General features: G+C 43.0%; 10 protein-coding genes across 16 annotated transcripts in view; 5 read left to right on the top strand and 5 right to left on the bottom strand.

Annotated features, from left to right (window-relative positions):
• NBR1 (NBR1 autophagy cargo receptor) overlaps positions 1-21,696 on the top strand; it is a 45,012-nt gene extending 23,316 nt beyond the window's left edge. For 2 of the 4 annotated variants that reach the window (XM_075277298.1, XM_075277295.1), the window contains 15 exons: positions 394-608; positions 820-969; positions 2,178-2,366; positions 6,568-6,727; positions 7,963-8,254; positions 8,697-8,824; positions 10,276-10,351; positions 12,763-12,870; positions 12,967-13,128; positions 15,553-15,690; positions 15,839-16,178; positions 16,924-17,015; positions 18,769-18,844; positions 19,298-19,403; positions 20,345-21,696. In XM_075277298.1, the coding sequence (XP_075133399.1) occupies positions 394-608; positions 820-969; positions 2,178-2,366; positions 6,568-6,727; positions 7,963-8,254; positions 8,697-8,824; positions 10,276-10,351; positions 12,763-12,870; positions 12,967-13,128; positions 15,553-15,690; positions 15,839-16,178; positions 16,924-17,015; positions 18,769-18,844; positions 19,298-19,403; positions 20,345-20,518 (2,406 nt within the window). In that variant the 3' untranslated portion in view covers positions 20,519-21,696. Of the gene's footprint in view, positions 1-393; positions 609-819; positions 970-2,177; positions 2,367-6,567; positions 6,728-7,962; positions 8,255-8,692; positions 8,825-10,275; positions 10,352-12,762; positions 12,871-12,966; positions 13,129-15,552; positions 15,691-15,838; positions 16,179-16,923; positions 17,016-18,768; positions 18,845-19,297; positions 19,404-20,344 lie in introns of all 4 variants that reach the window. The other 2 variants (XM_075277296.1, XM_075277297.1) reach the window with 2 other exon arrangements.
• An 11,189-nt stretch (positions 21,697-32,885) lies between these two features.
• TRMT1L (tRNA methyltransferase 1L) lies at positions 32,886-55,398 on the bottom strand. 3 transcript variants are annotated; one of them, XM_075277299.1, is made up of 19 exons: positions 55,270-55,398; positions 52,976-53,138; positions 51,603-51,665; positions 48,593-48,655; positions 45,234-45,320; positions 45,032-45,094; positions 44,582-44,695; positions 44,430-44,491; positions 43,463-43,595; positions 42,525-42,636; positions 41,554-41,633; positions 39,079-39,325; positions 38,781-38,993; positions 38,509-38,699; positions 38,030-38,108; positions 35,829-35,989; positions 35,375-35,431; positions 34,984-35,113; positions 32,886-33,625 (listed from the first exon to the last, which is right to left on the bottom strand). In XM_075277299.1, exons 2-19 carry the CDS (start codon positions 53,037-53,039, stop codon positions 33,394-33,396), a joined length of 2,151 nt encoding a protein of 716 aa, XP_075133400.1. In that variant the 5' UTR covers positions 53,040-53,138; positions 55,270-55,398; the 3' UTR covers positions 32,886-33,393. The 3 variants fall into 3 exon arrangements, with proteins under 3 accessions (XP_075133400.1, XP_075133401.1, XP_075133402.1); XM_075277300.1 differs by having other exon boundaries at positions 34,984-35,110; XM_075277301.1 differs by lacking the exon at positions 35,375-35,431.
• A 12,410-nt stretch (positions 55,399-67,808) lies between these two features.
• PSME3 (proteasome activator subunit 3) lies at positions 67,809-77,146 on the bottom strand. 2 transcript variants are annotated; one of them, XM_075277309.1, is made up of 11 exons: positions 77,021-77,146; positions 73,055-73,087; positions 72,648-72,710; positions 71,777-71,881; positions 71,095-71,143; positions 70,296-70,408; positions 70,128-70,196; positions 69,504-69,571; positions 68,859-68,913; positions 68,665-68,751; positions 67,809-67,989 (listed from the first exon to the last, which is right to left on the bottom strand). In XM_075277309.1, exons 1-11 carry the CDS (start codon positions 77,060-77,062, stop codon positions 67,909-67,911), a joined length of 765 nt encoding a protein of 254 aa, XP_075133410.1. In that variant the 5' UTR covers positions 77,063-77,146; the 3' UTR covers positions 67,809-67,908. The 2 variants fall into 2 exon arrangements, with proteins under 2 accessions (XP_075133410.1, XP_075133409.1); XM_075277308.1 differs by having other exon boundaries at positions 70,128-70,408.
• Positions 77,147-83,830: 6,684 nt separating this feature from the next.
• On the top strand, positions 83,831-102,129 carry BECN1 (beclin 1). Its single transcript, XM_075277278.1, has 12 exons — positions 83,831-83,935; positions 88,101-88,225; positions 89,918-89,982; positions 90,909-90,967; positions 91,833-91,923; positions 92,455-92,591; positions 94,223-94,417; positions 94,543-94,689; positions 96,011-96,160; positions 97,309-97,369; positions 98,493-98,635; positions 101,321-102,129. The coding sequence occupies exons 2-12, from the start codon at positions 88,105-88,107 to the stop codon at positions 101,487-101,489; spliced, it is 1,338 nt and encodes a 445-aa protein (XP_075133379.1). The 5' UTR covers positions 83,831-83,935; positions 88,101-88,104; the 3' UTR covers positions 101,490-102,129.
• A 2,175-nt stretch (positions 102,130-104,304) lies between these two features.
• CNTD1 (cyclin N-terminal domain containing 1) lies at positions 104,305-119,605 on the bottom strand. Its single transcript, XM_075278748.1, has 8 exons — positions 119,452-119,605; positions 118,243-118,424; positions 117,310-117,385; positions 115,445-115,619; positions 113,901-114,063; positions 106,902-107,046; positions 106,637-106,733; positions 104,305-104,556 (listed from the first exon to the last, which is right to left on the bottom strand). The coding sequence occupies exons 2-8, from the start codon at positions 118,415-118,417 to the stop codon at positions 104,449-104,451; spliced, it is 939 nt and encodes a 312-aa protein (XP_075134849.1). The 5' UTR covers positions 118,418-118,424; positions 119,452-119,605; the 3' UTR covers positions 104,305-104,448.
• Positions 119,606-119,674: 69 nt separating this feature from the next.
• Positions 119,675-123,748, top strand: COA3 (cytochrome c oxidase assembly factor 3). The gene is made up of 2 exons (XM_075278747.1): positions 119,675-119,869; positions 123,270-123,748. The coding sequence occupies exons 1-2, from the start codon at positions 119,686-119,688 to the stop codon at positions 123,371-123,373; spliced, it is 288 nt and encodes a 95-aa protein (XP_075134848.1). The 5' UTR covers positions 119,675-119,685; the 3' UTR covers positions 123,374-123,748.
• Positions 123,749-128,431: 4,683 nt separating this feature from the next.
• WBP2 (WW domain binding protein 2) lies at positions 128,432-141,869 on the top strand. The gene is made up of 8 exons (XM_075277277.1): positions 128,432-128,607; positions 130,829-130,937; positions 133,470-133,605; positions 134,373-134,465; positions 135,170-135,298; positions 135,855-135,983; positions 137,358-137,434; positions 141,291-141,869. The coding sequence occupies exons 1-8, from the start codon at positions 128,549-128,551 to the stop codon at positions 141,342-141,344; spliced, it is 786 nt and encodes a 261-aa protein (XP_075133378.1). The 5' UTR covers positions 128,432-128,548; the 3' UTR covers positions 141,345-141,869.
• Positions 141,870-166,289: 24,420 nt separating this feature from the next.
• UNC13D (unc-13 homolog D) lies at positions 166,290-238,578 on the top strand. Its single transcript, XM_075279090.1, has 33 exons — positions 166,290-166,355; positions 171,797-171,838; positions 172,885-172,974; positions 175,261-175,368; positions 177,062-177,121; positions 178,386-178,452; positions 178,535-178,727; positions 179,499-179,543; positions 179,919-179,987; positions 180,199-180,268; positions 180,350-180,454; positions 181,786-181,875; positions 182,181-182,284; positions 196,076-196,193; positions 196,951-197,075; positions 200,184-200,274; positions 201,837-201,893; positions 202,636-202,733; positions 203,293-203,344; positions 203,443-203,573; positions 204,532-204,652; positions 205,153-205,296; positions 206,160-206,255; positions 206,990-207,196; positions 207,276-207,344; positions 207,823-207,902; positions 232,251-232,356; positions 232,656-232,727; positions 233,599-233,682; positions 234,170-234,290; positions 234,985-235,108; positions 235,888-236,090; positions 238,454-238,578. Exons 1-33 carry the CDS (start codon positions 166,290-166,292, stop codon positions 238,561-238,563), a joined length of 3,318 nt encoding a protein of 1,105 aa, XP_075135191.1. The 3' UTR covers positions 238,564-238,578.
• Positions 238,579-238,691: 113 nt separating this feature from the next.
• LOC142208647 (E3 ubiquitin/ISG15 ligase TRIM25-like) lies at positions 238,692-248,393 on the bottom strand. The gene is made up of 5 exons (XM_075277276.1): positions 247,980-248,393; positions 241,938-242,150; positions 241,711-241,831; positions 239,792-239,890; positions 238,692-239,700 (listed from the first exon to the last, which is right to left on the bottom strand). Exons 1-5 carry the CDS (start codon positions 248,391-248,393, stop codon positions 239,114-239,116), a joined length of 1,434 nt encoding a protein of 477 aa, XP_075133377.1. The 3' UTR covers positions 238,692-239,113.
• A 3,122-nt stretch (positions 248,394-251,515) lies between these two features.
• UNK (unk zinc finger) lies at positions 251,516-278,602 on the bottom strand. The gene is made up of 17 exons (XM_075277275.1): positions 278,423-278,602; positions 267,407-267,616; positions 266,276-266,452; positions 266,041-266,171; positions 265,561-265,696; positions 264,256-264,373; positions 264,090-264,174; positions 263,841-263,983; positions 263,602-263,649; positions 263,039-263,224; positions 262,786-262,851; positions 260,500-260,674; positions 258,990-259,091; positions 258,719-258,907; positions 257,664-257,845; positions 255,641-255,898; positions 251,516-254,057 (listed from the first exon to the last, which is right to left on the bottom strand). Exons 1-17 carry the CDS (start codon positions 278,527-278,529, stop codon positions 253,899-253,901), a joined length of 2,472 nt encoding a protein of 823 aa, XP_075133376.1. The 5' UTR covers positions 278,530-278,602; the 3' UTR covers positions 251,516-253,898.
• Positions 278,603-279,669: the final 1,067 nt, after the last annotated feature.

The following is a 279,669-nucleotide window of genomic DNA, read 5'->3' as shown; positions in this document are numbered from 1 at the left end:
TTTACTTTTGGTTTTATGATCACTGGGTGGTAAAAATGTCATGGCCTTTTTTGCTGGTCATTACAAAAGCAATACTAAATGTAGTTAGTTACTTTGGTAATTTTTTTCTGGCAGTCACATAAATTGAATGTCTTGATCTCTGTCCATGTGGTGTGTTGTGTTTTTTTGTTTTTTTTTTAAAAAAAACATACCTTGCACTTCTACGCCCGTGCCACATAGCTCTGTACTTTGACGACATGCTCATCGCAGTGTAATAACAGGGCGCTGTGAAAGAATTGGGGTTACTCACATGAAGTTTGATGCTTAGAATCTTCCCTAAATAGTTGTATGTAAACGGTTAAACATCCAATGAACACGTAATAAATCATTGCATTTGTTTTCTTCTTTATATAGTTCAAGGAGCAAATCGTGCATGAAACAGTAGAGAAGGTGACTCAGATAATGAGGGACAGACTTTCCCAGAGCCAGGACTGGATGTCAGACAGCAGTTCCTCTTCAGCACCTACTCAAGAACCAGAACGAGAAGCGTCTATGGGCTCCCTGTATGATTGGCTCTTGGCTTGCAGTAATTGCAAAAAAAGGATCTTGGGCATACGATATCAGTGCAGGTGGGTTCATCTTTACAAGGACTGACAATTTATTGGGGTATCTGACCCAAAAAATACTTCTCTAAGTCATGCTACTGTTTGTAATAAGCAAAGAAAATGCACTTCCCTCTGTAATATTTGACAAGACAGTCGCAGGAAAAGCAGCCAGGGCATAACCAAGTCCATTATAATATTTAGTTTTTCCTTCAACTATCCTTTCATTTCGTTTTAGCACGTGCCCATCCTTTAGCATCTGTGAGCAGTGTGAGGCTGAAGCCTCTGACCACGACCCCAGTCATCTATTTCTTAAAATGAGAAGGCCAGTTGAGCCCCGCACAGAAGAGCGGCATCCACCACCTCCTTTCTCTATGGAACAAGTCCGGTAAGAGTCTACACAAGCTCCTTCTGATATTCTTGCAAAAACGTTGTAACATCACTGTGCTAGCACCAAGAGCATTACTGCAAATACCTACTGTATATAAGGATACAGGAATATGAGATATTTGGTACTTGACATTTTAAAGGGTTTTTTCCCGTCCTACTGTTTCATCAGCTTTGCCTGCAGTGTCTGCTTCTTACTTCCGGTATTTCTCTCCACCCTCCTCCCTCTTGCTCAATGGGACACAGAACACTTATGCAGGTCAGATAATATGCAGATGCTTGTACAGAATGGACTCAGTGTTATCTGTTTGTTTACATAAAGATATAACAGTCTTTATTAGCAAACTGCAATTAGCTGAACAATTGTCCTACTGGCAAGAGCAGTGAGCGATATCACTTGCCCTATCTCCCAGGTCCGTGGTTAGAGCAATGCTATGTAAACAATGGGAGGAATGAGGTCACATAGCAGGAGAACAAAGCAGAATTTCTAAAGCAATATACTTCAATTTACATAAGCTACCAGTATAGATAGGATCCTTGAGATGGGACAATCCCTTTAATCATACTATAACTGTAAGCCTACCTGCCCTGTTAAGGTGACCTCTGTTAGGTGGGTCCCTACACTAAATGACTCCCCTTAGGACTTGATCTCTCATATGTTAGGGGCAAATTTGTTTTTCATCCATATCATGTCCACAAACAGCCTCCTTTCTCTGGACCTGTGGCCCCCTGAATGAAAAGGGGGAGTGTATTATGCTCTAATTAAAATCAGTCTTGGGCAGATGGGTGAAGTGAACAAACCAAAGTGGTAGTCAGCCACATCCCCCCCCCAAAAAAAAAAAAAAAAAAAATACATTTGCCCCTAATTCATGTGAGACCAAAGTCCTAAGAGAGGGGAGTCATTCAGTGTAGGGAGCCACCTAACAGAAGTCTCCGTGACGGGGCGGGTGGGCTTACAATTACAGCTGGATCAAAATGTATACGCCAAGTAGCTCATATTCACGTTTCCTTTTATACAGTAGGTATTTGCAGTAATGCTATTGGTGCTAGCACAGTGCTGGTGCAACTTTTAGTTCTTGTAATTGTATTGCAGCCACAGCACAGTGCACCTGCATTTCTTGTTCATATTGTTTGGCAATGCTGACCAACTTGTCTATTTCTTCCGATATTCTTGGCCTGCATCACCCTGACCATTTTCTTTGACCACAGGTTCCAGAAGCACATGCACAAAACATTCCTGAAAGCGGAGAAGCAACGTCTGCGAGCAGAGAAGCGACAGCGTAAGGCGGAAGTAAAGGAACTGGAGAAACAGCTGAAACTGCATCGTAGGATCCATCGCTGGCATTCCATGGACTCTCCCCAGCCGCCACCTGACAGCCCACAGAATAGTCCCCTTGTGTAAGAGTGTTATATAACTATGATATCTGTAAACTGATGACCATGTATAGGATTTTTTTTTTCTATTTATATGATGGGCATGAATTCTTTAACTAGAATTTCTGATATTTTCTGCAGTTGACCCCAGTGGCAGTAAGACCCAAACACTTGTTCCCTTTTAATACTGGAAGCTGCTGTAAATGGATTCTGCTATACTTCTAGTTATTCCAATGATAGGACCTCCATAGGGAACCTGCACAGAAGTTATCACTCCATATTTAGATGTTTGTCGTGCTCATACTTACTTTTGTTGCATTAACTCACAGGTTGGTAGTACAATTGGGCTTTAGTTTGCAAAGCTAGTGTTATACCATCATACAAAAAGCACAGTCCTGTCACTGCATTGTTTTATAATCTACAGTCTGAAATCTTAATAAAGGCGTCCGTACACTTAAAATTGATACTAAGTTTTGGCTGACTTGATATTTTTGACCATTTTATTGAAGGATATCAGCCATGTTTGAAATTTTTGTCCAGGAGTCTGAAGTAAGATCATTCATGGCTACGAAAAATTGGTCTGTGAATGATCTTTCTTAGGCTGAGGCCCCACGTTGCGGAATCGGCTCTTTTTGTTGCAGATTTTGATGCGTGTTTTTGAGACAACCCAGGAGTGAATTGAGCAAAAGGTAGAAATATACATACGTCCTATATATTTCCAATTCCTTTTGTAGACATTCTTGGCTTTGGCTCAAAGAATGCAGCAAAATCTGCAACAGAAAAAGCTGTGTTTCCACAATATGGGGCTTCAGCCTGTTCTCAAGGCATTGCTAGGTTATTCGTCCTTAATCTGGTGTTATTGCACAAGTACAGCCAAAATGAGAGGCCGCAACTGCAAAATGAATGTGCATTCAACCTACTTCTATATAATGTATATGGACACCTCAGGTGCCTTACAGCATTTTTGGCACTATTTCTGGTACGTTTACCAGGGCATATTTTTTGCTTGCTGTGTGGCTGATGCACACTATAGGTATTCATACTCAGTACACAGATGGGGTTTTGTCTGTTGAACCTGGTCTTACAGATAATACGTTGTCAGGTTCTGGGGTTGCCAGGTGGGGGTGGCATAGACGCACAAGTCCATATTCTTTAGTCCAAAACAAAGGTAGAGTTTATTTTCACTCAAAAAGGTAGTGCAGCAACAAAAGGAAACAATACAAAAATAAATACCTGCCCGGCTAGGCTCTAACTAAACATAGAATAGGTTACCTCACCTAGAATAACAGAAATCCGAAGCCAGTAGAATCACTCAGGACACAGCTACAAAAATATGACCTCTCCGTCAGCTCTCCAGCCAAGCTCTGCCAGTGTTGCTGCTGGAGCAACTTCTTAAGCCTCCTTGACGAGGAGACTCTCTGCAGCTGAGTCGCAGCCAGAACATCCTCAAAGTGTGGACTGGAGGGGGGTGGAATGACAGGTCCCACCACCAAACCTACCTGTCATTCCTATAAATCCAACCCAATACTGAGCATTTACCAAAATGCTCAGCAGACGAAAGTTGTCTGCTGAGAACAAACATTTCTGGAGTTTTCTCATCTCACCCACCTGAGTAGTCTGGGTGAGATGTACACCCCCTCCAATACCTGACCAGCCATCAGCTTTCAATGTATATTTGACCAAATGTGAAAACTTTGGCAGGACTGGCTGACCGTCTGATGTGTATGGGGCTGGTGTCCTGGCTTTCTGCTAAACCGAGGAGAACAGGGGTCAAGAATTTCAACATTTCTGATCCTTTTGTTCTCAGGAGAGATATATTCTTGTGCCAGAGATGTCTGACAGCAGCTTTCTCCACTCCCCATTCAGAATACATGTATTGTTGGCTGAGACAAGCCTGCAAGTGTATAGGGGAATTGGAAGAGATTACTGATGTGGGGCCAACAGCTGTCTAATGTGTATGGCAGCCTTATACATAACTCAAGGAAGAGCCCTTAAGTTGCTATTGAGGGTTTTCTTGCTCACCAGATTATACATTGTAATTTACTCTACTTTATTTTCTACGACCTGTAATAAGATTATGTAAATGGATGACATTTCCACTCCAAAAACTTCTTGGACTCATTTGGGCAAAGATTTAGTGACACGTTTATACCACTGACTCCCCATTTTTTAAGTGTATGTGGTTAGCCAATCTACACAAGAGCTGGCAATTTCTCTGCAGTAGTGGGGTGGCGTAGAAGGCAGAGTAAGACTCTGTTCAGATGGCCATCCATTCCATCTGTTACACATTAATCAGATGTAAAAAAAAAACAAAACAGTGATCTGAATAGACCCCAACATCTCAGAACAGAAATCTCTTAGACATTAAGATGCGCCAAATCGACGATCACTTGCTGTGCGACATTGGCACAAATAACAATGCAGACTGCGGCAAAACTGACTGTACAAAATCCCTCTGGTGAAGAGTCTTCCCCAGAAGATGCAGATAGCCTTCGTAATAGAGGTCTGTGTTAACTCTTTAGGGTGCATTTCCTTGGTATTGCCCACTTCTGGTTACATTGAGGGATGTGTTATAGAAGTCTTCTCATAGCTTCAGTTTTCATGACAGACAGTTCTCTGGCAGAGATCATGATCCGGGGCTTAGCTACTGCTGCGGCCGACAGTCTCTAATGTCCTCGGGCTTCTTTCCAAATCATTATCTCTGAACAATGGCTCCACCAATTTTTATACCATGTGTGAAGAAAGTGCAACGTATAAAGATCACATGTGACCCACTGCAAAACACCTGCCTCCTGTTCTAATATTCACATTCACTTTGTATAGCTGATACAAGAGTCAGTACTACAAAGTGAAGCACAAGCAGAAGGTCGTCACCGTGTGCTAGTTTACCGTGTACTAAAGAAAACCAGGAAAGTTATTAATATATTGGGAAATAAAAGCATAGGATAGCTCAGATGTTCATACTAGCGTCCGTCAGACGAATGTAAAATAGTGGACTATATATGGGATCTGTCAGGTGACTGTTCTCTTTCATTGAAATCGGCGAACAAATGAAAAACTTTTTCTGTTGAATTAAGACTGGAGTTACACCCAGCAGACGTATGAACCCAGCCTTAAGTGTCAGTTCCTAAATGGCGCCCGTTTCCAGATGCCCTATAAGGGCACATAGATATTTTTATTTTTTTTATAGAGGTAGGTCCTATGAGTGAGAACAGAGCTGCTATGTAATGTAGAGTGGCCACTACATAGATTATATGGATTATCATATCTGGGTCTGCCAGAACGAGAGCCTCTGCTTGATAGGGGTCCTTGCTGTGGCTCATATAGGAGTCTGAGAAGTGGCCCCAGAAATGCGTATACAGTGGTCCCTTGACTTTCGCAGGGAATACATTCCAAGGCCACCCGCGAAAGTCAAATTTCCGCGAAGTGGAGATGCGGTGTTTAATCTCATGTTAGGGGATGTCCCACAATACTGTTCATATCTAAAATAGTCTACGTACAGTACAGTACAGTATATGAAATGATATGGGTACTCACCATTGAAGAAGACACACAAAACTTTTCTGTTGATATTGCTGAGCGGCCGGGGGGAAACACATGGTGTTCAAAAAAACAACGGAGTATCTTTCCATTAATATTAAAACCCGTGGTATAGCCCTTCCGCGAAGGTCGGACCCGCGAACGTCAAGGGACCACTGTACTCTAGTAGGGCATGTAGAAATGGGTTACTGTAATTCTTTACCATATACACTCAGAAGATCATGGTTAAAGGGTTGTTCAATTGGATATGAAGGTCTTATAATGCACAGACAGTTAAAGTGCTCTTATTAATGTACATTGTGTATGGATGCCCCAATTTCTGGCTGTGAGCACCAGTCCTGTTGCACTTTTTCTTTTTGGTTAAGACACTGAAATGCAAATGGGGTCAGTACTCATAGCTGTATTAGGGCCCCTGTTCTACGCAATGTATACAGGTAAGTGCACTCGGTTGTTATGTCCCAGGCCAAACTCCTTTATTCATCCCGCAGTACATTCCTAGCAACTATTTGCCTAAGAAGCCAAGGTGAGAGTAGAATTGAGGCAAGGACACTCTTCTTCATTTTTTAAAGCAATTATAATCAGGTTTTTCAGCAAATTCCTTTATATGGATATGTTGCTATAGTTATGCATGATGGCTCCGAGCTAATGTTGAACTCCTTATTCCATCTGAATCTTCTCTTCATAGAATTCCTATGGAGCCATGCTCCCAGTTCATCCCCACATTCAGTGCTGTGTTTGTGGACGAGAACCTACCTGATGGTACTCACCTGCAGCCTGGAACCAGGTTCATCAAACACTGGAGGATGAAGAACACCGGAAATGTGAAGTGGAGCCTCGACACGAAGGTGAAACCTCGGCACTATTTTACAACTTTTTTCATGTTAGAGCCTTCAGCACTAGGGATGGACACACATAGGTGAGGATGTTGGAGAAATTACAGTATAAGATGTAGGCGGTGGTCTCTGCTAGCTGTAGCCCACCCAGGCCAACTCTATAACATTTATATGGATATGGAGGGCAAGGAAGAGCAGGGCAGAAAAGGTTCATAATATTTCTACATTGCTGGGTCCAAGGTAAGTTTGTATACTTATTTTAGCCGTGTAGTGCATCTTTAATAAACTGAATTATTTTATTTTATTCTGCTTACTTGTATAGCGCCATCGTATTCCACAGAGCTTTACAGACATTGACAGTTAGATTTACCTTTAGACTACTGAATTAATTTCCCTTTCTGAAGTTTTAACCTTTGGACTCCTGTTTATGCTGTAATACACGGTTATGTAGTGAACCTTTTAGCCTTGTATTTGCTGCTTTCTGTTTCATGTATGTCACGTTGTATTGAACATTACATTGTTTCTGACTATTGACTTGATAACTTCACTAATACGGCGTATGGATTGACAGAGGAGGTTTGAGGATCACATTAAAGGGATTGTCCAGGATTTGGAGCAAAGCATTAGAAAGCCAGGGATGCTGTCAAATAAATAAAAAAGCATACTCGCCTGTTCTTGGTGCTCTGTTGTCCAAAACTTGTGCCCTTTCCGTTATGTCGGGGCCTCGTTGTCGGAAGCCCTGAGGATCATGGGACCGCTATGGGCAATCAGTGGCTTCAGAAATCGCTGTTAAAGGGGCTCTATCAGCAAAATTATGCTGTATGAGCCCCACATATGCCTGAATAGCCTTTAAAAAGGCTATTCAGGCACCGCTAATCTTATTTTAAAGGCTATTCACGCATATGTGGGGCTCGTACAGCATAATTTTGCTGATAGAGCCCCTTTAAGGAACTGTTGACATATGTGGGTGACCTCACCAATCTCTCTCTAGTGATCACTGATTCCGGCAACATGCCCTCACACAGACTAGTAATGGACAACAGAGCACCAGGGAAAGGGCAGGTTAGTGGGTCTTTTAAAATTAAAAAAAAACAAAGCAAAACATGGCCATCCCACAGGTTGCACCTGGACAACCCCTTTAAATATGCCTCTATGTTGAAGCCATGCTATATTATATTTTATATATATTTATTACATTATAAAGATGAATCTTAACAAAATCTAATATTTTCTTATGTTTTATACAGCTAAAGTTTATGTGGGGAAATCTGACTTTATCATCCTCCTCCCGGAAAGAGGCTCCGGTTCCCTCTTTGCTTCCTGGACAAATGGGCATCCTATCAGTAGAATTTGTGGCTCCAGCGCTGGAGGGAACCTACACCTCTCACTGGCGCCTAGCACATAAAGGGGAGCAGTTTGGACCCCGCATTTGGTGCAGTATCATTGTGGACTCCCTTCCTTGCACTGAGAACCTGGAAGACCTGGAAAAAGAAATGTCTTCCATCAAGATAAGCAGCCAGATGGACAAGGAGGAGGCAAGTGTCAGGCAGTAGTTGTAGTGGATTTACGGTATTATTACACTTAAAAGGGTATTCCAGCTATATTAACTTATCATTTAATATCCAGCAGTTGGATAGGAAGTCGTAGTCAGAAAGAATTGAATAGACCAGCATTTCTGCATGCATACCTTATTTCATTCCATGGTACTAAAGGAGGTGGCAGAGTACAGTGCAGGGCATGTACTAAACCAATGCTTCATTCAACTCCGTTCTGTTGTTTGGCCTTCTGGTTAGAAGGAAATGGTGACAGGGATCTCACTTACTTGGACCTCATCGATCATACAACTATCGCCTATCTAATGGATAGGAGATAACTTGTTCTAGGCGAATACCTCTTTAATCGTAGCTATGATTTTTATTATTATTATTATTATTATTAAGCTACCGTATCTAAATATATATCTTTTGTGACATGCAGGAAGTCTGCAGTGCTCATGTTACACAGGAGGTTGGAGGAAGTGAAGATAAAGTGATGTCATCCAGTCACCTGAGGAGCGCACATAGTGACCGCGAAGTGTACATCCCATCTATAGATCTGCTCACTGCCCAGGTAAGGATACCACTGCTGTGGACCTACTGTATGTAATGGGTCTGACACCGCCTGGCATTCTCATTCTAAATAAATCCATTGCGTATACACTGGCTATAGCTACTCCTTGCATGCAATGAGATCAGTTCACTGTTATGAGTGAACAGACTACATACATATGTTGACCTGTTGTAATAAGTCTCAACAGAGTTAGTACATAGGCGTGACCTTGTCCCTACACAGATGACATTTTCTGTCTGAAAGGATTGAGGATATCTTACCAGTTAGGGCAGGTTCACACCAGCACCCGAACTCCGTTTTCAGGTTTCCATCTTCTGCCGACAGAAGACGGAAACCTGGCGTGTCTGGCCATGAGCGCCTGTGAGCGTTTTGTGCTCTCCGCGGCGAAACAGTTTTGTTTTTTTTTAACCGGATACAAAGTCCTGCATGTCTGACTTTGTGTCCAGTTAAAAAAAAACGGTTTCGCCACGGAGAGCAGAAGACGCTCACGGCCGGACACTTCCCAAACCCATTCAAATGAATGGGTTTGAAAAATGACTGCAGGTTTCCATCTCCTGTCCAGTTTTGGGCAGAAAAAAGAAACCTGCATAACGGAGGCCGGGGCGCAGATGTGAACCCGCCCTTACATGCACTCAACATCTAGGGGAAAAAGGATCAGTGTTGAATTTCTTCCCTGTGCTTATCAGCGTTCAGTATTGTATGTATATATTGATACATTATTTAGAGGTGTACAGGCCAAACACATACGGTAGCACAGCTGTATATACACTGTACCTCCTGGTAGTAAGTAATGATTGTATGGAGCATTGCATGTGCTCTGCACTGCCACCTATTGGTCGGAAAGTGTAAAGAAAATGGAAATAAATTGGAGCATAACTCTCCATTTGTATGTATTGTGATAAAGTGGATATGACACAACTTATCACACATTCTGAATGGTGTATAAATGTACATTGTTACGTGGAGTGATTCTTCGCTCTCATATTCCCTGTGTAAGTGTTTCTAAAGGTTTCGTACGTGTATGTGGGGTTGCAATTTATTCCCTAACGGATGATGTCAAGGAAAAATTTTCATGCTTAATCCTTTTATTCTCAGAGGGACAAGCCGCTGCCTGTTATGTAGACTCCATTCATGTAAGAAACAAAGAGTGTAAAGTGCTTACATGAAACCTGCGGCCCCTTCAAACAGCTGGTCGGCAGGGGTGCTGAGAATCTAACCCCAGCAATAGAGTCCCATCCTGAGGATAGGTCATCAGTATTTTTAACCTGGGAATCCCCTTTATACCGACCAGTGCTATAGTTTCCAGACTTGCATTGCAGCAATGACTAGTAAGCAGTATTCCATATTTACCTGCACTCGTTCAGTCTTGGGGCTTTCCAAAGCTTCCAATGTTCAGATCTCACAATGTTATGTATTATTTTTATTCCATGTGATTCCTTTTTTGTATCTAGGACTTGTTGTCATTTGAGCTGTTGGATATAAATATCGTACAAGAACTAGAACGTGTCCCGCACAATACACCTGTTGGTAAGTTTATCCATCCATATGGTAGACTGATATCACATCATTGGAAGGATTTGGTTGCAAGTTATGCAGTTTGTGGTGTAACATTCTAGGGCTTAAAGGGTAGTGAGGTTCTGTATGGGTGATGTTTGTGCTTAACCTTTATCAGGTTTACTAATCTGGTACTAAAAAAATCCTTTTTGGCAAGAATAAGCACAACTTTAGAGATGGAAACTCCCCGGTAAGGCTTAGATATCATTACACTCTGTTTTCTCCCAAAAATATTTTGACATATCCGTTAAACGTACAGCAATTGTGTATGCAACTGTATGTCATATCATTTCATGTGTAGCCTTTTTATTCACATTTAAAAAAAAAATAATAATAATAATAATAATGTGAATGTGTATAGCTAGATATATGTGTGTGTGCATATATAGATAGATATAGATGTAGATAGATATAGTATAACAATATTATTATTATTACGATTGTATATACTGCCTTTCACAAGATCCCCTTAATTAAAAAGTTTATTTGAAAGAATAAAATGCAAGGTCCCACTGCCAGACCACATGCCAAAACATTCTTCAGGCATAGGTGGGGCCCATTGAAGGCTATAGATACACTTGTCGTGTACAGGTCTGAACATAGTCCAAGTATGCCATCTGTGCCAAATGATCTGCAGTGGACCGGTTTGATAAATTTGCTGCATTTTGTGCCATTTTTATAGATTTTTTTCAGTCCATTACCCAAATTTATTACAGCACATTACTATAGTTTTCTTTTACTTGTTCTTTGTAATCTTTTCCAACTAACCGTATTACTGAATGTCACAGAATTTGTTTTTTTTTCATATATTTATTAGCAGACGTGTTATGAATGATATAGTTATGCGAGACGGCTGGGCTGGAATATGGAAGAATTGAAAATGTCTCCAGATTCTTGCCTGACAGTCGATGAAGCTCCATTAACCGACTACAGGCTCCTATAAAGGCCTAATAACACTCTTTTGCATGTGTAACTGTGAAATTCTTGTAGTTGTAGGTTCAATAAAAAAACGCATCGCTCTGACTTATCTGATAACAGAAATATATTGCAAAATTGGTTATGATTTTGTAATATTAAAGGGATTCTACCATTAAAAACCTTTTTTCTGTGGCTAACACGTCGGAATAATCTTTAGAAAGACTATTCGTCTCTTACCTTTAGATGGGATCTCCGCCGCGCCGTTCCTTAGTAATACCGGTTTTTACCGGTATGTAAATTAGTTCTCTGGCACCGATGGGGGTGGGCCCCAGCGCTGAAAATGCGATGAGGACGTCCCCACCACTGCCTGAGAACAGGATCCTGCGCCGCCTCTGTCTTCTGATGGATCCTCCCCTTCTTTCTTCATCTTTCTTCTGACGCCTGCGCAGTTGGCTCTGCCACTGAGACACTAGTAAAGCCGACTGCGCATGCATGCCTCGGAACTATGGCCGCACATGCGCAGTCGGCTCTACTAGTGTCAGAGCCGACAGAGGTGAAGCCGCCGAAGAAAGAAGGGGAGGATCCAGCAGAAGATAGAGGCGGCGCAGGATCCTGTTTTCAGGACGCCCTCATCGCATTTCCAGAGCTGGGGCACACCCCCATCGCTGCCAGAGAACTAATTTACATACCGGTAAAAAACGGTATTACTAAGGAACAGCGCGGTGGAGATCCCATCTAAAGGTAAGAGACGAATAGCCTTTCTTAAGGCTATTCCGACGTGTTAGCCACAGAAAAAAGATTTTTAATGGTAGAATCCCTTTAAGTCACTCATTTAAAGTGGTTTTGTGGGCTAAAAATACTGGAAAATAAATCTATTGGACATATAGGTCATCAATATCTGATCGATGGGGGGGGGTCTCCAATCCTGCACCCCCAACTGATCAACTGTTCTCAGCAAATGATGTATAGAGAATGGAGCCGTAAGCAAACAAGTAGGTTCTTTATGTAATGACGAGTCCAGGTTGCTGCGGATCCACTTCCATTCAGTTAAATGGGAGCTAAGCTGCAATGACTCGGCCACTACAGAGCTGTCTGCTTCCTGCCCCTTTCTCTGTGTATCGGCTGCTGAGAACAGCTGATCTGTGGAGATGGATATCAGATCACTACTAATCTGATATTGATTACCTCCTCAGTATTTTTAGTCCAGAAAACCTCTTTAAGGCTGAGGCCCTGCTTTTTTGTTGTAAGATTTTTTGTTTTTTTGAGCCAAAGTCAAGAGTGTATTGAGCAAACAATAGAAGTATAAGAACTTCCTATATATTTCCCATTCCTTTTGTAGCCAGTCTTGGCATTGGCTCAAAAAACAGCAGCAAAATCTGCAACAAATAAAGCTGCGTTTCTGCAATGTGTGGCCTTAACCTAACTGTTCTTCCTAATATTGATCATCAGTCCACCTTCCTCCATAGATATGACACCATGCATGTCCCCTCTGCCACATGATGGACCTTTAATTGAGAAGCCTGGTCTAGGACAAATTAAAGAAGAGAGCGATGGGGCTGGATATAAGACCAGGGGTCAGTATATATTAATTTCTTCATATTATGTGCGCGTTTTAAGACTAGGAAAGTTGCACCTCTTTAGGTGTACTGATGGCATCCAATGTTTTATAGCAGGGAAAAGGGCCAAAGAGGACATGGAGGGCTCAAATACGCAGGAGGAAACGGAAGAGGACATTAGTGGGACTCAGTTTGTGTGTGAAACTGTGATGAGGAGCCTGACCTTGGACGCGGCTCCAGACTACAATCCTCCTCAGAAGAAGACGTCTCTTCACAGTAAGTCACAGTTTCATTAAGTCTCATGAGCTCTATTTATTCATTGGTCACTAGAATTGTAGTGCAATATGGGCACAATGTTGTGCCGACTAAAGGGAACATCCATCCATAAATATAAAGTAATCAATTTATATCATTATATTAGTATTACTGACATTTTGGGTGAATTTGGTTATGATCACCAAACAAGGGATCTCTCCATATTGCCTGTGAGCTTCCATTTCTTAAATACCCTGATCAGTTTATTTTATAGTAAGACTGGGTTTACACAAGCACTTGAACGCCGTTCGGGGTTTCCGTCCCCAAACTCACTTAAAAGTGTGGAGAGAGAAGTCCTGCAAGAAACACTTTTTTTTTTTTTTTTCCTCCACATTTTTTGCCCTTTTTGGGTGATACCCCGGCAGACCCCATGATAGCGGGTAACCACTTTTTTAAGCAAATTAGGAAACCCAAACGCATGTGTGAACCTAGCATGAGCTCATACAATGTACAACTAGGTCCCATCCAATAAGAATGATGCCCTTAGGGAGTCACTTCCAATCAAAATTACCATACCATATTTGCAATGAATATGTTAAATATATTGTACCTACGTGTGGAACACCCTAACCTAAACAAAAGGACTGTGGTTCAGATTGCTCTGTGCAGAAATGGGCAACAGATGGACAACAACATCTGCAGAGGAGGGGGAACTTGTGTGTTAAGCCCTATTCTCTTCAAACTACCTTATCACTGGATGTACGCTAACACTGGGGACAGCTGAAGACGAGAAGGACTTCAGTGTGACTGTTTAGCTTACTTGTAACCAGAATACCCAACGTCAAGCAGCAGCTGAACAGTAAATAATATTTTAGGGTTGATATAAAAATCCAAGATCCCACTGTTATTTGACCATTGCATAAATCCATTGTAAGACCACATGTGAATATGAGATTCAGTTTTATACTTCACATTATGAAAAGGATATAGGAGGGCTAGAGAGGGTTCAGAGGCGGACATCTATATTATTAGATGGGGTGTGGAATTATAATGTGAGTTATTACATATACCATAAATTGGGCTTTGAAGGACATGTGTCTTTTTCCAACCTTGTTAACAATGTAAGATAAGTTTTATCTGGTAAATCTCCTCCACCAGGCTCATAGTACTTTACATAACAGCGTGACTGCAAAAAAATCTTTAAGGGTTATGGGCAAGAAAACCCTTATATTCCATATGTAATTGACTTCTTCTAGCGATATGGGTGGCCTGACTGCCATGTATAGTCACCGTCCTCATGTAAATCGTGGCACACAGTTGGGATTTGGGAATTTCTATGCAGTTGCTCCCAATCTCAATTGTATTTTCAACCAGTGATATCTTTGGAAATAATATTGGTAGTACTTAGGGCTGGGCAATTAATCGAAAAATAACCAAAACCGAACATCAATCCGATGACTGACAGGATTTTGTGCACATTGGTAGATTGGTTCCATTTTTGCAATATTTGTGAGGTTCCAGCTGCAGTTTCGTTCAGACCCCATAGTAGAATTGGTGAAGGAAGCCTAACAAACAGTGTTACTCACCTTTCCTTGGCTCTGGCGCTACTTGCTCTTCTCTTCCAGTCTTCTGACTGACCTCATGGAAAACTGAGGCCTGTGATTTGGCCTCAGCAGTTACGTGGGTCATGTAGTGTCACAACACGTGTGTCAATGCGTCACATCATCATGTGACCACTAAGGCCCAATCACAGGTGTCACTAGTCCCTGATAATAGTCAGAAGGCCACAGAGAAGAGGGAGTTGCACCTCCCCTGGGCCTCCGCTGCTTATACTATGGGGTCTTCTGAAGTATACTAGCTGTTTCGGTTCAGCAGTGTTCGGTCCAAATGAATCTACCAGGAGAACCTTGCAAGACGAGTCTTGCAAGGTTCGCCTAACACATAATTGTACTTTAAAACGGGCGTGGTTTAAAAAGGGGCACAAGTTAAATAACCGTCATTAATTGTAATCTAGGTAAAATGCCCAATTAATCGCGATTTTGGTTTTGGTCATAATCCCTCAGCGTTACAATACCTACAGCCATGTCTCCTTGTTTCATAAGACACCAGAAGCAAGTTTCTATGATTTATAATAGCGGAGATAGAAGTGTTTGAAAACCCCCTACCCTTATTTTCCCTACACACAAAAGCCCATACACAGTGAGAAGCAGTATACAGCGCTCAATAGAGGAGCAAGGGAAAGAACAAAGAGGTGCAGGATTTTACTGAAATATGTTAATAATGTTTATTACAAAATTTATCAATGACACAAATACTGCCAGAAAATCTAAAACTTACTTTAGAGAAGAATATACCTAATATTACCTATTATCTGTTGTTCTCTCTTATTATAATGTCACTAGCTATATGTGGCGGCGTCCATTAATCCGCATTGTCTTATGACAGGCTCTATACACTCCTCTCCACAATCAAGCTTCAACTACAGTGTGAAGTCTGAGGAGGACGTATCTCAGAAGAGCAGGCCTGGGCTACCAGAGACAACAGACACAAGTGCTGCAGACCTGGAGAAGGCACCGGATATGGGTACGCAGCATTTATACAGTATATATACCACATCGGGCATTTGTGTTTCACCTATTGAATTCAAAAATAATACCCAAATATCATGCTGCAACAATCATGATATAAGAAGTGGCAAACGTTTTTATTGAATGATATTTTGCCATTTTAGATGCTTTACCAGTAGAGATCTATGATGTAGAGTCCCAGAATCCAGATGAACAGCAGAGAGACGAAGTGGAAAGCCAGGCATCGTCTGATTCTTCTGAAGATTACATAATCATTCTGCCCGAGTGCTTTGATACCAGTCGTCCTCTCGGGGAGTCGATGTACAGCTCAGCTCTTTCCGAGTCACAAGGTGACAAAGAGAAAGACACCAAAGTGAATGATGAGACCTATGAAGGAGGCTGCCCAGTCCATACTCACAGCATTAATGACATCCTCACCACCTCCCAAACTCTAGATGCCATACCCCTCACCCCTGAAGTCATCACACCTTCTCCCCAGTTGAGGTATGAGAATTTCTATTCCACAATCCTACGTGTGTGGCTTCTCCTTGAACTTAAAGGGGTTTTCCTAAGGATAGGCCATCAAATAAAGATTGTCCTTGGTCGTTCAGCTGTTATAAGAGGCTGTAGCATTTGGGGGAGCGCTTCTGCCTTATCAGTACTTGCCAAATACAGTGCTGTACATTTGTGCAGTGACTGCTTGGTATGGCATCTCAGCGCATTGACTTGAATGGGACTGAGCTGCAATCAGGCCATATAAGCAATGCACGTAATGTCACATGGCCTGTGAAGCGGAAGTGCTGCTTAGCAAGTGCTGCTCCCGCTTCAAACAACTGATCCACAGGGTCCCAGGCGTCAGACCCTAGCCGATCTTCAATTGACCTATCCCGGAAAACCCCTTTATTGATAGTTTCTTTATTCTTTATATTTCTTTCCCACACCAAAAAATATACTGGCTTATTTTGTTTGATATGACTGTTAAACCCCAGGAAATCCGCCATTGTCGTCTGCTTACCTCCAAAATCATATAGTTATGAATAGTCTAACTATTCCAGGCTATATACGGTAATTTAGCAAGTAAATATCAGTTTTACACTCACGACTGTATGGCCATAACAATCATTTGCCAACCTGGCAGTCGCTCTTTGTGGCCTTACCCTTAGAACTCTCCATGATGGCTGCTCTGAGGTACACAGCGATGTTCAGGCTTTGGCACCTATTGGTAGAGATCACTTTTATTTCTTTCAAGGTTTCCACCAGAAAATGAAGTTATCCCGGCAGTCACAGAAGAGATGATGCCATCAGATATTGGAGCATTAGCTGCCGAGCAAACATCCACAGGTAAGACTTACCCACTGACCGAGGAGAGTCAGATCAATGGGGCACATTTATGAATATACTGTATGTATTTAGGGTGCCATGTGGCAAAATTGCATGTGACCCATGTACGTGCTCTATATTTATGAAGCATCTTTCTGAGTTATTTTTTTTCTATGATTCCCTCATACCCCACATTTTCAGTATAGCGCTGTGCTTATATATTTAACACTATAGCACAGAATACCTTGTCAGACCTTGTAAACCAGGTTAAAGGGGTTGTCCAGGAAATACAGAACTAATGCAGGAGGATGGAGAAGATGAAACATACCCACCTGCCCCCAGCGCTCCGAAGTCCCACCGCCATTGTCCGGTCCTGTGTCACCCAAGGGGCTTGTTCCAGCAGATGTTCTCGCCACACGTGACCACTAAGGTCACAGGAAAGGGCCAGAGATGTCACCAGTGACGTCCCAGGGTAGTGTTAATGTTTCATCTTCCCCAGCCTCCTGCATTAGTTCTGTATTTTCTAAACAACCGCTTTTAAGGGTTTTTGTTTTTTTTTTATAAAAAATATTTCAGGCCCTAGCGACCCATTAATATATAGGAGTCTCACCAGAATATCATACATCCTTGCCTTTGCTACACTTATGCCATGACAAGTGTTTATCCTCTAGTTATAGGGTAGAGGACAAATAGCTGATTGGTGTTGGTTAGACCTGATTCTGAGAACAAGGGGTGATTTTTTTTTTTTTGATTTTTTTTTTTATGTTTTTTTTCACCTGAATGTAGGTGAGCCCGTGCTGTGCGGGATACATCTGCACTCCACTCCCTTCAATGAGAGCACCAAAGATAGCAGTACAGGATTTGGCTATCATTGTCGCTTCCATTGAAATGAATGGGAACGCAAGTGTATCCCGTTCTGCATTGGCACATCTTCAGTCAGCCTAGTTTTGGTTAGGCTGAATTCACAAAGGAGGTAAGAAACACCCAACCCCCTTTTCTCCTTCCCCCCTCCTTCTTAGGATGAGTGGTCAGACCCCTTATCTATCATCAATTCTGTGGATAGAGGATAACTATTCCTCATGGCATAACTTCTTTAAAGTAACTTTTCTGCCATTTTTGGCAGCATAAAAATGTTTGTGTCTTCCAAAGAGGTATCTCTTCCTTTTAAGATGAGATAAGATAATCCTTTAATAGTCCCACATTGGGGAAATTTCAGTATGTTACAGCAGCATAGTAATACAGATACAGGATAATACACAGTAATATATTACGGAAGTAAACGCGTATATGCTGAGAAGAGAAGGAAGACTTCATAATCATTTAGTTTTCTGTGCGGAGTGATCTTCGCTTGGTCTTAGGGGCAATAAGAGAGGGACTATTACGGCATAGGGGCAATAAGAGGGAACTATTACTGTGTAGGGGCAATAAGAGGGGACTATTACTAAGTAGGGGCAATAAGAGGGGACTATTACTAAGTAGGGGCAATAAGAGGGGTCGTGGGGGTTTGGAAAGGGGGCCCGGGGTCGCGGGGGTTTGGAAAGGGGGCCCATGGGGGGGGGGGTCGCGCAACACAGGAACGCTGCCGTGGACGAAGTCACAACCATGGCCCTCCTCCCGGGCCCCCTTTACAAACCTCTGCAACCCCGGGCCCCCCTTTCCCCGTGACCCCGGCCCCTTTTTCAAACCTCCGTGACCTCGAGCCCCCTTTCTACCTCTCCCGTGACCCCGGCCCTCTTTACACCACAACCCTGATACATGTTTGCTCTTTCTACAGCTCTCACTGAGATTGCAGCAGGTCCTCCATTTTCAGAAGCTTCTCCTCCTCCCAGATCGGTCTTTGACCACACAAGGTAATAAAACGGTCATTCTATATGTATATACCTTCTCAGCAAGGTCACACGTGAAAGCATCCTCCATAGACAGGCCACCTAATGCAGATGTGTCAGCTCTGTTATGCTATATCTTAGGGCGGCATAGGATAGAGGACACAGAGATTGGGAGTATATAGCGTTCTGTGATATCAGTAGTAAGTGAGTATATAGCTTTCTATGAGTCATGGAGCAATTTGTGAGCTCTGCATCTCCTCCTACACAATGACTTATATCCATACACATATACAGACTTATACAAGACAAGCTGTCATTTAGTTTGTGTGGGCGAGCAAGGACTCCAGGTAAGTATGAAGGGAACTCCCGGGAGCTCGGGTACTCCCGAGCTTTATCTGGTCTTGTACTCAGAACTCTGGTATTATTGGACATTTAATAGACTATAGAAACTGAATAGTGCCCGGTTTATCTCCTCAGGCAGCACACAAGAGGCAGTATTGCTGGAGGTCTGGTGAAGGGGGCGCTGTCTGTGGCCGCCTCAGCTTATAAGGCTTTATTTGTCGGTCAGCAGGAAACTGCTATGGTACGTATGACATTCTTTGTATCCACAAATTTTTATTCACATACCAATAATCCCCACTCTAGCATATTGCTGGGGGGGCACTACTTTATAACTGGTAGGAGTCTGACCTCTGGGACCCCAATGATCCTATGAAGAAGGGTCCTCAGAGCTGATATAGCACTTTGTACGCTGGATTTTCAGTTGCTGAATAGGCACAGCATATCTGGTAGAAACTGCAAAAAGTACACTAAATAATGCCAATTTGGTTGAAATCTGCTGTGAGACCCCTCCCCCCCATGTAAAATAATATGATGATCTAAAACCTGCACTTCATGTAATTTCCACTGGATTCTGTGCAGATTTTTATACAATATGTGGATTTGGTAAAATCTCCTCCTGTGTATATTGACGTACTCAGAAGAGCTTTGCAGCATCCCCTTCATTCCAGAATCAATGGGTATCCGAGAGGTCAGACCCCAAGTCATAAAATGATGGAAAATCCTAGATATATACAAGATGGTAAAAGTCCTGGTAATTCTTGTTTAATATACAGAAATTATTTGTATGTTTTATGTTCGTTATTTCATACAGATAGGTTACAAAAAGATCATTTTGGTTTGTAAATTGTGATGTAATGGTTAATTCAATGTATATATCCATATGATAGAGATGGCAGGTGTGTGTGTGTGTGTGTGTGTGTGAATATAATATATATATGATGTGTATGTGTGTGTGTATATATATATATATATATATATGTATGTATATGTGTATGTGTGTGTATATATATGTATATATATGTGTGTGTGTGTATATATATATATGTGTATATATATATATATATATAATATATATATATATATATATGTATATATATATATATATATATATATATATATATATTACATACATATAAATAGACCTGTGATTCATAGAGTAACTGAGCTCTCTCTTACCCACAGCCCCAGTGTACAGAGGAACAAGCTGGAGCCATGTTGGCCGTGCTCCTGGAGATGGGATTCTGTGACCGTCAGCTCAACCAGCGGCTCCTGCGCAAACACAACTACAACCTCATGGACGTAGTAACAGAACTGATACAGATCAATGACAATGACTGGTATTCTGCCCGGTACTGAGGTGGAGGGACAGCACTTTCATTAAATTGTCAGAGCATTTGCACGGCACAGCCCGCTGGCCACTTAGCAGCACGTCTGGTTTTTAGTCCTTTTGTGTGTGTCAATGTTGCTCAGCTTTTATTTTTTTTATATATAAGTAATAGTCTTCATTTCCTTCTAATACTGTCACTGGTGATGAAGCGTGCGGAGAGCTCTAGGATAGATCTCGCAGATTGCTGTGGGTTTCTAGAGACTCGGGCCAAGACATTTCTGCTGGTATAGAAACCATTTAATGGGAACACAACCCCCAACCATATTAACCCAAGTCTATATTGATGAAGGTAATAACATGATAGAACTTAGTGATATCCTAATACGTGAAGGCGATTAGTGGGGTTGGTTCCTTCTGTCTATGTGGTCCATATTGTTTGGTGACTTCTATGTCATCCCTTCTCTTCAATATCCAGATTTTATTTTCGTACAATTTAGGATGCGGACGTTAATGTGGGCAGTCTCCTGTAAAGCTGGAGTTTCCCAGGTCACTCGCCAGTAGCTAGACAACTAGCTATAGAAGGTGGAAAACAATGCAGGTGACCAACGGCTGACACCCAGAACCAAACATATGACCCAGCCTGGTGTCATATACACAAGTTACAGGAGTTCCTGTGGTTTCAGAAGTGGTGTGTACATGGGTAGTAACACTACTCTTACTACTATAGGACTTCTGTATTTTCACCAGTTTTCCTCTCTGCAGGCTTTATCTTGAATTTTCAGTTTTCCCCTGAGTTATTGTGCATAGACTAGCTGCTTTTCTGTCTTCCATACATTACATAGAGGAGAGGAGATCTTGCTCCTCCAGCTCTCTACAGCTCTACAGAGAAGCAACAGCAGCAAGAAGGACATTATATAGCAGTACTGGCCAGTATAACTCTGACTACAGCTCCAGGGTGACCTAGAACACTTCCAAGATCCTTCAGCAGCAGTGTGTGTCTCTTTGTATATACGCTGCAGTATCTACACCCTGAACACTACCAGGAGCCGCAATGTCTTGGTACAGCTGATCTGTAGGGGTCCGGGTCCTATGGATAAGTTGGCAATAGTAGAAACTGAACAATCCCTTTTAAGGTGTTAGGCCCCGTTCCCACAGAGTAACGCGCTGCTCATTTAGACACGTATCAGAGTGAGGCGCTTCAAAACAGATCCCATTGACTTCAGTGGGTGCCGGCTTACGCGCGCTACACAGTGAAATCAATGGGTTATAAAGCCTCCCATTGAGTTCAATGTGTAGCGCACGTAAGCCGGCACCCACTGAAGTCAATGGGATCTGTTTTGAAGCGCCTCACTCTGACACGTTTATGTGTCTAAATGAGCGGCGCGTTACTCCGTGGGAACAGGGCCTTAAATATTCATCATACAACAGCAATGGGACTTCATTGTTACGGATGTCCACTAGGGGGCATCTGTCTACATGTAAGAATACACCTAATCCATTAGTGATTGAGCAGATTTAAAGGGAGATGGTAGTTAAGGGAGGGTTATTAGATTTATTTTACATTAGCACATAGCACTTCATCCATCTTCTATTCGCCTGCTAAGTTTACATAGTTTTCTTTGATATAACTTACATTTCATAGTTGTTGCACTTCATTCCTGATCTTACACTTTCTGGGGACTTGTCAGCTCAGACTTAGGTTCTGGCCTCTTAATAATTCTGGCTAGGCTAGTGACTGTGGCATCTAAAAGGTCTCCCAAGGGAGGAGACCCCTGGGACAACCATCTAATCTCCCCAAGTTCAGCAAACAGCTACTTTTGCTGATGGTCCTGGTAGGGCAGACGTCAAATAGGTGGCCTTGTAACAAGTGGTTGGCTCAAGTCTGTCAGAACATGAGGCTCTCCTATAGGCGGGTCCTCCATTCTGGCCCCCACTGTGATGTCCGTATGCTTTTATAGGGAATATACACAGGGATTGTCCTTTTTGGCCGAAATTGGCTGGCCCCTAAGGGTCTAAACTGCAGAATGAAGTCTCCATGTCCTTCCTTCCCTGCAGGCTATATCCAGCACATACGTCCGGCTAGAAGAGAGAATTATAAAATAGTTATTATAGGGGAATATTATTATATTATCATCTTGATACAACTGTATGATGTCATCTTTAGTGTAGATTAACAAATAAGATCCGCCAGACATGACAGTAACATTACAGAGCCATTGGCAGAATGCAGCGCTGTATCCTGGCCCTGGCGGGACATAAGGGAATTGTCAGATCTGTACCTTATTACTCTACAACCAATAGAAGTCTGAAAGTTACTACAAGGGAGACGGCTAGGAAACCTTACATAGTATAAAGAGGACGTGGACGGCACAACATCTACTCTTCATGACAGTATTTGTGAACCTGTATTACAACACTACCTGGAAATGTCCCCAATTTCTACATTTGAATGCAATTATTTTTCTATACAATTCCTCGCAGACCTGTAGGCTATGACCAGCATCATACATCTAGATATAAGCTACGTGTGTTGGCTTTGCATATACTTTGCTTTACTTGTACTGATCTGTGTTAACATAGTGGGTTATAGCTTATTGTCATCCGGAGGTGGATTGCTTGGGCTCAGTGTAATGGTGGTCTGGATGAGGATGGATTTCTACAGTAGAAATTCACTCTTAGGCTCGGGTCACATCTGCGTTCGGGCCATTCCGTTCCCCTATCCGCATGAAATATGTGGAGAGAGAAGTCCTGCAAGCAGCATTTTTCTCTCTGCATGTTTCGTGCGGAAACCACATGGACCACATTATAGTCTATGGGGTCTACGGGTTTCCTTAGGTAACCGATTTTTATTTTTTTTTTATGTGGATAGGTGTCCGTTTGGGGGGTCCCCAAGCAGACTTCTCGAACGCAGATGTGATAGGGCCTTATACAGCCAAATTTACTGGGCACGAACTGGCTCATCTGAACTGAACTCAGTTCACCAGTAAATCAGGCCAATACACAGACCAGGTTTCATGTCCTGAGCTCGGCCATGTAATACCAGCCCAAGAACTCATGCATAGGGTCTATAAATCTGCATATAGTCAGAGCCAAAGATGGGATTTCACCCTGCCCGGTGGGATTAGAAAATCTCTTTCCTTCCCGATCCTGTCCCTGGACATATGGTGCATTCAATTATAGTAATCTTGTGAGCATGAACACTAATACAAGCATCATGTATAGGTTGTTATAGAGTAACTCTCTGATGTAACACTAAATGGGGCAGTTCCATGTTTGCAGACCACCAATACCCACTGGCTCAGAAACTGCAGATAGTATAATACAGAGGATGAGGAGAGCAGTATGAACATACCTAGGGCCCCCTGCATGACCAAAAAAAATGTTAATGTTCCCGGCTATCACAAGTGCACGTATGCTGGCCCATTCAAGTGCAGGGCCTAGAGCATTGAACACTTGACAGCCCCTCCCCTCTGCACGGCAGTTGTAGCTGTCTTCTGATTGGATGCTAGAGCCGTCACTTATAACAGAGGGGAGGGGCTGTGAAGCTCTGAGCGTAGAGGGCGCTACACATAAAGGGTCGGCTATAAGGGTGCCCATAATGCCCCTGGCGCCACAATCCTATAGATTTCTTAGCCATGAAACCTGCATATGCCATATACCAGATGCATTACCGTATTCCTACCTGAATGGTGAAGTCAGTTGTAGTTTAGTTCCTAACAATAAAGTGACCAGATGTAAAGTGGACCAATAGCATGTAGCTCACTAGGAGTCGTGGCATCACTCAGCCACGAGGCATGGCATATAGTAATGGAGGATTCACCCAACAGTTCCACCCTATGACATACAGCGATCTTGGCTCGGCACCTTCCTCCCTCCTCTAAGCAGTACATGTGCTGTCTGACATTGCTTTACTGGAAAGACCAGAATTCTTTGTTTTTTTTGTTGGCTTTCTTAAACCTTGCATGATGAAGTCCAAGAGTAGAATATAGACTAGATGTATGTATATTTAGAAGAAGCACTTTAAACTCTTTACAATGTGATGTAATAATGAAACCTTGTTATGCTAAATGATTTATTAAAATCAAGATGTTAATATCTGTTTGGCCTCTTTTTTTTTTTTCTTTTTAACATTTGTACCACTTGGGTGATCTATAGAATCTCATGGCTTTCACTACCCTTGCTATGCTGATGACACTCATATATAGCTCTCTGGACCAGACATTACTTCTCTGTTGTACATAGTTCCAGGGTGTCTAGCAGCTGTAGCCTCCTTTCTCTCCTCCCGCCTTCTCAAACTCAACATGGAGAAAACTGAGTTTGTCCCACCACGTACGGCCCCTCTACCTGACCCATCTATCAAAGTTAATGGAACCATGCTTACCCCTGTCCAACGGGCCCGTTGCCTTAGGATAACACTGGATCCTGACCTGACCTTCAAGTCACACATTAAAAACCCTCAACACCTCCTGCTGCCTCCAATTTAAGAATATCCATCAAATCCGCTCCTTCCTCACCCCTGAAACTACAAAGATGCTCGTCCAGGCCCTCATAATCTCCTGCTTAGAATACTGTAACACCCTTCTCCATGGCCTCCCAGCGAATACTCTCGCCCCCTTCCAGTCCACCTTACACTGCGGTGCTTGCTTAATACACCTCACCCCCCGATCTTCATCGGCTGCTCCCCTCTGCCAGTCCCTCCACTGGCTACCCCTTGCTCAGGGAATAGAGTTCAAGTTACTAATGATGACATACAAAGCCATCCGCAACCTGTCCCCTCCATATATCTCTGGCCTAATCTCTGTATATATTGTGTACCGTATGTAAACCCTCAAATGTACAGCACTATTATTATTAAATAGTAATAATATAAAGGTAACGCACTCCATTGGGTCCACAGTTCGGTAAAGAGTTGATCCTCTCGCTATTATGACATCACCCATCCTACCTAAGCAGCATGTACAGTGCTCCAGGAGCTGAAGACCACACCCCCAGTGCACCAAATGCCACATTTCGATAAGACTTCAAAGTTGTTTTTCTCCAAATCTACAAAAGTTACATATATAACTATGTATGCTATTTATCACTGTAATGTGCTCTGTAATATAGTGGTGACTGCTGGATATGCTTAGTTCAGGTGGTAAACCCCTTTTAAGAAATTGAATTCTGAAATTCTCTAGACTCAGAACAGAACATATGGCTACTGAATTGTAGTAATTTTAAAGGGAACTTATCTCACAATTGTTTCTATTTTCTTAGTAGCTGCTCTGATTCTCTATACATGCTTTTTGCACAGTACTAGAGATGAGCGAGTACTTTTGGGATCAGCCGATCCGAACAGCACGCACGCATAGAAATGAATGGACGTAGCCGGCACGCAGGGGGTTAAGCGGCCGCCCGCCGTCAAAGCGGAAGTACCAGGTACATCCATTCATTTCTATGGAGCGTGCTGTTCAGATCGGCGGATCTGAACAGTACTCGCTCATCTCTACACAGTACCACTATATCGAGGTTACAAACTATCTATGTGCCAAATTTCATACAAATCCGTTCAGCCGTTTTTGCGTGATTGAGGAACAAACATCCAAACTTTCACATTTAATTATATAATATAATATTAGTAAGATAAGATAGGATTGCAGAAACAGAGATTGGTCATCAGTCCTGTCTGTATAGAACTTGTGTACAGGCAGAAGGAGCGATGACCAATCTCTGCTGCCATTGTTGTAATGTATTAATACTAATTTACAAGAGGTAAGTTAGGAGAGGGCGGTGAGGAACACCCTCTCCTGATAGTACTTGTCAATAGACTAGTATTGGGGGGTTCTTCACAGCTTAGCGTCATGGCTGGGCAGTAAGGAACACCCCCTTTGACAGTACAGAGCTATAGACAGTAGCGTTAGGAGGGGCTCTCCCAGCTAGACCGTCAGGAACACCCTTCTGACTGTGAAGAGCTATCGGTAAATGCACTGATATCTCTTACCTCGGGGCACATAATGGGAAAGCTAACAGTGAATTCAGCGCACTGTCGGCTTTCTAGCAGTATATAAAACAGCAGGTGCCCGAGGGCATGAAAGGTCCTCTTTAAAGACCACAATGTTGCGTGAGAGCCACAGTACTGCCCACACAGTAGAATTCCCCATTAGTGCTCACTACCAAATATAATGCTTCTAAATGCCCCCCAACACAGTACAATTTTCTGTTACTGCCCACACACACTATAATGCCCCTCTATATTGTATGGCAAGACCAGCAGGACATTATACCATGTAGAAGCTACTAATAGATAGAGATGAGTGAATACCGTTCGATTGAATATCAGGCTATTCGACATATTCGATATCGAACAAATACCACGCGGTAAACGCAGTAAAAATTCGTATCCCCCTCCTACCATCCCTGGAGCTTTTTTTGCAGCAATAACTGTGCAGGGGAGGTGGGACAGGAAAGAGGAAACGTAGGCATCGGAAAAAAAATAGGAAAAGTCATTGGCTGACGAAATCAGGTGACCTTGGATCTATAAGAATAGTGGCAGCCCTCGTGTCTTTTGTGGCTTGGATAGATAGGGAGAGACATCGTGCTGAGGGTCAGAGAGAAATTTTAGCTTCTGCTAGGCAGTAAAACAGCAACACTGCTTGATGAGTCTATAAACACCATCAACTTATAGGCTCATCCTGCAGAATGTTCTGAAAACCACTTTTTAGGGCTGAAATTCCGTACCTCTGGTATACAGTATATACCTGGGCTGAAGCAACAGAATGGGGCTGAGACTGTAAACGCTGCTGGGGCAAGTCGCAATTCAAAGAAAGGGGTGAAAGAATTACTACTGGGGGTGGCAGGGCTGAATTGACACAAAGGGGCACAAAAAAAAATCTCTGCTTGTGGGCATAAACTTAAAATGCAGGTGCCCCAATCTATCTATAACTCAAAAGTTTGTTTTTCAAAAGAAACCATAGACACACAGGTTCTATCATGAAGTTACAAGTAGTGAGTGGCTCAGCAAGTGACAGTTGGGGTTCAGTGTGTACACTCTATGCCACCAAAAAGGATAACTGCAGGGCATACTTGCACCCCCTCAACAAACTCAACTAAACCTCAGCTGGGGGAAGCCTCCACTCACCCCAAGGGCCACAGGTCCAACTTCTACACCCAATACATGTAAGGTGCAGAAGGATCAGAGAGGACAGGGCTGTGGTTGGCCAGGTACTCACGCAACATGCGCCTATACTTTTCCCGCCTGGTGAGACTAGGCCCCTCAGTGGCGGTAGTTTGGCTGGGGGGGTGGTTGTGGGAGGGGACATCAACGTGTCCCGTACCTTGGAGAGTGTTCCCCTGGTGGTTGTGGACCAGATGGCAGTTGTTTGCCTCTTGGAGGAAATCTCCTCTCTGCCGCCAGCGAGGGTTGACGGAAACATTTCCATCATATTCTGCACCAGGTGCTTGTGGCAATCATTTATGCGATTGTTCCTCTCCCCTACCAGAACGAAAGACGAGATGTTATCTTTATACCAGGGGTCGAGGATTGCAAAAATCCAGTATTGGTTGCTCTCCATGATGTGAACAATGCCTTTGTCTCTGGAAAAGCAGCCCAACATGAAGTCAGCCATGTATGCCAGAGTGTTACTTGGCATGACTTCGCTGCCCCCACCGGAAGGGTCACTCTCCATTTCCTCCACGTTCAACTCCCCTTCACACCATCCATGCTGAAGCAATGGGATGCAATGAACTTACCTACTAGCCTCGTGTGGGACAGTGACATCAAATGCCACTTCATCCTCCTCCTCCTCTGTCATCCAATGGTGAGAAGATGACAGGAGTGTGCTCTGAATGTTTTCTGGCTAGCAGCGGCTACTTTATAGACTTACGAAAATGGCCGCATTTTCACCAGTATATCAGGCACAATGGGGTAGGTTTTTAAAAACCTTTGCACGAACAAATTGAAAACGTGCGCCAAGTGTGGACCATGTTTGTGGCAAGCTCCAGAGCCACTACCAGATTCTGGCCATTATCACACACGACCGTGCCTGGGCCCGGGTGCATCGGCGAGAAAGACATTGCCGTTTCATCTAGGATGGCATCCCTCACCTCGGGGGCAGTGTGTTTTTTCTGTCGGCCAAGCTGAACTTCAGCACGACCTGCTGACGTCTCCACACACCAGTGCTGCAGCGTTTACATCTTGCAGGTGGGGTCGATGTTGCAGCGGAGGAGTAAGCTTTCTGAGAACCCCTGGCATGAATTTTGGGCTGGGAGAGGAGATAGGCCGCTCCAGTTTGCGAGCCAGGACCAGCCTCCACTACATTCACCCTGCCTGTCATTATAGAGAAGCAGCGTCCCTGACCGCATGCGCTTGTCCATGCGTCAGTAGTCAAGTGGACCTTAGAGCAAAGCGAGGAACGCGGAACTCAGGGCCCGAATAAAGGTATGGGACACGTGCTGGCGCAAGGCAGGGACGGCACGCCAAGAGAAGTAGTGACGGCTAGGGGCAGCTGCCATCAGGTCACGGAAAGCCTGAGTCTCCACTAGCATATACGCCAACATCTCCAGGGCCAGCAGTTTTGAGATGAAGCTGTTAAAGGCTTGGGCATGTGGGTGGGTTGCGCTGTACTTCTGCCTGCAATGAAACGCCTGGGAGATGGGGAGTTGTTGGGAAGAGGCGCATGATGGTGCAGAGGCAGGAAAAGGGGCAGATGAGGGTGAACTCTCCAAACTGTCAGAGGCAGATGTGTAGGTGTCCAGGTTGGTGGTCTTGACTGCAGCACCAGCACTGGAAACAGTGGAAGAGGCAGTGTCAGCAATGCCGGGCGACGATTGTCCTGCGTTTGCTTTCTCCCACTGAGCCCAGTGCTTGCCTTCCAAATGACGGCGAATGGTTGAGGTGGTCAGGTTGCTTTCCTCAGAGCCCCTATTCAGTTTTGAGTTGCACAGTGTGCAAATTGCACTCAGTTTGTCCTCCGCTCATATGTTGAAAAATCTACACACCATCGAGAGACGTGGCTTGATGGTTGACTTTTGGGCGAGTGGCTAGTACAGGGAAAATCTTGGGCCTTGCTGGCTCTGGCTTCTGTGAAGCAGCTGTTCTGTGCCTCTAGCCACCTTTTTTTTGGTGCTGCGCTTGCCTCCACAACTACACTGCTTTCCACGCTACACATCGCCCCTGTCCAGGTTGGGTCGGTGGCCTCGTCCTCCACCACCTCCTCTTCCAATTGCTCACTCTCCTCTTACTGCAAACCACGTATAACCACAGCCTGCCTTGATGACAATTGTGTCTCGTCATCATCACTGAGGCCAAGAAACACTTGTTGCGGGTCCACAACTACAAAATCGGCAGGAGAAGGCGGATGCTCCAGTGTTTGGGCATCAGGACAGAGAAATTCGTCTGTTACCTCCTTGGATTCATGAAGTGGTTGAACAGAGTCGAAGAGTGGAAAAGGACCCAAAAACAGCTCCAGTGAGAGGGCAAGGGTGGGATGACTCTGCTGGAAAGATTGGGCATATTGGGAGAAAGGAGGGGCAGACTCTTGGGTATGAATATGACTGGAAGTAGTGGCTGACTGGCTGGTGGAAAAGCAGCTGGAAGCGTTATCCGCTAGCCACTGCAACATGCAACACCTGTTCCTGGTGCTCAGGCCTGGTCTGCGTTGTACCCTGCTTAACATTGCCATCAAGCCAAGGATTGTGGGTGAGCACAGTGCTGGCTACCCCTCACCAGTAGGCATTGCATCCGCAGTAGCTTGACTGCAGCCTGGGCCCCCAGCTGGATTTCCTGGGCATCAGGACAAAGAAATTATTCTGGTAGCTCCTGGGAGGGGGCAAGGGTGGGCTGACTGCTGGGAAGATTGGGCATGGTGGGAGGAAGGAGGGGCAGACTCTTGGGTATGAACACGACTGGAGGTAGTGGCTGACTGGCTGGTGAAAAAGCTGCTGGAAACATTACCTGCTAGCCTTTATAACACCTGTTCCTGGAGCTCGGGCCTCGTCAGCATTGTAGCCTGCACCTCGTTTAACACAGCTGTTAAGTCAGGAATTGTGATGAGCGCATGCTAATATTTCTTTAGGTTTCAATTTGTGTTTCTGTCCATATTAATGTAGAGCAGTGGTTCTTAACCGGGGTTTGATCGAACCCTAGGCCATATGCACGGTTCATTTTGTGTACCAGTAAAAAAACATATACCTATGTCTTGAATTTGGAAATAAATCATATTTGATTTATCACTAAAGAAGGGTTCGGTGAATGTGCATATGAAACTGGTGGGTTTGGTACCTCAAACAAGGTTAAGAAGCACTGATGTAGAGGAAAGAAGGTTTCCAAGTATTTTCCCACTTTCCATAGAGGTGGTATTGAGTGTGTAAAGTGTCTAGTTGTTAGGCTGTGATAGTGGGGTAATACTGGGACTTGGGCATGTTAGACGCCCCCAGACATGCTTCCCCTGCTGTTCCAGTTGCATTCCAGAGGTGTTTGCATCATTTCTTGGGGTGTAATTGTGGACTTGGTGACCCTCCTTAGTCAAATTGTGGTTTCCCCTGAAACGAGCATTCCCCCCCCCCAATATTGAGGGTCTACTTGAAACAAAAATCGAATGTTTCACTACTTGCTCATCTCTACTAAAAGGCTTTGTGTATGTGCCCATTAACTGTTAGCCAATAACCCTTTTTATCTCCCCTAGAATACCAGTCTTTCCTAATGTCATAGAAGGATCAATGTCACTACCAGGAAGGGCAAAATTTAATATAAAATATTAAGCTCCTAATTTTTCATCCTCAAACCGTGGGTGTGTCTTATGGTCCAGACAACAGAGTAAGTGGTTTAGAAAAGATTTTTGAATAAATCTTTTGAAATATAAGGCTAAGTTCACACTAACGTTATTGCATGTCCATCACAGGATGAGAGCAATAGACATTAACCCTTTCCCGACATCCACCGTACTAGTACGGCGCATGCCGGGTGTGTAACTATGGGGGCCGCCATAGCCGCCGGTTGTCTACTGCTTTACGCAGTTATCAACCGGCGCTAATGTCTCCGATCAGTCCCCGGACTGATCGGAGACATTAACTCCTCTGGCGCCACGGTCAAAGGCGCCATTTTCCCGGCAGCGCATGGGCACCGCCATTTTGCCGGTGATCGCCGGCGCCTGCTTTTCACTTACACTGCATAGACCAGCCTGCAAAAGAAATGATGATTTTTTTGCAATGCATTAGCATTGTAATGCATTGCATTAGTGATCAGACCCCCTGGAGGTCTAATAAATGCAAAAAAAAAAAAAAAATTAACCCCTTCCCGCCGATGTCATTTTTTGATTTTCGTTTTTGACTCCCCTCCTTCTAAACCCCATAACTTTTTTATTTCTCCGCTCCCAGAGCCATATGAGGTCTTACTTTTTGCGGGACAAATTTTTCTTCATGATGCCACCATTAATTATTCTATATAATGTACTGGGAAGCAGGAAAAAAATTCTGAATGGGGTGGATTTGAAGAAAAAATGCATTTCTGCGACTTTCTTACGGGCTTTGGTTTTACGGCGTTTGAATAAAAAGTGATCAAAGCAATAACATTTCCCGAAAATGGTAGAACTAAAAAGTACACCTAGTCCCGCAAAAAAAGACGCCCTATACATCCCCGTACACGGACGTATAAAAAAAGTTACGGCTGTCGGACTATGGCGACGTTTAGAAAAAAAATTTTTTAGCACAGTTTTGGATTTTTTTAAAGGGGTTAAAATGTAAATAAAACCTTATAAATTTGGTATCCCCGGAATCGTACCGAAACACAGAATACAGGGGACATGTCATTTTGGCTGCACAGTGAACGCTGTAAAACCAAAGCCCGTAAGAAAGTCGCAGAAATGCATTTTTTCTTCAAATTCATCCCATTCTGAATTTTTTTCCAGCTTCCCAGTACATTATACAGAATAATTAATGGTGGCACCATGAAGAAAAAATTGTCCCGCAAAAATTAAGACCTCATATGGCTCTGGGAGCGGAGAAATAAAAAAAGTTATGGGGTTTAGAAGGAGGGGAGTCAAAAACAATAAGTGAAAATCAAAAAATGCCATTGGCGGGAAGGCGTTAAATGCTGTCATAGGTGTGTTTCAGTATATACCCTTATGTAAAAGATATATGTATTCTCACAGCTGGTGCATGATACGGCAACAACACCCATAGGGATACGATTTTACTTGTTGTTTCATAAATCGGTCACACACAATGCAGCACTACCACAGGTTCACATACTTACTGCAAGCAGTTAATAGCAGCATGGTGAAGGAGAGCATTTCTATGCCATCCATCCATCCTTGGTAGATTAAAGAATAAAAAACTTAGAGGCTTTTCCACCGATTTATGGCAGGTATTTATGACATACTTATCATGGCGCACTCAAAACTATATCAATTTACTGACCTGCAGAAAAAGGGAACAGAATATATTGACTTTATGGTGCCATTACAAAATACAACGTGTCCCGCCAATAAACGTGTTCTCATCTAGCTATGCGGATGGAAAATGGGGAAAAAACATGGCTCTTGGCAGATGGGGGGAATAAGACAAAAACGAAAAAATTGGGCTGTGTCCTCAAGGGGTTAAAAGTAAACATGAATATTCATAGGTCATATTCTGAGGACACGTATGTCAGATCGAAGGGGTCACTCTCCCCATGACTGAGACGCTACCGGAGCAGATAGACAGACAGAGATCCCACTTCTGATCTGGTATCCGTAAACAATAATAAAAAAAAAAATTCTCACATTGGTTCTAACATTTCTAATGATGTCAGAATTATTAAAATGGCTGAAGAGAACTTTTCTGACTGTAACTCTATACATTTATTTTCTGAAGGAACAGTTTTTCTACAAGAATAGTGGATTTATGGGATTTTTTTTTTTTTTTAATAATTCACAGCAAACAAGACTATCTACTTGAGATCAGACAAGGTGGCGGCCTCCTGCAGGGATGAGTCTTCGCTCTGGCTGTCTGAGCCCTCCTTGATGCTGCTGATCTGTGATGTATTCGAGAGGCTGCTGTTCTTTTTAAGGATTGCCTTCAGTATGGCCAGAGATGCATTTGTTCGTATCCCCGTAGGGTCAAAATGGGTCCGACTCACTAGGAATCCAGCTTCTGAGAGGTACTGCAAGATCTTGTTCAATCTGCAAGAAGAAAAAGATGAAGCACAGACATTGTATATATGAATGGTAGGCTAGATAGATAGACACTAAGGGATAATACTGGGAAGGGGCACGGGAGAAGATGGAAGGGAAGACAGAGGCAGAGCTAGAATTGATCATAGGTCACTAGACAGTGATATGATAAGATAAAAGAGAAGATAATCCTTTAATAGTCCCACCATGGGGAAATTCATTGCGTTACAGCAGCATGGATAATACAGAAATATATTACAAGAAAGACCACATACAAGCTCATGGCAGATAGAAAAGATACTAGGAGTCATAGCAACTAAAAAGAAAAGAAGACTTCAGGATCATTTAGTTCTCTGTGCAGAGTGATCTTTACTTAGCCTGGTGTTGAATATAAAGCCTGACCACGGTTGGGAGGACGGATTTTCGAAATCGCTCCTTCTCACACTTGGGATGAAGCAGTCGGTCACTGATAATACTGCACACTGCTGTCATTGTCTCATACATGGGATGGGAGTTATTCTCCAGCATGGAGCTCACCATGGACAGTATCCTTCTGTCATCCCATCCACCACCTGTACTGGGTCCAGGGGGCTCCCCAGGACAGAGCTGTCCCTTCTAACCAGCCTGTCAAGTCTGACTGCTAGGACCCCCATCAACCAGGAGAATGAGGCCCCAATGCCCTTGCCCAGTTGACGATCTATTCACTTCTATGGAACTTTCAAAAGACACAATCTCCAGAATCTTATAGAAGAGAATGGAGTGCCAAATTGGTAAGTGAACTGGCACTTCATTCACATAGAGGATGGAGGAGGACCTTCAGTAACCCGATTGTTATCCCGTATCCTATGCATAGGGGAGAAGTGACTGTAATGACAAAATCCCCTTTAAGCTCATACAAGGTGAAAAATATACAATGTGACACCTGCCAAAAATCAGCAATTAAAGTCACTCGTCTTGTATGGGCAAAATCCACTACAGACAAGACACGATGCAAATATGTAGAAATCCACAACATGCCTAGAATCTGATGCAGTTTCTATTTTTTTTTTCTTTTTAAATGTCCCACATCGAGCTCACAATGTACATTTTTCCCCTATCAGTATGACTTTTTGGAATCTGGGATGGAAATCCATGCAAACACGGGGAGAACATACAAACCCCTTGCAGATGTTTTTTTTGCCCTTGGCGGGATTTGAACACCAGGACTCCAGCGCTGCAAGGCTGCAGTGCTAACCACCGAGCCACCATGTGGCCCCCGGATGCAGTTTCTGAATGGGGTTTGTTACATTGTACCCCACTTTGTTGCAGAATCTTGGTGTGGGGCTGGCAACCAATACGCGACGTGTGAACCCTGCCTGACAACTTACTTTGGTATGTTCAGTCCTCCAATGGCATGTCTGTGAATACTGTAATAAAATGGAGGGTGGTCTGCATGGGCTTCACTCTTCAGTCTTTTAGGAGCATTTGTAGCCATGTCTTGAGGTTTTCTTTTTCCTGCTGAGGGGGCAAAAAGTCACAAAATAGCCAGGACCACATGTACTGTAATAATATATGTGCTGTGTATCATCATACTATCCTATGTAGTATTCATCCCACCCCAGGACAGGGCATTGTAATACTGTTAGGGCAATGTTGCAGGAAATAGAATCCCAGTATCCCACCAGAGGAGATTATATATATTATATATATATTTTATTTTTTTTTTTTGGGGGGGGGATGTTCTAACCCGTCCACATATAGAAATAGTGAGCTACATACCTAGACCACCTGAAATCTCTCCTGCTGGTACTTTAATAAAAACACCACCTTCTTCAGCTACAAAAAACAAAAACATTGTTATACCCATGCCAATAATCTCAGAGCCCTGGCAAACAGCTGATTTTGGCAAAGGCTATACATTATCCTTGCAGTGACCTCTGCAGGTGAAATGTAGTACTGCAGAAGAGAAATCCAAAATGAGTTGCTGCATTACTAACCTGTAAAGAATTACGCCCAATACTCATAAATATGCAAAGTATAAATACCGCTAGCCCGTGTATGATATGAGAACCTCTATGTCATGCCCAACGCACATTTCAGTGCTTATGTGTCAAGGATGAATGTGTCAGGCTCTCATATCTCACATAAGAGTATTTGTCCTGGAATAAATGCAAAAGAAGTGGCTATAACACAGAAATGTATGGTTTAAAGTTTAATCCCTAAAATGTCTTACTTTCAATGCCTTGACTTGCATGAAGAAAGAACTGCTTAAAAGGTGTGCATTCAGATTCACATATCAGGGTCTTCAATATGGCCTGTATGTCTGAAATACTTCGTGTAGCCGCTTCAAACAGCATTCTCCTCAAGAACGCGGCATTAAACAAAGGCCCGGACCTGGGAACCAAACACAGCGACACTTGCAGCAAACTGGGAGAGCTGGCAGACCACATAAACTCCTCTATAACGTGCACAGTTTCAGAGAAACAGAATATTATACTTTAGCATACGTTTTCTTTGGTGGACCCCTTATGATCTAGTCAGTATATCACGGTATCACTAACCACATCATCCTATGGGTCCTCGGATACCATAACCACAGCTTAGATCTTTGAGATTAAGTGTGCGAGGTATGCTCATGTAATGAAGGCTCTCTTTTCTTGCAGAAGCTATGCTGAAGACTTAAGTCTTAAGAGGAGCCTATCAGTAGTAAATTGGTTAGAAACCTAATCCCAGTAGATGTGATTCTATAGATTTCAAATTTGTCACTCTTAGGGTATGACTTTCAGTGCGGGATGCTGATGCAGTGCCTGAATGGGCCTAATCGGGAGTGAGTCTCGTGCCGCGGCTGAGTCAGCCACGGAATCTGCGGGTAGATAGGGCATGTCGCTTCTTTTTCCCGCTAGCTGAAAAAAAAAAACCACTAGTGGGAAATAAAAGCGAGCGGCTGCCATTGAAGTGAATGGGAGCATTTTTTGAAGGCGGATTTTGAGGCAGATTCCACATCAAAATCCACCTGCAAAAATCTCTGCGTGAACAGACCCTTATTCTGCTTTGGGGTACTATTTTTATGCAAATTACACTTTTTTTTTTCCTGTTTTTTTTTTTTTTTTTTTTTTTTTTTTTAACTGTCATGCAAATGCAAACCAAAGTGCCTTGGGGGCCATGTCTTAGGGCCCCTTCACACGGAGTTTCCGCTCTGCTCATTCAGACACGTATACACGAGTGCTTCAAAACACATCCCATTAAGAGATGAGCGAGTACTGTTCGGATCAGCCGATCCGAACAGCACGCACGCATAGAAATGAATGGACGTAGCCGGCACGCGGGGGGGTTAAGCGGCCGGCCGCCGTCAAAGCGGAAGTACCAGGTGCTTCCATTCATTTCTATGGAGCGTGCTGTTCGGATCGGCTGATCCAAACAGTACTCGCTCATCTCTAATCCCATTCACTTCAATGGGAGCGCGTGTAAATCCAGCATTACGCGTGCTCCCATTGAAGTGAATGGGATGTGTTTTGAAGCGCTTGTGTAAACGTGTCTGAATGAGCGGAGCGTAAACTCCGTGTGAAGGAGCCCTTAGGTTGTCTGGGCTGGGGTCTCAGCTCTAGATTCCTCTGCACTTTTACCCTCATTTGCATATGAATAAAATGTCAAAGTGGTCTATCTTTAGACACCACCTATTGGTTGGGTTACTTTGGAGTAAAATTTTCACAAATTGTTTGGCCTTAAAGAGGATCTGTCCTCAGTAATGATAATACCAATGAAACATCATGTGTTCTTTATCCAAATCCATTCAGCCATTTCAAAGATATAAGTCACTTTATAGTTGATACAATAAATTATTGATACACAGCCAAGTGGGTGGTAACACTCTATGACATACATCACACAGAGGTCCCACCCCCAGTGAAACCACAATGTTACCTGCCCACTTGGCTAGTAGACCATAATTTCCATCAACATCAAAAGACTATGTAGGTCATTGGTCTATTAAGGGCCCCTTCACATGGCGTAAGCGCGACGCTCTTTTAGACCCGTACACGCAAGCGCTTCAAAACACATCCCATTCACTTCAATGAGAGCGTGCGTGAAGCCGGCTTTACGCGCGCTCCCATTGAAGTGAATGGGATGTGTTTTGAAGCGCTCGCGTGTATGGGTCTAAATGAGCGGCGCGCTTACGCTGTGTGAAGGGGCCCTTAGATTTGGGGACAGGTCCTGTGTAAGCCATGTCCTTTTCACTCTATACAATGCCCACTTGTTTAGCAAGGCACGAAAAAGGCAGTCTAACACACATAACAAATGTACCCAGCATGTAGGCCAGGTTCTTTGGAGCAAATGAAGCCAGAATTCTGGCACGTTTACCTCAGTAAATCTTGTAAGGTTTTCGCTTCTTAACTAAACCAGACTGCATAGTGACATAAACATCAATGAACTTACCACACTGGACCAAGCATGACGGCAGACCTCCCGGGCATGCTTTTGTGGCAATCACATGGTAGTAGTTTGTATGGGTTTTCTTTAAGGCAAATAATAATAATATCAGATAATAACATTACATCATCATTTAGACTCCTTTCACATTAGTCCTGTCCTGCTATGTTATTGGCTCCATGTTAGAACAACATAAGCAATCGCTGGGTCAGCTACATGACAGAGAAGTAAAAAAGCTTCTAGAAATGGTTCAGAATGGGTGAAAAAATAAAAAACACGCTTTCCTAATCTCCACTTCCATTGCACTACCGTCAGGTCCCCCTCAACACACTCAGCTGATAACGGACTGAGCAGCAATGCCCGTGTGTTGACAGGGAGCGAGTAACCCATTCTAAAAAAAAAAAAAAAAACTGTACTTGCCAAAAAAATGTCACAGTTATAATTAAAGAAATGTCAGTAATTATTTTAATGATTGTAAAGGTTACCCTCTATCATGTTCCCCTCCTTCTGAAAGATTCTTTCCTCGCACCAATGGCAGTGAATCAGATTGTTAATCATCTTCATACTCTCATCAGCTAGAGTCGGTCCTCGCTGAACCCGGACTATCACCAACACAAAGTGCTCGAGCGCCACAGAGAGCAGAACGTCTATACCTTTATTACAGCGAGCAGCTGACCTGATGGAAATAAGGAATATGCTGTTTTAGCCCAGTCTCTAGTCTGCTGAAGAACACAACACTGAGACTCTGATCACTTACCTGGCTATGGCTGACAGGACGACTCGAGCTGCCAACTCTTTGTAGTACTCAGTCCTGATGATGTTGCAGCCATAATGGCGCTTTGCCACATGCACAGTTTTGGCATACAGAGAGCTGGTGTCAGTCGACGTCACAGATATGATGCCCAAATTCCGAACATTTCGAAAAGCTGCGTCCAAATAGTTCACAGACGTTCCAAAGGGATCCAAGTGTCTGGATGGAAGCGACAACAAGACATTTAATAAATGCATCAACTAAATAATCAATAACTAAAAGCTTGTGAGAAGTAATCGCCTACATAAAATCATAAGACCGCGTATGCATCAAGACGTTGGCGTCCATTTGAGTGACTGCTACGGTGCCCTCAAAGTCTTCATCGGCTATTTTCAATTCTTCTTCGGGAATCTCATCGCTCTTTGTTACCGCTCGTAATTTGTTAAGTTGGCAATTTTCACGGATTATAGCCACTGAGTTGTCACTGATGTCATTGAGGGTGACCTTTACAGAATCCCCAAGGTGCTTTGCCCACTGCAATCCCATGATTCCTACGAATGCAAACATTGCTTTTAGGCCTGCCGAACACAATAATGTCATAGACCAGGGGTATTTAATAGAGATGAGCGAACACTGTTCGGATCAGCCGTTCCAAACAGCATGGTCCCATAGAAATGAATGGAAGCACCTGGCACGTACACTTTGCCGGAGGCCGGCCGGCGTCCATTCATTTCTATGGGAGCGTGCTGTTCGAAACGGCTGATCCGAACAGTGTTCGCTCATCTCTAGTATTTAACTCAGTAACGGTTCATTAACCAGAGTCCTCCATCAAGTAAAGTTTTGAGCTGTACAGCAGTTGAACACCTCCAATAGTTACACTAGATTTTGGACAAAAATGCGTGTCTGACTATAAAACCCACAAGAAAATTAGGGAAAAAAGAAGAGCATTATACTGTAGGTGGGGACACGAAGGAGCATTATACTGTAGGTGGGGACACAAAGGAGCATTATACTGTGGGTGGAGGCACTAAGGCGCATTATGCTGTGGGTGGGGACACAATGGAGCATTATACTGTGGGTGGAGGCACTAAGGCGCATTATGCTGTGGGTGGGGACACAATGGAGCATTATACTGTGGGTGGAGGCACTAAGGCGCATTATGCTGTGGGTGGGGACACGAAGGAGCATTATACTGTGGGTGGAGGCACAAAGGAGCATTATACTGTGGGTGGGGACACGTAGGAGCATTATACTGTGGGTGGGGACACAATGGAGCATTATACTGTGGGAGGCATTAATGCCTCCACACAGTACAATGCCCAATTATTGTGCCTCCTTAGTACCCATCTAAGTATAATTGCACATTAGTGCCCCCACACCCAGTTAACATGTGTGAGGAACATTCATCTACTTCCCGCTGTCCCCAAGCCCTGATCCCTTACACTAAGTGGCAGCAGGGATGGGTAATCGTCCTTAATGCTTGTGCAACGTGAGAAAGCAGTAATGATGATTAGCAATCCCTGCTGCCGCGTAGTGTAGGGATCAGGGCTTGGGGGCAGCAGGAAGGAAAACAGCTACTCCCACCCTCTGACATAATGAAAATGCCAGCAGGCAGGGGACCAAAAGTGTTGTTCTCGGTCAAAGTTGTCCACACTGACTATAAGTCTTTTTATTCTTAAATAGAGAAGCCCAGCAGACTGCTCTTTCCTATACAGTGGGTTAGAAATCAAAACAAAAAGTATACCATGTAGTAGGGCTAAATGGTTTTGCCTAAAAAGAATTATAGGCTTATAGGCAATTCTCAACTTTCTTAATTTTGCTTAAATTGGTTTTCCAGCCCCTTATACAACGTCTCATACCGATGAACTATCCACAGTATCTGATGTGACCCCTGCACCGATCAGCTGGAGTGAATGGGGAGCGGAAATAGCTTGGGTCCTGTTCAAATAATAGGAGCGGAGTTGTAGTTCCATAGTGCCACCAATATTCAATGCACAGGGCTGCAGCTCAGCTCCTATTACTTGAATAGGAACACGGTCGCTTCCACTCCTTGTCCACTGTAGCAGCTTCTGGTGCCCAGAGAATTGTGCGGGATCTGGGTGTCGAATGCCCACAGACCAGACACTGACGACCTATCCTGCAGAAAGGTATTCGATATGAAAAATGCATTTGGCTCCAGAAACCCCCTTTAAATAACTAAAGAAAAAGTTCAGTGAGCCGACACAATGAGGAGCCTGACATATTTGATGCAGGGTTCCCTATCCCACACCCACTGCTGCGGCAGGAATTGACACTTGAACCTGCTGCTTATACAGCAGTACTCCTGTGTAGGAAGCAGGAGGGCTCATTCCTACAGCCGCAGCGGTGGTGTTTTTGTGCAGGAAAGACAGCATCTGGCATATCAGTCTTCTGCATGATGACAGCGGTGGAGTGAGTTTTCTGTGGGCCTCCTACACCTCTGTGCTATACATGTCTGGACCGTAGTCCACCAGTCGTGTACCCCTGCTGTGGGGGGTTAGAGAACTATATGGAGTCCATATGATGCTGCAAAGTGTGAAGTAAGAATGAATCTACTGTCACTTTGTAAAGGCGTCAATTATGAGTGGACAGACTTCTTCAGGGATCCTTACAAGTTACCAAAGATAATTTAATCAAACCCATATCAAAAATTCACTGAAATACATAATCATGTAACTACTGAAGATAAGGTGAACAGAAGTCTGCGACATAATAAAACACACAATAATGTGATACTTTATGAATACATCCATGAGCGTACCTGTGGAACTAAAGGCATCCAGACACTCCAATGGTTTCCTCTCTACAGTCAGTACCGCAAGAGCACAAAATATCAGTTGCCTAAAAGAGAGCAGAGACATAACTATACCCAGACAGAAAACAATATGCTGCTACTCCTCCTATATAAACGCATCTCAAGAATTTAAATGGATACTATGTTATAGCATAGCAAAAGGATATGCCATTACATTATGATCAATCTAAGACCAAACTCCATTGATCACAAGAACACAAGGGCACAGAGGCTGGACCACTGGGACCATCACTGATCATGAACATGGTGGTTCCAAATGATAACCCCCCCCACCCCCCAAGCATCTGGATCCCCAAAGATTAACAAGTGATGGAATATAGTACTAATACGCCATCATTTATCAAAGTGGACCTTTCATGGATTTGGGCACAGGCAGTTCTATATACTGCTGGAAAGCTTTCCCAAACTGTGCCCCGGGTAAAGAGCTAGTGGTACCGGTACCGTAGCTCTTTACAGTCAGAAGGGCGTTTCTGACACTCTGTCAGGTACATCCTTCTCCACAGCAGTGCCTATCGCCTTGTACAGTGTGAGCAGGGAGGAACGCCTCCTCCCCTCCTGATAATATTCGTCTATGGACGAGCACTGTGAGCAGAGGGAGGGGGCGTTCCTCCCCGCTCACACTGTACAGCGCGATAGGCGCTGCTGTGGAGGAGGACGTTCCTGACAGACTGTCAGGAACGCCCTTCTGACTGTGAAGAGCTACGGTACCGGCACCGCTAGCTCTTTACCCAGGGCACAGATCGGGAAAGCCGACAGTGCGCTGAATTCAGCGCACTGTCAGCTTTCCAGCAGTATATAGAACTGCCTGAGCTCCAAACCATGAAAGGTCCTCTTTAAAGCCTCCCTCATAACACTCGACATTCCCAGAACCCCCTCCCCCAAGCGTTATACTAACAAAGGTCCAAAAGTCTTCTAACCTGTTAGTTTTCATTACAGGATTGAAAAAAGTACCAGATTTCTGTGGAGTGTTACAATTAGGAAGAACCTGAATCTCAGTGTTGGACTCTTGTAAAATTTCGTGTGGTCTACCTGTGGAGGGGAAAATAAAGCACAATAATCCACTGAGATAAAGGCAGCAATATTTTCCATCAAGCACTGGTTTTCACAACATTTTCTGGCTATTTTACAGATTATTATACTTCTATAGCAACCTAGAAATGAGAAAAGTTTAGCAGTATTCTGAGCAGATCTTCTCTGGAATATAAATGTCTCCCATGCGGTGTTTAGGGACTTACTGCGTATTGCTTATTCGATAATATATGTGTATGCAGCAAGTTCCCTCTAGTGGTGTCTGTGCGGGGAATCTGGAACTGTTAATTAGTAATCAGGTCATTTTGTTCCATCAAAGCACCCCCAGCATTTGGTGGAGCACTTATATGCAAGTCGTGGCAGCCCAATTTCTTATGAAAAAATGATGTGCAAAAAAAGTTTATAGGTACGTGCCCATTCTGCCATACAGTGTTATCAGAACATTTAGCAACATAGACATTCCAATAACACAGCTCCAAGGAATTCAGATTCCTTACATCTTCCTTGTGAGTCTGCTCGAGTGCAGCCTGAAGACAGTCACAGGGTAACAAAAGGAATCTGTGAATCCTGCACCCCTCGTGTATAGTATAAGAATACTCAAGCATGTTAAAAGGAACAACTTCAAAGTGTTTGTAAAGATAAAGATATAACATGGCTGCAATTCAGCTTTATATTCTCAACAATTTACACTAGGCATAGCTGCATTCAGTCCCCAAAGAAGAGCCTATTATTTACTGTACCTCTTATATTAAGAAGGGTGTAGAAAAATAATTTGTAAACTAGTGATCTCATGTTATCCATAGGTCTACAGTTAGAGGTTACTTACTCAAAGTTGATTTTACTTTGGTCTCCCCTTTCTGGACATGTTGCTTTATGTGTCTTATCATTTCTGATCTTCTTCTGGCCACAGTTGCCGAGCAGATAATACAATGGTAATGAGCGATCATCTTACCAGGCATCTAGAAGAACAGGAAAGTTACCGACAAATCACAAAGAAACAATAATTAAGATACGTTCAGAGAAAAAAAAAAACGTGAGATGACAATTTATTGTGTACACATGGGTTTGGGTAATATTACATTAGCTCAAGGGGGTTTCTCACAGTAATGATATCGATGGACGGCTGTTTAGATAAGCAATCTATATGGGAGTGGTGGGGGGGGGCTCTTGGCCTCTTCATTGCTTATCTTAACAAGTCTATCTGAAGACATTGCTTGGTAGCAGCGTTGCAGCCCACTGCAGCTTTGTCCTATTCACAAAAGTAAAGAATGGAGAGGCCGCAGCCACTTCAAACAGATGATCCAAAGTGGTATCAAGAGTCAGATTCCCACAGACGTGAGAATAACGGCCTTACAACAGACAATCAATATTGTAAAAAGTTATTTAATCTAACATGGACCCCCAACTTTTAGTTCAGAGAACTCATCCTGGATTTAACCACCAGCAGTTTTGCAGTGGCTCAGGTCCAGTTCACATCTGCATTCAATATTCCATTTGGGGAGTCCGCTTGGGGGCCCCCAGAATGGAATACCGAACGCATGGACAAGAAGTGAGCTTATGAAAGCACGCGGAGCCCATGTATATTATGACTATAATAGGGTCTGTGTGTTTTCCGCATGATCTCCGCACGAGTCATGCGGAGAGAAAAATACTTCATGAACTACTTACCTCTCCTCTCCGCATGACTCATGCGGAGACCGTGCGGAAAACACAGGGACCACATTATTGTCTACGGGGTCTGTGTGCTTTCATAAAAGAAAATAAAAACCATTTGACCTGAACACATAAAATACCTCATTTTCATTCTGCGCCGTATTCTGTACACAGGGTAAATAACAGATGCACATTCGATAACCTTTAAAACCAAATACAGAAAAAAAAAATTAGAGGTTGACTCAAAAATGTAGAGGACAAGCAGATCTTTGGAAACAGTAAATCTCCTTACCTTCAAATTCAACAGAGACTTTCCAATGTAGGTTCTGCAAGTGTTTAAGGAGCTTACTGATGTGGCAGGACCTGAATCTGTGCTCAGGACATAACGGACAAGGTTTCTTCTCATCTACATCCAATGACACAGAAAACAATAACAATGATTTCATCATTTCAGATTGTATATTTTCTATCACACTTTGCTAATACTATTAGAGTGAAAACCCGTCCACATACACTGTTAGTAATAGCAAATAGACCCTAACAAGCAGCGGACCCCAGCATTTCCTTTCAATGTAATATTATATTACTCTAAGACTACATTTCCTCAGTAGAGGTTGCTGCAAGAAAAATAATTGGGTAACGGCACATTCTGCAAACATAAGCATGTGTTTGCAGAGGGTTGGAAATGCAGAAGTCTGTGGCAGCTACAAACCTGAAAACCTAAGAAAATACATAAACTTACCATCGCTTTGTTTAGTTAAAGCTTCTAGTTGTGAAAGTTCTTTTTGGATGGATATGTGCTTTACTGAAACAGAAAACAGGTGCAGTCAGTGTAAGGGATTGTTCACATGAAAGCTTTTCCATTCACATCTATACCTTCTAACTGGGAGTAAATAAAACCATTAACATTGCACCAGTAACAGAAATAAAATTAATTCACAAACCTGCATTTTCTAGATCCAGAGGTTCTCTCTCTCCACCCTCTGCACCAATATCTCTGCTGCATGGCTCTTCAATCTGTAGAGGTTCTCCTAAAAGTTAAAGAAAGACAGACATTTAGATTTTAAGAGGAACTTTCACCACCTGGGGCACATGCGGTTTAATAAATCTCTAAAAAGCAGACAGTCATCTTTCCCGTTCTGTGCCCCCGGTGAAAAGCTATCAGTGCTGGTACTGTGTCCCTGTCAGAAGCAGCAGCGTCTATAGCGCTGTACTGTGAGAGGAGGCGTTCCTTACCACCCAGCAATGACACTGAGCGATGAGGTACGCCCCCCTAGTACTCGTCTATGAACGAGTACTGGGGGCGGGCATTCCTCACCGTTCTCACAGTGCAGCGCTATAGGTGCTGCTGTGAGGAAGGGTGTTCCTGAAACGCCCTTCTGACGGTGAAGAGCTACGGTACTGTCAGATAGCTCTATATTGGGGGCACAGAACGAGAAAGCCGATCGAAAGTGCGTAATACATTGAAAGCAATAGGGAAAAAAGCCTCCCATTGATTTCAATGGGGAGCGCACGTATGCCGGCTCCCATTCAAGTCAATGGGAGCTGCTTTTTACGCGCTCATTCTGAACGTGTTTTTACGATCAGAATGAGCGCACCGTAACTCCGTGTGAAGGCTCCCTTAAACCGCATGTGCCCCAAATGATGAAAGGTCCTGTTTAATGCAAGACTACAAAGAAATATCTGTAGCACATTATGACTGTCAGCCTAACAATATGTTAGGCAAAATACACTCACCGGCCACTTTATTAGGTACACCATGCTCGTAACGGGTTGCACCCCCTCTTGCCTTCAGAACTGCCTCAATTCTTCATGGCATAGATTCAACAAGGTGCTGGAAGCATTCCTCAGAGATTTTGGTCCATATTGACATGATGGCATCACACAGTTGCCGCAGATTTGTCGGCTGCACATCCATGATGCGAATCTCCCGTTCCACCACATCCCAAAGATGCTCTATTGGATTGAGATCTGGTGACTGTGGAGGCCATTGGAGTACAGTGAACTCATTGTCATGTTCAAGAAACCAGTCTGAGATGATTCCAGCTTTATGACATGGCGCATTATCCTGCTGAAAGTAGCCATCAGATGTTGGGTACATTGTGGTCATAAAGGGATGGACATGGTCAGCAACAATACTCAGGTAGGCTTTGGCGTTGCAACGATGCTCAATTGGTACCAAGGGGCCCAAAGAGTGCCAAGAAAATATTCCCCACACCATGACACCACCACCACCAGCCTGAACCGTTGATACAAGGCAGGATGGATCCATGCTTTCATGTTGTTGACGCCAAATTCTGACCCTACCATCCGAATGTCGCAGCAGAAATCGAGACTCATCAGACCAGGCAACGTTTTTCCAATCTTCAATTGTCCAATTTCGATGAGCTTGTGCAAATTGTAGCCTCAGTTTCCTGTTCTTAGCTGAAAGGAGTGGCACCCGGTGTGGTCTTCTGCTGCTGTAGCCCATCTGCCTCAAAGTTCGACGTACTGTGCGGCATTCAGAGATGCTCTTCTGGCTACCTTGGTTGTAACGGGTGGCTATTTGAGTCACTGTTGCCTTTCTATCAGCTCGAACCAGTCTGGCCATTCTCCTCTGACCTCTGGCATCAACAACGCATTTCCGCCCACAGAACTGCCGCTCACTGGATGTTTTTTCTTTTTCGGACCATTCTCTGTAAACCCTAGAGATGGTTGTGCGTGAAAATCCCAGTAGATCAGCAGTTTCTGAAATACTCAGACCAGCCCTTCTGGCACCAACAACCATGCCACGTTCAAAGGCACTCAAATCACCTTTCTTCCCCATACTGATGCTCGTTTTGAACTGCAGGAGATTGTCTTGACCATGTCTACATGCCTAAATGCACTGAGTTGCCGCCATGTGATTGGCTGATTAGAAATTAAGTGTTAACGAGCAGTTGGACAGGTGTACCTAATAAAGTGGCCGGTGAGTGTAGAATTTAAAGTATTCCCTTCTCTCTAATTCCGCGCAGGATCTCGAGGGTGAAGGGTGATTTTCTGCGCCACTTCCTTATGGCCGCCAGGACTGGCGTAGTCCTAGGACATCTTCCTTGGTGGAATGGCTCCAAGAGTTCCTCCTTATCAGGAAGATGGAGGGCCTTGTCACAGAAGACTCTCCCGATCAATCCCAGTATGTTGCCATCTGGCGGCCGTGGGTTGTGTTTCAGGAGTCATCAGAGCTCTCCCCTTTTTGTGTGAGCTTCTGCGGCTCGGATCACCCTGTCCTGGCGCCCTGCCTTCTCCCCCTTCTCTGCTGCCCGTTCTTTGTTTTGTTTTTTTTTTAATTTTGTGAGCCCCATATAGGGATCATAATGTACATTTTTTTCCCCTATCAGTATGTGTTTGTAGAATGGGAGGAAATCCACGCAAACACGGGGAGAAAATACAAACTCCTTGCAGATGTTGTTCCTGGCAGGATTTGAACCCAGAACTAACCTGCTAACCACTGAGCCAACATGTTGCCCCTCCCATTCTTTGTTTCTTGTTGTGTCTCTTGTGTCTTGTTTTCTCCCTGTCTTGAGCCTTCCCTACGTTTATGGTGTTGTTTCCCCTGGGTTTTCTTGACCTGTTTTCGCTCGTTCCTTTTTTATTTCTTGATTGGTACAGTCCGGGGTGCTCCCTGGCTGGTTGTTTTCGTGTCGGCCCTGTCGGGGCCTTAGCTGCTCTTGTATTGGCATTTGACCTTCCATTGTTATGTTTTGTTTCACTTATTGTAAAAGTTCAATAAAAATTGAGTACACCTAAAACAGTATTCCCTTCTCCCAGGATGTAAGCTTGTAACTTAGGAGGTGTCCAGGAATTACAGATTTCTGCCTAGAGGCCAGGATGGTGAAAAATTAAAAAAAAAAAAAAAAACAAAACAAAAAAAAAAACATACTAACCTGTCCCTGTGCTCTGGTGTCTCCTGCCACTGTCCGGTCCAGTTTCGCCAGAAATCATTGCCGCACATGACAGCTGAGGCCAACCAGCGGCCTAAGGAAAGGACCCAGGACAACACAGGTGACATACATGAGTGACGTCCCAGTTCCTCTCGTTAGGCCGCTGATTGGCCTCAGCACTCAAGTGCAGCGAGGACTTCAGCCAAACAGCAAATTTTTTTGTTCCATTTTGACTAAAATTAGGGCAGACCTATCCCCGTACTATACTGCCCTTACAAAGGGTAACATTGTCGGACGACCTGCTTTCATACGGGAATACCCCTTTAATATCGACCGTCTTACAATATTATACACTGACAGCATAGATACTAGTCACTAGAGAGATGTGGAAACTTCGTACTCACCTTCTGTATAGTCCTCACATGTAGTCTGTGTATCCTTTACATCTGCTTTGTTTGGTGAATCAGCTGAAGAAATATAAAAGAAACCAAAATCTGAATATAAATCCCATTGTAAAGGGTGACTTTGCCTGATAGGCTAGGTTTACACAATGACTTGTAGCCACATAACATAAGTCATTGCACTTTATAACGGTGGGTGCATTAGTGCTCTACTGCCTTAGTGGTGCATTAGTTGTCCCAACACTGAACAGGATGATTGCTTTATTGACTCACGAGGATCTACAGCAGCACAGACGTCAACCTGGGACAGCCCTGCACAGGGTGAACACTAGATCACGGCAAAAGTGGGATCCCTGTCTTCTCACGGAGCATGAGGTTTATAAAAGTGGACAGCAACATATATGCAGACAACATATAATAATAGTAGACACAAATAAAATAAACTATTTTTATTTATGCTATTTAGTGACTGATATGTTGAATATTGTAATGACTTTATTATACGAGTAGTAACGGGTACAGTGATACCAAATATATCTACAGTATTGTTTTGTGAAGGCCATTTAATAAAGTTTATTCCTAAAATGGGTTTACTGGAATTTACTGTTAAACCTTTAGTAATTCCTAAGAGAGAAATTTATGGAGATTTAAGAATATACACTGAAGTATTATACCATGTGGGGCCACTGTGGAGCATTATAACCATGGGCCAAATTGTAGAGCATTGTCGGAGAACAGTGGTTCCCAAATGGTGGTTGGCGATCCCTTGCAATTGGGCTGTGCAGTGCTGCAGTCCCAATACAGCTACCATGTCTGTAGCGGAGCACAGCCTTCAGTGGTGGGCTCAGAGGAGGTGGGTCAAAATAACAAACACACTGACAGCATTATACTGTGCTGGGCCCACTGTCGAGTATATTTTACTGTGTGATGGAATGGTTGGGACATTTGTTTTTCAAATGAAGTTAAGTATGGTAGACACCCCCGTCTACCATACTTAATTACAAAATACAAAATTCTTGTCCAAAAGTTGGACAAGAAAGTTTGAGAACCACTGATCTACAGAATATAACATCACAAGGAGAGAAAAGGAAGTGGATTTAGGAACTTGAAGAGGACCTTCCACCCCCTTCAGGCCTTAGCATTTGTTAATAGATGCTGCTCCACTGATTCAAGCACAGTTGCAATTTTTTCTCTAGCCCCCACCTTTCCTGAGCAGCTAATGTTGGTGCAAGCATAGTCAGAGCTCAATATCACACCCATTTTCTGCAACCCCAGCCTGACACTGCCCTCCTGACAGGACACACAGGCATCAAAACCAACTGCAATTATTGTTCAGGAACAGAGGGGACTAGAGAGAAAATTTTAACTGAGCCATTTAATAGCTACTGTTCACTGGAGCAGTATCTATTAAATGATGCAAAGACATGGACTAGGTGGAGGCTGTGAAAGGTCCTCTTTAAGACTGTGGGTAGGTAATGACGCACTGGGCCTTGTGGCTTTTCTCTAGCAACCACCACCATTCATGGAAAGTTACAAGATGGAAGAGTTGGGGGGTTTTTTCCACTTTTTTTCTTTTAGTATTTCTGTATTTAGACGATACCAAACTAATTCATTTTTTTATTTTTCATAATAATAAAACTGCATGTTCTCCCACTTGTAAATTGAACAGTGGGGATTGGGTTAATTATATGCAGCTATACATATCCCAATCCCAACCAGAAGATATCTCTGGAAATCCTAAAGGTATAACTGAATCCTTATGGAAAATGAGAATCTCCTCTTTCCGATGACACCAAAAGAATGTTTCTATGTTTTAATAAAGCCTGAGATATACTATACAGACCAAAAGTACGGATACACCTTCTCATTCAAAGAGTTTTCTGTATTTTCATGACTATGAGAATTGTAGATTCACACTGAAGGCATCAAAACTATGAATTACCACATGTGGAATTATATACTTAACAAAAAAGTGTGAAACAACTGAAAATCTGTCTTATATTCTCGGTTCTTCAAAGTAGCCACCTTTTGCTTTGATTCCTGCTTTGCACACTCTTGGTATTCTCTTGATGAGCTTCAAGAGGTAGCCATCGGGAATGGTTTTCACTTCACAGGTGTGCCCTGTCAGGTTTAATAAGTGGGATTTGATGCCTTCAGTGTGAATGTACAATTTTCATAGTCATGAAAATACAGAAAACTCTTTGAATGAGAAGAGGTGTCCAAACTTTTGGTCTGTACTGTAGCTGTTTGTAGTGCCCCTACCCACCCTGATTTACCCTTCACTTCATACAGCCCCTATTCCATAGACAATGAGAAAATAAGAAGCAGGAACAGCTCTCAATAGAGAAGTAAGAGAAATAGTGAAAAAAATTTACAGAAAAATTTGTATGCTACTAAATTCATTACTGACACAAATACTGCCAGATAATCAAAAGTTGCCTGAAAGTTTAGTAAGGGTCAGTTCACATGTGAACCGTCCGCGCAAGTTTTGACACAGAGAGAGACGCGGCAAGCCGCTTCTCTCTCTGGTCAAAACCCGCCTTCAGCGACCATCGCGGTCGCGGCTTTCCCCTCCTATGTCGGCTCAAATGAATGAGCCGGCATAGGAGGGTGCTGCCGGTAGGCAGAAGCCGCGGTCCAGCGCGCCGCGGCTTCCGCCTGAAGATAGGACATGTTGCTTCTTTTCTCCGCTAGCAGCAGCCCGCTAGCGGAAAAAAGAAGTCCGGCGGTCTGCATAGACCACCATTGTAAAGGGGCGGATTTTGTAGCGAAGTCTGCTGTCAAAATCCGCCCCTTTGCCCACTTGTGAATGAGCCCTTATACTTTAAATAAAATGTATAATTTTTATGGCATCTTTTGCACTAGGTTTTCATCAGATGTGGCTTACACTATAATTGTGCATGGCCTACTGGAAAATGGCTCTTTACATAACATTTGTTTAGCGGTATGATTACTGTATGTATTGTAGAAAATCGTCATCAGAGATCTCCAGAGGCTTCAGTATCATCCTCACCTTCTATATTGTCCTCACAAGAAGTCTGTGTTTCTTTTACGTCTGCTCTGTTCGGTGGATCACCTTAAAGCATTTAAAGGAAAACAAAAATTTAATATGAATCACATTGTGAAGAATAACTTTGCCTCATAGGCTAGGTTTACACAATAACTTGTAGCCACATGGCACAAGATGCTTTTTAGAGGGCGTTGTAAGGGATTCCGCCTCAAAATTAGCTCCAAATTCCAAATATGAAATCTGCCTCCTACTCATTTTAATGGGAAGGGAGAGAAATTTTTAAGAAGAAGCATCCGACTCATTCTTCAGGTGGAGTCTGGCTAACTCTCCCATTGAAATGAATGGCAGTCAGATTTTGGAGTGGATTTTCAGAATCGGCATAAAAATCAGCTCCCAAGTTTGCTTCAAATTTTGTGCCTGATAAATTCAGTGTCAAGTGGCTAGCATAAACGTTTACCAGATGTGAGTTCCACCTATGGGACTCAGGCCTATGAGGAGAATATGGGCCCCTTTACCCCAGCTGCTTATGTAACTCCCATACAGGTGAAAGGGGAAAGCTATGCACATCCACTACTAACCCTCCATTTGTCTAGATATGTCAGTCTGGAGCCTCTTCACCAGGAAGGATAAGAGACTCCTGTTATCCTCCTAGATGTGGATCCCACAGGTCAGACCTCTAAATGACTTACATGGAATATCCTGTGTATGTATCATATCTCCTAGGTGCAAATCTGTCTTCCATGATGTAAATAGGAAGACAGTGCCTCAGTCATGCTGCCCACAAGGAGTAGCTCCCTTTAACATCATGCCTGACCTTCCCAGAGGCCTTTGCTGCAATGATGTGGGATTTTACCAAGTCAGTCTCTCAGCTGAGGACAGTTGTTTCGATCTATTTGGATCTCTTCAGCCTGGCGCAGAGAAGACTAACTTGGCAGAGGTGAGAGGCTTCTAGACAGGGTTAAGGGGATATCGTCACTCCTTAGGGAGAGACCACCATGTAGCTGTGTGGAAGATAGATTTGCATATTCTTCCCATGATCCCTCACATCGGAGCACAAATGGCTTAATAAGACTCCACACACTTACATGGTGGTCTCTCCCTAAGGAGTGACGATATCCCCTTAACCATCTCCTAGGTGGGAATATCCATTTAATTCATCAAAAATAAATAAATAAATGAAACACCTACTGCTTATAAGATGTTTTCACAGAAATGTGGACATAAGGTATAAGACAGAAATACTTTTTTGTGCACATGTATTTTACAGCTACTTCATTTACTATAATCCTGGGTGTAGCTTTATTAGCTGTTCTCACACACGATAATCCAGTGAAAACATTATATCAGACATAGCAAAGGTTTACAGGGTAACTCACAGTCACTGTCCTCCTCCTTTTCTACTGTCATTAAGTTTAATTCTTCTGGATTTTCCTCCATCATTTAAAAAGATAGAATCTTTCTGCAACCGCTCGTGAGCAGGATCATCTGTCTGCAATGGAAGTCACTGAAGAAGATCCCAACCTCAGGTGCTGAATCTTTCTGAGAAGGAAACAAAGGAAAAATTAATGCTTGTATCACGGCTAAAACACCCAACTGAACCTATCCTGGTGGCCTGTGGATTCATACTAGAACGTGTAAACCACAGTACAGTTCTCCCTTATAGGAAGAACCATAGGGCAAGATGAATTAAAGGGGTATCCAGGAAGATAAAAGAAAAACTAAGATCCAAATAAATCCCAATAAAACTTCTTTACTTATCATCCCGTTAGTACTACATGTAAAAGATGTGAATATTTATTTATTTTTTTTTTACTTCTAATCCCTCACCTGCCTATTCTACTCCTCATCTCTCACGTATCAGGCTGGACTTAGTGCTTATTATCGTTTTTTAATGGCCAGCACACGGCTCCATAGAAAGTAATGGATCTGTAGACAGTTTGTGTGACCGAGCTGTTAGATAATAGAAAATTCTATTTCTCTGGCCATTTTTATGGATCCCTCAAATAGACTCTAGAAAGAATCAGTGAGAACGAATTACCCTTGGCTTTACTTTTTCATGGCTGACTACACAGCCCTATCACCTAAATAAGTACTAAGGGTGCATTCACACTTCGGATACGCTGACTGATTCTGAACGTTAAAACATGTTCAAAATCAGCATGTACAAAGCAGATCCCATTCATTTCAATGGGAGCCGGCATACGAGTGCTCCCCATTGAAATGAATGGGCTGCTTTTTTTCTCTATGGGCCCCTTCACACGGCTTAAGTGCTCGGCTCATTCCGAGCCGTACACGCGACCGCATCTAAACACTTCCCATTCACTTCAATGGGAGCGCTCGTAGAGAAAAAAAGCAGCCCATTCATTTCAATGGGGAGCGCTCGTATGCCAGCTCCCATTGAAATGAATGGGATCTGCTTTGTGCGCTGATTCTGAACGTGTTTCCAGCCACAGACGCTATACCCATACGTCTGTGGCTGGAAACGACGGATGCTACAGTGTGGTTTTTTTCACGGGTCCCTCACAGACATGAGTCTACTCAGGAATCTGTGAAAACAGACAAAAATTAGGACATTTCCTATTTTTTGAGAGACCGTTCACACAAGCCTTCAAAAAAAATAAATAACGGACGTGCGAGTAGTCATACAGACTCACTTTATTTTGGAAAGTTATTTTTCACATTGGCGTGACTAAGATCTTTTTCCACCCATCACTCTCCATGCACCACTTCCAACTTGCCGCTATAAAATGGAAGTCACAAGTGACATGGGGTAGATACTGGTGCCTGAGGACAGCATATTGCATCTCTCTTCCAATATCCTAGGTTCTTACTAGATGGTAGGTAAATACTACAACAGGTAGAAATCACATACAGGTAGGGCTAGGTTCACACCTGCTCTCCGTTTCAGGATTCTGTTCCCAAATCTGCTTGAAAAACAAAAGCAGGACTTTTCTCTCTACAATTTTCTTGCAGAAACCCGGCGGACCCCACTATAGTCTATGGAGTCCACAGGTTTCCGCGCAAAACTGCTTTTTAAAGTGGATTAGGTTCAGTTTCTCATGCGGACCCGAGGTACTGAAAGCCAAACACTAGTGTGAATGTAACGTAAGTCTTCGGGTGTGTTATGCCTATATGCAACTCGAGGACTGTATGGAGCCACACACGACCTTGTGGGAGAAAAAAAAAAAAGCTAGCAGCACCCATTGAAGTCAATGGGAGGCTTTTTTTTTTTTTTCTGGTGTGGAAAATTCCACACCAAATTCTTCATCGTTTTCCTCCGTGTGAATGGACCCTAAGTTTCTGCAGCACAGCAGTCACAAAAAAATATCAGCTTTGGATTTATTATGACCATCTTATTGCAGTCACAATTGCGCAATGAAATCGCCTTCACTTTGATGACTTGCTATGAGGGCGGTGTAAGGTCTTATGGAATACATGTCCATAGGTGACGACTAGGCAAAGCCCATACACAAGCCAGGGTTCTGTAATAAGTTCTGCAGCCTGGAAAATATATACACACACTACACAGATATATGTATTTAGCTATGTACCTATGCACTCACAGACACCTGTACATAACATACACACACACAGGCTACACATGTATGTAATAGTCAGTGCATACTATACTCGTTAGTAAGGCTGGATATAATATAGTATCAAACCTTACCTAGTGCCCCCTCTGCCCACAGTCAGCTGTAAGGTTGGCACACGGTCCTGTAAGTCACTACGACCCGCAGCTTCCACTTGAGGCCGATTTTCTGTCAAAACGCACGTTTGTCCGTTCCTTGTGCGTTTCTGCTATGCAATTATCTGATTGGCCAATGTCAAAGTCAATCAGACAGAAGATGACGCCCATTGGTCAAGAGGATGGGCGGGACGTTTGGTTTAGCAGCTTCACTTCCTATTGGCTCCTAGTGATAGCGGAAGTTGTGAAGATACCTGGCGACCCTGCGGTGCGGCGGAATTGTGGGAGTTGTAGTCCATGGAGAGGAATAGCGCGAGGACTTGTCTGGCAGCGGAAGGGTGTACTGCATTAGCTAACAGTGATACAAGTCACCCTGAAACAAGCCAAATATTTGCTGAAATTGGTAGAAAATTGGGCAATGTTCATTTGGGGCAGATGCTATAATGAAGCTCTGGTGCAAAAATAAATGGGTTCCCGCAAATGTCTCCTTTAACCCCTTCAGGGTCAGGCCATTTTCAGGACCAGACATTAGATTTTTAGTACATGAGCTTTTGAGGGCTATGACATTAAAAAAAAACAAAAAAACCCCTTTTTTTGTGTAAGGGCGGGTTCACATCTGAGCCCCCAGGGTCTCCGATTTGCAGGTTTCCGTTTCCTGCCCGAAACTGGATAGGAGACAGAAGCCTGCAGTCATTTTTCAAACCCAATCATTTGAAAGTGTCTGGCCGTGAGCGCCAGTGAGCGTTTTGTGCTCTCCGCAGCGAAACCGTGTTTTTTTTTAACCAGACACAAAGTCAGACATGCAGGACTTTGTGCATACCTCCCAACAGTACCGATTTCCACGGGACATTCGCGATTTGGGTGACGTGTCCCGCGGCCCCGGTTGGAGGGAGGTATGTCCCGATTTCAACTCAGATCTGTGTCCAGAGGACGCAGATCTGAGTTGAACACATACGCGGCTAAAGCAAGGAGCTGTCACAGCTCAGCTCCTTGCTTCGCCGCTGCACGCTGGCTACTGTCTGTGTAGACGCGATCTGATGACGTCACATCGCGCCTACAACTGTGTGCGAGAGAGAGAGGCGGGGAGAGAGCGGCGGGGGAGCAAGGAGAGGGTAAGTGTAATGTGTACACTGAGATGGAACGTGAAACTGGGGGCAGATGATGGAGAGGACAGCATGACACTGGGGGCAGAGATGGAGAGGACATGAATCTGGGGGCAGAGATGGAGGGGACATGAATCTGGGGGCAGAGATGGGGGGACATGAATCTGGGGACAGAGATGGGGAGACATGAATCTGGGGGAAGAGATGGAGGGGACATGAATCTGGGGGCAGAGATGGAGGGAGGACATGAATCGGGGGCCAGAGATGGGGGACATGAATCTGGGGGCAGAGATGGAGGGGACATTAAACTGAGGGCAGAGATGAAGGGGGGACATGAATCTGGGGGCAGAGATGTGGAGACATGAATCTGGGGGCAGAGATGGGAGGACATGAATCTGGGGACAAAGATGGAGGGGACATTAAACTGAGGGCAGAGATGGAGGGGGGACATGAATCTGGGGGCAGAGATGGGAGGACATGAATCTGGGGGCAAAGATGGGGGGACATGAATCTGGGGGCAGAGGTGGGGGGACATGAATCTGGAAGCAGAGATGGAGAGGACATGAATCTGGGGGCAGAGATGGGGGACATGAATCTGGGGGCAGAGATGGGGGGACATGAATCTGGGGGCAGAGATGGAGGGGACATTAAACTGAGGGCAGAGATGGAGGGGGGACATGAAACTGGGGACAGATGAAGGGTGTATATGAAACTGGGGGAGAGATAGAGGGGTGGCATATAATTTACGGGTGACTGTAGGAGGATTATACTGTGTGCGGGCACATGAAAAATTAATGAGAATGGGTGGAGTCAACACAAAAGTGGGTGGGGCTAAATTTGCCACAGCACGCTATGCGCGCCACCCATTTTGGCCCTCTTTCGGTTCTTTAAAAGTTGGGAGGTATGCTTTGTGTCCGGTTAAAAAAAAAACGGTTTCGCTGCAGAGAGCACAAAATGCTGACAGGTGCTCATGGCCGGACCCGGTATGACAGGTTTCTGTCTTCTGTCGGCAGAAGATGGAAGTCTAACAACGGAGATCGAGCGCTGGTGTAAACCCGCCCTTATTCAGATAATTATTTTTATTTTTTTAAAGGAGGCCCATCGCTAGGCTAGGCCATAAATATTAGATGAGACACCCAGGACCCCTGCAGATCACCTGCACCCTGACAGAACAGCTCCTGGTAATGTTTCTATGCTGCGAGCTGCGCTGCTCACTCGCCATACAAACTGTACTGTGAGTATACACTCACCGGCCACTTTATTAGGTACACCTGTCCAACTGCTCGTTAACACTTAATATCTAATCAGCCAATCACATGGCGGCAACTCAGTGCATTTAGGCATGTAGACATGGTCAAGACAATCTCCTGCAGTTCAAACCGAGCATCAGTATGGGGAAGAAAGGTGATTTGAGTGCCTTTGAACGTGGCATGGTTGTTGGTGCCAGAAGGGCTGGTCTGAGTATTTCAGAAACTGCTGATCTACTGGGATTTTCACGCACAACCATCTCTAGGGTTTACAGAGAATGGTCCGAAAAAGAAAAAACATCCAGTGAGCGGCAGTTCTGTGGGCGGAAATGCGTTGTTGATGCCAGAGGTCAGAGGAGAATGGCCAGACTGGTTCGAGCTGATAGAAAGGCAACAGTGACTCAAATAGCCACCCGTTACAACCAAGGTAGCCAGAAGAGCATCTCTGAACGCACAGTATGTCGAACTTTGAGGCAGATGGGCTACAGCAGCAGAAGACCACACCGGGTGCCACTCCTTTCAGCTAAGAACAGGAAACTGAGGCTACAATTTGCACAAGCTCATCGAAATTGGACAATTGAAGATTGGAAAAACGTTGCCTGGTCTGATGAGTCTCGATTTCTGCTGCGACATTCGGATGGTAGGGTCAGAATTTGGCGTCAACAACATGAAAGCATGGATCCATCCTGCCTTGTATCAACGGTTCAGGCTGGTGGTGATGGTGTCATGGTGTGGGGAATATTTTCTTGGCACTCTTTGGGCCGCTTGGTACCAATTGAGCATCGTTGCAACGCCAAAGCCTACCTGAGTATTGTTGCTGACCATGTCCATCCCTTTATGACCACAATGTACCCAACATCTGATGGCTACTTTCAGCAGGATAATGTGCCATGTCATAAAGCTGGAATCATCTCAGACTGGTTTCTTGAACATGACAATGAGTTCACTGTACTCCAATGGCCTCCACAGTCACCAGATCTCAATCCAATAGAGCATCTTTGGGATGTGGTGGAACGGGAGATTCGCATCATGGATGTGCAGCCGACAAATCTGCGGCAACTGTGTGATGCCATCATGTCAATATGGACCAAAATCTCTGAGGAATGCTTCCAGCACCTTGTTGAATCTATGCCACGAAGAATTGAGGCAGTTCTGAAGGCAAAATGGGGTCCAACCCGTTACTAGCATGGTGTACCTAATAAAGTGGCCGGTGAGTGTAGGTGCAGCATATCCTTGAGTGGGGCAGTGCTGCAGTACCTACACCCACCACTACAGTTTGTATGATTTGTACTACTGTATGTGTCACACGGTCGCCATACAGCAGATCTGCAGGGGTCCTGGCTTGATCTAATAATACTGATGGCCTATTGTAAGGGCTAGTTCACAAGTGAACTGCGAGCCGCGTCTCTCTCTTGTCAAAACCCGCCCGCCGCGACCATCGCTGTCGCGGCTTAACCCTCTGCTGTCGGCTCAAATGAATGAGCCGACATAGGAGGGAGCTGCCGGGGGCCTGAGGAAAGGACATGTCCTTTCTTTTCTCCGCTAGCGGCAGCCCACCGCTAGCGGAGAACAGAAGCCCAGCGGTCTCCATAGACCACCATTATAAGGGGAGGTTTTGGACGCGAAATCCGCTGTCTAAAACCTCCCCTTATACTCACGTGTGAACTAGCCCTAAGAATGATCAAATAAAATGAATCTAATGACATTCAAGCATTAAATATACAGCATAAAAATTCTTAGACATCAAGTAAAATTCTTACTTTTTATCTTTCCTCTGTTCCTCAGATTCTGTCCTCTCCATCTAGAAGTTGCACTGCACTCCTTGCACTTAGTATCTGTTTATTCCTAGATCCCAGCTGATGATGGCTCATACAGCTTCAGTTACATCATTTTTTTATTTTATTTTTTCCATTAAAAGATGGCTGGACCATTGTAGCAAACAACCCCTCTGACCTTGTGTCCCCTCATAGATTGTAAGCTCTTGTGAACAGGGCCCTCACTCCTATTGTTTGATATGTTTATTTCTTTGTCACATTGTAATGTCTCATAATGTCTGTTCATGTGTCCTCTGATTTGTAAAGTGCTACAGAATATGTTGGTGCTATGTAAATAAAGTTATTATTATATCACTCTTATCTATGGGATCCTACCATACGCAGATCAAAACTCTCATGACAAGTCCACATGTGGTGGATTAGCCATTGGAAAAATAATTAAATAAATAAATAAATAAAAATTGATGGTGGTTGTGCCAATATTATTCAACAGGTAAAAAAATGCTCTATCTACATTGTTATTCGTAACATAAGTCCCCAAGCACATGACCACACTTTTTCTACTGTCTGCAAAATCAATGATCTGCATTGTATTTGTATTTCATCCATAATCACAAAAAGACTTGTATGATCCCATAGACTTGAATCAGGGCTCGTTCACATCTACGCCCCGGCCGCCGTCATACAGGTTTCCGTTTCCTGCCCGAAACTGGACAAGAGATGGAAACCTGCAGGCATTTTTTAAACCCATTAATTCTGTCTGTCTGCAGAAGACGGAAATCTGAGAATGGAGATGGAGGCGCAGGTGTGAACCCAGCATCAGTGAGTCTGTACTGTAAATAAGGACAGGCGTAGAATCAACTTCACAGATGTGATTAGAAACAAATGGCCCCGTATACTGCACATGCAGACAATATACAGATAACAAATAAGTGCTCAAACCTTGCCATTGGATTTCTGCAATTTTACACTTCACATTGCACAGTGTGAAATTCATGTTGAAGACCTGCAGCATAAATGGACATGATGAAGCCTGTAAAAATGTACCACAGCTCAGTTTACAATTTAGGTTTTTATTATTTTTTGCAACACATCAAAAAAAAAAAAAATCTTAAAATTCTCATTCACTTTGCTATTACTATAAAAAGCTATTACTTGCAGATCCTATTTCTGATCAATGCACATCCAGTGAGTCCCCATTGGTTCAGTGTCAGACCCTGGACCAATCTGATACCGTCCTGTGGATAGGTCATCGATGTCAAAAATGTGCAGTAGATCCAGTAGGGGGCGCGGCCTCCTGTGACTAATTATTAGGTACCACTTGCTGTATCCACATCAAACCAGGTGTGTTAGGATTAGGGTTCACATAGGAGAGGCATAGTTACCCTCTACTTCAACCATGCCGCACCTGAAAATGCAGAGGCTCTGGGTGAGTTATCTGTGATGAGATGGCAGCGCCTCCTACTGGATCCGCAGTAACTTCTGGTAGACCACAGACATAAATCAGCCAGTTACCAGCATAAGTAACTGAACAGGGAGCCAATAGTTTTCTGATTTTCCATTTTCAACTGTACATGTGAAAATGGCGCCGACTGGTAGTGGGCTATCTTCAATTCTTGGACCAGTCGCTGTCACACCCCTTGGTGCTGCTATGCTAAACTTATTGATGCAAAATTGGTCCCTACATAGCCCTAGAGAAGCAACATAGTTTGTTGATTACTTGCCCGACACTTCACTGTAGCTGAAGGTTTATCAGACACGTCATACAGAGTAGGCAGAGTTGTGGTGAATTATATCTCTGAATCTATATATAAGGTGCGCCTAATGTTTGGGTGGAGAGAGAGTGACTTCTCAGACTGTCATTTTATCTTACTGGACAGAAGTGATGCTCGCCTTTGATAAGGAAGTTGGAAATACTTGTGCTGTACTTGCAACAATATAGACACACATATGAAATGCATATATATGCATTGTATATCATTAAAGCAGATACATGGGATATTAGTCAGTCTTAGCAGACACTATCCGTCTTACAGAAACAGATATGATATAGGTTACTACATACACTAGTTACAACGTTTCCACCACAGACAAGTGCCAAGCATAACATGAATCATAATGGGAATATAATGGGACCTGGCATTGGTTGGTTATATTGGAGAGCAAGCGAAAAGTTAGGTTCTTTTATTGTGGTGCCTCTGCCTTACTTTTGGCCTAAAACAGGCACATTTTAGGTGCAAAACATTGCATTAGGTTCTAAGCCATTTATCCAAATTGTTCAACAAGGTGATGTGACTTGAAATGAAACAATGGAGTGGAGGGGAGAATTTAGTAACCCATCTACATAGATGGGTGTTCATGTGGCACCCATTTTTTGCACCACTATTCTCTTTCTGCACCCCTTTTTCTGAAAGTGAGCAAAGCAGGCTGAAGTCACCTCGGCCTGTCACATTTACTAGATAGAGTTCATGCCAGACAGTAAGTTATACCAAAAATCCACAGTAGTCCCCTGCCTAGCATGGATTTCAATTCTGGCACATTGAAGACTACATCTATGTATCATACTCCCCTGTCCCTCTGGTGTGAAACTCCTGGAAACCCTTTTAGGGGGCATTCACACGGAGTAACGCGGCACCGATTTTGGCACGATAACCCACAGCAGAATCAGCGATGATAAAAAGACTCCCATCGACTTCAATGAGTTCCATTTTCCACGCGGAACACATTAAAATCAATGGGTTAAAAAGCCTCCCATTGATTTCAATGTGTTCCGTGCAGAAAACGGAACCCGTTGAAGTCGATGAGAGTCTATCAGCACGGATTCTTCCACGAGTTATCATGGCAGAATCAGCACCACTTTACGCCATGTGAATGCCCCCTTAGAGGTCTAAAGCTGATTGCACACGGCCGTGTGCTAACAAGCTGCTGTGAATGAACGGCACAGGCACTGCACGGGAGACATACGGATTTCATCCATGAGCCGCCATAGGCTACCTAGAGTGAATTCTATATATTGAAATAGAAGTGCAGTATTTCTGATGATTCTGGTGGACTTGAGCCAACCGTGGCCATATTGGGGACTGCATTTGGATAGTGTTCTCATAGGACAAACCCCCTTTAAATTCCTTATCCCATCAATCTCTTAGGTTTCCATGCACATGAATAAAAGGTCTATAGGATCAGGGAAAAATAGAATGGGTGACACAGTTTTTTCACAGACCCCATCATGAGAAAAGATGGACAGAGCTGCAAAAGTTAACAGGACCTGTTCCATATTTTCACCCTGGTCGGGTCCCCCACACAGATCTGTAAAAATTATAGGTTTGTATAGGGCCATGAATGAAATGGGTCCATATTAGAGATGAGCGAACACTATTCGAAACAGCCGTTTCGAATAGCACACTCTCATAGAAATGAATGGAAGCGGCCGACACGCAGACTTTGCCAGCAGCCGGCCGCTTAACCCCCCTGCGTGCTGGCTACGTCCATTCACGGCTGTTTCGAATAGTGTTCGCTCATCTCTAGTCCATATTTATATTACGCTGGGTTCACACCAGTGCTTGCACTACGTTCGGGAAATCCATTCCCCTCTCCATGAAAGATGCAGAAAGAAAAGCACTGCAAGTTTCAGGCAGAAACCACATGGACCCCATTATAGTCTATGGGGTCCAGGGGTTTCCACCTTTTTATGCAGATTAGGTTTCCGTTCAGGGTGTCCCCAAGCGGACCGCCAAACGGAAAACATAGTGCAGATGTGACCCTAGCCTTATGTATCTGTAACATACATATGTTATTACAGATCTGACAGCACACAGACCCTTGAGGTGCTCTCAAGTGTTTGTATTATAGAAGATTTTGCTGACAGCCATGTACTGTACCCCAGTACCCCAAAACTGTACATGTATTACATGTGTGCAGCCATACACGCTGTGCGCACAAGGGATCTGCACATCATTCACACATAGGCAATAAAATCAACATCCGAGTTTACTAAACACATTTGATGAACATCTTTAATAACCTGACATTTTTTAAAATTGTACATACGTCATTTCAGCAAAGAAAAATAATCGAAACGTCTCTTACAATATAGAACCAAAATGACAATGATAAAAAATAAAATATACAATTTAAGGCTGGGATACCACCAAGCAGAACAAGAAGTAAAATAAATGTGGAGGCTGTAGACAACAAGTCCTTACAAAAAGAACTGCAAGACTAAAATAATAATCTGATATGGAGGTGATGTGCTAGACTACCGACTTCTCAGAAAATGGTTTGCCTATTCCCCAGAAACAATGCCACTTTTGTCCATAGGCTTTGCCTGGTATTACAATGTATCTGGCAGATAATAGAGCTCAGCTGCAATACCAGGTATAGCCAGTGGACAATTGTGGCGCTGCTTCTAATCTCATACAAGGGGTAAGCCATTCCCACCCACCTAACTAAAGTGGAACATCCTAGGGTACGGCTTGTTGGTGTTTCGTTGTATAGATGTACCTGTATAGGTCAAATCACAAGACAAGCATGAAGTTGCAGAAATCTTTTAGCAATGCTTCAGTCTGCAACAAGGTGTGTGGTCCCACTTATATGCAGATGAAATAGGATATGATGAAAATGTATAATTCATAAGAAAACTAGACATTAGGAGCAATATGGATGCCATGTCTGAGTAAATGATATAGCACATGTAGGTTTTATTCTCTAGAATTATATTTCAGAATAAAAAAAATAAAAAAAATTATGTGACTCCCCATTTTAGGATTGACAGCAATAAAACACTCGCCAGAAGAGAACTACAAGCTGTAACTGCAGACGATGGGAATATAGTAGTCCAGGATAAAGCCACCGGTCAGACAACTCACTTTCTACACCAACTTATCACACTCCTTTTCATGCCCTACTGAACCTCCTAACAAAGACCTAGAAGTTAAAAAATTTTAGCAACCTAGAGTCTGCCCATGCTGGAGAGATCCTACTTAATCTTAAGATAGTATCTAGTTTCCTACAGGTACATCCAGCAGACTTGTGGTAAGGCCAAGGGGTAAAGGGGTTTCCCAACTAAAGCAAGTTATCCCTCATCCATAGAATAAGGAATAATTTGCTGATCAGTGGGGGTGAACCCCTTTAGGAAACTCATCGTGATTAGAGATGAGCAAGTACTATTCGAAACGGCCATTTCGAATAGCACGCACCCATAGGAATGAATGGACGCAGCCGGCACGCAGGGGGTTAAGTGGCCGGCAAAGTCAGCGTGCCGGCCGCTTCCATTCATTCCTATGGGTGCGTGCTATTTGAAATGGCCGTTTCGAATAGTACTCGCTCATCTCTAATCGTAATGTCTCTTCTGCAGACTATTTGCTTTAACCGCTGGCATTTCTGTAAGTTTAATTGACATGCTGAGATTTCGAAAAAAGCAATTGTTTTGGAAATCGCAGTGTGTATTTTTTCACAAAATTTTTCCCTAAGAGTCCCATCCACCTTGCAGGGATTGTAAAACTTATTTTTTTCCCTGTATGCTATAAAATTGTCTAATGGGACCTGACCCTCTTGTAATACATGTGATAAGTCTTTGGCTGTGTGTCATATACTCACATAGTATACTGTATGTGTCCTGAAAATACACTAGTCAGAGGGTTGTCTACAGTCAAACCAAAATGATTCAATGTCGCTCCTTGGCTTCACAAAACAGTCACAATGATTATCAGCTTACAACGTGCATGCTTTCTAATGTTACATTCCCTTGTGATAAGAAGTATTTGATTGTTCTTTGCTAGTTCATTAGTCTATTGGTTGTGATCCTGGAACGCACATCCCACCACTGCGCTACAGTCCCTATTTGCTCTGAAAGCAGAGAATTGTATTCGGATATACTGGATATTTAAGGCTGGGTTCGCATCTGCGTCAGTCTCCAGTGTGGATCTGTCTAAAAATCGCCAAACAAAAGAGTTGCGCAAAGCAGACTATCATCTGGCAATTCCAGTTAAAAAGGCCTGACGTCCAAAGAACCGTGATATAGTCAGTGGGGTCCCTCAGATTCTGTTTGTGTCGATCATACAACAGAAAAGATTTTCTGGTCCACGACAAACCAGAAGCAAAGACAGGTGTGATTGGAGACAACAAAAATGGTAACGTGTCTACTATAATAAATTGGTTCCATAGGTATAGACAAGGTATCTTGGAACTACATACCGTAGTTAAGATATAAAACCTAACCACACATCCATATGCTCAGTAGGGTTCATAAGAACCGACCATAAAGAAGACATGTCACATTGAACATGGTGTCCAATCTGCAGATATCATGCTTCAAGGAGCAGGAGCTGAGCAGACTGATGTATAACTAAGGGTAAGTTCACATGGGATTTTTTGGACCGGAACCTGAGGCGGAGGAAGCCTCAGGTTCCGGTCTAAAATACGGGTAGCTGCGACTGGATGCCAGTGCAGTGCACCAGCATCCAGCCGCGCACTCTGCTCCGGATTAGGCCCAAATGAATGTGCCTAGTCGGGAGAGTCTTCAGGCGGATGTCGTGAGGTGACTCTGCCTGTAGAATGAGCATCTTGCTTTTTTTTTCCCGGAGCTGGAACAAATGGCCCCCGTAAAAAAGAACTGACCGGCTCCCACTGATTTCAATGGGAGCCGTCTTTTTGGTCAGGATTTTGAGGCAGATACGGCCTCAAAATCCTGACCAAAAAAACCCTGTGTGAACTTACCATAAGAAAGGTTTCAGTAGACCTTGTATTTTCATTTATCTATAGCTCTACTTATTGTGAGCTTAAGAGTGACACATGGACCCTGTGTATGTATATGGCGGTAACTCTCACTAAGACAGTCACTAAGAACACTGGACTCCTAATCCAAGAATGGGCACAGATTAAAATGGTGAAATGGCACATTAGACCGGAACTTTTCCAACAAAACTATACAACTTACAGCTCAGCTCCTTATAGTATTACTATCTGTGAGCACCTTGTGAATTCAATTTGGTCGGTATGATGTAAGTAGCCAACAAGAAGGCCGACTACACATTGAGTAGGGCGATTGGTGGGTGGGGAGTAAGAAATTTAGGGGTACCACTGTCACATTGCTCCACGACTTTAGGAACTATGAAATGTATATTGAAGGAAAAGGATCATACTACTCACAGCATAGGGGTGGATACAGCAAATACTAACTCATTATATACCTACCCCAAGGGGCAGAATAAAGGCCAGCCAAATACAATACCATAGTATAAAAACATTACAGAATTGTGTAAACCTTCATTTGATTTGTAAAGCCAACTTCCTGATTATATTCCAAGAAAACCTAACTAACACTTCACGGGTTAATACTCAATATGTTCTGATGGGGTTAAATAATAAAATTAAGAGCTAACTAAAATGAGCATGAAATGACATTTTACAGACACTCCAGCATTCTTTTCATCTCATTTGTTAGGTCTAAAAACTGGAAGAACGAACAGAAAATGATAAAGCCTTGACCGATAAACCTACTGCTGCAAAATTTGGGACAAACGTGTATGCATAAGATTGTCAGCCGTTATGGAGGGAGCCATGTTGTCAGCCTTTCAATTCACAGGACGGTTGTGACACTTATTTGATGGCTCAGTCACGTCACCCTGTGAATAGATAGGTTGCAATGAGAGTCTCAAAAATGCAGACCGTGCTATGTAGAGGGGTATCTGGGGTGATGGTCATATAGGCTGTATGACCAAGAAATTGGTATTATGCCCAGGGAACACTACCATTATGTACAGCACCCAGACCCATCCATCCATTCAGTGCAGAAAGCCCGAAACCTGCACACGAACGCACCACCTTCATGGGTCCTAGAATATGGATTAGACACATGACATACATCACCCCACATAGGTTTACCCTGCCCTCTCCATAGCATTGTCAGCAGTTTGAAAGGGGTAAAAACCACCCAGACTCCCTTGAATACACACTATGGTAGTCCCAAATGGATATGCTTCCAAATTGGAAGAGGCAAAAATCATGGGTCAAATTACTATAATGAGGCTTCTACGAGAATCAAAATGATTAGTAAAGGTGTTCTGCAGCAGCAGTGGCATGTCACTCTATGAGAGGACATATCTTTTCAAAGACTTTCATACTGATCAAAATGGTTTTTTTTTGTCTAAGTGCTTCAGGGGGCTGGTCACTGTCTGTAGAGAACTCCAGGGTATGCGCTACAGCACTCCACGTGATAAGGCTTTGAACGTTCCTCGTCATTGACTAGGACTTTAGCAGTCAATTCCAATAGAAGAAGAGAGGGGGCAGGGGAAGGGGCGGTTTTAAACAATTAAAAACCTGCTGACTGATTTCCAGACCAGTTTCTTTCCCTTCTTGGTGGTAAGGATGTCAAAAGTTCAAACAAGGCAATGATGGTCTTTACTCCTTTTAAGTTCAAAGGAAGAAAAAAAAATACATTTAAAACAAAAATAGAACTAAAAAGTTGAGGGGGGGGGCAGGGATACGAGGACACGCTGGTTAGTAGAGGGTCTCGGCATTGCTGTTCCTGGGCCTCTTGATTTTCTCAATGTTTTTGAGGATCATATCGTGCAAGGTCACCTAAAAGACACAAGATTACAAACCTAATGATCATATGTCATAGCTCTTGAAACGATTCCTAAAAGGCTAAACTTCAGTTTTGGACATTGCAAACAATAAAGAGTGGTTCTGGGTCCTGGGTTTTAATTCCACCCTATAGAGAAGATCAGTGTAAAGTGCATGTAGAGTTCAACTATGGGGCAATGAAAATAAGATAAGAGTGGTAAATCATAAGTTCCCTTCATATGGACTGATCTGGGATTGTCAGGTCACTGATGATGACACACTGCACCCGAAGTGAAGGAGGCCGGCTTCAGATGGGGGCAGTGTGTCAGAGTGCAGTGAATACTACGTGTTGAGGCAGAGGAGGAGAGACATTTCAGTCAACTGGGATGGGGAATATGGATCTGAGCCGCAGTTAGTAGCAGCAGATAGTGAAGCCCATTGATTGAAAGCAGCACAAATAGTAGTTTATCTTCCTCCCATGTGAAAGACCCAACTGTTGCTTTCTTACAGAAAAGAGGATAATCACAGTGCCCTCCCCAGCAGGTAAAGTTATGCCGTAGCTTCTAGTCTGCTAATGCAACACTTGTATTGTGTAAGTTGTGTTTCTGCTGGAGGTCATCATTAATTTACATGAACAAAAACCACGCCTAGGCAAACAGTCTACTTCACAGATGTAGAAATGGCTCTTACATATTGATTCCTCAGCTCTGAAATAATAAGCCGTAAGCTAATATATTCCTTTTCATCTATTTCTGTCACTGTACGCCGATAGTCTTCCTGAGGGGAAAAAAACATTGAAATATTAGTTATTGTGTGGTAAGCACAGAATAGAGTCCATGCTTCATACAAGTCAATGATGAGTAACAAGAGTCACTTCTACTTACCACATGAGGATATTTTGCTATTTTAGAAACAAGTTTTGCACGGGTAATGTAGTATCTAAATGAGGGGGAAAAAAAGTGAAAAACTGATATAAACAAAATGGAAATGACTAAAAAGGCAAAAACAAAAAAAAATTCCTATTTTTACTTAGCGGCAAAGGGTAAAGATAGAGAGGCGGAACATTCTGAGTGAGCCACAGATGCATGTTGCCCATCAGAGTTGGGGAAGATGCTTTAAGTATACATATTAACTACAGAACAATACACGATTATTTTATCAAAGAAATTAATGGAATTAGGCAGAGAACCTCGACAACAAATATCTTCTGCTGCTAAAACTTAAAGTGGTTGTCCAACTTATATGGACATCCTAGACAGAGATCCTGGCATAAAGGGGTGGTTATCCAATTTTTATTGTTTATGGCGGATCCTAATAATACAGATCTAATAGGTCATCGATAATAAAAACTGGAAAACCCATTTCAGATCCTCTGTCTTTAACAGCTTAACATCATTGGTTATATAGCTAGACCTGCAGCAGTTCTGTCATTTCCAGACTGGCGTGAATACAGAAAGTACATGTCATATTGAGGTAACCCCTTAAGTAGTATACACAGGAATAATAGGTCATCAGGTCATAAACCTTACCTGGAAATCTGATCTAGGTAAGATGCAGCTTCACTCTCTACCGTCCGCAACTCTGCCACCGTCTCTTCCTAAACGTAGGAAATAAACGAAATCCAGTCTCACTAAATATGGCTCATATTTAAACACAGAACCATGATAACTCTGTCACATAGCCCTGGCATTGCATGTGCAGACACTGGTAGCTTTCTGGATGGGTGCCATCAGTGACGCCTGTTTATAGTCAATTACCTCATATTACCAGGCTGCACATATGTACGCCATAGACATCTATAAAGGTTTTTATTAGAGATAAGCGAGTACTATATGAAACTCCTGTTTCGCATATCACTCACAGAAATGAATGGAAGCGGCTGGCACGCAGACTATGCCGACGTCCGGCCGCTTAACCCCCTTGCATGCTGGCTGCATCCATTCATTCCTATGGGAGTGTGCTATTCGAGTGTGCTAGTATTCGCTCATCTCTAGTTTTTATGTCTCTTAATATAGACCACGTTTACATAGCTAAACTTTAATGAAACTGGCATACTGCATGAGTGAAAGGAGCTAAAACATAACTCTTAAGCTATAGGGCAGTCACAAAATAGTCTTAAATTAGATATTAATCGTAAATCTATAGTGGATTACCTGGATTGAGACGCCAAAGTTATTGCCATCTTCTATCCTTGGGATTAAGAGTTGGACCCACATTTTTACCTTAATAGAAAAAGAGAAAGAATTAATAATTGTCCAGAGCTGCCCAGAGCCAGACTGCGACAACATGAGAGCGAAAAGGCAGATCTTTAGGACGCTCACCGTGTTACACTTCTCTATGAGCAGCCTTATCTCTGGTTTTACTCTTTCAATAATTTCCACAAGTGGGGCGTTACTCTTCAGCATCCCATTAGGCATCACAAAGACTTTGGTACCTACAGAAGGAAAACACAAGATAATGGGATTTGCCATTTATACTAACTTTAGTCTACAATTCTGTATTTCAGTTGTCCATGCATCACACCAGAAATCACGGGTCCAAATCTAAAGAAAACTGCTACCAAAAATAATGAAAAATGCATCTGCTTTGGAGATCGAACTTCTCTATTACCTTAATGTCCCAAATCAGGCATATAGAAGTTTGTACATTACACATTTCTCAGGCAATTCAAAGATTTTCCATGTAATATTTCTATTTCTCCTTCAGCTTCACTAGTCAAGTACCTACCATCCACTGCAGATCCCTGTACTACCATCTATTAACCAGGCCATTGAACATCAGGGAGGTCCAGTAATGTAAGACTAAGACATCCAGATCTTTGTTTTAAGGTAAAAGTAATCCAGATTTGTGGCAGAAGTCGGAGACTGCCACCGATATGGTATGGATGTACAGAAGCGCCCCCTGTAATTCAATGGGGCTAATCTGTGACTTTCCTATGCAGAAAGAACTTTTTTTTTTCTCCCCCTCCCTCACAATTTTCAGAGTACAGCAGGTTTCTGTAAAACCCTATTCACTTGCATGGGAGATAACAGAGCAGGGATCAGATACAATTTTCAGATTAAATCGTTGAATGAGAACTTTTCCAAAAAACAAGAGTGTAAAGAAGAAAAGTAGAGTTACCTGAACAGTTATCCTCCCCATCTTCCATTTTTCGCTTTTTAAGTGTTGGCTGTTAACAGAAAAAGGCAAATGAGATAAAAGTCAGCTATGTTATCCTAACCTACAGCCATGTCATTACACATACTGATATTATATAGACTTCGGATGCTAGGATCACAAAGTGGTACAGGAACAACAGGAGCTGAGGTCAGGATCTACTGCACCATATACAAAATATATGTCGACAATAGTGGGACCAATGAATGATATTGTGGCGCACAATTGGTGCAAGACCGATTTTTTACATCCAAAATCCCATTTTACACCATATTGTCCATATTTTGTGGACGTGGGCAGAGTGGTTGGCGCAGGAATATCCTTTCATAAAGCTCGTTGCCTGTGTCAGTCAGGACCATTAGTAAGAATGGGGCACGATAATAAATCTACCCCATTGTGCACAAACTGAAAGGAGCTGCCTATAGAAAGAAAAAACAAACATACGCATTTATACTACCCTATGCCAAAAGGACATTCTTTTGGCCTCCAATAGGCCCATTATATCCTATAGACCTATCTGGAATATATACAAGTACAAAGTATATAATTTATGATATAGATAGATAGATAGATAGATAGATAGATAGATAGATAGATAGATAGATAGAAAAAAAGAGCTGTAAACATGTCTTAAGCTGGAACTTACAGCATCAATTCCATCATGACTGTTGGACAGAAGAATTGGATCTGGAACTGGCAGGTTCATTTCACTATGGATTTGTGAAAGATCTTGTACATTCAGCATAGGTTCCTGACAAACAAGCAAGAGAACTTAACATAAGAGAACCAGATCTCCATAAACAGAGTATAACTAATCTGAAAATTGCAATAAACACTGATAAATGATGGCATGCTAATAAATGAATACACAAATGACCACTGAGGCAAGTGAGTGGCTGTGGTGGCACATGAGAATGATGCCGTTACAACGAACATAAAAGTTCTGGGACTAGATAGACTGTGCTAGAATGGAAGGACATTTCAGAAATTGAATACTTTTAATACTTTAATTATTATTTATTATTGCTTTTACTGCAAATAAATGGCTTACAAAAATTCTGTACAATCCTTTTAAAGGGATATTTTAGCCAACTCAAGTTACCCCTATCCACTGGAGTCCCAAGCACAGTAGTTTGGCTTTCTCCAGCACTGACAATGAAATGAATGGGGAAAAGTGAGCATATCCAAACACTGCTTCATTCAAACCAGGGTGAAAAACATCCCAGTTCTCGTGATCAGTTGGACCATCAGTGATCAGCAAGTTACACCATATCCGAGGATAGGAAGTGACTTGCTGTAGTTGGAAATCCCCTTTGATGTTCAAACACACATCTCTCAGAATATGACTCTACAGTATGTGTGTAAATCTATGTGCAATTCAACAAAACTAACCCCTTAATCCGCTAGGAAATAAGTTTTACCCATTGTCTGACCACAGCGGGTCTTTTCTCCTACTGAGGTTTGTATTGCATTTGCATGTTTACAGCAGTCACAGAGATGGCTTTTGCCTAAACTACCTTAAGAAATGCATCCAGTTCCAGTAACTTCTTTGGGAAAAAACTTGCAACCAGGTCTTCAGCCTTTAAGAGTAAAACAACTATTACACAACTGTCATGTCACAGGTGTATCCGGGTCACCGCAGAGCTTCGAGTGACGGCCATTTTACACAAATGGTTTGAGGAATATCAATAGCACGTGTCAAATGAATTTCCTGGACTTCTACCATCATAACTACTGCTGAGAGTAGTGTCCTGCAAACACAACATCATCATCATCATGCTGTAAGTTCTGGAGCCATACATAGGCCAGGAAATACAGCTGAGAGACATATCTGGGTCAAAAATATGGTCCACGTGAAACGGACCATTTCAGAAGTTACTGCAAAGTCACAAAATTTTGTATAAAACATGTAAATTTTTCTTACCTCATTTGTTATTCTCTCTCTGAAACAATCGACCTGTGGTAGGGAAGAAAAACAAAAAAGGATGAGAAAACTAACATCTAGTATCCATTTCTTACACTCAAACACCATGTTTTTGTCATCCCTGTTGTATTAAAGTGGTTTTCCAAATATACAATTTGTTTTAGGTTTTTTTTTTTTTTGTTTTTTTTTTTAAACTTGAGTAACCATGCAGAGAAACCACCTGTAGAGCAACTGACTTCCCCCAGCTCCTATGTGTCCCTTCTTCCCATGGGTTAATGGATTGTCACCGGATAATCAGAAAAGTTCCCTGGGGCGGTCAATTAAATTTTTATGGGTTTAATCTACAGCATTCAGTAGGTCAGTATGACCACGGCAATAGAAAATTTATATACGGTAGGATTTATGTTTGGATACTCCTTAAAAGAAAATCAAAACTTTGCAAAAAAAACAACAAAAAAAAACACTATTTTGTGTTGCCATGCTCTGACACCTGAAACTTTTTCATATTTACTTGTATGGAGCTGGGTAGAGTGTCTTTTTACACGGGACAAGACGTTTTGTTTTTTTTATACATTCCACTTTCAGGAAGACTGTTAGTTTGATCACTTTTTATTCTACTTTTGTTTTTTTTATTTATTTATATATCCCACACACACACACACACACACACACTTAATTTTCAGATCCCCCTCCCAGGGTCTGATCACGCAAAATGATGTATATGTAAGTCATTGTGCATGAAAGACTATATGGAGTGAAGGGGTTTTCGTCTGTTACGGTCAGTTTACCCATTCTCAGCCTTTTATCTGTACTGGGTGGCTTTTAACAACAAAGATCCATATGGGTTTCTTTTTTTTTTTACAGATTTTTATATGGCAGTATTGTGTACCCTCCACCTAAACAGATGTGCACTTTTGTGTGTCCATCACACGACTATAACAGATTTTTAGCCATGCAGGTCCCATGTGAATAACAGCAATGCTAGGAAAACACTGAAGCATTCGCCTGAAGCTTCCCAAGATGACAGCAATGAATGCAAGCCTCTGAAAGCAGAAGAGCCGGGGCTGGAGGAATAACACTGAGCATTTCTACCAGAAACAGCGCCTCACTATACTACTGAGACATGGCACAGGGAGTCTACTAAACAGGCAAGGAGCGCAATACACAGCTCAGGAAAGTAACTGATCACAAGATAGAGAGGTGTCCAAGTGACCAAAACCACACCAACATGGCCTCTCAAGGCAAACCAGCAGTCTTCATTCTGTTTGAAACTACCAATCGCACAAAATATGTGATCTGACATTTATCGCACTTATTTTTTTTCCCTATCAGTATGTCTTTGTAGAATGGGAGGAAATTCACTCAAGAATAGGGAAAACATACAAACTCCTTGCAGATGCTGTTCCTGGCAGGATTTGAGCCCCAGGACTCCAGCACTGCAAGGCTACAGTGCTAACCACTGAGCCACCATGTAGTAGTATACAGTACAGTACAGGACACTGATGTGGACAGGCAGGAGCATCTACCATCAAAGATCATGGTTCAGACTGGGAAACCAACCAATGTAAACCAGATTTCTAGCCTAGTATGCCCCATTGCCCTCTATGATCCATACCACGTTTTGGCTTCACTATAACAAATCTGACTGCAGTTCCTTATCTTAAAATGAGCCTGTCCGAACACAAGTGACATGAGCAGTGATCTCTGAAGCCTGGTTGACAGTGTTCGGGTTGCCGTTCAGGGACCCCCCAAACAGAAACCTATGCACATTAAAAAGCGAAGAAACCACACAGACCCCATAGAAGCACGCTGTATCTAGTGCAGATCCTGCACTAGGCAATATACAATGCATGCGGAGAGGAACAAAGGGGAGGAGAAAAAAATAAAAAAAACACAGGAGAAAGTTAGCCCCTGCCTAGGCCAAAATGAATAAAGGTTTTAGCAAAAGAAAAAAAATTATTTATATTTATATTTATATATATATATATATATATATATATATATATATATATATATAATTTTTTGAAAAAATAAATAAACCACCAACGCATAGTTAAAAAAAAAAAAAAAAAAAAAGTACCATCACCACATTTTATATCACACAATTTTCCAGGATCTGTGAAGCCTTGGCTTTAAAACCATGGCTAGCACATGTGTTTCTGTGGGAGCGTGCCATAGGAGGTCATGTACAGCCAATGAACTACTGAGGCGGCTGAGAACTTTACATGGCCATAACATGAGATAAAACAAGTTTAGACATGAACCAACATGCCCAGAATAAGGCTCCAACACATGTGGGATAAGGAAACCCATGCCCACTGCCACCTTATGGCAATTTCAGTTTGTGAGAAAGGCTACAGTCACACTCCATCCGTGCACCTACAATAACAAAACAGATACAAAGGGAAGATCTCCCAGAATATACATTAAAGGGCGTCTGCTGCGACCAAGGGTCTCCTAAACCACTTATACGCTGGTGTAGGGTCACTTCGTGACAGCTAGCAAACCATGTATGTATCAGAGTGCACTTACTGCTGACAGGATTGACTTTAAATGCATTTAAAAGGACTGTTGAGTACAACTGAGGTGTGAACGTCCCGACATGCACCAATCCTCTACTACTTGGCATAGCTGTATACTGCCAGAGGAACACTGCAGCCATACACTGCTCTCAGCAATATACTGCTCTGGGGAACGCTGCTATACACTGCCAGAGGAACACTGCAGCTAAACACCGCTCTCAGGACAGGTTCACACTAGCATTCAGTCTCTACTCACCTTGAAGAATATGGAGAGAGAAGTTCTGCAAGTGGACCTGAAGAATGGTAACCCGAACGCTAGTGTGAACCTAGTATCAGCTATATACTGCTCAGAGGAACTCTGCAGCCAAACACCGCTCTCAGCTGTATACTGCTCAGAGGAACTCTGCTGTATACTCCTCAGAGAAGAGATTGGCTGTAGTGGTCCCTTTAACATGACATCAGGGCACCTGCCCTGTATACAGAGAGCTGCCTCAGAGGATGCAAGTATTTTCTACCACTCCTACATTCAAATTTCTGACCTGAGACCCCCCCCCCCTAAAGGCATTAGCCACTTTCTGATAATCTTCCCTTAGGACATAAATATTCGCCCTGTATTTCCTTGCTCAGAGCCGCGCTCCTCAGTCACTGTACAATCTGTAGATGCGGCTTTAGGTTCGGTAGTACTGCCTCACTGAAGTCTAGGACAGAGCTGCACTACCTAAAGCCACATCTACAGTTTGCTCCTGGCATGTAATTGTCACCTGGAGACACATTGTCCCTGAGCAGATGAGCTGGCCATCAATATTAACGTGGACAACCCCTTTAAGTCTCTTTCACATTAAATGGATGCTGTATTTGTCACATCTTTGTATGTCTGATAGGTGGAGACATTTTTATGCTGCTTATTCTTTAGTTTTTTGTTTGTTTGTTTTTTAAGTAACATATGTCTGACATTCTAGGAGCTGTAATGTGAACATGGCCTAAGTAGTGAGAGTCAGCACGTCCTCCTATAGCTGTAGGCCACAGGGACTCTTCCTTCATACTGATGACAAGAGATACCTAGCAAAAAAAAAAACAAAAAAACATCGTGTTGCCTATTTCACAGCGCTATAGAGATGAGGCGTGCTCATTGCCCCCTGTACGCCTCCCCACACCCCCCATGTGACTGCCGCACTACTCCACATTGTCCGCTCCTGACAGTCCCACGTGGATCCCAGAGCGGCTCCTGTCACCCCTGAGAAGCCGCCGGAGCCTCAGTGCCCGCCGCCCAGCACAGAGCACACCCCGCTGACCCCTCAGCTGCCCCGGCCGCTTCCATCTCACAACAAAGCCTCCCAGACACACGTCTGCTCCCGCCGGCCTATCAGCCCCGTGCCCCGGTCCAGTCCATCCAGTCTCCCCTCTATGGCTGACGCGCTCCCGCGTCTCCCCTGGCGCCGCTCACCTTCTTCTTCAGCTCCTGATCCACTTTCAGTAGGGAGGACATGATGTGTCCGGACGAGATCTGCCCTCACTTACAACACCGGCTCGTGCAACACGGCTCAGGAAATGACGTCTCACTGTGCGCGCCGTCAGCAAAGGTGACGTATGGTGGGTGGGGCAGCAAGTAGCCAATCACTGAACGGACACGGTCATCGTGCAGCCAATAGGAGTGTAGCACCGGATGTATGGGCCAGCTGGGGCTGCGGGCCTGTCACTATTCCTGCCATGTGTTTATCGCATGGGTCTGCTCTATGAGCTGGCCCTGCCGTCCCCTGCTGTACACAATGGCACACGAGTCACAGAACTGAAGCCCCAGACTGTGGGAGAGCCGGAGCCTGAAGCCCCTTGGAATATGGTCATTGGGAACCCCATTACAGAGTCTGCTTTGGGGCTTCAAATTACCGTGTTCCATTTACAATAGTAGTATATTTAGATTGGGGCCCAGGAATGTTGCTTATGAAACCCTACCTCAGAGTGGGAGGTCTCTCACAGTTTACGGGCAGTCTATGGTGGTCCAGCCCCCTTAAGTCCAGGAATAGGACTTAAAGGGGTTGTCTAGGCAATAAAATAATTTTTAAATCAGCCAAAGGAGGTGGAATTTTTTATTTTTTTAAATCATGCTTGTCTTTACCTGGCGCATCATTACTTTGCCCAGCGTGGTCGGTTGTCTTCCAGCAGTAGTCCACACGACCATTGAGACCGCTGATGTGCATGTGCCATCACTAACTGTGATAACCGGATAAAACTACAACTGGATTGCAGAAATGGGAAGAAGTGGCCCCAGTTCTGCTATGGGTACCGCTCTCCGACTTGTAGGCCATAAGCCACATTAAAGGAATTCAATGATTAAAATGCTATTTTTTTTAGTCCCTAACACGTAGTAATAGCCTTAAGAAAGGCTATTCTTCTCCTACCTTTAGATGTCTTCTCTGTGCCGCTGTTTGGTAGAAATCCCAGTTTTCTTTGGTATGCAAATGAGTTATCTCACAGCACTGGGGGTGGTCCTCAGCGCTCAAACAGCACTGGGGGCGTCCCCAATACTGCAGGAGAACTCTCCAGCGCCGCCTCCATCTTCTTCTGGAACGGCATCTGTCTAGATCTTCTTCCAGCGCTGGTTTCAAACTTCTAGGCATGCATAGTCGGCTGTGCCCGAGGCCCGACGGCAGAGTCTACTGTGCATATGTAGAAGTTTGAACCCAGCGCCGGAAGAAGACGCGGAGAGAGGCTGTTCTAGAAAAAGATGGAGGCGGCGCTGGAGATTTCTCTCTCAGCATTGGTCTTCAGTTTACATAAGCTACCAGTATAGATAGGATCCTTGAGATGCAACAACACCTTAAAGAAAGGCTATTCTTCCTCTACCTTTAGAATTCTTCTCTGCGCAGCCGTTCTGTAAATATCTTGGTTTTTCTCGGTGTGCTAATGAGTTTCCAGACAGCACAAGGAGCATTCTCTCATACGAAAATAGTGATGCATGCACTCATCCCCTGGATGAATAATACAGTCTTAGAATCTTACGAACATAGTCTTAGAGTTCTAAGAGTAATGAATGGTTGACTCACAGTTTGTTCGTTGCAGATGGTGTTCAACGTGAAGAGCCACACGGATGCACAAGAAGAGAAAGACTCTCTCCGGCTGGAGTCGTGGCAATAGCAGAATATGAAAGGGATATCCAGCACCCAGGATTTCAGAGTCGATATTAGGTTAAAACTACATCTTTATTTCGAATCATTAAAAGTTGTAACATGTATGTGCTAGTAGTCCATTTGCGGAGGTTGTTGCCGCTATGCCAACGCGTTTCGTTGCTGTGGCACCTTAGTCATGGCATACCTAGACATGTCTGATATAAGCCTTATATACCTTAAAAACATACATGATTACAAAAGGGTTAAAAAGCACCTCCCTACCGCATCTAAAACGGAAGTGGTCACTAGTTCATAGTAAACAATTGATGTCTATTCATTGCTGTATTTATTGCTCTGACGCAAAATAGAAAAATACTGGAGAGATACTGAAAAGATATATATATATATGTAGTATAAATGTAATATAAATGTGTTGGTATTGTGTTTCTGTTACACTAAATAATAATGCAATTAAATTGTATTGTAAAATATGTAGATGGCTAAAAAACATTGTATGCGTTTGAAATATGATGTGGGAAAATTTATGTATTGTACAAATGAGTCTGTAAGGTAAAAAGGAGTCCTTTTTGTTAATGATGTAATAAATTTATAATAAATTTTGTATCCTGAAAAAGAAGAAAAAATTCTTCTCATTATTTGAAAATTCGACACTGCCCTCATTCTTACAGGAATAATTTTTAATCTTTATGTGAACTAAAGTAGTGAAATAAGTGGTTGTAAAAGTAAGGTTTATTACATAATTCACATTAGTAAAAAACATGCTGGGTCGAAGCTGAGTAGCTGTCTTTATTTGTAACCCTCTGTTGTCATTGTACTAGAAGTTACAACCAATAGAAGGGAGAGCTACCATTAGTCTCGCCCTATCATTTCATTAAGAAAATTTTAGCCAATAGGAGAGGTGCCTACTACCATGCATTAATAATATAGGAATGAAGGTAGCCAATGAGAGAGATGCCTATTTCTGTACATTACTAATATAGGAGTTATGCCAGCAGTTACAGCCAATAGGAAAAAGAGCTACCATTAATCCTCAGCATTCTCCCATGCTCAAACAGCATTGGGGGCATCCCCTGTGCTGTGTGAAAACTCTCCAGCGCCACCTCCATCTTCTACAGCCGCGCTTCTCCGCCGCATCCTCTGCATTGTCTTCTTCTTGCGATCCTGTCTTCAGGATGTAAATCCGGCACATGCGCAGTCGGCACTGCCATCGGGCTTCGTGCAGAGCCGACTGGGCATGTCTGTTCGGCCATTTTACTGTGGGTCAGATGTGGGAGAGAGAGATCCCTCGGAGACTGAATCCGGATCTTGAGAAATGTCCCACATTGTGTTTTTTTAAATGGCTGTTACTGACATCTAGCAGTGTTCCTCATGCATTTTCAGCATCATACTACTTGCTCCTCTCCAACTGCGCTCAACATCTTCCCCTCCCATTCTGTGCAGCCTGTTAGTCTTATGTTAGGTAAAACATTTATCTCTGCAAAATGGGCCAAATGTTTTACTCTCTTTTAAAAGAGTGATTGGAACTGAAGTCAAGGAAACCAGGTACAAGCCATTGTGGAGCATATAATGCTGTTTAGGGGCCACTGTGGAGCATATAATGCTGTTTAGGGGCCACTGTGGAGCATATAATGCTGTTTAGGGGCCACTGTGGAGCATATAATGCTGTGTGGGGGCCACTGCGGAGCATATAATGCTGTTTAGGGGCCACTGTGGAGCATATAATGCTGTGTGGGGGCCACTGCGGAGCATATAATGCTGTTTAGGGGCCACTGCGGAGCATATAATGCTGTGAAAACTAATTGGAGCAGGAAGCTGGAAAAAAAAGGGACTTGCTGCAGATTCTGCGGCTGATTCAGAGGCCGTAGCTTGAGACTCCCCACTGGTTAGACTCATTCATTTGGGCCTACTCAGTTGTAGAAAACCACAACAGAATGGTGATGTTCTGTACCATGAGCTAGGGGAAGAAAATAAAGAAGGATCAGAGGAAGATGTCTGCCTCAAATTCCTCTTTACTTTCAGATGTCCGAACAGATTGTATCTGCTTCTACTGGAGTAGACTGTAATACAGTCCATTCCATTTGATTCCCTCAGCAGAAAAACACCATTTCGATTTTTTTTTTTTTTTGCTGCAGTGTGCATGAGTTACTCCAAAGGGGCCCAGTGAGGCTCTGTAACCAAAGGGCCCACACACACCTGGAGCCGGTCCTGCTTAGCACAATTTTTTACATAATGGGAATAACCATGTGTGAGTGCCCGGAGTCCACCCTGTTGTACATGTTGTCCACTGTGGCGCTTTTCTCTACGCATTTTTCCACCTCTCTTGAGCAAAACCCAGCGGACCCCATTATAGCCTATGGGGTCCGTAGGTTTTTGAGGGTATATGCTTTTTTAAGAGGATTAGGTTTCCCAAATGCAGTTGTGAACCTTGTGCAAGAAAGAATTGCCATTGCAAAAATGGCTGTCCCTCACACAGCTGTTTTTGACATTTTTTGTGACTAACGGTGATGACAGACACTTTTTAACAATGACCTACACACGTGGCAAAATTGTTGGTACCCTCGTTTAATGAAAGAAAAACCCACAATGGTCATTGGAATAACTTGAATCTAACAAAAGTAATAATAAATAAATAAAATTCTATGAAAATGAACAAATGAAAGTCAGATATTGATTTTTGCTTCAATAGAATTAAAAAAAAAATAAAACTCAGGAAACAGGTCTGGACAGAAATGATGGTTCCCATAACCATGGACCGTAAATCACATGACCATGGTCAGAGTTTTATCCTCTAGAAGTAACAGAATGAATGACAGCAAGCCGAATTCTAGAAAACCGTGAGGAATTGATACAGAAAGTATATTGGAAAATTGTATATCTTTTTATTGTACATTTGTTTGTCAATATTGGTCTGAAAGTGGCCAACCCCTTTAATATTTTGTTGCACAACCTTTTGAGGCAATCACTGCAATCAAACGATTCCTGTAACTGTCAATGAGACTTCTGCACCTCTCAGCAGGTATTTTGGCCCACTCCTTATGCGCAAACTGCTCCAGTTGTCTTTGGTTTGAAGGGGGCCTTTTCCAGACGGCATATTTCAGCTCCTTCCAAAGATGCTCAATCCTTGATAGTCTTGAGATTTCATTGTACCCTGCACAGATTCAAGACACCCTGTGCCAGATACAGCAAAGCAGCCCCAGAACATAACAGAGCCCCCTCCATGTTTCACAGTAGGGACAGGGTTCTTTTCAAGATATGCTTCATTTTTCTGTCTGTGAACATAGGGTTGATGTGCCTTGCCAAAAAGTTTGAGTTTTGTCTCTTCTGTCCATAGGACGTTCTCCCAGAAGCTTTGTGGCTAGTCAACATGTAGTTTGGCAAATTCCAGTCTGGCTTTTTATGATTTATTTTCAACAATGGTGTCCTCCTTGGTCATCTCTCCAAATATAAAGCACCACGGAATTAATGGTGCTATATAAATAAACAATAATAATAACAATAATAATCTCCCATGAAGTCCACTTTGGCTCAAATATCGATGGATGGTGCGATCTGACACTGATGTTCCTTGAGTACCGTCTGCTATTCTCTGCTATGTGTGTGTGTGCAGGGAGATGAATCAGAAGCAGCAGCCTGTGCTGTACACACATAGCAGAGAGAGTGTACTACCTGAGGCTTCTGGGGTGCATGGTGGAAGCTAATTAGCATATGAATAATAGCGGGCTCATTCAAAAACTACTGAGGTGATTTACATACAAAAGGTAGGTGTGGAATAGCCTTTCTAAAGACTATGCAAGGATGTGCTTAGCTAAAACTGATTTTTCCCAATTATAGAGCCCCTTTATTCCTAGATGGTATTAGTTAAAAAAGGGATTCTAATGATAGAATCCCTTTAACGGTAACATTTACAGTATTGTGAGATAGGAAGCTCCCTGGGTTTGAAGAGACCAGCTTTGGTGGGAACAATCAGTCCTATACATTATTGTAATTATTTGTAAAATAAAGGGTGTTATATGCGGCATCGTTGTTTCCTGATGGTTTGGTATTATTTTATATGCGGCATCATTGTTTCCTGATGGTTTTGTATTATTTTATATGCGGCATCATTGTTTCCTGATGGTTTTGTATTATTTTATATGCGGCATCGTTGTTTCCTGATGGTTTTGTATTATTTTATATGCGGCATCGTTGTTTCCTGATGGTTTTGTATTATTTTATATGCGGCATCATTGTTTCCTGATGGTTTGGTATTATTTTATATGCGGCATCGTTGTTTCCCGATGGTTTTGTATTATTTTATATGCGGCATCATTGTTTCCCGATGGTTTTGTATTACTTTATATGCGGCATCGTTGTTTCCTGACGATTTTGTATTATTTTATATGCGGCATCATTGTTTCCTGATAGTTTTGTATTATTTTATATGCGGCATCATTGTTTCCTGATAGTTTTGTATTATTTTATATGCGGCATCATTGTTTCCTGATAGTTTTGTATTATTTTATATGCGGCATCATTGTTTCCTGATAGTTTTGTATTATTTTATATGCGGCATCATTGTTTCCTGATAGTTTTGTATTATTTTATATGCGGCATCATTGTTTCCTGATAGTTTTGTATTATTTTATATGCGGCATCATTGTTTCCTGATAGTTTTGTATTATTTTATATGCGGCATCATTGTTTCTTGATGGTTTTGTATTATTTTATATGCGGCATCATTGTTTCCTGATAGTTTGGTATCATTGTCTATGTTTATCTCTAGTATGACTTTTGGCCCAGGGTCTCCCAGTGGCAGCAGTCACCATCTTGAATTCCCATATCTTTCTCTCCAGCTACCTACAGCCAACAAACCCTATACTTTCTCAGAATCACGTGGCCCTATGAGAGTCTCACGTGGGATAACTCTATCCCCGTCTCCTAGTTCTCTCCTATCCCCCCAGGACATTGTGCACACTGCACCCGTTATTTTCTCAGTCATCACGTGACTTATTAATCTCTCAGGAATCTGCCTCCCTCCAGCTCTGCGGCTAAACCGGCACATACCAGACTGTGATTGGCCGACGTGCCACGTGATGGAACACTGTCGTCGGTGCCCTTAGTTGCTCAAGCAGTGACGTCACGTCCGCCCTTCTTCCGTGTAGAGGCAGTAATCAGAAAAACATCCTGCAGGGCAGATTACACTGGGATGTTGTCTGCGCCTGATCTGCCCTGAATCTGTGGGGGCTGGGGAGCAGGTAAGCGCGGCCTCCTCCGTGGCCTCCTGGACGTGTCTGGGCTATTGGCTATTATCTTTAGGCCAGGGCAAGACAACTTCTGTTGTGTTTTTTTGTGGAACTACTAGTAACAGCATGCCTTGTGAGATCATATACATCTGTATCGGGCCATCTATATGGGTCTTTAGTACATGAGTATATCTATAGTAATATAACTATGGTAACTCTATAGCATGGATCTCTATCTGTCCTTGTATTTGTAGTACTACAAGAAGCAGAATCATTTACATATGTAGTTCTTTAGTGGGTGTGTGTATATGTATGTATATATATATATATATATATATATATACATATATGTATACACACACACACACACACACACATATATATATATATATATATATATATATATATATATACACACACACACACACATCTGTAGCATGGATAGATATCTATTGGTGTATCTAAAGATACAAAGAAAATAGGCAATAAATGGCAAAAAAGTAGATTTGTTCCGACTACTACGTCAACTTTTTTTTTTTTTTCACTTATTTGGAGGACTGCCCTAATTATGTATTAGTATTGTAGTATATCTACCTGTATATTCTGTGTATTGTATGTAAACCCCAAATGTAAAGCACCATGGAATTATAGTGCTATATAAATAAACAATAATAATATATGTGGGATTATATTCCGGATCCTTGAGGTTTTCACCGACTGCTGGAGAGAGCTGTTACACCAGGGGCAGTAACTTTTTTTCTGGCATTGGTGTGCCAATTTAAAAGAAGGTCAAAGATGAAGTCAGTGTGCCATGTAATAATTGTAAAATTGTAAGGATATTGACTCATATATAATCCTATACTAAAATCCATAACTGCAACCAATTGACTGGTTGATTAAACTTTCATTTCATTGTGATCCTTGTCCCTGACTTTGTTTGCACGGTGATCCTTATCTGTTACATATGACTTCAGGCTGAACAAAGGAACAGTGGTCTGCAGTAAGAAAGCTTTGTGGGGGTAGAGGGGTAGACCACGTCCTTTGCACAACCTGATTTTTTTTGGTCTCTTGTTTTTCTGGTTTTTATTGAATTAACATTGACTTGTCATGTTTGAGAGCCAGGTTTGTTTTAGTGTGTTTGAGAGAGCCCTGTGCTGGGTGAATAGTCTACATATCTATCTATAAGACATATATATATATATATCTCCTTTTAGTGTGATTACAAATGTATAAATCCATTGAATCCTATAAAATATCTACACCTATTCTTAAACACCTATCTCTTCCGTATGGAGGTACACATATATTCTATTTTTCTATGGGACCGTACAGGTGTTAATACCAGGATTGTTGGTCTCTTAGGAATAATAAAGCAGTAATGCATCTATATCTGATGATTGTGCCTCACTAGCATAGAAGAAAAGTACTACTGACATCCATTAGTAATGAGCCCCTATGGCGGTCTGTCAGTGGCTGCATTAAAGGATGTAACAGTAGAGGATGCAGAGAGAGACCGCAGTTGCAAGTTGATCCCGATGTCTCAGGGGGCCAAATAAACATGTGACCACATAAGACCAAAATAGTACTATAAATGGTACATGACCGTTGAAGGATCCTGCTATCGTCCAGGAGTTCTAAGTGCATGCTTGGACAGTGAGAAGATGTGATGGGTTAAAGACACATGGAGTCATATTTTTTTGCAAAATATGTCAATAATTTCTTCTGTTTGTAACTAAGACATTGGCTAAAATTAAAGAGGATATACCGGTAATAACTGTAGTCCAATCCCCCTGTTAAACAGAGTAGCAGCTGCACATGTATGCTGCCGTGGCATTCATCTGTATTTGACTGAAGGAGATGCCAAATGCATTGTAGGCTCTTCTGCCAGTCTTATGGAACTAAAGAAGCGCGGGCTTCAATGCTCAACGACTGGTTCACTGAAACTGGACATAACGCAAGTGCAACCACAGGGGTATTCTGAACCCCATTCTCATGAGCAGTGGAGGTCCAAGCAGTCAGACCCTTGCCAATCTAGGAGTTATAACTTGTCTGTTGCCACTTCTGATAAATGTTGGCCAATGACTTTCACAAGACAGACGGTCATTTTAATCCATCTTATTTAGTTCTGTTGTTTATTCCAAGAATAGCGTCACCAAAGCTGTGTGGCAGCCATCCATGCTAAGCCATGCCATGTTCATATTGATCCATATTAATTGATGTCTGTGTAGAGTCAGCTATACACGTAATGGCGTGACCCAAGTGTTTTCCCTTCTTTGCTTATAGGGTGAATTCATATAAGATGGTTTATAGAAATTTCTGCAACTGAAAATCCATTCCATTTATCGGAGTGGGGTTGCTTTGGTAGGAAGCACATGGATTTCTGCAAACCCCAGTCATATGAATGAATCAGTCTCTGAAATTTGTACCGGACCCTGCAGAAATAAGCATTTTGTGGCCGCTGGAAGACTTATACAGGTATACGGCTGGAAATAGCCCAGCTCCTTTTCAAGTGAATGGGAGCAGGACTGCAGTTCCTGGCTCCACTGCTCTATTGTACGAATAAGAAGCTGAGTGCAGTATACAGAGCCCCATACACTGTAGCCGTGGTGCCTGGAACTGCGGCTCTGCTCCTATTTACATGAATAGGAGTAACACTCTTTCTAGCCATAGACCCACTATTCTGTGGATAGGTCAGCAAGTTTGCTGGGTCCTGGATAACCCCCTTTAAAATAAGTAGCTCCAAACCACTTTTGTTAGCTATGTGCATATAGCACCCAACCCCTCTTTTTTTGTTTTTTTAAAGGGTTTTTTCAGGCCAAACATGAGCTATTCTTTGGCTGAGTTCAGACGGGGTTTTTTTGGTCTGGAATTTGACGCGGAGGCCGCCTCAGATTCCGGACCAAAAAACGGCTAGCCGTGCCTGGATGCCAGTGCTCCAGATTAGGTCCAAATGAATGGGCCTAGTCGGGAGGGAGGTGTCACAAGGCGGATGTCCGCAGCTGAATCATCCCGCAGAATCCGCCTGAAAAAAAGGGCATGTTGCGTCTTTTTCCCGCGCACGGGAACAAACTGCTCACACAAAAAGGAAATGACTGGCTCCCATTGATTTCAATGGGAGGTGGGTTTTTTTGGTCAGGATTTTAGCTTTAGGATAGGTCACCAATATCAGATTGATGGGGGTGCAGCACTTGCCACCCCCACTGATCAGCTATTCTTAGCAGCTGACATGTAGAAAATGGAGCAGGAAGCAGACGGCTCCATTCTCTGTGTAGTGGCCTGACCAGGTTACTGCAGCTTGGCTCCCACTGACACATATGGTCTGGCCACAACACATTGAATAGAGCTGTTATCTCTGTTCTCTGTGTATATGCTGCTGTGAAATGTTAGTTGGTGGAGTTGCTGGGTGTCAGATCCCCACCCATCTGATATTGGTAACCTATTGTAAGGATCTTTAGCCTGGAAAACCCAGTTAACGGTCTGTACTGCTACTTCAGTTTATGTTCGGCCAGATCACTTACTTCTATGCTGTAGCTGAGCTTGAATGGGTTCCACGGGATTTCCAGAAATTTAGCATGTGATGAAAAAATTCACTCTCTCTGGTCTCTGCTTATTTTGTGCGAAGATCACATGACATACAGTACATTATTTAGGTGATTAGTTCGGCCAATTGCTAGCGATGTGTATATGTCATGTCATTGCTGCAGGAGGTAAGTAGAGACCGACCAGAATCACCAAAGCACTGGATCAGCAATGGCTTAAAAAGGTAGAACTTTTTTTTTTGTTTGTTTGTTTGTTTTTTTAAAAAAATCCTAGTCTAGACTTTTGGCAATTTTTTTTGTTAATCTGACAATACCCTTTTAATGATGACTGCCTTCAATGTGAAATGTATGATCTATTTGATAATGATCTTGAAATGGAAAATTTATCCAAACCGTGTCTTCCACAATTAGATGTGTGTTAGAAGATACTTCGGACCAATTTTCAGAATAAAGTAACTTGGGCTCTCAAACCTATTCAGCAACGGGAAATATCTGATACATTATAAGCAAGAGCTCATGTATGTCAATGATCAGAGCTGCTCTTTATGAGAGCCTATGGGTGGTATCTGGTTCTGTGTTATTGCTAAATTTGCCTTGTATAGTCATTTATTCACATGTTATATTTCCACATTATTCAGGAATATGGAGACTTCCAAATCTTCCACGATGCAAGTAAGCTTTGTATGTCAGCGATGCAGCCAACCATTAAAGCTAGACACGTCCTTCAAGATCCTGGATAAAGTCACCATACAGGAGCTTACAGGTAAGTCACTTGGTCCCAAATTGTATCATTGATTTCCTATATAGACAGACTGAGCATAATAATGACTGTGGTCCGGGATCCCTATAGACTGTATCTTACAGCTCAATAATATCAGTTTCTTGGAGATACTTTGATGTAGGATATCCGACATCCATTATCAGCCATATTAACTTGGGCTTGGGCTGCTTATTTCTGTCAGACTGGGTTCACATCTACACCAGAGTCTCAGTTGCATAAACAGCCAAAAATCGGCAGAGAGAAAAGTTCTGCATGGGGGACTTCTCTCTCTGCCGGTTTCAGTTTCAAAACAGCGGATCCGCTTATAGTAAGTGGGTTCTGTTTGTAACTGCTGTTTTAGTGATCCATCTCTCTGTTGTTTGAGACCACAGCGATCGTGTGAACCTAGCATCACTTGTTCTTGAAGGGACATAAGAAAAGTGTATTAAAAAAAAATAAATGTAATATGAGGGAATGAATAAGATCTGTATACCAAGAGAAGATCATGTACATGACACTGTTACATAGAAGTGATGTGGTTAGATAGGTCTTGTGGGCGCTGTTTAAAGGGGTTGTCCCACGTCGCATACTCACCAGTCTTCGTTTCTGTGAATTCTTCTGTCTTCCGGCTTTGGCTCGTCATTGGTAGGCGGGGTCACATATGCAAAGCCAAGCGGCGAGATGCCGACGGCCCTGCGTGCACGCTCATAGACCAGTCTAGCCTTCACAGTGCAAATACAGACCCGACAGGGTGTCTGGTCTGTATTCGCATTGTGAAGGCTAGACTGGTGTATGAGAGTGCACGCAGGGCCGGCGGCATCTCGCCGCTTGGCTTTGCATATGTGACCCCGGAGCGGAGTGGAATAACAGCATCGCTTCTGCCGCTGCTGGCTTCATGCGGGGCAGAAGCATAGCGATGTTGCTGGCTTCACCTGTGCCGGCGTCTAACTGTCCCCAGCATCCGCCTCTCTATTACAGCGGCTGCCGGGGAGTGTAGATGCCGGTACAGGTGCCTGCAACATCCTTATGCTTCTGCCCTGCGTGAAGCCAGCAGCGGCAGAAGCGATGCTGTTATTCCACTCCTCCGCCCCCCGCCCCGGAATAGCAGCACCGCTTCTGCCGCTACTTGCTTCATGCAGGGCAGAAGCATAAGGATGTTGCTGACTTCACTTGTGCCGGCGTCTAACCCTGTATTGGCGGCCCCTTCCCCCCCAAAGGGTAAACTACCCCCCCCTCCAGGCTTGCTCCCGTGCACTTAGCCCCTCCTCCCTCCCCCTCAGAGCAGCAGACACATCACTTGACTCAGGAGCAGCTAGGTCAGGGCTGTGGCCACAAAAAAATGAATAAAGTAATATAGTGGCCAAACAAAGCAATTTTGCTGAAGCAATGTATTTAGGAAAAGTCTTACATCCACATTAACAAGCATTATAGATAGGATCCTTGTGATGGGACAACCCCTTTAAGTGAGCTTTCCTCTGCTTTCCTGACATATACCTTCTACAGAAAGTTTAGAAGTGCCATACTGCCTGTCGTTTGCATTTCAAATCTCAAATTGCTGGAATATAATCCATGGACACTGTTGTATACGTAGCTTGCACCCCCACTTTAACAATAAAATGTACCCGCTGTACAATGTACCCCGATATCCTGATCTCTAGTAATACACCCTTATATAACAACCATATTACATTACAGCTCCACTGGTGTCAACGACTGCAGTGAAACCAGGGGACACCCAGGAGGAGGATTTAAGCACTGAGGTAATGCATTCAACGTTCTTTTAAGAAGATGGGTGTTCTAAGCTTGGACTTTGTAGAATTCCTTCTGTTACAGAATATAGTGTAAAACATGTTACAGGGATATTCCCATGAACATAACTATATTTAGATTTGTAGACAATTAAAAGGTAAACATTTTTGCAAATGGAAACTATTAAAACATTTTTTGTAGTTTCAAAGATTTTCTCTAACCATCTTGGTGGTGACAGGATGTCATGTTGATCAGTTGCCTGTAGATATGACCACGAATACAGGAACTTTCTATGGTCTGGAACTTGTCAGAAACCAGCCATGATGTCCTTATTGTGGACAGGTTAGGACAATACATGTACGAGAAGATATCCCAACTACTATAAGGAAATCATAGCTGGTTTTCATGGCTCCTGTCAAGTCCCAGACCATAGAAAGTTCCTGAATACATGGTCATATCCATTGGCAATCAATCAAAACTGTCACTACTAAGATGGTTAAAGGAATTCTGTAAAATGCTGCAAGTTTATTCATTTATATTTGCAAAATTGTTTAATTCTTAATTGTGTACAATTTTAATTATGATTATGTTTGTGTGAAAAACCCTTTTTAAGGGTAGATTCACATGACCATGGCCAGTTCTCAAGTATCAGCTTTTTAATAGACTTGAGTCTGAGTGATCTGTGAAAATAGGACATGCTCAGATTCTCCTCACACAGGTCATTAGAAATCAACCATGTGAATGAATCCATGTCTAATAGAGCATTCTGCCGTTGTATGAATAAACCCTTATCACAGTCTCACAACCTTACCATAAGCTCTTGAAAAGACTTTATAACATACCCTATATTAAAACCATTGGGGTCTATGGTTGGTTACTAATTTATTTTCACAGGGCTTTGTTTTTAAATATCTCAAATTCTGTATTTTGTCTATAGGAAACATTTGCAGAAAACAGGCCAGATGGAGTTTCCAGAAGGTTAATCCCACCTGCCAGGTACCAACCATGTAGGCCATAGTAGGTTAGAATGTATTCAGCTACAGGATAAAAAATTGCTCAGGAAAAAAAGTTGCTACATTTGTTAGGGCGGGTTCACACCAGCGCCCGATCTCCGTTTTGCAGGATTCCGTTTTCTGTTGGCAGAAGACAGAAACCCGGCATTCAGTGTCTACGGGTGACCACCTGTGAGCGTCTCCTGCATGTCCGACTTTGTGTCCAGTTAAAAAAAACAAAAACAAAAAAAACGGTTTTGCCATGGGGAGCAGAACACTCTCATGGGCGGACACTTTTCAAACCTATTCATTTGAATGGGTTTCTAAACTGCCTGCCGGTTTCCGTCTCCTGTCCAGTTTCTCGGGCAGGAAACGGAAACCTGCAAAACGGAGACCAGGTGCTGGTGTGAACCCACCCTTACCGGTTTTTGGTTGGGTTTATGTAAAATTGCATCAGGAAAAAAAATGCTTACTTTGGATGTAGTCTTTGTTTTACAGGTGAAACTCATTTCATGGTTCTCATGTAATAAGTAAGCATAGGGTAATATGTACACAATATAGATTTCTTGTATCTGCTACCACCAAAGGAATATTCCCATCTTGGCCTTTATGACTATAGCGACTGGGTATGCCATAAATCACTGATAGATACAGCCCCTACCTGTGAATAAGAGAGGGTTGTGCATGTGCAAGGTTTTCCATTTACTTGTACAAAACTTCTTAAAATGGCTAAGCAGACAGAATTGGTTATTTCCAGAACTCCGGCTCAAGAAATGCATGTATGGAACTATAAAAGGCGTCAACTCATAAGGTTGATTGTCCATTTGATATTGCCTTACTGTTAATAGTATACATATATCTGTGTCTAGGATGATGTCCACAGAGAGTGCAAACAGCTTTACTCTGATCGGAGAGGCATCGGATGGAGGCACAATGGAGAACTTAAGTAGAAGACTCAAGGTACAGCTTTCCCATTCAGCTTGTTTTTAGTATTAGGGCCCCTTCACACGGCGTAAGCACACCGCTCATTTAGACACTTATACATGTGTCCGAGCGCGGCGCTTCAAAACAGAGCCCATTGATTTCAATGGGAAGCGCGCGTATACGTGTCTAAATGGGCGGCGCGCTTACGCCGTGTGAAGGGGCCCTTAAAATTCTTTTTCATTTTATGTCAGAAGTGGATACAATTGAATGTAGTCTTGGCGTGCAGCTGCACAGTGGAGTCCAGGCTGTTTTAGCTCACAGAGCATTGTCTAGACTGGATATAGTTGTATCCATGTCTCAGCCCACCACAGTACTAGACGTCTTCAGTTTGCTGTATACAAAAGTGATCTCATTCAGACTGAAAACTAATATCTTGTCAATAGTAAAGTAAATTACAAAGCTGTAGAACATATATATAAAACCAGATATCTTTTCTAAGCTCAGATCTCAATGAGTAAAGTATATCAGCAAACTGCAAAATAAATTCACATCTTATTTGTGTTGCAGGTGACAGGAGATCTGTTTGACATCATGTCAGGTCAGACAGATGTGGACCATCCTCTTTGTGAGGAGTGTACCGACACCCTTCTGGATCAGCTTGACACCCAGCTGAACATCACAGACAATGAATGCCAGAATTACAAGTATGAGGCGTGGAGCAATGTGTTGTAAAGCATTTATGACCCATAAAATGCATATTGTAAATGATAACAGACTTTACATAGAGACCACATTTGAGAAAGAAGCTCTTAAAGGGGTTATACATGTTCTAATATAGATGGCTTGCCTTTAGGAGAAACCATCAATATTAGATATTCAGGGGTCAGTGATGTAACTAGGAATGGCGGGGCCCCGTGGCAAACTTTTGACGTGCTGCCAATTTTCAGACCCTAGACTATAATAATTGGAGACCCAGGGAAAAATACAAACATAAAAAAATACTGTTACTTGCCTCTCCCTGGCTCCAGCGCACTCCCTGCTGATGTCGGCCATCTTCAATGATGGAAGAGATGTCACTTGAGCTGGGGCTTGCGTCACGATGCATAAGGATGCAAGCCCTGCCTGTGTGACGTCACCAAGTAGGCCTGAATCCCCCGAGGCTCAGCTGCTCCAGGCCAGCATGGCTCCTAATGTTTACTCTCTCCGTTGAAGTCTCTAGGATAGCGCCGCATTAAAAACTGGATAACCCTTTTAAGAGTGGAATATCTATGTTTTGGCTAGATCTGATACAGCTGAAGATTACATTATTGCACTGCCTGAAAGTGACCCTTGTAACCCTCAAGTTGTCCTGGCCTGGTAGTTATCAGAAAGCTAGCAGGCACACTGTGACACTGCCATCTTTGCTTTTTATGAATTGCATCCAGGTCTATGCTGCTAACTCCTCCTTAACATCAATGTTTCCCTTTGGGAGGAAAAAGTTTGGAGCAATCTTTAGACTATGGCACATATTCGCAATTTCACCTGCGTTATGAATTGAAGGCGTCATTGTGGAGTTCCCTGGTATCCCACTCGCCCATATCCCATTGTGATACTGGGGTCGGATCTCTGTACTGGAGATCTGTTACAGATGTGTTACGCTAGGTTCACACCAGCGTTCTTCTTTCCGTTCTGTGCTTTCCATCTTCTGCATGCCAGAAGACGCAAAGCACAGACCGGGTCCGGCCGTGAGCGGCGGTGAGCGTTTTATGCTCTCCGCCGCGAAACCGGATTTTTTTTATCCGGACACAGAGTACTGCATGTCCGACTCTGTGTCTGGATTATAAAACCCGGTTTCGCGACGGAGAGCCTAAAACGCTCACCGTCGCTCACGGCCGGACATCTCTCTCACCCATTCAAATGAATGGGTGAGAGAGACTCCTGCAGGTTTCCGTCTCCTGCCTCTGTTTTAGGCAGGAAACAGAAACCTGCAGAACGGAGTTCACAACGCAGATGTGAACGAGCCCTTACAGTGAAGAAGGACCATTGGTTACTAGTGATTTTCTTTAACTTTTTGACCCCATTTCATTAGTTGGGTAGAGATTGCCTGCCAAAAGGCATCACTATGGTCAATGTGACCACTATACCTGAGCGGGTAAACGTCTCGCTATATCTTGGCTTTCTTATTACCTGTGACTTGTATTGGTCATGTTCTATCATAAAGCTCCTTATATTCCAAATTCATGAACGACCCTGGGGATACCTGCAGCCACAGCTGAATACTTAGTTTAAGAGTTAAGCTTTTCTAATGCTTGAAAGCTGTCTATATCTATCATACATTATGTCCTCTTTCTGGTAGACGTTGTCTGGAAATTCTTGAGAAAATGAATGAAGATGATAAGGAGAAACTGGAAGCTAAGCTGAAGGAGCTAGCCGAGGATGAAGAAAGGCTGATTCAGGAGTTAGAGGAAGTGGAAAGAAACCGAGAGCAGGTGGTTCAAGACATTGAGAGTGTCAGAGAAGAAGCAGAGAAACTAGAGCAAGACGAGGTTCAGTAAGTGTTTCTCTAAAGAAGATGTTCTCTTCTAACCTGGTTTTCCTTGCATTCATCCTGCACTGCTGGTATATGGTGATATAAAAGTGTGGCCATGGAATTTATTACACCTCTCTTCACCAAAGGTACCAAAAAGAGTACAGCGAGTTCAAGCGTCAACAGTTGGAGCTGGACGATGAACTAAAAAGTGTCGACAATCAGATGAGATATGCGCAGCTTCAGCTTGACAAACTTAGGAAGACAAATGTCTTTAATGCCACCTTCCATATATGGTGAGTCTAGACGCTTTTCATATACATGTACCTATGGCCATACTGCTGTCACTAGGGTTATAAAATATATTATACATGTATTTTGTTACAGTAGAATTTAATTATGATCCCAACTCATTGACCCAGATTTACTAATGACCGCACAACTTTTAATATATTTGTGGGCTGCATTGAGTAGTCTCCTGATGAATTATTGCACAATAAGGAAACGCGTTGAGGCTTAGATAACAGTTCAGACACGGGCTATAATTACAACTAGAGCTGGTGTTGGACTTGCATAGGGTGGTGAGCCATTATTAGTGCTCACACCAGGATTACTGCCCACATGTAGCGTACAATATCACAACATTGTATTGCTTCACCCCAGTTACTGTCTGTATTAGGTTGAATACCTTATCTATAGAATTCTGTAATTACATCAAACAATTTATAGTTAGCATACCACTCACACTAAGAGGGGTCATATACTATGCTGTGTTTTCACATGTAGCTTAGGTGTGATCAGTAGTCTATCCCCTAGGAGTTCTAACAGGGACGTGACTAACACAGAGCAGCATGAGCTTAACCCTATTATTGCTGGGTATAGAATGATACTTTAATATAGCTCACACAGACGGTCAGCTAGCACAGAGCGTACCTTTGACATCAATGGTGTATGGCAGGGGTAGGGAATGTACGGCTCTCCAGCTGTTGCAAAACTACAACTCTCAGCATGCATACTGGCTCTGCTGTTCTGGGAACTCCCATGGAAGTGAATGGAGCATGATGGGAGTTGTAGTTTCACAGCAGCTGCAGAGCCAAAGGTTCCCTACCCCTGGTGTATGGTATCAACACCCCATTTGTCATAGATACCATAGGGGCCGAACAATGCCCTAATATCTTTTTTAGCAGTTAACAATAAAAGTTATGTTTTAAACTTTTATTTTGGGGATACCTAAATGGCTTTACAAGAAAATTAGTGGTAGTCTTGGATCCTTGTTCATATATTAATGTTCAACCCTTCTATATATTATATTCTTCAAACTACCCGGTAACTTCAGCTGTCCCCATTCAGTTGAGTGGAGTGATGCTGCCATTTTCAATACAGCGAATGGCCGAGACATCACCGTATAAGGAAAGCAGTGAATGGAACGCTGTGCTGTCAGTGTTGCATCCTCTTCATTCTCATCATCAGTATCTGTAGAAATGTGACATCACTTCATAAGACGGGAAGTCCTCTTTAGAGGTCATCTTAAAAGAGCAGACATAATGCATTTTGTTTCTTTTTACCTCTAACAATGAAAAAAGAAAAAAAAAATCTCATCAATCCTTCTGGTTATAGGCACAGTGGACAGTTTGGCACTATCAACAATTTTCGGCTTGGTCGACTACCCAGTGTTCCTGTTGAGTGGAATGAGATAAATGCAGCCTGGGGTCAGACTGTTTTACTCCTGCATGCCTTGGCTAATAAAATGGGGCTTGAGTTCCAGAGGTAAGTACAAATAAACTATAGCAGTAGACTCAAAATTTGGTCTATTGACCTGTGTGTGTATGTAATATATATGACTCTACCCTCTCCTTCTGTCTCTATCCCTCTTCCCTCATAGATTGTAAGCCCTCGCCGGCAGAGCCATCTACCCCACTGTGCAAGATGGTCATTAGTATTATATTTGTTTTGTATATTTTGTGTACTGTATGTAAACCCTCAAATGTACAGCGCCATGGAATTAATATAATAATGTACAGTACCATGGAATTAACAACAAACCAAAAAAGGAACAACAGGAATGACGTCTAAAAATATAAATTTTATTCAACAACAACAAAACACATAACACTAATAAAAGGTGACTAATCGCCAGTTACCATCAAATGACCGTGGGTACATGGGTGGTAAAATATAAAAATACTATTCATGCATAACATAACAATTGTGCAGTAATATCTTTATATGCTGATATCTAGTACGGCTATATGAGACTGTCTGGTATACTTACCTCCTCATCGATCTGTGTGCATACGTTATTGTACTTCTTATCCCCTTTACGGTGTTCTTACCCATATTTTACCACCCATGTACCCACGGTCATTTGATGGTAACTGGCGATTAGTCACCTTTTATTAGTGTTATGTGTTTTGTTGTTGTTGAATAAAATTTATATTTTTATACGTCATTCCTGTTGTTCCTTTTTTGGTTTGTTGATATTAGTTGAACTCAGGATCCTATGTTGGACCATACTAGGGGTTATGCATGATGCCTTGACATTTCTCAATTTTCTTCCCCCTTTCTACCATGTTTGTTTATATATAGTACCATGGAATTAATATAATAATGTACAGCAACATGGAATTAATATAATAATGTACAGCACCATGGAATTAATATAATAATGTATAGTACCATGGAAATATTATCATTTAAAGCATCATGGAATTAACATAATAATGTAAATCACCATGGAATTAATATGATAATGTAAATCACCATGGAATTAATATGATAACGTAGGAGCACCATGGAATTAATCTAATAATGTACAACACCATGGAATTAATGATGCTGCATGAATAAATAATAATAACTTCATTGTGTCCTTTGGCAATATTTTATGTAAACTTATTTTCCTTGCCTCCCTTTAGATACCGTTTGGTGCCGTTTGGAAATCATTCTTATTTGGAGTCTCTGACAGACAAGGCTAAGGTAGTTAAGGAATAACTTGCAGTCCTAATATTATATATAGATTCTGTAAGAATATTCTTTATGTATAAGCTTCCAAACAGTATAGCCTGTTTATCTTTTACGCTAGGTTCATACTAGTGTTGTGGTCTCCACTGAGAGCCGGACTGTTAATAGTGGTTACACCCGAACACCAGTGGACCCCATTGACTATAATGGGGTCTTCCAAATGTCCTCTACTGTTTTCAGACTGAAAGTCCTATAAGCAGGCCTCTTCTCTCTACAGATTTTCGGAGGTTTCTTTAACTGTGTCTCCAACGTTGCAGCTCTGATTCCCAGCCTTAAAGAGGACCTTTCACCATTTGGGGTACATGTGGTTTAAAACACTGCTAGAAAGCTGACAGTGCGCTGAATTCAGCGCACAATCGGCTTTCCCTTTCTGTGTTATTGGTGCCAGTTCTGTATCTTCACCATCAGAAGGGCGTTCTTGACAGTCAGTCAAGAACGCCCTTCCTCACAGCAGCATCTATTGCGCTGTACTGTGAGAGGGGGCGTTCCTTCCCGCCCAGTGATGACGCTAAGTGGCGAGGAACGCCTCCACAGTACTCGTCTATGGACGAGAACTGTGAGCAGAGGGAGGGGGTGTTCTTCACCGCTCTCACAGTACAGGGCTATAGACGCTACTCTGAGGAAGGGTGTTCCTGACTGACTGTCAGAAATGCCCTTCTGACAGTGAAGAGCTACAGTACCGGCATTGATAGCTCTTCACCGGGGGCACAGAAAGGGAAAGCTGTCTGCTTTCTAGCGGTGTATTAAACCACATTTGCCCCAGGAGGTGAAAGGTCCTCTTTAACTAGTGCATTTCTGTAGTCGCCAAACAAAATGTTTTTATTTTTTTATTTTTATTTTTTTTGCTGTAAATACTAGATACATTATTCAGTGGAGGGACAAGACCCTTTTCAAACCATCACCAGAAATTGGAACCAAGACAAAACAAGATACTCGATACTTGATTCTCCTTATATGATTTATTTTACTAAAGCGACATGTTAAAACTATCAGAACAGACGTTGTAAAAAAAGGTAAAATGCACAGTCCTATTATGTGTAGTCTTTGATTCAGAAGAAATGCCTTTTGTGTGTCCTAGGAGCTTCCACTCTACTGTTCAGGAGGCTTGAGGTTCTTCTGGGATAACAAGTTTGACCATGCGATGGTGGCGTTTCTAGATTGTGTGCAACAATTTAAGGAAGAGGTGGAGAGAGGAGACACTGGATTCTGTCTACCTTACAGGTTAGTGACCTTATACACAGTAAAGTATATAGCTAAGTACTGCTTCTCTGACACAGCAGGGCTATTCGATTCAGTGTGGTAATAATAGGTCACTGAATTAGTCATATCTGCTAAGATTGCCCATACTCATTGGACTTAGGTTGGCTAATACAAATGATTTTCAGCGGAACTGGTTGACAATCTAATATGTATGACCTGCTCTGCTGATGCTTGTTTGGTATATGTCGTGGGAACTGACATGTTAAGTTCATCTACCACCGGGCAACACAATAGCTCAGTGGTTAGCACTGCAGCCTTGCAGTGCTGGAGTCCTGGGTTCAAATCCCGCCAGGAACAACATCTGCAATGAATTTGTATATTCTCCCTGTGTTTGCGTGGATTTCCTCCCATTCTACAAAAAAGACATACTGATAGGAAAAAAAAAAAAAAAAAGTTAATCTACCACCTTCTCCAAGCATATTCAACTGCTTCCACCACATTGCATTGATCAACTGCATAATTTTGTTATATATGTCCTTTTGTAGATTTGGGAAATAAGTGCTTATGAAAATGATGCAGTTGGTGCACTTGGGGGTTTGGCCTTCAGCCCTGGAAACACTGTTCTTGCTGCTCAAGTAGGATGGGTGATGTCATAGCAGTAGGAGGGAAAACTTACTGTGTAGGATGTCAATGGCAGAAGTTAGCGGGGGTCTGAATGGCAATAGCCGTGCTCCTGGGGAATGAAGGCCCACCCCCAGTGCACCAACTACCTCATTTCCATAAGACTTTAAAGCTGTTTTTCATCAAAACTAGAGAAGGGACATATTGGGGTATGTTATCACTGTCACATGGTGGTGACAGCTCGGTATACTGGTGGAAGACTCTGTAAATTATCAAATCATCCTTTCTTTGTTCTGAAGAGAGAGAAGCTGCTGACGGTATATACATATTGTAGTAACATTTACTTTGTATCTTTTTAGGTTTTACTACGCATGCTATTAACTTTTCAAGAACCTTTGTACAAATCAATATAAAACTTTTATAATATCTTATCAGAGAAAATGCTACTTTCTAAATTGAAACTCTCCCCTAAACTGACATTCACTCTGTATGGGTGCATTCACACTGAGTAAACGCTAGCTTATTCTGAACGTAAAACACGTTCAGAATAAGCGGCGTCTAAAGCAGCTCCATTCATTTCTATGGGAGCGGGGATACGAGCACTCCCCATAGAAATGAATGGGCTGCTTCTTTCACTCCGTGCAGTCCCATTGAAGTGAATGGGGAGTGCCGGCGTATACGGCAAGGTCTGCTCATGCCGGAGCGTACACGCCGGCACTCCCCATTCACTTCAATGGGACTGCACGGAGTGAAAGAAGCAGCCCATTCATTTCTATGGGGAGCGCTCGTATGCCGGCTCCCATAGAAATGAATGGAGCTGCTTTAGACGCCGCTTATTCTGAACGTGTTTTACGTTCAGAATAAGCTAGTGTTTACTCAGTGTGAATGCACCCTATCTCTGTCTAATCTGTCTCGTTAGAGCGAGACAGATCAGCCTTTGCGGGTAGGAGATGAGACGGGCACAGACAGACTGAAAGCAGCTGAATAGGAAGTTTTCTTTCTCGCAGCAAGTGCTTTAGTCTCATCAGTACAGACCATTACTTTATTTTATTCTCTATGATGCTACTGATGCTTTTGATTGAGAGAAAGAAAGCTAGGGAACAGGAGACATCGTAGTAGCTAGTCTGAAGAGGGGAAAACTGATAAAAATGCAGAATATAAGTCATATGCTGTCGTATGATTCCTCATGTACACACTGTATTATTGAATTATGCCTAGCTTGTTGAAAGGTTAGGTGCTAATTTCCAAAGGATAAGTCAGTGTTAGATATATGGGGGGTCCTACAGCTGGAAACCCTACTGATCAGCTGCTCCACAACTTCCAGAAATGTTTACATGCTCATAGCTGTGCTGATCACTCGTTGTACAAACTGTGGCTACGTACTGTAGTGCTGCCCCATTGAAGTCTATGGACCACCAGTGCAATACCTAAAGCCGCCACTACACTTAGTATAAGTGAGCAGCACGGATCCTGACATGTAAACATTACCTGGAGCTGCACTGTCCTGGATCAGCTGATATGTGGGGGTCCTGGCTGTCTGACCCCTGCAGATCTATTATTGATGACCTATTCTAAATGTCACGACCCCTTCATTCTGATGGTCAGACCTTAGCCGATTACACACTCATAGTCTATCTAAGAATAGTTCATCAATTCTTATTCTTAAAGAAAAAAAAAAAAACTTTCAGATCAACATTTTTTTTTTTCTAATCTCAGTTACAGCCAGTGGGGTAATAGATTTCCCCAGTGATCTTTACCACAAAAATTACATGGTCTTCTTGCAGTTGTCTTTCCTCTATACAGGATGAATTAAGTACAGTATCAATTTTTAGTGTCCACTAAAGCATACTCTCCTACCAGAACTGACTTTGGCGTGCTGGACAGTACGGTCTGTTATCGTGTAATGTCTAGTAAGTATATTGCATAGGTCCTATTCTAATAGGATTTATGCACAATACCACCCAGCAAGCAGTTGCGTCTCTCCATGTTTGGTTTTGGCTAGGGTGGGAGAGTCTGCCCAAAAGGACACTGAAAACAAATTGTGCAATGGATGTTTAAAGATCTTGTATTTTGTACCTTTTTTAGGATGGATGTGGAAAAAGGTAAGATTGAAGACACTGGGGGCAATGGTGGCTCATACTCTATCAAGACACAGTTCAACTCAGAGGAACAGTGGACCAAGGCCCTAAAGTTCATGCTGACCAATCTGAAGTGGGGTCTGGCCTGGGTCTCATCTCAGTTTTATAATAAGTGAGATTGGGGTATCGAAGCACAGCTAACATTTCACTGATGTCTGGCATCATCGACTCTTAAGGAAGACTGCTCTTGTAATGCCGCTATGTTGTGTAACCCTTTCACTGCCTGAGGCTGGCTCCTTTGGCGCTAGGAGATGCAAAGCAGGTTTCATTTCCCTCAGATGTCAAAGCAGTGTTATCTTTACATGGTGGCCATTTTGTGTCAACAGAGAAGTATTCTTGAACCACAGGAATGGCGGAGGCCTGGAAATATTACTTGGGTTGTCCTAAAAAAATGCTATACAATATATAACGCCTTTGAAGACACTTAGTAAATATATAGAAATGGAAGGATATATATCGCCATTTTTAGTACTGTATGTTGCTGCGATCAAGAGATCTGTATTGGAACATTCATTGATCCTCTGGCAGATTATGTCACCGATCCTCTGCCATACTGCGGGGGATGGAGCAGATCCACTGTCCTGTATATGTGTACCCCAAGCAATAGAAGTCACTTCCTCAAAATAATGGACTTGTAATGGATAACGGTAGTTGTTTGAAAAAATATATATAAAAACCTACAAAAATATTTGTAATGTATATTTCCAGCATCTGTGCACTGATAAAATAAAACACTGAAATAAAGACTATTTTGTAATCCTCACCATTAATACGTTACTAGTGATTCATTCTCTGCTTATGTTTGGATGTCTATAAATTGTCATATACAAGTGTTCAGAGATGTCCTCCTTATGGCACCAGGTTAGCTTGTCCTAACCTTGTTATCTAAGTTATAGGAGATATTCGTGTGGCCCACAGGTGACAATTTGGGGCCTGAATGGGGTTGTGAATGGGCCACCAGGGCGCTTGTATGAGCAGCGCTCCATTCACTGCTATGGGATGCCAGGACTATGGCAACCCCATAGAATTGGGTGGAGCTGATAACACACTGGTGCTCCATTCACAAGGAGGCTTCTCCTAATCGATGGGAGACCTGGTGTTCGGATTTGCAGTGATCTGACACCCCCTTAATGGCACAACCCCCTTTACAGTGGGATTTTAATATTGATGTACTCTCCTGCCAACCAGCTTATTAAAGTGGCTGCAGTGCTTCGGTGTGCTATGTCGTGTTCATAGGTCATGTGGCCTTTATCCAGCAGTTAAGATAAAACCCATTCAGTTGAAATGGACTGACGTACCAGCCACAATCACTGAGCAACTGTACAGAATGCTCTGGTATTTTTCTGAGTGCTGAGACCACCCTCAATCAGCTGTCAGACCCCCACCAATCTGATATGGATGACCTACACTCACCGGCCACTTTATTAGGTACACCATGCTAGTAACGGGTTGGACCCCCTTTTGCCTTCAGAACTGCCTCAATTCTTCGTGGCATAGATACAACAAGGTGCTGGAAGCATTCCTCAGAGATTTTGGTCCATATTGACATGATGGCATCACACAGTTGCCGCAGATTTGTCGGCTGCACATCCATGATGCGAATCTCCCGTTCCACCACATCCCAAAGATGCTCTATTGGATTGAGATCTGGTGACTGTGGAGGCCATTGGAGTACAGTGAACTCATTGTCATGTTCAAGAAACCAGTCTGAGATGATTCCAGCTTTATGACATGGCGCATTATCCTGCTGAAAGTAGCCATCAGATGTTGGGTACATTGTGGTCATAAAGGGATGGACATGGTCAGCAACAATACTCAGGTAGGCTTTGGCGTTGCAACGATGCTCAATTGGTACCAAGGGGCCCAAAGAGTGCCAAGAAAATATTCCCCACACCATGACAGCACCACCACCAGCCTGAACCGTTGATACAAGGCAGGATGGATCCATGCTTTCATGTTGTTGACGCCAAATTCTGACCCTACCATCCGAATGTCGCAGCAGAAATCGAGACTCATCAGACCAGGCAACGTTTTTCCAATCTTCAATTGTCCAATTTCGATGAGCTTGTGCAAATTGTAGCCTCAGTTTCCTGTTCTTAGCTGAAAGGAGTGGCACCCGGTGTGGTCTTCTGCTGCTGTAGCCCATCTGCCTCAAAGTTCGACGTACTGTGCGTTCAGAGATGCTCTTCTGGCTACCTTGGTTGTAACGGGTGGCTATTTGAGTCACTGTTGCCTTTCTATCAGCTCGAACCAGTCTGGCCATTCTCCTCTGACCTCTGGCATCAACAACGCATTTCCGCCCACAGAACTGCCGCTCACTGGATGTTTTTTCTTTTTCGGACCATTCTCTGTAAACCCTAGAGATGGTTGTGCGTGAAAATCCCAGTAGATCAGCAGTTTCTGAAACACTCAGACCAGCCCTTCTGGCACCAACAACCATGCCACGTTCAAAGGCACTCAAATCACCTTTCTTCCCCATACTGATGCTCGGTTTGAACTGCAGGAGATTGTCTTGACCATGTCTACATGCCTAAATGCACTGAGTTGCCGCCATGTGATTGGCTGATTAGAAATTAAGTGTTAACGAGCAGTTGGACAGGTGTACCTAATAAAGTGGCCGGTGAGTGTATCTTAAGGATAAACCATCAATAAATCTTGGAAAACTCCTTTAAATGTAGCAACCAGTGCCAGGCACACAGAAAAATGGAATGTATCAATATAGATGAATACAAGTCAGACAGCGTATGGACTACTGAATAGTTTTGTGGTCAAATGTATAAGAACATAGCGAGGAGGGCGATTTCTTTTCTTTTTTTTTTTCTTTTTTAACTTTATTAGCTATATAGATGTCAACTTCAGAAACTAGACAGAAGTGTCTGAATTCAGTTATGAGCCGTGATGGCCATGTACAAGGCTTTATCAATCCTCACACATCTGACACTACATGAACATTCAATACTTATATATATATATAATGCATTAAACTGGCTAGTAAGGTACAGAAGTATTTTTGTCCTTGTTAGGACTATTTATTTGTCTTTATATATATTACTCCTAATGTATGTATTAGTCCTTTTAATTGAGCAGCTCCATGTCTCCTACACAATGCTTCAGTATGGCAGAGCACATATCAAACACTGAGTTCACTGATATACCTGTAATGTTACTTAAATGCTCCAGGACCTAAAGGGGAAGAATATAGAACAACATATTTAGAAGGTGAAGGAAGCAAATCCTAAAAATAACAAGTAACTTTTTGGGGCAAGTTTCAGGTAATTTTCTCAGATATGGATTTCTTCCCTTACTTTTCCTCTTAGGTGGGGTTCACACTACCATTGGTGTCTGCTCAGGTGTCCATTTAAAAAACAAAAACAAAAAAAACACTTTGTGGGTGAATTCACACTGAGTAAACGCTAGCTTATTCTGAACGTAAAACACGTTCAGAATAAGCGGCGTCTAAAGCAGCTCCATTCATTTCTATGGGAGCGGGGATACGAGCGCTCCCCATAGAAATGAATGGGCTGCTTCTTTCACTCCGTGCAGTCCCATTGAAGTGAATGGGGAGTGCCGGCGTGTACGCTCCGGCATGAGCAGAGCTTGCCGTATACGCCGGCACTCCCCATTCACTTCAATGGGACTGCACGGAGTGAAAGAAGCAGCCCATTCATTTCTATGGGGAGCGCTCGTATCCCCGCTCCCATAGAAATGAATGGAGCTGCTTTAGACGCGGCTTATTCTGAACGTGTTTTACGTTCAGAATAAGCTAGCGTTTACTCAGTGTGAATGCACCCTGTGTCCGTTTTTTTTTTTTTAAAAGGACAGAAAAGTCCTGCATGTAGAATGTTATTTTTGTCCACTTGAAAAAAAAACAGACATGGCTGTAAACGGACACTAAAGGACAACAGATAAAATCCCATTGAAATCAATGGAAATTGCAAATGGAACAGATAGCGTCCATTGCTGAAATCTTGTACAGACAGTAGCCACGGACACTGCTGAGCAGACTTCAACGGTAGTGTGATCGCTACCTTACCCATTTTAGAATAGGAAGAGCTATCATGATTTTATCCTAATAAATTCAAAAATATATACAACGTTTTTTGGTGTTCGCCACCAGGTTTTTTCTTTTCGTTTGTTCTTAAGAGCTATCATGAAATACGCCAAACCAGTTTTGGAAAAAAAACAAAAAAACATTAATTATGAATCTAAAGGGAATTGACTAAAACATAACTTATTTCAACCCATAAAACATTCCTCAGGCCTATTTACCTTAAAAGGTACCTGAGTTTTTGTGAAAAGTTAAAATATGTGCAGGATCTTACTGGGCAATCAATAAATCAGTTGACTATATAATACTTCATATTTGTTTTTCTGCTACTAATGTCCCCATTTTGGCTGAAGCACATTTTGCATTTTCTTTTTGAGGCTGTGGGTGTGTACAATACAATACAATAAGGAACAGTCTGCCCCCCCTCTCCATTTTACAACTAGTTTAGTTTATGTACATGTGATTCTGCCAGGAGTAACTGTATAAGAACAAACAAATAGCTGGAAAAAGCCCAAATGAGCATAATATAAGAGATCCATGAGCTTGACTGCAAATCTAGGACACATATATGCAGATACCCATTACAGTCTAGCAGTAAGACATAGGGAAAGTGCAATCTATAACTACAGCCAGCTGCTTGCTGACTGAGAATAATCTCCCATCTGTAACCACACAAGCAGCCAAAAGTACATAGAAGACTTCTGCACACCTTACAGCTTATAATGTATGAGAAGTGTCACTCCTTGCAGTTTGCAGAAGTGAGGAGAATCAACCCCTCCCATCTGCACTCACCGTCTTTACGTCTTCTTGCTAGGGACATATGGTACTTCCTTGGTAACAAAGCAGTCAATTGTAAATTAGCTAGAAGGGAGTTCTCTAGTGGCAGGAACTAGAAGACTTATTCAATGACTACACCAGAAACCCACTGTATTCCCATTTCATGGGTAAGATACATATAGTTTAGCTATATTGGTCTGAATGAGCAGAATTTGGTTCTATCTATCTATCTATCTATCTATCTATCTATCTATCTATCTATCTATCATATATTTTAAGGCCTTTACATGGCCAAAGATCAGGCCTTTTATCACAAACAAGCAAAGTGACTGAGCATGTGTGTCCACCGTCAGTCACCTCATTAGGTGGACATGCACATTGCTATACATCTCCTGTGCAGTTTGATGGTGCTAGGTATAAGGAAAGATGTTGGATTACCTGATTCCAGCAGTCCTTGTTTATTATGTAGGTGCTGGCAGAAATTACTCCTGTTCCTAACAGCATGTGATCTTCTTTCACTGCAAGAAACTTGCTCCTATCCACACAAAGAAGGTAATGGATTCTCAATTAGAAAACAAAATGGAGTTCAAACAGTACACACATCCACAAAATATCCCGTATTCTGAAGACTACTGTACTACATATACACCTGGGTGGGTAATAGATTCGGCCTACCTCTAAGGTTACTGATTTATATGCTTACCTCTGCAAACTAGATGGAGTAGAAAGATCCACAGAAACCTTTAGAATTGATTCATAAATAGGGGATCGTAGTAAATAAACCAAATCCAGAACCATTACACAGATCTCATGTACATCCTTCAGTGGCAGAGGACAGCCATTATGGTCTATAGATGGAAACAGAAGTGTACTTTTTTGAATCCATAAAAAGGAAAATCCAGCAAGGCTGAAGAAGTGAAATTCACAGTCCTTCTTTATTTCAAACTTCCATCATAAAAGCCCATTTAATACACGAGTTCACAGGAAAAATGCGCCAGACCGACGCGTTTCGGAAAACTGTCCTTTGTCAAGTGTACTTTTTTGGTATTAAGTACATTACTTGCAATTTCTGATTTATTCGTAGCAGACTTATTCTCATCTGATACCCAGAGATTAATTAGGAAGCAGACAGCTCCGTTTTCCATGTAGTGACCAGATCATGTTACTGCAGATCAGCTTCCATTCACTTGAATGGTAGTTAAGCTGCAATGACTCAGTTCAGCCACTATACAGAGAATGGAGCTGTCTGCTTCCCTCTTTGTGTAACAGTAGCTGAGAACAACTTACTGTTGGGGGTACCAGTTGTAAGACCACCAATGATCTGATATTATGCTTACAGTACATTTTTAGCCCAGTAAACCTTTTTAGGCTAAGGGCCCACGTAGACACACCATAGTGAAAAAGCACCGCTTTAAAAACCATGGCGGAAAAGCATCACAGATTTTCCTGCAGAAAATGTCTGAGGACTTTCTGCTTCCATTATACCTATAGGGAAAGCTCCAGCTTTTCCATAGGTATAATTGACATGCTGCTATTTCCAAAAATGTAACGTTTTTCGTTATTACAAGTATTTTTCTGCAGTTTATGGATGGGGCCCCAGCTTTAATCTCTGCGTATAGTATATCCATATTTAAGCTGCAATGTCATGCTTTAGACAAGAACACATCTAGTGCTTTTAGACCCTATTCACATCTGTGTTCAGTTTTACGTTCGGGGAGTCTGCTTGGGGAACCCTTGAATGGAAACCTATACATATAAAAAAGCAGTTACCTAAGAAAACCCACGGACCCCATAGACTATAATGGGGTCCGTGTAGTTTTCGCACAAAACATGCAGAGAGAAAAGCCCTGCAAGCAGCACTTTTCTCTCCGCATGTTTGAAGTGGAAACCAAACAGAAACTCCCCCAATCGGACTCCCAGAACGCAGATGTGAATAGGGCCTTAGTTTAACAAAATGTATTAAAGTATAGAAATATTTACTATGAATTATATACAATGCTTACGCTAGGTTCACACCTGTGTTCGGGTCTCCGTTCTATGGTTTCCGTCTTCTGCATGCAAGAAGACGGAAACCACAGACCGGGTCCAGCCGTGAGCGGCGGTGAGCGTTTTATGCTCTCCGCCGCGAAACTGTACTGCATGTCCGACTCTGTGTCCGGATTTTAAAAAACGGTTTCCCGTCGGAGAGCATAAAACGCTCACCGCCGCTCACGGCTGGACAGCTTTCAAACCCATTCAAATGAATGGGTGAGAATGGAAGATTATGAATGATAATCTGTTTTCCCTTAGCCCAAACAGCAGCACAACTGGGGTATTTCTGCCCCTGTGAGCTGTTAGGACAGGTGGAACTTTTAATTAACTAACAGCTTTACCCCCTATAAAGAGGCTGCAAGACCTCCTCCCCCCCGTGTTAGTATCAAGTATACAAATACAAATAGAAATATTAATACAATATATACTATGACAAGGATCTGGGAGGGAGCCTTGTGCTGCTGTTTGGGCTAAGGGAAAACAGATTATCATTCATAATCTTCCATTCCCCCTACGCCCAACCAGCAGCACAACTGGGGATTTAGCAAGTATCGCTATTACCCTAGGGTGGGAGATCCTGGCAGGCTGATGCCAAGACAGACTGTCCAAATACTGTGGAATCCGCCGCACGCCAATCCAGTCTGTAGTGCCTGGCGAAGGTCAGCTGTGAACTCCAGGAAGCAGCGGCACATATCTGTTCCAAGGAAAGGGAACGTCTTTCTGCCCAGGACGTCGCCACCGCTCTGGTCCCGTGGGCACGGACAAACTCAGGTACCGGAAGGTCTTGAGCACGCAGGGAGCAGGTGATGGCCTCCTTGATCCATCTGGACAAAGTTACCTTCGATGCTTTGACACCTCTATTGTGGCCAAACACATTGATCAGCAGATTTTCTGATCTCCGGAAGGAGGCTGTACGGTCCAGGTAGATCCGCAGTGCCCTGACCAAGTCCAGCTTGTGCATCTTCTCCTCCCACTCAGAAGTGGGGGAGGGAAAGAAGGCCGGTAAGGAAATTACCTGGTTGATATTCTGGAGTGAAGGTACTTTTGGCAAAAATCCTGGAACAAACCTCAGCTGTACCCTGTCTGAAAAAAAGGTTATAAAGGGTTCAGAGGCCGCTAAGGCCTGAAGTTCTCCAACTCTTTTGGCGGAGGTTATTGCCAACAGAAAGGTGACCTTGTAAGACAGGTACTTCCAATCCACATCAGTTAAAGGTTCGAAGGGGGGAGCACATAGCCCCTGTAGAACTGCAGCCAGATCCCACCGTGGGACTGGAGGTTGTACCTGGGGTCGGAGTCTGGCGGCCCCCTTCAGGAACTGCTTAATTAGAGGATCCTGTGATAGCCGAGTCTCCAGGAGAGCGGACAGAGCTGAAACTTGAACCTTCAGGGTGGCTGGTGAAAGCCCCCTCTCTAGGCCGTCTTGTAGGAACTCCACAATTGAATTCCTGTCGGAATTGCGCTGGTTCACTTCGCACCAGCCTCGGAAAATTCGGGCGATCCTCTGATAGCTCCGGTTAGTAGATTCCGCTCTTGAATGGGCTAGTGTTCTTAGCGCTCCCTGGGACAATCCTCTATCTCCACATACGGCGCGGTTAACCTCCAGGCAGTGAGGTTGAACCTGTCCAGGTCCTGGCAGGGCTGTCTGTTTAGAGTTACCAGGTTGTGGACTGATGGAAGCCTCCAGTAGATCCCTCGACTCATCAGAATGAGGTGGGTAAACCATGCCCTTTTTGGCCAGAACGGCATGATCGCTATTGCCGAGGTCTGGTCCTGCCTGAGTTTCGCCAATACCTTCGGAATCATCGGAATGGGAGGAAAAACGTCTGCCAGTTTGAACCTCCAAGGTATTGACAGGGCATCCACCGCCAAAGGGTTGTCCTCCTGGTACAGGGAGCAAAACCTTTCTACTTTGGCGTTGTACTGGGTGGCCATCAGATCCACCTCAGGGAGACCCCACATCTCGGTAAGATGATGAAAGATTTTTGGATCCAGGGACCATCACCAGGCCTCTGCTGAGCTGATCCGCAAGGATGTTCAAGCGACCTCGAATGTGAACAGCCAACAACTGGGACAGATTCCTTTCTGCCCAGGAAAATATTAGGTTGGTCACCTGCAGGAGAGAGGGGGATATGGTTCCCCCTTGTTTGTTGATGTAGTGAACTGCTGTTAAGTTGTCCGTCCTTATCTTCACCGCTTGTCCCTGCAGGTGATGTGCAAATGCCAGAAGAGCTCGGTGAACTGCCGTAAGCTCGCGCCAATTGGACGAGCGCGTTTTCTCCAGACGATTCCATGTACCTTGTACTGGGGTCTCCCCTAGATGCGCTCCCCATCCTGTGAGGGAGGCATCTGTAGTCAACAGGGTCCAGGAGGTCTGGACCGTGGACTTCCCGTCTTGGAGATGAGACCACCAAGTCAGTGATCGACGGGTACTGATGGACAACTGGATGGGCTTCTGAAGTCCTGAAGGACTGTGGTTCCAGACTCTCAAGATCTCGCTTTGTAAGGGGCGCATGTGCCACAAGGCCCAGGGGACTGCCTCGATGGTGGCGGACATGAGACCTAGGACCTTCATGGCCGTCCTGATAGTAACCTTCCAGGTAATGGATAGGTGATGAGCCGCTCGACCAATCTTCTCCTTGCGAGGAGGGGGCAGGGAGATCGTCATACTGAGAGAGTCCAAGATGAATCCCAGGAACTGGATCCGGGTTGATGGAACCACTACCGACTTCTGCCAGTTTACTAGCCAGCCCAGCTCATTTAGTAAAGCCACTGTGGTCTCTAGTTGTGTGGCGAGAACCTCCTTTGACCGGGCTTTTAGGAGCCAGTCGTCTAGATACGGAACTAAAAAGATCCCTTGGAGGCGCAGGGCGGCTGCGACCGGAGCCACTACCTTTGTGAAGGTGTGGGGGGCCGAGGATATGCCGAATGGGAGAGCCGTAAACTGGAAATGAGACAACCTTCCGTTTAAGTACACAGCAATCCTTAGGAATTTCCTGTGGGCTGGAAATACAGGTACGTGGAGGTATGCGTCCCTTAGGTCCAAGGTGACGAAATGATCCCCGGGCTGCAGGAAGGGGAGTACCGATCTGATGGTTTCCATCCGAACCGTACCTTGTGGATGAACTGATTCAGGTACCTGAGATCGATGATCATCCGCCATCCGCCTGACGACTTGGGAACTAAGAAGACTGGAGAGTAGACGCCTTGGCCGCGTTCTGTGAGAGGAACGGGTTCCAGCGCGGCCTTGTCCACGTACTCCTGAACGGACCTTTCTAGATGAAGTTGTTTGGTGCCCTGAAAAGGGCGAGTTGTTATAAATTTCTCTGCAGGGAGAGAGATGAAACTTATTCTGTAGCCTTCCTGGATCAGTTGCAAGACCCAAGGGTCCTGAATATGAAGACTCCAAGCGGCCAAATGATGGGAAAGCCGGCCGCCTACAGCTGCGGGGGCGCGGGGAAGGGAGGTCGGATAGTCAGAAGGATGAGCGTTTCTGTTGGTCACGGGAGGCCCCACGACCTCTCCCTCTGGTCTGAGGGCCGGAGCGTCTCTGGCCTCGAGAACCCCTTCTGGAAAATCCGCGGCCCCGAAAGGAAGGTCTTCCGCTGTTGGAGGGTTGAGGGAGGTTCTTCCCCTTGGAATCCGCGAGGCCTTCCATAATTCGGTCTAATTCCCTACCGAATAGCCTCCCAGGCTCGAATGGGAGGGCGCACAAATTAAATTTGGAGGCATTATCGACTCTCCATGGTTTGAGCCATAATGGGCGTCTGGCTGCGGTGGAAAGCGCCATTGCCCTAGAAGCCAGCTTCGTCTGGTAAAAGGTAGCCTCAGATAGGTGGTCTACCATCAGATTAATATCTGACATGGCTGATAGCAGGTCGTCACGATGAACTCCGGTGTCGATGTCCCTAGCCAGGGAAGACAACTCAGCCCGCAGGCCTGACACCACTTCGCTGGCGGAGATGCCCACTGAAGCCTGGGCGGAGGAGGCTGCATATATCCGCCTCAGGGAGCCCTCGACGCGGCGGTCCATAGGATCCTGCAGATTCGATCCGTCTTCAGACGGGACCACCGTGCGCTTAGATAGCTTGGCCACGGCCATATCCACTTTGGGGGGAAACCCCCATGTTCCCTGCTGGGATTCGGCAATGGGGAACAAGGATCTAAAGCGTTTAGTGGCGTTAAACGCTTTTTCCGGCCGTCTCCATTCTGCCTCCATCTTTCGGACTAAATCCGAATTTGCCCTGAAGGATCTGGATCTCCTGCTGGATCCTTCCCCGCTCTCACGATCCTTTGCCCGGATGGTCTTGAGCAGTCTGGGCATCTTTTCCAATGGAAATATAGATTTCTCCACTTCCTCGGATTCCTCCTCTGAATCCAGCTCCCCAATATGGAGATCCTCCAATGGTGGGAGAGAGAGCTCACTGGGCTCCACTCGAGGTCTTTTTGCCATGTGGGAGATGGTATCTTTAACTTCTCTCATAGACTGATGAACGAAGTCTTTTACCCAGCCGACCACATCACGCAGGGGGGTATCCTCTGATGGGGGGCCTCTGCATCCATGGCAATCTCTATATTCATACCCGTCGGGTAAGGGAATCCTGCATTTACCGCAGGATAAATGCTTCCTCTTGGAGGTCGACTTACCCCGGGAGGGGAGCACAGAAGAAGAAGAGGAGGACATACTAAGGAGAAAAGCAAAACCAAGTTATTCAGGCTCCATATAAGTGACCAGGTCTGCCCGCCCTTGCCCCCCCCTGCCAACCTGAAACCAATACGGTCAACCACCCCAATGTGCTTTGAGGGACAAACCGACAGCCTGAGCACCCAGAGAGTGAGCAAGCAAGGCAGTGCTGACAGGGGGAAGTTTAAATAGCCGGGCAAACCAAAAAGGGGGCGGAGTTACAATGAGGCCCCGCCCCCTCACAACAGAGCCCCGAAATATTGAAAAAACCGGGGGCCCAGGAAGCTGGAGATATCCAGGAGGAGACCTGAATACTTCCCCCCTTACCATCCGACCGGAGGGGGGAAGAAAGCACAAAAAAACCCCGCAGTTCACGGCGACCGACGGCCGGAGAACTGCGCATGCGCGGCAAACCCGGAAGCGGAAGTTCCACCGCCCGGGAACACGGCCGCGCAATACAGTTCCCCTATGCCGCTGGGAAAGAGAAGTTCCTCCCCACCTCCTGACCCGCCGAAGTGCCGGCAGACGCGCCGGCACAGGGGGAAGATGAGAGCACCCCAGACGGGAGGAGGCAAGGAGCGGAGGTAAGCTAAAGTCGGAGGGAGAGGTGCCCCCTAGTAAGAGGTTGCAACACCTCTCCCCCCCCACCACCTGTCCTGTCCGCACAGGACAGAAAAAAACACGGGGGGGAGGAGGTCTTGCAGCCTCTTTATAGGGGGTAAAGCTGTTAGTTAATTAAAAGTTCCACCTGTCCTAACAGCTCACAGGGGCAGAAATACCCCAGTTGTGCTGCTGGTTGGGCGTAGGGGGAAAGAGTCCTGCAGGTTTCCATCTCCTGCCTCTGTTTTGTGCAGGAAACGGAAACCTGCAGAACGGACACCGGGCGCAGATGTGAACGAGCCCTTACAATGCATGACAGAGATTACATTGTAAATTAAGCCTAAATATAAAAGCGCCATGTAACAGCATGTCATATGCTACAGTACTTACCTAAAATCTCCAGCAGCATTTCTACATACGCAAAAGGAGAATAGATGTTTACATGGAAATGAAGAGTTTTTAACACTGTTAGTTCAGACATCAGAGGATCCTCTTTTTTATAAGCATAACCTGCCGATTGCAGAAACTGCAGAACCATGTGGTTATTGATAATCTGTAATATAATAACCGTATATAGTCATGTAATATATAATATCATCTTCATCTCCTCTAATACTGTTAAAGACATTTAGTAACATGTAGAAAGGACCTTACCTGGAATTTCTTTTTTTAATCTGTGACCCTACAGAGTCTCAAAAATCATGTAAAGTAACCCATCAGTTTTTACCATGTCATAGACAGATAGGTATAACAAGTTCTCCAGTATTAGGACCTCTCAAATCCTCTGCTCCAAACCTCAGCTTCCTGGATGCTTATGGGATAATGGTGGTAATTCCAATTACATCTTTTAATGTTTAAAAACATCCATTTTTCATGGCTGCTTTGCGCCTGAAAGGTGTCTGTTTTCATGGATACCCCATACATTTAAGTGCATGGAGGGATCTGTGAAAATTAACAGAAATGGAGCATAACCGATATTTTGACAGTCCATTACAATGTAATATCATAATAACGGCCATGTGAATTGTCTCAATTCACTTACATTGAATTTAATGTGACTTAAGGCCAGGCCCCCACATTACAAAAACGGTGGTATTTTACAGTACCTGCAAAGTGAATGGGATTCAGGCTAATTCCATTCACACATCGCAGAAAAATATCCGCAGTGGAAATAATGCTATTTCAAAAACTGTTAGCGTTTAGATTTTTTTTTATCCTGGTCAACATCCACTTTAAAGGGGCTCTATCAGCAAAATTTTGCTGTATGAGCCCCACATATGCATGAATAGCCTTTAAAAAGGCTATTCAGGCACCGCTAATGTTATTTTAAACCCCCGTCCCGTTTTAAAATAAAACTATAAAAACATATAGGTAAATCATACCTAAACATGCACCGATGTCATCTTCTGGCACGCCTACCTCTTCTTTTTCCTTCTTTTGGTGATGCCCTCCAGTCCTGGCTCTTCCCCGGCTTCATCTTCATCCTCTTCCGGCGGTTCAAATCCGATTGGTTGAAATCCGGCGCGTGCGCAGTAGCGCTCCTTCCAGAGCTACTGCGCTCACTCCGGCACCATTTTTCTCAATGGCAGTGCCACCGGAGTGTGCACCGGATTTCAAACAATCGGATTTGAACCACCGGAAGAGGATGAAGATGAAGCCAGGGAAGAGCCAGGACCGGAGGGCGTCGCCGAAAGAAGAGGTAGGCGTGCCAGAAGATGACGTCAGATCGTGCATCACCGCCCAAGGTGCACATTCAAGTATGTTTTACCTATATGTTTTTATAGTTTTATTTTAAAACGGGACGGGGGTTTAAAATAAGATTAGCGGTGCCTGAATAGCCTTTTTAGAGGCTATTCACGCATATGTGGGGCTCATACAGCAAAATTTTGCTGATAGAGCCCCTTTAAGTAACTTTGTTATATCAAATATCTTACATTAGAGTGGAAATGTAACTTGCTGGTGATCTGAATACAGGACGCCAAATGCAGCAGCAACATGTGAGAAAGACTGGCTTTTATAGAACCCCAACTCTTGACTTGGGAAGATTCCTTTATTTTCAAGTATTCAGCACTGGATTTATATAGCTCCTCTATGTGAAGGATCATGAATCTGAAACAGAAGAATCATTGCTATTAATGTTAGTGCAAAATATGGCAATGTGGAAATATTAATGATGTGGACCAAATCTGGACCAAAAAACCCAGTGTGAACCCAGCCTAAGGGTTGGTTCACATCTGCGTTAGTATTCTGTCTGGGGGAATCCATATGGGGACCCCCCGAACGGAATACCAAACGCAATAACAAAGCGCTGTGCAGTAAAAGCACACGGACCCCATAGACTATAATGGGGTCTGTGTGCTTGCCGCGCGCTGAACGCACGAATCATGCAGACAGGAAAGTAGGTGGTGAACTACTTTCCTGTCTGCATGTTCCCTGTGGAGATCTGGAGGCAAGCTCACGGACCCTATTATAGTCTATGGGGTCCGTGTGCTTTTACTGCACAGCTCCTGCAATTGCGTTTGGTATTCTGTTCAGGGGGGTCCCCATGTGGACTCCCCCGGACAGAATACCAACGCAGATGTGAATGAGGGGTAAAAGTATGGTTAGGATTACAAGGCTACAACATACATTATGCAGGCTACAGTGTTGTGTTGTCTGTATTGTGGAAATAAGTGAGGTGACTTTGCAAAATGATGACCTCATTCATTTTCATATAATGGAGGCAGTGCAATGCTGCAATCTTTGGCCATGCAATGTGTATGCAGCCACAGTAGCAAGGGCATAACTAGGAAAGATGGAGCCCCACAGCCAGATATTGACAGGGGCACCCTGCTCCCCAGTTGATATAACATCCCCTTTACTGGCTCCTACAATATAACTGCCCCTTCATTGATCCCCCACATAGTATATTGACCCTTTATTGACCATCATACGGTATACTATCTCCATTACAGGCCCCCATACAGTAAGCGTTAATGTTTCAGGCCCTCGTACAGTAAGGACCACTGTTACAGGCACCCACACCATATAGTGACCCCCCATACAGGTCCCAGAAAGGTACTTTACACCTCTACATAATGGATTTTAACTCTGCAAACTTTCTGTCCCTATTATAACTAATAATGCCAGTATGGGTCAGTTCACACGTGAAAACCGCCTAGCTTATTTGTGCGAGGTAAAAAACCTCGAGGAGTTTTTTTGATGCTGTTTTTTGCATTCCACGCGGTTTTTGACGAGGTTTTTGACGCGGTTTTCGCTAGCGGTTTTCGCTAGGGTTTTTTTTTCCTATATGTGCTATAGAAACTGCAGGCGAAAACCGCGCGGTTTTCGCCTCCCATTCACTTCTATGCAATTCTTCAGGCGTTTTCCGCCTGAAGAAAGGTCATGTCGCTTCTTCAGGCGGAAAACGCTAGGAGGAAAAAAAAAGCTAGCGGTCTACATAGACCACCATGTTAAAGGAGAGGTTTTTGAAGCGAATTCCGCTGTCAAAAACCTCCCCTTTGCCCACGTGTGAACTAGCCCTATTTCCGTAGTTATAATTGACATGCATCGATTGACAAAAATGCTACTTTTTTTAGAAATTTCAGCATATCCGTTGCGTATATTTTTCTGCAATGTATGAATGGGATTAGCCAGAATCCCATCCAATTTGGAGGTACTGTAATAAGAAGTGTTTTTGCTGCGGAGAATCTGCCAATTCTGCATATTCACAATGTGAGACCCCGGCCTAAAATGATTTAATTCCAGATGTATATCATGAATGATGCACAAAGTATACACTTCCATCTAATGCCTGTACCTGTCTAATAATTCCACTGCCTGGTACTTAGTAGAATGGTCCTGACGCCAGTGCTCTGACAACAGAAAGATCAGTTCTGTAAAAAAAACAGATGAGTAGATAGATATGGATGCAAAAAAACTGGAATCCTGAATAAAGCACCCCCACATTAACCCATTAGCATAGAATTAGGGAACAGACTCTCCTGTTTTTTCCACATGTTATCTATGAAACATATCATAGCAGCTAGTCTCAACCAACTAGCTCACGGAAAACTGAGATTTCCCGCCATGGGAAGAAAAAAAAATCAAAAGAGCCAAAACTTGTTTTCTCGTTGTTTTGCCTTTTATAAAAATTGGATAAAAAGCAATTAAAACAACAGTCATTCCTCAGAATGGTATAAGTATAATGTACGTCTAGCCCCACAAACAAAGACTTCAACCCCATACGCAAAAATATAACAAGGTTACCACCAAGTGTCAGGATATGGTGACTCCATAAATTTTTTTTCAAAGTTTTGGATTTATTTCAAGGATTAAAATGTTTAAAAAACTATATAAATTTGGTATCACCGTAATTGTACTGTCCCTCGTTTTGGCTGCTACCCCATACACCATTACGAGGTACAATTTGGCCCTCATAAAGCTCTGTGAATAGAAAAATAAAAAAGTTATCTGGTCCAAAAAATGACTAGCCGCGACTGGATGACGGTGCAGTACATACAGTGCACTGGCATCCAGTCGTGGCAGTTCACAATCTACTTTCCTGTACACATGATTCATGCGGGCAGCGCTTCTGCAAGCACACGGACCCCATTCTAGTCTATGGGGATCTGTGTGCTTTTACTGCACAACGCTTGCAATTGCGTTTGGTATTGCGTTTGGTATTCCGTTTGGGGGGGGGGGGGGCCGCATGCGAACGAGGGGTCACAACCCATGCAGCACAAGTAATTACCTATGACTTTTGGTTGCTTAAATACACCTGCATGCTCTGACAAGTGCTCCAGAGTACGCTCATTGGCATTAGCCAAACCCAAAAGAACATCTTCTATCACATCCATAGGGGCGATTCCAAATACTGTGCCAGGAGCTCCTGCAGCTCTTTTTGATTTCTGCTGAACTTGGTTCATTCTTGAACTGTAACAAATAATGTAGAAAGTTTAACGCATTGAAATCCTGGGTCTCAACCTATTATACTCAGGGGTCTGAAGAATATAACAATGTCACCTTCACTTTGACATAACTTTGGCTGTGTTTGCCTGAGAGAGCTAGAAATGAGATATATAGGTTTCTAGGAGCCCTGACAGTGTCATACACTATATTTTGACTCAAAGGTGATTTTACATTTTCTAGATTTGTTATTCAGCTTTGGAGCCCCACTTCTTGTAAATTGCCATTTATTCATATGCAAATTAGGGGAAAAGTGCACACACCCAAAGCACTTTCCCCTACATTTGCATATGAATAACTCTTATTGGATATCAATTATGGAAATGAAATATGCCCGGCATCCCAATTAATGTCCTAGATCAGGATAAATAGCTCAGTGTCAGCTCCTACCCAGAAACCCACCAATGGGAGTAGAGAAAACAAAAAACTGGGATGGAACGGGAGCGCCACTGGATGGAATCCAAGGAAACCAAAACTGAAATAAATTAGTATTCGATTCTTGGGATTTATTTAAGTTTTGGTTTCCTTGGGTTCCATCCAGTGGCGCTCCCATTCCATCCCAGTTTTTTGTTTTTTCTACTCTTATTGGATATGTGAGGCGGGTGCATAATGTGTCGGTCACATCACATCTTGCCCAAAATATTTTGCACTATGTTCGCGTGCTGTTCTCCTGAAAACCAAGCTCAAAATACTAGCAAATATGGTATACTTGTACTTGTATATCCATGTATGATATAAATGAAGGTCCTGCCTCCGCTTACACTTTAGAGGCTGTTGCTTATGTAACTAAACTTCAGCTATGGTTTCAATGCAAGGTAAAGGGGACCAATCAGATTACATTTAACATGAACGTTGGAATCTGAAAGCAGAGACCTGATTGGTTGCCATGGAAAACGTTTCCACTTCTATAAAACTACTAACAGCCACCAAAATAGTGACCTCATAAATTCATAGAAGAATATAAGGACAATCACACAAAAGCTTTGTCACTAACTTCTAATTCTGGAAACCAGGTTATTTTACGGCAACCTAAACCGGCGCCATATTTGTTGAGGGCAGCATGCCAGTCTGCACTTCATTTCTGACGGTTCTAACAACTTTTTATCACCGAGCCGCGTTTCTGAGAATTGTAAAGGAAATATATTATTTAGCGATGGTCACACGTCTTAAGAGAGGAGGGCTGACGCTTCCTAATGACGTCATTTTCCGGCGCGGCTGACAGCTAGACATGGCGGAGAAGGGAAGCGCGCAGGGGTCAAGCACCATGGATGCCAAGCAGGAGAAGCTCACCAGGGAGCAGATGGAGATGATACGGAGGAGGGAGATGGCGCAGTGGGCGAAGAATACCGGGAAGCTGCGGTCAAAAAATATAATAACCGGCCTGGCCATAGGAGGCATAGTGCTGGGGATCTGTATCCTTCTATACTGGGAGAGCACTGAACTCTACGTGTATAGCTATATAGTCTGGTGGTGACGTCAGTATGGTGTATAGCTATATAGTCTTGTGGTGACGTCAGTATGGTGTATAGCTATATAGTCTAGTGGTGACGTCAGTATGGTGTATAGCTATATAGTCTAGTGGTGATGTCATTATGGATGTGCTGTGTAAGCCATACAATATGTGTGTATATAGTATATTGTATGTATCCATATAGAGATTTCCTCTCCATTGCTTGCCTTTGGGCTGCATGCATGCTATGTGAGTGTGTTATTTCTGTTTTTAACATCTATCACACTGACCCATTATTTTATATGTCACCATACACATACCTGTGTATTGTCATGGGTCTGTATAAGGAGGCTTGAGCCTGGAACCAAAACTCAGCTTAGATCCTATTTTTGTCTGTTTGCAGTTTGGGCTGACAGCTGAATGAATAGGTATGTGGAAGGCACGCAGATATCATCCATGTAACATCTGTGCTGTTCTCTTACAGACCCGTACATACTCATCTGTACATGTAATTTTAGGCCCCATTCACACGGGACAAAAGGGGGCAGATTTTGGCACAGAATCCACGTCATAATCCGCCCCCTCACAATGGTGGTCTATGTAGACCACTAGTGGAAAAAAGAACGAGCTGCCCTTTCTTCAGGCGGATTCTGTGGCTGAATCAGCCACAGTGTCTGCCTCGCGGTAGCACCCTCCGGTCTAGGCCCATTCATTTGTGCCTAATTCAGAGCGGAAAGCCGCGACGGGATGCTGTGCACTGAATTTCCGTATTTGCATGTGAACTTAGCCTTAGGCTGGCAGAAATGTCTCTGCTATTATGTAAGGAGATTACAATGGAGTTGTCACAGTATATGTGTCTGTTACCTGTATTTCTCCTTTTAATATAAATCTAGCTTACTAATTATGTATAAACCCTCCCCAAAAATATTGGTCACACCCCATAGTGACACCCTGACTGCCTCCAGTGCCATGATAGCCAGCAATGTGCCCACTATAAATAAAAGTGTTAAGAAGTAAAAAATATTGTATACTCAGCTGTAGCCGAGTTCTCACTAACATATGATGCTACAGTGGGGCAAAAAAGTATTTAGTCAGTCACCAATAGTGCAAGTTCCACCACTTAAAAAGATGAGAGGCGTCTGTAATTTACATCATAGGTGACCTCAACTATGAGAGACAAAATGAGAAAACAAATCCAGAAAATCACATTGTCTGATTTTGTAAGAATTTATTGGCAAATTATGGTGGAAAATAAGTATTTGGTCAGTAACAAAATTTCATCTCAATACTTTGTTATATATCCTTTGTTGGCAATGACAGAGGTCAAACGTTTTCTGTAAGTCTTCACAAGGTTGGCACACACTGTTGTTGGTATGTTGGCCCATTCCTCCATGCAGATCTCCTCTAGAGCAGTGATGTTTTGGGGCTGTCGCTTGGCAACACGGACTTTCAACTCCCTCCAAAGGTTTTCTATAGGGTTGAGATCTGGAGACTGGCTAGGCCACTCCAGGACCTTGAAATGCTTCTTACAAAGCCACTCCTTCGTTGCCCTGGCGGTGTGCTTGGGATCATTGTCATGTTGAAAGACCCAGCCACGTTTCATCTTCAATGCCCTTGCTGATGGAAGGAGGTTTGCACTCAAAATCTCACGATACATGGCCCCATTCATTCTTTCATGTACCCGGATCAGTCGTCCTGGCCCCTTTGCAGAGAAACAGCCCCAAAGCATGATGTTTCCACCCCCATGCTTTACAGTAGGTATGGTGTTTGATGGATGCAACTCAGTATTCTTTTTCCTCCAAACACGAAAAGTTGTGTTTCTACCAAACAGTTCCAGTTTGGTTTCATCAGACCATAGGACATTCTCCCAATACTCTTCTGGATCATCCAAATGCTCTCTAGCAAACTTCAGACGGGCCCGGACATGTACTGGCTTAAGCAGTGGGACACATCTGGCACTGCAGGATCTGAGTCCCTGGCGGCGTAGTGTGTTACTGATGGTAGGCTTTGTAACATTGGTCCCAGCTCTCTGCAGTTCATTCACTAGGTCCCCCCGCGTGGTTCTGGGATCTTTGCTCACCGTTCTTGTGATCATTTTGACCCCACGGGGTGAGATTTTGCGTGGAGCCCCAGATCGAGGGAGATTATCAGTGGTCTTGTATGTCTTCCATTTTCTAATTATTGCTCCCACAGTTGATTTCTTCAATCCAAGCTGGTTGCCTATTGCAGATTCAGTCTTCCCAGCCTGGTGCAGGGCTACAATTTTGTTTCTGGTGTCCTTTGACAGCTCTTTGGTCCTCACCATAGTGGAGTTTGGAGTCTGACTGTTTGAGGGTGTGCACAGGTGTCTCTTTATACTGATAACAAGTTTAAACAGGTGCCATTACTACAGGTAATGAGTGGAGGAAAGAGGAGACTCTTAAAGAAGAAGTTACAGGTCTGTGAGAGCCAGAAATCTTGATTGTTTGTAGGTGACCAAATACTTATTTTCCACCATAATTTGCAAATAAATTCTTACAAAATCAGACAATGTGATTTTCTGGATTTGTTTTCTCATTTTGTCTCTCATAGTTGAGGTCTACCTATGATGTAAATTACAGACGCCTCTCATCTTTTTAAGTGGTGGAACTTGCACTATTGGTGACTGACTAAATACTTTTTTGCCCCACTGTATATCATATCTGCAAATTCTCTCAGCATCCAGGTCACTGCAGTAGCATATTTCTCTACCTGTGCTCAGGATGGGATTGCAAAATACACCTATATGAAGGAGGAGATTTTTAATAATAAGGTCCCTTTCACACTACTTTTTTTGTTTCTTTTGAAATCAATGGGAGCCGGTCAGTTCTTTTTTTCCGGGGGCCGTTTGTTCCGGCTCCCGGAAAAAAGAAGCGAGATGTTCATTCTTTCGGGCAGATTCGCCTCACAACATCCGCTTGAAGACACTCCCTCCCGACTAGGCACAGTCATTTAGGCCTAATAGGAGTGTGTGGCTGGATGCCGGTGCACTGCAGCTGCATCCAGTCACAGCTACCCATATTTTGTGTTTTAAACCATTGACATTTTTAATAATTTTACAGCTACCCTTATTTTGGACCTGAACCTGAGGCGGGTTCCGGTCCAAAAAAACCTGTTTGAACTTATCGTAATAGGGTAAGCAGGACAGGAAAGATGGCAAGAGTCCTGCTTACCCCATCCACTTAACCTCTGTCAATCACTGTGTATGAGTGCAGTAAGCATGTCTCGCTGTCATGAATTTCTTCACACCAAGCAGGAGGCCTGTGCAGTGTTACCAGAGGTTGTAGGTGTGTAAATGGGATATTTCTACATTATGTTCCTTACATTTCTTCACTATTATACAGATGGATACACTTTCTTTTCTGTTTCTCAAGAGAAGTTTCTGGATGAGCTTGAAGATGAAGCCAAAGCTGTACGAGCAAATTATCCAAAAACCTCAGCAAACTGACCGAAATCTAGACATATGATGTGTCTTATATTCTCCGGCCATGGAAAGAGCAGTTCCAGCCAGAGCATGATCTACACATACAGTTTCGGTGTCCAGGGTTGGAGGCTCAATCAGAAGTTAACATTACTTACAGGTTGAAACATATCTGTATTACATTAATATTTCTTTAAATTCTGGAATGGAACTTTTTTTTGTTCAGTGTGAACACTTTGTGGGTGGCAGGCCGTTCTCAATAAAATGGATGAAGACAACCTCAGCATAGATATATTTATTGAAATAAAATTCAAGCTTTTCTAACATTTCTAAATGGACTAGTCTTTATTAAAATGAATGTTATAACAATTTTTCTTTATTTATTAAAGCCAGATAATGAAATATAGCATTTTTTTTTTCTAATGTACTTGGAAGTTTCCACTTCTTTGACTTTTGCATTGGAGCCATTTCCTTGCTGGCAGCGTGCTGAATTCAGTGTATGGTCAACTTTACTGGTATGCACCCCATTGCCTACAGATACAGGTTGCATTATATTATGGCACAAATCCCAACACTGTCAGAAGGGAGAGCCTTACAGATTAGTGCCATCACTGGGCGGTGAAGAACGATCCCCTCAACCGCACCGACATCTCTGTCACCCGGGCATATACCGGCAAAGCTGATAGTGTGCTGAATTCAACGCAATGTCAACTTTCTAGTGGTATATAATACTGTCAGATCTTAAGTCAAGGTGCTAAATTTGATCACCACATCTATCATACACTGGATTTGTAAGGTAATTATACGATTTTAATAAACATCCACTGTTCTGTGCCTCACTTGCCACTTTTTAGGAATGTGGGCAGAGCAAGATAGCAGGGCGAGGAACACATCAACCCAACATGTTTGTTATAACTCATGCCAGTTTTCTGATGTGAGTTATTCAGGAAAGCTATGTTGGTTTGGATTTGGCCAAATACTCAGTCTTAATAAAGCTGCCTGATTTTGTCTAAGGAAGAATAACTTGGCACAACAGCGTGGGTAGCAACAATATAGACGATAGTTTTAAAAGACTCCAAGACTCCTCATCCTCCATCTAGCTGACCGTCATGTTTCATTGGGTAGTTGGGTATAGTTCTCAATAGAAAAGGAAAGAATATAGAAGTACAGAATTTCACAGCACTGATGCATCTCTAGACTGAACAGAGCACATGGAACTCAACTCAGGGAACTTTACAATCAGAACAGGAGACCCCAAAACAGTGTTGGCAAGATATACCACGAGTCATGATGCTTGCATTTCTACAAACTCGTATATATTTGAAGGGGTTGTGCATAAAAAGTATACCAACTCTCCAAAAGTATATAGCAAGTAATAAGTATCTATCTGCTGTGGAGCCCACTACTGGATAACATATTCACTACTGCAGCTATTAGGAGTCTGGATGGAGCAGAACTTGGGACTGTGCCTGCAGCTATAGCGGAAAAGAAGGGCGTTTCTGACAGCCAGGGACGCCCTTCTGCCCAGCAGCACCTATCGCGCTGTACTGTGGAGCAGGGAGGAACGCCCCCTCCCCTTCTGATAGTGCTTATCTATGGACGAGCACTGTGAGCATAGGGAGGGGGCGTTCCTCCCCGCTCACACGATACAGCGGGACCAATAGCGCTTTACCCGGGGCACAGATCGGGAAAGCCGACAGTGCGCTGAATTCAGCGCACTGTCAGCTTTCCAGCAGTATATAGAACTGCCTGTGCCCCGGACCATAAAAGGTCCTCTTTAAGGCTATTCCTAAGTGTTAGTCACAAAAAATTGCTTTTTAATGATAGGATCCCTTTAAGCTTGGTAAACCCTTTAAGGCAGGGTTCACACGGAGTATTCTGGCTCAACATTTGGTACGTAGACGGCCGCCGCAAAATCACGGTTGCAAAATAGCGCCGCGTGTACGGTACCGGCTCCCATTGAAAACAATGGGAGCGTATACGGCCCGCAAATCCTCCCGCAGCGTCTACGTACCAAATGACAAGCCAGAATACTCCGTGTGAACCCGGCCTAATAACCAAAAGGACTTCACAATAGGTGGAGAATGAGGGTCTGTTCTGTCTTCTTCACACAGTGTCTGGATAGGGGGAGGGGCTGTTTTTCCTCACAGCACATCGACAAACTGCTTTCTCTGTGCACTCGACTGGACATTCTGCACATCTCACAACTTATGCTAGGTTCAAAATACTACTGTTGGCTCTGTGCACTGTATAGAAGAGCTAATCCATGTGATGGTTGTCAGTTGGACCCCCACTGATCAGCTATTTATGGCCTATCCTAGAGATAAATTAATGGAAGCCCCATTAACAATAAGCGTCTGGTTGCTGTAGGTCACAATCCTGGGACCCCAATGATCATCATGAGCATGGAGGGGCTTCTGATCCATTCAAAGCCTATTTTCCCGATTATGTGAATCTAAGTCCATCTCCATCAGTCCCATAGAAACAGGACATGGAATCCCCCATTCTTCAAGTCAGGTGACTTCCTACTGGTAGGTGATTGAGCAATGTGACAAAGTATTAGGGTCAGTTCACACGTGAAAACCGCCTAGCTTATTTGTGCGAGGTAAAAAACCTCGGGGAGTTTTTTTTACGCTGTTTTTTGCATTCCACGCGGTTTTTGACAAGGTTTTTGACGCGGTTTTCGCTAGCGGTTTTCGCTAGGGTTTTTTTTTCCTATATGTGCTATAGAAACTGCAGGCGAAAACCGCGCGGTTTTTTGCAAAAAAACGCGCGGTTTTGTGTGCAAAAAACCGCGCGTTTTTTTACCGCGCGGTTTTCGCCTCCCATTCACTTCTATGCAATTCTTCAGGCGTTTTCCGCCTGAAGAAAGGTCATGTCGCTTCTTCAGGCGGAAAACGCTAGGAGGAAAAAAAAAGCTAGCGGTCTACATAGACCACCATGTTAAAGGAGAGGTTTTTGAAGCGAATTCCGCTGTCAAAAACCTCCCCTTTGCCCACGTGTGAACTAGCCCTATTTCCGTAGTTATAATTGACATGCATCGATTGACAAAAATGCTACTTTTTTTAGAAATTTCAGCATATCCGTTGCGTATATTTTTCTGCAATGTATGAATGGGATTAGCCAGAATCCCATCCAATTTGGAGGTACTGTAATAAGAAGTGTTTTTGCTGCGGAGAATCTGCCAATTCTGCATATTCACAATGTGAGACCCCGGCCTAAAATGATTTAATTCCAGATGTATATCATGAATGATGCACAAAGTATACACTTCCATCTAATGCCTGTACCTGTCTAATAATTCCACTGCCTGGTACTTAGTAGAATGGTCCTGACGCCAGTGCTCTGACAACAGAAAGATCAGTTCTGTAAAAAAAACAGATGAGTAGATAGATATGGATGCAAAAAAACTGGAATCCTGAATAAAGCACCCCCACATTAACCCATTAGCATAGAATTAGGGAACAGACTCTCCTGTTTTTTCCACATGTTATCTATGAAACATATCATAGCAGCTAGTCTCAACCAACTAGCTCACGGAAAACTGAGATTTCCCGCCATGGGAAGAAAAAAAAATCAAAAGAGCCAAAACTTGTTTTCTCGTTGTTTTGCCTTTTATAAAAATTGGATAAAAAGCAATTAAAACAACAGTCATTCCTCAGAATGGTATAAGTATAATGTACGTCTAGCCCCACAAACAAAGACTTCAACCCCATACGCAAAAATATAACAAGGTTACCACCAAGTGTCAGGATATGGTGACTCCATAAATTTTTTTTCAAAGTTTTGGATTTATTTCAAGGATTAAAATGTTTAAAAAACTATATAAATTTGGTATCACCGTAATTGTACTGTCCCTCGTTTTGGCTGCTACCCCATACACCATTACGAGGTACAATTTGGCCCTCATAAAGCTCTGTGAATAGAAAAATAAAAAAGTTATCTGGTCCAAAAAATGACTAGCCGCGACTGGATGACGGTGCAGTACATACAGTGCACTGGCATCCAGTCGTGGCAGTTCACAATCTACTTTCCTGTACACATGATTCATGCGGGCAGCGCTTCTGCAAGCACACGGACCCCATTCTAGTCTATGGGGATCTGTGTGCTTTTACTGCACAACGCTTGCAATTGCGTTTGGTATTGCGTTTGGTATTCCGTTTGGGGGGGGGGGGGCCGCATGCGAACGAGGGGTCACAACCCATGCAGCACAAGTAATTACCTATGACTTTTGGTTGCTTAAATACACCTGCATGCTCTGACAAGTGCTCCAGAGTACGCTCATTGGCATTAGCCAAACCCAAAAGAACATCTTCTATCACATCCATAGGGGCGATTCCAAATACTGTGCCAGGAGCTCCTGCAGCTCTTTTTGATTTCTGCTGAACTTGGTTCATTCTTGAACTGTAACAAATAATGTAGAAAGTTTAACGCATTGAAATCCTGGGTCTCAACCTATTATACTCAGGGGTCTGAAGAATATAACAATGTCACCTTCACTTTGACATAACTTTGGCTGTGTTTGCCTGAGAGAGCTAGAAATGAGATATATAGGTTTCTAGGAGCCCTGACAGTGTCATACACTATATTTTGACTCAAAGGTGATTTTACATTTTCTAGATTTGTTATTCAGCTTTGGAGCCCCACTTCTTGTAAATTGCCATTTATTCATATGCAAATTAGGGGAAAAGTGCACACACCCGCGCGGTTTTTTACCGCGCGGTTTTCGCCTCCCATTCACTTCTATGCAATTCTTCAGGCGTTTTCCGCCTGAAGAAAGGTCATGTCGCTTCTTCAGGCGGAAAACGCTAGGAGGAAAAAAAAAGCTAGTGGTCTACATAGACCACCCTGTTAAAGGAGAGGTTTTTGAAGCGAATTCCGCTGTCAAAAACCTCCCCATTGCCCACGTGTGAACTAGCCCTTACATTGTACAAGCTTTAAACCTGTGCAACTTTATTGATCCAAAGGTCAGAGTGACAGCAGCTTCAGTCACTGCCCCACGTGCTCCTCCTGTACTTCCTGTTATTGATTCTCTGCCGCAGCCGCGGGCCAATCACGTGACGAGATCGCTCCTCCGTACTGCCGTCTCCATCGCTCTGCAAACAGAGAGGCGGGGCAATGGTTGCTACGTAACTGCATCGCTTTGAGTGCTGATTGGCTGCAGTCGGGGTGCGGGGACGTGAGTTACTGCAAGACAGCAACATGGCGCTGAACAGAAACCATACGGATGGCGGAGGTGTCATAGTGAACAACAGCGAAAGGTGGGTGAGCGGCTCTCCGTCAGACAACGCCATTATCCATGACTGTGTACAGTACCGGCGCTCTGACTGGCATATGGAGCATCCTAGGGACCTGAATGTCAGGGAGGGCGGGGCGTGACATGATTGACAGGACTAAAGCCAATCAGGATGCGTATATATTCTAGTATTATCAGCCTGTGCTATCAGAGTCGTCTCAGCGCACTGCAGCTAATGGCTCATGTTTATGGCGTCCTATACACAGTACATAGCGTAAAACCAATGGGGAGAGGGCTGAACGTGTCTACAACAAATACAGTCTGCTGCCCAAAGCAACCAATCACAACCCAGCTTTTATTTGTCAACTGAGTAATAAGAATTGAAAGCTGTGCTGTGATTGGTTGCAATGGGCAATCGTTTTTCTTTTAGCGTTTGTTAATATGGCCACCCCCTGACAGATATTCCAAACTAAGTGTTAAAGGGGTTGTCCCGTCACAAGGATCCTATCTACACTGCTCGTTAATGTGAATGTAAGACTTTTCCTAAATACACTGCTTCAGCAAAACTGCTTTGTTTGTCCACTATATTACTTTATTCATTTCTCTGTTGACACATCCCTTGACTTATCCGCTCAAAAGTCAAGTGATGTATCTGCTGCTCTGAGGGGGGGGGGGGGGAGGAGGGGCTAAGTGCTGGGAGCGAGCCTGGTGTGTGTGTGTGTGAGTGTGTGTGTGTGTGTGTGTGTGTGTGTGTGTGTGTGTGTGTGGGGGGGGGGGGGGGGGGTAGTTTACCCTTTGGGGGGAAGGGGCCTCAATACAGACCCGGCATCCACTGTAATAGATAGGCGGTTGCCGGGGAGGGTTAGACGCCGGCACAGATGCCCCCCCTTACAATCTATGAGGGAAGAGGGATAGAGACAGAAGGAGAGGGGGAGACTGTACAGATGGCAGTGCAGTGATAGTGTTATTGGAGGTTGTAGGCCTTCCTGAATAGGTGAGTCTTCAGGGTCTTCTTGAAGCCTGTGATTGTGGGGGTCAGTCTTATGTGTCGTGGTAAGGAGTTCCAGAATATGGGGGATGTACAGGAGAAATCTTGGAGACGGTTGTGTGAGGAGCGGATGAGAGCAGATAGGAGTAGGAGGTCGTTGGAGGATCTGAGGTTACGTGTGGGCAGGTAGCGGGAGATTAGGTCAGAGATATATGGAGGGGACAGGTTGTGGATGGCTTTGTATGTTAGTGTTAGTAGCTTGAACTCAATTCGCTGGGCTATAGGTAGACAGTGGAGGGACTGGCAGAGGGGAGCAGCCGATGAAGATCGGGGGGTGAGGTGGATTAAGCGAGCAGCGCAGTTTAGGTTGGACTGGAGGGGGGCGAGGGTGTTAGCTGGGAGTCCATGGAACGCATCACGGTTCTTCCCGCAGCACTTTAAACAGAAAGTTTGTGAAGTTTTCCTCTGCGGACTTTCTGTTACAGTTATACCTATGGGGAAGCCGCCGGTCTTTCTGTAGATATAATTGACATGTGATTTCCAAAACTGCATCGGTTTTGGAAATTGCAGCATGTCCGCGGCTTTTACCGCAAAGTGGGCATGGGATTCGCAAGAATCCCATCCACTTTGCAGTTACTGTAAAATGCAGTAATTTTTCCCACAGCTTTTCCGCCACGGGCAAATTGTGGTTTTTCTGGCCCGTGGGGCCCCAGTATTGTAAGCGGCCGTTTTCTTGTGGCCGGCGAGCATGCGCAGTCGGCTTTGCTCTAGGTCCGAGGCCTAGAAATTTGAAGCCACCGCCAGAAGAAGATGGCGGTAGCGCTGGAGAGATCTCTCGCAGCATTGGGGACGCCCCCAGTGCTGTTTGAGCGCTGGGGCCCCGCCCCCAGTGCTGCGAGAGAACTCATTTGCATACCGGCAGAAAACGAGATTTTAACCGAACGGTGGGGCAGAGAAGACATCTAAAGGTAGGAGACGAATATCCTTTCTCAAGGCTATTCCGATGTTTAAGCAAGAAAAAAAAAGTTTTTAATGGTAGAATCCCTTTAAGTTTATCAAAGTGGGTTAGCAAGAAAAATTCTATTTCTCTCCGTACAGAGTTTAGCCCATTTTCACAAACTTGAAGTTTAGTCATTTAGGCCCTTCAAATATGTCAAAGCAAATCTCAAAAACAAGGAAGGGGTAAAGCAATAAAATGTCAGGAACCTAATAGTGGAGTTCAGTCCTAGTCCTGAATTGTTCACTCTTTTTCTTCCAGCGTTCTGATGTCTTATGAGCATGTGGAGCTGGTGTTCAGTGACATGGAGAACACCCCTGATGTTTTTCGAGGGACCAAGAAAGGCAGAATAATGCTAACACCCTACAGAGTAAGAGAATGTGGTGACTGCTTATCCTCAGATAGTGATTTGTGACAGTGTTTCAGTAATGCACTATTATTCATGTGATACTCATTAAAGGGGTCATCTCAAGAACAAAACTTGTGTCTGATCAGTAGAGATCAGAACACTGGGACCTTCATCAAAGAACAAGGGTCCCAAGTCTCACCCCTGTTTGAATGGAGTCAAGACAGTTGTACTCTGACATCTTCCTATGTTAGGTCCGGTTCACATCTGCGTTTGGGGAGTCCACTTGGCGACTCCTCGAATAGAAACCTAATCTGCATAAAAAAGTGGTTATCTTAGGAAATTGGCAGTTCCCATAGACTGTAATGGGGTCCATGTGGTTTCCGCACAAAAAATGCGGAGAGAAAAGTACTGCTTGTGGGACTTTTCTCTCCACATATTTCATAAGGATAGGGGAACAGAATCTCCAAACACAGATGTGAACCGAGCCTTAGTATACAGTATTTCTCTTTTTATGGATGCTTTTACACATGAGCCAGAGCCACAGGTACGGCACAAGGATTACCACTACTTGCCATGCTGCATCTGTACTTGTACTTGTCATCCTTCCAAGTTGTTTGTACAGGTACTGCATAGTAGGTACTGGTATACCGTGCATGGTACCTGCAGCTCAGCCGCAAACATGTACTAGCACACTCTTCTAGCTACTATCAACCTATGGACACTTCAGCCTCACCAGAGCTCACAATGAATACCAAAACAGATAGTATAAGGAAAATGAAGTTTTTTGTACCGTGTTAGCCAGTGGGTAGGAAATATAAAAAAAAAAAAAAACTTGAAAGTCTTCAGTAGTTGATACCTTTTTTTAATGGCTAACTCATAATGATGACAGAGTATAACGTTTCAAAGCTCCCGGCTTCTTCTTCAGATATAACTAAAAACAATTTCTGAAGGCTGCATATTTATGTACAACAGGACACATAGGGATAGAATTTTGGGAGGGAGGGGGAAGAGGCTTATTGGTATGTACAAGTAAACAAATCTCTAGTTCCCAGGTTCTTATCAGTTCAGAGTGTCTTTATGGCTGTCTAAGGTCAGTGATTTCTGTAGGATGGCTTGAACCCATGTGAAAGGTTCATTCCATTCTCCAGAGTGTTAAATTGGGTCATGCACTTGTACTCATAAATCCGTCTGTTCTTCTTGGATTTAAAATTCCTTCTTAAAATCAAAATTTTCATGTCATTGGTGATATTATGATCTTCGTTGCAGAAATGTTTTGACACAGGAAGGTCCATTCTTTGTTCTCTAATTGTATGGCGATGTGCATTCATTAAAAATCAATATTTCCAGACCCCCCTCTACTGTGCTATAGACAGCCACCAAGCCTCAAGAATATGGTGATTAGCAGCTCACTGTCACCACCAACTAACACAGGAACATTTCCATGCGGACAAAAAAGATGCAAAACCTGCCCTCACATACTGACCACTGACAGGGTAGAGATATCAAACTCTAACGGAATATAAAATCCCAGGTACGTTCACCTGTAACACACTTAATGTAGTGTATTTAATAATATGCACCAAATATTCCACTGAAAATCTGTATGTTGGAGAGACCGGTCAGAAGCTCAGAATAAGAATGAACGCACATCGCCATACAATTAGAGAATAAAGAATGGACCTTCCTGTGTCAAAACTTTTCTGCAACGAAGATCATAATATCACCAATGACATGAAAATTTAGATTTCAAGAGGGAATTTTAAATCCAAAAAGAACAGACGGATTTATGAGTACAAGTGCATGACCTTATTTAACACTCTGGAGAATGGAATGAACCTTTCACATGGGTTCATGGCATCCTACAGAAATCACTGACCTTAGACAGCCATAAAGACACTCTGAACTGATAAGAACCTGGGAACTGGGGATTTGTTTACGTGTACATACCAATAAGCCTCTTCCCCCCTTCCTCCTAAAATTCTATCCCTATGTGTCCTGTTGTACATAAATATGCAACCTTCAGAAATTGTTTTTAGTTATATTTGAAGAAGAAGCTGGGAGCTTCGAAATGTTATAATCTGTCATCATTATGAGTTAGCCATTAAACTACTGAACTACTGAAGACTTTCAAGTTTTTTGGTTTTTTTATATTACCAAAACAGAGACATTTAGAGTAGTGCCAGTAGGGGTCACAGTGTCTCAGCCACATAGTAGTATCAGTCACAGGTAACCCAGTACCACTGACACTATTCAGCACGATCCCTACCTTCACCCCTGCCTCTCCTGCACCAGGAAAGGAGGTAACTGCTTAGTCTGCACAAAAAAATGTCTTCCTACACTGAATTACGATATAAATATAAGAATATCATAAAGAATGGTATACAGCTATAATAATGCATCTTCCATGGCTCCTTTAAAAATAGAATTTACAACACCAATGTGAACAGAACCTAAGTTTTTGTATTTCTTATTTTGTCATATTTTCATTATTGCATTTTTCCCCATTTCTAAGAACTTCAGCCTTCTAATGTAAAGTTCCCATTAAACTTGCAGGTGATCTTTTCATCTAAAGGACGGGACCCACTGCAGTCATTCATGATGCCGTTCTACCTGATGAAGGATTGTGAAATCAAGCAGCCAGTTTTTGGGGCCAATTTTATTAAGGGCACAGTGAGAGCAGAGCCTGGAGGTAAGACGCATATTGTAAATGATTCTCTATGGGTTCAGCCTGGCAGCTTAGCATATATTCACATTGTGCAGTTAGGAGTTGTTTTTTGATAACATTTCAGCAGATATGTGGGATGACTGCACAGTGTGTATGTACCCTTACTCGTTATGCAGAAACGTCCATAGGGGTGGCAAATACACAGCAGGTCCTGTATAGCCGCTGGCGGTTAATTCATGCAGCTATACTTTACCTTGGTGCAACCACTGCAGGGTAAACACATGGTGGCTATTCATTTGTAGTATATGGACAGTTCAAGTCTTTTTTTTTAGTGTTATTCCACTTTGGGTCTTACAGTGTGTTCCTGAGTGAAGCGCCTTCTTCTATTACGTTAAGTAGCCTAGTAGGGCATACAGTCAGGGTTATCCTAATAAGCCAATGGGTATTTGTCATAGCAGTGAATTTCCAACTTGCTTTATAACATCCAGCAGTTGTGGGTAATATTGCTGAGGTTTTACTCTGCCCCACATGATGATATCACTATTCCTCCAATCTGCCTGGCATATTGCTGCAGTGCCTGATCTGATAGAGTTACACTTTTCATGATGGATTACCTTAGGTTAATCCTTGCCTTTCAGAAGTATTTGCATAGCATCCTGTCTTTTTATCTTTCATGTTCAGACAAAGTGTACATTAAGTACATGGCATCTTGCCAGTACAGAGCAATGTAATCCAGCTTACATGCAGATGTCAAGTCTAAGTACTGAGCTGTTGCTGTTCTTTATTTGTAGGTGGCTGGGAAGGCTCTGCCACCTTCAAGCTCATTTTTCCTGCAGGGGGAGCTATTGAGTTTGGCCAACACATGCTACAAATGGCTTCACAAGGTAAGAGACCCATATTTAATGATATCATATGTATTGAAATGGATTGCAATGGGAATGGTATTCCTGTACACCAGGGGTCAGCACCTTATTGTGCACTGATTTTTTTTTTTAAAAAAATATTTTTATAAAGAGTCAAAGATGAAGTCAGTGTGCAAACGAAATGTTACAGTAGCACGTGACCTTCTTGCCCCTTGAAGCCACTGTGGATTCAGAAAGTGAAGCACAAGACAGATACCATGACACTAAACAAACCCTATAGCAGGGAGGGAATTTGCACAAAAGGAAAAGTGGAAAAGGGACAGGTACACTGAGTGAGAACAGGCAGATGAATCATGGGAAATGTAGTTTGTCTACAGATTCACTGCATGTAAATAACAGTGATAGAAGCAGCAGAAAGTAATCTAAAGCCAAGAAAAGGGTGTACAAGGGAACAGTGAGTATTTAGCACTGTTGTGAATGTATTTGGAGTTAATTTTTGGAAGCTGGATACTATTATATATTATATATATAATATAATGTGCACTATAACAGTAGCAAATTAACTCGTTGCTTCAGAAAAAAAATCTACTAGAATATATTTTCATTTATTATAATATGCTAAAAAATAGAGAGAGGGAGAATGCTGATAGTGATCTGTACGTCATGTATACCCTGGGAGAAGTAATCCAGTAAATATGAAGCCCTAACATATTTTATGTTCTTAGCTTCCAGAGGGGGACCACCATCTGATTCATTTCCATATATGCCCAATGGAGGATATGCCTACCCACCACCAGCAGCTAATGGGATCTATCCTCCTTCTTCTGGCTATCCATTCCCCCCACCACCTACAGGTAAGATTTGGTACTTGGGAACATTTACATTTTGGTGACACAGATCTATCTAGGGCTGTGTTGTTGGAAGTCAGTTGCATGCAGTGTAATTTTCCCAGTAAATGAACACCTCGCTGGAAACGGATAGGCCCCATTATATGTCGGTGTTGTCTGTTAAGCACCTTTGGCATCTGTCAAGTGATGAATCGATGACTATGTTGAGGTTTCCATTGTAAACGGAAATCGTGATGCAGAGGTGAATGGAGCAAACATCCATAGGATCCCATTTACCCGATAGAGTCTTAAAGAGTGTCCTTTGGCTCCTATCGGCTGGTACTTAGGTATATATATGTTTTTTTGTTGTATGGAGTAGCGCCGTCTGCGTCACATGGTATATTTTTTTTAATGTAGGAGCCGAGGGTTAATTGATAGTGCTGAATGCCTATAGAGCGGCATCTGTTACAGTTATGCCTTAGGAAATACGTCCAACATACTCTATACTTCCAGCAGCAGCCTCACATTGTGTACGCTAATGCGCTATGTCCTGTTCTTATGTGTTTCATAAATTATTTTACAGACTTTTACCCAGGGCCTTCTATGCAAGACAGTTCTATGGCATACATGCATCCTCCTCCTCCTCCTTACCCAGGAGGACCCATGGGACCTCCTGCTGCTTCTGCTCCTGATTTTCCATCTACCCCAGCAGGTAGGAATTCACACCCTCTACTGTTGTCAATTATTGCAGAGAAACCATAGCATTCAAAAATGCATTTCAGTTTTCCATAGAAATAGATGTTGGTGCAGAAACACTGCAGATTGACCACAGATTTGACCCTTTTCATTTCCTGGAGGGAGATTTACATTACATTACATTATGTTACATCACGACGATGAAGAACACCAGAATGTAATGTCCTAGCGTTCTTCAGCGTCTGGTACAGCTTGTCCTGGTGGTGGGAGTGGAAGCAGGCCTGGCAGGAGCATGGATGGGTGAGTAAATTATTGGCCGCTAGCTATTGCAACAATACAATAGGTAGTGGCCTAACGTATCACTCTGTGCAGGTCACATAAAAAGGGGCCATATATTGTGTGGGGGCCAATAACAAAGGGGAGTCATATACTGGGTGGGTGCCAATAATAAGGTGGGAGTAATATACTATGTGGGGGCCATAAACTGTGTGGGGCTATATTATGTGTTGGAAGGCTAGTATGCCATGTCAACTGACATCACTTTGTTCTGTCTTGAGCCGGTAGGTCCGCAGCCTTCCAGCCAAGGAAAGAATAAATAGCTATAGGTATCAAAGAAGTTACTCTTGAGCCAGGGCCTTTAAACCAAGGGACCTTATTGTTGCCCTCACTGCGCTACTGTCTCCAGGTGTTGGGAATTTCATACTTGCTGGTAAATCACTGATGTGGGAATCGGCTGTGCATCTTTAATGCTGTCTCCTGCTCTAATGTACCACTTGTGGCGCCATAGTGCAGATGACAGAGTATAATAGGAGGATAATAGAAGAGGTGCACAGCCGGGCCCCACATCAGTGCTTTGCAGGCCGAGACATCAGAGTTGTGTGGTCTGGAATGTATGTGAAAATTTGGGGTTGGTTAGGGATAACTTTTACCTGTGGGGTTCTCCAGTTTCTAGGGGACAATTAGGACACTATTACCTAGGGGGGGACACTGTTACCTGTAGAGAGCAGATAATACACATAGGTAATAGTGTCCTTATTAAAAATATGTTAACATCAGTCATATGTTTGTCTTCAATGGGCTACACATCACTGGCATAACTACATTTATACAGTCGCAGAATTACTAATGGACCTTTGAAGACAACCATAAGGCTGATGTGGCCCTGGGAGAAAATACGTTTTAGATTCCTGGAGTACAGCTTATAAAGATTTATAGGGATTATAGGGATAAAATATAAAGTAACTAAATAGACATTTTTACGAAATCCAGCTCTCTGAAAGGGATGTATTTATGAATAAAAGTGAATTACAGTGTGTGAAAAGGACTCAGCGGACACAGTAATACATAACACGTGCTCTATTTCTGTTTCCTGCGTGTGCTTTTGTTATAGCTGAGGCCAAGGCTGCAGAAGCGGCTGCTAGTGGTTACAGCAGTCAGCCCAACCCTCCACATGTTTACATGCCACCGGTAAGTCTGCACAAAATTTTAGTACTATTAAAAGGGTTTTACGGGACTTTTTTATTGATGACCTATCCTTAGGATCAGGTGAACACCATTTCCACTACATAGTACATGCAACATCATGCTTATTGGTCACATGGCCTGATCACCGCTCAGTTCCATTCAGGTGAATGGCTAAGCTGCTATAACAAGCACAACTACTATACAATGTACAGTGCTGTGCTTGTTAAGTACTAAAGAGGCTGCAGTGCTCACCCCTGTTTAAACCTGCTGATCTTTAATTGAAGATCTATCCTAAGGAAGATCTTAGATAGATCCTGGAAAACCCCCTTTAAGGCTAAGGCCCCACGTTGTGGAAGCGCAGCATTTTTTGTTGCAGATTTTGCTGCACTTTTTTAAGCCAAAGTCAGGAGTGGTTTGTAAATGAAGCCCTTAGACATTGTCCGTTCTGTTAAATTCACTCCTGACTTTGGCTCAAAAAACTGCGAAAAAATTAGCAACAAAAAACCTTTATTTCTGCCATAGCCTGAAGGTGTTGATCAGAATGAAAAAAGTAAAAGCAGGAGATTGTGATAGAATTAAAAATAAGGTATACTCACCAGTTTTAGGGCATTTCTGACCCCAAATAAATTTCTTATACTGATGACTCCACATGATAGGTCACCAGTATGTGATTTGTGAGAGTCCGACACCTGGACCCTGCACAGTTCAGCTGTTCCAGCAGCCTCTGGGTGGCGGATGCTGCAACTGGACAGGCAGCAAGGGCACTGCTGCTCCTATTCAAGTAATATGAGTGGCGCAGCATCCCTGTTCACTGCCTAGCGGTGGTTTAGTGGAATTCCGATGCCAGTCCTATTACTTGAAAATCCATGACAGTTCCAGTTTACCTCCCAGCATGCCTGTCATGTGCATGTGACCACTGCAGCCAGTCATTGACCAGCAGTCACGTGCATATGTATGGCTCATCATCACATTATAAGTTAAAAGGGTTTTTCTACGGAAAGCCATTTATAACATATCCTCAGAATATTCAATAAATGTCTGATAAATTTGGGACCTGCACCTATCCCTAAAAAGAGCCCCCAGCTTCTATGCCCCTATTTGCCCTGCCGCCACCTCGCTGAGAAGACTTTTGCCTATGATCAGGCTGTTTGGAAACAGCATATCTTGGAGCTACATTTTTTCCATATTTCCTATAGAAGTGAATGGGAATTACAGAAAAAGCTTAAAACAGAGAGCTATGTTGTTTCAGTACAAAAGTACTCCAATGACTCTGCAATAGTAGGCCTCATCACAGACGGAAACAACAGGGAGTATAGAGACGTAAACTGGGATTTTGCGAAGTAGTGTCAGTGGAACCACCTCAGGATTTATACGGGGAAGACCAAGGAAATGGTGGAGGACTTAAGTAAGTGGAGACATGCTCCGAATACAGGGGACATCCAGGGGATAGGCATTGAGATAGTCAAGAGAAGGAGGAAAATCGGCATCACTCCGTGGACGATAAAAAGTTATACTTTAATCCAAATTAATGACAAAAAAAGTGAAAATGATACAAAAGAAATTTAAAAAAAAAAAAAGCAAGAAAAAACATTTAAAAACGCCAACGCGTTTCAGAACATGCAGTTCCTTAATCATGGCATCCTAAACTGTTAGAATACAGGCTGGTGCATTTGATACAATATATAAGATGGTGTGTGTTACAGTCCATGTCAGATGTTATACTAACTGAACATTGTGAAGCAAAACTGTGAACACATTCAGTTTTATGCACATATTTACATACCATACACCGCTTCTTCCCACACATGAAAAATAACATCTAATATGTTTTATTTTTTGGTTCATTTTTTGGAATCTTGTTAATTGCTATGTGTACATTGATATTCTTTGTATATATTGGGGTTTCGGTAGGGTTTATTTTGCTCATGTTGTAGGCAGAATGTTGAAATGTGTAGGTGTGTCTCATTGGACACACATGTCCAATTAACTTTGTTACTTCCTTTATATACCAGCCTGTATTCTAACAGTTTAGGATGCCATGATTAAGGAACTGAGTGTTCTGAAACGCGTTGGCACTTTTTAATGTTTTTTCTTGTCTTTTTTTCATTTCTTTTGTATCATTTTCACTTTTTTTGTCATTAATATGGATTAAAGTATATATATGCCGATTTTCCTCCTTCTCTTGCTACTTTCGTTGCTTTTTTGGGTTCAAAAGCCGATCGTGCACCCCGTCAGGACTATGGACTATTCACGGTGAGCTCCAAATCCTTTTTCTTGAACATTGAGATAGTCAAGACCTATAAGTTCCTGGGTGCACTCCTCAATAATAAGCTGGACTGGGCTGATCACCTGGAGGTGCTGCACAGAAAGGGTCACAGCAGACTCTACCTGCTCAGGAGGCTGAGGCCTTTGGAGTCCAGGGGCCACTTCTTAGGGCCTTTTTCAACTCTGTAGCCATCAGCCATCTTCTTCGGAGTGGCCTGCTGGGGGAGTAGCACACCAGCCAGGGACAGAAATAGATTTGACAGGCAGGGTAGAAGGGCCTGCTCTGTCCTGGAGAGCCCCCTGGACCCAATACAGGTGGTGGGTTACAGAAGGATACTGTCTGTGGTGAGCTCCTGGTGGAGAACAGCCCATCCCATCCCATGTATGAGATTGTAGCAACACTGGGCGGCACTGTAAGTGACCGACTGCTTTACCCCAAGTGTGAGAAGGAGCACTACCGGAGATCCTTCCTCCCAACCGCAGTCAGGCTGTATAATCAACATCAGGCTAATTGAAAATCACTCTGCACATAGAACTAAGTTATCCTGAAGTCTTTCGGGGTTTTTTCTGCTATTCTGAGCTTGTATGTGTTTTCTTGTAATACTACTGTATTATCCATGCTGCTGTAACACACTGAATTTCCCCATGGTGGGACTATTAAAGGATTATCTTATCTTATTCCCGTATGGGAAATATGGGAACAACACAGCTCAGAAACACACTGTTTCTGTACAGCCCAACCGTAGCTAAAAGTCACCCCATCGAGGTTGTAGCCAGGTAAGCAAAGGGGCACAGAAGTTAGGGGGGCTTATTTTAGGGACATGTGCAGGTCACAGGGGTGGGACCAGCATCTATCAGACATTTATGGTACATTCTGTGTATATGCTGTGCATGTTTTTTTGTGGGAAAACCCCCTTTAAAGCAACATCCATTGTCTGGTAGTTATGTTTCTTTTACTTAATGTGAAGGTGGCATTTGTCTGTATTGTCATGGTAGCCATTTTTGCTAATGTGTTAGGGTGAATTCACACTGAGTAAACGCTAGCTTATTCTGAACGTAAAACACGTTCAGAATAAGCGGCGTCTAAAGCAGCTCCATTCATTTCTATGGGAGCGGGGATACGAGCGCTCCCCATAGAAATGAATGGGCTGCTTCTTTCACTCCGTGCAGTCCCATTGAAGTGAATGGGGAGTGCCGGCGTGTACGGCTCAGCATGAGCAGAGCTTGCCGTATACGCCGGCACTCCCCATTCACTTCAATGGGACTGCACGGAGTGAAAGAAGCAGCCCATTCATTTCTATGGGGAGCGCTCGTATCCCCGCTCCCATAGAAATGAATGGAGCTGCTTTAGACGCCACTTATTCTGAACGTGTTTTACGTTCAGAATAAGCTAGCGTTTACTCAGTGTGAATGCACCCTTAATGGGATGAGTCACCATTTTGGTTGTCTAATTTAAGGGTGACAACAAATGTGGATAGACTTCCAGTCATATGATTAGAATAGATATGAAGATGATTTGATCGCTAAACTATTGTTGGATCAGTAAAATGATAAAAGTCAGTAACAAAGTTATTTCATCCTTGTTCTCTTGTAGGACCTCCCTCCTCCTCCTCCTTATTTCCCCCCAGATGACAAGAAGAACCAGTAAGGAGCCTAATAAAAAGCACCATTATCCAACATCTTGAGGATCAGATCTTCCATAGACCCTGGGAACTGACTTCATACATTCTTACATTCATACACTACAGGGGGTGACAGGCAGCAGAAATCTTAGGGTGTGACCACATGCTTTGGATGCTATATGTCACCAGAGCTCTGTTCACTTGCCATGACCAATGGCGGCATGATTCTGAAGGTAAAACTCAAGTATTAACTTCAAAGTACTGTTGTTGGCATGGCCATCATGGGTGTTCAGATGGATGCAGCATCCAGAGAGTGTGCCTACGGCCTAAATCAACTCTAAATCTCATAAAGACCATCGTAACACCATGTTCCCTTGCAGTTTGTTGCTGGTATTGAACACTTTTGCACTTCATACCTTAGCTGACAAGTCTGAATGCATCTTGCATGTCCTAATGCTAATCCCTGAAGCCTGATTGCTGTGCATATGCAAAGAATATAAAAGAAATTAATTTATTTTCAACCTAAAATATATTGTGCATAATATATTAAATTGAAGTGAAGTTTATTACTGTCTTTTGATGGAATTCTGATGGTATATGTATCCTGTTGGTTTTGAGTCTTGGGTAAGCCTCAACCCCAACATCTACTGTTAAGATACATACATTTGACAACTCTCATTCAATCTCCAGTTACCGTAATTCTCCTAACTAGAGATGAGCGAACACTAAAATGTTCGAGGTTCGAAATTCGATTCGAACAGCCGCTCACTGTTCGAGTGTTCGAATGGGTTTCGAACCCCATTATAGTCTATGGGGAACATAAACTCGTTAAGGGGGAAACCCAAATTCGTGTCTGGAGGGTCACCAAGTCCACTATGACACCCCAGGAAATGATACCAACACCCTGGAATGACACTGGGACAGCAGGGGAAGCATGTCTGGGGGCATAAAAGTCACTTTATTTCATGGAAATCCCTGTCAGTTTGCGATTTTCGCAAGCTAACTTTTCCCCATAGAAATGCATTGGCCAGTGCTGATTGGCCAGAGTACGGAACTCGACCAATCAGCGCTGGCTCTGCTGGAGGAGGCGGAGTCTAAGATAGCTCCACACCAGTCTCCATTCAGGTCCGACCTTAGACTCCGCCTCCTCCGGCAGAGCCAGCGCTGATTGGCCGAAGGCTGGCCAATGCATTCCTATGCGAATGCAGACTTAGCAGTGCTGAGTCAGTTTTGCTCAACTACACATCTGATGCACACTCGGCACTGCTACATCAGATGTAGCAATCTGATGTAGCAGAGCCGAGGGTGCACTAGAACCCCTGTGCAAACTCAGTTCACGCTAATAGAATGCATTGGCCAGCGCTGATTGGCCAATGCATTCTATTAGCCCGATGAAGTAGAGCTGAATGTGTGTGCTAAGCACACACATTCAGCACTGCTTCATCAAGCCAATACAATGCATTAGCCAGTGCTGATTGGCCAGAGTACGGAATTCGGCCAATCAGCGCTGGCCAATGCATTCTATTAGCCCGATGAAGTAGAGCTGAATGTGTGTGCTAAGCACACACATTCAGCACTGCTTCATCAAGCCAATACAATGCATTAGCCAGTGCTGATTGGCCAGAGTACGGAATTCGGCCAATCAGCGCTGGCTCTGCTGGAGGAGGCGGAGTCTAAGATCGCTCCACACCAGTCTCCATTCAGGTCCGACCTTAGACTCCGCCTCCTCCGGCAGAGCCAGCGCTGATTGGCCGAAGGCTGGCCAATGCATTCCTATGCGAATGCAGACTTAGCAGTGCTGAGTCAGTTTTGCTCAACTACACATCTGATGCACACTCGGCACTGCTACATCAGATGTAGCAATCTGATGTAGCAGAGCCGAGGGTGCACTAGAACCCCTGTGCAAACTCAGTTCACGCTAATAGAATGCATTGGCCAGCGCTGATTGGCCAATGCATTCTATTAGCCCGATGAAGTAGAGCTGAATGTGTGTGCTAAGCACACACATTCAGCACTGCTTCATCAAGCCAATACAATGCATTAGCCAGTGCTGATTGGCCAGAGTACGGAATTCGGCCAATCAGCGCTGGCCAATGCATTCTATTAGCCCGATGAAGTAGAGCTGAATGTGTGTGCTAAGCACACACATTCAGCACTGCTTCATCAAGCCAATACAATGCATTAGCCAGTGCTGATTGGCCAGAGTACGGAATTCGGCCAATCAGCGCTGGCTCTGCTGGAGGAGGTGGAGTCTAAGGTCGGACCTGAATGGAGACTGGTGTGGAGCGATCTTAGACTCCGCCTCCTCCGCTTGAACCCTTGTGCACACTCTGCTTCATCAAGCTAATAGAATGCATTGGCCAGCGCTGATTGGCCAATGTATTCTATTAGCCTGATGAAGTAGAGCTGAATGTGTGTGCTAAGCACACACATTCAGCTCTACTTCATCGGGCTAATAGAATGCATTGGCCAGCGCTGATTGGCCGAATTCCGTACTCTGGCCAATCAGTGCTGGCCAATGCATTCTATTAGCTTGATGAAGCAGAGTGTGCACAAGGGTTCAAGCGCACCCTCGGCTCTGATGTAGCAGAGCCGAGGCTGCACAAGGGTTCAAGCGCACCCTCGGCTCTGATGTAGGAGAGCCGAGGGTGCACTTGAACCCTTGTGCAGCCTCGGCTCTGCTACATCAGAGCCGAGGGTGCGCTTGAACCCTTGTGCACACTCTGCTTCATCAAGCTAATAGAATGCATTGGCCAGCGCTGATTGGCCAATGTATTCTATTAGCCTGATGAAGTAGAGCTGAATGTGTGTGCTAAGCACACACATTCAGCTCTACTTCATCGGGCTAATAGAATGCATTGGCCAGCGCTGATTGGCCAGAGTACGGAACTCGACCAATCAGCGCTGGCTCTGCTGGAGGAGGCGGAGTCTAAGATCGCTCCACACCAGTCTCCATTCAGGTCCGACCTTAGACTCCGCCTCCTCCAGCAGAGCCAGCGCTGATTGGCCGAATTCCGTACTCTGGCCAATCAGCACTGGCTAATGCATTGTATTGGCGTGATGAAGCAGTGCTGAATGTGTGTGCTTAGCACACACATTCAGCTCTACTTCATCGGGCTAATAGAATGCATTGGCCAATCAGCGCTGGCCAATGCATTCTATTAGCGTGAACTGAGTTTGCACAGGGGTTCTAGTGCACCCTCGGCTCTGCTACATCAGATTGCTACATCTGATGTAGCAGTGCCGAGTGTGCATCAGATGTGTAGTTGAGCAAAACTGACTCAGCACTGTTAAGTCTCTGCATTCGCATAGGAATGCATTGGCCAGCCTTCGGCCAATCAGCGCTGGCTCTGCCGGAGGAGGCGGAGTCTAAGGTCGGACCTGAATGGAGACTGGTGTGGAGCGATCTTAGACTCCGCCTCCTCCAGCAGAGCCAGCGCTGATTGGTCGAGTTCCGTACTCTGGCCAATCAGCGCTGGCCAATGCATTCTATTAGCCCGATGAAGTAGAGCTGAATGTGTGTGCTTAGCACACACATTCAGCTCTACTTCATCAGGCTAATAGAATACATTGGCCAATCAGCGCTGGCCAATGCATTCTATTAGCTTGATGAAGCAGAGTGTGCACAAGGGTTCAAGCGCACCCTCGGCTCTGATGTAGCAGAGCTGAGGGTGCACAAGGGTTCAAGTGCACCCTCGGCTCTCCTACATCAGAGCCGAGGGTGCGCTTGAACCCTTGTGCAGCCTCGGCTCTGCTACATCAGAGCCGAGGGTGCGCTTGAACCCTTGTGCACACTCTGCTTCATCAAGCTAATAGAATGCATTGGCCAGCACTGATTGGCCAGAGTACGGAATTCGGCCAATCAGCGCTGGCCAATGCATCCCTATGGGAAAAAGTTTATCTCACAAAAATCACAATTACACACCCGATAGAGCCCCAAAAAGTTATTTTTAATAACATTCCCCCCTAAATAAAGGTTATCCCTAGCTATCCCTGCCTGTACAGCTATCCCTGTCTCATAGTCACAAAGTTCACATTCTCATATGACCCGGATTTGAAATCCACTATTCGTCTAAAATGGAGGTCACCTGATTTCGGCAGCCAATGACTTTTTCCAATTTTTTTCAATGCCCCCAGTGTCGTAGTTCCTGTCCCACCTCCCCTGCGCTGTTATTGGTGCAAAAAAGGCGCCAGGGAAGGTGGGAGGGGAATCGAATTTTGGCGCACTTTACCACGTGGTGTTCGATTCGATTCGAACATGGCGAACACCCTGATATCCGATCGAACATGTGTTCGATAGAACACTGTTCGCTCATCTCTACTCCTAACCTCTCCCATATACTTAAAGGTTCAGCTCAGCCGAGTAGAGTAAACTGCTTCCAAGCGCCTCTGATGACAGCTTTTCTTCTTGAGACAGAGGATGAGGCATGTTGAAATGCAACATCTACCATTCGGAGAGAGTCAGGACACCACCTCACCCATTAGTTGGTCTGCCATTCCCGTTGAAGTTAGCAGGCTCATGTGACATCTATCTGACTTGTTTTCCACTTTTGCTGCAAACATGCAAACTAAAGCATGCAATTGAATTTCTCAAAGGAAAGGAATGCTGCTACTGAATGATCTTCTTAGGTAGAGTCAGTACTTCACCCAAAGCTTTATCTAAGGTGCCTTTAGCCACTTAGCTAATATTTTTCTCTGCATTCATGAGACGCAAACATCCCAAACCCGCTGTGTGCTGCATGATTTGGCTCTCCCTTGTTATATCACAAGAGTTACTATAAGTTTGTGACAGTGACTTATAGGGAACTACCTCCAATAGCTGGCGCTAGTCAGATCAGCATTTCCAACTAGGGTGCTGTGGCACCCAATGATGCTGTGGAGATCCACCAGGAATGCTGTGGCAGTATGGAGGGGAAGTATGTCTTCTCTTCTTTGGTTGCTGATGTAGTTGAATAGAATGGTGGAGCAGGAAGCAGTTCCTGTTCTATCACTTAGGCATCTGCTAGTGATGCCTGGTGAAGTCCTAATGAATCAAGATGCAGACAAGACCAGCAGACTTCCTAAAGAATGAGGATCATTAAGTGTTCCTTATGGGTTTTATTTATATGTCACAGCTATAGTTCAGGGGCTACTAGGGATCTTTACCATTTGCTTGTGTGGCATTACCGTTTGTCTACGGGCCACTGAGGGACATAAGAATTTGCCTGGGGGCCAAATGGGGAGCAGTACCATTTGTCTGAGGTGCATTACAGTTTGCCTCAGGAGCATTATCATTTGCCTGGGGTCCACTGTGGAGCATTACCATTTGCCAGGGGAAGGGAGCACTAGAGCATTGTGCATTTGTCTTGGGAGTATTACTCCCCCACACCTTTCCCAGGAATAATTTTCATTTGCCTGGGTTTCCATTATCATTTGCCTTGGGGCCACTGGGCAGTATTATCATTTACCTGTTTCCATTGGCAACTGCAGATCATTTGTAGGTGTTTTGGGACTACTGGGAGCATTATTAGATGTCTAGAGGCCACTGAGGGACCATATACTGTTTTTGGGCCATTAGGGAGCATGATAACATGAGGTCCACCCTAAAGGAGCCCGGTGATGGTAAAAGGTAAATTTTTATATGTGCTGGATGGGAAGTATGTATGAAAAGTTTGGGAAACATTGAGTCAGATAGTTCTCTTTTAGTGGGAGACTATGCATACTTTTTGCCCGTGGAGTAATGCCAGTCTTCATGTTGACTGATCTCCTTAAGGAGAGTCAGTATACCCCAAACACGCCTCTTCCCAGCCAGCCAAAATCCTACTCTGCTCTAAGGAGCTGCAAACACCCAGAAATAGCTGTCCGCACATGGAGGTATGACTGTTCCAGGGCTTGTGACTTAAAGCTAACTTCAATAGATATTGTAGGTCTTTGTGCCATCTATGTGCATACTGTTCTCACATGGAGCAAAATCCCTTAGTCTCCATATTGACTGATCATCTTAAGGAGAGGCAGTAACTCCTCACTACCATCACCACCAAAAGCTTTGCAGATACTCATATGAATAACGTAAAAAGCTGATCTTTATGTTAACAGGCAGTGAAAATATTGATGAACCAAATATAGGGGCAGATTGTCGTTACTATCTGAGGGCAGCATAAGTTAGTGACACGGCCATGCACCTTACTTCATACACTAGTTCATGGCTATTGTTATGTGCTTGTGGTAACAAACGTGTTTAAAGGTAAGTTCACACAGGGTTTTTTGGATCGGAACCTGAGGCGGAGGCCACCTCAGGATTCAATCCAAAAACTGGGTAGCCGCGAATGAAAGCCGGTGCACTGCATCGGCATCCAGCCGCGCACTCCGCTCTGGATTAGGCCCAATGAATGGGCCTAGTCCGGAGGTGGGAGTGTCTTCAGGCCAAATCGCGAGGTGAAACGGCCTGAAGAATGAGCACCTCGCTTCTTTTGTGCCGGCTCCCGGAAAAAGCTGATTTCAATGGGAGCCGTCTTTGTGGTCAGGATTTTGAGGTGAATATGGCCTCAAAATCCTGACCAAAAAACTCAGTGTGAACTTACCCTAAGGCTAAAGCCCCATGTTTTGTCTTCTGTGGAAACGCCACGGTAAAAAAATGCAGCATTTTAAAGTAGCTGCACAGTGATTGAGATTCCAGCTAATCCCATCCACACATTGCAAAAAAATAAAAATCCACTGCGGAAAACCTGTGTTTTTAAAAATGTCAGCATGTCAGTTATACTTGCGGAAACGCTTATGTTGTCCCTATAGGTTTAATAAGGGACGAAAATCAGCTGGTAAAAACATTGTGTAAAAAATGTGATGTGTTTCTTCTGCGTGGGGATTTAGGCTGATGGGGTTTTCGATCAGCAGGACATTAAAGACTCTACCATTTTTTTTTTCTCCATGCCTTTTGCCACAGTGTTATCTTCTCCACCAGATTGTTGTACAAAGTCTTCAATGGGAGCTGAGTTCCAGTGAAGGTGCTCGGCCGCTGGACAACAATTCTCACCCTGTATTGTGTACTGGAATGGCTCTAGAAGTGGCTCCATACAGATGATCGGGGCGGATGTCAGCCCCCTATAGATCATATATTTATAGCCTATCCTGGTGATAAGCCATAAAAAAATAAGTTCGGACAACCCCTTTAACAGAGTGCACTGAGACATCATTCTTTTGTGTCTTATGACTGATTCATCACTAATTGAGTTACTAATGACTTGAGTTATAGAAGATGTGAATAGGCCCTAAAACGACCATTTAGTGTCTAAATAGTACCACCATATAATGCCTGATTATACTCCCATACACTGTCCCATACACATTATATTGCCATGTACTGTAATGTGCAAACCTTTTAGCCAGCTGTGGAAGAGTTGCTGCCAAGTAAGCTATGTTCACGTTTGCATCATAGCAGGACCAGAACAATGGACAGGCGGACCGCTAATGCATAAAAAGGCTGATGGGATCTCATAATGACGATAATGGGATCCATCAAGTGTCTGCTTTTTAGTTGAAACCACTGGATGACAAAGTCAGACTTGCAGGACATTTTCATCTTACTACAGATGGGATTTCCAATAGGACAGCTTTGCTTTCAGGAAGAACGGCCACTCACCATGACTACAGTGCACTATAGGTGAGGGGAACCCTGCAGCAAGGAAGTCTAGTGTTATTATCTGATATAATCGTCTAGTGGAGCAGTATTATAACGCCTTGTGTTATTGTTGGATGCAATGCTGGTATGCTGGTTGGGGAGCCTGTATACATTTCCCACGTTGCTCTATTACAAAACAGCCGTCGGTTTTATGTTGGGAGTTATGTAATATGGCCACTCCCTGACAAAACCCCCTTCCATATAGATGAGTGTGTCAGTGACAGGGATGTGCTCATGACAAGTTCCTATTGCAGGGATCATCTGTTACCTACTATGGCTTTGTATGAAGACTGAGCAGGTTCACAGCAATGCATATCTGTATGCAGGGTGAAGGTGTCACTACAGCTTAGTAAATGTGGCTGTGTTTGACTTGTCTGTGCTAAAGGCCAAAGTCCACGTCACTCCATAAACTGCAGCAAAGCCAAAATCCTCACCACTCGCCAGGTACTGTACCTTTATTTTCTGCATTTTTTTATCACAGTTTACAGTATCGGGTAACATGTATATTTTCCAGGAAGCGAAGGCTGAACGTATAAGTATTGCCGCTCTAGTACTGCATAACACTACACACAGCATAATACATTACAATCACACTTGTTGCTGTCCATAGAGCAGATATAGCAGAGCTGAATCTGTTAGGTATAAGGCTGCATCATAACAATGTTCTTAATTGAATCAAATGAGTGTTGCTGAATGACAAAGTCGGCTCTGTTACATCTGTATATGGAATATGTGCTTGCTTATTCTTGGGATTACAGTTGAAATAAATAAGATATTAAGATACGGGCATGGCACAGGCATCAAATGACGGGAAATCTTTATCTGCTGTGTTCTGACCTATCTTACTCTGAAATCAGATGAAGCGATAGATACGCTCTCATAAGCAAAAACCAAGCCCAAGGACCAGAGACCAAGCAGTATTTAAAGGGGACCTGTCACATTGAACAGCAGTCTTCTTTGCCAGTAGCATGTTATAGAGCAAGAGGAGCTCAGATTGATGTATCGTGTATGGGAAAAGTTTCAGGGTAGCTTGTAATTACGTTGAATTTTTCGGTAGTATCATTTTTTTGTGCCTATAACTTATTGACAATTTTATTAAAGGGGTAATCTGGTAACACAAAGTTGCCCCCAATCCAAAGGATAGGTGGTAATTTGCTGATTGTGGGGATCCAATCACTGGGACCTATCACAAGAACTGAGATGCTTTGCACCCTAGTATTGAATGGAGTTTGAGCAGTACGTGCACCCTCCATTCATTTCAGTGGAGCCAACCAAAACATAGCACTCCTATATCTCTGGCATTGTTATTCAAATAAATGGGGCAGCATATGCTATATGACCTGCGACTACATTCAGAACTGAGTTCTCATGATTGGTTGGGGTCTAACACTTTGCCCCCCCACCAATCAGTAAGTTGCGCTCTATCCTCTGGATGGGGGCGACTTCATGTTACCAGATAACCCCTTTAACTCTTTCTGGGTGGATGAAATAAAAATACCAACTCTTGCATTCGTTGATCTTCATTCTATAGGTCAGTCCGATTATTGAAACCTAATTTATATAAGTTTTTTTTTTTTTTATAGATGTTTCACAATAAAAACACCTTTTTATGCAATAATTTCTTTTTGCATCTCAATCTTCTAAAAATCATAACCTTTTTATTTTTCAATCAACTGACCTAGCTAAGGGCTCATTTTGTACAAGACTATATGCGCTTCTCATTAGTTTTTGGAGGCAAGGTGACATAGACGATACTGATTGTGACATCTAAGAGGTAAAACGTGCACAATCAGTTATCTCTGTCGCTGCTACAACATGGAGTCTTCTGCATGTCTGTATTATAAACATATGGAATGGTGGGCAGTCATGCAACCTGCCATGCCATATGTTTACAGCATCGCTTACATGTTTACTGGGTGTCCATACAGAGATAACTGCAAATCCCCAACTAGGTCTGCCCTGGACTCTGAAACATAGGCAGATTAGGGATCCAAGACAATTAAATACAAGCTATAGGGGATCTTTTCCTACAAATCTATATATCAGTCTGCTCAGCAACCTCTGATCTATAATATACTGCCTGCAGATCAGACACAATAATCAATATGAGACATTCCCTTTAAGTAAAACTAAGCAGTATTAATGACCATCTATACCAGTGACGGTGAACCTTTCAGAGACCAAGTGCTCAAACTGCAACCCAAAACCCACTAAATTATCGCAAAGCACCAACACGCTAATTTAACCTTAACGCTGTGCGGATCCACAATTGCGGACAGTTACAGACCCCAAAATACAGTTGTGTGAATAGGACTTTACAGAGCTTTCAATGATACAAACAACTTTGTACTGAAAGGTAAAGGTCTCTGCATTTTGTACTTTTGAACAATTAATGTTCACTACTTACATCGCACAGGATTTGTTTTATAGTGACTGTACAATGTTATTACAGCCAGTATTATATGCTCCAAAGTAGGCCCCACACTATATTATCCACACTAGGACCCCACACAGTATTATATGCTCCACGCTAGGCCTCCACACAGTATTATATGCTACTTGGTAGACCCCCCACACAATACTATCTGCTACTTACCTAGTATGCAATCCCACGAGGAGCGTCATCCTTCTTACTTACGTCATCACACCTGAAGTCTGTGTAAGCCGCTGTCGTGTGGACCCGTGGCCTACACTGACAGCTTTCAGCTGTATCTGCTTTCGCTTGTTAGTGAGCGATCAGGACGATGGCGCATGCCATAGGCTCGTCATCACAGATCTATACCATAGGGCTTATGGCCTGCGTCCCAGGTCATGTGACGTCTCAGACATCATTGAAGATGGCCGACACAACCGAGGACTGCAGCGGAGCCGGAGATAGGTAAGTAACAGTGTTTTTTATGTTGGTATCCCCTTCTGTCTCCGATTATTATACTCTGGGGTCTGAAAAGACAATAGAGTATAATAATTGTTCATAGGTGTCCACAGTGGGACATAATACTGTGTGTAGGGGCCACCATGGGACCTAATACTGTGTGCAGGGGCCACTATGGGGTATAATACTGTGTGCAGGGGCCACTATGGGGCATAATACTGTGTGCAGGGGCCACTATGGGGCATAATACTGTGTGTAGGGGCCACAGAGGGACATAATACTGTGTGCAGGAGCCACTATGGGGTATAATACTGTGTGTAGGGGCCACTATGGGACATAAAACTGTGTGTAAAGGCCACCATGGGACTTAATACTGTGTGCAGGGGCCACTATGGGGTATAATACTGTGTGCATGGGCCACTATGGGGTATAATACTGTGTGCAGGGGCCACTGTGGGACCTAATACTGTGTGCAGGGGCCACTATGGGGTATAATACTGTGTGCAGGGGCCACTGTGGGACCTAATACTGTGTGCAGGGGCCACTATGGAACCTAATACTGTGTGCAGGGGCCACTATGGGGTATAATACTGTGTGCAGGGGCCACTATGGGATACAATACTGTGTGCAGGGGCCACTATGGGGTATAATACTGTGTGCAGGGACACTATGGTGCATAATAGAGAGTGCAGGAATGCGGGGGTGGGGGTTGGTTTGTTGGGGTCTTTGGCAGACATCGGTCGGGGGGGGTCCCATGTCAAAAGTTCACCACGGGCTCCGCCGTTCCTAGTTACGCCACTGAGCCCTAGGTATATAAGAAGCTGCCTAAACCTGTAACATACATACCACCTTATATATATCCCACCACCACCACTTAATATTTATAGCACTGCTGTTTTCTTTATAAGACAGAGTGGACCTTAGACATGCTCAGGTTGGCTTCAGTGTTTATGCCCCCTATAAGTACACCACAGGAACTGAGAAGATCACTGGAAAGGACAGACTGGGAAAGTCTGTTGGATTCTAGCATTTCTCATAATTACGAAGCAAGTCACCTATATGCTTATATATGCCACCAAAGTAACCCAAGATTAAGAACATACACTACAAGGCACTTACTCAATGCACAATATATGGACTGTACTGGTACCCCTAAAGATACAGCATACATCTAAGGCAAGACCGATACAAGGGCCAAATGCTGGCCTATACATGCAAACCTTACCAGTGTTTTCTTCACATACATAATATACAGAATCTCTGTTTTAGAGCAATATACTAAGAAAAGAAAAAGGGAACTTCAATGTTACTAAAAAAAACGTGCAAAAAAAATTACAATAAACACATTTGTAAAATATATTTTATTTAAAAAATGACAGAGACATAATACATACAGTTTATGGAATGAGTTTAATCCATAATAAACGTTAAATGGGTTTATCGAGCTAAAAATATTGAGATATCCTTATAATGGCTTGGCGATATCTTCTGGCCATCTGATCAAGTACTGGACCTTGTGGCACTCGGCTCCCCTTACCTTTTAAGGTTTAGTTCACACATTGGTGTTTTTTGGTGTTGTTGGTAGAAATCCTAAGGGACCCAATGTGACTGCAGCACCTAAGGGTCTTCATAATCTGCAGGAACCACACCTAAAATAAAATGAGAACTTAGGTTCTAGAGCGCCTTCCCTATCATAACTTCATGAACATGTCTAAGTAATGGGAAGCGGAGACAATAGTGTGTGAGGGTACATCACCCCCAGCGGTCCACCATATGTCCAAGTTATAAAAATACAATAGTAATAGGAACATATGTAATGTGGATGTGAATTACACACAGAAGAGAATAAAGCAGTTGCAATAAACCAAGTCCAGGCGCTTATCATGATGGAAATTTTTGGAGATTTATTTTTAGAAGCATTATAATATCTGCAAAGTACATGGAAAAGTCCCATACATTACAGAAACTTCTTCACGCTGTTCAGAGGAAGTCACCGTCTTCTGCCTATTAGATCTGTTGTGTCATTCTGTTTTCCTAATGTGTGGGTTTCCTGTATGTTTTTATGGTGTGTATTGAGACAGTTTTTTCTTGTGTTTCATGTATATACCCAATATGAAATATAGAAATAAAAATGCAAGCACAAAACGTTACAACAGCCTTGATTCAGTGCTACAAAAATCATCTGAACAATGACATTTTGGCATTGACTCCTCTTTTAGCCAGAATGGAGAGCTGCTCTGACAAACGTGAGGAATTCATGCATTACAGGGAGACATTTACATGCGGTTTCTCCAGTCAGAATAATGCCAATATTTTTGGCATTAAAACAAGAAGAGTAGCCAAAAATCAGATTTACTAAGCCATAAACGGTTTGGCACTGGCTAGATTAGGGCATGGAATCTAAAGAATCCCTGTTCTTGACCGATAACCTCATGCAGTTTCCTGGTCACGGTCCCCAGTTTAGTACCTAACTAGGGTTGTTAGCGCTGGTGGAGTAGTAGTATAAGTCAAGTGAACCACGGATGTTCCCAGTGGCCTAACTAGGAATGACGGGGACCCAAGGCGAACATTTGACATGGCCCCCCCCAGACCCCTGACCCACCCCGTGCATTCCTGCACACACTATTATGCGCAATAGTGCCCCCTGCACAAAGTATTATGCCCCATAGTGGCCCATGCACACAGGATTATGCCCCATAGTGACCCCTGCACACTGTATTATACTCCAATGTGGACCACCCATGAACAATTATTATACTCTGGGGTCTTTTCACACCATGGAGAGGATACAAACATTAAAAAAAACACTGTTATTTACCTCCCCCTGGCTCTGCAGCACTCCCCGCAGATCTCTTCACTGTTGGACCAGATGTCACCTGACCCAGACCGGCATCACAATGCAAAATGACACTAGCCTGGGCCACGTGATGTCTGTGGCGTGACTAAACAGGCCCGAAGTCTGCTGGAACCCAGGAGAAGGTAACAGTAACAGAGGGGTTTTTTATGTTCCCTCACCTCCCCTGGCCCAGAGATCATTATATTCTGGGGTCTGAAAAGAGCCCAGAGTATAATGATATCAGTGTTTGTAAGGTTGTCGGGCCCACGCCCTCACTTACCGATCCTCACTCTTGCTCACAGCTGCCTCCGCTTCCACAGAACGGGAAGCGCAGGAGGCTGGGAGTATGAGTAAGGTTCGATAAGTAAATAGAGCCCGCTACATGCTGGGGTTACTCCAGCAGGTCTGGCCTACTAAAAAAAAACAAAAAAAAACACATCAGGGACCCGCCGGGCCCCCTAATGTCCCAGGCCCTGGGGCAGCTGCTACCCTGGTAGTTACACCCCTAGTTGTTCCTAGACCTAGACAACTGGATATTAGCATCTATGGTTAAGAGGAGGGCTGCAATCAGATCCAGCAGGGTCTTGGCTTAACAGAAGATAAGAGGAGACTAAGTCTGCCTAGAAACCAGAAGTCACTGTCAGACAGAACTGCAGTCACTTACTGGGACTTGCTAAAACCGAGTGAGTAACCAAGTAAAAGCAGATACAAACTCACACTACAGTCTTTAGGCTTCCATTATGAGTTCTGGTATTTTTGACAGCAATGGTCGTGTAGGTTTACCTTCCACTCCACCTTCTAATTTACTATTTTAGGGTCTACTTTATGTTTTTAGTTTTTCAAAGCTTAAATTGCATACAATTCAGGAAATTTTCACTAAATTGTTTTAATATTGAGCAGCACACATGGATCAAGATGTTCCAAAGTGGTTGAAATTGTCAGATTATGAAGACAATTGTTTGTGAGTTTTTTTGTTCATTGGCCAGTAAGACACCCTGGTGGTCTTGAGTGGAGGGCAGATACTATATGCTCTCAGGATATGTTGATAGGTAGATGTCTCAAATGTCACACAGTATTACAACAATAGATCTTTGGGATATACATATTACATAAATCCCACCAATTAGTCTTCCCATGTCACAACTGACTACAGAACTGTTGTGAAATTGCATCAACGACATGCAATATCCTTCGAGATATAGAGTAGCTTTCACTTCTCCATTAGTCCACCAAGTGGAACTTCTCTTCTCTTTCAGACATCTATTACTTTGACTCTTGGATGATACATGAGCATTTATTTAATGGTTTATCCATCTTTAGTGCACCTAGTGTCACTTGGACCTTTGCATATCAACCCCAGAAGATAGAACCTTCCATATAACTGGTCATGGGGAAGAAAGTGTTGAAGGCATCCCACCATACAGCCCATGAAGATGAGAACATCTGCACTTACTGAACTCTAACATTGTGACTGGATGCTATTTGGACGTGTCTCTCGTAGTAGTGTGTTGAGGTAAGATAAGAAGGTCCATTCATTGACTGAGACTAGTTGAGAGATAAACACCATGTCTTAGAAAAATTCTATGATGCACCTTTATCAATATTTTGCTATATTTAGATTGTACTTTATGTTTTCCTGTACATCGTACGCTAAATTCGCATTGCCTCCGTCTGCAGTTCTGTAACCTCTGATCGTACGAATAGCCAACCACCAGCTGACACCACGTCGGACTATTGGGCACTTTTGGTATCCACTTAGTGACATATCTGGCAGATCTACAACAAAGATGAAGGGCCTTGGGTTCAGAGTTCATACTATGAAGTCTCTGTTGGCAATTCAAATTTGTAGCGGAGAATTCAGCAATATTCTTGCCATCCAAATAAGAGACCCCACACATAGTTGGGTCCATCAGGAACCTTCCGTTTTCTGCCATACATCAAACTTAGCAGAGCAATTGTGTTTTAGGTTATAAAAATGTGAACAGAGCTTTACTCAATTAGAACCCAGTGGCAAGTCATGTGATTGACAACGGACTAGAGGTAAACTGTGGAACCAGCATTGAATTACCACTTATGTCATAGTATGTACACCGTTGGAGAAAACAACACAAAAAAAAATTAGAAACCTTACAAAAAGTGTATTTGCAAAGCCATGGAGTCTTTTGCTTAAATATACATTGTGAAATATTGCTAGGAGTAGATTTACCTGTGTATTCCTGAGCGGCCACCATATTTACATTCTTGACATAGTAATAGCACGGTAGATGTCAGGAAAGGGTTAAAGACTGAAATGTTACACAAGACTACCATGCGTGGATTGCTATTTTTCTGTTAATAAAATCTATACATTTGAAATGTATCCGCTTGAGTGCCAAGTTTATATGGATTATTGATGGTGAAGTGGAACCATACTGGAGCGCCATAACCACACCTGGTATATAGTATGGAACAGAAAGGGATTCTATAATGTACTATAATGTAAGGAGTCCTGCTCTCCAGACCAGATTCATTCCAGGAAATGTGGCCAATATGTGGCCCTGATTTTCCAGATCATATTTGCCTGTGCAGGAGGCCTAAATGGAGTAAACATTCCTCTGAAGGTGTAGAGCATGTATCAATAGGTTTTCTAAGTAGCAATTCTTTATATCTTCATATATATATTGTTTTGTTCTTTCACTAAAAATAGGAACTGATCCCAGCTAAGGACTGAAGAAAGTGGTTTCTGACCTTAGATTCGGACTTCCCATTTTGGTTACAAATATGGAAGGAGGACAAAGATGAGATTATTATATGTGCTTTGTCCTGATCACATCACAGGTTTATTTTCTTATACTTGTATTATGTCATCTTTCAATCGATTTAATAAAAAACATATAAAATGAGTCCGTCCTCCATAGATGGGGGGGGGCATTCCTCAGAGCTCCGCGTCATCGCTGGGAGGTAAGGAACGCCCCTTCTGACAGTACAGGGCTATGTTAGAGTACTGTTGGGAGTGGGGGTGTTCCTTACAGCCCAGCGATGATGCTAGACTGTCAGAAACGCCCTTCTGACAGTGGAGAGATATCGGTGCCGCAACTAACAGCTGGGTCACATAATGGGAAAGCAGACAGTGTGCTGAATTCAGTGCACTGTCAGGTTTCTAGCGGTATATTAAACTGCATATGCATGACAACATGAATAGTCCTCTTTAAGAATATATATATATATATATATATATATATATATATATATATATATATATATACTAGCTGGTACCCACGACTTCGTCTGCGGTGATTGTAGTAGTGGGTATATACAGGCGCGGGTAAGGTTTTCGTACTGTGTATAAGGTATGGGATATGAAATGTAACTTTGTATCTTGTTTTTGCTGTAATTCAGAGAATACGTGAGACTTTTGTGTTGAAGTTAATTTGTATTGGAGCTGCTATATATACGGTGTTGTGAGAAACTTTACATAGTGTCTTTGGGACAGAGGTATTTGAAGTTAACCCTTTCCCGCCGATGGCATTTTTTGATTTTCGTTTTTGACTCCCCTCCTTCTACACCCCATAACTTTTTTATTTCTCCGCTCCCAGAGCCATATGAGGTCTTAATTTTTGCGGGACAAATTTTTCTTCATGATGCCACCATTAATTATTCTATATAATGTACTGGGAAGCAGGGAAAAAATTCAAAATGGGGTGGATTTCAAGAAAAAATGCATTTCTGCGACTTTGTTACGGGCATTGGTTTTACGGCGTTCACTGTGCAACCAAAATGACATGTCCCCTGTATTCTGTCTTTCGTTACGATTCCGGGGATACCAAATTTATATGGTTTTAGTTACATTTTGACCCCTTAAAAACAAATCCAAAACTGTTAAAAAAATTTTTTTTTAAAAGTCGCCATATTCCGACAGCCGTAACTTTTTTATACGTGCATGTACGGGGATGTATAGGGTGTCTTTTTTTGCGGGGTCAGGTGTACTTTGTAGTTCTACCATTTTCGGGAAATGTTATTGCTTTGATCACTTTTTATTCAAATTTTTATCAGAATCAAAACAGTGAAAAAACGGCGGTTTGGCACTTTTGACCATTTTTCCCGCTACGGCGTTTACCGAACAGGAAAAATATTTTATAGCTTTGTAGAGCGGGCGATTTTGGACGCGGGGATACCGAACATGTATGTGTTTCATAGTTTTTAACTACTTTTATATGTGTTCTAGGGAAAGGGGGGTGATTTGAATTTTTTATACTTTTTTTTGTTTGTTTTTAATATTTTTTTACTTTTTTTCAACTTTTTTTTTTGCATTTATTAGACCTCCTAGGGGTATTGACATGGGTGGGCGGTGTCGCGGATTGTCAGAGCGGTGGGGGTTGGCAAACATGGCTGCTCCGGAGCGTTAAAGAGAGCCTCCTGGAGTATCGTTAAGGTGAGGGGCAAAGTGGTAAAGTATATGTATATGTGATTGTGTGGGGTTAGGGGCGAAGCTGCAGAGGGCAATATGAATTTTGTGGCTTGCTATGGTCCAAAGTGTGTGAGATTGCAGAGATGGTGATGTGAGTTTGGGGTTTGTGGGGGTCCTGGGAAAAACGTATGTGCGCTATTGTGACGAAAAGTAGCCTATTGCGCAATGGGGTGTATTAACTATGTTTGTGGAAAATTTCAGCCAAATCGGTCAAGCGGGTTTTGCGTGATTGACTAACAAACATCTGAAAAGCCAAAGCCACAAACATCCAAACTCACAAACTTTCACATTTATAATATTAATTAATAGGATATATATATATATATATATATATATATATATATATATATATATATATATGTAGATTGTGAGTCCCATATAGGGATCACAATGTACTTTTTTTTCCCTATCAGTATGTCTTTACTGTAGAATGGGAGGAAATCCACCTAAATACAGGGAGAACATACAAATTCTTTGCAGATGTTGTTCCTGGCGGGATTCAAATTCAGGACTCCAGCGCTGCAAGGCTGCAGTGCTAACCACTGAACCACCGTGTTGCCCCAAATATATATATATATATATATATATATATTCTTAAAGATGCATGTGCAGTTTTATATATCGCTAGAAAACCGACAGTGCGCTGGATTCTGCACACTGCTTTCCCATTATGTGCCGCAGGGCTGGAGATACCGGTGCTGTTAGTTTCGGCACTGATATCTCTCCAGTGTCAGAAGGGCGTTCCTCACATTCTAGCGTCATTGCTGGGCTGTGAGGAACACCCCCTCTAACAGTACAGGGCTATGTTAGAGTACTGGTGGGAGTGGGGGGTGTTCTTCACAGCCCAGCGATGATGTTGAGCTCTGAGGAATGCCCCCCTGTCTATGGAGGACTCATTTTATATATTTTTTTTATCAAATCAATTGAAAGATGACATAAGACAAGTATAAGAAAATAAACCTATGGTGAGAACAGGACAAAGCACACATAATAAGCTCATCTTTGTGCTCCTTCCATATTTGTAACCAAAATGGAAAGTCCAAATCTATGATCAGAAACCACTTCTTAAAGAACAATTTCTTTCTGTCCTTAGCTGGGATCAGTTCCTGTTTTTAGTGAAAGAACAAAACTGAGAATTGATCTCTTGAACTCTAGCCCGACCCTTCCATTCACTGAGCCATAATCATTACTGATTAATTGGTTTTAACAATCCGGGCCAGCGATGGGAAAACAATGTGATCCTTTATATCTGGCAGACACAGTACCGGCTAAGCTGACTGTCACTTCCTTGCTGTTGGCTTCTGTCACTACCTCTCCCATGTAATAGGCCTTAAACTTGTTTAAGTCTAAGGCCCCACATTGCGTTTTTTTGAGACAAAGACAAGAATGGCTACAAGTGAAATGGAAAATACAGCGCCTTGCAAAAGTATTCATACCCCTTCAATACTTACAACCACAAACTTAAATGTATTTTATTGAGATTTTAAGTGATAGACCAAAACAAAGTAGCAGATAATTGGGATGTGGAAGGAAGATGATACGTGGTTTTCTAAATTTCATCAAATAAAAATCTGAAAAATGTGTATTCACAAGCTAAACTGAATCTTCGCCTCTGATTGACATACTCCTGCCACCCCCTCCCCTGCTGCTGACAGCTTACACTATTCTGTACAAGCTGCAGTCTCCCTTCTAGGAGGGACACTCAGTTCAATTAAGGCTAAGACCCCAAGTTGCAGAAAAGCAGATTTTAATTGTCTTTCCTTAGGATACAAGGCTCACTCAGGGGTCTAACTTCCAGTAAATCTATGATCAGCAGTTAGAGGCAGTCAGGCACAGAACAATAGATTCTGCAGTGGTTGTAACTTTTACTACACGTAAGGGCTCGTTCACATCAGCGTTCTCCTCTCCGTAGTTCAGGTTTCCGTTTCCTGCCTAAAACAGAGGCAGGAGACGGAAACCTGCAGGAGTCTTTCTCACCCATTCATTTGAATGGGTGAGAAAGCTGTCCGGCCGTGAGCGGCGGTGAGCGTTTTGTGCTCTCCGCCGCGAAACCGGGTTTTATAATCCGGACACACAGTCGGACATGCAGTACTCTGTGTCCGGATTAAAAAATCCGGTTTCGCGGCGGAGAGCATAAAACGCTCACCGCCGCTCACGGCCGGACCCAGTCTATGCTTTCCGACTTCTGGCATGCAGAAGACGGAAAGCACAGAACGGAAAGTAGAACGCAGGTGTGAACCCAGCATAATTCTGTTTCAGTCACTTGAGTGGGATGAAGCTACAGGAACCCTGACTCTATTGCTTGTCACTGACAGTATGCTCAGCTTTCCCATTGCTATTCTACTCCTAAGACGTCTCATAACCTTCATAGGACATTATTAACTTTTGAACATATGTGTCTCTCATCTAGCGCCCCAACTCATACTATCTCCCTCATCTATGGCATGCTCATGGAGGATTCCGCCAGCCGTTTACCAGCATTCATGGGTCTCATTCCCACTGGGAATCAAACCAAATCAAATAAGCTTTATTGGCACGTCCGAATAGATATTTGGAATTGCCAAAGCAAGTAAACTGAAGGGGGGGGGGGGGGTGATTTGAGGTATAGTAGTTTTTGGGGTCTCATCTTCTCCTTAGTTGGTGGCAGGTGAACACATATTGGGCAGTGATCTCCACAGTTGACTCCTCTTCTCCCAGTAGGATGTAGAATTTCCCACCATATCTTGCAAAGCACAGGAGACAAACTATAAGATCCTCTCTAGATGATAGAGTCCCCTCTTTTCTTCATTAGATTTACCCCTCCACTTCAGACTGATGCTGAAGATGTAACATCGACCGGGGCAGGATGGTGCACGTCTGGTGGGGATGTAAACTCCTATGTCTCTTTTGATCTGATGTCTATCGTATTATTCAGACGGTCACTGGTATTGACTTAGCAGATGACCCTACTCCATGGTTTTTGTTCCTGAATTTAGTATTTGACTCTGCCGCAACAGAGCCTTTATCTCCCTCCTCCCCCTGTGTTCCTTCCCTACTCCCTATCAGCCATTTCTCATTCTCCTAACCCTCCCCACCTCCCCTGACCTACCTCTCCATGTATTCCCTTTCTTCTTGATGTCTTGTTTGACCTGTATTGGCATTATACAAAAATTTCTAATAAAATTCTTAATGATAAAAAAAAAAAAATTATCTTTGACATCCCCTGTAACAGAATGGAAACATGCAAGTGCTTATTTTATGTTTTCCATTTCCGTTTCCGCAACGTGGGCCCTTAACCTAAAACCATTCAGACAGATTGTCAAAGTAAGTATATGTGACTCAGGGGAGGCGATATTTACTTAATGGGGTCATGAAATAATCTGGCATTATCCAATATTAAGACATGAATGTTTACATGTAAGAAGAAGAGCATTAAACAATATATATTCTTATTGCATTCTGCAAAATTTCATTGCACCTCATCTATGTAAGTGTAAAGTATCTGATAAAACAGTTGCATAGTGGAGGATGGAATAATATATAGTTTTGGTTTAGAAAAACGTTAGTGGTCTCCACTTTACGAAGATGTCTCTGGGCAGCATAGACTGCCACTAGACCAAACACTTGTAGCAGTACCCAGAAGAACCAGCACCAATATCTCTTTAAAGACCTATAGTTACATAGTAGTTGAGGTTAGATGAAGACATCAGTCCATCAAGTCCATCCTATAACCCTACAGTCCCCTACAGTGTTGATCCAGAGGAAGTCAAAAAACTCCGAGGCCCATGCCAATTGCCCTATTTCAGGGGGAAAAAAATCCTTCCCGACTTTAATCTGGCAGTCAGTATAAAACCCTGGATCAACGTGTCCTTAAAATCTAGAACCCATAACCTGTAATATTGTTCTCTTCAGGAAAGGCATCCAGGCCCTTTTTGAACTTGTTCAGTGAATCCGCCATCACCACTTCCTGGGGCAGAGAGTTCCAGAGCCTCGTTGTTCTTACTGTGAAGAATCCCCTTCTATGTTTCTGGTGAAACCTTCTCTCCTCCAGACGTAGAGGATGTCCTCTTGTCACTGTCACTGGCCTAGGAGTAAAAATATCCTTAGAAAGTTCTTTGTATTGTCCCTTCATGTATTTGTACATTGTTATTAGATCTCCCCGTAGACGTCTTTTTTCTAAACTCAATAACCCCAAAGTTTGTTAATCTATCGTTCTACTCCAGTCCACCCATTGCCCTAATAATTTTGGTTGCCCGTCTTTGCACTCGTTCTAGTTCAATTATGTCTTTCTTGTATATCGGGGCCCAAAATTTGCGCTCAATATTCTAAGTGTGGCCATACCAGTGATTTGTATAGAGGCATGTTTGTATAGAGAACTATGTTCTTGTCATAAGAATCTAGACCTCTTTTGATGCATCCCATAATTTTATTTGCCTTGGCAGCAGCTGCCTGGCACTGGTCACTAAAGGTAAGCTTGCTGTCCACCAAAATCCCCAAGTCTTTTTCATTGGCAGTAATTTACTATTAAGTACATAAGCATACATTTTATTACGTCAACATTAAACTTCATTTGCCAAGTCTCCGCCCATGCTTCCAGTTTCCTTAGATCCCCTTGTAATATTCTACTATCCTCCTCATTATTGATTACCCTACAAAGTTTAGTATCATCTGCAAATATGGACACCCTGCTTTGTAAACTCTCTACCAGGTCATTAATAAAGATATTAAACAGGAGAAGACCCAATGCTGACCCCTGTGGCACCCCACTGGTGACCGTGACCCAGTCTAAATATTTATCATTAACAAGTACCCTCTTGTAAATTTACAACCAATTACAAGAACAAATGAAACAACCAAAGGAAAAAAAAACAGAGTGCGAGAAACACAGTCATAGTGTGAAAGTGCTGACTAAGGTGCAAAGTGTCTGTTATATAATCCTAACCCAGAAGCCATGTAATAGTCATATTTATGACCCTGGCACTAAGATTTCGTAACATTATGACAAATCTGGTGTAAGCAATTCCTGCCAGTAGTTAGGAAGAGGGCACCACAGAGTCACATTTGTCTCCTATGACACTCACTGGAAACCATTGCGGAAAATTTTAGTGGTGCCATCTTGATCTATTGCTTTCGATAGCTATGCTTGTTGTGGGGTTTCCTGTTGACATGCTATGCTATGTTTCTTCGTCATTTCTCACACACGTGGGCTGTTATAATGAATATATTTGACTATGATCTGTGAAACATAACTGCATACTGGAAATGTTGAACTTCATTGACTACATACAATATTGTATTCACCGTATTTCTCTATGCCAGGGGTACTCAACTACTTTTAGTAAACGTCCGTTGACCGGAGTCCACCATCAAGTAAAGGTCTGAGCTGAAGACTTCCAATATTTACGGACAAAGAGACACGTCTGACTATAAGACACACATGAAAAATTAGGAAAAATATTTCCTAATGTGGCATTATACTGTGGGTGGGGCACGAGGAAGGATTATATGGTGGGTGGTGTAGTGTTGTAGTGAGGATGGAGGTCTTCTGGAATAAGTCCACTATGAGATGGTTACTCTTGTAGATCAGAACACTTTATTCCATGCTCCATCATGGCTCCCTGTCTAACAACTCCTCCCCCTAAGCTCAGCTCCTCCTCCATTACTACCTCACTGTTGCTAGGCAGACAAAGCAGAATAAGTAAGCAGAACAGAACATACAGAACTTACTTATAACAACATCACAGGTGGGGGCACTAAGGAGTTTTATATAGTGGGTGTGGGCACTAAGGAGTATTATATGGTGCATGGGGGCACTAAGGAACATTATATGGTGCATGGGGGCACTAAGGAACATTATATGGTGCATGGGGGCACTAAGGAACATTATATGGTGCATGGGGGCACTAAGGAGCATTATATGGTGCATGGGGGCACTAAGAAGCATTATATGGTGCATGGGGGCACTAAGGAGCATTATATGGTGCATGGGGGCACTAAGGAGCACTATATGGTGCATGGGGGCCCTAAGGAGCATTATACAGTTTGAGAGGGTATTAAGGAGCATTATATTGTGCAGTATAATTTGTCATTTATTCATTTATACTTCTGCTTTTTCTTAGGAGTCCAGTGGGCTGTCCTACTTAGTAATTGACAGTCTTCTCTGTATAACTGCATACAGAGATAACTATCAGTCATTTTGTAGGACTGACAGCTCTAATAAAACTATACATACTGTATATCAATCTGCTCTGCTCCTCCTGCCTTATAACATGCTGCCTGCAGATTGACTGCATGTTCATACAGATTCCCTCTAAGGAAAGAAAAGCAATAGAAAATCGTGTGACCAAAAGATAGAATAAAAGTCATCAATATAAATGAACTGGATTAAGTTACCTACGTTTCCAGTCCAGCTGGTACCCACTGTAAATAGTGTGGGCTCAGTTCCAGAGTCTGCACCCCATTGGAATAGAGCACATCTACCATACATGAACAATGATTGTTGGTGTACGGGGGCTGCCATAGAGTTTTTGCTACTGATTCTGATTTTGACCGCAGCTTTGTTCCTGGATATTGTTGCTGCCTTGAGTTTTTTCACGTCTTCATGTTCCCTGTCTTTGCCATATTTGTCTCATAACATAATTTACATATATATTTTTGTGATGGCAGAGATAACCTTTGTACAGTATTTGCATCTACTGTGGCAATTGTATGTACATCCCACTACTTGTATTTAACCCCAGCCAGATTCTAGGTTGGGTTTTGTTTCTTTCCTATTGGTTGACTATGAGGGGTTAAGGTGATTTGGGGCATTCCTCCTCCCCTGTGAAGTCTATGTCAGTCCGATATATCATACACATACTGCTTCACTTCCTCGCAACAGATAAAGTTGTGGTTTCCTCTTTGAAACTGTAACATGATGAGAGACACTAGAAGAGCGAGGACCAGAGCTGCCAGAAATAAGATTATTGTGAGAACCCAGTATATGGCCATCATGGAGGGAGGTGGGGTGCACATGTCCTGAAGAGCCTGGAAGACTCTAGTCATTGAAAACAAGACTTAGATGTGTAGCCTTGTGTGAGGGTGACTGATCGCAACTATTTATTAGACCGGTGACAGTACATTGGATATTTGGGCAGGACTAGGCCCAATGAAATCGAGTCTATAGAACATTTTAGGATTACATATGGATTCCCTGGACTCTCCAGACTTCTCTAGTGATGATTCACCACCCGAAAATAAAGACTCACAGGTAACTTATTCATTTTCCCATTATTGCTCATTTTTTCATTTGTATATTTTTATAATAAGTTTATTGCACTTTGTATGAAGAGTGTATGTACCATAAAATCAGTTCCTATGTCTATATGGCTTTCTGGAGAAGGTGACCACCAGCTCAGGTTGTCCCAGTCTGACTATATTCATTAGATCAAATTGGGTCAAACTAACATGGGCCTCCGCCTGTCTTCTTACAGTGGATATTGGGGAAGGCCAGTGAGATTGACATGAAGTCTGTATTTCAACATGTTTCTGTGGAAGATACTTGTAGGCCAGCTACTGAATAAGACAGGAGCAATGCACTGCAATACTGAAGTATTGCAGCTATTGGGGCTGCTTGTATAGAAGGACGTTCCTGACAGAGTGTCAGAAACGCCCTTCTGACTGTGAAGAGCTACAGCACCGAGACCGCTAGCTCTTCACCCGGGGCACAGATCGGGAAAGTCGACAGTGCGCTGAACTCAGCGCACTGTCGGCTTTCCAGCACTATATAGAACTGCCTGTGCCCCAGACCATGAAAGGTGCTCTTTAAAACCTAGAGTCCATAACCTGTTATATTTTTCTCTTCAAGAAAGGCATCCAGGCCCTCTTTGAACTTGTTCAGTGAATCCGCCATCACCACTTCCTGGGGCAGAGAGTTCCATAGTCTCGCTGTTCTTACTGTGAAGAATCCCCTTCTATGTTTCTGGTGAAACCTTCTCTCCTCCAGACGTAGAGGATGTCCTCTTGTCACTGTCACTGGCCTAGGAGTAAAAAGATCCTTAGAAAGTTCTTTGTATTGTCCCTTCATGTATTTGTACATTGTTATTAGATCTCCCCATAGACGTCTTTTCTCTAAACTGAATAACCCTAAGGGTGCATTCACACTACGTAACGCCAGCGTGTATCACAGCCGTACACGCCGGCGCTACAGCAGGTCTGCCGAACACTTCCCATTCATTTCTATGGGAGCCGGCATGCAAGCGCTCCCCATAGAAATGAATGGGTAGTGTTCGGCAGACCTGCTGTAGCGCCGGCGTGTACGGCTGTGATACACGCTGGCATTACGTAGTGTGAATGCACCCTAAGTTTGTTAACGTTTAGTGCTCCATGGCCATGTCTTTCCCCATACAGTCCTGTGCATGAACTATTGGGGCAGATACAGTACTATAGGAGATGTCAATATTGGGGACATACTCAGTAAAGCTAGATAGTCAGCATACAGTGTTGGCCAAAAGTATTGGCACCCCTGCAATTATGTCAGATAATACTCAGTTTATTCCAGAAAATGATTACAAGCACAAACTCTTTGGTATTAATATCTTCATTTATTTTGCTTGCAATGAAAAAACACAAAAGGGAATGAAAAAAAAAGTCAAATCATTGATCATTTTACACAAAACTCCAAAAATGGGCCGGACAAAAGTATTGGCCCCCTCAGCCTAATACTTGGTAGCACAACCTTTAGACATAATAACTGCGAACAACCGCTTCCGGTAACCATCAATGAGTTTCTTACAAGGCTCTGCTGGAATTTTAGACCATTCTTTGGCAAACTGCTCCAGGTCCCTGAGATGTGAAGGGGGCCTTCTCCAAACTGCCATCAAGAGATCTCTCCTCCTCCCCCACAGGTGTTCTATGGGATTCAGATCTGGACTCATTGCTGGCCACTTTACAAGTCTCCAGTGCTTTCTCTCACCACCATTTTCTAGTGCTGACCTGAAGTGTGTTTTGGGTCATTGTCCAGCTGGAAGATCCATGACCTCTGAGGGAGCCCCAGCTTTCTCACACTGGGCCCTACATTATGCTGCACAATGTGTTGGTAGTCTTCAGACTTCATAATGCCATGCACACGGTCAAGCAGTCAGTGCCAGAGGCAGCAAAGCAACCCCAAAACATCAGGGAACCTCCGCCACGTTTGACTGTAGGGACCATGTACTTTTCTTTGAAGGCCTCTTTTTTTTTCCCTGTAAACTCTATGTTGATGCCTTTTCCCAAAAAGCTCTACATTTGTCTCATCTGACCAGAGAACATTCTTCCAAAACGTTTTTGGCTTTCTCAGGTAAGTTTTGGCAAACTCCAGCCTGGCTTTTTTATGTCTCTGGGTAAGAAGTGGGGTCTTCCTGGTATCCTGCCATACAGTCCCTTTTCATTCAGACGCCGACGGATAGTACGGGTTGACACTGTTGTACCCTCGGACTGCAGGGCAGCTTGAACTTGTTTGGATGTTAGTCAAGGTTCTTTATCCACCATCCGCACAATCTTGCTTTGGAATCTCTCGTCAATTTTTCTTTTCCGTCCACATCTAGGGAGGTTAGCCACAGTGCCATGGGCTTTAAACTTCTTGATGACACTTCGCACGGTAGACACAGGAACATTCAGGTCTTTGGAGATGGACTTGTAGCCTTGAGATTGCTCATGCTTCCTCACAATTTTGCTTCTCAAGTCCTCAGACAGTTCTTTGGTCTTCTTTCTTTTCTCCATGCTCAATGTGGCACACACAAGGACACAGGACAGAGGTTGAGTCAACTTTAATCCATTTCAACTGGCTGCAAGTGTGATTTAGTTATTGCCACCACCTGTTAGGTGCCTCAGGTAAGTAACAGGTGCTGTTAATTACACAAAGTAGAGAAGCATCACATGATTTTTCAAACAGTGCCAATACTTTTGTCCACCCCCTTTTTATGTTTGGTATGGAATTATATCCAATTTGGCTTTTTGACAATTCTTTTTGTGGTTTTCCATTGAAGACAAATTAAATGAAGATATTAATACCAAAGAATTTGTGATTGCAATCATTTTCTGGAAGAAAATGAGTATTATCTGACAGAATTGCAGGGGTGCCAATACTTTTGGCCAACACTGTATATGTAAGATTTCAGTGAAGGAGATATTTATAAGAGCAGAACTATTTATAAGGGGTATATAATTGTTAAGTGGGCTATTATTTATAAAGTGGGCTATTTTATATAGGGGGAAATATTATATGTAAGGGGACTGTTAGTGATAATGGGGACTATTATTTACAAGGGTAACTATTATTTCTCAGAGAGTTAGTTAATAAGGGGGAACTATTTATAAGGGGACAGTATTATTTTTAAGGTGTGACTGTTATTGATAAGGAGGAACTATTACAGATGAGGGAGATATTATTTAAGGGGGGACTATTACTGATACGGGGCATTATTTATAAGCAGGGACTATCATTTATAAGGATCTATTACTGAGAAGGGTGTATTATTATTTATGAGCAGGGACTATTATACATAAGGAAGCGCTATAATAACTATAACTAGAATAACTGATAAGGGGATGCAAAAATCTGTTAGGTGATACAAGGGTGGTCATTTGAATTGTGTGTGGTGAAATGGAGGTTGTTGCTACTGTTTTGGGATCAGAAAGGAGGCTTTATTAAAAGGGTTGAGACAGGAAGTGCTGAACCACATCGTATGGTATGTTTCCGACTTACGTCGAAATTCGGTTTACGCCGCCGCGTAAGAACAGATCAACATTTTTAGAAAAAGTGTGATTCATTAACACAAGACATGAGGAAATCCAGATTTGATGTGAATCGACTATTTCCCGAAATTCGGATCAAATTCCACTTCTGCAGCTTCAATTTACTCATCTCGTATTATCAGTCAAAGACTGAGTGGTGGGGCACGATGCTGATATCTGTTAGGCCCTAAGGACGTAGATAGAGTTTAAATTGCGACTTGCCTACAGAACAGAACCAAAATGGCGGACTGTCTCATTTAATCCGGGTCAGCTGAGGGGACCCTCATTACTATAAGGTCTGGTGTTTTTTTCTCTGTTAAAACCGCCTTGACCGGGCCTGGTCGCACCCACTGAAAACGCAATCGTTACGCCACTGTCCACAGCCAAGACCTAGGACTAACTGCAGGAGTCGAAAAATACTGCAGTAGCTTAACCCCTCAGGATAGCCCCTCCCCCCTCGGAAACCCCACCCCGCAACCAGGGCTGCTCCTAACTACCGTTCATTATTACACATAGGAAGCCTATATGTGATGTGCTACAATATGATGCAGCACTTTGCACTGGAGATCAGAGATCCTAGGTTCAAGTCTAGGACAGGAAATAAGTAAAAAAAAAATAAAAAAAATAAAGGAAAGGAAAACTTAAAAGTATACACTTCAATTGCATCTCAGTTGTTTCATTTCAAGTCCAATGTGGCGACATTTAGAGCCCGAATCATGAAGATTGTGTCACTGTGTGTTTTTAAAAAAAATTTAAAACCTTTTCTGGGGTGGCCGATTTGAGGGAACACTCTTCCTTCTTGCAATTTCTGTACAGCAGTAATGTAGAGTATGTGCACATTATGATGGCTATGATGGAGTACAGCCCCCTTGTTTAGAGGCCAGGGAGTGACACAGGAGAAGCCCACAGCGCATTATCTCTATGTACAAAGTTGCTAATATCTTGCCTTATCTAGGCCTCCAGCAATACAATACAGCATTCATTGAAGGGGACTTCCACTAAAGATCTCTTATCCACAAGATAAATGTCTGATCATTGGGGTCAGACTGCTGGGATCTCCAGTGATCATGTGAATCGGGCCCCACGTGATTGCAGCAGTGGTGGTCCACATGGTCCTTTTCTATGGTAGTGCTGGAGATTTCTATTGAAGAAGTCCCATGAAAGTGAATGGAGCCCTGTCTGGGCCTACTCATCAGTGCTCTATTCCAAGGATCTTTGCGTGTGTCCTGATGTTCTCCGCTGGCAGACACTTTTTTCCTATCCTATAGAAGTGTGTTCATGTGCTTAGGAATTACAGTAGTTGGATCACGATAACCAGTTATTCAAAGGAAATCTTATGAGATCCTGACTAGTGAAGGTTTGATCACTGGGCCCTGACTGATCATGAAAATGAGGGTTGTATAGTCGCATTGCTGCTTCATGCATCCCTATTAGATGGCAGGAGATAGCCCTTACAATACTTGGCTAATCTGGAAGTCCCAATAGGGATCAATGGGTTTGCTGCTCCATTCTTGACTGGTGGTCCCAATGGTAAGACTCTTATTGATCAGCAACTTATAATTATAGGCGATGAATTGTCAACTTTTTCCAACCCCTTTAAGATGCCCATACACTTGAGACTAACATCAGCCAAACCCACTGATTTTGGCCAATCATATACTTTGGGGTGTCCCCACATTTGACCTGACAACAGATATAGGAGAAAAGAAGGATTACACATGTTGGATTTCAACATGCCTGATCGTTTGTTCCTTTGGGAGAAGTACATGGCAGAGACTTATTCCTATTTCCCATTGACAAAACTGGCTTTCTTGGCCAAGCTTAGCATGTTGAATTGGGGGAATACCTGTTGGCCAAATGAGGGTGCATTATAATTGGCATTTGGCTTTTTTTGCGTTTTTTTACTTAGTGTGCATTATGTATGTTTTTCTCTTACAGATGGACTCTTCCTCTGGTCCTCACCGATTTACACGGAGAGAGGTAGGTAGCAGTAATATTGTATCTTCATAGACCAGAGATATTAGAAAAATAGTCTGAGTTGCTGTTGCAACAATCAAAAAGTTTTCATATGTGCATTAAGGGCTCGTTCACATCTGCGTTTCCTGCACAAAACAGAGGCAGGAGATGGAAACCTGCAAGACTCTTTCTCACCCATTCATTTGAATGGGTGAGAAAGCTGTCCGGCCGTGAGCGGCGGTGAGTGTTTTATGGTCTCCGCCGTGAAACCGGATTTTTTAATCCGGACACAGAGTCGAACATGCAGTACTCTGTGTCCTGATTTAAAAAAACGGTTTCGCGGCGGAGAGCATAAAACGCTCACCGCCGCTCACGGCCGGACCCGGTCTGTGGTTTCCGTCTTCTTGCATGCAGAAAACGGAAACCACAGAACGGAGTGCTGAACGCAGGCGTGAACCTAGCGTCAGTCAGTATTTCCGCAGAGGAAACGGATTGAAAGGCTCTGTGCAATTGTCTCCAATGGTCTCTAACGCTAGGTTCACACCTGCATTCGGCACTCCGTTCTGTGGTTTCCGTCTTCTGCATGCGAGAAGATGGAAACCACACACCGGGTCCAGCTGTGAGCGGTGGTGAGCGTTCTATGCTCTCCACCGCGAAACCGTTTTTTAAAATCCGGACACAGAGTACTGCATGTCCGACTCTGTGTCCGTATTAAAAAAAACCGGTTTCACGGCAGAGAGCATAAGACACTCACCGCCGCTCACGGCCAGACAGCTTTCTCACCCATTCAAATGAATGGGTGAGAGACTCCTGCAGGTTTCCGTCTCCTGCTCTGTTTTGTGCAGGAAACGGAAACCTGCAGAACGGAGACCGGGGCGCAGATGTGAACGAGCCCTGAGTTTGTGTCCTCTGCAATTTTTTCCTCCAAAGGGAGATATTGAGGTGACGCAACAGCAATAATATTACTGCAAATTTCATGTGACCAGAATGAAGGCCTAGTCGTTTACTTGTATATACTCTATTACTTGTTGTTTTACATTATTTTTTATCTGTGGACTGTTTTGACATAGGCCAGATATGGAAAACGGGGCTCACAACGTCCTTCGGAGAAAAAATCAACAAAGGAGGCCGAAAACAAACCAGTTTCTCCATCTGTACAGGTTAGAGACATATGAAACACTTCACAGTCAAATATTTTGACCTTCTCTGCTATTTGAGGGAACTGTCCGCATTCTTTAACCACTTCCGGACCGCCCATAGACTATATACGTCCGGATAGTGGTTGTCTAGTTCTGCCAGGACGTACCTGTACGTCCAAGCCAGAACACAGCAGCTGCACAAGATCGTTCAGCTGCTTTCACTAGGAGCCGGCTGTAACTTCAGCCGGAGCTCCCAGAGAGATAGCAGGGCAGATTTATTACCTGCTCTGCTATCTCGATCGCTGTGTCCTGCCAGAGCTTCTGGGTCCTACAGGACTCAGATCAGCTCTGTATACCATGTAGCAGTGTGCAAGAGGTTGTATTCCTCCTGTAACTGAGATTAAATGTAGCAGCCTCAGTTATAGGAGAAATCAGCCTCAAGTACAAAAAAAAAAAAGTGATCAGATGTCCCCAAAGGTCTCTTATCACCTTATGGGGACACAATCTGGGAAAAAAAAAAAAAAATATAACAAAAAAGTTTTAAGAAAATGTAAATAAAATAATAATAAAAAAATAAATAAATAATACGCTAATAAAACGCCGTTATTAAAGGTTATAGCCCCACCCCCGACGACACCATACAAAATAAAAATTACCGTAACGGAGAGGAAAAACTATATTATAAAGTTTTTCAGTGACACTTTGTGTTATTAAATAAAAAAAAAATTATAAATTGAAAACCAGACACAATTTCCCTCCTATTTTGTTTATATTTTCCCGGATATAAAAAAAATTAAAACAGATTTGAAAATAAAAATAACATAAAAATAAAGCCCTATGTGTCCCCGAAAAAAGACGCAAAAATTAGTTGACTAAGACATACGAGAAAAATTTTACAGACCTCAAAACCGCACATACATAATAAACATAAAATGTGTCTGGTCCTGGACCACAAATTGGCCCGGTACTGAAGTGGTTAAAGTCTTCTTTCACCCTCAGCCATAAATATCATTACTGACGTTGGTGTCTGAAGATACTTTCATTTGATTTTTGAGATTAAATTGTCAACTGTAAACTAGATTTAGGCCTTAGGCTGGGTTCACACCAGCCCTTGTACTGTGTTCGGGGATTCTGTTCCCCTCTCCGTATGAAAATTGCGGAGAGAAAAGCAAGCAATGCTTTTCTCTCTGCATTTTTCGCCTTTTTCAGGAGGAAACTTAGTAGAAACCACACAGACCCTATTATAGTCTATGGGGTTCACGGATTTCCGTGAGTAACCGTTTTTTAAAGCGAGTTAGGTTTCCGTTTGGGGAGATAGCAAGAGGACCCCCGGATTGCAGATGTGAACCAAGCCTCACTCACACTGACACCAAAAACAGCCCCGTAATGGCCCTTTTTGTAATGATCGTCAGATGGCCATTTTAGAACAGATTGATGTCAATGTGTCTATTCATATGTCCGTTTGTTTCACAGTCCATTTTGATAGACCGTCAAAAATATTTTTCCATTTTCATGGATCCAGAATCCGTCAATAGACTCAAGTCTACAAAACTTTATTTAGTGATTTTTTTGTATTGTGTTTTGTACTTTTGCGAACTACATTATGCTATAGGTATGACATTTTTTTACGATTAAGAAAATGCCAACAAAAGTGCCAGTTTTGGAAGACAAATTGAGCGTTTTTTAAAATTCTAATTTGCCCCTCATACCATTTTCTCAAAAACTGGTGGGGCATGGACAGGGATAAGGCAGGGCTTTCATGGCTTGGCACATATAATATTACTTACACCACAAAACTGGGATAAGCAACATCTGAAATCAACTGTATCTCCTTGCTGGAGTAGATTTCAGTATTTGATGTACAGATTACCTGATGTACTTCACAATTATTAAGAAGCCTTTACCCTTTAGTAATTGTGGCACATGTGACGTGAACAGACTACAGATCAAGGCCCCATAGGGGCCACATATCAAAAGTTCGCTAAGGGGCCCTACCATTGCTAGTTACGCCACTGCATCTGCGCCAGAGTCCTCTACTGCTTTATGGTTAAAAATGACAGACACCCAATGGACCCCATTATAGTCAATGGAATCTGTCAGGCTCCACCTGTAATAGATGTTTTAGCGGTCCCCTGCTTCAACGGACCTGAACAATGACAATGCAACACTAGTGGGAACCTAGCGTTACTATGTTTTTACACCCAGTTTTTCAGTTTAGTTGATCTAACAAAAATATGCATGAAGTTATATAATGATCTGTATCCCCGGTTTGTCATCGTTCTAACAAATGATTAACTGTTCATACAGCGCAATCTATTATATGGAGAAGCTCTGTATACCATCATACACAGAATCGGGACTTCAGAACCAGACCACATATCTGATAATGAGCAGCTATATGAATACCTGCAAGTGGTAAGAGGCCATATCATTGTAGGGGAAATACGGGAAGAAGGGGAGCGTTAAAAGAGAATCATATCAGTTACTGTCCATTACAAATCTGTTACCCATAAACTTCAATGTTAAAAAATAACAGATGCCTGACATCCATCATGAATTCTTTTTTTAATGGACACAATATAACTGCATGTAGAATATTTTCTCTGCAAAAAAAACAAAACAAAAACGGATATGTGATGGATTGGGTATATAACAAACACTATTGGACACAAGATAAAATCCCATTGAAATCAATGGAAATTTTAACAGATTTGTGACGGTTTAGCTAGTGTCTGCTGCTAAAATCTTGTAATGGGCAATAGCAAGGGACACTAGACTGTATACAGATATGTCATTCGTTAACATAACTTTTATCGCCTTGCTGCCCTGCCGTGTTAAAAGCCTTACTAGGAACTGCCTAGCAATTCAAATGAATTGACAGGCAGTATCTTACTCCCACCCACTTCCTATTGTCTACAGCTTAAAAAAATGTTGGCATCAATGTGAGTAGCATAACATCATAGCTATTATCTATACCTGTGACGTGACACTATAATGTCACAATACAGGGATAGCATTAAAAACATTGGTGGCAATGATTAATAAAAAAAAATTCTTAGTAGAGCGGCTGACATTATTGCTGGTGATGCCCCTCCTGTGAATAGACTCTTTATTATTATTATTATTATTATTATTTATTTATATAGCACCATTAATTCCATGGTGCTTTACATTTGGACTCTTTGAATTTAGCATCAAAGCAGGAGGAAGAACCGCTGCCTGGCAATTCAAATGAATTTGTTGGAGCACAACTTTGCAGCCAGGTCACACAACCGCAATCTGCTGGTCATATTAACAAATGCTACATCTGTATGTACAGTATATTTGAAAAGGTTTGTACGTAGTCTGGCCACTCTGCAGATGAGACCCCCAACAATCAGCCGTAGTTTGTAGTAGAACCAGGCAATGAATATTTATATATATATATATATATATATATATATATATATATATATATATTTATATAAAGTATTGCATGGAACCTATGCTGCTGGTCTAAGGCTAGATCATTAGTATCAGAGCTCTGGAGGGCCTCTTTAACTGGATAGCAAGTAGGGATGCCGATAATAACTATAAACTGTACAAGTGGTAGATAATTCCTGAAGTGCAATAAAGAATGTCACGTATAATAATATTCGGGTCTGAACCCGAATTGTTAAAATTATGTAGTAGTTCTAGAAGGGAGTCTACCACCACCAATACCACTAGACACTAGCCACTTATATAGAGTTGTACAGCTAGTTAGGGAAATAGTGAACATAACTTTCCTGTGTGACCTTTGATCTGTGATCCGCAACTTCTTCTCCCCCCTCCCTTCTCTATAGACTTGCATGAAAAAGTAACTCAGCATGAAAAATAGAGAAAGCAATAGATCTCCTTAATAAGATATATCACAAAGCTTTGTATATTCACCTGCATTACGGTATTCATTGATGTAAAGTTGTATCTAACTGGAGGTGCGCTTTAAATCTCATCTACTTTGCTGCTGCTGTAATTCATTCTACTACATCTTCCACCCAAAAAATTGAGCCTGTATATATCAGCCATGTGTAAAATATACCCTAGCTTTCCTAAATGAAAAAAAAAATCTCATCTGTATCTCTTTCAGGCCTTCAACATGGATCCTGCAGAGCACAATGCCATACTTGAAAGTGTAAAAAGTCTGGAGGTAAATCTGCAGAATCTTTGCCATGCTGGTGACTTCATATAATGCATGGAGACGTGTAGGTTTTGTAGAAAGGTCATATAACTAATGATGTGTACATATATAATGGTGTATGACTAAGTACAAGCTGTTGGGAATCACGTAGCTAATAAGTTGGCCATACATGGAATGATTTACTTATGTTGGGTAACTTTGTGGTAAAGGTGCAACTTTACGTTCTTGGGTCCCAGTTCACCCTTAGGCACCATGACCTGGATGCTACCTCTGCAACGCCTTTATCTATGCAACTTGGTCCAGGAGAAGTGAAATACTAAAATATCTCCATGGTTTATGGTTTATATCTTTTTGTCATGAATCTATGTCTTGTGCTCAAATATGTCTGATACTTCCATTGGAAAAAAAAGTGAATTTTACATAAAACCAATTTGATCAGATATTTGCATGTAAACATGAGTAATGTTTTTAAAAATAGAAACACCATTTTTTATTAAAGGGGCTCTATCAGCAAAATCATGCTGATAGAGCCCCACATATGCGTGAATAGCCTTTAAAAAAAAAAGGCTATTCAGGCACTGGTAAAGTTATATTAAACTACCGCCCCAGTTTTAAAATAAAACCCTAAAAAGGAATGTGATCTACTTACACATCGTGCACGCTGGGCGGGCATTCAGGGTGCGCCGTCTTCTTCATTCACGCCTCTTCTTCCTCCGATGTCCTCGGGTCCCGTCCTCCTCGTTATCCGTTATCCGTGCTCGCAAACTGACACGGATAAAAAAAAATGGCCTGGGCGCATGCGCAGTAGCCGTAGTAGAAGCCGCATGCGCCCAGGCCATTTTTTTATATCCGTGTCAGTTCGCGAGCGCCGGAGGAGGATGGGACCGGAGGACATCGGAGGAAGAAGAGGCATGGATGAAGAAGAAGACACTCCCTGAATGCCCAGCGTGCACGATGTGTAAGTAGATAACATTCTTTTTTAGGGTTTTATTTTAAAACTGGGGGGTAGTTTAATATAACATTTACGGTGCCTGAATAGCCGTTTTAAAGGCTATTCACGCATATGTGGGGCTCTATCAGCATGATTTTGCTGATAGAGCCCCTTTAATAATAAGACTTGACATTGCATGATACCTCAATTACAGAAAATGAAGCAGAGAAAGGAAGGAATACTACGCATAAACATTATTTACAAATGTATTTTTCCTCTCGGGCCTAGATAAAAATGTTGGGGACATTTGGAATAAACTAGAGTATTTGTCTTCTCTTATAGCCCCCGATTATCTGTGTGAAAGTTACGGTGAAACAAGCTAAGGGAATTCTTGGAAAGGATGTTAGTGGTAAGAGAACATACATGTATTATATTTGTAGTCTCCATTTCTTATTTGGCCTTTTAACTGTGTTGCTTGCTTGTATGTCAAGGTTTCAGTGATCCCTACTGCATGCTGGGCATCGAGACCCGAGCTGACGCTCAGTCCAGGGACAGTAGCCCCAATCCTGACCGGAAGCAGAAGCAGAAAGCGGTGGTCCGGAATACCCTACCTGAAGATCAGACACACAAGACACAGGTCAAGGTTCAGACCTTAAATCCTGTATGGAATGAAACCTTTATAATGTAAGTACCTGATTTTTTTTATTACTGTAAATAATGTATCTAGCGCTTGGATGTAATCTGAACTGTTCCACATGGAATGATGCATTTGATAGATACATGTGTATTGTATTTCTATCCTTCTGTTTTTCCATAATCTATTCTATACCTTTCCTTCACTATTAGCATGTGTGAGCTAAATATTAACAAGGTGCACTGCCACTTTATACCACCAGGGAATGTTCTTCCTATGCACATACAGTAGCATATCATATATTAGTCCATGCAATAGTAAGCTAATAATAAGTGTTCTATATCACCCCAAGTGCTTTATTTACATCAGTATTGTTCAGCATTTCTCTATATTGACCTGAATGGTTCTAGATAGGGAACAGAATCATAGCAACTATCTTCTACCCACCAGCTCTTGAAGAACCGAGATTAAGAGCCTGCAGTGGGGATAACTGCTTAAAAATGCAGAATTAAGGGCCCCTTCAAACCGCGTAAGCATGCCGCTCATTTAGACCCGTACACGCGAGCACTTCAAAACACATCCCATTCACTTCAATGAGAGCGCGCGTAAAGCCGGCTTCACGCGCACTCCCATTGAAGTGAATTAGATGTGTTTTGAAGCTCTCGCGTATACAGGTCTAAATGAGCGGCATGCTTACGCCGTGTGAAGGGGCCTTATAAATGTAATGGTCAAAAATAGTTACTCCACATGTAAACTCACATGGCAGCTTATCCTGAAAAAGATAATAAAAAGGCTTTAATCCAATTTACTGCTTTTTTCAGGGAAGTGGATGACATAGGACATGCACGCTTTCAGATGGATATGTGGTAAGTAATAATTTGCATTCACAGGCAAAATAGCCTGCAGAGGGCATCGTGAATTCTGGGTCACTTTAAGGGTCCATTCACACGGAGTAAACGCGCGCTCATTTTGGCAGAATACACATGTAAAGAATAGACTTGTAAAAATAAGACTCCCATTGACTTCAATGACATTTTTTACACGTGTAATATACGCGCCAAAAAATGTGATGCATTTTTTGACGCTTTATTTTTACACGTGTATTCTTTACACATGTATTCTGCCAAAATGTCGGGAGTGTCTTCAGGCGGATGTCGCGAGGCTCTGTTCTACATTATTATACACACGGTAATGTCTCCATCTTCCATACCTTAATCACATTGTTTTATCTGTTGTCAAAGGGATTCAGATGATGTGGAATCTGTCAGGTCCAAGCTCGGAGAGTTGACAGACTTGCATGGATTGAAGAGGTGAGAAGCTAACTTTTATTGGTGTTGTATCTTCTCCTTAGTGAAGGACATGCTGCCTTTATTATCTTCAAGGAGCTTCAAGCTATGTTACTCCTATAGACCATTCACTTCTTCTGCTTGGGCTTTCAATGGCTTAAATAAAGGGACAGACGATAAAGGCTAGATGTAGATGTTCTTCTTCTATATCTAACACCTGCACATTGAAATTTAGGATATTTAAGGAAGCTCGTAAGGACAAAGGTCAAGATGACTTTCTAGGCAATATCGTTCTACGACTGCGGGTAAGACTGGCATCAGGATATTACTACATACATTTTTATTGTAGAAGAATGAACATAAAACTGTGATTTCATTGTGTTTAGGACCTGAAGTGTAAGGAGGATCGCTGGTATCATCTGGAACCACGGACAGAGACGTATCCAGACAGAGGGCAGTGCCACCTGCAATTCCTTCTCACACACAAGAAGGTAAGAACATGCCATACTGATATCATCATTATACGATGACCATATAGTGTTGTATACCGGCTCTATACAGATCTGTAAAGACCTTTTAGGTAAATAAAGTACAAGAACAATGTAGTTGCTTATAGGTGACGTTACTCCCTGTGATTGTTCACATTTCTTGTCTCTCCCATCTGAAACGCCAGGTACACTTCTTCCAGCTGTGACTTGTCTCTGTAAAGTTTGTAGCACAGACATCTTTGGTGCCTCCATTTTCTAGGCACCCAACCCATATTGTCCTCACGTACACAACATCCCTATTTTGCTGCTACCCCAGTTATAAGATTTGTATTATAAAAATTCCCAAGATATTAATAATACCGCCAAGTGCCCTCTTTACATAATAGTGCCCCTCAATAAATAATTACTCTAATTAATAATGCCCTGTGTGCCCCCTTAAATCATTAATGTCTGAGTGCCACTTAAAATTAAAGGGGTTGTCTGGGATAACCACTTTCTTAATATGAGGCCTCACCTATCCTCCATGCTCTGATGTTTTCCAGCGCAGTCCAGTCCTGCGGAAGTCCCTGCCGCACGTGACCACTGAGGTCAATCAATGGCCTGCGCTGGGAGACACCGGAGCATTGGAGACAAGTGTATATTCATATTACAATTATTAATGTGCATTGCTGTCATCCTGTGATGGATGAGCGTAACGTACATTAAATATCGGTAGTGTAAATCTACCATATGGGTATTGTCACACTGTCTAGCAATTGCATCTGATTCCTTGGTTGTTTGCAGTGGACAGTGACTGAAGGAATATGACATCGGGGGTATTACCTTCAACTCATGTTGATAGTGGTCACCGTTGACAAATGGATATTAAGTCACACGTGGCTGCAGAAGTGTGTGACCATATCCTAAGGACTCATTGAAAGCTAGAACCAGGTGTGCAATATAAAGTGTTGTGATCCACAGGAAAATCATCCCTTCCTGACCTTAAGATATTAGTATCATGAATTTCTTGGAATATCCAAAATCTCCATACAGTCCACTATGCTCGATATTCCTTGCCTTTACCCATTGCTCAATTACATGTAGGTTATGAGAACAGTGACGGGAATGTGGAAATGTCAAAAAACAAGGAAGGGTAAAATAGATTTGAGTCATTGGAAAGGATCAGACATGTTAAATTTCAACATGCCCAGTGCTTTGTTTTCACAGGAGGTAAAATAGGTCCTGTAAGCTTTACTACATTGTGCATTCACCTTGTACCAGTCCTTGGTTTTTGGAATGTTACTCTTCAGTACAATGACATTATATCTTTAATCCTCAAATATATGTATTCCTAGAGAGCAACTATGCTGAGCAGAAACCCCAGTTACGTCGTCCACCGACAGCTCCTTCAGCAGTTTGTTCGACATGAGATCACCTGTCACCAGGTATATACTATATACTATTGTCAGCAGAACTAACCTGCTTATTTTACCATTATTTTAACAAATTGTGATTGCATAAGCCAGAGGGTTTAAAGCAACTGGCCCACATTCAGATTGTATGAATGTAATGTAATATTTTTGGGCTATCTCTTTTATTAATACATTTACTAGATATCATACCACCACTAGTTGTGTCTGTGATTTTTAGCCCTAGGAAGCCATAGTTGTAAAGTAAACCAAGATGTCCACTTGGGTTTGCAGTCTTGTCTAATGATGTATACAGTATAATCTTCTTATTCTTACCCCAGGCCACAGGAACTATATGGGATGGGGAGATAAGTCCACATGGTACGACCATCCTGTACTTACATGCTTCTCAGAAAGACTTGTCAGATTTCCATCAAGGCCTTGCGTAAGTTGTTCAGATGTTTTCACCTTTTCTCCAGTAACATAATATTTTGTGTATAATCTTTTATAGGACATCTGTAGTTCCATCTATCAAGGTCATGGGAATGTCAATCTTAGCATTGTTCACTATTAGGCTAGGTTATCAGATGAAGCCAAGATGCAGCCAAAATTGTGTAAACTATGGTAAAAGAAACGTAAAGATGTTACTGCCCAAATAGGACATTTTAGAGATATGTGTCTAGACCCAGCTGTGTCTCATAGTGATATGTATCCTCTTAGTGAACTGAAAGGCTGCATTTGTCAGGTTGACCACTAGTACCATAATCTGTATACGACAATATATCACTGGAAGGCATATATAACTACAATGCTAGTAGTCCCTATATTAGCATACTGTTCGGCCGGTAAATCTGGCCATCACACGGACTGAGTTTTGTGGCTATTAAACTGTAAACCAGAGGTTTGCTCACAGCTTAAATGTATAGTTATATGTGGTTCTATGGAAAGAACTGAACATGTAAATACAGTCCTATGAAAAAGTTTGGGCACTACTATTAATCTTAATCATTTTTTGTTCTAAATATTTTGGTGTTTGCAACAGCCATTTCAGTTTGATATATCTAATAACTGATGGACACAGTAATATTTCAGGATTGAAATGAGGTTTATTGTACTAACAGAAAATGTGCAATATGCATTAAACCAAAATTTGACCGGTGCAAAAGTATGGGCACCCTTATCATTTTATTGATTTGAATTCCCCTAACTACTTTTTACTGACTTACTGAAGCACAAAATTGGTTTTGTAACCTCAGTGAGCTTTGAACTTCATAGCCAGATGTATCCAATCATAAGAAAAGGTATTTAAGGTGGCCAATTGCAAGTTGATCTCCTATTTGAATCTCCTCTGAAGAGTGGCATCATGGGCTACTCAAAACAACTCTCAAATGATCTGAAAACAAAGATTGTTCAACATAGTTGTTCAGGGGAAGGATACAAAAAGTTGTCTCAGAGATTTAACCTGTCAGTTTCCACTGTGAGGAACATAGTAAGGAAATGGAAGACCACAGGGACAGTTCTTGTTAAGCCCAGAAGTGGCAGACCAAGAAAAATATCAGAAAGGCAGAGAAGAAGAATGGTGAGAACAGTCAAGGACAATCCACAGACCACCTCCAAAGAGCTGCAGCATCATCTTGCTGCAGATGGTGTCACTGTGCATCGGTCAACTATACAGCGCACTTTGCACAAATAGAAGCTGTATGGGAGAGTGATGAGAAAGAAGCCGTTTCTGCACGTACGCCACAAATAGAGTTGCCTGAGGTATGAAAAAGCACATTTGGACAAGGCAGCTTCATTTTGGAAACAAAAATTGAGTTGTTTGGTTATAAAAAAAAGGCGTTATGCATGGCGTCCAAAAAGAAACAGCATTCCAAGAAAAACACATGCTACCCACTGTAAAATTTGGTGGAGGTTCCATCATGCTTTGGGGCTGTGTGGCCAATGCCGGCATCGGGAACCTTGTTAAAGTTGAGAGTCGCATGGATTCCACTCAGTATCAGCAGATTCTTGAGAATAATGTTCAAGAATCAGTGACGAAGTTGAAGTTACGCCGGGGATGGATATTTCAGCAAGACAATGATCCAAAACACCGCTCCAAATCCTCAGGCATTCATGCAGAGGAACAATTACAATGTTCTGGAATGGCCATCCCAGTCCCCAGACCTGAATATCATTGAACATCTGTGGGATGATTTGAAGCGGGCTGTCCATGCTCGGCGACCATCTAACTTAACTGAACTTGAATTGTTTGTCCAAAATACCTTTATCCAGGATCCAGGAACTGATTAAAAGCTACAGGAAGCGACTAGAGGCTGTTATCTTTGCAAAAGGAGGATCTACTAAATATTAATGTCACTTTTCTGTTGAGGTGCCCATACTTTTGCACCGGTCAAATTTTGGTTTAATGCATATTGCACATTTTCTGTTAGTACAATAAACCTCATTTCAATCCTGAAATATTACTGTGTCCATCAGTTATTAGATATATCAAACTGAAATGGCTGCTGCAAACACCAAAATATTTAGAACTAAAAATGATTAAGATTAATAGGGGTGCCCAAACTTTTTCATAGGACTGTACACCCTAACCTTACATATTATATCCCCTCCACAGTAAAATGCCCCACTAGTGCCTCCTAAACAGAAATTTTGACATAAAAAATAATTAAACTGTTATTTGCCAAGCACTCGCCATGGAGAAAGTCCCACTGGTCTGTGCTGTCCCTGGCTTGGATTGCCAGGCACAATGATACTAAGTCACAGACAGTAGCAACTGCAGTGTGAATGGTAGAGCAGAGAACTGACGGCTTCCTGCTCTACTATTTGTACTGAGCTTTATCTACAATAATATGTGTATGAGGCATCATTATTAGAGATGAGCGAACAGTGTTCTATCGAACTCATGTTCGATCGGATATTAGGCTGTTCGGCATGTTCGAATCGAATCGAACACCGCGTGGTAAAGTGCGCCATTACTCGATTCCCCTCCCACCTTCCCTGGCGCCTTTTTTGCTCCAATAACAGCGCTGGGTAGGTGGGACAGGAACTACGACACCGGTGACGTTGAAAAAAGTAGGCAAAACCCATTGGCTGCCGAAAACATGTGACCTCTAATTTAAAAGAACAGCGACGCCCAGCTTCGCGTCATTCTGAGCTTGCAATTCACCGAGGACGGAGGTTTCCGTCCAGCTAGCTAGGGCTTAGATTCTGGGTAGGCAGGGACAGGCTAGGATAGGAAGGAGAAGACAACCAACAGCTCTTGTAAGAGCTAAATTCCAGGGAGAAGCTTGTCAGTGTAACGTGGCACTGACGGGCTCAATCGCCGCAACCCAGCTTTCCCAGGATCCTGAATGGAATACACTGTCAGTGTATTCCCGTATACCCGATATATACCCCGATACCCGTTCCAACGGTGTGCCCCCCCACCTTCACCCCAGAAATACCCTGCAAGTCCCCTAGCAATAGAATTGGGGCTATATACACCCACAATTTTTACTACTGGTATACAGTGCCATTGTCTGACTGGGAATTCAAAGAATATATTGGGAATACAAATACCCTCATTTCTTGCTACTGCCATATAGTGCCAGTTTCTGACTGGTAATTCAAAGAATATATTGGGGTTACGTGCACCCACAATTTTTACTACTGGTATACAGTGCCATTGTCTGACTGGGAATTCAAAGAATATATTGGGAATACAAATACCCTCATTTCTTGCTACTGCCATATAGTGCCAGTGTCTGACTGGGAATTCAAAGAATATATTGGGGTTACGTGCACCCACAATTTTTACTACTGGTATACAGTGCCATTGTCTGACTGGGAATTCAAAGAGTATATTGGGAATACAAATACCCTCATTTCTTGCTACTGCCATATAGTGCCAGTTTCTGACTGGGAATTCAAAGAATATATTGGGGTTACGTGCACCCACAATTTTTACTACTGGTATACAGTGCCATTGTCTGACTGGGAATTCAAAGAATATATTGGGGTTATAAATACCCTCATTTCTTGCTACTGCCATATAGTGCCAGTTTCTGACTGGTAATTCAAAGAATATATTGGGGTTACGTGCACCCACAATTTTTACTACTGGTATACAGTGCCATTGTCTGACTGGGAATTCAAAGAGTATATTGGGAATACAAATACCCTCATTTCTTGCTACTGCCATATAGTGCCAGTGTCTGACTGGGAATTCAAAGAATATATTGGGGTTACGTGCACCCACAATTTTTACTACTGGTATACAGTGCCATTGTCTGACTGGGAATTCAAAGAGTATATTGGGAATACAAATACCCTCATTTCTTGCTACTGCCATATAGTGCCAGTTTCTGACTGGGAATTCAAAGAATATATTGGGGTTACGTGCACCCACAATTTTTACTACTGGTATACAGTGCCATTGTCTGACTGGGAATTCAAAGAGTATATTGGGAATACAAATACCCTCATTTCTTGCTACTGCCATATAGTGCCAGTTTCTGACTGGGAATTCAAAGAATATATTGGGGTTACGTGCACCCACAATTTTTACTACTGGTATACAGTGCCATTGTCTGACTGGGAATTCAAAGAATATATTGGGGTTATAAATACCCTCATTTCTTGCTACTGCCATATAGTGCCAGTTTCTGACTGGGAATTCAAAGAATATATTGGGGTTACGTGCACCCACAATTTTTACTACTGGTATACAGTGCCATTGTCTGACTGGGAATTCAAAGAATATATTGGGGTTATAAATACCCTCATTTCTTGCTACTGCCATATAGTGCCAGTTTCTGACTGGTAATTCAAAGAATATATTGGGGTTACGTGCACCCACAATTTTTACTACTGGTATACAGTGCCATTGTCTGACTGGGAATTCAAAGAATATATTGGGAATACAAATACCCTCATTTCTTGCTACTGCCATATAGTGCCAGTTTCTGACTGGTAATTCAAAGAATATATTGGGGTTACGTGCACCCACAATTTTTACTACTGGTATACAGTGCCATTGTCTGACTGGGAATTCAAAGAATATATTGGGAATACAAATACCCTCATTTCTTGCTACTGCCATATAGTGCCAGTGTCTGACTGGGAATTCAAAGAATATATTGGGGTTACGTGCACCCACAATTTTTACTACTGGTATACAGTGCCATTGTCTGACTGGGAATTCAAAGAGTATATTGGGAATACAAATACCCTCATTTCTTGCTACTGCCATATAGTGCCAGTTTCTGACTGGGAATTCAAAGAATATATTGGGGTTACGTGCACCCACAATTTTTACTACTGGTATACAGTGCCATTGTCTGACTGGGAATTCAAAGAATATATTGGGGTTATAAATACCCTCATTTCTTGCTACTGCCATATAGTGCCAGTTTCTGACTGGTAATTCAAAGAATATATTGGGGTTACGTGCACCCACAATTTTTACTACTGGTATACAGTGCCATTGTCTGACTGGGAATTCAAAGAGTATATTGGGAATACAAATACCCTCATTTCTTGCTACTGCCATATAGTGCCAGTGTCTGACTGGGAATTCAAAGAATATATTGGGGTTACGTGCACCCACAATTTTTACTACTGGTATACAGTGCCATTGTCTGACTGGGAATTCAAAGAGTATATTGGGAATACAAATACCCTCATTTCTTGCTACTGCCATATAGTGCCAGTTTCTGACTGGGAATTCAAAGAATATATTGGGGTTACGTGCACCCACAATTTTTACTACTGGTATACAGTGCCATTGTCTGACTGGGAATTCAAAGAGTATATTGGGAATACAAATACCCTCATTTCTTGCTACTGCCATATAGTGCCAGTTTCTGACTGGGAATTCAAAGAATATATTGGGGTTACGTGCACCCACAATTTTTACTACTGGTATACAGTGCCATTGTCTGACTGGGAATTCAAAGAATATATTGGGGTTATAAATACCCTCATTTCTTGCTACTGCCATATAGTGCCAGTTTCTGACTGGGAATTCAAAGAATATATTGGGGTTACGTGCACCCACAATTTTTACTACTGGTATACAGTGCCATTGTCTGACTGGGAATTCAAAGAATATATTGGGGTTATAAATACCCTCATTTCTTGCTACTGCCATATAGTGCCAGTTTCTGACTGGTAATTCAAAGAATATATTGGGGTTACGTGCACCCACAATTTTTACTACTGGTATACAGTGCCATTGTCTGACTGGGAATTCAAAGAATATATTGGGAATACAAATACCCTCATTTCTTGCTACTGCCATATAGTGCCAGTGTCTGACTGGGAATTCAAAGAATATATTGGGGTTACGTGCACCCACAATTTTTACTACTGGTATACAGTGCCATTGTCTGACTGGGAATTCAAAGAGTATATTGGGAATACAAATACCCTCATTTCTTGCTACTGCCATATAGTGCCAGTTTCTGACTGGGAATTCAAAGAATATATTGGGGTTACGTGCACCCACAATTTTTACTACTGGTATACAGTGCCATTGTCTGACTGGGAATTCAAAGAATATATTGGGGTTATAAATACCCTCATTTCTTGCTACTGCCATATAGTGCCAGTTTCTGACTGGTAATTCAAAGAATATATTGGGGTTACGTGCACCCACAATTTTTACTACTGGTATACAGTGCCATTGTCTGACTGGGAATTCAAAGAGTATATTGGGAATACAAATACCCTCATTTCTTGCTACTGCCATATAGTGCCAGTGTCTGACTGGGAATTCAAAGAATATATTGGGGTTACGTGCACCCACAATTTTTACTACTGGTATACAGTGCCATTGTCTGACTGGGAATTCAAAGAGTATATTGGGAATACAAATACCCTCATTTCTTGCTACTGCCATATAGTGCCAGTTTCTGACTGGGAATTCAAAGAATATATTGGGGTTACGTGCACCCACAATTTTTACTACTGGTATACAGTGCCATTGTCTGACTGGGAATTCAAAGAGTATATTGGGAATACAAATACCCTCATTTCTTGCTACTGCCATATAGTGCCAGTTTCTGACTGGGAATTCAAAGAATATATTGGGGTTACGTGCACCCACAATTTTTACTACTGGTATACAGTGCCATTGTCTGACTGGGAATTCAAAGAATATATTGGGGTTATAAATACCCTCATTTCTTGCTACTGCCATATAGTGCCAGTTTCTGACTGGGAATTCAAAGAATATATTGGGGTTACGTGCACCCACAATTTTTACTACTGGTATACAGTGCCATTGTCTGACTGGGAATTCAAAGAATATATTGGGGTTATAAATACCCTCATTTCTTGCTACTGCCATATAGTGCCAGTTTCTGACTGGTAATTCAAAGAATATATTGGGGTTACGTGCACCCACAATTTTTACTACTGGTATACAGTGCCATTGTCTGACTGGGAATTCAAAGAATATATTGGGAATACAAATACCCTCATTTCTTGCTACTGCCATATAGTGCCAGTGTCTGACTGGGAATTCAAAGAATATATTGGGGTTACGTGCACCCACAATTTTTACTACTGGTATACAGTGCCATTGTCTGACTGGGAATTCAAAGAGTATATTGGGAATACAAATACCCTCATTTCTTGCTACTGCCATATAGTGCCAGTTTCTGACTGGGAATTCAAAGAATATATTGGGGTTACGTGCACCCACAATTTTTACTACTGGTATACAGTGCCATTGTCTGACTGGGAATTCAAAGAATATATTGGGGTTATAAATACCCTCATTTCTTGCTACTGCCATATAGTGCCAGTTTCTGACTGGTAATTCAAAGAATATATTGGGGTTACGTGCACCCACAATTTTTACTACTGGTATACAGTGCCATTGTCTGACTGGGAATTCAAAGAGTATATTGGGAATACAAATACCCTCATTTCTTGCTACTGCCATATAGTGCCAGTTTCTGACTGGGAATTCAAAGAATATATTGGGGTTACGTGCACCCACAATTTTTACTACTGGTATACAGTGCCAATTTCTAACTAGGAATTCAAAATGCGCAAGGCTCCCGGAAAGGGACGTGGACGAGGCCGTGGGCGAGGTCGGGGGAATGGTTCTGGGGAGCAAGGTAGCAGTGAAGCCACAGGGCGTCCCGTGCCTACTCCTGTGGGGCAGCAAGCATTGCGCCACTCCACAGTGCCAGGGTTGCTTGCCACATTAACTAAACTGCAGGGTACAAACCTTAGTAGGCCCGAGAACCAGGAACAGGTCTTGCAATGGCTGTCAGAGAACGCTTACAGCACATTGTCCAGCAGCCAGTCAGACTCTGCCTCCTCTCCTCCTATTACCCAACAGTCTTGTCTTCCTTCCTCCCAAAATTCCGAAGCTTTACAGAACAATAACCCAAACTGTCCCTGCTCCCCAGAGCTGTTCTCCGCTCCTTTCATTGTCCCTCAACCTGCCTCTCCACGTCACGATTCCACGAACCTAACAGAGGAGCATCTGTATCCAGATGCTCAAACACTAGAGTCTCCTCCATCTCCGTTCGATTTGGTGGTGGATGACCAGCAACCCACCCTCATCGACGATGATGTGACGCAGTTGCCGTCAGGGCATCCAGTTGACCGGCGCATTGTGCGGGAGGAGGAGATGAGACAGGAGTTGGAAGAGGAAGTGGTGGATGATGAGGACACTGACCCGACCTGGACAGGGGGGATGTCAAGCGGGGAAAGTAGTGTGGATGTTGAGGCAGGTGCAGCACCAAAAAGGGTAGCTAGAGGCAGAGGCAGAGGTCAGCAGCTTAGGCGAAGCCAGGCCACACCCGGAATCTCCCAAGATGTTCCAGTTCGTACCCAGCCCCGAAAAACTCCCACCTCGAGGGCACGTTTCTCGAAGGTGTGGAGTTTTTTCAAGGAATGCGCCGAGGACAGATATAGTGTTGTCTGCACAATTTGCCTCTCGAAATTGATTAGGGGCTCTGAGAAGAGCAACCTGTCCACCACTTCAATGCGCCGTCATTTGGAATCCAAGCACTGGAATCAGTGGCAGGCAGCAACGGCAGGACAAAGGCCGACTGCCGTTCACGCCACTGCCACTGCCTCTGCCTCTGCCTCTGCCACTGCCACTGCTGACTGTGCTGGCGATGCACTCCAGAGGACGAGCCAGGACACCACTTCATCTGCCTCCGCCACTTTGTTGACTTCTACCTCATCCTCCCCTGGTCCTGTCTTATCTCCTTCTCCTGCACCATCAAAGGCACCATCAGGCGTTTCTTTACAACAACCCACCATCTCTCAGACATTGGAGCGGCGGCAGAAATACACTGCTAACCACCCACACGCGCAAGCCTTGAACGCCAACATCGCTAAACTGCTGGCCCAGGAGATGTTGGCGTTCCGGCTTGTTGAAACTCCCGCCTTCCTGGACCTGATGGCAACTGCGGCACCTCGCTATGCCGTCCCTAGCCGTCACTACTTCTCCCGGTGTGCCGTCCCCGCCTTGCACCAGCACGTGTCACTCAACATCAGGCGGGCCCTTAGTTCCGCGCTTTGCACAAAGGTCCACTTGACCACCGACGCGTGGACAAGTGCATGCGGACAGGGACGCTACATTTCACTGACGGCACACTGGGTGAATGTAGTTGAGGCTGGGACTGCTTCCCAAACTGGCCCGGTGTACCTCGTCTCCCCGCCTAACATTCCTGGCAGGGACACGAGAAGAACACCCCCCTCCTCCTCCTCTTCTACCGCCTCCTCCTCCGCCACCGCCTCCTCCTCCGCCACCGCCTCCTCCTCCGCTGTTAGATTGACCCCAGCTACGAGTTGGAAACGTTGCAGCACTGGCGTTGGTAGACGTCAGCAGGCTGTGCTGAAGCTGATCAGCTTGGGGGACAGACAGCACACTGCCTCCGAGGTGAGGGATGCCCTCCTCGATGAGACGGCAATATGGTTTGAGCCGCTGCACCTGGGCCCAGGCATGGTCGTTTGTGATAACGGCCGGAACCTGGTAGCAGCTCTGGAGCTTGCCGGACTCCAACATGTTCCATGCCTGGCCCACGTCTTCAACCTAGTGGTGCAACGTTTCCTAAAGAGCTACCCCAATGTTCCAGAGCTACTGGTGAAAGTGCGGCGCATGTGCGCCCACTTTCGCAAGTCGACAGTAGCCGCTGCTAGCTTAAAATCTCTCCAGCAACGCCTGCATGTGCCACAACACCGGCTTTTGTGCGACGTCCCCACACGCTGGAACTCAACGTTTCAGATGTTGAATAGAGTGGTTGAGCAGCAGAGACCTTTGATGGAATACCAGCTACAAAACCCTAGGGTGCCACAAAGTCAGCTGCCTCAGTTTCACATCCATGAGTGGCCATGGATGAGAGACCTTTGTGACATCCTACGGGTCTTTGAGGAGTCCACAAGGAGGGTGAGCTCTGAGGATGCGATGGTGAGCCTTACAATCCCGCTCTTGTGTGTTCTGAGAGAATCCCTGATTGACATCAGGGATAACTCAGATCACACAGAGGAGTTAGGGATAGCATCCGATCCGTCACAGCTGGAGAGTAGGTCCACACATCTGTCCGCTTCACTGCGTTTAATGGAGGAGGAGGAGGAGGAGGAGGAGGAAGAAGAGTTGTCCGATGATGTGATGGTGATACAGGAGGCTTCCGGGCAACTTCGAATCGTCCCATTGTTGCAGCGCGGATGGGTAGACATGGAGGATGAGGAGGAAATGGAGATTGAACTTTCCGGTGGGGCCAGAGGAGTCATGCCAACTAACACTGTGGCAGACATGGCTGAGTTCATGTTGGGGTGCTTTACAACCGACAAGCGTATTGTCAAAATCATGGAGGACAACCAGTACTGGATCTTTGCTATCCTTGACCCCCGGTATAAAAACAACATCTCGTCTTTTATTCCGGTAGAGGGGAGGGCCAATCGCATCAATGCTTGCCACAGGCAATTGGTGCAGAATATGATGGAGATGTTTCCAGCATGTGACGTTGGCGGCAGGGAGGGCAGTTCCTCCAGTAGGCAACCAAGTTCTCACCGGTCCACACAAACGAGGGGCACACTGTCTAAGGTCTGGGACACCTTGATGGCACCCCCTCGCCAAAGTGCCGCCACGGAGGGTCCTAGTGTCACCAGGCGTGAGAAGTATAGGCGCATGTTGCGGGAATACCTTTCCGACCACAGCCCTGTCCTCTCCGACCCCTCTGCGCCCTACACGTATTGGGTGTCGAAGTTGGACCTGTGGCTTGAACTTGCCCTATATGCCTTGGAGGTGCTGTCCTGTCCTGCCGCCAGCGTCCTATCTGAGAGGGTGTTCAGTGCAGCCGGTGGCATCATCACTGACAAGCGCACCCGTCTGTCAGCTGAGAGTGCCGACCGGCTCACTTTGATAAAAATGAACCACCACTGGGTAGAGCCGTCATTTTTGTGCCCACCTGTGTAAAGCACCCCAACATGAAACTCCATGTCTGTACTCAACCTCTCCAATTCCTCCGCATCCTCATACTCATCCACCATAAGCGTTGCACAATTCTGCTAATACTAGGCTCCCTCCACCCTGATTTCCCCCAACTCTGCTGGTTAGAGGCTCCCTCCACCATGAATTTGCCCAAACTGGGCTGTTTAGAGGCTCCCTCCACCATGAATTGGTCCAAACTGGGGTGGTTAGAGGCTCCCTCCACCATGAATTGGTCCAAACTGGGGTGGTTAGAGGCTCCCTCCACCATTAATTGGTCCAAACTGGGCTGGTTAGAGGCTCCCTCCACAATTAATTGGTCCAAACTGGGCTAATTAGAGGCTCCCTCCACCATGAATTGGTCCAAACTGGGTTTTTTAGAGGCTCCCTCCACCATTAATTGGTCCAAACTGGGCTGGTTAGAGGCTCCCTCCACAATTAATTGGTCCAAACTGGGCTAATTAGAGGCTCCCTCCACCATGAATTGGTCCAAACTGGGTTTTTTAGAGGCTCCCTCCACCATGAATTTCCCAAAACTTGGCTGTTTAGAGGCTCCCTCCACCATTAATTGGTCCAAACTGGGCTGGTTAGAGGCTCCCTCCACCATGAATTTGCCCAAACTGGGGTGGTTAGAGGCTCCCTCCACCATTAATTGGTCCAAACTGGGCTGGTTAGAGGCTCCCTCCACAATTAATTGGTCCAAACTGGGCTAATTAGAGGCTCCCTCCACCATGAATTGGTCCAAACTGGGTTTTTTAGAGGCTCCCTCCACCATGAATTTCCCAAAACTTGGCTGTTTAGAGGCTCCCTCCACCATGAATTGGTCCAAACTGGGCTGGTTAGAGGCTCCCTCCACCATGAATTTCCCAAAACTTGGCTGTTTAGAGGCTCCCTCCACCATTAATTGGTCCAAACTGGGCTGGTTAGAGGCTCCCTCCACCATGAATTTGCCCAAACTGGGCTGTTTAGAGGCTCCCTCCACCATGAATTGGTCCAAACTGGGCTGGTTAGAGGCTCCCTCCACCATGAATTTCCCAAAACTTGGCTGTTTAGAGGCTCCCTCCACCATGAATTGGTCCAAACTGGGCTGGTTAGAGGCTCCCTCCACCATGAATTTCCCAAAACTTGGCTGTTTAGAGGCTCCCTCCACCATGAATTGGTCCAAACTGGGCTGGTTAGAGGCTCCCTCCACCATGAATTGGTCCAAACTGGGGTGGTTAGAGGCTCCCTCCACCATTAATTGGTCCAAACTGGGCTGGTTAGAGGCTCCCTCCACCATTAATTGGTCCAAACTGGGCTGGTTAGAGGCTCCCTCCACAATTAATTGGTCCAAACTGGGCTGGTTAGAGGCTCCCTCCACCATGAATTTGCCCAAACTGGGGTGGTTAGAGGCTCCCTCCACCATTAATTGGTCCAAACTGGGCTGGTTAGAGGCTCCCTCCACAATTAATTGGTCCAAACTGGGCTAATTAGAGGCTCCCTCCACCATGAATTGGTCCAAACTGGGTTTTTTAGAGGCTCCCTCCACCATGAATTTGCCCAAACTGGGCTGTTTAGAGGCTCCCTCCACCATGAATTGGTCCAAACTGGGCTGGTTAGAGGCTCCCTCCACCATGAATTTCCCAAAACTTGGCTGTTTAGAGGCTCCCTCCACCATTAATTGGTCCAAACTGGGCTGGTTAGAGGCTCCCTCCACCATTAATTGGTCCAAACTGGGCTGGTTAGAGGCTCCCTCCACCATTAATTGGTCCAAACTGGGCTGGTTAGAGGCTCCCTCCACCATTAATTGGTCCAAACTGGGCTGTTTAGAGGCTCCCTCCACCATTAATTGGTCCAAACTGGGCTGGTTAGAGGCTCCCTCCACCATGAATTTGCCCAAACTGGGCTGTTTAGAGGCTCCCTCCACCATGAATTGGTCCAAACTGGGCTGGTTAGAGGCTCCCTCCACCATGAATTTCCCAAAACTTGGCTGTTTAGAGGCTCCCTCCACCATTAATTGGTCCAAACTGGGCTGGTTAGAGGCTCCCTCCACCATGAATTGGTCCAAACTGGGGTTTTTAGAGGCTCCCTCCACCATGAATTGGTCCAAACTGGGGTTTTTAGAGTCTCCCTCCACCATGAATTGGTCCAAACTGGGGTTTTTAGAGTCTCCCTCCACCATGAATTGGTCCAAACTGGGGTTTTTAGAGGCTCCCTCCACCATGAATTTGCCCAAACTCTGCTGGTTAGAGGCTCAATCCACCCTGATTTTCAAAACAAATGTTGGTGCCAACCTCAACTTACTACAAGGGCCAAATTCACTGCTGGTGACAAGCTCTCCTCACTGCAAGTGCCAAATACACATGTTTCAAGGTGTTTTCCTACTGTCAGAGAGGTGGTATTGAGTGTGTAAAGTGTGTAGTTGTTAGGCTGTGATGTTGGGGTAATAGAGGGTCTTTGGTGTGTTAGATGCCCCCAGACATGCTTCCCCTGCTGTCCCAGTGTCATTCCAGAGGTGTTGGCATCATTTCCTGGGGTGTCATAGTGGACTTGGTGACCCTCCAGACACGGATTTGGGTTTCCCCCTTAACGAGTATCTGTTCCCCATAGACTATAATGGGGTTCGAAACCCGTTCGAACACACGAACATTGAGCGGCTGTTCGAATCGAATTTCGAACCTCGAACATTTTAGTGTTCGCTCATCTCTAATCATTATCAATTATCTAACATTTTCTGTGTGCTTCTCTTGCTTTGATCCTTTTGTCCGTTTCTGCGTCTTATCACATATTAACTATTATGTATTCATGTCATTTCAGACAGTGGCTAGCATATAGTAAGTTATATCAGAGCCTGGAGTTCAGCAGTAGCTGCTTGCTTCATCATATAACAAGTATTGAATACCTTTGGGTGCAAGGACGGCTACAAGATGAGCAGGTATTGTTGGGGGAAGGGTGTTTGTCTTAAGACATGGACTGGGCATCTAATGTGGAGATGAAGAAGCTGTTTGTAGAACCATCTTGCCACATCTTTGTGTATGCCCTGTGGCACACATCTGTTGTTTCGCATGAACAGCTTTCGAAGTATTGCAAGTGACTGCACAAGACGACACGGACATTCAGTGGGAAGTGATCTTTTAGGAATTTTATTTTATCTAAGTCTAGATTCACACTAGTGCTCAGTTTTCATCCTTTGATTACCTATTGAAACCCACGGACCCCAAAGACTATAATGGAGTCCACCAGGTTTCTATCCGGTTTTTGCTGATTTCATACTGAACATATAACAGTGTCATGCCGTCCTCTCCTTCATCTGCCCCCAGTTTCACGTTCCACCTTCACATTACACTTACCTTCTCCTCGTTCCCCAGCTGCACTCTGCACGCCTCTCTCTCTCACTGGCGCACAGTTGTAGACGCGATGTGACGTCATCACATCGCGTCTACAAGCCAGTAAGCGGCGTTCAGCGGCGAAGCAAGGAGCTGACCTGTGCCAGCTCCTTGCTTCAGCCGCGTATGTGTTCAACTCAGATCTGCGTGCTTCAGTTCTTAATATGGCCACTGGTGAAGGTGCACATGATAAGTCCACTAGTGGCTTCAATGAAATACTATTGCACACAGCGTGGTAGACTAGTGCACGCTATAATATGTTCACACTATTTCATCTGTCTCATCTTTTGGGTTTCTAACTTGCAGAAAAATGAGCTGGCAGAATCATTTGACTCTTTACTGCAATATGGAGTGTCCATTCTACAGAGGTATCGCGTTGTCTTCCCACTGACAGATTCTCGGTCCACAGATCGTCTGCAGGGTCTGCTAAGGTTAGTGATTCAGCCTAAAGTCTAGGGTTACCCTTTATATAATGAATCAGAAAAAGAGGGCCACCTACTGCAAAAATGAGGGGTTTAATCTAAAGTGGGGGAAGGCACCAAAGCCCCTGACCAATGGCCTGCAGTTCCCCTTTTTTAAACCACTTTTAATTCCATCATGACCATTGTAATAGTGGGCCAGGAATACCTATTAATTAACCCATACAAGCCCTATGTCTAGTGTTAGCAGTCGCACATGCTCAGTAGCTTAGGTCCACTATCTGGATGCCCTTATACACAGGTGGCAGAGTGTTCAGCTATAGTGCGAGCAGCCAAAATTAATTTACACAATAGATAAAAAGAACGTTTAGTACCTAAAAACAAGTATGTAAGGCTCTGTTCACATCATGTTTTTTGTCTGTATTCAATGCATATTCTGGTAAAAGTTTCAGGAGTGTATATTAAACTATGGCTCTTGCAAACACCAGTGGCATCTGTTAGTGCTAAAAGGAGTCTGTCAGCAGAACTCAGCATATCAACTCAGCCTCAAAGATAGGCTAGGGTCACCTGAATGCCGTCCTCAATGACAATACCCTTCACTTGTGCTTTTTGGACTCATTTCTCCAAAGATCTCATTTACATATTCACAAAATCCGCAGTAATAGAGACAGCAATTCACAAGGGGAAAACACTGTTCCATCCAGGTGACCAGGGCCGGATTTACCATTAGGCTAACTAGGCTTCAGCCTAGGGCCTCAAGATCAAGAGGGGCCTACATTCAAATTGTTAGCAAAATTAAAATTACACTATTCTAAAAACAGTGAACACCAAAACACAGCCGAAAATAAGGAGTGTCCCCTGCACACAGTATTATGTCCCTTAGTGGCCCCTGCAAACAGTATTATGTCCCTTAGTGGCCCCTGCACACAGTATGATGTCCCTTAGTGGCCCCTGCACACAGTATTATGTCCCTTAGTGGCCCCTGCACACGGTATTATGTCCCTTAGTGGCCCCTGCACTCAGCATTATGCTCCACTGTGAACACCCATAACAATTATTATACTCTGGGGTCTTTTTGGACCCCAGAGTATAATAATCAGAGACCTGGGGGAATAAAAACATAAAAAACTGCTGTTATTTACCTGTCCCCCGGCTCCTACGCCGTCAGCCTCTGCCATCGGCATTCTTCAATGACGTCGGACGTCACATGACCCGGGATGCAGGCCGGGGTCATGGGACGTCAGACAACTAGGCCGAAGCCTGCCCGCAGCCTGGAGAGGTAAGTAACACAGTTTTTTATGTTTCTTACCTTTCCCGGGCCTCTGATCATTATACTTGGGGGTCTACAAAGACCCCTGAGTATAATAGTAGTCTTTGTGAGGCACACGGTGTCACTTATCGATCCCAGCCCAGCCAGGATCGGTAAGTAAATAGGGCCCGTTACCGGCTGGACTCCAGCCGGTAACGGCCTATTAAGAAAAAAGAAAAAAACGCAGCGGTAGTGGCTGTCACCGGGCTCCCTAATGTCCCGGGCCCTGTGGCAGCTGCCTCCGCAGTAGTTACGCCACTGACTGCGCACTCGGGCACATTTGCACTTTTTTGCACTATTTAATTTATTTATCTATATAATTGATTTAGTGTATATATATTTTTATATTAGGCTTGATTTGTATTGATCCTTCATACACACTATATAAGGAATTATCTACATTTTTACACTTTATTATTACATGATCTTATTTGCGTCTTATGATTAGTACACTTTGTTATTCCCACTAGTACAATCGATATACAGGTTTTATCCATCTTTACCCATGTAATTTCTGTCGGTGGATCTGTTATTACTATTTATCTTGTTGATCGTTCTTTTAATAAAGTTTTAATGGTTTTGCATTAGAACATGCACAATAGACTACAACGTTGGCCATGTTTTTGTAGTAGTAAAGATCTCTAGTGATAGAATGGTCCGGGCATGCTCAGTAGCATTTTTGTTGGCCATTTTATTTGGATGCTTTCTGGCATTGGCAATACAACTATAGAAATGAAAAAATGGTGATTGCACCTGCGGCAAGTCCTCTATTACTGACTGACGCTATATAAAGTCCTTGTGTCCATTCAGTCAGTGTCCCCTGATATATATCACAGAAAGGGCCCCTTCACACGGTGTAAGCGCTCGGCTCATTCCAAGCCGTACATGCGAGCGCTTCTAAACACTTCCCATTCACTTCAATGGGAGCGCGCGTAAAGTCGGCTTTACGAGCGCTCGCATTGAAGTGAATGGGAAGTGTTTAGAAGCGCTTGCGTGTACGGCTCGGAATGAGCCGAGCACTTACGCCGTGTGAAGGGGCCCTAATGATGTATTTTATTATCTCTCATGTAATTTACAAACTTAAAAATGGGAAGTGAAAGTGCCTCATAAGTGGCAGAGCCTAGGGCTTCTTTTCATCTAAATCCGGCCCTGCAGGTGACCCTAACCTATCTATCTGCAGGGCTGAGTTGATATGGTGAGTTCTGGTGACACACTCCCTTTAAGGCCGGGGCCCCACATTGCAAAAAGGCTGAGGAATACTGACTAAACCCATCTACACATTGCAGAAAAAAATCCTCACCTGAAAAGTTGTGTTTTCAAAAACATATTCTGAAAATTGCAGCATGTCAATGTCAATATACCTACGGAAATGCTGGCATTATTTATATAGGTACTGTCGTCTTTTCTGTAGTGTTTTGTGCTGCAGCAAAAGCCTAAAGAGAATCTATCACCAAGTACAAAATACTAAATGTGTATGTCATCTGATTCTCACTGCGCCCCTGGTCAGTTTGGTCTTTTCGTGTTTAAAATCCGTCCACCTGTTTAAAAGTTACCACCCCTGGAAGATTATATGTAAACTAGCCATTGACTGGATGACATTATAACCTTTGAGTGATACTGTAGAGGCCACTATATCCAATGATTACATTCATCACTCTTTGGCTTTAATGATATACTGTATGACATATATTTAACATGTCATGAGAAACTTATGACACATCCATTATACAATGACCTATAATGGACATATCTGTCACCCATAGGCATACTGTATGTTATTCTCACCATGGTGCTAATTCTTCCAAATACAGAGTGCTGATACAGATGTATAAGACCAAGGCGTTCAGAGAGCTGTGCTCCTCTACTCCCAGTCTACCAGACAGAGTGATCGAGGCCATGAAGGTAAAATCCTTTTGTAACAAGTACCAGATTTTTGGAAAGGAGACTACATTGGAAATTTTGTTGGGAAAATGACACAAAGATCTGACGGCATCACATACAAAATCGGCATTGCATAACCTTTCTCCGATCTCTTCTTGATTGTACCGGCCAACCAGAACCCGACTCTGTAGTGATCAGTAGGGATGTCTACAAATGGGTGACCCTGGTTTGGCTAATACCCCTAGTCATGTTTTATACTCTTTAATGGTCAGGCATTGACTTACAGGGCAGCTACATATAGGTTGGTACTAGAGAGATAGTTTTCTTGGAGAGATAATTTGCATGGACTGAGATTTTTTTGATAAATTGCATGAAATATTACATTTTTTTTTGTTAAGGCTTCTGCAGAGGAACTGAGCAGAGGACAGCTCTCATATTCAAAGGGATTATTTGTAATGATGTGCGAACATCCCTTTAACCTCTTGCTGACTGCCCGTTGACTACATATGTCTTGATGGTGGATGTTTAATTCTACAAGAAAGTACCTACAGTATACATCCCTGGAAAATGAGTCCCTGCAGTAGATTGTATAGCTTTAGGATCCAGGTTTTTAGGAACAACCAAATTCCCCAGAAAGGCAAGGTTGATTTATTACTGACATTCTATCCAGTCTGTAATAGAAGTGACATAATTTTGCAATGAATTGCAATGCATTGAATTAGTAATCATATTCCCTGGGGTTCAAGACCACGAGGGGGTCTAATAATTATAAAAATTTGGATACATAGTGATCAAAACACTAGGCTTAATAAAAAATGATATCTGGCCCCACAAAAAAAAGACACCTTAGGCATCCTTATACAGAGAAATAAAAAAAACTTACAGGTGTCAGAATATGGTGACACCTAAGGTTTTTTTGCAAAAGTTTTGAAATTTTTTAACGTAATTAAGGCTTCGTTCACATCAGCATTCGTATTCCTTCTGGGGGAGTCCGCATGAGGATCCCCCTGAACGGAATACCGAACGCAACTGCAAGCGGTGTACAGTAAAAGCGCACGGACCCCATAGACTATAATGGGGTCCGTGTTCTTGCCGCCAGATCTATGCAGGGATCATATGTCACCTACTGTATATAGTCTATGGGGTCCGTGCGCTTTTACTGCACACCGCTTGCAGTTGTGTTCGGTAGTCCATTCGGGGGGTCTCGATGCGGATTTCTTGAATGGAATACCGAATGCAGTTGTGAACGAAGAGTAAAACGTGAAAAAAAAAAAATAAATAAATTTTGGTATCCCTGGAATTGCACTACCCATAAAATATAGGTGACGTCATTTTGTCTGCGCAGTGAATGCAGTAAAAACACAGGCCATAGGAAAGTCTGATTTTTTTTCCAGATTCCCAGTTCATCATATGGAATATTAATTTACTAGGCTCCCCTGGCCCTATGGGACTACCTCCCCTTTTTCTTTGAGTGATTTCCGTTACTTAAAATTTGTCCGGTCATGCCAGGTATAGTGGCCTGGATATAACGTGGTTAATAATGCGTTAATTCATGTTATTTGTCTTCTTGTTCGTTTATACAGATTGGCACCCGAGAGTGGTTTGATCTGAAGAGACAACATCTGCAACCAATGATACAGGTAATAAAGATATACATTAGGCATAAGAATGAAATACATAGGTAGATCCTGCCAGTATGGCTGTTTGCTATAATATTCTTGTGCCTTGTGTGTGGCCAACTTAAAGTGGCATGTTTTGTGCCTGCTTCACAAAAGGGGGCATGTTATACCCAAAAAAGGGGTGTGCATGTCCCCAAAAGAGGCATGACATTAAAAATGGAGTGTGGCCATGTTAAAAAAAATTCACAGCGCACTTCATGCACCATGCTTCCTGGATGGCAAGCTCATAACTTTGGGGATGGGGATGTCCCGTTATGGAGACTTATTTCCTATCCACAGGACAGTGGAAGTGTCTGATTGCTGAGGGCTGAGTCACCGTGTCCTCTGGTCAACAGGAGAGCGGGGGACAGAAAGTCCTTCTAAGGTCTCCTTGTGAATGGTGCACTGTGGGAGGGGGCTGCAGGTGCTGCCAGAGATTATAGTGCCGGTAGCCCCATAGAAGTGAATGGAGCACTTCTATGGGGCTGGTGCTTCATTCACAAGGAGGCCTTAGGGGGACTTTTGGTTCCCCATTCTCCTGATCACTGGGGTATACCGGTGATTGGCCCCCAGTGATCAGTACTCACAGTGATAACCAGTTCTGATAATATTACATTAGGGAAATGCTACTTTAGTAATTCCCTAAATATATTCTCCTAGATTCTTATTTGTCTCCTTTTACTTCTTATTTTTGCAAGTCTTACCATATTCTTAACTCCATTAGGGCTACGAGGAAAATTTGAAGTCTTTGATCAGCCTGGTGGCCGATGTCACTCTTGACCTTAAGAGTTGTCACAAGACGTTGAACAAGTGTTTTAACAAGTAAGGAAAGAAAAAACACTACAGGTTGTATTTCATGTTGCATGAGGGGGGGGATTTCTGGTCCTTTATCGGAATAACAGTTGTGATCTAAGACTCTGTTCAGACAACCATGATGCAAATTGGCTGTGAAAAATTGAGATTTTCAAGGCTGTTTTGCATCCACTTGAATCTATTGAGAGATCCATGAAAATGGGCAAAAATAGGACATATCTTTTTTTATGAGGGCCCATTAAAAAAAATCAGTCATTCAATTGAATTGATTTTACAGTTGCCTTGTGGTGGCCTATAAAAAACAGCAGTCACATGGCCGTTATCATTGTCTGTGTGAATAGAGGCTTAAATGTTATATCTAAAATATTGAGCAAGCACAGTGCCGTACATTTGGTATCGCAGTTCGGCACATTTACTGCGATCATGTTACTGATGAACGTGACGTCACATGGTCTGTGACGCAGAATCGGTGCTCTGGGAGTAATGGAATAATCATTTTCTGTTATGTGCTTTTTATATCAGAATAATCTAGATTTTTCTTGTTTACTTTGTGTCCCCTTTATTTCAGTACTATTAAGGTGGATGTTTTCAGCCTGACCTTTGAGGAATTGGAGGAGCTGGTATGTACATTAGAATAGTCCGTAACTCTGCGGTATGTTGTTTTCTTCCATTACATACTTTTCTTTCATATCACTGGAATATATTATCTCCCTTTTAGGTCTCGGAGCAGCTGGTCTGTCAGCTTCCACCCCCTAACCATAGCTCTCGCCAGCAACTCTCTGAGCTCTTATACCAACTCTATCTCACTCTACGAGAACTTCACAGACTCCATGACTACCTTCCAACAAGGTAACCACCCAATATTACTACCATCATGTCAAAGTGGATTAGTCGCTTGTGCAAATCTGCTGTGGATTTGCTGCAAACTTGTAACACATCCACAGCAACTCTGCGGCTACGGGCTCATGAAAATGCTCATTGGATTTTAATATGATATATGAATGTAACCTTACAATATTCCTATTACTCAGAGATGTAACTTCAGCTCCCCAACCTTCTTACAAAATGTACTACAGGTTCCCCCAGCTATGAATTCATCAATTATATTATAGCTCTGGTTTCCTTTTTGTCCCCATTGAGCTTTTGGGCAATCTCTAATGCTGCTAAGAGAAGAATCTTATGTTGCAGACATTGCAGATTGAGTTTGCTGGGTCCTCAACAAAATTTCTACCTAGACCTCTGTAATTGCCAGTTTGTTCCGAACCCACTATGTTACCAAACTGGTTTGGCTTAAGGCCATTCCTAATGGCAATGTCTAAGTCGCTCCCATAAGTCTTCAGCCTTTAACCTCATTCTTAAATCTGGACTTCTCTGCAGGGAAGCCACCAGGTTTTCGACCTCTTTGATGGTTCCAGTGTTGGTGACAGCTCTCCAACAGACCATAGAGTACAGTGCAGAGGACCAAGGCAAAAGCAAGATGTGAATACAAGTCAAGGCCTGGGCTGGCAGCACAGATTGAGTGGTCAGGAACAGGCCAGGGTCAGTACCAGTAGGTCAAAAGAATATGGACAACAGACAGAGAGAAGGTCAGGAAACAAGCTGAGGTCAAGCACATTGAATAGATATTTTCAGGACACCAGTGAACTAGGAACCATTCCTCAGGAGTGGAGCGAGTGAAACAGATTTTATACCATTATACCATTGTGTTCTGTAATCTCTGGGCCCCCTGAGGGACCAAGGACAGCTTGACCTATTGTAACCAACCTGGGTCTCCATACCTTATATTGGATAATTCTTCTTCTCTTAGGGACAACTCTCGTCCATTGGATGATTTCCATCGCAAATTTGCAGACTGTTTACCAAGTTGGCTGCAGAAGGCGTATTCAACTGCTCTGGAGAGAGTCCAAAGAGCCGTGCGAATAGATCTGGTGAGGCGTTTCAAAAAAATCTATCAGATTTAGCTATTATATCTGTTTTGGGAAACATTGATGACATCCAATATGGCAGCCAATAAGACTCCTATGGGGGGTTTCACCTAGCTTCCCTAAATATCTTGATAGTCTGGCTAATCAAACATCTTCAGAGCTAAATATTGTTCTATCAATGTGTCTGACCACCCACAATGGATAAACTCTGCCAACTACTTACGGTAGATCTAATGTGTATGGCAGTTGTCAGTGGAAAGAAGCATCAGCCAGGTTGGATCCCCATGTGCCCTATACTTTGTTCCTACTAGTCAGCTGACAGCGGTGTCCTTCAGTGTCCTTCCCCCCCTCAGCACTGAAATAGCTGACCTGGTAGATACATAAACAGCTATATTGTTTTGGGATCAATGTAACCACTTCTCCCAAAAGCCAACCTCTCTGCCATTCTCATAATACAGAAGTAATGATATCTGGTCTTCTGGTAACTGTGTTTCTTCCTACAGCTGGTTCCATTGTCAGAGTTACAGAAGCACAGTGCTTCCACAGTCGATCTGTCCACGTGCTATACGCAGATTGGACGGACATGGCAGCAGCTGGCCTGGCCTGACCCCGAGGAGGCATTTATGATTATGGTGAAGTTTACTGAGGTGAGGAGTGTGGATGTAATGAAATAATAGAAGGGGAGGAGAAAATAAAGATCCAATCATCACATACAAGAGAACCACCCAAAATGGTATTGAAAAGTGGTCTTCTACCATATATGGTCTGGATAAGGGGGTGGTCTTATCAAGAGGTGGTCTTTTGTATTAGTTTCATAAAATTACAATACCTCATGATAAAAGCAATCCCAATTAATGTTTTGGTCTAGAAATATTGGTGGATCCTACTGATTTTACAGTGGGTGGTGTCCTGCAACAGGATGGGTATAGTAAAATGCTGTTGATGCCCAGACCTGAAAGGGGTGTTCCTACAGTCAGACCTTTATCACCTACAATCACAGGTGATCACAGGTCCACCCATTCCTATGGACCACCACCGATCACTAGAACAGGGACCGTCCTTACCTGCAGTAAGGATGAGTCTGAATGGAGTCATGCATGTGCGCTATACTCTGCTGTCTTCATCAGTCATATAGACTTCTGAATGGAGCAGCATTGAGCATACACGACCACAGCTATAATTCAAACTTTATCTTACATGGCGTCCCAATGATCAGGCATTGATCATCTATTCTGTGGATGGGTTATAAATGTCCATTATGGCAAATCTGTATATATGAAAGATCTCATGTAGTATATAAGGCAACTTGATTTGTATAGCACTATTATCTAATATGAATAGGATCAGCCACTGGGTAGTATCATGGCCACTAGGGTCTATAGTCCACTTTGAATCCTATATGCCAAAATGCTTTCAATTTTGATGATAATATATTCTTATCAAGTAAATTTATATTGTCCTGAATGTTGCATACAACTATTCTTAATAATATTTCCTCGCTATCTCGCAGGACATGTGCCGTATCGCTGTTATGTACTGCACAATGATTAAACACAGAGCAGACGAGTTATCCGATACCAGAGACGCCGGCAAGGCCGCAAACATGGTAAATGGTGAAGACATTGTATAGTCACGATAAACATACAATGTTAACTATCCACCATATTGTGGCATTGTATGTTTGTGGGTTTATGTTCCTGCTGGGTATGTATTAGTGCACCACATATCATATATTACATGAGCCATATTCCTAATTATACAAGTTCCATTATATTCCATTTTGGGTAATATTACATCACATTAGGTAAATAGTGCTCAGACCCACCAATTTCTGTAAGACTAGCCAACTATCTAATGGTAGATGTCCTATACAAAAGTCCACAAGTATTTTCCTCTGGCCCGTGATTATTGCTCCAACTTACTATGAAGGTCCACTATGGTCATAGTCACAGACATCTAGTATGTGACCACTTTACAAAGCATTAGTGTTCCCTCATGTGATATATACAGTTATGTTTTGGCACTAGTTCATAAAACAGATGCCTTGGAGTTATAAGGGATAGAAGAATATCTAAAATAATAAGAAGCATAGAGTATATTAACATGCCTGTACACTTAGACTAAGCTTGAGGAGAATGGATGAATTCAATCACAGTTTAGCCTTGTCTTGAAGAAGTTGGCCTTGAAATTTTTGGCCGCCCACAAACAACTGTTCCCAGTAAAGGACACCACTTCTGGCATGAGTGAGTGAAAATGGAGACCAGTCTAATCCTTTACACTTCTCCACTTCCTCTGCACCCCATTACTCTCTTACTTAAGACGTCTTCCACTTTCTCTCAGCTGTGTTTAGTGGTGAATAACATTGAGCAGCTGCGGCTGGTGGTGCGTTCTCTACCCCAGAAATTGAATTGGGCAGCTCTGGAGGAGCAAACACATAAGATCATAAGCGAGGAACAGTTTCAGCACACGCTCTATGACCAGCTGAAGAGTGCTGTGGCGTGCCTGGATCGGGAAATTCGAGGTGTAGTGCAGGCTCTTGCTCAAAAAGTAAGTTCCAGCTTGTATTGGCCAATTTTATTCCTTGTCTTCTACAATTTTTTTTATTTATACTTTTACTTCATTATAGCTGGACTCCGGAATTGCCAAACACCTTCATTCCATAGCGAACGCAAGTGATTCCCGGGATCCCAATGATGTGAGTCTCTCTTCTAGCTAGATCTTATGCTGGGTTCACATTTGCACTGTGTGTCTTTCCACCACAAATCCGTCAGGAATCGCCCACAAGCCTGACATTTTGTCCAGTGATTCCAGTTACTGTAAAACTAACGGACACCTGACAGATTATTGTCAATGGGATTTCTTGGGTTGTGTCTGCTCTTTGTGAACCTAGCCTTATTAATGTAGCTGAGCGTCATGTCCTTATTTTACCAGAGTATACTTTAGCTTGTATCTAGTGGAATTTATTACAATGGCACGTCGTACACTGGTCCTAATATTGTCAACCATTTCTTTTCTGCTCTGCCCCACACAAGTGGCAAGCAGGTCGGAAAATAGAGACAGGGGCACATTTCTGGCACAACTTGCTATGCACTAAAAATGCACAACTAATATACCTGAAAACTGGCATGGCAAGCTTAATAAATTCCCCCAAATATCTGTTTTCTGTCATACAGAGTATTGTACCAATGATGAAGTTCTTGGAATCTGAGTTACAATATATGAACCAGAACCTAGTGCAAGAAAACTTTAACTGGTGAGTGAAATACATTCAATTACTTAAGTAAATTGTGCTACTTTCTTAAAGGGGTTGTCTGGTTACAAATAAAAGTCAAACACACTATTAGCGAGTCCTTTACTTTGGACCTGACCTCAGATCGGCTACTATATTTGACTCTCTGAAGGGCTTCTTCTCTCCATGCAACACACAAACAGTTCATTGGTTTCAACGGACACCATGTAATGCTTCATTTCTCCGGTGGTGGCACTACAGGAAAATGAGACACTTGCTGCCATGTTCTCCCACAGACAGGGAAGGGGGCAAACTGGGCAACTGCCCAGTGCCCCGCCACTATTGGGGCGCCCTACAGTGGGATCCTACTCCTACTGTGTATACAGTATATCGGGAGGATGGGACACGAGCAGCAGCTGCAGCATATGACAATCGTAAACAGTCCCCACACATAGCTAGCTTCAGCTTCATAAGACAGCCCATGCGCAGCTTTAAGAACATCCCCGCTCTCCTCCTCCTCACACACAGAACTAACTGGCTATTCAGACTAAGTGTGGAGGAGGAGGAGGAGGAGGAGGATGATGTGCGCAGGGACGGCACAGTTATCAGTCCTGCAGTAAGAAAGTTACTTATTCTACTACTCTGAACTCAGCAATTCAGACACAATGTACAATATGTGTCTATTGTGTATAAAACATGTATATTTAATATGTATATGTGTGTAATATGTAAATTTGTTTACTGTGTGTGTGTGTGTGTGTGTATATATATATATATATATATATATATATATATATATATATATATATATATATATATATATATATGTGTGTAAGTGTATAAACCATATATTGAAGTAAATATGTGAAGAAACTCCAGCAATCTCCGGATGTAGTAAAAAACTCCAACTTTATTGTGTCATATTAAAACTTCAGTCTGTATGCATGAAGTGACCGCAACAGATGACTTGGTGTATCATAGATGAAAAAAATCCTACGCGTTTCGGATAAGATCCTTCATCATGGCATAACTTTCTCAACTGAACCTGCCGTTAAAAACCTTTCCCAAAGGGTGGGGCCTCCACCCAATTAACCCCAAATGATTATTAAAACAACACCTGTGATATCGCCAAATCTTCTGTGCTCCACAATATACTCTTATTCATATTAATAAATACATATACATCCACTTTATACATCTACAGATACATTTCATCTACAGATAAGTAGGAACATTATAATTACTGTTGTTATGTCAACTACTTCTCATCAAATATATCTATATAACCTCCAACATACAAAAAGTATAATAGAGCCTCACTTCTAACTATAGTAGTTAGTCTATATTGTTGAATGATATATAGAACTGTTTTAGAAGGACCACAATTACACTACTAACATAAAAGTTATTAGCTAATAGATATAAGCCAAGTCTGACCTTACATTGAGACCCTCTGGAAAACGAGTATTAAGTTTCATGATCCAGAAGGCTTCTCTACGTAACAATTTCCTACATCTATCTCCTCCTCTATTTGGACAACTAACGTGTTCTATGGCATAGAATTTTAACACATCTACCTTTCCTGCATGAGTGACAGAAAAATGACGAGATAGATTGGACATGTGATCCACCTTTTTACCACTGTCTGCCACATGTTCTGCGATGCGATTTTTAAATTTCCGAATGGTACAACCAACATATAGTAATTTACATGTCATACATTCGCCTATGTACACCACATACTGGCTATTACAATTCAAATTAGTTTCTATATTATAAATCTCATTATGTTCTGAGTTGTAAAATTCTTTAGTTTTTTTAATAAATTGACATGCATTACAACGTGATAGACCACAATTATAACACCCTTTAATGGCTAACCATGTGTCAGTATTAGATCTCGTTCTTTGATACAGGCTTGGGGATAATCTATTGCCTATAGTGTACCCTCGCCGGGCCACCACTTGAACACCTTTGTGTAGAATTTTTCTAGTAACTACATGTTGATTTAAAATAGATAGATTACGGTATATGATGTTTTTAATAAATTTAAACTGGTTGCTGAAGAGAGTAGAAAAAACTATTTTGTTATCCTCGTTCTTATTTTTATCAAGATATTTTTTGTTTTTGATATTATCCTTGAGTAAAATTTTTCAAGTCATAGGATCTACTATATTCACCACTCTCCTCAGGGACCACTCTGGGTAACCCCTGTCCCGTAATCTCTGTAAAGTTACTTCCTTTTCAACCTGGTAACTCCTTTGTGTTGAACAATTGCGACGGGTACGCATCAACTCCCCCACCGGTATAGATTTTAAAGTGTGGCTGGGATGATGACTGTCAGCTCGCAGCAACGTGTTACCACTTACGTTCTTCCTGTATATACATGTCTCCACATTTCCCGTATCTTCATTGCCTGTTAATCTAACATCTAAAAAAGAAATGCACGAACTTTGTTGCTCAAATATAAAGGACAGGCCAATAGGGTTAGCATTAACATACTTGATCCATTCTGGTGCGTACCAGAATATATAACCAGAAAAAGGGTTATCAGGGGTAAATACAAACTGTTCCTCCCACCATGATAACGTAAGGTTAGCTACAGAGGGGGAAAATGGTGGGTCCATCGGTGTCCGTGCATTCCGGACTATGAAATTCATATGACAAGTGGGTGAGCCGGTCTTCTATATATTTTATTGCAATATATTGAAGTGGTTAAATGAGTTCTCCTAAGAGCACCTTAGGTGATAAGTTTCTGACCTCTAGGACATCAGACCGGTGTTCTTTGCTCTTCCATATGAATGGTTTGGCGGTTCAGTATGTTCAGCGTTCAGCTACCTTGGTTGGTCCTATAACCATGTTCATGCTCATCTGTCATACAAATGGGACAGCACAAGCCCTATTCTGTGGACATGTAATAAACTGGGATTATAGGAAAACCCCTTCGGTGTATAAAAACGTACACGCAACGGATTCGTGCAGTATATAGCTCCAATGGCCACACCATCACTGTACTCTATATACAGTAGTATATAGCTCCTATGGCCATACCATCACTGTACTCTATATAGTATATAGCTCCTATGGCCATACCATCACTGTACTCTATATAGTATATAGCTCCTATGGCCACACCATCACTGTACTCTATATAGTATATAGCTCCTATGGCCATACCATCACTGTACTCTATATAGTATATAGCTCCTATGGCCATACCATCACTAGTCTATATAGTATATAGCTCCTATAGCCATACCATCACTGTACTCTATATAGTATATAGCTCCTATGGCCATACCATCACTGTACTCTATATAGTATATAGCTCCTATGGCCATACCATCACTAGTCTATATAGTATATAGCTCCTATGACCATACCATCACTGTACTCTATATAGTATATAGCTCCTATGGCCATACCATCACTGTACTCTATATAGTATATAGCTCCAATGGCCACACCATCACTGTACTCTATATAGTATATAGCTCCTATGGCCATACCATCACTGAACGCTATGTAGTATATAGCTCCTATAGCCTTACCATCACTGTACTCTATATAGTATATAGCTCCTATGGCCATACCATCACTGTACTCTATATAGTATATAGCTCCTATGGCCATACCATCACTGAACGCTATGTAGTATATAGCTCTTATGGCCATACCATCACTGTACTCTATATAGTATATACTGTAGCTCCTATGGCCATACCATCTCTGTACCCTATATAGTAAATAGCTCCTATGGCCATACCATCACTGTACTCTATATAGTATATAGCTCCTATGGCCATACCATCACTGTACTCTAGATAGTATATAGCTCCTATGGCCATACCATCACTGTACTCTATATAGTATATAGCTCCAATGGCCACACCATCACTGTACTCTATATAGTATATAGCTCCTATGGCCATACCATCACTAGTCTATATAGTATATAGCTCCTATAGCCTTACCATCACTGTACTCTATATAGTATATAGCTCCTATGGCCATACCATCACTGTACTCTATATAGTATATAGCTCCTATGGCCATACCATCACTGAACGCTATGTAGTATATAGCTCCTATAGCCTTACCATCACTGTACTCTATATAGTATATAGCTCCTATGGCCATACCATCACTGTACTCTATATAGTATATAGCTCCTATGGCCATACCATCACTGAACGCTATGTAGTATATAGCTCTTATGGCCATACCATCACTGTACTCTATATAGTATATACTGTAGCTCCTATGGCCATACCATCTCTGTACCCTATATAGTAAATAGCTCCTATGGCCATACCATCACTGTACTCTATATAGTATATAGCTCCTATGGCCATACCATCACTGTACTCTAGATAGTATATAGCTCCTATGGCCATACCATCACTGTACTCTATATAGTATATAGCTCCTATGGCCATACCATCACTGAACGCTATACAGTATATAGCTCCTATGGCCATACCATCACTAGTCTATATAGTATATAGCTCCTATAGCCATACCATCACTGTACTCTATATAGTATATAGCTCCTATGGCCATACCATCACTGTACTCTATATAGTATATAGCTCCTATGGCCATACCATCACTAGTCTATATAGTATATAGCTCCTATAGCCATACCATCACTGTACTCTATATAGTATATAGCTCCTATGGCCATACCATCACTGTACTCTTTATAGTATATAGCTCCTATGGCCATACCATCACTGTACTCTATATAGTATATAGCTCCTATGGCCATACCATCACTGTACTCTATATAGTATATAGCTCCTATGGCCATACCATCACTGTACTCTATATAGTATATAGCTCCTATGGCCATACCATCACTGTACTCTATACAGTATATACAGTGGGGCAAAAAAGTATTTAGTCAGTCACCAATAGTGCAAGTTCCACCACTTAAAAAGATGAGAGGCGTCTGTAATTTACATCATAGGTAGACCTCAACTATGAGAGACAAAATGAGAAAACAAATCCAGAAAATCACATTGTCTGATTTTGTAAGAATTTATTTGCAAATTATGGTGGAAAATAAGTATTTGGTCAGTAACAAAATTTCATCTCAATACTTTGTTATATATTCTTTGTTGGCAATGACAGAGGTCAAACGTTTTCTGTAAGTCTTCACAAGGTTGGCACACACTGTTGTTGGTATGTTGGCCCATTCCTCCATGCAGAAATTGATCATGTTTTCGGGGCCACTTCAGACACCTGTACTATGCACTGTACAGAACCAGAAGCAGAGGGATCTGTTCCTTGTATAGTGACCCTGCAGCTTTACTGCAGATCTATTAACAATTCACTTCAATGGGAACTGAGCTGCAGTACCAGCGCTTTTCAATTATACAGGGCACAGACACATCGGCTTCTGGCTCCCGGGAGTATATAGTAGGGGTATTGGAAGTGGCCATGAACAGATGACCCGTGTCGGGCGCAGCTATTCTAGGACAACCACTTTAATATGCTAATTGGCAGTAAGGAGATTAGAGACAAAAGGGGATTATTTGTGTTCCTCATATAGAGGCATGGGGGTAACTTTGACACTAGTGGAGTGGGGGGCATTATGAGGGGCACATTGTACAATAAAAGGAGCTTCATGTGGATTATACCATGTGGGTATGGGGAATTCTGTTTCATAGTAAAGGATTGTCATGGCACTATTGGGCCCTGATATTTAATAACTCTATATGTGTAAAAATAATTTTTGTGCTGTGAACGACATTTGCCTTGTTGCTTGTGCCAATGATCTTAAAGACCCAAGGAATACCCCTGAAAGCGCCAAAGATCAGCAGTACAACCCACTGAATTGACAGAATGTGACAATGTTGTAGGTGCAAAATGTTAGCATTTGGGGTCCCACTTTTTAATTTTGCCCAGGGCCACACTTCATCTAAAACCATCTCTCAGGGTTTTCCAGACAATTTTTTTTAAAGGTCTCTCAGTGCTATTATTGGGTTAATAAGTGCAGCCAAATACCTGTAGGATTATTTTGAGTGATTTCTGTGTTTCTCTGGGAGCTCCTGGCATCTTCTGTATTTGTTTACATAATGCTTTGCTCCCTACCCCTCCCTCTCTCCCTCCCTCCCTCACACCCCCTCCCCGTCTCCCTAGCTAGCCCTCCCATTATTAGCCCTTCCATCTGGATTTTTTACTTTTCTGATGGAAGAATGCATGCAAAAGTAACACACATGACAGAAGAAAGTGTCTGCCGTGTTGTTTCCATTATAGTCAATGAGAAGAGGCCCACAAGGAAGGGGCTCCACCTGAGTCCGTCACAATATGGCTGGTAGAGTCTGTTACTTTCATCCTATGACGAATGTCAGTAATGAACATTCACAACAGTAGTGTGAACATCCCCTTATTAATGTGTGTAGTGATCAGTCCTGCAGGTGGTGTCACCATCACAGTCACTTTCCTCTGGATTTCAGACCACATTGAGGAAATGTACTCATTTATTAGACCACCACATGGACATCCCATAGCAATAAAGACATGGTGCATTCTGGGAAGAGGAGAAGAGTCGCCTTAATCTTATCGATTGCTGGGAATTGCTGGGTCTTGCTGGTTAGAGGACATCGCAAAACCGCGCGCCGTTAGTTTCTACACTTCGTAGACGGCGTCAGACGAGGAAAAAAAAAAAAAAAACATATACAAGATCATTCATCCAAATTTAATGAGCAACATGGAAGAGGAGAAAACCCACATGGTGAGCTGCAACACTTGCTATATGTTTACAGATCTGCCGGACCATAAAGCCAACTTCACCTGTATGAAATGTAAACTAGTGGCCCTTTTAGAAGAAAAAGTGCAGAGGTTGGAAGAAAGAATAGTGGAAGCATCAAGTGGAAGTGGAATAGAAGCATCAAAGAAAGTGAGGTCTTCATTGATGAAGCTGAAGCAAGCCTCCAGAACACAGTAGGGGATGAAAGTGCTAGAGAGCCTACAGTTGCAGAGACTGATGCAAGTCCCCCGAATACATTAAGGGAAGAATACTTGAGAGAACCTACAGAGGCAGAAAACTGGACACATGTGACCAAGAGATGCAAATGGATCACAAGGCCATCACCACTCACACAGCTAAGTAACCGATATGAAACTCTCATGCAGGCGGATGAAAATGACAAAAATAACCTATCAGCAAAAGAAGAAACAAAAGTCACCCAGAGACAATCAGGAGCAACAAGAAATGGTGTTGCAAGGAAGAAAAGAAGAATAGTGGTTATGGGTGACTCACTGCTAAGAGGCACAGAGGCAGCTGTCTGCAGGCCAGACTTAACCGCACGAGAAGTATGCTGCCTCCCAGGAGCAAAAATCAAGGATGTGGCCGATAGGATACCAAGCCTCCTCAGCTCCAAGGACGACTACCCATTCCTACTGATACATGTGGGTACAAACAACACGGCAAAAAATGATTTACCAACTATCTATAAAGACTTTGAAAATTTGGGGAAGACAGTGAAGGAACTGGATGCGCAGGTAGTATTCTCATCAATCCTCCCAGTTGTTGGTCATGGCATCAGGAGATGGAATAGAATACTACAGGTAAACACCTGGCTTCGACGGTGGTGCCGAGAGCAAGGATTTGGATTTTTGGACCATGGCGTGAATTACCTCTACGATGGACTCCTTGCTAGAGACGGGATACATCTCACAAAACCTGGGAAAAACATATTTGCCAGAAGACTTGCCACACTCATCAGAAGGGCTTTAAACTAGAAGAAGAGGGGATGGGAAGAAAAAAGAAAGACAAGAACATGCAGCTAAAAGACATACTAAACAAGGTTACTAGATGTGGTAAAGAGGACCCAAGACAGGATACTCAGAAGGAAATTACGAAAAAGGATGCAACAGAGCACAATCTGAAATGTTTTTACACAAATGCACAAAGCATGGGAAACAAACAAGGAGAACTAGAGCTGATGATACACAAGGAAAACTATGACGTCATCGGTATCACAGAAACCTGGTGGAACGACATGCATGATTGGAACATACAGATGGAAGGATACAACTTATTCAAAAAGAATAGAACTAATAAAAGAGGGGGTGGAGATGCATTGTATGTTAAAAAAGAACACATCTCCACAGAAATTACAGTTTTACAGAATGATAATCTACTGGAAATTATTTGGGTAGTAATTCAAGGGAAAAACAATGATAAGGACATCATACTAGGCGTTTATTACAGACCACCAGGACAGACAGAAGACATGGATGAGATTTTTTCACAGCAAGTGACCACGCTCTCAAAGAAACATGAAATAGTGATCATGGGAGACTTCAATTACCCTGACATTCCTTGGGAAACCCACACAGCCAAGAGTAAAGGCTCCATCAAATTTTTATCCTCTCTAGCAGACAACTTCATTGCCCAGCTAGTAGAAGAAAACACGAGAGGAACATCCATTTTGGACCTAGTCCTAACCAACAAAGAGCACATGGTTGAGGGACTACGGGTAGCAGGGACACTGGGATTCAGCGATCATGCTATACTTGAGTTTGGGGTTGCAAGAAGAAGAAGACCTGAGAAGACACAGACTTCAAGGCTCGACTTTAGCAGGGCAGACTTCAAGAGCCTGAAGGCAAGGGTTAGCAGAATTCCATGGTGCAAAATTCTTAAGCACAAAAATGCACATGAAGGGTGGAAAATCTTCCGTAGGGAAATCATTAAAGCACAGGAACTAACAATACCTAGAAGGAAGAAAAATGGGAAGCACCTAAAAATATCAGGATGGATGACCAAAAAATTACATAACCTGCTAAAAAGGAAACATACAAAAAGTGGAAGATGGGAACTATACCTAAGGAAGAGTACACAGCAGTCTGCAGACTCTGCAAGACAAGCATCAAAGGAGCTAAGGCTGAACACGAATTGAAGCTTGCAAAAGAGGCAAAGAGTAAGGTAAAAGGATTTTGGGGATATGTTAAAAGCAAAAGAAAAGTGAAGGAGACCATTGGAGTCCTGAAGAATGACAAAGGAGAAACAGTTAACATGGTGGAACAGCAGGTGGAGCTACTAAATTCATATTTTGTATCCGTCTTCTCCCAAGAAACTAATGGAAATATCGACATTAATGGTGATGGAGATGAGGGGAAGGAGGACTCCAAGCTGACTATAAGCGAAGGTCTGGTAAGAGAGCACTTAGCCAAGTTACAGGAAAACAAGTCCCCAGGACCAGATGATTTACACCCTAGAGTCCTGAAAGAGATAGCAGAGGAAATAACAGAACCCCTTGCTATAATCTTCGGTAAGTCATGGGAAACAGGAGTGGTCCCTTTAGATTGGAAAAGGGCAAATGTTGTCCCCATCTACAAAAAGGGGAAAAGGGACGATCCAGGAAATTACAGGCCGGTAAGTCTGACCTCGATAGCAGGAAAAATCTTTGAGCAAATTGTCAAGGAACATTTACTTCGGTACCTGGATGGGAAGGCATTAATTAACCAGAGCCAGCACGGCTTTATGACCAATAAATCTTGTCAGACTAACCTGATTTCCTTCTACAACAAAATCACTGAATGGTTGGACCAAGGGAATGCCGTGGACATAGTATATCTTGACTTCAGTAAGGCATTTGATAAAGTATCACATAACCTTCTTATTGAAAAAATGATTAAGTATGGCTTTGACAAAAAATCAGTTAGGTGGATTCACAACTGGCTTAATGATCGGGCACAACGAGTAATACTAAATGGCTACACATCGAACTGGAAGAAAGTCAAAAGCGGGGTGCCGCAGGGCTCTGTTCTGGGCCCAGTACTTTTTAATATCTTTATAAATGATCTGGACGATGGAATTATTGGGGAACTCATAAAATTTGCAGATGATACAAAGATAGGAGGAATAGCCAACACTAGAGAGGAGAGAGAGTGTATTCAAAAGGACTTAGACACACTGGAACAATGGGCTGAGGCGAACAAAATGGTATTTAACAGGGACAAATGCAAAGTTCTACATCTGGGTAACAGAAATGTAAAAAACATATATAGTATGGGAGGAATAGAACTAAGTGATAGCATAGGGGAAAAGGACTTGGGCATAATAGTAGATCACAAATTCAACATGAGCCAACAGTGCGGTGCTGCTGCAAAAAAGGCTAATAAAATTCTGGGATGTATTAAGACAAGCATTGAATCTAGATCAAGAGAGGTCATTATTCCGCTGTACTCTTCCCTGGTCAGACCACACCTGGAATACTGTGTACAGTTCTGGGCACCTCAATTCAAGAAAGACATCGATATATTGGAGCAAGTCCAGAGAAGAGCAACCAAAATGGTGGAAGGTCTGCAAACCATGTCCTATGAGGAGCGGCTAAAAGAACTGGGATTGTTTAGTTTGCAGAAGAGAAGGCTGAGGGGAGATTTAATAGCAGTCTACAAATATCTGAAAGGTAGTCACAGTGCAGAGGGATCTACCCTATTCTCATTAGCACAAGGAAGTACAAGAAGCAATGGGATGAAACTAAAGGGAAAGAGATACAGATTAGACATTAGGAAAAACTTTCTGACAGTGAGGGTAGTGAGAGAGTGGAATAGGCTGCCACGAGAGGTGGTGGGCGCTCCATCAATGGAAATCTTCAAGCGGAATCTGGATAAACATATAGCTGGGATGATTTAGGAAAACCTGCACTCGCAGGGGGTTGGACCCGATGGCCCTTGAGGTCCCTTCCAACTCTACCAAAAAAAAAATATAAGGGGGAAATTAACATTTTATTTCTAGCTAATAGTGGGGCATACAGGGAATTTACCTAATGTACCTGGTGATTTTATCATTCTATATTACTATAAATCTGCTCTAATACTATATTTATAGATCTGTTTCTAATCTATAGACTTTATTTTATTACTCTAAACCTATTTTTTTACAATGTATTACTATTATATTAGAAGTATATAACATTTCTATATATGTAAATACATGGCTAATGCCAGTATCTAATCTAGCTGGTATATTTTTTTTAAATATTAGTTTTACATTTCTTTTTCTTTTATAAATATATACTAAATTACTATATTTATGTGCACAGTATAAAATGTGCCAATCTAAACCTATTTTTTAATGTATTTATATTATTTACGGGTGTCCCTAGCAAAAATCAGTATCTAATCTATGTATTTTTTTATTTTCTTTATAAATAATAGTTTTTATATTTTTTTCTTTTACAAATATATACTATATTACTGTGTGTATGTGTATAATATAAATTGTGTCAAACTAAACCTATTTATAGACTGTGTTGATCCAGAGGAAGGCGAAAACCCCCCTTGAGGAAAGAGCCAATTGTCCTCATATAAGGGGGGAAATTCCTTCCTGACCCCAAATATGGCAATCAGAGCAAGTCCCAGGATCAAAAGCCAGTATCTAACCTTCCTAATGAGAAAAAATAAGATTTTTTTAATAAATAGATCTATTTTATAATACTATAATCTCTATAATATTTATGATATTTGTCTGTATAATATATAATATGTTAAACTAAACCTATCTAAAGACTGTGTTGATCCAGAGGAAGGCGAAAAACCCCCTTGAGGATAGAGCCAATTGTCCTCATATAAGGGGGGAAATTCCTTCCTGACCCCAAATATGGCGATCAGAACAAGTCCCAGGATCAAAAGCCAGTCTGGTGTGAGAAAAGTTTATTATTAGTATATAAGCTTTACATTATATGAAACTAAAACTAATTTTTCTTTTTTTCTATTTTTCTATTCTGTTATATGAATTATTACTTATTACCTTAGGATCTATTACACTAAACCTATTTAAGGCTGAGTTGATCAAGAGGAAGGCAAAAAACCTTTTTGAGGAGTGAGCCAATTGTCCTCAAAGGGAAAAATTCCTTCCTGACCCCAAATATGGCGATCGGATCATGTCCCAGGATCAAAGCCGATATCTAAATCTAACATCTATCTATCTATCTATCTATCTATCTATCTATCTATCTATCTATCTACAGTCCTATGAAAAAGTTTGGGCACCCCTATTAATCTTAATCATTTTTTGTTCTAAATATTTTGGTGTTTGCAACAGCCATTTCAGTTTGATATATCTAATAACTGATGGACACAGTAATATTTCAGGATTGAAATGAGGTTTATTGTACTAACAGAAAATGTGCAATATGCATTAAACCAAAATTTGACCGGTGCAAAAGTATGGGCACCCTTATCATTTTATTGATTTGAATTCCCCTAACTACTTTTTACTGACTTACTGAAGCACAAAATTGGTTTTGTAACCTCAGTGAGCTTTGAACTTCATAGCCAGATGTATCCAATCATAAGAAAAGGTATTTAAGGTGGCCAATTGCAAGTTGATCTCCTATTTGAATCTCCTCTGAAGAGTGGCATCATGGGCTACTCAAAACAACTCTCAAATGATCTGAAAACAAAGATTGTTCAACATAGTTGTTCAGGGGAAGGATACAAAAAGTTGTCTCAGAGATTTAACCTGTCAGTTTCCACTGTGAGGAACATAGTAAGGAAATGGAAGACCACAGGGACAGTTCTTGTTAAGCCCAGAAGTGGCAGGCCAAGAAAAATATCAGAAAGGCAGAGAAGAAGAATGGTGAGAACAGTCAAGGACAATCCACAGACCACCTCCAAAGAGCTGCAGCATCATCTTGCTGCAGATGGTGTCACTGTGCATCGGTCAACTATACAGCGCACTTTGCACAAATAGAAGCTGTATGGGAGAGTGATGAGAAAGAAGCCGTTTCTGCACGTACGCCACAAATAGAGTTGCCTGAGGTATGAAAAAGCACATTTGGACAAGGCAGCTTCATTTTGGAAACAAAAATTGAGTTGTTTGGTTATAAAAAAAGGCGTTATGCATGGCGTCCAAAAAGAAACAGCATTCCAAGAAAAACACATGCTACCCACTGTAAAATTTGGTGGAGGTTCCATCATGCTTTGGGGCTGTGTGGCCAATGCCGGCATCGGGAATCTTGTTAAAGTTGAGAGTCGCATGGATTCCACTCAGTATCAGCAGATTCTTGAGAATAATGTTCAAGAATCAGTGACGAAGTTGAAGTTACGCCGGGGATGGATATTTCAGCAAGACAATGATCCAAAACACCGCTCCAAATCCTCAGGCATTCATGCAGAGGAACAATTACAATGTTCTGGAATGGCCATCCCAGTCCCCAGACCTGAATATCATTGAACATCTGTGGGATGATTTGAAGCGGGCTGTCCATGCTCAGCGACCATCTAACTTAACTGAACTTGAATTGTTTTGTAGAAAGAAATGGTCCACAATACCTTCATCCAGGATCCAGGAACTGATTAAAAGCTACAGGAAGCGACTAGAGGCTGTTATCTTTGCAAAAGGAGGATCTACTAAATATTAATGTCACTTTTCTGTTGAGGTGCCCATACTTTTGCACCGGTCAAATTTTGGTTTAATGCATATTGCACATTTTCTGTTAGTACAATAAACCTCATTTCAATCCTGAAATATTACTGTGTCCATCAGTTATTAGATATATCAAACTGAAATGGCTGTTATAAACACCAAAATATTTAGAACTAAAAATGATTAAGATTAATAGGGGTGCCCAAACTTTTTCATAGGACTGTACCTCAGCAAACCCAAGCATCATTCAGGACTCTGGGAAAACTGGGTACATGATTCCACCATTACAAATGACATCTGCTTACCTGTGGATGATGTTCTGTCCATGGAGGAACTGGAGGCCGCATACCATCTCTGCTGTGTAGAATCTGAGAGAGAGGACAGTGTAGTATCAATGACATGAAATCATTCTCTAGTAATCCCCTAATATCCTGCTATTATCTAAGCGTCCCCAGCAGCAGGAGGCGCTGTGTATGGTCGTCTGTATTCCCTCCAGTCTCTTCTATATCTGACCTGACATGTCACCATATATTTTCCACCAATCAGTCCACTGTCACTCGTTTCGCACGTCATTCACGTACCTTGTAGTTTCGATGTTCAGACTGCCGCACTTTCTGAGTAAATCCTCCAGGCTGCCACCGGACAGATACTCCATGATGTAGTAGGCTCTGTCCTGAGACTGATGTGCGGCATTTAGATGGCAGAGGAATGGGCAGTCTCGGACCTTGAGGAGTATCCGCTGCTCTCTCTTTATAATTGCTGCGTTGTCCCTTGTTTTGTTGACAATCTTGACAGCCATGAAGATGTTTTGGCCGGGGACTGATGCCAGGACCACCTGAAGAAAAAGATGGAAAAGTCATTGAAAGTGGCCACAGGGGAAATTCTTACATATTTATTACATGGGGGATTTTATCTGCAGGGGTCTCTGGCTATTCTGCCGCCTGTGACAGAGGGGTGGACCGAGTGGTCGGTCAGTCAGCTGGATCCAGACCCTACAGATCAGAAGAATATAATGTCCCATATACATAGGCATAACTAGAGGAAACTGTAGATAGGAACAGTGAAATAATGGTCAAGTATATTTACAGATCTAGTGGACATTGGTTGTAATATGTGTACAGACGTCAGTATATACATTGTGTTCTTACTGCAGCCTACACAGACCAGGGCAGGTAAATAACAATGCACATTTCCCAATCTCTTCAGTCCCTGAGACCGGCACCCCATCACACGGGATATCCCTTTCTATGAGAATAGACTATGTGGAGGCTTATTACACTGCAGCTCTATAGAAGGAGTCACACATATATATAGAAAGTTATTGGAGGTCCTCAGCACTGGAGATATAAAGGACTTATCATGGAGGATGGGAACTTTCTGGATATCATGTCATTTACTTCATTAATGGAAAATGCAGATTACCTAAGTGGCTGATAACAGGGAACAATAGCTTTCCAAAGGGAAATAAGAAAGAATTTGGTTCACTGTCCTATTAACAAAAAGTAAAAAGTTTTAAAACTTACTTGGCCTATTTCGGGTGTTTTGGTTTGAGATAAATCCTTTAACCCCTTCCCGCCGATGGCACTTTTTGACTTCCTGACCAAGCTCGATTTTTCAAAACTGACATGTGTCACTTTATGTGGCAATAACTTTGGAACGCTTTAACTTACCAAAGTGATTTTAAGATTGTTTTTTTGTAACACATTGTATTTCATGTTACTAGTAAATTTTGGTTGATATGTTTTGTGTTTAATTATGAAAAAATAGGAAATTTGGTGGAAATTTTGAAAAATATGCATTTTATAAAGTTTGAAATGACGTGCATTGCATACAGATAGTATAGACCGCCAAAATTATATCCTAAATCTCATGTCCCAGATCTCTGCTTTATGTCGGCATCAAACTTTAGTCGCCCTTTCAATTTTTACGGACATTAGAAGGTTTACAAGTGAAACAACAATATTCAAAATTTTCAAGAAATTTCCAAAACCCATTTTTTAAAAGGACTAATCCAGTTATGAAGGGGTTTTGAAAGACCCTTTTATTAAAGCCCCCCATAAATCACCCCATCTTCAAAACTGCTCCCCTTAAATAAGCCAAAACAACATATACCTAGTAATTTAACCCTATAAGTGCTTAACAGGCATTAAGACAAAATGGAGGTGAAATTTACACATTTGATTTTATTTTACTAATATTTTCGTTTAGCTCTGGAATTTGTACATTCACAAGGGGTTAAAGGAGAAAACGCATCCCACAATTTGTTAGGCAAGTTCTCCCGACTACCATAGTACCCCACTTGTGGGTGTAAACGAATATATGGACGCACAGCGAGACGCAGAAGGGAAGGCGCGCCAAGGAGCTTTTAGAGGGCAGATCTGGCTGCGATCAGTTTCAGGAACCATGTCGCATTTACAAAGCCCTTGAAGTGTCGAAACAGTGGAAACCTGTAGAAAGTGACCCCCCCCCCCCCGTTTTGAAAACCGCACCCCTCAAAGAATTTATCAAGTGATGTAGTGAGCATTAGTAACCCCGAAGTGAATATGTAAGCTGTGCGGAGTAAATTGGGTACACCAAATCCCATTCTATTTTCCCACTAGCTCCTATGACACGGACGGGGAAGAGGGGCATTCTGGGGGATCAGCGCTGGTGTATTATTTCTCATAAGCTCTAAATATGGGGTGTCCCCTGAAAACGCTCGCACAGCTTATACATTTCCTTCTAGTCGCAGCCACTTATGTCCTAATGATTTGGCGACTTTTAGGGTTTTTGTCTTCACATTGTACAAGCTAGATTTTTATTTTTATCTTCTGGCAATGTGGCCATATGAGGGCTTGTTGTTTGCGGTATTAGATGTGCTTTTCAATGCCACCATTTTGGGGTGCCTGTAACTTATTGACTACATTTTATTAACTCTTTCTGGGTGGGATGTAAAAGGAAAACATCAATTCTGGCATTGCTTTTAGCATTTATTTTTTTTCCCTGTGCAGCGTACACTATAAGTAACATGTTACCTTTATTCTGCGGGTCAGTGCTGTTACGGCGATACCTCATTTATATTATTTTTTAATGCGTTGATATTTGTGCAGAATAAAATTGAATTTAGGGAAAAAAACAATTATTTTTGCATCACCATCTTCTGAAAGGCATAACATTTTTATTTTTTGCTAGACAGAGCTGGTTGAGAGCTTATTTTTTGCGGGATGACCTCTGCTTTTTATTGGTACCATTTTGGTTTTCATCAGTACTGTTACGGCGATACCTCATTTATATTATTTTTTAATGCGTTGATATTTGTGCAGAATAAAATTGAATTTAGGGAAAAAAACAATTATTTTTGCATCACCATCTTCTGAAAGGCATAACATTTTTATTTTTTGCTAGACAGAGCTGGTTGAGAGCTTATTTTTTGCGGGATGACCTCTGCTTTTTATTGGTACCATTTTGGTTTTCATCTGACCATTTGATTACTTTTTATTGAACATTTTGTAAGGAAAAGGTGGTGAATAATCATTATTTTGTGCGGTTTTCTACGTTTTTTTTTTACGCCGTTCACCGTTCGGGTTAAATAATGTTTTAATTTTATTGTTCAGGTTATTTCGGACGCGGCGATACCAAATATGTAATGTTTTTTTCTATTTTTCTTTATTTTACATAATAAAACATTTTATATGGGGAAAAAGGGATTTTTGGGGCTTTATTTATTTTTAATTTATTTTAAACTTATTTAAACTTTTTTATTTTTACTTTTTTCTAACTTTTTTTTTCTGTCCCTATGGGAGATTGAAGCAGTGATCGGCTGATCACTGCTTCACTACATATACGCTGCAATACACGTGTTACACGTGTATTGCAGTGTATAGGAAGCTGTCAGCCTGTGTGGACGCACAGGCTGACAGCTTCCTTTACGGCAGGATCAACCAGGTGCGTGAAGGGGGTAAGTGATGGGGCAGACCCGGGGTCACTGATCAGACGCGGGGGGTGCCGATTGGCACCATATCATAGTGAAACCCCGGAGATGCCGGCGGTCATGTTGACCGCCGGCATATCAGGGGTTAACACCCGCGATCGGACCCGGTTCCGACCACGGGTGTTACGGGGCATTGTCAGCCGTAACATACGGCTGTCACCCGCAGCGCATGATGCACACACAGGTTCTGTGTGCGCACCATGCAGCCGCCGTACTAGTACGGCGGTTTGCGGGAAGCCCTTCCCGGCAGCGCCGTACTATTACGGCGCATGTCGGGAAGGGGTTAAAATTAGTTTGTTTGCCGATGATGTCCTCCTGACCCTTACAAATCCCCATATCTCTCTCCCCAACCTTCTCCAGGTCCTTAAGATTTATGAAGATTTCTCCGGTTATAAAGTTAACCCCACCAAGACTGAAGCCCTCCCCCTTAATATTCCTACTGCTGATTTACAACTGTTTCGTTCCAACTTTGACTTTCAATGGCAGGAACGCTCTCTCCGATATCTTGGGATCCAGCTCTCCCCTTCCTACTCCACCCTCTATTCAGTTACCTACCCTAGCCTCTTTAATGAACTGAGAGCCCTCTTGGATAAATGGTGTCCTCTCCATATTTCGCTTATAGGTCGTATTAATGCGGTCAAAATGTCCCTCCTCCCGAAGCTCCTCTACTATTTTGAAACTCTTCCGGTCGCAGTCCCTCACTCTGAATTGCGCTCCCTTCAAAAATCCATCTTTAAGTTTATTTGGAATGGCAAGCGTCACCGCATACCCCGTTCGGTGATGCTGTCTGGTAGGGAGGAGGGGGGATTTGCGGCACCACACATATTGCATTATTATTGGGCTACTCACTTGTGCTGCCTACCATTTTGGTCAGCCCCAAAGGCCTTTACCAAATGGGTTGAGATAGAGAAACTCTGGATGGCTCCGATGCATCCCAATGCGTTTCTGTGGTCCTGTTCCTCTCCCCTTCCGTCCACTCCCCTTTTGGATCCTATACGCTTCACAAGGGCCATTTGGATTACTTGCTCTAAAATCTTTCCCCTGGCCTCCCAGTGTTCGTCCATGATTTCCTTTTTGTACAACCCCCTCCTACCGGATGGACTTACGTCGGCTTTGGTGCGACCATGGAGTAAGCTTGGCCTTTTCCGTGTCGCTGACTTAATAGACCCCGCTGACGTTGGTGCTTAGGCCCTTTGAGTATTTTGTGTCAGAACTGCATCTACCCGCCACTGAATGGTTGCATTACCAGCATATTGTCCATCTTGTTTTTACCCAGTTCGGCTCTCTGAAGGTGTCCCCACCGACTGTCTTTGAAAAACTATGTTGTGCGGGCACCTCTACTGCAGGCCTTATCTCTGGTATTTATGGTATCCTCTCCTCCTCTGGACGGCAGGGCCCCATATCGCATAAATATATGGAGAGGTGGTCTGGGGCCTTGAACAGGCAGATCTCCCCAAACCAATGGCAAATTATCTGGTCCCGTGCAGCTAAATCCTCCACCTGTGTTACGTTCCGGGAGACTCAGTACAAGCTACTTATGCACTGGTACCATACCTCAGCCTTGCTCCACTCCCTTAATCCTAACATCTCTTCCCAGTGTTGGCGTTGCCGGGCAGGAGTGGGTACCCTGTATCATATTTTTTGGGACTGTCCAGGGATCTGTCCATTCTGGCTGGAGGTCAAGTCCCTTAAAGACGCTGTATTTATAGAAGGTGTCCCTTTAGACCCCCTCATCTATCTCCTCCATCTCCCCCCTGCTCATCTGGGTAAGCACACCTCTAAATTGTTTCTTTATCTCTATACCGCAGCCAAAACTCTCCGATGGAAGAGTGCCTCTCCTCCCTCTGGCTCTGATCTTGTAGCCCGAGTTAAGGATGTCCGTAGCATGGAGAACTTGACAGCCACACTTAGCCATACTGTTGAGGCGTTCCAGGCTATATGGTCATCTTGGGACACATACTGCATTTTGAATGGTCTCTGACTCCTTCCCCTTCCCTTCCTCCCCCACCCCCTCATTTCTACTCTCAGGTTTTTGTGATGTGTATACGTTTTGAGTCTATTTGAGGTTATATGCATTGCTTCACGTACATGTTTTTTTAGGTATTCAACTCTTATGTTGTATTGTATTTTACAAAAATCCTTTCAATAAAAATTACAGTTTAAAAAAAAAAAACTTACTTGGCCGAAGGCGCCCCTACCCAACTCCTGATGGATGAGGAAGTGGTTGATGTAAAAGTCAGGGTAGGGGCTGGATGTTCCGGGGTCCTGGCTGCTGCCTGGTCTTGAGCTGTCATCCTCCAATATACTGGCCTCCCCTCCTCTCTTCTTCTTCTTCATACATCCGCTCTCTCCATCTTCTTCTCTCTTCCTCTTTTCATCTTTCCTCTTCTCATCTCCTCTCATCTTCTTCATCCTCATAGATCCGCTCTCTCCATCCTCTTCTCTCTCCTTCTTTTCATCTTCTCTCTTCTCATCTCCTCCTCCTCCTCTCATCTTCTTCATCCTCTTCTTCATCTCTCCATCCTCTTCTCTTTTCCTCTTCTCATTTTCCTTCCTCTCCTCTCCTCTTCCTCTATGTCCAATAAAAGTCACTCTCTGCAGTATCGCTGATATCCAGTGGAACAGTCTCGTCGCCGCCATCTTCAGTGAATACTAAATGACAGTTGGCCGTGTGCAGGTGACATGATGTCAGAGGTCACAGAATCCTCAGGTGTCACCTGCCTGCCAGTACTACATGTACCAGCTCTGCCATATGTGATGTGGGCATCATGACTGATAGTCTAATGTCCAGAGGAATGGAGGAGGTCATGGCTGGTTCTCCTAGTGCTCTATCATCTGTAGATGGGCAGGAGATGTGACTCTAGGGCTAGGTTTGTGGTGGTGTCCATAGTTCACCAAAATCTCAGCTGTTATTGTAGAATAAGTACAGTTGTGTAGACATTCAATGATCCAGGTGAAGGAATAAACCATAAACTATACCTGTTAGGTGTGAGATGTTAGGAAGGGTCATCTAGAAATTATAGGAGTGGTTCTAGCTGTAAAATGTTTCAGTCCAGTGGCGTAGCTAAAGTGTTGTGGGCCCCAGTGCAATCTGTGACTGTGGCCCCCCACGCCATCCCTAAGACATATTCTTGATAGCAGCAGTTATGGGGGCTGCAGCGGCATCCAATAGACTTGAAAGGGATACAGGTATAGTACCCACAACCAGTATTATCAAGAATACAGGGAGTGAGTAGCCAGTGCCCAGCATGTAAACATTGTGATTTGTGGGGGTCCTAATAGTTTGGTCTCCACTGATCTAAAATATTAATGTTAGGCCATCAAGTTTTAAAAAGTGGGTCACTGCTTTAAAGGGGTATTCCAGTAGATTTGTATTTGTGACCTATCCTCAGCGTTGTGAGTGCCACAGTCCCTACAAGCAGATGATCAGCATGGGTCCCGGGTGTTGGATCCCCACTGATTTTATATTGATGACATATCCCAGGCTGATGCTGAATGATTTTCTATTCTACATTGCACCTATTGGTTGACTATGTTTGAGGAAGAATTATATTCTGAAATTTGGTGTACTATAGTTTATTTCCTAGGGGTTGTTGGAGGGTAGGCCATTTTAGCTGGCGGGCCCAAGATACCTCAGTCTTACACTGTCTGCTCACTTATAATGACATATAAGCCGAGGGGAGACCTGATTTCCATTACAATGAGGACAGATTGCCTGTGAATAATAATACTTGTCTGGTACCTGTATATCTGCTCCTATTACTGGAATACGAACAGGGCTGCTTCTGTTCCGCGACCACTGCTCTGTCGTATCTGGTGCCTGGGGGCAATAGGGTCTGGGGTTGGACCCCCACATATCAGACACTGGTGACCTTTCCTGTGTATGGGTCCAGGGCCGGCTCCAGGTTTTTATGGGCCCTTGGGCGACAGAGCCTCAGTGGGCCCCCTTGTAAAGGAGGTGGGGGAGTCGAGACACTGTGCGTTGCAGATGAAGCGAGTGACGTCATGCAGGAGTGTGGCGTCACCAACGCCATACCTCCCAATCTTTTAAAGAGTAGAAAGAGGGGCAAAATGTGCGGCGCGCTCTGCGCGCCGCGGCAAATTTAGCTCCGCCCTCTTTTATGTTGATTCCACCCATTCTCATTCATTTATTATGTGCTCCCACACAGTATAATCCTCCTACAGTCACCCGTAAATTATATGCCCCCCTCCATCTCTCCTCCAGTTTCATATACACCCTTCCTCTGCCCCCAGTTTCATGTCTCCCTTCCATCTCTGTCCCTAGTTTCATCACGTTCTCCCCCTTCATCTGCCCACAGTTTAATGTCCCCCCCATCTGCCCCAGTGTCATGCCGTTCCCCCCCTCCCCTTCATTTGCCCCTTCAGTTTCATTGGGCCCCCTCCATCTCTGTCCCCAGTTTCATGCCGTTCTCTCCCCACCCCCTTCCCCAGTGTCATGCCGTCCCCCCCCCCCATCATTTGCCCCCTAAGTTTCATTGGGCCCCCTCCATCTCTGTCCCCAGTGTCATGCTGTTCTCCCCCCCTCCATCTGCCCCAGTGTCATGCTGTTCCCCCCTCCCCTTCATTTGCCCCCCCCCAGTTTCTTTGGGCCCCCTCCATCTCTGTCCCCAGTTTCATGCCGTTCTCTCCCCACCCCCTTCATCTTCTCCAGTGTCATGCCGTTCCCCCCCTCCCCTTCATTTGCCCCCCAGTTTCATGGGCCCCCTTCATTATGTTTCACCTTAATATGTAATACAAAACAAACACTTACATCACTCACCTTCCCTCGTTCCCCCGACGCTCCTCTCTCCGCTCTCCCTCCAATCACATACGCGATGCAGGAGCTGTGAGATCAGCTCCTGCTTAGCTCCGGACCGGCTTGCGTGTGTAGGCGTGATGCGATGACGTCATCGCGCCTACACACACAAGCCGGGGCCGGAGCTTTAAAGCAGGAGCTGATCTCACAGCTCCTGCATCGCGTATGTATTTCAGCTCATCGGCGGACGGACGCCGATGAGCTGAAATTGTGACAGGCAAGTGCCGGGGGGCCCCCAGAGGCTCTGTGGGCCCCGGCACTTGCCCGACTATGCCGTGCGCTGACGCCGGCCCTGTATGGGTCATTAGTACAAAAGATACACTTAGGGCGAGAAATGTCATGTGGGATCTAAACAAAGTTTACTTAGATGTGATATATAAGAATGTGTTTGGGGTCATGAACTGATGAGCTGTTTTAGACACTTTGGGAGGGATTCATCATTCCCTATATACCAGTTTTCTGGCACAGAGGGATGATACTGAAGCATACATTTCGTGCAAGGCCCTTTGTGCCAGTTTTCTGGCAAGACTTAGAATGCAAATCTATGCCAGGTCCTACCTAACATAGACTTCCATTCAGGTGCCAGGACGCCACAGCCTCTTCATAAAACTCACATTCACTTCGCTTGTCAAGCTGTTTATTAAGACTGATATACTATATCAGTATAAATTTGCCCCTTTGTGCATTATCTAACAAGGTTGTCTTGGCTTTATATGAAATAACGTGTTCCACAATACCCAGCGCAGGTTTTAGACAAAGTGGGGCCCTGGGTAAAACCAAAAGCAGGGCCCCCATATCCTGACATACCAACACCATCATATTCAGTCATTTCAGAAGTCAGAGCTGCACTTCCAGTGGCAGTGATATAGTCTCAAAAAATCAGGAATACAAAAAAATTTGTAAAGATGTCTATAGCTATGAAACTGCTATTTATGTACCGCTATACTGGGGAGAATTATTACTACTATACAGACAATTACCAAACAAAACACATCATATGTATATGTATAGACCAACAGAACCTCTATACAGACAGTACACGACCTCCGCACTGTGACTACCTCCATTACATTACATAGTGAATCAAAGTCCATAGCCGGGCACTACACAGACTTCTAACCTAATAAACATCACATCAATTAAAGAGTTTTCTGGCCCCAAATTGATTTTTTGCTATTCTCATAACATATTCACAGGACAGCTCATCAGTATGTGATCTGTCAGTGTTAAGGGGGAGAGGTCAAATTGAGCAAATGCCCAGGGCCCCGGCTCCAAAGGTACCCTGGGATCCACAGCGCCAGACCTTTATTTACCTTTATTTTTTATTTACCATGGTTTATTTAGAAAGACAGGAAAATAAATTAACCTTGACTTGATGCAGCAACGCAACTATTCAAGTAATAGGACTGGCACAGCGGCGCCATCCTCTGTATAGTGGTGGTTCTGGGTAATTGCAGCGCCGATCCTATTTCTTGAATAGTAGCAGTGCGGCATCCTGTCCACAAGCAGCGTCTGGTACCTGGAAGTTGCTAGTACAGCTGATCTGTGTGGGGTTTGGCTGTTGATCCCTGAAAGATATACTGACATACTGATGAGTTGTCCTGTACAGGTTATCAGTATAAAAATCAATTTGGGGCCAGAAATCCCTTTAGTTGATGTGATGTTAATTAGGTTAGAAGTCTGTGTAGTGCTCGGCTATTGTCTTTGATTTACTATGTAATGTAATGGAGGTAGTCACAATGTGGAGGTCGGGTACTATCTGTATATAGATGGTGTTGGTCTATACATGATGCATTTTGTTTGGTAATTGTCTGTATAGCAGTAATAATTCTCCCCAGTATAGCGATTCATACATAGACATTTCACAACTATATATACATTTACAATTTTTACAATGCTGCTGGAAATGCAGCCCTGACTTCTGAAATGACTGAATATCATGGTGCTGGTATGTCAGGATATGGAGGCCCCGCTTTTAATTTTGCCCAGGGCCCCACTTTGTCTAAAACCGGCCCTGCCCACAGATTAAAGCTGATCATTGGGGTCTCAGAAGCAGGGCACTGTGTTATCAGTTCATACATAGGGGTCCCTTACAATGATAAAGCGCTGACAGCTCTGTTTAACCTATTCTCCAGTACGTTCAGCTCCATATTTCTCAGGGGACATCTATTGTCACTTCTTATTTTATTTATTTTACAGCCTCCTGTCTCTGCTTTGGTCTCACATCCTCACAGTCATCTCCAACCTGTCCAGCCAGGTCACCCCTTCTGTCCGATACTACCAGAGACTACTCGCAGCGCTCAAGGTAATAAATACATCACTCAAGGTATTCCTCTTCTCATGTCACCTTTCCCTAGTATCTGTCACTGAACCAATAATGTCATACTTATGGTGGTCAGGGTACCAGGGTGCCCACTGGTCGGTGTCATGTTTTAAGAAATTGCAATCTTGAGTGCAAACCCAGACACCTAGTGATGCGAAGGTGAGAGGTTTAACCCCCTTTGGACAAATGCATACCCATGGCAATGAAACTATCATTGTAGGATATTATAAACCTTCTATATAATTTTACATATTTGATCAGAGAATCTTCTGTCCATCTAGAACTTGGAGTCTTGTTTCCATGCAGAGGGTTGCGGACTGTCACTAGAAATCCTCCACACTGCCACATTCATTGTAAGTAGAAGAAATGTTGATGGATGTTGTATGGCCCGCATGGAATATGTGGTTACAATGTGGGCCTCATAGCAACTAGATCAGGCAGAGGAACAACAAGGACAGTATTAAAGGCAGCACTGTTGCGTCATGTAATTTTAGGTCTGTAGTTCTGTGCTGATTTAATATATCTTCATAGTGGGCTTTATTTTTCTGAGACGGATCTAATCCTCTGTACAAATACAGGTTTAAAATATAACATACTGGCTGCTTATAGTCACCACTAGAGGGAGCTTGCTGTATACTGTGTTATTATTGAGTAGAAGGGGTATTTCCATCTCATGGATTTGCATCATTTTGTGACATAATTGCCAGCTTATGCTGGACGAGATCTGGGAATCCTGGGGCATGCAATGCGCCATGAAAATTTTAGCATGACCACGACCGTTTTACGAAAGTTGTGACCCTTTTATGATGTGGGCACAAAATGTGAGAGTTTCACCCCTTTTTTTTGTGATTGCCATATAAAGTACCCATGCCACATATATGACCATGACCCTGGAGGATGCAAGAGCATTCCACCCCGTCCGGGAGATATGCCCACTTTTCACTCAGATGGTCACCCCTTCTTTTCCAGATAATGTTTTATGATTGGTGGAGGTCTGACCTCTGAGACCCCCACCAATTTTAAGAATGTTTAAGTTTCCAAGTTTATATGGAGTTCTGGGCAGCAACATTACCATACACTCCATTATATACTCCCTCACTTATTTAATATTATCTGCACAAAAATAGGTAAATTATAGATGTGTGAATGCGGTCTTAGAAAACTAGAAAACCTCTCCAATCCATTTGCACATAATTCGTTGGACCATCTTTGCTCTTCCCGCAGACCCTAGAACAGGATCTTGTGATTTGTTCCTCTAGCACTCGGAAACTAATAGAGCGGTACTATCAGCAGAAGATCCAGCAGCAGGTAAGGGACCGAATACAAGACACTCAGATTCTCCAAGTGTCTACATACAGAGCCATTTTCTTTCATAGTTAAAGGGAATCTATCAGCAGTAAATTGGTTCTGAACCTAATCCCAGTGTTATGGAGGTGATTCCACAGCTTCCAGATATGTCTCCATTATTCATCTTTGGAGCCCTGTTTTCATGTAAGTCTTCATTGTATTCTTGACTACGCTCTCGCCATTCTTTACACAAGCGCCAAGCCGAATGTGCATATGTATGGCAGGGTTGGGAGGAATCACTGATGGGCGAATGAGAGCGTGATCGACAGCTATCTAACGTGTATATTCAGGACTTAGCTCCTGAAAATCCATGTATTCCAAGGCATGGAGAAGAAGATATATGTAGAGAGAATTACTACATGTCTAAAATATAATTTTACATGTGTGCTGATGAATATTTATCCATCTAATATTATAATATTTCATCTTTGTATATCTTAACACATAGCAAGGTTCCAGTGCAGAAAAGTATGGAGCTGTTACAGTAAAAGTCAGCTACCGCCAATCCGAGCAGAAGCTGCATGTCGAGATCCTCAATGCAGTAAATCTTCTTCCTCTGGATTCCAATGGTAAGTAAAGCACACATATACACTATATGTACACGCTGTATACATACAGTACAGCGCAAAAGATTTTTCAGAAAAAAATACTGTAAATAAGAATACTTTCAGAAATAGAAATGTTAATTGATTATCTCTGTCAATTAACAAAATTAAGAAAATTGAAGCCTAAATCCTATCAGTATTTGGTGTCACCTTTGACCTTTGCCTTCCGTCAAGTCTTCATGGTACTTGCAGACAGCTTTTGAAGGAACTCGGCATGGAGGTTGTTCCAGACATCTTGGAGAACTAAGCCCAGATCTTCTGTGGATGTAGGCTTGCTCCAATCCTTCTGTCTCTTCACATAATCCCAGACAGACTGGATAATGTTGAGACCAGGGCTCTGTGGAGGCCATATGGTCACTTCCAGGACTCCTCCAAAGGGCAAAGGTCACACCAAATATTGATATGATTTACATTTCTCTTTTCTTCATAAATAAAATAAACCATTAACATTTCTATTTCTGAAAGCATTCTTACTTTACAGCATTTTTCCACACCTATCTAAAACTTTTGCGTTGTACTGTATGTTCTACCCTGTACAAGAAGGGACACACAAAGTCTGATAAATATGTGTAGTAATATTGTCTAATCTTGACAATCCAAACCCTGATATAATAAAAATAATCCTATTGACGGTACTTTTTTCTGTTCCTGTGCTCAGGCAATAGTGACCCTTTTGTTCAGGTGACTCTGGAACCTAAACACATATTTCCAGCAGTGGAGCCCCGCTCTACAGAAATCAAGAAAGCTGAACTGAATCCTCTTTATGATGAGACCTTTGACTTGTGAGTATGCAGCATCTTTATTCAGAAATGCTTCAACAAGGACATATAACCTAAAGCCTACATTATCTATATGTGCAGTTGAATGTATTCATATGTGGAATTCATACTAAAAGTCAATAAGACATCTTCTTCTAGACATTGCTTGAGTTTACTCCTACTATGGCACTGTTAGATAGTAGACAGGGTGACCATAGGGGTGAATGAAAGAGTATCCTTACACAAAGAGCATCTGCTAACCCCCCTGAAGAGGGCACCACAGGTGATGACATATCTGAGTTCTGATGACATCACCTGGGGGGTTCCAGGCTGATTCCAACCTGGGTCATCTCTATCAGAACCAGCACTTGGCCCTTGGGTTGCTCTGCCTCCTCCCTCCTCTCTGTGCTATAGGGGCTGACTTTACTATAGTTGGGCGATAGGAGGTGGGGGCAGAGGGACTGAGGGGACCAGGTGCTGGTTTCGATCAAGTGACCCAGGGTAGAAACCAGCACAGAACCCCCAGGTCCAGCTTGAAAAAATCCCCAAGGAAAGTAAGCAAAATTACTCCTTTAATTAAATTATATATAGAGAGAAAAGCAAAATATTAATTGGTTATATATTATATATGGTGAGAGTGACACTGTATATGTAAGTGTTATCTAACCAGTGCTATGGTCACTTGTACACTGTATAACATATGTAGAGCACCAATACAGTGCACCACACAGGACACCTTAGATCATAAGCCTTCCCTGACATTAGAGACTTCTCTGATGACAATATTCTCTCTGTTCCATCAGCCTGGTGACCCCGGAGCAGTGTGAAGTTCCTGGAGCTTGTCTCATGCTGACCGTGTTTGACTACGATGCTATTCTTTCTAATGAGCTGGAGGGAGAGGCGTTCTTATCTCTTGCAGAAGTTCCGGGGTTAAAAGAGGAGACAAATAATGCCGTGGCTAATATCCCTCAAACACGACTAGCCCTCACCCATCCAAAAATCAATGGTTAGTGAAATTCTTTTTTTTTAAATTGTAATTTTTATTGAACATTTTTTCAAATAGAGTAAACAAATAAAAAAAACCCTGGAGGTATAACATAAAAAACATACAAAACAATCAATTAAATCTGCTACATGAAAGAGGCCATGTGAACTCCAAGGACGCACGGTTAGTGTAATTCTAACAAAGCTGCAGCTTCATATATACATATTTACATACATGCAAGCAATAACACCTTAAGGCAATTCATATGATCACTGTTTATTTGCACACTATAGTAAATATCCCTGAATACTCTCATATGCAACTGTAAGCCGATGGCTGGTCAGGTAATGGAGGGGGTGCACATCTCACCCACACTACTTGGGTGGGTGAGATGAGAAACTCCAGAAAGAATGTTTCTCAGCAGATAATTCTTTCTGCTGAGTGTTATTTCAAAGTTCTGTTTACTGGGCTGAATTTTTAGGAATGGCAGGTAGGTTGGTAGTGGGACCTGTCATTCCACCCCCCTCCAGTCCACACTTTGGGGATGATCCGGCAGTGACTCAGCTGCTGAGAGTCTCCTCGTTAAGGGGGCTTAAGAAGCCAGCTCCAACAGCAGACTGCGGGCAGAGCTTGGCTGGAGAGCTGACAGAGAGGTCATATTTTTTGGAGCTGTGTCCTGAGTGATTCTACTGGCTTTTGGATTTTTGTTATTCTAGGTGAGGTAACCTATTCTATGTTTAGTTAGAGCCTAGCCGGGCAGGGATTTATTTGTGTATTGTTTCCTTTTGTTGCTGCACTATATTTTTGAGTGAGAATAAAACTCTACCTTTGTTTTGGACTAAAGAAACTGGACTTTTGTGTCTATGCCACCCCACCTAGCAACCCCAGACCCTGACACAACTCAGTCAGTCAGTCAGCATGCTGGAGAGTGTAGAAAACATAGTGAATAAATGTAACTGTAATACTGTATATACACATTCAATAGCTGTCGCCGAACAGGTATTCCTCCCCATCCCCAAGGACACAAGCACGCTCAGATCAGACCCATGTGCACGTGTTTTGAATAGAAAGAGAGGAATAACCGGCTGCAAAAAACTTGTGGCGCCGCTTATCTTCATTGAGAACATAGTATCAGGTATATTGAAGTTCAGCATGCACTACGTAGAGATGGGCAACCCCTTGAAGATTTGTTTCATTTCGAGTTCAGACGGTTCAGCCCAAATATTCAGTCGAATAACTTTACTATAAATCAGAAGTGAAATTATTCTATCTGAAGAGACCCCAGAGTCTAATAGATGAAAGCCCAGGGGAGGTGTAAAATATAACCCTAAAAGGGAGCACTGCAACACTTATGTATTTGGGTTTTAACACGGTAAGATAAGTATCACTGCTTTCATTATTTAACACTATTTTAGGTTGTTTGTAAAATGTTTCATAGCGTCGGACAACTCCTTAAAGGATTTTACAGGAAAAATGGAAAATCTGGGATCTATGGGTATGGTACAGGAAAAAAAAGCCATGTTCACATATATGTTATGCTGACCTTCCCTCACATCTTCTGGGCATCCTCAACACCCGGGTCACCCATGAGGTTTATCATTGGGCCTAATGGGTGGCCCCAGGGTGCATGATGTTACCCAGAGGATGAAAGAGGACACATGATTAGAAGGCTCAGGAGAGATGAGGGAAGGTGAGTATACATATATGTAATACTATAAGCACGCTGCACCTTTTGTCCCTCTTTCTACTCTGCAAAAGTTGGGAGGTATGACGTAGGTGACGCCGCGCTCCTGCGAGACGTCACTCACTTCGTCTGCCCGCAGCGGCGCACAGTGTCCCAACTCCCACCTCCTCCACAAGGGGGCCCACTGAGGCTCTGTCGCCCAAGGGCCCATAAAACCCCGGAGCCGGCCCTGCCTAAGCACAACTACAAATGTCTCTATTTCTAGAGAAACTGGCACATCCATGTATTACACCATGTGATAAAGAAAAATACTACAAATAATATGATGCTATCTTTTCCCTGTGGTGGTGCAGATTGAGGCTGAACCATGGAGTCCCATCAGAAGGACACCCTTTGATCTATCTCTTTAAACAATAAGGTATTGTCCTCCCCTTTAATAAAAAGAAGCAGATTCTGACCCTTCAATGTTCAGTAAATCCAGTGTGGTCCCAGTTTTCTCTCTGAGCACAGACATGTTTATAAATAGACTGGGAACATTGGTCGTAGACACAGGACTAAGGCAAACAAATCTAAAAGCCTCCCATAATGCTGAGGGATGTGGTGAGATAACCCATCAGAATCGCAGCTGACATCACACTGACATCACACATCTCTACCTGTTTTCAGACTCTTGTACTAAAACAATGTCTCGTCTCCTCAGGGGATCGCATCTTACAACTCCTGGAGTGTCGTCGTTCTGAAAAGGAAGCCGCCGTGTTTGTCAAGCTACGTAAACAGAGGGCTCGCCAGTCTAAGGAGAGTGAGCGGTGACATTGGTGCAGGATGTATATAACAACCAGGGGTTTAGAACCGGTCACCATGGAAGAATTTTATTGAATGGAGATGCAAATATTCATTGACTCTTAATTTTATATAGTATTTTACATATGTCTTTAAAATAAATGTTGCAGATATCACATACATGGAGTGTGACACTGAGGTCGGTAACCGGTCCTCGTATGTTAGAAAGCTATGCAAATAAAAAGTTTTGTGTCACGCAAAAAACATGGAAACCGGAGGATGCTGATGGTTTTGTTCTCAGGGAAGATAGAGGTGTTGACCATCGCTCATTTGTAAGCTTGGCGCGAGTTGAGCGTGCATGTGTATGTTGGTGAAACAGTTGGCCAATACTTACTGAAGGTAACTTATATGGCCACCCTAAGGTATAACTTGAAGGTACTGTCCGCCCCAAGGCTCTTGGAAAGCCTCAGACATCAACACCAGGTACTGTCCTTTAAGCAGTGCCAATGAGCTGAATTAGGAAACCTATTCAGAATACAATTCACTTGAGATAGGTCAATCCCTTAGTCGGTGGTTACTATTAGAAATCTGCTGAAAACTGCCTCTGGAAGCGCTTGTAGTGTGAACTGCTCTGTATTCCTCTTTCTTCTCCAATGGACACAATAGAATTCCAGCTGATGAAAAATATGGGGTACAGAGGCTGGGAGAAGGAAGCGTGAAAGCGGTAAAGAAGCGGCATATCATCTGATGCCTCATGGAAGGACAGCGTCCCCTCATCCCGGTCCAAAAAGATACCCAGTTTCTCCTGCTGTCCTGTGGCTACCAACAGTCTCTCACCATCATGCCAGGCATAGCAACGGGTATTGCTCCATTCTAGGCACCAAGACTGTGAATTCCTCCCCACCAGACATGAGCTTTGATGTCCCTTACGAGAGATACCATGATAAGTGACGCCCAAGCTTACACGATTTCCGGAGAGATGAACCTCCCAATAGTGGCGCCCTTGGGCCATTGGCTCTTTGCCCAGTACTTGGGTATAATGGTCAAAGCGTTCTGTGTTTTCTGGATAAGCCTGGGGCTGCAGTTTGCACAGGACTCTGCGGTTTCCTTGCATGAGACACAAGTTATTATGGGCAGTGTTTGGATCCAGGCTGATATCCCGAGAATCTGCAAATGATAGAGTAATATATTTAGTTTGTGCCTTGCGTGAGATCCACAGACATGTGAGGCGAGAAGAGGAAGAAGTAAAATATCTTACACTGGAGGAACTCTGACCGTACCCGTGGCACCAATGGCAGTAATGGACTTCCCCAGAGCTTAGTTGGTAATATGGGATAGCTGGTGCGTGTGGTCCACACTGTTGCACAAGTTAAAATCAAATGAGAAACAGGGAAAATAACAGCAATATACAATCATGCGTCTTAAAGAAGGTCTATTACCTTCTCCAACAATTCTCATTCCAGAGCACATTACAGTGATAGACAACATGTCTCTGTTATACATGTCACTGTATATGTGGAGAAAGACAACTTTGAAGTGTTATGCAAATTAGTCAGTGCACTGGGGGCGGGGCTTCAGCCCTGGGAGCGCTGCTCTTGCTGCTCAAGTAGTGTAGTGGAAGTCATAGCAGTGGAAAGATCAACTCTCACTGCACAGCATAGTCCAGGCAGGAGAGGATGGGGGTCTCAGTGGTAAGAGCAGTGCTCCAGGTAGCAGAAGGACCGCCTCTAGTGCACCGACTGACTAATTTGCATAAGACTTTAAAGGTGCTGTCTCCATATGTACAAAAGTGACTTATATACCATAGACATGTTGTTTATCACTGTAATGTGGTCTGTAATACAGTGGCGACAGCTGAATAAGCTGGGAGGAGGTAGAAGACCCCTTTAATACTGATTTCTTTTATGTATGGCACTGGGGCTCAGGTAGAAATGCTATTTCTGCACCTTGTATAACTAGTATATAAGTCATCACCCTATTTCGTTCAGATCATTTTCTTAGATCTTATAAATACTGCAATAGTCCTTACACCAATTTCCTTACATCATTCTACCAAGATTTCCCGCACACACATATTACAGATGTGCATATCACATTTTGGTAATAGTGTACCCACTAAGCCTATCCTTTACCTCTGTGATCTTCCATTTCTATATTGGGGTACATGAAGATTTTTCTAACATTCATATGCAATCTGTGAAAGGCTAAAGTTTTGGCATTTCCCTCCCATGCTGGATGGGAAAATATGGTGCCTCATACGGGTATCACATGGTGACTAGAGATGAGCGAGTACTGTTGGGATCAGCCGATCCGAACAGCACGCTCCGTAGAAATGAATGGATGCACCTGGTACTTCCGCTTTGACGGCGGCCGGCCGCTTAACCCCCCCGCGTGCCGGCTACGTCCATTCATTTCTATGCGAGCGTGCTGTTCGGATCGGCTGATCCGAACAGTACTCGCTCATCTCTAATGGTGACTCAGTACCACTATGGTGCATTCACTTGTAGGGGCTATCCGGGCTGGCTTCTGGGCTAAAGTCTGTCAGTGCTGCACTTTGGTTTTCTGACTAGTTTCACTTGAGAGTCATTCTGCCTCCTTGTGTTCACAGCGGGCATTTACCTGTATTATGGGGATGGATTTACAATTCCAATGATCTAGTCTGCCAGCCCACAATAGTACACAGGAGTGGACGGAAGGAGGGGATCAATTTGGTTGCTGGTTCAATGTGACCACAGGAACCAGCCTGGAAACCTAATAGGCAGCACTGACAAAACCCGAACCAGAAATAGGTCAGATTTAGTCCTTGGATATCCCCTTGTGCTGCTGTACAGGCTCCATCCCCATAGCTGTGCCATGTGCCTAAGGTTACATTCACACTGCGCTTTGTAGACCCCCCATTAAAGTGTCCTTTTGGTATCATTGTGCTGGTATGATTTGGTATAACTTTTTTCCTCTGTACTGAATAGTGCAGTCTGCTGTACTTCCATACTTTTTCATACAGAGGCATACAGTAGAAAAATCATATACTGTACTAATTTTGTTACATTTTTTTTTTACATAGTCTCTTATGATCGATAGATGCCATTGTACACCTATACCTATGTACGCCTTCTTCATTCATCAATTCCATAACAGGACCCAGTCCTATGAATTCCCATTTTCCAATCTCCCACTCACCTTGCTGCACCAGTCTGCCCATGTGATCTGCGCACAATTCTCGTAAGCTCTGTTTAAAGCTAGAGACCGCGGCTTCAAGCCCAGTCCATTGTAATTCCTGAAACGTGGATTGTTCCTCCTCCTGCACAAATGTATTATATAGAGTTATTATGCCTTTAATGTGTGTGCCACCCCTGATGCCCATGTCAATGACACAAGAATCTGCATAAAGTATGGCGAGTACGTACCACAGTCACAAGCTGATCCTGCTGCTGATCTGGAACCACCTGGGCACATTGCATTGTAAGTCCTTCATCCAGGTCTTCACTGCTTGTATTCTTCAGCATCCGATTCTCTGCTTGCTCCATCATCTGCAGAAGACGAAATCCTGAGGCCTGAAGGATTCGTATCATGTCGGAGAAGCCTTGGCTGACCACCCTGCGATGTCTGCTGGATGAAACCTAGGGGGATGATATATGGTTATACATCAGGAGATGGGCACCACAGCAAAACAATCAGAGTAGAAGACTATTCTACAGGGTATAAGGAAAATGTTTGTTTTTGTACCGTGTTAGCCAGTGGTTATGAAATATAAAAAACTAAAAAATTGCAAGTCTTCAGTAGGTGGTATCACCTACTGAAGACTTGCAAGTTTTTTGTTTTTTATATTCTACAGGGTTCATTTTTGCCTTTTGTAGCCAAGCATTCTTTAGTTTAAACCAGAGATGTACTTGAAGCTTCTGGGCCCCAATGCAAAGTCTGTAATAGGACCCCTACCTAGTGCCATTGACAATAGTGGTATATTTTATGTAACAGAGGGAACTTTGGGGTTCCCTCTGCGTTCAGGGCCCATTAGCTACCCCTGCACCCCTTATAGCTATGCTCCTGGTTTAAAATAATGAGGGTGCCTAAAAGGAGAAGCTAAAAGGTCCTACCACAGATGCCCAGGCAGATGTTTACCAAACTAGTTACCTCTGATGCCTAACCTGGAGTGAAAATCTACAGTCCTATGAAAAAGTTTGGGCACCCCTATTAATCTTAATCATTTTTAGTTCTAAATATTTTGGTGTTTGCAGCAGCCATTTCAGTTTGATATATCTAATAACTGATGGACACAGTAATATTTCAGGATTGAAATGAGGTTTATTGTACTAACAGAAAATGTGTAATATGCATTAAACCAAAATTTGACCAGTGCAAAAGTATTGGCACCTCAACATAAAAGTGACATTAATATTTAGTAGATCCTCCTTTTCCAAAGATAACAGCCTCTAGTCGCTTCCTGTAGCTTTTAATCAGTTCCTGGATCCTGGATGAAGGTATTTTGGACCATTCCTCTTTACAAAACAATTTGCGTTCAGTTAAGTTTGATGGTCGCCGAGCATGGGCAGCCCGCTTCAAATCATCCCACAGATGTTCAATGATATCCAGGTCTGGGGACTGGGATGGCCATTCCAGAACATTGTAATTGTTCCTCTGCATGAATGCCTGAGGATTTGGAGCGGTGTTTTGGAGCATTGTCTTGCTGAAATATCCATCCCCGGCGTAACTTCAATTTCATCACTGATTCTTGAACATTATTCTCAGGAATCTGCTGATACTGAGTGGAATCCATGCGACCCTCAACTTTAACAAGATTCCCGGTGCCGGCATGGGCCACACAGCCCCAAAGCATGATGGAACCACCACCAAATTTTACAGTGGGTAGCAAGTGTTTTTCTTCGAATGCTGTTTTTTTTGGACGCCATGCATAACGCCTTTTTGTATGACCAAACAACTCAAACTTTGTTTCATCAGTCCACAGGACCTTCTTCCAAAATGAAGCTGGCTTGTCCAAATGTGCTTTTGCATACCTCAGGCGACTCTGTTTGTGGCGTGCTTGGAGAAACGGATTCTTTCTCATCACTCTCCCATACAGCTTCTATTTGTGCAAAGTGTGCTGTATAGTTGACCGATGCACAGTGACACCATCTGCAGCAAGATGATGCTGCAGCTCTTTGGAGGTGGTCTGTGGATTGTCCTTGACTGTTCTCACCATTCTTCTTCTCTGCCTTTCTGATATTTTTCTTGGCCTGCCACTTCTGGGCTTAACAAGAACTGTCCCTGTGGTCTTCCATTTCCTTACTATGTTCCTCACAGTGGAAACTGACAGGTTAAATCTCTGAGACAACTTTTTGTATCTTTCCCCTGAACAACTATGTTGAACAATCTTTGTTTTCAGATCATTTGAGAGCGGGCTGTCCATGTTCGGCGACCATCAAACTGAACTGAACTTGAATTGTTTTGCAAAGAGGAATGGTCCAAAATCCCTTCATCCAGGATCCAGGAACTGATTAAAAGCTACAGGAAGCGACTAGAGGCTGTTATCTTTGCAAAAGGAAGATCTACTAAATATTAATGTCACTTTTCTGTTGAGGTGCCCATACTTTTGCACCGGTCAAATTTTGGTTTAATGCATATTGCACATTTTCTGTTAGTACAATAAACCTCATTTCAATCCTGAAATATTACTGTGTCCATCAGTTATTAGATATATCAAACTGAAATGGCTGCTGCAAACACCAAAATATTTAGAACTAAAAATGATTAAGATTAATAGGGGTGCCCAAACTTTTTCATAGGACTGTAAGTCTCAAATGCCTCCAGATTGACTGCCGCAGATGCTAATGTATCAGTCACAAAGAGCGCTTGCTGCTGAATTGTCCCCAACATATCTTCCACATAGTTGTTTCCCAAACCCCTGCCACAGATGTCCCACAAAGTGTCAGACTCCCTTTAATTCTCTGGCTGTGTGAATGGAAGCATGTGATCTAGAGAAACAGAAAACCAATCTGCTAAGGCCATCATAATATAGGGCTGACCATGTCAAGAAATGGCCGGAACCACAACAGAAGTAGGTCCTTTTGCAAGTGACTCATAGAGACAACCCCATTAAGGCTTGAGTGGACACAACAACTTATTTCCTTGCAGCGGATATAATATTTAGTTATTATCTGATCTTTTCGCTCTTACAATAATCACTTTGTATCAATAAATCTTCATAGGCAAAATTTTTACAGGAAACAAAAAAAACATAGAACAACACAAAAAGTGACACATTCAAGTGCCTGAAAATACCTTCCCCCTCCCCCCACCCCACATCCTGGATCTGATCTAACATCAGTGTTTACACCTAAAGCCGTGGGAAGGTCTTAAAGTGGAATTGTCTTTTCTTGACGTAAATATTCTCCTATTTATGTTCATCCTGAGGAAATGGTTTAAGGCCATGGACATCTTTATATAATCCCGGAAGACATCTTACTGTAAGTACAGTAGATACTGTACTAAGGCAAGACACCAGCTTGTACAGTAGGTATGAGGATACTTCTCAGACCCAATGTGATAGATTAAGCAATTTTCCTAACATAACAAAATTACCCAAATTATTCTCTTAATGAGAATTGGCCAAGTGTGCACGTTTACTTCAGTGGGGGATACAGACGTGTTTACCGTACAGATAGGAAGACCTTTCAAGATTCCTTTCGGGTTCGTCTTGGGTCGAACATGTTTAGCATGAGCCACACCTTAAATTGGCCTAAAACAAAGTGCTCTCAGGGCTCTGAGGAACCTATCTATCTAACGTCAAGCTCTCTGAGGCTGGGTTCACATCTGCATCGAAGTTGACTCCACGGCAAAAATTGGCAGAGAGAAAAGTCCCAATAATCTCTGAGGTCCTCAGGTGACTGCTGTTTTAGCGGTCCGGCTCACTCTTGTTCTGGTCCCCTGGCGGACCCAAACGACAGAGAGCCCAGTACAGGTGTTATACCTGTTATACTCTTCAGACCCCAGAGTATAACGGGTGGTGGCCCAGGACAGGTGTAAAAAATAAAAAAAAAACATTCATACTTTCCTTTTCCTCCTTTGGGCCTCCTTGCAGTATTTGGTGCTCTCTCCCCTTGCTTGGTGACACCTGGCACTCTCATGTGATGCCCAATCACAGGCCTCAGAAGTGACCCCAGGCACATGACATCACAGGAGAACACCAGACGCCACAAAGAAGGCCCAAATTAAGTAATGGAAGGTGAGTTTTTTATTTTTGTCACTGCACCTGGGCCTAAATCTATTAAATGCTGAGATCTAAAGAGATAATGTGGCGGCCAATTTTGTTCATCCGAAGCGAATCGCCAATAATCAACTAATCGCCAACCAATTTGGAATATTCAGGTTGAATTGGTTTGCCCATCTGTAACCCTTACCTTAACTTATATTTAGATAAAGGGGGTTTCCAGGGTCTAGTGGGAGAGAGGCTAGGTGTCATACCTTCACCCATCTGATATCAATGACCTATGCTACAGATAGGACACCAATATCAACTAACCCCCAAACTCCTTTAAAGACTTCTCTCATGAACCCAATTCAATACAATATCACAACATGATATTCTGAAGACTACCACAGACACATATCGAATAGACATTTCATGACAAAATAACCAAAAATTCATATGCAGCCAAGGGACATCTGCATTTATTTCACTGTCACCAATGGATTGGTCATGTTGAAATCAATGTGTCCCTGTTGTCTTTGGTTGTAGGCTGGTCCCACCATTTGGCCAACATTTTCATCTACAGTTTATGGTTAGCAGGGCTGCATTAAGGATAGTCAATGTCACCGGGCAATAAATTTGGTGGTTCTTGGTGGGTGGGATCAACGTGTTGGATTTTAACATTCCTGCCTATTATGTTCATCCATACACAGATGTTGGAGATACATCTGTGTATTTCTGGTGGAAGTATTGAAAGACCTGGAGGGCATTGGATGTCACCTCCACAGATAAGGAGATCAGTGGGGTTGAGCCGATCTTGGAATGTCAGGATCTTTTATCAAATCCGATTTCCGATCATTTTCCATTCGAACCCGATCCCAATCCCAATGCAAGTCAATGGGATTTTTTTTAATAATTGAAGATCGGATTTTAAAAATGATCCTATTCACTACACAGCATGGAGTCCAAAAATTGTTTCAATTTTTGGACTTCACGCTGTGTAGTGACTAAAAAAAAATCCCGGGCTACTTAGTCCCCCTGGTGTCTGCTTACCTGCACAGATCCACTGCCGCTGCCGCTCCCCGTTCTTCTCAGTCCGGTCCTCTCTCATTGACATGCCTTCAGAGCGCCGTGCGCGCCCCCACCTCCCTAGGCTAGTGGTAGAGGTTATGGGAGTAGGCGGGGCTTGTTGTGGCTTAGGAGAGTGTGGGCGGGGAGAGAATGCATCACTCACGTTTTCCCTCCCAGTACCCACCCACACTCTCCTAAGCCACAAGCCCCGCCAGCATCTATAACACTAGTTTAGGGAGGCGGGGGCCGCAGGGCACTCTGAAGGCATGTCAATGAGAATGAAGAGGAGCGAGAAGAACGGGGAGCGGCAGCGGCAGCACTTCTGTGCAGGTAAGTTGAGTGAAGTTTGCGAGTACTGTAGATGGATACTATCTACTCTTCTGTTTCCTCCCTGCTGTGCCATATGCTGGACTCTGCTACATCTCCATAACTGTACATTGACTTGTCTATCTACTCTTCTGCTTTGTCCCTGCTTTACTGTATATTCAGCTCTGTTACATCTCAGATGTAGCAGAGCTGAGTATACGGCACAGCAGGGAGGAAACAGAAGAGTAGTACGTTCCCATAGGAATGAATGGATGCAGCCGGCACGCAGGGGGTCAAGCGGCCGGCCGCTTCCATTCATTTCTATGGGTGCGTGATATTTGAAACAGGAGTTTCGAATAGTACTCGCTCATCTGATACTATAGTTTTTCCCACAATGATTGGCCAGTAGCCAAGCATTGTGGGAAATAAGCTCCGACCTCGATCCCGCCGGAAAAGATCGGGATCGGAATTCCGATAGCGATCATGAAATTTCAGTCATCATCAGTCATTGATCAGTCATCAATATGCAAATCTTGGATCCTCTAAAAATCACAGGTTGTCCTGCTGCTGGGACTCCAACAACCGGCTGTCACTATGAATGTGTTCAGTTCCCTTGTAGCACTTTTCGGCAGTATAACAGTCCATACTGACCTCAACAAACTGTCTATGTAATGCATGGATATGCTGAATCCACTACCTCAAGAGATAATTTGGATAATAGATGAGGACCAATAAGACCCCTCTTAATTCTGAATTCCATAATAGAATGTTTGACGCTAAGTTTTCTACAAAAATCTAAACTTAATGGGGTTCTCCCATCTTGATAGATTTGTACTGAATCCAACAGAAAAAAAGAAACTCTAAATAAAATTGCTATTATATTACATACCTGAGTACCGGAGGCTTCATGGTCTTCGCCGATAATGGGCAGCTCAAAGTTGCTGCTGTTTTCGGTTTCAAGACTACCGTCCGGCATTTCTTCCTGGAACGGATTTCTCAATGATGTGCCAAAGCTCCTGGCAGGACTGCTGAAGGCATTGAAATCATTAGACCCTTGAAGATGGGAGAAATCGTCCACCATTTGGGCAAGAATATTGTTCTTGCAGAGTCTTGGTGAGGATTCTGGTCGAAATGAGGACCTACACTGTGGGCAGGAGCTAGGCATGCCCTGCAGAGACCAACATTGGGTAATGCATGTCAGGCAGAAGGTGTGCCCACACGGGATGGTGACAGGATCTCGAAACAGGTCCAGGCAGACAGGGCAATAGAGATATTCAGAGCAGAGAAACGCGACAGTGGCCATGTTACTAGAAGTGAAGACGCAGCACTGAGGGGGTCGGAAGTCCCAGGACAATGGCAGGATATAGCTTTTTTGTTTACGCTGTCCTCCGGTATACTGTTAAGCTGCAAAGATATGGATAGAGAAACCATGTATAAACCTTCCACGTGATAAACCTGCTGGTGACGTGTTTGTCACTTTGTCTGAATATGTATAAAGTTTTCATTAACTTGTGGGGACAAAATATTTTTCACAATTGTGTTCCCAAATTGTCATCACTGTATATCACTTTATGTATGCCCCCTCCCCCGTACTTACACCATGCGACCACATCTGTTCCTTCTATTCCAGAAAGGATTCGGATGTTGAGAGGAAGGGTGAATCCATCTTGGAAACCTCTTATGAATATGTGTACAAAGGTGAGTTCCCATAACAAGGTCAAATTGTGAATTTTTTTGTACTGCAGAATTGATACAAAACTGGGCCATTTTGTACTTTTGCAAAAACGGAAAATGTTTGAGTAGAATGCTTACAAAAAGTTACAATAACCACAATAAAAATCACTTGTGTGAATACGCTCATAACATTGTGTAGGTTGCCCTAGTGCTGCCAAAACAGTTATGGACTCCATGAGACCTAGAGATGTCCTGTAGTATCTGGTATGAAGACGGTAGCGGCAGATTCTTTCATTCCACTAAATTGTGAGGTGAGTCCTCCATGAATCAGACTTGTCCAGCAGATCCCATACAGGCTTCATCAAATTGAGATCTGGAGACCAAGTCATCGCTTAGATTTCCATGTCCTTGCAGATGGCCGGTATTTTATATCACTAGACAGCTGACAGTAGGCACACAGGTGCCGGAGATAATGGCGCTGTTAGTTTCAGCTCCGATGTCCCTCCACTGTCAGAAAGGTGGACCTTACAGCTCAGCGTCATCACTGGGCTGTGAGGAATGCCTTCATGACAGTACAATACTATGGAAGTATATTGTTGGGGTGTAGGAGGGGGCATTCCTCGCTGCCCTGTGATGATGCTAGACTATAAGGCCAACCTTTCAGACAGTGGAGAGATATCGGTGTCAAAACTAACGGCATTGATATCTTTGGCACCTGGCTGCATATTGGGAAAGTCGACAGTGTACTGTCAGCTTTCTATCGGTATATCATACCACACCTCTTTGAGGATAAGAAAGAATGGAGCGGCCAGCGCGCAGGGGGTTAAGCGGCAGGACGCCGGCCCCGGAGTCATACGAGTCTTTTTGCAGATCCGTGATTGCGGATAACACGCGGACATGTTTACTACGGATCAGTATTTGCAGACCGTAAAAACCACTATGGTCGTGTGCAGGAGGCCTAATGAAAATCAGATTAAAAACATAATCAACACTTCTCTGCTGTTGCAAAGTTGCCTGACTGCATGCTGGGTGTTGTAGTTCTAACATGTTTGAGCGGCAGTCACATGTTGTGTTCAGTCTTTCATTGTTATGGTTCTACTTGCACAGTGCTATCCAAGTCACAATGACTGGTGGCTGTGGACCAAGTCATAAAACAAGGCGAGGAATTCTTCAGACTCTGTAGGAAATGATTGGGCCATTGCTCATCGGCCCAGTGAGTTATGCCGAGATTGTTTCCACTATCTGCCGGAAAGTCAGATACAGCTGAGAAAACATAGTACCTGGGGGACATAAACAACTTCCTTATCAGCACACACTGGCGGTTATATGTGATAATACATCTGAACTAAGTGTTCCACAAGTCGGGGATCCAGCAGCATCGGCAGGAAGGTTGCTACAGAGGAAAACATTGCAGAAGTGGATTCCGAACGGGGAATATAAAGGAAGGATTTATACTATGAGTCAATCCCAGCTTCACAAAAATGCATATTATGGTGGAGTTTTTACAAAAACATTGTGTTTAAGGTCAGATAAAACATTAATAGTGTGCGCTAAGCAAATGTCAATTGACCAAATACATTGATGTCATCAAATAGTCATATAACTTGGCATTGCTCAACCAATTTAAGGCAAATTCGGTGTGCACAAACTATGTTATGATAAGTAAGGCTACATTCACATTTGCATTGGCAGCCTCTGATGGACCAGAACGAAGAGCCGCAGTTAATGCAAACTTATTTTTATGGGTAGTGGGGGTCCCAAATCACACATGATGTCCCCAGGGATGGAGTACCAAAATAAATTGTGTATTCCCACCTAATGTTCTAAAGATATGGAATCATTTTAGGATTGACCCCAGACCTCCACCAATCCTGAACATTAAGGGGCAGCAGCACTGAATATTGCCAGTTGCAGTTTCCAGTTGACTCAGAGCATTCCTGTACAGGAGTAGACTATAGGCTGGCCATACACATTAGACTTCAGACAGCGGATTTTGGCCATTTTGACTGATTATTGTTTTAGGCCATTTTGACTGATTATTGTTTTGAAGGGGCTCTATCATTGGGAAAAAGTCATTTTTAACTAAGCACACACTTGGATAGGCTTTAGGAAGGCTATCCCACACACAGTCTTTGTATGTTAATCGTCTCAGTAGTTTTTGAATGAGACCATTTTTATTCATATGCTAATTAGCCTCCAGCGAGCACCCGGAAGTCTCATCGTGCACCGTCTGCTATGTCTGGGTGAGCGCAGGGAGAGGAGTCAGCAGCAGCCTGGGTTGTACACATAGCAGAGTCCGCCTGCTGAGACTTCCGATGCTCGCTGGAGGCTAATTAGCATATGAATAAAAATGGTCTCATTCAAAAACTACTGAGGCGATTAACATACAAGAGCTATGTGTGGAATAGCCTTTCTAAAGGCTATGCAAGTATATGTTTAGTTAAAAATGACTTTTCCCAACGATAGAGCCCCTTTAAGAAATGCCAAATAAAAATGCAATTTTTGTGTACCGCCAATTTTTTTCCCCCCAAACTGTGCCCCAAATGAGCCATTTTGGTTGGTGGGATTGGTCATACGAATGATAATACCATGGAACAATCTGATCTGCCTCCATGATCATTTTCATAATGTAAGTGAACTGTCTAAACCGTAAAAAGAAGCGATCCTTATTCAGAAGAAATGTTTTTATTTTTTACTAATCAAGAAAAAGATTTTTCACATAGATTTATTTCATTTATAAAAAAAGGAAAATTCACATGTTTAGATTTTGATACAAACCTTTTCTGATCATGCCGGACAAGCAATCTCAGCGTACAAAATAAAAAAAAGTTCTAGGAGAAAGGGAGGCCTTAAATTCACCATTGTTGGCCAAAACAACTGGGAACATTGCTAGAAAGGGTCTTTGGGGTGATGGAATGTACGGTAGTATCAAAGAACAATACAAAGAAAACTAGACGGGAACTTCTCAATAGGATCATAGTTGGCAACTTACAATAACTTCTGACAAATCAACCTTTGCGCGATGAGACATTATAGAAGAATTTCCACAAAAAGTCCACTGCTCAGTACTCTGTAGTCTAATGATTATTAGCGACCTATGTCCCCCAACATGGCGGACACGGTAACAAATGTCACATTTTATAGTCCTGGATTTGTGGTTTGAAAGACAATCCCCTAAACTAGAATGAAAGGGGGAAGGCCTTATTTTGCCTCAAACATATATAAATACACAAGCAAATGTCTTCCATGCACTCTTACGGCTTCCAGTCATGCATACCGCCCCCTAGGGACTACTAACATCTCCGTGTGGTTGACTCTCTCACTAGTATCTAACATATGCAAAGTAAAGAGGAAAAAACAAAACAAAAAAAATAAAAAAGCGAATTTGTCGAGAGGTTTGGGTATCATGGTTCTCGTGGAAAGGTATTTCCTATGACTACTGGGACTACAATGATCTATTTTCTGTATACTTACATGTACAAAGCCCCCATTATAAATAGCTACAAATATACATGTATTGTTTCCCAGAATCCTTAGTTAATACATAGGCCTCACTAAAGAGGCTACAATACTTTAGTTAGTTATTTTGGTAAGACCAGTCATACGTAATTCATTTTTAGGCTGGTTAAAGGGTTTTCCCCATGAACACCACCGTCCATAGGATAAGGGATACAATTGCAAGGGAATACAAAAATGGGGTCCCCAAGCCCTTTGTGTGCAGTAATGCACATGCCCAGCCACCAATGGGACTGATAGTCATTCTCATACATGTGAATGGAGGAGTGGCACTTAATACACATAGGGGACCAGGGACCCTTGTTCTCATAATTGCTGGGGGTCCCTAGTGCAAATTCATAATAATGGGAGTCTTTGGTGCCACTGTGTGAATGAAGTCGTAGTGCGCATGTCCAACCCATTCATGTTTTCAGAACTGCCAGATTGCAAAGTACAGCTCTGTGTCAGTCCTATAGGAATGAATACAGCAGCGGTCACACGTGTACATTGCCATTCTATTCACACAGGGGACTAAGTGAGAACAAGGGGGAAGGGGGGTAATAAGCAAGTAGACATTTATCCATTGTATAAGGGGTAAGTGCCGTTTATGGGAAAAACTCTTTAAAGGGGTCTAGACCCAATTTCTAAAACCCTTTTTGGGTAATCTGATGTAAGACCCTCATCTGTAATCCAGAACCGCTACACCGAGCACCTCTCACTCTGGAGGACTTGCCATATCCATGCATTACACAGCCCATTCCTTTAGATAGAAACAGTGTAATACTTCCATTTCCCCTGTGGTGGTGCTGCAGGGAAAATGGACATTTGATGCCCGATTCATTATGGATTAAAGATGATCACTGGGATGCCCAGTAGAAGGACGTTGTACTGAGCCGACAAGCAGACACCCCTTTACGAGAAGGTAATTCTATAACATACATCATCATGGCTGTCTTTATGCTTCTTATTGTATGAGATTAAGCTTTAGAGTCTAAAAAAAAAAAAAAAAAAAAAAGTAAAAATCCTCTTGGGACACACAATACTGAAACAATCACTTATACGGATACAGATCTGCTTGACTTCACAGAAACTGTCAATCTTGGAAAAAATGACACTGACCATAAACCCAACACTTCTAGGGTGTCTGTAGTCCTATAAAATACTAGTGAGGGAGGAAAAAGGCAGAAATTCCTGCTAATGTAAGATGTCTGAATCCATGACCAATCTGGTCTCTTGCCACAGGGAAGCCCAATGAAGTTCTCCACAATGTCATCCAGCTCCGCTGAAGGCCTTGTAAGATGTCTGGAGAGCTTCTCAGTATGTGGTTTGTAGAGGGGGAAAATATTGGTCCCATTAATATAGATCAATGTAGCATAATTTTTTTTTTTTTTGCATATAAGCTGCCAATCTTTGCCTGGACAGTCACCCCCAACATGGAGGATTCTGAAATGATTTAACGCAGAGAGGAAAAAACTCAGAGGCTTTGTGGCAAAATCCAAAGGAATGAAAAACTTTTGTTTAAAAGTGCTCAGCTTTGCTAGACTCCATTGTATGAATATATTTATATATATTTATAGAAGTATATAAAAAAAAAAACAACAGATGAGTTCAGAGAAGCCTGGGTCCAGGCTTACAAGGGTCATGGCTGCAGAACCGGTGGTATAGTAAGCTGACAGCTAGGGCACTCTCCTTCCTCCGCTGCACATACTTCGCATAGCACGCCATGTTGGCACTGTAACATTGCTCTGTTCTGGTCCTGACACTTGCGACATTTCATTGTCTGGAGCTGAAAAACTGCCTGCAATATAACAGAGAGTTTGGCTTTATACCCACAGCTCATGACATATACAAATATACAATGTGACCTTGTACACAGCAGCAGGTAAAGAGGTTCTCTGAGATCACGAGATTGATGACCCATCATTAGGCTATACAGTGTGCGGGGGTCCCCGACAACCTGCTATCTGAAGGTAATCCATGATGCGGCCTCTGCATCATTTATGTGGTTCATCTTCTTACCCTGTTTCCCCGAAAATAAGACCGTGTCTTATATTAAATTTTGGTCCTAAAGACATGCTATGTCATATTTTCAGGGGATGTCTTATGTGCTAAGATTGCGCAAAGATTGCAGAAAGAAAAACATTGCAGCCGGCTGAACGCTGTGTGCGGTGCTCTAACAGTAGATACAACGTATTGCAGCGGTGTCGGCAGCCGGCATATCTGTGGACACAGAACATTGTGCACAGTGTTCAGCTGGCTGCAATGTTTTTCTTCATACAATCTTTGCGCAGAAAGATTACCGTATTATTGGGGGATGTCTTACTTTCGGGGGGTGCCTTATATTAGGCAATTCAACAAAACCTCTGCTATGTCTTACTTTTGGGGGAGGACTTATTTTCGGGGAAACAGGGTAGTTGTGGCAATGCAGAGTATTGCAGCTTTGTCCCATTCTAGTGAATGGGGTGAACATTGCCCTTTGTTAGTGAGTAGACAAACCTGCAATACCCTTTACCTCCATTACTAAGCAGATGGCGTGTCAGAAGACACGCTGATGTAACCGACCTTAGTAATCTTGTCCCCCCGCACAACTTGTCATGACCGTCAGCTGTTACCATCTGTACAGTTTAGCAGCATTTACATTTCCCTTTCTTTCTCTGGGCCCAGACCACCATGAAGACTTGTTAAAACATGTCTGTACACAGAAGCTTCCAATAATTCCCATCCTCTCTCACTCCTACCCCCCCACACAGTAAAATAGTGTGTCATTTTGTGCTACAGCCTACCAACCGGAGTATGTTGACCAACTGGTATTCTTGCCATTAAAACGGTAATTTCTCCTTTCTGACAGTGGAAGGCAGTGTGTCATAAATGATCTTCAACTGTCTCAATCCAATGTACCAGAGGGTGGGGGAGAAGACGATAAATTTACCATGCATGGACTGGCAGCCATAAAAGGAAATCAGAAAGTAGAGCAAAAAAAGTTTAATGATAGTGACCTACGGGGGCCCCCCTGGCTTATCGGCCTTCTGGCAGCTGTGACCTCTATAGTTAAAGCCAGTGCTTATGGTGCCCCCTGCGACTCCACACTTTGCACCTCCTCAAGTTATCCCACTGCCAGTATGGCAAGTCATCACTGAAAGCTTCTAAAAAAAAAAAAGACCTGTGTGGGTTCGCTACCTCTTTACAGTTCTGTTTTGTTTGTTCTTTTAACTCTCTGACAAACTCTTTAAGACCAGACTGGCCACTTTGATAATTTGGAATAAAAAGTGCTAAACTGGAGTACAAAAAGATAAAAAAAAAACTAAAGGAAGTCAAGCATAATGTGACAACAAACACTTGTGATCATAGTGTAGCTTTCGTTACCCCATCTCTCAGGCTAACCTTGTCAACCCTTTCAAGGTTGGCATGAAGCTGCTTCTGAATGCTAAACAGGGTGGAGAGAGGGAGACCCTCAAGTTCATTAATGGAGCCATGTAGTTTGGAGTCCGATGCTCCAGGAATTCTCTCCAGCTCTTCTTGTAGTTTCTTCAGTTGTTGTTCCAGAGCATCTCTCTGCTCCCGAGCTAATTCACATTCCATACTGGCGGCCGTGGCTCTCTCATTGGCCTCCTCAGCTTCTTTCTTCCAGGCATCGCAGGCCTGGTGAGAAAATGGAAGAGAACAATTTAGCTTAGACATGTTTCCATAAACCACGATTGAGGATCACAGATACTATTGCTAACCATGTATTGTGGTAGCTCTCAATACAGTGAATGAGAGACATGCTACAATAACAGGGGGGGTTCAGTAATGGACATCTCTCACCTATTCACAGAACATGGAATAAATGCCTGACCTCCAGGACGGCAGAAGACCTTGATGGCACTTGGCAGCACTGTAAGTGACTGACTGCTCCACGCCTAGTGTGAGAAGCAGCGCTATCGTAGGTCCTTCCTCACAACCGCGGTCAGGCTGTATAATCTACATCAGACCAAGCGAAGATCACTCCACACAGAGAACTAGGTGACTCTGAAGTCTTCCTTCTTTCATCTCTTACTTTGCTGCTATGGACTCCTAGTATTTCTTCTCTTCTCAGCATATGTGTGTCTACGTCTGTAATATATCACTGTGTATTATCCTGTACCTGTATTACTATGCTGCTGTAACATACTGAAATTTCCCCACTGTGGGACTATTAAAAGGATTATCTTATCTAAAGCCTCCTTGTGAATGAAGCACTTGTGCAATTGTGTGACCAGCGCTCCATTCACTTCTATGGGCACTGCTAGAGATTACAGTTGTGGCAGCCCTACAGTAGTGAATTCCACTTTCTATTCACTTTTATGTGAGACAGACACTAATCCTATCCTAAAAGTTTGTGTGTTTGGATGTTTGTTCCTCAATTACGCAAAAACCGCTTAACGGATTTGCATGAAATTTGCCACATACATAGATAGGAACCCCGATTAAAACATAGGCTACTTTTTATCCCGGTAAATGACGTCACTACATGACTGTAGTGAAGGAATTTAGGTTCACACTACTCTAAAGGTCCTGTGATGACGTCATCACAGGTCCTTGAGCCATTCTCAGGTAGGATCATGCTAGGCAGTGGACGAAGCTACACACTATTTTGTGGGCAGAGCTATATAGAATGAAGCTGGACAGTGTGAAAGCTGAAGAAAATGGAGTCTCATAGAAGATCAGGAGACTACAGTACATGCAGGCTGTGTGAAGGAAAGGACTATATCGGGTGTAGAGTTTCAATGAGTACTACAGGGAATGTGTTGTTCTGCCTCTGATGGGGGAGGGGGGAGAACTTTGGCACATTTCAGCAACATCCGTTCAGCCCTTTGTAACACAGAAGCTTCTCACACAGTCACATAACAAAACCCATATAACCACAATTGCCTGATGTAGCAGAGTTTAGGCAGTGTTGTAGCACACCTCTGTAGGCTCTCCATATGCAAACATGTACATAAAGATAGGTATCCTATGCATATGCATCGATGTAGCAGAGCCGAGACGCGGGAGCAGGCTGATCAAACTGTGGCAAATTTCTGCAACATCCGTTCAGCCGATTCCAACACAGAAGCTGCTCAGACACTGACATAAGAACACCCCTGTAATCCAAATGGCCAGATGTAGCAGAGCTTAGGCAGCGCTGTAGCACAGCTGAGTAGACTCTCCATATGCAGAAATGTACATACAACTGAGTATGCTGCGCATATGCAGCGATGTAACAGAGTCGAGACGCGGGAGCAGGCGGATCATCCACAACAATTGGCTAAATATAAGCGGCTCAGCGCCAACATCAACCTGCAGACGAAGTTGCGGGCACATGCTAGTATATATATATGAAGGAGTCTGAGTCAGTGGTTTGGCCAACTCCATAGCCCTGATGGTAACTTGACCCATAGTGTACCTGTTTCGCTTGCTTCCAAGAGTCTTCCCATTGCTTGATGGTATTACTGGCCTCCTCCAGTTCCTGTCTAAGTCTTACTAATTCAGCTCCTCCTGGACCTGATGGAAATGCTGGGGATGTTCCTGGGGAATAGCTGCCAGATACAAAGTGTTCCCATATGCTATTATTCATCCCATTCAGGCCTGTATAGACAGTAAGATGGACAAGCCATAGTTATTAACAGAATACCAAGAACAAAAGATTGTCATTCAGATGAATCACTGGCATGATAAAACTAACTGGAAGACCCTCTGCCTCCCCAACCCTCCATCGATGTAGCAGGAACAGGAGCTGTCGCTAGGTTCACACTTGCATTCAGGTTTCCATTTGTTGGATCCACTTGGGGAACCTAATCCACTTAAATAAAACAGCGGTTACCCGTAGACCCCATAGACTATAATGGAGTCTGCCTGTTTTCCGCCTGAAGGCAGAAAAATGCAGAGAGAAAAGGTCTGCTTGCAGGACATTTTTCTCCACATTATTTTTAAGTGAATTCGGGAACAGAAACCACAAACAGAGAGCGGGCGCAGGTGAGAGCCCAGCCGGTGCCTGCTAAATCGCTTCCAGGTTCCAGCTGTATAATACAGAGAGGACCTAGGACTAGCCGCAGGAGTTGGGGGAAGTACTCAGATTAAACAGATTAACCCCTGAGATTTTTTTTTTTTTTTAATTCACAAAATGGTGTTTCATTCCATAAAAGTGGTAAAAAGCAATAAAACCAAATATAAATATGAGATCACGGCAATTGTAACCTGCTGGAAAAAATGCCATGTTATTTTCAAATACAAAAAAACCCATAAAATAAAAAAACAAGAACAAACAAAAAAAAACAACTACGTAAAATGTCCTAAAAGGGTTAGTACTTTTTGACAAGGTTTTCATTGCTCAAAATGCAATAAAATCTATAATTAAAAAAATGGTGTGAACATATCCTTAGCTAGCGCGCGCTCTTTCTGCCTGCAGTGATGCTACTAGAAGGCAGTCATTTTAATAATGCAAAAACATAAGGCACTCACCCAATGAACCATGCGAAGCTGACGTACTAAGAAAGGTATTTTCTGATTGGCTGTGAGGCCCAGTTGTTTGATGAAGGAAATGTGAAGAAATGCTGACAGGGGGCGATGGCGAGGTGGAGTGAAAGGATGCGGAGCTACCTAAGGAGCCAGGGATATTTACAGGAGCTGAGCTCTGCATTAGACTTCCACCTGCACAAAGAGAAGGAGGAGAATTAGATTCATGTCTTTATACAAGAGAGCAGAACATGAGCGGCTCTAATACATTCATTACCTATCATGATTCCTCCAGTAGCCGCGACCGTGCTATTATCAAAGGATTTCTCTAATGCAGCGACCCCAAAGTCATTTAGGTCCAGGTCATCTAGAGCAGATTCTGAGAAGCAGCAAAATGGAAATAGAAAATGTTATACAAATATACGTAAAAAGAGAAAATGCATTTAAAGAGGACATTTCATGTCCTTGGACACACGTGCTTTTATATACCGCTTGAAAGCGGACAGTGCGCTGAATTCAGTGCACAGTCGGCCATCCTATTATGTGCCCCCAAGCTGGAGATATCTGTGCTGTTACCGATGTCTGCCCACTGTCAGAAGGGCATCTAGCTGGGCTGTGAGGTAACAGTACTGACAGTACTCGTCCATAGCCCTGTGATGCGTTCTTCGCAGCTTAGTGTGACCCCCACAGATCACATGCTTAAGATCTGTCTGAAGGAAGACTATTTGGGGCCAGAAAACCAATATAAAATAAAATGCTTAAAGGGATCCTATCTTTTAACCTCATTTTTTTTCTCCCCAACATGTCGGAATAGCCTGCTAGTTCACACGGGGACATGGACGCTGATTTTGACAGCTGATTTCGCGGCCAAATCAGCCTCCATAAAATGTAGCCCTATGTGAATTGCTAGCTTTTTTTTTTCTGCTAGCTTTTTTTATTGCTAGCTTTTTTTTGCTAGCAGAAAAAGAAGCGACATGACCTTTCTTCAGCATTTAACGCCTGAAAAAATGAATAGGAGTCTATGGGGCACTGAAAAAACCGCTAGCGGTTTTTGGTCGCTTATTTTTGCAGCTGTTTTGGCAAAAACAGCTACTGAAACCGCTAGCGGTTTTTTTATCATGTACTTTTTTGTAATGCAAAAAAAAAAAAAAAAAAAAAAAAAAAAAAAAAAAGCTTCAAAAAAACAGTGACTGAAAAAGTGTCAAAAACAGCGTCCAATGCAAAAAACAGTGTCCAAAAAAAGCAACGCTGAAAAATCTGTGACAAAATCAGCTAGGCTTTTTTCACGTGTGAACTTGTAAAAATAATTCAATGTATATACAAAGCCAGACAAATATTTTAGTCTTCTGATGCTACATGTACAATTATGTATAAAGGTAGACAAATACTTTCAAATCAATTCAGTTGGTGCTTTATAAATTTATGTGTAGTGAGCGCCACCTAGTGGTGATGGCAGGCAGCCAAACTTTTATCAGTGTAAGGATGCCACTCATAGCAATCCTCATCTTTATGAAGATCCACCTCCATTTTCACTGACACATGTAATGATATTATTTTCATTTTTGTCAGTAAAAAGAGGACATGGCCTTTCTATGGAGACAAATAGTGGTGAACAATAGTAATACAACTTTGCTTTGTCCAGTGGTGTGGGCCATATTTCCCTGCATGGAAGGCTACATACAACATCAGGCTATATTCACAGACTGGCAGACAGCTTTTTGGTATAGAAATGCAAACATTTTCAACATTCTTCACATGAGATGCAGCAAAGGCAAATCAATGCTCACCTATGACCGATTCTACAGTGTCGCTGGTTGGGTAGAAGGGAAGGGCATTGGCATTCATACCGGGGGTACCACCTATAGCTGCTGGACTGGGAGGTGTAGCAGCCAGGCTAGAAGTGATGCTAGAGGAAATGCTTGAGGTTAATGGGCTTCCCATGGGCAGGATTCCTAGGGCATCCTAGAGAGAGAACAAAGAAAAGGCTCAAACATCAAAGGGTTAAAATCCATAGACAAATTATGTTGGTCATTTTTGCTTCAAGATTAATTAAGAAATTCATCAACTTGGCTAAAGTCACATAGGTCACTCATATCACTGTGACCCTCTGTTGCCCCCACTGCACGACTCTAGTGAGTAGGAGTTTCAGTGGATTGGTGGTCGTGTATGGAACTGATGGTCATAACATGGCTGCTTCCATCGACTCCAAAGCCAAGGAATGGAGTGGTGGCACACATCTCAACCATTGCTGAGGTGAACTACTCAAGTAGAAGGTAAAGTAATTTCTTAACTATTGTCTTGGCTGATACTTTAGCAAAGCACATTCTTATTGGAAGCTCCAAGGAGTCAACTTCTTAAGAACACAACTATTTTCCATTATTCAATTTCATTTTTTTCTTCTGAGCCTTCCAAGATCAATAACTTTTTTGGTGAACATAGCCATAAGAGGGCTTATTTTTTTTACGGTTTTTTGTTTTTTTTAATTGCACCAAATTGTCCATGCCGTGTATTACATGATAAAAAAAAATATTTGTGGGGTGGAATGGCAAAAAAACGACAAACTAAAACTTACTTTACATCACCATACTCTGACACCGATAACTTTCTAAAACTTCCATCGAAAGAGCTGGCGTCTTTAGAGTTGCCGTATTTAGTGGTATTTTATAAAGGTACATCTGACTTTTTGACCACTTTTTATGTATAATCAGTTTTTATTAAAGGTTTTTCAAGAACGTGAAATATAAATAAGCAAAAGAATCAATGAACAAGGCCCACGGCCACAAACAATGGAGACTGTCAAGGGGAAAACCCCTAGCCGGTATAGCAATACAGCATATGCACATCGTCTAGGCAAAGTGAAAAGAAAACTAGGTCGGGGAAAGCCGACCCCAAGCTACTGTTATGGAAGGGGAGGAAAGGGGATAACAGACAGAAATGCAGATGACAAACACGAAGACCAAACAATAGGAGCAAACATAAAAGAAGAGACAGGACAAGAGACAATGAGGAAAGGCCAAAAGGAAGGGGTGGGGAGAAAAGAGGGAGAGACTAGGGGCCTTTGCGCCATAGATTAGGAGAAGGAAGCAGAGAAGTCGGAAGACTCCTGGAACAGCACCCAAGACCACCAGAGGCGCTCAAACCTGGAGGGGTTGGGGGAATCCTCCACAACCAGGGCTTGCATCCTCCGAATAAGGAGAAACTTTGACCACTTTTTATTAAAATTGTTTGTGGTGTGGGGAAGGAGGGTGACCAAAAATCAGCAAATTGTGATAATGTACATGATTTACTTTTCTGCTATATGTTTACTGTACAGGATGAATACTTTTTATGAACATTTTCGAAAAACAGACATGGGCCGCACATCGCAGTATTATACACTGACTTGAGCTTCTCAGCGAAATCTACAAAAATGAACATAAGGTTCTTAATATTCATTTTAATCAAGGTGTTATATAACAGTTAGCCATTTCACAGCAACCCCTATATAGTGGGTGCAGTGCTGAATGGCGACTGTCTCGACTGCAGCCCCCAACAGGGGGAGGGATCCAGCACCCGCACAGCACCCTTCTGCCCTTACACCCTCCTGTTCTGGGCCAAACCACCCCAAAGGCACAGCAATGGCAGCCACCATACTGCAATGCACCATGTGAACAGATCTCAAAAAGTTCACCTTACCACATGATCCAAGTCAAAGGATTTAGAGCTATCCCCTATGCAGTCTCCTGCTACTAAACCCTTACATCATAAAGATGGAGGGTAATGTCCCAAAGCTTCAACCCGTTTGCCTAAGCAAATTATTTACCCATATTACTAAATTCTAGTACAACTAAAACAGAACTTTTATTTAGTCCCTAAAACCATTGACATCTGAAATATAGCTGTGGGGCGTCTTCAGGGGCTGTGACTCCTGTATTACACAAATGACAGACACTTGCATATTGTTCAGACTCTGTTCTTGAGCCTTCCATATGAACATAGGACCCTCAGTGCAAGTGAAAACCGTCAATAGTAAGATATTACTTGAACATATGGTAATAGAAACACAACAATAGGTATATCTATGTCTGCCTCACCTGTTTTGACTGTAAAAGAGGTTGTTCTTGGCTTCTGTGCTCCATTGAGTGCGGTTTTAACTTTGCCTTTAGAAAACAACAGATAGAGGGATACTGTAAGCCGTGAGCGCCCCTATTCATAGCTGTTGATCCACTCTGTTCTGAAAACAGCCATGTACATAAAAGCACACATCACTCAGCCAGTGCACACAAAGCAGCAGCCTGCACACAGAAGACACACCATAGTGAAGCTAAAAATGACCGGACTACCAACCTGGCTTTTAAAGCTTTTAAGATAATCTGTTCCTACGGAGTCTTCTCGCTCACACCCAGGAGCTTTTTTATAGCTACCTGGTAGTTCACTATGAAAACCAAGGTTATCTAAACTGTGGGGTTTCCCAAGGGATCCAGGAGGAGATCCGCATGGGTTTGTAGGACTTCCTAAACTGGCACATAGCATCTAAGGAAGAAACAGACAAAGCTTGTATTAACACAGAACATTTCTATACAATGCATATTTTTTATTTCTCATTTAAAACAAGTAACTATCGACTTAAATGTTAGATCCATAGTTATACCCAAAGCTCCATTGCATCTAAAAAGGAAATAAAAATTAAACAAATAGTCTTATGTAAAATTTACTGCAGTTCTGTGTCTGTAGCTCCTAAAGAAGAACTATGTGCATCCATAGTAACAGACTACAAAGAAAACTCTGTAGTCTGACCCTGAAGTCCAACATCCTATACAATACAGTAGCAAATGTCATGCAGAGGACCCCGAATAAAATAACCCGAGACCTGGTATGTTACATGACCCAATTCTGTAAAAAGTACTTACATTTGTTGACGTCGGACTAGTAGGGAGGTGGCTCATTTTGCCCCATACCTATAAAAGTGAGCACAATAAGGACCTTTAGTCTCAGCACTATAGAATGTAAAGCGACTAGCATGCATCGTTCAGAAAGAAACTATAGACAAACACATAAAATCCAGAACGGGACAGGTTTAGTTAAAATAGCTGTCTGGGCGACGCTGTGCTCTGCACACAAAACGGCACGCCGAGTGAAAAAGACTTACACTGCTAAAGTCTGGTGCATGTGGACTAGACGGGCTGACAGGGACAGAGTCTCCTGCTGCAGATGGCATATACATGATAGGTCCGGGTTGTGTGGGGCTTGACACAGATGAAGTAGACTGAAGATCGTCACAAAGAAGAGATTCTGGAAGAAGATTGGCACATTATTAGATGGCAGCAACAAATGTTAAATATTACCTACAAATTCCTACTTGTACCACAGTGTACAGACTATAGATAGAACAACATACGTTCAACGTGTGCAAAGGCACAGAATGGCCCACGTGGACAGCTTCCAGACTGCTGCATGTCATTGCATTTGGTTGACTTGTAGATCTGTAAAGGATGGTAGGAGATTACCAACCACGCTATCTAGAATCAGCTCGACAAAATAGCCAAAGCATCAATGTCTATTACCTCTGGATGAAATTGCTGCTCTGTTCTTGTGTGGCAATATTGACAGGAGTCCCCACTTTCGCACTTACTGGGGTCTCCCCATTCATCTCCATGTTTCACACTTGGACAAGGGGAAGACCTACAACAAAAAGTCACAATAAAGAATGATATTCACAGTATCGCCATCCAAATCAACTTTTAAGCATTATGCAAAATTAGGCTGGACGTGCCAAAAGGATGGTCCCATTCCTGACAAGTGCTACAGGTACCACTTGCAGGCCCTGCCTAATACCTCCCCCTGCATCCCGATGGAAAAGCTGGTGCTGTCAAACACACAAAGCTCCACTGCACTAAGGCCATCATAGATCCAGATATTGCAATAAGGACAGTAGTGTAAGCGAAATCGATGAGGATAGCAACATTGGGGGTTTAGGCAGAAGCTGCAAGCGAGACTCTGAGCAGTTGTCAGTGGGACCACCACTACCAAACTGATTAGTAGCAATAATAAATAATAATAATAATAATAATAATAATAATAATCAACATTAATAATAATAATAATCAACATTTTCTCCTCAAGGAAGATAGATGCAGACATGTTGGAAGGGCAAATCATCTGAGAGACATAGTTTGATATATACCAGTACAAAGATGTGGCTATGATCAGGGCTGAAGCAAATATCCCCTCACCCTCATACTTAGCATGTTACAAGATCATAATAATAATAATGATAATAATAATAAGAAGAATAAATTTGATTTATATAGCGCCAACATATTCCGCAGCGCTGAACAATTTGTAGGGTTCAAATACAGATACATAAAAAAGAAAGTCATTTCACACAATGGGACTGAGGGCCCTGCTCGCAAGAGCTTACAATCTATGAGATTAGGGTGAGATTAGATCTTACAATAATGCATTTAAGACCCCAAATCATTGCACATACCGGGGCTGGGTGATTATGCCCTGAATTAAAATCATGATTAATTGGATGCTTAAATTCAATTATGATTAATAAATGATTATATTAGGACACTCCACTTTTGAAATACCACTCCTCTATTTATATGTCATTGAATATTGGTTTCGGTTATTTACATATCAGTAATTTTGGTTGGAAAGTGCACAGTTAGCGACATATCCTTTAGTCAATAACAGAATGAAATGGGATGGTATGGAAGGCAGGAGGGGGAAAAATAAATAAATAAATAAATAAATAAATAAAAATCACTGAAATAATTGATGTAAGTTCACATTGATTATTTGAGCTGTCGATATTGATTAGTTGTCCAGTCCTAGCACATACTTTAGTCCCTTAGACATACCTGTATTTATTTTGGCGTGGACTCCTCCTACGGTCCTTACTGTTGTGATAATAGGGGCACGCATATCCTTGACGGCAGAGTCGGGGAGGCTTTTTGCACTGTTCTGTTTTGTAGTGCCCAAGCACATAGGTAGTGTCTGCAGACAAGTAAACATGGTAAAGGGCATGAGAATTACTAAATATATCTATAAAGTGACATTTACAAGGTAGACAAGTGCTGTCCATGGTTTTAATTATTACATGTTAAACGCAAAGTGACTAATCTGGAGAGATATCAATAGGCAGCTGAGGAACACATACCATAGGATAGGAATTACAGAATTTACATGATGGGGAATAGATTCTGTGTGTTGTGATGTCCAATTATCCTTGGTTTCTTCAACATCTTAGCAGTTGGGAATATATGGCAATGGATCAAGTCATCAATAAGAACAACTAAAAAGCACAGAAAAAAATGTACATATTGTACTAAAGCTCTTACCCTGCCAGCGTGGTTCCTCTCCCAAAATCTTCTCGATCATGGCATGACTTGCAGCCACTGCAGTTTGTCCTTCTAGGCTTCCATCCAGGGTTGGCTGTCCATTCTGCAAGGCCTCCATAGCTTGAAGCTCTCTGCCAAAAAGAAGAACATGATCAGAAATACAGCGCTGTCCGGTACATAATAGCATCTGATACAGGTGAAGCCAATAAGTGAACGGATTGTAAGTGACTGCTACCTAATGTCATAAACTGGGGAGCGAAGATCATGGGGGCCGTGAGCAAAGGCGCAGTGCTGACCATTCTTGGTGCAATGTCCCTTGGAGTCTGTCTCATGGATGCAGATGCCCGTTTTGTAATATCGCAGGTGATATCTTCTTTCTGTGTCCCCTGTTGTTCTATGAAGGAATGGGCAACTGGGCACATATAAAGGATTGAAATGAAATTAGAGATCTGAAATACAGAAGTTCCTAGAAATGTACTAAGAAACTAGAACCAAAATTAAATGTTCAAAATGGAAAAAAAAAACAACCCAAGAAATAAAAATAAAATCGCACACACAAAGAACCTTTCCATTAATATATATTTATATCTGCCTTTGCTTCCCATGATCATGTCCCTGGCTCACTTTTGGTGGGTACTAACCACAGCTTAACATGCTACAAGACCTGCCATTTTGAAGATGCACTGACCCAGTCCTCTAGCTATCACAATATGGCCCCGCTAAAAATTGCTCATATCCTTCCGCTTGCTCATTTTTCCTGTTGCCAACACATCAACTTCAAGAATGGACTGACATAACTGACCATTGCCACAAGATCAATGTCATTCACTTTGCCCATGAGTGGTTTTAAAGGGGTTTTCCAGTTTCTAAATATTGATGCCTAGGTTTAGGACAGGTCAACAATATTAGATCTGTGGGGTCCGACACTCAGGACCCTGCAGATCACCTGTACCTAGACAACACAGCTCTGTGTAATGTTCACATACAGTACTTCGAGCCGTGCTGCTCACCATACAAATTATAGCAGAGAGTGAAGGTATTGCAGCGCTGTCCCACTGAAGAAGCCATCAATCTTAGGAACTGGATAACCCTTTTAATGCTATGCTGCTCGGTGTATGGTGGAATATGCCCAGGTACTGTTCAGGGTACATAACAGGTATGCAAGACAGCCCTAAGGACCATAGGCCCTGTGATAATGGTGCCAAGGCTAGAAACCATAACCTACTGGAACCAGTCTTCCTTCCAATCCTGAAAAGTTGTGCTAGTAGTATATTTATTGCAGCTCTGTTCCGTCCAGTTATAGTGTGAATGGATGGCTATTCATTTGCACATGCCAAGCTAAATCAAGCACTAAAGAAGAACTTACTCATCTCCTTCGGGACACAGGCCTGACGTTTCATCATATTTTGTGCAGTAAATATCAGGGCTGTAGTTAAATGTCCCGTCCCGACGTCTCACAGATCTCCGCCTTCGCTGGTTAACAAAGTGCCAATGGAAACAGGTGTAGGGTCGATGCTGGGTGCACTTGTGTTGTACAAAGAGCGGGCACTGCTCAGTTCGGAACTCCTTCAGGTACCTGAGGACATAAGCAGAGTAGGCAGTGAGCACTTGGTTATGTACATATTGTTCTTTAGGTAAAAGGTTTCAGGGGGCCAATTTATCAAAATTGGTGCAAGGTAAAGAGGAGTTGGCGGCCATAGTGAATAGATTACAGCTCACGTTTTCTTGGCTTTGTGATCGGGCCGCTTCCCATGAGCATCTGCTCCAATTTTTCTTAGTACCATTTTGGATGAAGCTCTTCTTATCATAACTTCATATAAAACTATCAATATCATATAGTCGGGAAGAGGGGAATTGGGCGCTCAGATCCTTACAAATAATTTTCTCACTTTAGCCCAATTTTTTTACAGTCCTACAGACCCCTTTAGGTCAGTGCTGTGAATATACATCACTATGACATGCCAGAGGTCCTATGAGATGATAGCTACATTATAGGGTAATGTTACATCTCTAAAAATACCTCCCTTGAATGTGACTTTGTGACCTTTTACATAACATGTGGCAGGCGGATTATATTTAGTACACTTTGTTTGACAGCAGTACCTCCCCCATCTTTAACCTTGCTTTGTCACGTGTTACCTTATAACCATATTTATTTATAGACAATTGAAAGTTAAATATTCTTGAAAATATAAGTAAAAATTTTGCTGATTTTTCAATATTTTCTCAGTTCATCTGAGTGGCGATGGTCTTTTGCGTTGATCGGTTGCCGATGGATACAACCATGAATGCAGGAACTTTCTATGGTCAGAAAACCAGCCATAATTTCCTTATTGTGGACGGGTTATCAGGCAGGGACACTACATGTATGAGAAGATATCCTGGACACAATAAGGAAGTCATGGCTGGAAGTGCCAGACCATAGAAAGTTCCTGCATTCATGGTCGTATCCATCGGCAATCAATCAACGCAGAAGACTGTCGCCACTAAGACAGCTAGAGAAAATCTATCACTCAAACACTGAAATTATCCTGCCTACAAATTTCTGCATGTTTACGTTCATGGGAAACTCCTTAAAGCCAGGGCCCCACGGGACGGGAACGCCACGATTTGCCCTCGGCGTTTCATAGTCCAGGCAAAGTTGATGGTATTCTAGCAAATCCCATGCCCACTCTGCGGTTATAACCACTTTGCGGACATGCCGTGATTTCCAAAACCGGCGCAGGTTTAAAAATCGCAGCATGTCAATTATACCTATGGAAACATTGGCAGCTTCCCCATAGGTATAATTGTAACAGAAAATCCACAAAGGAAAACTCTGCAAACTTTCTGTTTAAAGTGCTGCGAGACATCCCATGGGGCCTTAGCCATAAACATTTTTTCATATTTTTTTTATATTAGATTGCTAGGAGGTGACATAAATTTATAAATCGCTGGGTGTCAGACCTCTAGTGAGAATCAAGGGACCGCAGCACAGATTCAGATCTATATCCCCCTTCAGTCATTCCCTGCATTGCAGCGACCCTGACCAACCACAGTGTGGGGGAATTGCAGCACAGCTTTATTCATATGAAAGAGAATGGCTATACAGCGGGTGATCAGGAGCACCGGCGTGCACGAACAGACTGTGAGAAGGGTTCAGCACTACAATTCCCTAAATTCTTTCTGGCAAGGGTTCCAGAGATTCAACCCCAAACAGATCATAAAGTGATTTCTTTGACCCAAGATATGCCAACACTTGATAACATACTCGCCAACTTTTACAGACTGACTTCTGAGAGTGAAGATTTTCATTTGCTTACGCTCCTTTTAGTAAAGCCAAGTCCCTTTGGGGCTGACACACCTGATTTTGTTCTAGGTCACACTCTTTTGTGACGTGAACATGAAATATACTGGTTGTTCTCCTCTTTGTCCCTGCTGTATATTTTAAGGCGTAGCTGCAGGTGGTAGCCGAGACCCACTGACCACATAAAATATACCATAAGGTAAATAGGTGCCCCCATTACAGGTATTACAATGAGGCCCCAAGTATGTATTGTGGAGTGGACTTTTTATAGCACTAAAAATTCTTTTAATTCTTTTCCCTCTTCATTGCAATTTTTATGTAGGTGACTCATTGTGTGCTGCGAATACAGAGATCAGGAAGGCAGAGATTGTTAGAAATAAATTAAAAAAAAAAAAAAAAAAAAAAAAAAGGAGCCCCTGCTTTCTCAAAGGGAGGAGTGCCTGTAGTAACACCCGACTCCCAAGTTCTGCAGTTGCATGATGTCGATGCCAGCCGCCCAGACGTACGTAGTCAGTTTGTATCTGGTTAACTTTGTGGCAGATAAGTGTTATTAGTGTTCAAGAAAGATGGTGACTCTGCCAGTGACCCTGAAGGGCACAAGGCATCAATGTGTGTGTGTCTGGTGTACTGTACTGAGATCTTACTGGATGTTCCATCGTGTTGTGTTCTGACTCTTACCTGATAGAAAGCATTGGAAGAGGAGCAAGGGGGGGGGGGGGGAGAGATCCTATTTGTATTTTATGTCACCTAGCCTTCCAAAAAAAAAAAAAAAAATTGGCAATAAATGAATACTGGGCAACACTTTTAACCACTTCTAGCCCAGACATATTTTCATTTTTGCTTTTGGTCTTTCTGCCTTTCATAAGCCAGAACTTTTTTTATTTTTCCATTCACAGATCTGTATAAGGTGGAAAAAATAAAATAAATCAGAATGGGTGGAATTTGAGAATAACTATGTTTGTATTATACTTTTATAGGAGTTCTAGGGAAAGGAGGGCGATTTGAATTTGTAATAAAAAAAATAAAAAAAAAATAAAAATATATATATATATATATATATATATATATATATATATATTTTTTTTTTTCTGTATCCCCTAGGGGTTTTGAACGTCAGGGGGTTTGATCACTAATACAATGCAATGCTAATGGAGGGTATATAATGACAAGCCTGTGAGCATTCAGTGGAATCCCATCTGTAATGGCAATGGATCACCAGCCCCAAATATCACTCCTCAGGCCAGTGATCCAACCCAAAATGACACCTCAGTGAGCTTTCACTTGCAATAAGTGCAGGCATTGCCACCAGGTCTCTGCACTTTTCAATTTTTTTTATTTTTGACTTACAAACCTTATAACTAGAGATGAGCGAGTACTGTTGGGATCAGCCGATCTGAACAGCCGATCCGAACAGCACGCTCCATAGAAAAGAATGGATGCACCTGGTACTTCCGCTTTCACGTCGGCCGTCCGAACAGTACTCGCTCATCTCTACTTATAACTTTTTTTTTTAATTTTTCCGTTCACAGAGCCACATGCGGGCTTAATGTTCACGGGACAAATTGTTCTTCACAATGGTACTATTTATTGTTCTGTACAATGTACTGGAAAACTGGAAAAAAAAATTCAGAGAGATGGAACGGCTTTGTTTTTTTTACAGCGATCACTGTGAGGCCAAAATTACATTTCAGGGCTCATTCACATCTGCGCCCGGTCTCCGTTCTGCAGGTTTCCGTTTCCTGCACAAAACCGAGGCAGGAGACGGAAACCTGCAGGAATCTTTCAAACCCATTCATTTTAATGATAGAATCCCTTTAATGCAAAGCATTACAATGCTAAAAGCATCCTGTCATACAAATGATTGCAGGCAAGCCTGGAAGCATTCAAAAGGCTCCAGGCTGTCATGGCAATGGATTGCCGACCTCCATTCTGGGTGCCTACGATCCTACCCAAATGTCTTGTTCACCTTGGTAGACACTAATCAGCATTAGCGCCAGGTCTCTGGTGTGTAATACAGCAGAGACCCGGCAGCCACCATATTTAAAGGGGCTGTCCCATAACAAGGATCCTATCTATACTGCTAGTTTATGTGGATAAAAGACTTTTCCTAAATATATTGCTTTATCAAAACTGCTTTGTTTGGCCGCTATCTTAATTTATTCACTTCATTGTTGACACTGGCCCTTGGGATTATCTGCTCATTTGTCAAATGAAGTAGCTGCCTGCTCTCAGGGGGGGGGGCTGACAAGCAACGGAGCTCCTCATATAGGGGAGGGGGAGGTGAGAGCTCCGGGATTGCTGTGCTGTCTATCTTCAGCTTTTCCATTTATCAGACGGTTTAATTGAATTTGGCTGATAAGGGCTGAGATAAGGAGTCCGTTACCTCTGTATGTAATGCAAACTGACTCAAATCCAGCTCTGCTACATCAGTTTCCACATCAGCGTCATACTGTGGATCATAGCAGATAACAGAGCAAGTGAAACCCCGCCCACCAATGTGCGAGAAATCCAGGAAGTGAAGAGTACAGAGCCTTCAGGCTGCAGAACAAGAGTTATGGGAATACCCCTTTAAATACCTGTTAATCACTGTACTATTATGATGGATGTCAGGAAGGGGTTAAATACCAGACAACTGCCGTAATGGTATGGCAGATGCACATTGTTCTTTAAATGGTCGCTAACTTTTCTGTCAGGGTAGTCTCATTTAGTAGAGCATGTGATTCTGGACCATAATGTAATGCACTTTACTGAAAAATGTTTTTTGCCCAAAAACCTTCTCAAGTTCCTGCCACTAGATGTCTCCCTTCTTCTAAATTTGCTGTTCACTCCTTGTTACTAGGGAAGTTCCACCTTTAAAACCAAAACTCCCAAAGAAAGCCAAAAATCACTCAAAACACTGCTAAAGGTATTTGGGTGGACTTATTAACCCATTGATAGAACTAAGAGACCTTTTTAAAAAAATAAAAATAAAAATGTTTTCGCGGAAAACCACTTTAAGTAGTGTCAGTTACAGACAGCAAGGAGCTTTACTAAACGTGCTCAGGTTTCCTGTGTGAGGGAGGTTTTCGGGTGTCTCATGTGCCATACTTACAGTCCAGTGATCCTGGATTTCCTATATTGTGTTCTTAGGATTGCTTAGCTATTTGTTTGCTATTTTACATCTTGCGCTAGGTTCACACCTGTGTTCGGGTTTTTGCTCGGGTGGGCCACTTGGGGACCCCCTGAACAGAAACCTAATCTACTTTAAAGCGGTTCCCCGAAAAGGTTGAAAAATCTGATGAGAAAAGTGCTGCTTGCCGTGCATTTTTTAAGCGGGTTCAGGGAAGTGCTGCTGTGAACCCAGCCTTACTTTATGGCTACTCCTGGCAGAAATACATGTAAAGAAACTAGTAGTACTAATAATGGACAGGATGTGGAGGGACAGTCTGCTCTGTATTGTACATGTAATGGGGCCATTTGCAGAAAAAAAAAAAAAACCCTGATAGGACGCAATATATGAGAATGGAATACCCAGCAAGACCCTACACATATTTCATCTTCTGATGAAAACTCAGGTAGGGTCAGTGCACGCTGAGTTATTTGGTGCCGATTTTGAGGCGGATTCAGCGTCAAAATCAGCGCTAAAAAATTCAGTGTGCACCGCCCCCTACCCTTTAAAATATACCATAATATCTATTAGGTAAGAAATAGAGATGAGTGAGTAGTGAAATATTCAAGATTCGATATTCGTTTCGAGTAGAGCCTCAATATTCAACTACTCGATCGAATATCGAACCCCATTATAGTCTATGGGAAAAAAATGCTCGTTTCAGGGGAAACCACTATTCGACTAATGGAGAGTCACCAAGTCCACGAGTAGCAGGAGGAGAGTGTTTAGGAGGAGTGCTGTGCAGTTAAAGCGCACGGACCCCATAGACTATAACGGGTCCGTGTGCTTGAATGATTCGTGCGGGCAGTGCGTGGCAAGCACACGGACCCTCCTGCGGACTCCTTCCGGACGGGAGGCAAGCACTAATGTTAACCAGCCCTTACTCGTCCTGCAGAACCAGCATTGATTGGTCGAATGCTATACGCTGAATGCTATAAAGTGTACAGCATTCGGCCAATCAATGCTGGTTCTGCCAGAGGCTTGTCTGTGATGAGGCGGAGTCTAAGATCGGACCACAATGGAGACTGCTGTGGTCCGATCTTAGACTCTGCCTCCTCACAGACAAGCCTCCGGCAGAACCAGCGTTGATTGGCCGAATGCTGTACACTGTAGAGCATTCGGCCAATCAACGCTGGTTCTGAATAAATGCTTTACTGCGAATAGTGATAGCATTCGAACGAGTGTGAGTATTTCAAATACCGTAATATTCTATCGAATACCTACTCAATTGAATACTACTCGCTCATCTCTAATAATAAATAGAATTCCATCTGACATAGAAGCAGATATGGTTTTTATATATATCTAAAATTTTAGTGTTTTTTTTATTGTACGATAATAAAAGGAAAGGTGAGTCGACACGCACTGGAACAAGGAACTGTCTTTCTTCAGGCTGCTGTGAAAAGAGGCAACGGTATAATCTATTGCAAAACACACCTCCATAGTCATGAGACAATGGAACGAAGGGGAATTTCCAGTCTTATTATTTCATACATTTGGGGTTTCAGTTCCTCAGCGCTAATAAGATCTCGGCTTTACTTAAACTGAAGCATTATAGTCAGCTTGCAAAGCTTTGATTTGTTACCGTGTAACAGTGCAAGTCAAAGATATCAGCCCAAAATTTCAGATAAGTGATTTTTGCGGGTGTCCTAAATTTACAGAATAAATTCTAGGCTGATGCAACGTAACAAACCCCCAACTGAGCTGCGTTGGGTTCTCCTTCGCTTTGGTCTGCTGGGAACCAGAACGATGGAGAGCCTGTCCGCCAAAACAGTAGTTACCTGCAGAAGTTCTTATAGTGATATAAGTGGAGATAAAAGTCCTCCGTGCAGGACTTCATCATTTTTGGCAGACTCTGGGGATGTAGATGTGAATCCAACCAAAAAATGTTTACATTCAATGACAACAAACAGGAAGTAAAACAGCTGAAGAACTTCCCATTATATGCAACTACTGCATGTGGTAGGATCATCATCTATATCTGCAATGGAAGGGTAAAAAAGAAGGGGGGGGTGATAGAATCTATTGATTAAAGGGCCTTCCCTGGAATGTACATACATGTGAATAGCGGGGTCCAGTCTTCAAAATTTCCAGGAAATAGCAAAACAACTGGCGTCTGGTACTGAGAGCCTACTGAATGAGGGGCACAGTCAGAAAACCCCTGTGAGCCTTCAGGACCCAGTCATTTTTGCTTTACTGCATCCCTACATCTATACCTTATTAAAGGGATGGCCTACTCAATATTATTATCAAAGATTTGCTTGGACGCCCACAGATCACCAGTACCAAGGCAGCTGTCTATGGTACAGCGCTGCAGTACCCACAATCGCCACTACAGTTTATATGGCAAGCAGAGCTGCGAGGTACCCAAGATACCCTAAGGTTAGGCCATCAATAGTAGACAGTGCTTTATATTTTTTCCCATTGTAAAAGGGCTTGTTTTTTTGGAGGTACAAGTTGTATTTCTAAGGTACCATTCTAAGATTCATACTTGTATTGAAAAAAGGTATACTTTGTTTTGTGTTGGGGGGGCAAAAATAAAAAAAATTCCACCATTGCTTTTTGGCCTTCCAAATATATTAGTTTCTTGAATGTTTTACTACTTTTGCACAATAAATACACTGCTTTTTTGTCACCACATTCTAAGATCCATAAGGCCCATTGAACAGGACTGTAATTTTATTCACAATTGCAGATTCATATACATTTCCATTGTAGAAGGGGTCTGCAAATTATAAAGCAAGTCCTATTTGTCTACATTTGTGGAACAGACTAGTGTAGGGAATCACGTGTATGTGATGGTGGATGGCTACTGATGCACTGTGGACCGTAAATCTACTTCAGTGATGAGCAAGAGGCGTTACGTTAGGTTCACACCTGCGTTTGCATTTCCACTCATGGGGTCCATTTTGGGACCCCTTAAATGGAAGCCTAACCCACTTAAAAAAAAAAAAGCGGTTACCTATGTACTCCAAAGACTATAATGGGATCCACCAAGTTTCTGCCTGAAAGATGCAGAAAGATGCTTGCAGGACTTTTCTCTAAGCATTTTCTTCTGTTGATGGATCTGTGTCTGGACTTTTTTTGCTGGACAATGTGTAGAGTTTTAACTGGTACCATTTTTTTTTTTAGCACACTACAACCAATATCCACCAGACTATTACTAAGTGGGCACCATCGCCCCAGGTCTCCCCTGTGAGTTCTTTGGGCATTTACCCTCAAATATGACAGAGGTATCAGTTCAGTGTGTTAGGGGCTAGCTTTACACTAGTGTCAGGTTTCCGTCCTTTGCACCCGAATAAGGACCCAACAGATAAACTGCCAGAGAGAAAAGTTCTGCTTGCAAGACTTTTCCCTCCATCAATTTAAGCAGAATCCTGGACGGAGATGAGCAAACGCTATGTAAACCGGGTATTAAAAGTGATCAAAGCACCAGACATTCCCCAAAATAGTATAAATAAAATAAGTACAACAGTCCCTTTCTAAAAGACACCTTAGGGCTAGTTCACACGGGGGCAATGAGGCAGATTTTGACAGCGGATTTCACCTCAAAATCTGCCTCCATACAATGGTGGTCTATGGAGACTGCAAACTTTTTTTTTCTGCTAGCAGAAAAAAGAAGCGACATGACCTTTCTATAGGCGGATCCCGCCTGAGGAAAGCAATAGAAGCGAATGGGAGGCGAAAAACGCCTAGCATTTTTTTGCAAAAAAAAAAAAGCCTAGCGTTTTTACAGTCCTTTCACTTTAGGGGAGGGGAAAACTGCCTGGTGTTTTCTGAAGCAGTTTTTACCAAAAACTGCTCCAGAAGCTCCAAAAGAATGCCTCAAGGTCAAAAAACCGCTTCCTAATTAGGAAGCGGTTTTTTTTTCAGGACCAAAATAAGCCAGGAGGTTTTTATGTGTGAACTAGCCGGGCCTCCTTCCTGTAAATGCATTTCTATGGGCCCAAACACACAACCACATTTCTTGTTGCTGTGTCTCTACAAATTACAAAGCATGTCCCGTTTTTGCCCACACACAAATATATGTAGGGGAATCATACAAGACTTTTTTTTACGGTTCAGTAATGGCGGATGACAGGAAGACTTTTTTTTATTCAATTATTTTTTAACAGATTGCGGATCTGTGTTTGCGGACACTAAAAAACAGTATGGTCACGTGTAGGAGGCCTTACACGGAAATATATGGAATTATAAACAACTTAAGGGTGCCAGAATATGGAGCCACAATTTTATTTTTAATTTTTTTTTAATTTTCCAAAGTTTTGGATTTTTCTAAAGGAACTGAATCATAACAAAAATTGTATAAATTTGGTATGGTCGCAATTTTAACGACCTGTAGAATCCCGGTAACTTGTCATTTTGGCTACACAGGGAATACTTTAAATACAAAACCCATAAGGAAGTAGCAGAAATGCAGGTTTTTTTAAATAAATCCCATTTTTAAATTCCGCAGCTTCTCAGTACATTGTATAGGAAAAAAATGGCACCATTATGAAATAATCTGACCCACAAAAACGTAAACCTTCATACAGCTCTATGAATGAAAAAAAAAAAAAAAAAAAAAAAAAAAGTTGTGGCTTTTGGAAGGCAGGGAGTAAAAAACAAATCAAAAAAACATCTGCAACGTCTCTTTTTACTTCGTCTTTGCTATTCTTCTGGTGAGGGGACACGATGTGAGTGGGCCAACACCCACATCAGATTGATTGGGGCACATTTATTAAGCTACTTGCGCCTTTTTCTAGTCTTATTCTACGCTGCACCTCATTTGCGCCTTTTTCATTTCTAGAAGCCACTTCGCCACTTTTGCTTTTCGTTAAGAAAGAGGGCGTGGCCTAAACGGAGACACTTTTGTATTTATGACTTGGGCCTTTTTAAAAAGAGGCAAAAAAAAAAAAATGTGCAAATGCGCTGCAGTACATGGGCAGTGTAAAAGAGCCTGTCAGGTCAGAATGCACTGAAAAAGGGGCAATTGTGCAAATTATTATTTTTTTTAGCAAAAAAAGGGGGGAAAGGGCACATGGCTTAGAAAGATGAATCTAAACTAACTAAAATGTAACAAGGAGATTCGCCGACATCATAAATAAGCACTGTAGTAAAACTGATCAGAAAAAACATGCTCAAGAAAGGGGCAGATGACTAATAAACCCTCATTATACCCAATATCTGTGTCAGCTATGGGCAGGTGCAGACTGCAGCCCCGGCAGAGGGTGCACCTAATACATGAATAGGCCTATGGCTTCTCACAAATCAGGTGCAGCCTCTGCCAGTGTATGATATAGGATGATGGACTGACAAAATGCGGTCTTCATACATTTAATTTCTGCCCGATTGTGTTTGTTTTATAACATAGATCAATATATATACGGCCAGACCAATTTTCAGATATAAAAAATAGTTTCAGGGTGTTTTTTTTTTTTTACATTTTTGTCCCAGTAGTGAATGCATACATATACCCACACCGATATAATACACTGCAATACTTCAGTATATTATGTCTGCCAATATAAGAGGGGCAGGGGCCTAATGGCAGACCTGGGGTGTGCATTAGGTCTCCATCTGGGAAGCCATCAGCCCAAGCTGTCACATCCTGGGGGTACAGAGCATGGCAGATATACTGAGTGTGTAGTCAGACTGTACAGTTTTAGTCTGTAACCATGGAGACACATAGCACTACAGTTATAGGCGCACCTCTATGGGGTTTATAGACACTAGTGCAGACGTGTGCAGACACAATTATGACCTCAGTGTGTATTACAGCCTAGTGCACACTACACAAGTGGCAGCATACCGCAGGCATCGCCCCAGCGGCCCCGGCTCCGCCCCCCTGCACTAGCCAGCTTTGACCGGTTCCCGCCGGCCTGGGCGCGGGGCACTGCGCGTGACTCACGCCTCCCGCTGACGTCAGCCGTCTCGAGTTGTGTTTTTTTTTTTTTTTTCTTACGTACGTGTAGTGCTGAGGCTTCTCGGGCTGCGCCTGGAGCGCCCCGCCTGCCGCTGCTGCCGGGGAGCTGGACGAGGCGGACGGGGAGCTTGGGACAGGGCCCTTAGACATCCTTTGGCCTCCCTCCTCCGTTGCTTTTATCGCTGGGTCTACGCGGAACGCCGCGGTGGAGGCCAAATGCGCTTGCGCGGACGCCATGAAAGGAAATGAGAAGTGCTTCCGAGGCAATGAGGAAATATTGCGCAGTGCGGCTAATTGGACGCTAGATGGCGCACAGCTTTTTATACGCAAAATATAAACAATTTGAAACATGGGAGGCGTGTGCCGCACTGCATCATGGAAGTTGTAGTCTCTGTCTCGGAGATAGACTTGGAGATGTAGAGAAACTTGTGTAAAGTTGGACTGGGCGGGAAAACTGAGGGGAGTGTTATATGTGAGTGTCAGCCGTATAGATTACTATGGAGCATCACTAGTTATGTTGCTGGAGGGGTCTATCATTATACATGTCATAAGGGCGCTGTATATAGTGACCAACAGTCTATGGTCAGATTATTATTTTGATTTTCTTGATTTAGAATGGTACAATGTGGCAGTGCTACTATATCCTGTATCACCAGGATTGTCAGAAACCTTCAGGGCAAATGAATCTCATTAATCTCGCTTGCCCTAATTGAAATTAATTTGTTTTTAATGAGCACTTGGGTTGTTTTTCACTTTTCTGATCCTCTGACAGATGCCACCTTAGTATAGGATAACTTCTGCGCGCAGAGAACAAGACTAGTTTTATAGTCACCATACAATGTTATCATAACCTGTAGTAATATCATGTGTCGGCTATAAAACAGATGCTGTGTGATATAAATAGTGAAGGACCCCCACACAATATAATCTGCTCCACAATGGCCCCCACACAGTATAAACTGCTCCACAATGGCCCCCACACAGTATAATCTGCTCCACAATGGCCCCCACACAGTATAATCTGCTCCACAATGGCCCCCACACAGTATAAACTGCTCCACAATGTCCCCACACAGTATAATCTGCTCCACAATGGCCCCCACACAGTATAATCTGCTCCACAATGGCCCCCACACAGTATAAACTGCTCCACAATGGCCCCCACACAGTATAATCTGCTTCACAATGGCCCCCACACAGTATAATCTGCTCCACAATGTCCCCCACACAGTATAATCTGCTCCACAATGGCCCCCACACAGTATAAACTGCTCCACAATGGCCCCCACA

This window comes from Leptodactylus fuscus, chromosome 6 (assembly GCF_031893055.1).
Source record: "Leptodactylus fuscus isolate aLepFus1 chromosome 6, aLepFus1.hap2, whole genome shotgun sequence".
In the NCBI taxonomy this organism is placed as follows: Eukaryota; Metazoa; Chordata; class Amphibia; order Anura; family Leptodactylidae; genus Leptodactylus; species Leptodactylus fuscus.
Note: the sequence above shows the minus strand (reverse complement) of the source record. Positions and strands in the feature narration are given on the sequence as shown.

What these genes read in the sequence shown, in the direction of transcription:
- TRMT1L (XM_075277299.1), bottom strand. Translation starts at nt 53,039, where the DNA reads ATGATGGAGGAAAATCCAGAAGAATTAAACTTAATGACAGTAGAAAAG. An exon ending in ATGTGAGGACTATACAGAAG is followed by an intron (nt 45,321 to 48,592) that starts GTGAGTACGAAG and finishes TTTAACTTTTAG; the next exon opens with GAGAACCTCTACAGATTGAA. An exon ending in GGATGCCTTTAGTTCCACAG is followed by an intron (nt 39,326 to 41,553) that starts GTACGCTCATGG and finishes TTGCATTCGTAG; the next exon opens with GAATCATGGGATTGCAGTGG.
- PSME3 (XM_075277308.1), bottom strand. Translation starts at nt 77,062, where the DNA reads ATGTCCTCCCTACTGAAAGTGGATCAGGAGCTGAAGAAGAAG. An exon ending in AACTGGATGCATTTCTTAAG is followed by an intron (nt 71,882 to 72,647) that starts GTAGTTTAGGCA and finishes CTTGTTTGTCAG; the next exon opens with GAACCTATGCTGAATGTACA. An exon ending in CAGAGCTGAGGAATCAATAT is followed by an intron (nt 67,990 to 68,664) that starts GTAAGAGCCATT and finishes TGTGTCTTTTAG; the next exon opens with GTGACCTTGCACGATATGAT.
- BECN1 (XM_075277278.1), top strand. Translation starts at nt 88,105, where the DNA reads ATGGAGACTTCCAAATCTTCCACGATGCAAGTAAGCTTTGTATGTCAG. An exon ending in AGGAGGATTTAAGCACTGAG is followed by an intron (nt 89,983 to 90,908) that starts GTAATGCATTCA and finishes TTTTGTCTATAG; the next exon opens with GAAACATTTGCAGAAAACAG. An exon ending in AGGTTAATCCCACCTGCCAG is followed by an intron (nt 90,968 to 91,832) that starts GTACCAACCATG and finishes ATCTGTGTCTAG; the next exon opens with GATGATGTCCACAGAGAGTG.
- CNTD1 (XM_075278748.1), bottom strand. Translation starts at nt 118,417, where the DNA reads ATGAACCAAGTTCAGCAGAAATCAAAAAGAGCTGCAGGAGCTCCTGGC. An exon ending in TAAGCAACCAAAAGTCATAG is followed by an intron (nt 117,386 to 118,242) that starts GTAATTACTTGT and finishes TTTTTTTTACAG; the next exon opens with AACTGATCTTTCTGTTGTCA. An exon ending in ACTCCATCTAGTTTGCAGAG is followed by an intron (nt 106,734 to 106,901) that starts GTAAGCATATAA and finishes TTGTGTGGATAG; the next exon opens with GAGCAAGTTTCTTGCAGTGA.
- COA3 (XM_075278747.1), top strand. Translation starts at nt 119,686, where the DNA reads ATGGCGGAGAAGGGAAGCGCGCAGGGGTCAAGCACCATGGATGCCAAG. An exon ending in AGGCATAGTGCTGGGGATCT is followed by an intron (nt 119,870 to 123,269) that starts GTATCCTTCTAT and finishes ACTATTATACAG; the next exon opens with ATGGATACACTTTCTTTTCT.
- WBP2 (XM_075277277.1), top strand. Translation starts at nt 128,549, where the DNA reads ATGGCGCTGAACAGAAACCATACGGATGGCGGAGGTGTCATAGTGAAC. An exon ending in AGTGAGAGCAGAGCCTGGAG is followed by an intron (nt 133,606 to 134,372) that starts GTAAGACGCATA and finishes CTTTATTTGTAG; the next exon opens with GTGGCTGGGAAGGCTCTGCC. An exon ending in GCTACAAATGGCTTCACAAG is followed by an intron (nt 134,466 to 135,169) that starts GTAAGAGACCCA and finishes TTATGTTCTTAG; the next exon opens with CTTCCAGAGGGGGACCACCA.
- UNC13D (XM_075279090.1), top strand. Translation starts at nt 166,290, where the DNA reads ATGGATTCCCTGGACTCTCCAGACTTCTCTAGTGATGATTCACCACCC. An exon ending in CATGACTACCTTCCAACAAG is followed by an intron (nt 203,574 to 204,531) that starts GTAACCACCCAA and finishes TTCTTCTCTTAG; the next exon opens with GGACAACTCTCGTCCATTGG. An exon ending in AGCAGAAGATCCAGCAGCAG is followed by an intron (nt 233,683 to 234,169) that starts GTAAGGGACCGA and finishes CTTAACACATAG; the next exon opens with CAAGGTTCCAGTGCAGAAAA.
- LOC142208647 (XM_075277276.1), bottom strand. Translation starts at nt 248,393, where the DNA reads ATGGCCACTGTCGCGTTTCTCTGCTCTGAATATCTCTATTGCCCTGTC. An exon ending in AGGATCAGCTTGTGACTGTG is followed by an intron (nt 241,832 to 241,937) that starts GTACGTACTCGC and finishes ACATTTGTGCAG; the next exon opens with GAGGAGGAACAATCCACGTT. An exon ending in GGGCAGACTGGTGCAGCAAG is followed by an intron (nt 239,891 to 241,710) that starts GTGAGTGGGAGA and finishes CTTGTGCAACAG; the next exon opens with TGTGGACCACACGCACCAGC.
- UNK (XM_075277275.1), bottom strand. Translation starts at nt 278,529, where the DNA reads ATGTCTAAGGGCCCTGTCCCAAGCTCCCCGTCCGCCTCGTCCAGCTCC. An exon ending in CTGTGTCCCGAAGGAGATGA is followed by an intron (nt 266,453 to 267,406) that starts GTAAGTTCTTCT and finishes ATATGTGCCCAG; the next exon opens with TTGCCCATTCCTTCATAGAA. An exon ending in CTCTTTTACAGTCAAAACAG is followed by an intron (nt 260,675 to 262,785) that starts GTGAGGCAGACA and finishes TTCTCTCTCTAG; the next exon opens with GATGCCCTAGGAATCCTGCC.